The 288,358-nt window shown below is 41.6% G+C and overlaps 4 protein-coding genes and 1 pseudogene across 14 annotated transcripts; 2 read left to right on the top strand and 3 right to left on the bottom strand.

Annotated features, from left to right (window-relative positions):
* Nucleotides 1-8,055: 8,055 nt before the first annotated feature.
* PAICS (phosphoribosylaminoimidazole carboxylase and phosphoribosylaminoimidazolesuccinocarboxamide synthase) lies at nucleotides 8,056-54,762 on the bottom strand. 6 transcript variants are annotated; one of them, XM_044225220.1, is made up of 16 exons: nucleotides 54,371-54,762; nucleotides 49,014-49,100; nucleotides 46,473-46,907; nucleotides 44,860-44,949; nucleotides 37,701-37,772; nucleotides 36,468-36,533; nucleotides 33,868-34,004; nucleotides 30,016-30,082; nucleotides 26,619-26,816; nucleotides 21,169-21,347; nucleotides 18,717-18,896; nucleotides 18,358-18,471; nucleotides 17,605-17,688; nucleotides 15,888-16,068; nucleotides 14,408-14,566; nucleotides 8,056-8,338 (listed from the first exon to the last, which is right to left on the bottom strand). In XM_044225220.1, the coding sequence occupies exons 1-16, from the start codon at nucleotides 54,750-54,752 to the stop codon at nucleotides 8,172-8,174; spliced, it is 2,598 nt and encodes an 865-aa protein (XP_044081155.1). In that variant the 5' UTR covers nucleotides 54,753-54,762; the 3' UTR covers nucleotides 8,056-8,171. The 6 variants fall into 6 exon arrangements, with proteins under 6 accessions (XP_044081155.1, XP_044081156.1, XP_044081157.1 ...); XM_044225221.1 differs by lacking the exon at nucleotides 37,701-37,772; XM_044225222.1 differs by lacking the exons at nucleotides 36,468-36,533; nucleotides 37,701-37,772.
* On the top strand, nucleotides 30,774-68,311 carry PPAT (phosphoribosyl pyrophosphate amidotransferase). The gene is made up of 11 exons (XM_044225226.1): nucleotides 30,774-31,037; nucleotides 56,384-56,450; nucleotides 57,072-57,278; nucleotides 59,729-59,841; nucleotides 59,935-60,080; nucleotides 60,640-60,712; nucleotides 61,260-61,411; nucleotides 61,816-61,943; nucleotides 63,434-63,655; nucleotides 64,669-64,789; nucleotides 65,873-68,311. Exons 1-11 carry the CDS (start codon nucleotides 30,910-30,912, stop codon nucleotides 66,067-66,069), a joined length of 1,554 nt encoding a protein of 517 aa, XP_044081161.1. The 5' UTR covers nucleotides 30,774-30,909; the 3' UTR covers nucleotides 66,070-68,311.
* An 8,686-nt stretch (nucleotides 68,312-76,997) lies between these two features.
* Nucleotides 76,998-114,404, top strand: AASDH (aminoadipate-semialdehyde dehydrogenase). Of its 5 annotated transcripts, none has more exons than XM_044224983.1 (15): nucleotides 76,998-77,099; nucleotides 79,894-80,168; nucleotides 81,891-82,011; nucleotides 85,684-86,000; nucleotides 91,379-91,571; nucleotides 97,918-98,159; nucleotides 99,168-99,274; nucleotides 100,201-100,373; nucleotides 101,016-101,208; nucleotides 101,793-101,908; nucleotides 104,159-104,951; nucleotides 109,991-110,154; nucleotides 111,486-111,608; nucleotides 112,085-112,216; nucleotides 113,916-114,404. In XM_044224983.1, exons 2-15 carry the CDS (start codon nucleotides 79,939-79,941, stop codon nucleotides 114,303-114,305), a joined length of 3,294 nt encoding a protein of 1,097 aa, XP_044080918.1. In that variant the 5' UTR covers nucleotides 76,998-77,099; nucleotides 79,894-79,938; the 3' UTR covers nucleotides 114,306-114,404. The 5 variants fall into 5 exon arrangements, with proteins under 5 accessions (XP_044080918.1, XP_044080921.1, XP_044080922.1 ...); XM_044224985.1 differs by lacking the exon at nucleotides 76,998-77,099 and adding an exon at nucleotides 77,225-77,238; XM_044224986.1 differs by lacking the exon at nucleotides 112,085-112,216.
* Nucleotides 111,109-111,215, bottom strand: LOC122890577 (annotated as a pseudogene).
* A 3,427-nt stretch (nucleotides 114,405-117,831) lies between the features above and the next one.
* CRACD (capping protein inhibiting regulator of actin dynamics) lies at nucleotides 117,832-171,986 on the bottom strand. 2 transcript variants are annotated; one of them, XM_044224981.1, is made up of 9 exons: nucleotides 171,774-171,986; nucleotides 144,715-144,850; nucleotides 137,164-137,328; nucleotides 134,568-134,636; nucleotides 132,337-132,519; nucleotides 128,716-131,668; nucleotides 123,228-123,418; nucleotides 122,508-122,682; nucleotides 117,832-120,648 (listed from the first exon to the last, which is right to left on the bottom strand). In XM_044224981.1, exons 2-9 carry the CDS (start codon nucleotides 144,832-144,834, stop codon nucleotides 120,488-120,490), a joined length of 4,017 nt encoding a protein of 1,338 aa, XP_044080916.1. In that variant the 5' UTR covers nucleotides 144,835-144,850; nucleotides 171,774-171,986; the 3' UTR covers nucleotides 117,832-120,487. The 2 variants fall into 2 exon arrangements, with proteins under 2 accessions (XP_044080916.1, XP_044080917.1); XM_044224982.1 differs by lacking the exon at nucleotides 171,774-171,986 and adding an exon at nucleotides 142,702-142,723 and having other exon boundaries at nucleotides 144,715-144,792.
* Between the last annotated feature and the right edge of the window lie 116,372 nt (nucleotides 171,987-288,358).

Below are 288,358 nucleotides of genomic sequence, written 5' to 3' on the forward strand. Positions count from 1 at the left end.
CAGTTTTGGCTCAAAGCAGCCTGCGTTTCTGGGGCTACAGCAGCTGGCGAAGCAGCGTCCGTGTCCCACGAGGCGGACGCAGCTGAATGACGATCTAGGGAAGAGAATGAGAGGTCTATAGGGTGGTACAAGTACTAACTAGAAACCTTAGGGAGTCCTTTGAAGGAGAGTGGGGAGAGAAACGGCTTCTCTTTGCTGCAGGAGAAATTCCTTCATAGAGGAATTGTATTTGAAAAGGATCGTTAAAGGCGGTTTAGGAAAACCTAGGGTAGGGTCTGAATAAAATTCTAGCAGAGAAGCGAATATGAGGAAAGGCACAGAAGACAAAAAGAACGAACAAGTGCAAAGCACGTTTGATGAAACCCCCTTGGCTGCGCTGTGAGCTCCAGGTCAGGAACAGTCGTCAGTAAGGCCAAAGGATGATGTGTAAGGGATGAGAATGCCAGGGCTCAGTTGCTGGCTCTGCGACTCTTGTGAGCAAGTTACTTATCAAAGTCCCAGTTTTCCCGACTGTAAAACAGGGAAAAAATTATTAGTGTTCTGGGGATAACATATACTTCATGCATCCTAGTATGTGCTGGCACTCAACACAAAGACATAGGAGTTTTAGGGTTTTTGTAAGCGCTTAAATATCAAGATATATTTGAATGTCGGAACCAATTATCTGTTGAGTGCTCTTAAAAACGAGAGGGCATTTTATTGAATGCCCCTGCGGACCCAAATACTGTCAAAATCCACTAACTCCTTCCACTTGCTCTCTCTTTCCCAGCATCCTATTCTTTTTATCCTTCAGTATTTCCGTAACTGCTTCCAGATTTTAAAAAGTACTTCTTTGATCTTGCAAACTAGGCAACATTCCCCCATTATTCTCTGATATAGCTCTGTACTTCTGAGCACTCATCGTTTGAAGCCTATCTCTTTATATGGATATCATTTTCATGAGGACAGGGACCACATTTACCTTTACCACAGTATCTTTAGGATCTAGCACACTGCCTGACACATAGTTGGTACTCAACTTTTTTTTTATATATTTTATTTATTTATTTGTTAGAGAGCGCGCGCGAGCACAGGCAGACAGAGTGGTAGGCAGAGACAGAGGGAGAAGCGGGCTCCCCAACGAGCAAGGAGCCGGTTGTGGGACTCGATCCCAGGACCCTGACATCATGACCTGAGCCGAAGGCAGCCGCTTAACCAACTGAGCCCCCCAGGCGTCCCAGTACTCAACTTTTTAACAGGAGTTTTTGCTTATTTCTTCCCTAATCTGAGTTCCTTCAGGGTAGAAAGTATGTCCAGCTCCTAGTTGTGTCCAGTGGTACCTGGTACATTTCATGTCTAATCAATATAGTATAATGTAAAGCACTGCTGGTCTAATGAACTCTATCTCAGGAGAAAATAATCTCCGTGAATTAGTAAAAATCATGGAAAGAGTTGTGAACTTTCATTGTGGAACTGTCAGAGATTTTAAGCTAATTATGCCCAGATTTCAGTAGGGCAAGGAAGTTCAGATGACATCTGATATACTCAAAATGTGTAATTTTTTCTGAGGAACAGTTCTATAGTTTTCACTGGATTCTTCAAAGGTGTTTTTTATGCAACAGCCCCACCCCACCCGAGGTTAAAAACCACAACCTTAGTGGTTATTCTGTTCTCAGAAGACTGACTTTATAAAAATTCAGTTTTAGTTTCTGCTTCAGGCTTGATCCCATACTGTATGTAGCTTCCAAAAATTCCTCAGAATTCTGGTATGGACTCCTATGGTTGTATTGCTTATGTCATTTTCATCAGGTTTTGTTGCAAACAGGATATAAGTATATGGATTTTATCTGCTTTTTTTTTTTTTTTAATCTGCCATTTTTGAGACGAGTCTTCCTGAGTGGTCTTTTAAAGAATTTATCTGGGGGCGCCTGGGTGGCTGTTGGTTAAGCGGCTGCCTTAGGCTCAGGTTATGATCCCAGGGTCCTGGGATTGAGTCCCACATCGGGCTCCCTGCTTAGTGAAGAGTCTGCTTCTCCCTCTCTCTCTTCCTGCTGCTCTGCCTACTTGTGCTTTATATCTCTGTCAAATAAATAAATAAAATCTTTAAAACAAATAGTTTATCTGATGCCATTCTTCTACCCTCAAGATATCTAAAAGCCTATCATGTAACACCCTTTGTGGCTTGGCCTCTACTGTTTTTTTTTTTTTTAAAGATTTTTATTTATTTATTTGACAGACAGAGATCACAAATTGCAGAGAAACAGAGAGAGGAGGAAGTGGGCTCCCGGCTGAGCAGAGAGCCCAACACAGAGCTCGATCCCAGAACCCTGGGATCAATGACCTTAGCCAAAGGCAGAGGCTTTAACCCACTGAGCCACCCTGGTGCCCCTGGCCTCTACTTTCTATCTCCCCAACCCACATAGGTCTTCTGTTACTCACTCCCTAGTCCCCTTGCATGTAATACTCCTTTGACATTTATGTGTGGTTCCTTGTCGCTATACCTATGGGATTTTGCACATTTATTCACTCAACAAATATTTACTAAATACTTTGTGCTGGCATATGGAATATATTGGTGGCTAGGGATACAATTAAAAAGATAAGACAACTCTGTATACATAGAGTACATTCATTCACAATATATATTTGTCCTTTAAATTCCACCCTTCTTTGTGTACTCAGAATCCCTGACCATTACTCCATATTAAGACAATGTAGTGTTTTGAAATTGTCTGCCCCTGAAAGACTCCAAAATTCATTGAGGGCAGAAATTGGATCTCGTTCATTGCTGCATCCCCAGGATCTTGCACATAATTGGTACTCAAATCCTTACTTTTTTGCACCATGGATTTAGCTACTTTTGATTTCTGAGAAGCTTCCGTGTACAGTATCTTGTCATTTTATCCACTCTGTGAAGCAGGCAGAAAACATATTTAGTTATACCTTACAAATGAAGCTCACAGTAATGTGCCCAGTGAAATCTTTTCGTTTCCATTCTACTGCTGTTTTCACTGTACCACAATGCTAAGTGAACAACTCATGCCAAGTATTTTGAGGTCATGGGGATGGTGCAAAAAACATCATTAAATATTTTCATTCCTGGGGCACCTGGGTGGCTCAGTTGGTTAAGCAACTGCCTTCAGCTCAAGTCATGATCCCAGGGTCCTGGGATTAAGCCCGTGTCAGGCTCCTTACTCAGCAGGGAGCCTGCTTCTTCCTCTCCCTCTGCCTGGTATACCACCTTTGTGCTCTGTCAAATAAATAAATAAAATTAAAAAAAAAAATTCACTCTGGCTTCCCAAGAACTGCTGGGCTGAAGATGTGTGGATAAGCCATATTATGATGATTTTCTGTCCTTTTTTCCTGTTTAGAAATGAAATCAACTGAAGAGAATATTAAATTCAAGGTGATTTTCATGGCAAATCAGTTCCACTCATACCATCTTCTACAGTTTACCAAATGGGATATTACATAACATATTCATGTGTCAGGATATACTTTACATATGTTGACTCATTTAATTCTCGTAACAGTATGAGGGAGTATTATTAGTTTTATTTTACACTTGGAAGTAGAGGCATTAAAAAAAAAAAGTAATTTACTGAAGGTCACATCATCCTCCACCTGGACTTGTAATAGATCCTTAACCAATCTCCTTGTCTACACAATAGCCAGAGAACTTTAAAAACATGTTAAATAGGTCATGTCGTGCTCCTACTCAAACTTTCCAGTGGTTTTTCTTTCTTTCACGCTTCAGTGTGGCCTGTAGGTCCTAAGTGATCTAGCCTTTGCTTACATCATCTTCCATTCTTACCTTTGCTCACCAGAGCTCCAATAATAGTGGCATGTTTTGAGAACCTCAAAAAGGCAGAGCTGTTTTCCTTCCCGCACCTAGTCTGTGTACTTTGCCACATTTTTGCATGGCTTGCTTTTACATCATTGCTCTATTCTTTGCAAAAACCTTTCTCATCCCCAGCACTGTCCTATCATGTTAGTTATTCTCCATATGCACTTAAACTTTTATGACATCTTTTATACTTTTAAGACATCTTTTATGGTTTGTTAGCCCCAGTAAGATTTTTGTGACAGAGGGGGCCTTGTTTCTGTTCAGTGCTGCTTTCCTAGGGCCTAGAATAACCAGGCAAAACATGTTATTTCATGAATAGATGAATGAATAAAGGTTCACACAACTTATCTTTGTCTTTTATTTGGCTGCAGTGTTTACATTTCAGAAGGCTTGAAAGCAACAGCAACTGTAAGCATGCCTTTATGATACAAAGTATGGTACTGTATTACCTGGGACAAATGTTTCTTCCTTTTTATGTTCACCTACAAGCCCAAAGAAAGTATAATCACCCAAAGATGGCAAACCAGATAGGTTTGCATAAATTAATCTAACAGTTAAAATACTTTCAAACAAGTATTTTCTCTAGTATTAATGAAACTACCCTGAGGATATACATACTCTAAAAAACTAATAATGAAATTGATAATGACCATTGAAATGGTCAGTCCTATCTACTAGTCTAAATGTGTTTTGAAATTTCTCATGTACTACACCAAAGCAGGTGGAATTTTTGCAGGTAAAGAAGAGCTAAAATTGCAGCCAATGACTATTCAGAGGCCACAAAACCAAACTTTAAAAGATGTTAAAATCATCTATTTTTAATTTTCTTGTGAACTAATGTAAGAGAATAAAGCAGTAATTTCTACAATTCTCCCATGTCTAGCAGATTGCTAGGCATAGCACACCAAAGCAAAAGGCAATGTGAGGAAATAAAGTGTAAGATTATTCTCCTCTCTTGCAGCTTCCAATCCAACAAAGAAAAAGGGATTTGGGAAGGTTTCATGGAGAGAGTGAAGATGAAGCTCTAGTAACAGATTTTAATGACAGAATAAATACTAATAGTTTAAGAACTAAAAAGTACATTGAATAAAGATGTGGTATGTATATACAATGGAATATTACTCAGTCATCAAAAGGATGAAGTCTTGCCATTTGCAGTGACCTGGAGCTAGAGTGTATCATGCTAAGCAAAACCAGTCAGAGAAAGACAAATACTGTATGATTTCACTCATGTGAGATTTAAGAAACAAAACAGATGAACATATGAGGGGGTGGGAAGAGGGAAAAACCGTAACTCTTAAGGACAGAGAAAAAACTGAAGGTTGATGGAGGACCTGGGTTAGGGATGGGCTAAATGGGTGATAGGTATTACGAAGGACACTTGTTATCTTGTGCACTGGGTGTCATATTTAAGTAATGAATGACTGAATTCTGCTCCCAAAACCAATAGTGCACTCCATGTGAACTAACTAGAATTTATAAACTAAAAGTAAAATTAAGGAAAAAAAAAAAAGGTTAAAAGTACAGATAAGTGATGGTCCAAAAATTATAAGGAAATCATGTTCGCTTGATGGGTTGCACCAATGATTCTTTTTTTTTTTTTTAATATTTTATTTATTTATTTGACAGAGATCACAAGTAGGCAGAGAGGCAGGCAGAGAGAGAGAGAGGAGGAAGCAGGCTCTCCCTGGAGCAGACAGCCCGATGTGGGGCTCAATCCCAGGACCCTGGGATCATGACCCAAGCCGAAGGCAGAGGCTTTAACCCACTGAGCCACCCAGGCGCCCTTTTTTTTTTTTTAAAAAAAAGATTTTATTTATTTTATTTGACAGACACACGTAGGCAGAGAGAGAGAAGAGAAGCAGGCTTCCCACTGAGCAGAGAGCCCGATGCAGATCTCAATCCCAGGAGCCTGCGATCAAGACCTGAGCCGAAGGCAAAGGCTTTAACCCACTGAGCCACCCAGGCGCCCCTGCACCAATGATTCTTAAACTACAAACCATGGATAGGCTTCAAGGGAATGCAGAAACTAATGGAATCTGTTAGTAAATTTTGAGTGCAATTCTCTAGGGAGAGTGTCAAGGGCATTCATATCTCCAAAGCGGTCTATGTTGCAAAAGAGATGTTAACAGTTTATGTGTTGTATGTCCCTGGACAACTTCAAAATGTTGAAAATGCAGACCACCTAGATCGGCCCAATAATGTAGAATTTGACCCCCACTTGAGGCTTTTGTACAGAGGATGGGTAAACTGCATAAATTCAGAACTCTGTAGTAAGTGAGATGTGAGATGTCAGAGAGAAACATTAGGATGAAATAACACTTCTGGTTTGGGACAGAGTATATAGCCAGTTAACAGGCTGGATGGCAGATGAAGTAAGTTTGGAGCATTCAAACAGAGAGAAATGTACAGTTCAAAATACCAGTCTATAGGGGCGCCTGGGTGGCTCAGTGGGTTAAGCCGCTGCCTTCGGCTCAGGTCATGATCTCAGGGTCCTGGGATCGAGTCCCGCATCGGGCTCTCCGCTCAGCAGGGAGCCTGCTTCCTCCTCCTTCTCTCTCTACCTGCCTCTCTGCCTACTTGTGATCTCTGTCAAATGGATAAATAAAATCTTTAAAAAAAAAACAAAAAAACAAAAAACAAACAAAATACCAGTCTACAAACACAGACTTAGGAGTCCGTAACGCTAGTTTTAGCTAAAGGAGTTACTCCAACGATTACTTCTAAGTAATGTAGAGACTCAACAGAAGAAACATCAGTACTTAAAGGGAAAGGATAATATAAGAAAAATACCAGTATTAAGGCTGGAATATCTTGGTGTCTAGTCCAAGAAACAAATGGTTAGAACAATCATACCCAGCCCCACGAGATGAGGTAAAAGAAGTAATAAAAGAGGTAGTAGCTTGTTAACAGTTCAGAGGAAGGTGAAAAGGTGTGGACAGTGTAAGACAGTGGCAAGGATCTTGTCAAAAATTTCATCTACAGCAGAGATTTTTTTTCACACAACCACAGTGGCTTTTTTTTTTTTTTTTTTTTTTTAAGATTTTATTTATTTGTCAGAGAAAAAGAGGCAGAGTGAGCACAAGCAGGGGGAGCAGCAGGCCAAGAGAGAACAGTGTCCTTACTGAGCAAGGAGCCTGATACAGGACTCAATGCCAGGACGCTGGGATCACTGCCTGAGCTGAAGGCAGACACTTAACCAACTGAACCACCCAGGCATCCCTACAGCAGAGATTCTTAACATTTTTAATCCCTTGGATAAAGACCATGATTGCCCCCTTTCCACAAAAGCGAACACATACATAAAATTCTACATGGTAGTTTAAGGGGTTCATAGACATTCAGATTAAAGTTTAGTGATCTATAAAAAAAACCCTCAGGTCTGCATACTCTAACAGTGATTTCCAAACATGATTTATAGATTGATGATGAACTATTAACACCTCTTGGTAACAATCGCTCTTTTAGAGGTGAATCTTACTGGGTACCCTGCCCACACTTACGCTGTTATAAGAAAGAAACTAGTATGGTTATCAACTAGGAGATTCCAATTTTGGAAAATTGTGGTAGGCTGAGGACTGTTAGTTTGGCTAAAACATGTATTATCAGAATTAAAAGAATTTTATGATCCACAGAGGTACCTATTATAGCTAAGTAAGATTTACCAATTCTTTCATCTGGAATGACAAAGATGACTCTACCTTCTTTTTCTCTGTGGGAAATTGCCCTGACATCCATCAGAGAAGCTCTCGGAAAAGGCCCCTATTTATGGTTTCCACAGTATCCCTTCATCCTATTTCATGTGTCTTCCCTACTCCCAACACCCATATCAACTCTAAACAAACAAATAAAAGCAGAACAAAACAGCATCTTGGTCTATAGGTGGGGATAAATACACATCTATTTTGAGATACTGACTGCAAATAAAACACCACACCCTTAGGATTTTGTAAAGATCATAATGTAAAAGAGGACTATATTGCTCTTATCACTCTAAGATATAAACACTTTAACTTTTTAAAACTTACAGGTTGAGATACAGATGGTCAAATAGTAGTTTAGAGCTCTATAATAGGACATTATTAGCAATTGAGAAATGTATTTGTTATCTACTTGTGACCATACAGTAGCTAAGAGATTTTAAAAGTGTCCTTATAGTAATTTCACTTCCTATAAAGAAATATTAATATGTCCATAGAGTCTACTGATCCATCAATCTAGAGAAGCACTTATTCACTAGTAAATTTTATTGTTTTGATTTAAAAACCTTCACCTTGATCTTTTTCTGAAACTAAACAAGAAATGTAAAGTTTTTCTTTAAAAAAAAAAAAAAAGCAATGATGTTTTACAAATTGCCCTCTCGGATTTTCTTGTCAGCCTGCTTCAAGGAAATCCATGTGTTCAATATACTTGCTCGCAGTTTAGCCCATACCAAATGGTTGTTTAATCCAAATATCTGAGCAGCAAACTGAGCTGATCCTTCTGGAGAAAGTATGGTTGAACAGCCAAGACCTATTGGTTCAGAAAGGAAAAGACAGAATATTAACCTGTTAATTAATAATGAAAAGAGCACTTAGTAAACTTTTTAAAGTAAACTTAAAAACAAAACAAAACAAAAAAAAAAAACAAAAAAACTCTACACTCAACATGGGGCCCTCAGATCAAGGGTCCCATACTCTACCACCTGAGCCAGCCAGGGGCCCCTAGTAAACTATTTTATGCTCAGAAAAGTCCTGCTAATCAAAAACAGTAAAAAGCTACTGTATCATCCTTGTCTAAGGATCTGCAAAAGGAGTTCCATCTCTACTACTGGAGTGGTAAAGTGATTATTAAGAGCACTAAGTAATATTCTCTACCACGAACCCGTATCTTATATACAGCTATCACTATTTTTTTTTTAAAGGTTTTATTTATTTATTTGACAGAAAGCGCACGCGAGCAAGCACGCATAGAAGGGGGAGCAGCATGCAGAGGGAGAGAGAGGAGCAGATTTGCCAAGCAGGGAGCCCTATGTGGAACCCGATGCCAGGACCCTGGGATCATAAGTGGAGCCAAAGGCAGAGGCTTAATGACTGAGCCAGCCAGGCGCCCCATCTATCACTTTTTTGCACTGAATTGATCTGCAAAGAAATTCAGCTTTTTTGAAGTTCTTTTCATATACTGTAAACCTTTAAATCATTAATGAAAGGCAATAGAAATAAAACAAGAATCAAGTAGACAGAAGCACCTATTCTTGGATAAACTTGAGGTATGTATTTTTGTTTTTTTTTATAATTTTCTAGCCACTACTTTTGTCTTTGCACTTTAACTATTCTAACATCTTTAAGCAGTAAAAACGTTAAAAGCAAAGAGTAATTTTACAAAGTATCAGGTTCTAAGTAAATTCAATATTAATAGCACCTAAGAAAGTAACTTCCTTGGGGGCCACACGTTTACTCGGGCAGACTTTCTATTATGGACTGGTACTATTATACCTGTGTCACTTGAGTGAAGTACTCCTAGCTTACAGATCCAAAAGCTCCATTTCCCCAATGAACTTGGAATTCACCAGGCTCTTTGATTCCCACTACCTCCAGTAAGAATCAAGTATACAAGGCAAATTTACTAGTTTATATTAATAAATCAATTTATGTAGCTCCCTCACATACTGTGTGATATTGGTCAAGGTACTTAATATTAACTTAGTGTCCTTATCTATTAAGATGGGAGTATTCAACAAGTTAATATAGATAAAGTACTTGGAGCAGTGCCTTATACATAGTAAGTACTTGATGAATGAAACAGCTGATGAATGTCAACTGTTAGCAGTAATATTCTAGGTACAGGGTTCTATCTAGTAACTGAAATACCTGTGCCTACACTGCTCAGGATTCCCCTTCTAACATCAGGAAAGCTTAATTAGCAAAAAATTAGGTTATCTAGTGAGCATGCCATAAAAAAAAGACAAACAGAGTTCAGGACTTTATAAAGGCCACTATAAAACTTTTCCTCAAAAGATTATCCCCAATTCTAGTGATTGGAATGTACAAATCTCCCAGGTTCCCTCTCTCTCCTTGGACAGTACTAGATTAAAAACTGCCAAATTTTTCCTCATTACATTCTCCCTTTCCTAAACTCCACTGATAATACCTATACTATTCCTGTGGCATAAATTTATACTTTCGTTTATAGCCATAATAAATTTTTAACTAGAGAAGTTGATACAATCAGATGTCCAGCTAAAGATCCAGTTAAAGATGGATTAATCACAAGGTGTATCCCTGGAACTATATAAAGATAGCATTAAGTAGCTGAATGTTACGTTTGTTCAGGACGCTTACTGAGTAAAAATCAAATATGCTCAACTGTAAAATATATTTTTATTAATGGTATCCTATTTTTTTCTATACTTAAGTTAAAGATATCTGCCAAAGCTTTAAAAAATAAAAATAAAAACAAGAGTAAAGGGAATAAAGAAAATAGACACAAACATGTAAGAACAAAGAGAGAAGAGTGATTACTTTTTGTCAGCTGAAAAGGAAATGGAGTGGTAACTAAGTAGACCAAGAAAATTTTATCCTAAACTGGAAGCAGGAGAAGCAATGTGACCAACGTTAAAAAAGCCATGTAAAGGGACACCTGGGTGGCTCAGTTGGTTAAGCAGCTGCCTTCGGCTCAGGTCATGATCCCAGTGTCCTGGGATCGAGTCCCACATCGGGCTCCTAGCTTGGCAGGAAGCCTGCCTCTCCCTGCCACTCTGCCTGCCTGTCGCTCTCTCTCTCTCTCCCTCTCTCTCTCTGACAAATAAATAAATAAAATCTTAAAAAAAAAAATCCATGTAAAGGTTTGGGCAATCAGTGGCCCTTATACTTTTTTTTTTCTTAAGATTTTATTTATTTATTTGAACAGACAGAGATCACAAGTAGGCAAAGAGGCAAGCAGAGAGAGGAAGAAGCAGGCTCCCCGCTGAGCAGAGAGCCCAATGTGGGGCTCAATCCCAGGACCCTGAGATCATGACCTGAGCCAAAGGCAGAGGCTTTAACCCACTGAGCCACCCAGGCTCCCCTCCCCTATACTTTTGAAGGGAGACATGGGGGTGAAAATGCAGCTAAAAAAGGGGGGGGGACTGGTTTTAAAGTCAAGAAGCAGTTAAGCTATCAAATCTCCTGCTCCACTCTATGTACCTGAGGAATTGCCCCTTCTGCACCATAGCACAGTCATAAATTCTTATGAAGGGAAAAACAGGTTTTAGTCCAGACTTCTGTGGACTGGAGGGTACAAGGCATAGCTGAGACCAGCAATGCCGCAACGAAAACAGGAGGTGAAGTTTACACAAGTATTAAGATTACCAGATTCCAGAATGCTGGCAGTCAGGTTTATTTCTCAGTCAGGAGACTGAGACTAGAAAGATTCTCTAGATAATTCTAGTCACACATGAGAAAAGATCAAATGACATTCATGTAAGGCGTTATTCAAAGATCGACTCTACCAGATCACCCAACAGTGGAGCTTTTTTATTGGGGGGGGGTAAAGATTCATTTTTTTTTAGAGAGAGAGAGGGGCATATTAGAGAGGAAGGGGTCAGAGACAGAGAATCTCAAGCAGACTCCCTACTGAGCACAGAACCTGACAAGGGACTCAAACCCACCATCCTGAGATCTTGACCCAGGCCAAAACCAAGAGTCTGATACTTAGGCAACTGAGTCACCCAGGTGCCATGGAGCCCCCTTCTGACAAGTCCCATCCACTTGCACAGACCTTGCAACTGGTTTTTTATAGTGCCTCACTCTTAAGAACAGACAGCCAAGGATTACCAGACACCAGACAGGTGAGAAAAGGAGCTAATATGAAAGAAAAACTATAATTTCAGAGAGATAAAAGATATTATTGCAACAATTAAACAAGAAAAGGATGGGGGGTGATGGGAAGACCATAGAAGAAAAAAAGAGCTCTTAAAAGTTCAATATGCCATAACTGGAATGAAAAACTCAATAGAAGGGTTGGAGAAATGTTCCAGAGTATAGCAGTGAGAAAGAGAAAAGAAACACAAAGCTCCTATTTTTATTTTTATTTTTTTTTAAAGATTTTATTTATTTATTTGACAAAGAGAGATCACAAGTAGGCAGAGAGAGAGAGGGAAGCAGGCTCCCCGCCGAGCAGAGAACCTGATGTGGGGCTCGATCCCAGGATCTGAGATCATGACCTGAGCTGAAGGCAGAGGCTTAACCCACTGAGCCACCCAGGTGCCCCAAAGCTCCTATTTTAATAGTAAATCCAAAAAATGAGAAAAGAAAGTGGAGGAGGAAGGAAAGTATTAAGTAACTGAAGAAAATTTCTCAGGACTAAAGAATCAGAGTTCCAGGTTTAACCAGCCCACCGAAAGCCCAAGATGAAAATAATCATCAAGACACATTTCTGTGAAATTTAAGAAACACAGGTAGAAAAAGATCCTAGAAGTTTCCAGAAAAAAATAAAATTCACAAATGACCTAGGATCAGAATGGTAAAAAGGCACTGCAGTTTTCAGTAACTCTGGAAGTTGGAAGACAATAGAGTAATGCCTTCAAGATGCATTTCTGAAGGAAAGTAATTTTCAATCTAGAATTCCATTCCCAAATTATTGAGTGTGAGGCTATGATGGAAACGTTTTAGACGTATGAGGTCCCAAAAAGTTTACCATCTGTAGCCCTTCCTCAGGAAGTTCACTAAGAATGCTCTCCAACAAATTAAGGAGTAAACCAAGAAAGGTGAAGACATGGGACCTAGGAAACAGGAGATCTAAGACTAGAGAAGGGCAAAATGCATGTCCAGGATGATGGTTAAGAGAAATTCTGAGATAATGACAGTACAGCAGGCCTAGAGAGAAGCCAGTCCATATTTGAACAGACGGGAAGGCTCAAGTTCTTAACATTTTTGACACATCCCAAGAGCAGATTTACAATAAAATAAAAAAGTTTGGCATTTAAGAAGCAATCAACTCTAACTGAAACAACATGGATTTTCAGGACTGGACGATCAGATTATTATCTTGGACTACGATGCGCCTACCACAATACTGTTATTCTATGAGATAATGCTCAATTGAGAAGATTTCTTGTATGTTATTTATTCTGTCCCCTAATTTATAGAAATAAAATTTCATTTCCTTTACAGAAATAACATAATAACATTTACTTTAAAAAACTCAAAACCATGAATGATGTATTCTTGGGAGGGGGGCCCCAAATCTGGACTTGATTTATCTACAGATTTCACCAGCAGTTTATAAAAAATATAGAAGACCATGTTAAACATCATCCAGGAATGTAATTAGCCAAATCCAAAATGTGGAAAATTCTACAGGACAAATGAAAGTGAAAAAAGGAGGATTAAAAGAGACTTGGGAGAGAGAGCACAACTAAATGCAATGTAAGGACTGTGTTACATTTTGATTTGAACAAATCAACTGTAAAAGCAAATGAGATGATCAGGAAAGCTTGAACACTGACTGAAAATTAGATGATTTTAAAAAAATTACCATTAATTTTTCTTAAGTGTGAGTATGCTATCCTGATTATGATTTCTTTTTACAGAGTTTATTTGAGACAATGAGCGAGAGCATAAGTGAGAGTACACAAGTTGGGGAAACAGCAGAGTGAGAGGGAGAAGCAGGCGGGGGGGGGGGGGCGGGAGGGCAATCCCAGGACCCCGGGATCATGACCTGAGCCATGAGCCAAAGGCAGCTGCTTAACTGACTGAGCCACCCAGATGCCCCATGATTATGATTTAAAAACTAGAGTTATGGCACTCCTGGGTGGTTCAGTTTGTTAAGTGTCTGCCTTGGGCTGAGGTCATGATCCGGGGATCCCACCTAGGGCTCCTTATTCAGCAGGGAACCTGCTTCTCCCTCTGCCTGCTCTGCCTGCCGCTCTACCTCCTTGTGTGCTCTCTCTCGAAAAATAAATAAAATCTTTAAAAAATAATAAAACCTAGAGTTCTTATTGCTTAGAGAAGCATGTTTAAGTGTAAAATGCTATGTGCTTGAAAATAATCCAGCAGAAAGGGCTACAGATATAATAAGATATTAAATGTTGAAGCTGAATAACAGGTACATAAGATTTCATGCTACTCTCTCTACTATTGTGCATGTTTGAAATTTTTCAGTAAGTTTTTTTTTTTTTGGAAGAGAGAAAGCCAGCCCGTGTGTGGGCGGGGGGTGGGGGAGGAGAAGCAAGGGAGAAAGAGAATCCCAAGCAGGCTCTACGTTCTTCACGGAGCCCAATATGGAGTCTGATCTCACAACCTTGAGATCATAACTTTAGCCGAAATCAAGAGTTGGATGTTAAACCAACTGAGCCACTCAGGTGCCCTTTTAATAAACAATTTTTAAAAATTCATGTATCCCGGGGCACCTGGGTGGCTCGCTGGTTAAGGGTCTGTGTTTGGCTCAGGTCATGATCTCAGGGTCCTGGGATTGAGCCCTGCATTGGGCTTCCTGCTTAGCAGGGAGTCTGCTTCTCCCTCTCCCTCTGACCCTCCCTGGCCCCAGCTTATATGCTCTCTCTCTCTCAAATAAATAAAAATGTTTAAAAAAATAGAATAAAATAAAATTCATGTATCTTACCACTGGGTAGTCGAAGAGAAGACCACACATCCTGAGCTCCCCAGTCTGGAGTGAGTGGAGGGCAGCTGACAACTGGGTATGCGGTGTTACCAGACATCACTGGTCCTAAACCATTGCTTCTGCCTGCCACTGCCACAAATACAGTAGGAATGCCATCCCCTAGGGAAATAACACATTTATAATTGAATTGAAAGTAGATTTTAAGATAGGTTAAAACAAAATGCCTATGTGTCTTAACTCCTTCAGTTCCTTTATTAGTAGTCTCCAGAAAAAGCATAAATAAGACACAATTATTGCATATATATTCAATATATATTTCACTTCACCACTTATTGTATCTTAAGTAACAAAGTAGCAAAAATAACTTTGGCCATGTTTGAGACCTATAGTATAAAGAGGATACAAGAGTATTAGTGAGGGAATGGCTCAAAGGCCCTACTTAAAAGGATGTGCTTGGGCTCACTGAAACAAAGAATGACACTACTTGAACCAGTGTCTGTCCTGGGGTCCTTCAACCCACAGGGTATAGGGAGACCTTGTTAATGGAGACTAGAGGTTCAGGGGCACATTATCAATGAAGAAAGGTCAATTCAATAATACAGTACCTAAATATTTAAGACCCTTCAATATGTTTTCTAACACATCTCTTAAACATTTCATTCTTTGGTAAAATTTTAAGTTATTCCTTTGTTTCTTACCATAGAGATTTCTAACCTGGAATCCAATATTTTATGTATTTGCACTTTTCTGGATAAAGACAGGCTTTCATAACTTTAACAAACAGGTCTAGGAACTTATCCCAGTTCCCTAGCCCCTCAAAACCCCGCCTCAAGCCTAAATAATTATGCTCCTATTAACAACTACCTTTAGAACGAAAACTCAGATAACATTTTCCCCAGTTGAGAAACATTTGGTTGTTCCCAGGACTCTGTTATTTTAGATCAATACTATCCCATCAAGACATTTCTTTTAAATACCCAATTCTAAAATTATTCCTTAATTTCACATTCAACTACCCACCTCTTAGAAAAGGCTGACCACTAAAAATACTTGAAAGGATTTCTGCTTCAACCTCAGACCTCCCAAATTGATGTGGGGCCTATCTTCTGTTGGAGCATATTAGAAACAATACTCCAGGGGCTTCTTATTAGATAAAGACTCATTCTAGCCTTTATTTCCCTTCCCTGTTTCGCTTTCTTTTGGCGGGTGGGGGCCTCTACTCTTTTATTTATTCATTCTTAACATTTTTTAAAAAAACTTGAATGCCATCAACACACAACACTGCATTATTTTCATGTGTACACATGCTGCATTTTCAATTCTTTTTCCCTGAGGCATTCTAAGTGCCTAGAGCATCTTACACTCTTTGGAAGCAAGTATAATGAACTTTGGAACTGTGGCAAATTCTTTTTCAGCATTATTAGTCCAAACATAAAATTTTTTGGCAAATCCTGAAATACTCTAGTTATGTGATATTTACCTTCATATTCTGCTTTAATCCTCAGAGTTTCATCTGGCCCTTTATGGGCAGATGTTACCCGAAGTTCACATGGAATGCCAAAATTTCCACAAGCCTTCTTTATTTTTTCACAGTGACTGAGATCAGAAGTTGAGCCCATCAATACTACAACTCTGCACTGACTTTCTGATTTCAGAAGCAACTAGAAAAGAAAAACATGGATATGCAAAAGAAAACAGGAAAAATCGTCAAATACAGAATTGAGTACCATAAGAATAATCAGTTTACAGAGCTATAATAGAGTAAAATTATAACTGGACAGAATATTTTCTTTCTTAATAGTCCAAAGTCAAGACAGAGACAAAAAGGACAAAATGATAATTAATTTTTCAAAATAACCTCTTTACGGAAATGGAAGCAGTCTTCATAATTAAGACCTAAAGAGTAATAAGAATTTTAATCAGGTAAGTTATACTTATTATTATGATATAAAGGAAAGATAAATGCTCAACCCTTCTAATTAATACTCATGAAGCTATAATATAAAATATTTCATCCTAAGATTTTAGTCCATTGTGTTTAATGGAGGTTTTAAGGCATAATCAGCCAAAATAAAGATATCATATTATAAACCTTCTTTAAGTTAGTTGCTTAGAATTGAAAATACATGTTTCCAAGGAAATGAGGTTTTGAAAACTGGCTATGACCCATGCATAACCACAAATCCCATTCAATTTTCATGGAATTATAGTAATAATACTATAAATCTAAAAGATTTATTTGAGAGGGAGGGAGAGCACGCAGGGGAGCAGGCGGAAGGGCAGAGGGAAAGGGAATCTCAAGCATAATCGCCGCGGAGTGCAGAGCCTGCACAGGGCTTGATCCCAGGACCATGACCTCATGACCTGAGCAAGAATCGAGTTGGATGCTTTACGTCATGACTGAGCCACCCAGGCACCCTGACAATACCATACCATAAATCTTAAAGTGACATTTTAATGGCACATGGAGTTCTAATTCTGAACTCTACTTATGGAGCCCATGCTAATACAACTCTGAGTAGCTGAGCAGCGGTGGAGAGGTGGGTAGGAAATGTAAGGGCAGGGAGGAGACAAGGACTCTAGGTCTCCCCATTAGAATCTGGGAGTGTACTGGCCAGTTTAACAACAGGGGGTTTCAGTATGTCACTGAGGATAGTTCAGGTGGCACATTTCTTAAGGGTGTTCCTTTTTTTTTTTTTTAAACCGCTGGGGAAAAGGACACCTGGGTGTCTTCGCTGGTTGAGTGGATGACTCCATTTTAGCTCACGTCCTGATCTTACGGTCCCTATGTCAGGCCCTCTGCTCGGGGGGCGTCTGCTTCACGATTCTCTCCCTCTGGCTCTCCCTCCACGCACATGGATGCATGTGCGCACACACACACTCTCTGAAATAACTGGGGGAAAAAAACCTGCACCTTCTCATTTTTATTTTTTTTAAAGATTTTATTTATTTATTTAGAGGGCACATGCAAGCAGGGGGAGGGAGAAAGAATCTGAAGCAGACCCTGCACTGAACAGAGAGAGCCCGATGTAGGTTTTGACTCCATGACCTTGAGATCCTGAGATCATGACTCGGGCTGAAATCAAGAGTCAGATGCTCAACTGACTGAGCCACCCAGATGCCCCTATTGTCCTTTTTGAAGCAGATTTTCTTGGAGAAAAACACAGAACAGCATGGGTTTACTACAAAAGTTTTACCTCCACTCTTTCTGCAACCCACTCAAAATTTTTCTTCACCATCTGGAGCCCTTCGGGAGTTACTTCCTTTAGGTCACGATATGACTAGAAAATAAGATAGAAAGTTTAGAATACAGATATCCTACTAGTAATACTCTTGCTAAATGAACTTATTTGATTTCTGAGTTTGGGTTAGACTACAAAAAGCCTGCATAGCAAGGAATATGTCTGAAAATGGATCTGAACCTATAAATTCATTTCCTGAATTAGAGTAGAGGAAGTTCTGACAGTGAAGTACACCTGCATTTTCATTTAAGGTTAAGTGTTTTCTACACTAGTAACTAGGACTAACTGCCCTGACAATTCTTGTGTATTTAGAGAGCAACTGTCCTAATTTTATTTTTCATAGAACAGAGCAGAAATGGAACCTGGTAATATCCAGAACACTTGGATCCAGATTGACCCTTATTCTTGTAATTATGAAGACCCATCCTCTAGCACCTTAATTTTCAATTGTCCCAATAAGGATGACACTTGTTCTGTGTGACAGTCATAATAAATGAGTTATCTGTTCTGTAAATGCAAAGTATTATTCCTATTATTTTTTTTCAGGATATAGGAAATGTAAGAGATATTTATCTTTAGAAGTAAATAGCAATCAACTTGGTTCTTATCATATGTAATAACAGTTGCCTTTTCTTTTCCTCCCATCTTCCTAGTCACCCCTATCTTGCCTGATCAGGCAAAGGATAAAAAAAAATCCTGAAGGATTACCTGTTTATCTTTCTGTTGGCTTCGATCTCCTGATGGCCAGAGTCTCCAGGAATCATTATCAATAACATCAGCAAGAACAATCTCTTTGGTGGTTATATCAACACCAAATTCAATCTAGAAATAGTGTATCACCAAAGAAAAGTTTTCAAAACTCTACAACTGAAGACATTTTTCAGTTATAATCTTTACTCTCAAATCTGTATTTTATTTATTTTTTTTCCAATTTATTTATTTTCAGAAAAACAGTATTCATTATTTTTTCACCACACCCAGTGCTCCATGCAAGCTGTGCCCTCTATAATACCCACCACCTGGTACCCCAACCTCCCACCCCCCTCAAATCTGTATTTTATTTGTACCTTCATATCAACCAATGTACAGTTCTGCGGCAACCAGGATTTCTCCAATATTTCAAAAATAGCCTGTGTAGCATGACTCATGATATCCACTTCAGTCTGGCCTATAACAAGTCCAGCAAAGCAAAATTTTGCAGCAATTAGCTGTTCCTCAGACCACTGTGGATCATTGTTGGCATCATCCTGAAAATAAAGTATAGGAGTACAATTAATTTAAATATAAAAATTTTGAACTTTTTTTAAAAGATTTTTTTTATTTAACAGAGAGAGACACAGCAAAGAGAGGGAACACAAGGAGAGGGAGTGGGAGAGGCAGAAGCAGGCTTCTCGTGGAACAGGGAGCCCAATGCAGGGCTCGATCCCAAGACCCCGGGATCATGACCTGAGCCAAAGGCAGACACTTAACAACTGAGCCACCCAGGAGTCCCCCAAATTTTGTATTTTTGAGATAAAATGAAGTACTTTTTTTCTTTGACCGTGAATTTCTCAGAAATATTTATTTTCTCTAAGGACTTAATTTCTGACATGCCCTTTAATTCACAAATTCATAATTTAATTATTTTTAATTTGTCTAGTTTTTAAAAATTTGTCTAGTTTTAACAGCTACTTTAAAATTTAAGATATTTGGTAACTTATTTCAGCTGATAAAGTATTTGAAAGAATTTGCTCTCTATAAACTAATTTGAAGAGAAGTTTGTGATTTTTTTTCTTTATCTGAGTCAACAGAGATAGTAAGGCCAATGCACACTTTAGTCCACTAAATCTCTCCAGGATGCAGTTTTCATAATCTCCTGACCTTTCTTTTAAGATTTTATTTGATAGAGTGCGCACACAAGCAGACAGAGTGGCAGGCAGAGGGAGGGAAACAGGCTCCCCGCTGAGCAGAGAGCCTCATGCACACAGCTCAATCCCAGGACCCTGAGATCACAACCTGAGATGAAGGCAGAGGCTTAACCCAGTGATTCACCTAGGCGCCACCCCCCCTTTTTAAAAGATTTTAAATAATCTCCACACCCAATGTGGGGTAGAGAGGGTGAGATCACAATCCTGAGATCAGGAGTTGCATACTCTGCTGACTGAGCCAGCCAGTCACTGATCTTCACCTCATTTTTAACAAAAGTTTATGTAAGACTATAAGTCTTGAGGATATTATTTAATAATTTAATGGACTTTATATAAAGATATTAGTGAAAAAAATACTTTCATTTTATTCTAAGTAGTGTTGCAATTTCACATGAAATTTTTCTTTTATGAATTCTGGATCTGTATTATACAATAAGATAAACATTTTAAGGTACACAGTTCACTGATTATACTTGATCTGGGCCAGAAGACTGAGAGGCGATTTTAGTTCCCTTTTTAAAAATGCTACACAAGGGACCTCTGGGTGGCTCAGTCGATTGAGCATCTGACTTTAGCGCTCGGTCATGGTCCCAGGCTGCTGGCACTGAGCCCTGCATAGGGCTCCCTGCTCAGCAGGGAGTCTGCTTCTCCCTCTCCCTCTGCCTGCCACTCCTCCTGTTTGTGCACTCTGTCAAATAAATAAAGTCTTAAAAGAAAAAAGTGCTACACAAGGTGCACCTCACTGGCTTGGTCGTTTGAACATCCAGACTTGACTCCAGCTCAGGTCATGAGCTCAGGGTCGTGTGATAGAGCCCCATGTCAGGCTCTCTGCTCAGTGTGGAGTCTGCTTAGGATTCTTTCTCCCTTACTCTCCCTCGCTCTTTGTTCCTCTTACTGCGTGCTTACTCACCATCTCCCTCTTTCTCTCTCAATAAGTAAAATCTTAAAAAAAAAAAAACCAAACAATAAAAATACTATATAGACATTACTCCTGACATTGGAACTATTCTTAACAGCATGAACAAAGAGGGAAAGAGAAAGGCAGTTTTATTTTTTGTTGCTGTTGCTGTTGTTTTTAAAGAGTTTGTTTATTGATTTGTCCAACAGACAGAGAGCACAAGTGGGCGCAGCAGGTAGAGGGCAAAACAGGTTTCCCGCTGAGCAAGGAGTACTGGATGTGGGATGCGGGACTTGATCCCAGGACTTGGGATCATGACCTGAGCTGAAGGCACACACTTAATCAACTGAGCCACCCAGCCATCCCGAAAAGCAGTTTCAATAAAGAAAACCAACACAAATTTATAGTCACTGATTCCTACAACTTCATTACGTTTTTGCTTGTAAGAGATATTGGTAATAGTTTTACTGTATCTGAATATAAAAAGATCCCTTGTATTTGCCTTTACTTCAAACTCTTTAAAAATTTAAAAAGTTTCTGAATTGTTACTTTTCTTCCTAATAACTAATATTTTAAAAAATTTATTTATTTCATTTAAATAATTTAAGATAATTTAAAAGATTTTACTTAGTTTTAACAACATTTAAATCTTTTGGCTTTGAAATTATGTTTGTTGCTATATCATAGTAAGACACACAAGCACAGAATAATTACCTTGAAAAACAGCTCCACTTTAGGTGGGTAAAACTTATATCCCTCCTTGACACCAGGATTTCTTTTGAGAAAAGAACCAGTTGCTATTCTTCTACAGACCCATTCAATTGGAATCATTTCACACTTAGGTGCAATGAAAGCTGTCTCCCCACATTTTCTGGTGAAAGCAGTTTTGATACCTACATATTGACAAAAAGTTTTTTAAAAAGCATTAAAGTTGTATTAAAAAGGGTAGATCTGAGGCATAATAAAACAGCTGTTTACAAAAAACAAAATGAAATAAAACCCTATCTAGCCAAATGTGTTATCCCTAAATGGTTCTATCAAAAATAAACTTTTTTTCAAAAGTAGTATAAAAAAATTATTAGTATGACTTTCTCACTGCTCTTCAAAATATCAAAGAGTATTTCATTTTAATGTTGCATGGGAAAGTATATAGTGGATCAGAAGGTCTGGGTCCCAGTGTCTTTACCATTTATTCATTCATACATTCAAAAATGCTTTTGAGAAATTTCTCTGCCACCCAACTTTGTATAAAGCATGTAACTCACCGAAGTGATACTAAATTACCTTTAAATCAGATTTGGTTATACGATTCTCATAATCGACAGTCCAGTATTAAATGGGCCTTATAAAATATCAATCTACTTGGGGCGCCTGGGTGGCTCAGTGAGTTAAAGCCTCTGTCTTTGGCTCAGGTCATGATCCCAGGACCCTGGGATCGAGCCCTGCATCGGGCTCTCTGCTTGGCAGGGAGCCTGCTTCCTCCTCTCTTTCTGCCTGCCTCTCTGCCTACTTGTGATCTCTCTGTCTCACAAATAAATAAATAAAATCTTAAAAAAAAAAAATCAATCTATTTAATCACAATCAGGTACAGCCCTACATTTTGGATCACACTTTTCTCTTAATATTTGAAGAAAATAATCCCTGGAAAAAAGTATTCAACAGCTGGCAACAAGAACATAGTGGCCAATTTGGCCAGGAGCAAAGAAAACATTTGTTCTTCATTTCCCTTCTATTTTACTCAAACTGTTACTAGAAAACTAGATAAAAAGCTAGCTTGTGATGGGAGCTATTTTACTTGGGGATGTTGGAAAATAACCTCTAAGGATAGCTATATCATGAACCACACAATCCAGCAATCCTACTCCTGGGTATTCTAGGTCCTAACACTGCAGCTTAAGATGAGCATTCTTAATGCCAACCCATAACGGTTTCCAAGAGATGCTACAGGATTACTCTGTGCTGCCGTATAACAACATACATATGTATTTCCCTACATGAAGGGAATCTACATTTATGTAAGACCTGCACTATTCTAAGTGTTTTATGTTATCTCATTTAACCATAAAATTTTTCAGATAGCTATCACTACATTTTACAGTGAAAGAAACAGGGGCTCAAAGTAGTTAAGTAATCTGACATGTTGCCAATCAGTAATGGTGACTGGACCAGTTTCAAAACCTGCATTTTCTCTCTACTCTCTCTGGGTTTCATCAGTAAGATTCAATTGAAACAGGGAATTGTGATATGCTGCATGAACAGGAGCTCTGGAAAAGAGTAAGAATATAAGTAAATGGTCTTTTTAACTCTTAAAGAATGATTGAGCTCATGCTAATGGATAGGCAAATGATTTAAATCAGTCCTGAACTACAGGTGGTAACTACATGCCTGACTTTAAGAGTTCTTCCTTTTAAGATCTGTGAATCTTTAGATATACATGCTCAATTGTCTAGCTTGAAAGACTAGTATCCAAATCTACTGTTCAAATAGAAATAATAGTTACTTTTACTCAGAGGAAAACTCCTCCTCACATCTGAGGGAACCAAAAGCACAGAAGCAATCTACAGTAATGATCTAGTACAGGAAAAAAAGATTGCTACCTCCCCCCACAAAAAAAGATTCAGTTTAGATGATACAATGATTGTTTCTAATATACATGCTAATCATCTTAACAAATTTCATGACTGGGTGGGGGGCATGAGCAAAAGAACTCTCCCCCATGTCTCACTGTTTGCAGAATGTAAGACTCTTATTAAGATTACTAAGAAAGGGGCGCCTGGGTGGCTCAGTCGTTAAGCATCTGCCTTCGACTCAGGTCATGATCCCAGGGTCCTGGGATCAAGCCTCACATCGGACACCCTGCTCTGTGGGAAGCCTGCTTCTCTCTCTCCCACTCACCCGCTTGTGTTCCCTCTCTCGCTGTGTCTCTGTGTCAAATAAATAAAATCTTAGAAAAAAAAATATTAAGAAAATGTCACTTCATACTCTGAATTACAATGGCAGTGTCTGACAGCAAATCAGCCCACATATCCTTAGGGCCACCCACCCATGTATTAAGCTTGCCTGGCTCCTCATCTGTGGTTTAACAACTGCAGGACTTAACACCCATTATCACTACTAACACCTAAACATAATTATGGTAGGTTTCTATGGGGGAACTGAGACTTTATAAGGTTAAGTATTGAGACTAAATCCACACATTTCATTTCATAACTCAGGTGTAGCATGTATATTTTATTTCCATGGAAAAAGTTTCACTTTTATCTATTACTTGTATAGTATTTTACAGTTTGCTTGTGATTGACAATGAGAAAACCAGAATCCTTTTTTACAAAATCTCATTTGGTGCTCTTCCCATTCTAACTCCTAGAAATACCTTAATTAGGAACATACATAACCTTGGTTATAAAGAAAGCAATTTTAAATATGCCATTGGTGGTCAATTAGGCATAGGAATTATTTAACTATCAGCAAATAAAAATTAGATAAGGCAACAGAACTCCTAATCTGTCCTCTAAAACAAATCTAAGAATTTTTTAAAACTTAGGTTTTCCTTAATTTCAGTATGTCAAACCTGAAGAATATCTTTCTTTTTTTTATTTTTAAAGATTTTTATTTATTTATTTGACAGAGATCACAAGTAGGCAGAGAGGCAGGCGGGGGTGGGAGGAAGCAGGCTCCCTGCTGATGATGCAGGGCTTGATGCCAGGACCCTGAGATCATGACCTGAGCTGAAGGCAGAGACTTTAACCCAATGAGCCACCCAGGAGCCCCAAAACCTGAAGAACATCTTTCAACATTTCCGTGAACCAAGAAGTTTTAGTTATGTTAAGGGTGCCAATACAGTAGTTTAAAGATAATTGTTGGAGTATTTAGGATTACAAACTTTCCCAACTTTCTCAGACACAGGACTTTCAGAATCAAAACTGGGAAAGTCCTGGACAGAGACAATTTGGGTCACCTTAATTCACTTTCTGTTAAGACCACAAAGTGCAGTGAATACTCCCTTACTGAATAAGCAAATACAAACTTGGGCCTGTACTTATCTTCCGTTATTTAGAAATATATATATACCTATATATATATACCTATATATATATATCTCTCTCCATAACTATGTATAACTACCATGGAAACACAGGAGCTAATTTTTTTTTATTAACAACTATTGTATTAAGCAACTTTTTAAAATTTTAACATGTATAGGGAGAATGAGATAGCTTGGCAAGTTAAAAATGGACCACTTATCCGTACTGCAAAAGGAACCTAAAATTAGTTTGATGCTCTCTGTAGCAATCAACTCAGATACTGAGAAACCACCTATCAAGGAAGCCTTTAAATAAAAATCCTAAAATCATATTACTTAGGAACTGTGGGTGGTCCTTTAAATTTATACAACATACACACTTTCAATGTATAGAGGGATTTATGATGTAGATGACAAATTAGGCTGGCAAACATTTTTTTCCCCACACTACATTAAAAATGTTCCACAGAAAACAAGGAAAGAGGAAAACTATTCAAGAACCCATTCTGTATGGACAGAATAGATTTAATCTGAACTACCTTGTTATTTTGCAGAAGGCAGGTACCTCTATACCAATTGGAAATAAAGGTATTAAATTCCCCTTTGGATTTAGAAGATTAATTTAAGAGATTATGGACATACATTGAAGATCTTGCAGGTTTGGCTCCATGCCGCCATAATAAAGCAAATCAAATGAATTTTTTGGTTCCCCAGCGCACATACAAGTTATAATTATACAATACTGTGGCCTATTAAGTGTTTGATAGCATGTTATCTAAAAAACGTATATATGTTAGTTAAAAAATACTTCATTGCTAAAAAAGGCTATCATCTGAACTTTTAGCAAGTTGTGATCACTGATCACAGTTCACCATAAAAAAATACTGAGAAAGTTGGAAATATTGAGAGATTTGCCAAAATGTAACACCAACATGAAGAGAACAAATGCTGTTGGAAAAATGGCGCCAACAGACTTGCTCAATGCAGGGGCAGGGTTGCCACAAACCTTCCATTTGTAAAAACAAACAAATAAACAAACAAACCCCAACAATATCCAGGAAACACAATAAAGCAAAATGCAATACAACAGGGTACGCCTGTTAACAGTTACTGGAAGCTCTAAGAAATGAAAGGGATAGTAAAAGGAGACAAAATTATTAAATTATAAAAATTAGAACTGGGAAAGTAAAAAACAAAGCTTTTTTTATTACATAGATAAGGAACCAGAGGCTTCAAAGGTTGAGCAGTCCAAAGCAATGAGGCCTCTTACATTGGAAGAAAAGAGCTCAAATCTTTCATTAGTGAGATTTCATACACTACAGAGAAATCAGCATTGACTGAACCCCTGAAGAAAAGCCCATTATCTTAATTCCCCTTTCTTTACTCCAAGTGCCCTCCACAGAATGTTTTGATCTAGTCTTTTTGAATAGATGTCTCTATAGGAAATGGTTTTCTTTCAGTTTTAGAGTAGGAGGTAACCCTGGAGATCTTTCATTGAGTTCAAATCCCTCGCTTGGGGCAGAATGAGAAGGTGTGGTAGCAATCTTCAAATACTTTTCAGGGCTTTCAAGTGGAAAAGGGATTTGAAATTCTGTCTTATCTCCAAGGATAAGAGCAAAGAATAACTGTATAGAATTGCAGGTACCAAATTAACTCCTCAATTGGAGTTGTCTAATACCACAACAGGCCTCCTTCATAGATGAGTCTCTCCCAGGATGTCTTCCTAGGAGAGAAAAGTTAAAGAGAGGATATGCATGCCAGACAAAGACTGAAGCAAACTGTTAAGATTCCTTAACTAAATGATAATACTTACTAATTCCAAATTACATGTTGTAGTGAAATTGAAGACTTCCTGGTTTGATTCAAGTAACCTTTTGAGACATCGCCAAACAACATGTTCTTAATCCAAATAATGTCATCTCCCCATGAAAGAGATCGGGGGTGTGTGTGTGTGTGGGGGGCAACATTCAAAAGGGAGGAGACTGTGGGGGGAGCCACTTTCCTGTTTTCCTGTAACAACTGAAAAATATAACTGGTAGTCAACATGTTGTTAATCCAAATAATGCCATTTCCCGAAGAAAGGACCAACATGTGCGTGTAAGAGAATGTGAAAAGGAAGGCTATCAGGAGAGCCACTTACCTGCTTCCTTTAACAACTGAAAAATACAACTGGTAGTTTTATTTGAGATTGCAGCTTTTCCTTCCAGGTGATTCTTTCTGGCTGCATTTCCTGCTGTTATCTGGTCCTTGGACTGCAGGAGGACTTTTCCTGGACTATCTGGCAATTCATAGACTTCTTTTGTTTTACCCTCATAGAGTTTCTTACCAATATTCAGTACTGTGGAGATAAAATGGAGACATCAGATTCAGAAAAAAATTTCCTAATTGAAGACTAAGTTATCTAGAATGATCAGAGAACATAGAGTGGTTAAGGAATAATTTTAATAAAAAATTCACTCATCTTATACCCTATACCCTACCTTATACCCTTATAACCTTATACCCTACAAAGTATTTTCATAGGTATCATCTTTGATTCACATAACTGTGTGACAAGCCATAGGTATGCCTGTAACTGAATTATGTGGGGCTTAGGGTTGAAAATCTAAACAGAACTTTTACTCCCCCCAAAACTTAAAGCCTACCATGGATCAGAAGCCCTGCTGATAACATTAAATGGCTGATTAACACATATTTTCTAAGTTCTATGTATTTTATGCTATATTCTTACAATAAAGTAAACCACAGAAAAGAAAAAAATCTTTTTTTTTTTAAGATTTTTATTTATTTATTTGACAGACAGAGATCACAAGTAGGCAGAGAAGCAGGCAGAGAGAGAAGGAAGCAGGCTCCCTGCTGAGCAGAGAGCCCGATGCGGGCCTCGATCCCAGGACCCTGAGATCATGACCTGAGCCGAAGGCAGAGGCTTTAACCCACTGAGCCACCCAGGCGCCCAGAAAAGAAAAAAATCTTAAAAGAAAATGTATTTGCAGTACTATGTGGTAGTAATCAGAGGAAAAAAAAGTCCATGGGTAAGTGGACCCGTGAAGTTCAAATCTGTGTTGTTCAAGGGTCAACTGTATACAGATTAGAAAACTAAGTATCAAAAAGCCAGAGGTCATGCCGTTAGGAAATGGCAGAGTCAGACGAAATCCTATGTCTTCTGATATCACATTCTTTGCTCTTTCCACTATCAACCCTGCCTCTCTCATAGCAGAACTGAAGTAGAACTACTTTACATTAAGTTAACATAATAGTATTTTCACATATGTATTTACAATACAATAAACTAGCTTGTAGTGGAAAAAAAATGCTTATTTTCTGAGCCTTCCGCTTGGCATGACAGGCAAAATCGTTAAGTTGAGCCAAAAGGGTTTCTTGATTTTTAGTTAAAGTGCAAGGGGAGGCACCCCCATCCACTGAAGTTAGCCCATTTCTAAGCATCTCTATTTCTTAATCTTTCTTCCCTACTCCCCAGTGTTAATACTTTCTCCACACCAACAAATGTGGGAAATGGTGAGGAAGTAAGGACAAGGGAATCCAATTTAATGCAGGTCACAGACCCCAAAAATGTAGACTCTAGTCATTAGAAAGAATGATTTAGACAAAGGTCAAAGATATCAGAAGTTTAAGGACTTAAAATTTCCAACGGGAGAAATCACCCCTCACGATGCTCCTAGAACAGAATCTCAGTATTGGCATTTTTTAGTGCCCATGTACCAGGTACACTCGGGCTATGCCAATACACAAGACAGAGTTCCTACTCTCAAGCAACCGAGTCTAAAGGAAGCTGAAATTAAACAGGACATCAGATTAATTACGATGTGAGAAATACACAGTCTGTGGGATCACAGGTTCACAGTAGGCCCACCTAACCTAGTCTAGACACTAGAGCAGGAAGTCTGGAACAAAGTAAGGTTGAGTTTGAGATCTAAGGCAAGGATAAACATTTAGTCAGAAAAGGGAAAGGAGTTAGTAGTGGTGTGGAAAAAAGACCATGGGTTAACAGTCCATGGCAGGACTTCAGTATGGTTGGAGCTGTGTGTGTGCACACGCACGCGCATAGTGAGGGAGAGCAGCAGCTACAGAGTAGGAAAGAATGGCAGAACTCAGCAGTGGTCAGATCACCAGTTAGTGGAGGTGACCATTAAACAAACCAGTTATAATTCAGTTTAATAGTTACTGCTGCAGGGTACCTAGAGGATGAATTCCCATCCTATTGTAATGTCCTGGTTCACTGACAAGGTTTAAAAGGCTCCTCAATTTAGAGCCTCAGCTTAGTGCTCCAATTTCAGATTTCTCTATTCCCTTTCCAGAACTCTAATTTCTATAACTGAATTTCTAGATCCCACTCCCAAGCTTTTGACATGCTCTCCCTAGACCCAAACAGTGTTTCCTTCCCTTGCATTTCACTATTCATCCCTCAGGCCTCATACATCATGTTGACTGTGTTTCGATTTTATCCTAACAACCACCATGTGGCTTTTAAGCACTTTAGCAAAATGACAGATTTCTATATTAGATTAAGTCGATAATTTCTTCCCCTAAATTCAATTTTTCTGTGTGGAAGACAATGTACTGACCAGCCAGCACAACCAATTTGGTTCACCATAAATTTAGAAACTGGGTGTGTGGGGGGCAAAAAAAGTTTTATCAGCATGTCACACACAAGAGATCTTTTCTGAGGACCTAATCACTCGTAGATAAAAAGATTATGTAAACAGGATAACTGGGGGCGCCTGGGTGGCTCAGTGGGTTAAAGCCTCTGCTTTCGGCTCAGGTCATGATCCCGGGGTCCTGGGATCGAGCCCCGCATCGGGCTCTCTGCTCAGCAGGGAGCCTGCTTCCTCCTCTCTCTCTGCCTGCCTCTCTGCCTACTTGTGATCTCTCTCTGTCAAATAAATAAATAAAATATTAAAAAAAACAAAACAAAACAGGATAACTGTAAAGTGAATCAGGGCAAGTTTTGGCCTGGTGCTTTTGGAGCTCTTCTGAATCATCGGGGCATCAACAGACTAAAAAATACACACACAAAATCTGGACCACAAAAAGTAAATTTTTCAGTAGATTCAAATATTAACTTTGGGAAGAGCAGGCTATTGACTTCACAGGAAAAGCGAGATTTTGAATAATCACTACATATGTTCCTGTGGTTGTTTTGCAATGACTATTGATTACCAGTATGATTTCCAGGCACCTCTCCAACCCCTGTCCATTTCTTTGTAATCCCTCTCTTCCCCTACTTTGTTCTTTTCCCCAACCCGGAGCCAGTTCCGAGTATTTCAGAAAGTTCGGCGAGGTCGGGGAGCGCTGGGTTTCCTACGCCTCGGTTGGCGGGCCCGGGCCACGTGTTCGCCCGCCCGGCGGCCTAGAGGGGCGGCTGCGAGACCAGGCACAGCTCTGGAGGACGGGAGGGCCGCTGGGCACTCAGGTGGCGTCGACTGCGCCAACGCCAGCCCGGGGTGGGGGAAGGGGGACGGGAAGCCCGCGGAGGGCAGGGAGTCCCCGGCAGATTGCCGGGGATGCCTGTTACTCACCCTCAGCTGTCGCCATTATTCTGCGTGGGCTGGGGGCAGCGGCCGCGCCGGGAAGAGAGGAAAGACTCTGGAAAAGAGGAGTGGTCACAGAGGCTCACGTGGCGGGGAAAGGAAGGCGGCCCACAGACACACCCCCGGCCAGGCCTAGTATTCCCGGGCGCCCACACGCACTTTCCGCTAGCAACACAGCCTGCAGCCACCGAACCCCCGAGGGCTCTGCCACGCAGGAGCAACTTCGACTCCCGGCGCAGGCTATACCCCCTGAGACTTCCCGCCGCGCAGGCGCAGAGACACAGGCCGCCCCCCCACACCCACCCCCGTGCGCGGGCGCAGTTCCAGAAGAGGCGAAAAGTGGCGCGCGTTGGAGGCCCCTCCCGATTCTACAGAGGCTCGCTGACCAGCTCCCTTCTCCGCGGCGAGAGCAGATCATAGGTTGGAGCGTACCAAGTAGTGACGGCCGGGGGAAAGCATGTGAGGAGGGCCATACAAAGTTTACATCCTCTGGGACAGAAGTGACGTTAACCCTACTACTCTCATCACCCCAGTCTTGGGTGTTAGAAAATAACGGAGATTTCCACGTGCAGAGAAAGTACGTCCCCGCAGGGAGCCGGAGGAGGACTAGCTCCACCCCCAGCAGTCTTGACTCCTCCTCTCAGCCGCGGAGCCTCTCCCTCCCTCCTCACTCATAGGTGCAGCCTGAGGGGGCGGGGCAGGGTGTGTTGGAGGGGAGCGCTAATCACGCTTACTTTGGGAAAGCGCGCGCCGCCGCAGTAGCGAGGGTCGAGCGGCTGGGGAGGAAGCGAGCCTCTGAGGCGTCCGGGCCGAGCGGGCAGCTGGTTGGTGCTCAGGCCCCTGCTGCGGCTGCAGGTCCCTCCACGTGCTTTCGGCGGCGACATGGAGCTGGAGGAGTTGGGAATCCGAGAGGAATGTGGCGTATTCGGGTGCATCGCCTCAGGAGAGTGGCCCACGCAGCTAGATGTGCCGCATGTGATCACTCTGGGACTCGTGGGGCTGCAACACCGGTGAGCAACCGGCTGAGGGGTGGGGGTGGCGGCGCGTCTGCTTCTCTCTCCTTCAGCTCAAGCCGTTTCCCGCGGCCCGGGTTAGCGACCTCGTGTGCGCCTGAGGGCCTGGAGACCGACCTCTGTTGCCTGGATTGATATCTGCCTGTGGCATCAGCTAGGTTGCCAAGACGTGCGCGGGCACCACCTTGCATCCCTGGACTCGCTGCTCCCCCCAAACCCTTAATGCTCTTTAGGGCTTCCCCCCCTTCCCCGGTGTGTGCACCCCTCATGAGTCTGGCCAATTTGTAAGTGTCCGGTTCTCTAGGGTTGGCGGAATCGGGACTTCCCCCACTACTTGCCCGTTTTAATCTTGCAGAGCCTGGAGCTGCTTTTGTGAAGGTCTGTGTGGGGTGGCTGCTGGTTGAGGTCCTGCAACACGTTGAGGTGTTCTCGCGGAACCTTCGACACTTTTGTTTGCAAGGGCAAACAAAACAAGCCTTCGACAGCTTTTGTTTGCAAGGGCAGAGCTTTTGAACAACTTGTGGATGTGAACGTAGTCATAGCTGTGAGAATTTAGGGATTCTAGGGTTCAGACCCTGGGAAACAGAGCTACCTGCTATTCAGAAGGAAGTACCGGTTGCAGATCTCATATGAACAAACTAAGTGAAAATAAACCAGTCACAGGAAATAGTGCATCCGCAAAAGAGTCACGGGTTTCAGATAATGAAGAAGTTTGTAGTAAGAGGATGCCAAAAAAGCAACTCCCTTCTTTAAAAGAGGGGAAGGGGAGCAGTTCCTGTATGACTAGATACATACTGGTTTTTGAAAAACTGGTAGATCCCTTTGAGTTAAAAAATAACTTAAGTGATCCTTCCGTTTCTTACTACCTGGCATTTCATCTAAACGTAGGTTTGACATTCTCGCCGAAAGTATTACAAAGTTTTCTTAAGGCAATACTGCAGCAATAACTCTTAAGGAATTTGGCAGTAAGATTTATCAGCAATATGGAAGCCACAAGTATAAATGCATTCCAAATGATTTGCTTTCCCTAAACAAACTTGGATTGCAAGTAGTCTTTCTGATCTTTGTAGAGTTGCAGATACTTTAGTTTCTTATCTTACGTACTCCCTTTGCTAAGAGCTGTTAGTAATTTAGAGTCAGGGTGGAATCAAAAATATTTTTTAATTGAATGACTCTAATCCTGGATAATTGCGGGTTGACCCTAGTATAGATCTTGTTTTAAAAATACTGTACATTTTTTGAGAAGATTAGATAAATAATCCAAGGATAAACTAAAATCTGCTTATGTGGTAGTTCAGCGCAACATTAGTTTAAAACATTCTTAGGATAAGTTATTTTAGATATTCTGTGAAGGGAAGAGGATCATCAGTCTCTCCTTTAAATATGTGCCAGAAGAAAAAGGGTTTGTTTTATTTGTTTGTTTGCTTAATGAATACAACCTGATTTCTAGCTACATGCACTTTTCTGTAGTTGCTTTCATATGAAAGAATAGGGATCAGACAGTACTAGATAAAAGCAATAAAAATGTAATTATATGATAATAGCGCAGTAATAAATGGATTCTCTGAGGCTGCTCATCTAACCAAATAAGTCTTTGTTAAACTGGTTTTGAAAATTGACCTTGTGATGTTTTCAGTAGCAGCAGCGAGGAACGTAGTCATTTCTGGCGAAGAAATGTATTACTGGAAAACTATTTAAGATTTCCCTTGTGTAGACATCGAATCATTAAGGTACACTGAGAAGACTGGTTCTCTCCCATAAATTCATCCGGTTAAAAATTTAGCAAAAGTCCTCACCCTTTAGAGAAAGTGATCTGATTGGAAGAATGATGAAATTCCCTAATGTCTGGAAGATAAAAATCTTCTACTACTCTGAATTAGTCTGTAGGATTAAATTAGTCTGTAGAATTAGTCTGTAGAGATTAAAAACTAATGTTTTTCTATGACATTGAATCAAGGAATGTTAAAACTGGACACTTAGATAGGTTGTCATAATATACAGTAGAATTCGTTAAATACACTGTTCACTGGTAAGTGGTGGTCTGTTGCAGTCTCTACCTCCTCACTTCCTTACACTCAATACTTAGTTGTTTTAAAACAACAGTAACAGGATTCTGTTGGATTTTTTTTTTTCCTTTTTGTGAAGGAATTTATCTCTTACACATTATCTTCCTAAATCACGGAATCCAGAAGGTGAGATTGCTATCACTTTTGCATTGTATTTGGTTCTGTTTTTGTCTTAAGTATAATCTGATCTAAAAAATTTAGTCTCAGGGATTACAGAGTACCTGAAAGTTATATGCATTTCATGTAAATACAACTAGAACACCAATTACTAGATAGTCATGCACTGGATACTTAATTCAGATGGGTTCATTCAGAAGCACTTCTTTCTAGTAGTTCTGGCAATTTGGAGATTTATTCCATAGCTCTACTTTCTTTCGGGGAATTTTCGTTTAACATTTTCAGTGAGGTCTTTAGATACAAACTGTGTGTGTATGTGTGTTCACGACAGGTACATATAATTACCACATGCTTTTTCAGTCCTAAAAACTTTGGTTCAGTGGTTCGCAGAATTCTGAACAAACCACACCTTTTTAGATCAGAAATCTTCACGTTTCTACCACAGGCATGTCTTTTGAAGACTAGAATGATGTGGACATACTTTGAGGATTCCATAAAAGGAATTACTAAAATTTCATAGATTTATCCCATCAATCAGCTGATGAAAATGCCCACCCTCAAAGTAAATTATCGTTTTCCTGGGTTAGGAATTGAATCTTAACTACTGATAAACATTTTTGTACTTCTAAAAATTTAAGATTTACCTGATGAAATTGGATCGCGTATGGGGTTTCCTGTCTGTAGAAACATTCTGTAGAATCTTTCCATTCTGTTATGCATTGAGGAAACCCATTTGCAGTGATCTCAGGAGCAGTTTTCTTAAGAGATACAGACACTGGTCCTGTAAATAGAGTATATGATATTATCAGTAGAAAGGTACTTGGGAGAAAGAAATGCACTCAGACAACTTATATAGAATTAGTTTCCAGTTGTCTTCATTTAGTTTGTTGGAGTATACAGGAATAGCTTGTCAGAGAACTTGCATTGAGTTGCAAAATTTAAGGCTGGGGATAACTTTATTTTGATTTTCATCTCTTAGTAAAAATGACCAAAATGTCCCATTTCTATAGTGTTTTACATACCTTTGGTTAGGGAAGTGACTTCTGTTAAAACTGTCCTTGCTGATTGTTCCAGTCTTTGGCTTTGAAAGACTTTCTAATTCAATTACTTTTGTAATTTAATGATCTTAGTTTTAAATCATTAGTATTTTAAATTCTTCCAGTTATAACTATTATTTGCAGCTTTGCTTTTTGTATCAGTTTGAGGCAGGACTTACCCATCCTCAAAAGAATTTCAAAGTACTACTGCTTTGTCATTCTGGTCAATATTGGAAATAGTTCTTTAACATAAGACTTGAAATCTACATTCAGGTTTCCAACATCAGTTTGATCTTGGGCAATTCTTCTAACTTCTGAGTCTCTTTTCTCATCTGTTGGGCTAGACTTATGTATTAAAAGTTTAATGGGCAAAATCCAGGGGGTTGGGAATGATACTTTTGTGTGGTTAGCCCCTAGCAATTTTCCTTTTCACTAGCATATACACTGTAGGGCATTAAGAGATGGCAAAGGTCAGGGCAACTCATCTGACTTGCACTTTAGGTCCAAAAATGGAGAATAAAATTTTCAGCTCACTTGAGATACAGTAAGGGTCGTTGGGGATAGGATGTTCCTATTGTTATCTAATACTTCATTCAAAAAATATTTGTTTAGGGGGCACCTGGGTGGCTCAGTGAATTAAAGTCTCTGCCTTCAGCTCCGGTCATGATCCCAGGGTCCTGGGATCTAGCCCCGAATCGGGCTCTCTGCTCAGCAGGGAGCCTCCTTCCCTCCCCCACCCCCACTGCCTCTGCCTGCCTCTGTCTACTAGTGATCTCTGTCTGTCAAATAAATAAATAAAATCTTTAAAAATATATTCATTTAGCTCCTATTGTATATACATAAGGCACTGTGGTCAGTACTAGGGATACTCTTTTACACAGAGCAAATACCTGGACCTCACAGAGAGGCAGTGTTAGCCAGCAGGCACAAGAGCACAGACTTCTCTATGCCTCCATTTCCTTCTCTATAAATTGGTGTAATGATAGCACCTATATCATAGAGTTGTGCTAGGAAGTAAACGCATTAGTATATGTAAAGTACTTAGAACTGTACCAGGATAGATGCTGATCCCAAGACCCTCCACCTGACTCTTGGGTATATACTCCGCTGCAGTGCATACATATATTTAGTAGCAGACATGCCCAAGAATTTTTATAGTATTATTTGTAATAACCTCCATTTGGAAATAATGGAAATGTCCCAACAGTGGAATGGATAAAGAAGGCAGTTGTGTGTGTGTGTGTGTGTGTGTGTGTGTGTGTGTATTTTTCATATAATGAAATATTCTACGCAATGAAAAAGAGCAAGTGCCTACTATAAGTAAAATCATGGTTGAATCTCACAGTGTTGAGTGAAAGAAGCTTGACATTGAAGAACACATACCAAAAAAGTAAGAACATCTTGTATGATTCCAAATTTATGGTGATAGAAGTCAGAATAATCATAACCTTTATAGAAAGATGATTATGACTGGGAGGCCTGCAGGGTGCTGGTGTAATGTTTTATGTCTTGATTTGAGTGGTAGTCTCACGGGTATGTTCACTTGGTAAAAATGAAGCTCTTCAACTATTTGTGTATACTCAAAATAATTTGATAGATTTTAAATCATAAGATGCTTAAATTTAATTATCCTAAAGAGAGATGTAGTGATTTGCTCTGCGTTGAGTTATTGGGATCAGAGAGAGACTGGAACTCAGGTTTTCTGAGTTACAGTTCACTGCTTTTTCTTCTGTATTTTTATTCTTCTGTTTGCTCCACTGTTTTTTATTACCTTTTCTGATACCTGTAATGAGTCAGTTTGGAACTACAGCTCACATAATTAGGTTGACTTATTTGTAGGATTGCTAAAAATGTTATACTCATTACTGACTACCTTTAGAGAAAACTAAAACTGAGAACTTACTACTTTGTGGGTTTTTTTTCCTTTTCCATCCCAGTCTTCTGATAGCAGCCACTGTAAATTGTAATTTAAAGATTCATGATGAATGGACAGTTGTGCAGAAATTTCTGACTCTGGAAAAGTTTCCATTTATTCTGTTTCTTTTAATGAGCTATGATAGAAATCATTGCTCAGCATTTTTCCTCTCACACAGCTTATAAACAATATATTTAGTCTAATTTGTCAAGGACAGGAATAAACATCTCTTATCAGGAAAAAAGCAACAAGTTTTTTTCAGTGCCAAAACTTGGCATTTCTCAGCTCTTACCATCTTCATGTGCTTTTCTTTTGACGCTCAAAGTTCTTGGGTTTTTGGTATGACCTTCAAATAATTCTTAAAACAAAACAACACAGGAAAAGAGTCATTGTATAATTGACACCATTTAAAATATATTCATCTTCAAGCATTCAAGTAAACTAAATTAAAAACATTAAAGTGGTTGGGGAGATAAAGAGGAATGAGTTTAAAAATTAAGAATGCTTTGGTACAAGGTTTGGAAAGATTGAAATTCTTAAATTAGGTATGTGCTTCAAAATAATTTTTTGGGTCATTTGAACATTTAGTAGTGTAAGGATTTTATTTTTGAGAAATCTCTTGCACATTACAATGCAAAGAAAAAGTTATTAGAATTTTTATTTTAAAAACTCAATTTCAAGGTTACCATGTTTCCGTTTGGCAGTTCTGAGAGTTGGTCCTCTTAGGATGCAGTCAACTTCTTCATAAAATCTCATTTTTCTTTGAGGGATGCCATTTTTCTTTTGTAAAACTCTGTATTCATATTTTAAATTTTTGTATTTGGTACGACATTGTTTCCAGTTTCTGTCTATTCCAAACTGCATTAGTCTTCTGGCAATTTCCTCAAATATTTCTTTGTTTCTTTTGGCCCTTTCAAGCATTTGTTTAATTTTTTCATCAGACCATCTATGTATAAGCACTCTGACCTCATTGTCACACCACTGTTTTCCAGTCTCTGTGTCGCTCACTGTTACAATCTGTAAATGATTTTTAGCATCTTCTAAAGGTATATGATTACCTATAAATCAATGTGGTTTACAATTATACAAACTTACAGATAAATCTTGTATTTGAATATCGTTTACTTAAAACAACCTGGATTGACATAAAGCACTGATAATTATAATAATTTCAATATGAGGGTCAAAATTTCTACATATGTTCATATTCAAATAAAATATTTAAAAAGTTAAAGCAGACTTATCTCCAGTATTGGTGAGATAATTTAGCTGCTTTTCATCAATAGGTAATCTTCACTGGATATTTGTAAATGTGGAGAGTCTTGGTATAACTACTTAAACTGGTATATATTAGCCTAAATTATTTTTTTCTTTTTTAAGTAGGCTCCATGCCCAGTGTGGAGCCCTATGTAGGGTTTGAACTCAGCACCCTGAGATCAAGACCTGAGCTGAGATCAAGATTCCAATGCTCAACTGAGCCACCCAGTTGCCCCTAAAATTTTTTTTAAACAATTAGACCCTGTACCTGACACAGTGGTACTTTGTGGTGCTTTGGGGCCGCCCACCTCTTCTGAGACTGTACTTATGGTATCTTCCTCTGTCAGAAAACAAAGAGAATAGCAGTTTAAATTTGCTGTTTACAGAACTCAAATTTACTTTTGCAAGTGAAGGTTATACTGAAAAACTAGTAATGCTGGATTCCAGCATCAAAACTAGCCTAGGGGCACCTGAGTGGCACAGTTAGTTAAGCATTTGACTCTTGGTTTCAGCTCAGGTCTTGACCTCAGGGTGGTAAGATCAAATCCCACATGGGGCTCTGTGCTCAGTATGGAGTAGGCTTGAGACTTTCCTTCACTTTCCCTCTGCCCTTCCTCACCCTCTTTCAAGTAAATAAAAAATCTTTAGGGAAAAAAAGAACCAAACTATAACCTCATAGCCAAGAATATTTGTCATCTCTAACCAAATTTTAAAATGCCTTTGTAGGATTCACCACCTTCAAAATCTTGGAAATAGTCTGTCTTAAAAGACCAAAGCACATTCTCTATTTGGGAATATGAATATGATAGCACTTTTATTTTTTTAAAAAAATATTTTATTTATTTAACAGAGAGAGAGATCACAAATAGTCAGGCATGCAGAGAGGGGGGGAAGCAGGCTCCCCGCAGAGCAGAGAGCCCGATTTGGGGCTTGATCCCAGGACCCTGAGACCATGACCTGAGCTGAAGGTAGAGGCTTGACCCACTGAGCCATCTCGGTGCCCCTGATAGCACTTTTAGACTCAATTTTGTAATGTCTTCATTGTTACATTTTAACACTTGACAAGGAGCTCTCACATCTCTTTTTCATTGGATCCTCATTGTAACTGAGAATGATCCATATTGCAATACATATAAATAGGTAAAAGACCTTAAGATTAAGTGGTCTTGGGGGTGCTTGAATGGCTTAGTCCTTAAGTATCTGTGTTTGTCTCAGGTTGTGATCCCAGGGTCCTGGGGATCAAGCCCCATACTGGGCTCTCTGCTGGGCGGAAAGCCTGGTTCCTCCTCCCCCACTGCCCTGCTTGCATTTCCCTCTCTTGCTGTCTCTATCTCTGTGTCAAATAAATAAATAAAACCTTAAAAAAAAAAAAAAGATTAAGTGGTCTTAGCAGTTCTCATGTTGTGTTGTTAATAGCAGAAAATTAAGAAACTAATAGTGCTTAGTGTGGTAAATATAACATGCATTTATCGTAGTGTAGTATTGTGTGTATAGGAAGTTTACAAGTGAGCTGTTTGTAGTTTGGGAAAAGCTCTTCCTCATGCATATGTTGGATTGCCGTGTTGAAGTATCACAATGCTGTGATAGTATTCCTTTACTCCTACTGTACTTTGCTGTATACACTGGGACTTTTTTTTTTCCATAAGATTTATTTATATATTTGAGAGAGAGGTGGAGGGGCAGAGGGAGAGGGAGAAACTCAAGCAGACTCCACACTGAGCATGGAGCTCTGTGTGGGGCTTGATCTCACGACCCTGAGATCAGACCCAAGCTGAAACTAACAGTCAGATACAACCAACTGTGCCACACAGGTGCCCTCGGACATTATTTTCTTAAAAAACAGTTTGTGTTACTTTTGTCTGTGAAGTGACTTGTAATGATTATTATAAAACTGATACAATAATAGACCAGTGAGGCAAAAGGTGAGGTGGTTAGGGAGCCCATAAGCCTATGCAGCAATAGGTATGTGAGATTTACATTAGGACAGGACTAGATCTTATTTTAAGGACATGTTTGCACAGTAAGACTAGAATGAAGTCTAGCTTTTAGCAGTATCAATACATTAAATGACAGGTTGTACTTTGGAGCCACATAAGGCTGCCTAATAAGTTACTTTTTTTTAAAGTTGAAATTTTTATTGAGATAAACATGCAGTTTTTAGAAATACCAGAGATCCATTTCGTACTTGGTCCAGTTTTCTCCAATGATAACATTTTATTAAAGTAATATACTGTTAAATCAAGGATATTGACATTGTTACAGTTCATTACTCTGATTCAGAGTTCCTGTTCTACTTGTGCTCACTGTGTGTATATGTGCATATTATGTTCTATAATAATTTTATCACCTTGTAGACTCCTGTCTCCACCATCAAAGTCAGGATACTCCACAGTTCCAACACCATAAGGATCCCTCTCATTGCCCTTTTATAACTAAAGTTACCTCCTTCCATGCCCAAGCCCTTTCCCCACCCTCACCCCAGGGGAGAGCACAAGTTGAAGGTAAACTTTGGCAAACCTTATTTCAGTAGAATCGGAATTTATGACATTTTATCTAAGTGACTAAAACCATCACTTCTGGGCTCAAGCACATGCCCTACTTCTGGGAAATAGAAACATTTAGAGATTAGGTGTTTGGTGGAAATTTTGAGTAGTTAGTGCTAGAAAATAAGATATGTTGGAGGGTGGCGGTGTGGAAGTCCCTAAATTGAGCATATTTTAAGGAAAGAGAAGCATTTAGTTTCTGTTACATTTCGATCCCAACTGGTATACTGCAGTTCATTTGTGACACTCAGTACCTGGAGTCTAGCATTAAACTCCGAAGCTTTAAGGGATCAATCTTCCATAACACTGCCCTTACTGCTCTCTGCTCAGCAGAGAGCCTGCTTCCTCCTCTCTCTCTACCTGCTTGTGATCTCTGTCTGTCAAATAAATAAATAAAATCTTAAAAAAAATTAAAATAAAAATAAAAAAAATAGAAAACCACTGCCCTTACTTCAGATGTTAGCCACCCTTCCAGCTGACTGACTACAACTTCAGGGGATGCTATGACCCCCTCAGGTTTGATCATTTTGATCATCTAGAACAACTCCTAGAATTTAGGAAAGCCCTATACTTTAAAAGATAGGGGCACCTGGGTGTCTCAGTGGGTTAAGCCTCTGCCTTGGGCTCAGGTCATGATCTCAGAGTCCTGGGATCAAGTCCAGCATTGGGCTCTCTGCTCAATGGGGAGCCTGCTTCCTCTCTCTCTCTGCCTGCCTCTCTGCCTACTTGTGATCTCTCTCTGTCAAATAAATTTTGAAAAATCTTAAAAAAAAAAAATAGGACTCAGAAACAACTAAATGAGGATTTACAGGGGGTAAGGTCTGAGAGGGTCCTAGACACAGAACCTCCGTGACACCTCCCTATGGCATCAGGGCCTGTCATTCTTCTAGCACATCACTGTGTTCGTTAACTAGGAAGCACTTCTTTTTTTTTTTTTTTTTTTTTTTTTAAAGATTTTATTTATTTATTTGACAGAGAGAAATCACAAGTAGATGGAGAGGCAGGCAGAGAGAGAGAAGCAGGCTTCCCGCTGAGCAGAGAGCCCGATGCGGGCCTCGATCCCAGGACCCTGAGATCATGACCTGAGCCGAAGGCAGCGGCTTAACCCACTGAGCCACCCAGGCGCCCTAGGAAGCACTTCTGAGCTGAAGTTTTTTATTGACATGATTGATTATGGCACAATTAAATCACTGGCCATACGACTGAATTCAGTCTCCACACTTACTTTCCTGCTAGAGGTCAGGCTGGCCTAAAATTCCAGGCCTCTTAATCACAAGGTTTGTCTTATTGGTGACCAGTCCTATCTTGAAGCTATCTAGAAACCCACTTTGGAAATTCCAAAGGTTTTTGAACCTTTATTCTTTATTTTTTTTATTTTAATTTTTTTTTTGAGATTTTATTTTTAAGCAATCTCTGTACCTAATGTGAGGCTCAAATTTAGAACCCTAAGATCAAGAGCCACATGCTCTACTGACTTAAGTCAGCCAGGCGGTCTGTATTCTTTATTATGTCACAGCTCCTTAAAGGGTTTGTGAAAATATAAAAAGGAATAATTAGAAAATTCATACCTTTTTAATTATCAAGTTGCCTGTATTTAAATTTATCACCTTACCTAAGTCTCAACTTTTTTTGTACATTTATAATTTTGGGGTTTTCCGAAATTTTAACAATCAAGTCTTTATTTGGATTTTCTATTGGATTAAAAATTTAAAGTTTCTCGGGGCACCTGGGTGGCTAAGTCATTAGCGTTTGCCTTCAGCTCAGGTCATGATCTCAGGGTCCTGGGATTGAGCCCTGCATCAGGCTCCCTGCTCATCAGCAAGCTTGCTTCTCCTTCTCCCACTCCCCCTGCTTGTGTTCCCTCTCTTGCTGTATCTCTCTCTGTCAAATAAATAAAAATAAATAAATAAATAAATAATTTAAAGGGTCACAATATTATGGTTCATGTGATAAAAATGCATTAGTTTATAATTTACTGCTAAGATTATCCAAATTGTATTGAAAATGTACAAAAGTGTTTTATTTTTTTTTTATTTTTTTTTTTAAAGATTTTATTTATTAATTTGACAGAGAGAAATCACAAGTAGACAGAGAGGCAGGCAGAGAGAGAGAGAGGGAAGCAGGCTCCCTGCAGAGCAGAGAGCCTGATGCAGGACTCGATCCCAGGACCCTGAGATCATGACCCGAGCCGAAGGCAGCGGCTTAACCCACTGAGCCACCCAGGCGCCCCACAAAAGTGTTTTAAATATTTCATTTTAAAGAAAATTATTTCCAATTTTTGTTCTATTATAAATAGTAAGTGAACTGGAGAAAACAAAAAAACTTGGCATAGCCTCTGATGTCATCTAACAATATTATCTAACAATAGATAATTTAGTGCCCTCTGCTGGCCATCACATTGTTAATTTTTGTGAAATTGTGGGGATAGTGAGCCTTTTAATTTTGTAAATACATTTTACCACAGCCAAAAAAGAAAATAGATAATTTTAAGATCATTCTTTAAAGAACAGTGTAGTCTTTCACTTGTGATTTTTTAGGCTGATAAGAGTAACCTCCAATAGGATGTGTATATGTCGGTCTGCACCCCTCACCCAAAATTGATCTAGTTTTGACTGCCTATACTTGAAAGTGGTGACTTACGAGAATACAAAGATATTGAAGAATTCCACCTCATATATAAATAGCAACTGATACTGGAGATGAATTAAGTCAATTTTAGGTTTACTCAGAAGAGACAAGTAACTGACAAGACTGTCAAACACAGATTTCCTCGGTAGACAGTCCTTTTTCTGCTAACTTTCTGATTCTTTTTATCATCTCTTGCCTATGCCTCAGGCGGGGAGAAAATAAATTTATTTTAGATCCAAAGAAGCAGGTATTCAATTTTCATGGGCCATTTCTTTTTACATATTGTAATAGGTAGGGATAGCCCAGGAGTTCTGTGATTCTTCCCAGTGATTAACTTCTTTCATATTGCATTACTTATGCATTTTTTAAAGTGATCATTGGAAGTGGATAATTTTTCTACCCTAAATGGAATCAAATTGGATTTTATGTTTTACTTTCTTCAGCCCTCTGCTGGCCTTACTCTCTAAATAGGACAACCTAGCTATGGTTTTCAACCCTGGCTGTGCTTGACGATCTTCTATAAAAATAAAGATGTGTGAACACATCCTGTAACACCCTAGGCCAGAATCTCCGTGAGTTCTAAATTGGGAACTAATTAGTTATCTAGAATCCAGTAGTTCCACAGCTCTAATTAGATATTTATTTGAAGTAAGAATCTTATAGCATATATTTAAGATGGTAAGTTAACATTGACCAAGTGTCAATGTTAACAATATGGGGCAATAGCAATTCAATTATGAAGTCAAAATGAAGTAACTTCTACTTATTTTTTACATGAATGTTCATCACTTTATTGTGTTGTTGCTTTTATGTATATATGTGTGTATTTTTTAAGTAGGCTCCATGCGTGGAGCCCAGTGTGGGGCTTGAACTCATCACCCTGAGATCAAGACCTAAGCTGAGATCAAGAATTGGACCTACTGAGCTTACCCTGCAGCCCCATGTTTTGTTTTTGAGGTTTTTTTTTTTTTTTTAAGATTTTATTTATTTAATTGACAGAGAGACACAGCGAGAGATGGAACACAAGCAGGGGAGCACCTGAGGGAGAGGGAGAAGTGGGCTTCCCACCAGGCAGGGAGCCCAGTGTGGGGCTTGATCCCAGTCATGACCTCAGCGGAAGGCAGATGCTTTATGACTGAGCTACCCAGGCATCCCTTTTAAACATATTCCAAATTAACATATGAACATACCAGACAGTTTTAAAAAATACTTTCAGTTTATATTTGACTTAATGTTTTCCTTTCACATATAAAAAAATTATCTTGAGATTTGTACTTAAGTGAGTCCAGGGGACTAACAAGCTAAAATCTTCTAAATGCTAAAGTTCTTAATTTTTTCTGTGGAAATCTTTGTCTTATTAAACACAGTCTCATTTTAGCTTTTTTACTTTTAGTGACAAGGGTCATTGCTGTGATGCCCTGAGAACCTTAGGAGCGAGAGTTTTGCTCACCTTTGTTATCATACCCCTAGTCAGCTGCATGTTCCTATCTAATTAGTCTCCTTAATTTCTCCCTGTTTTCACCTTCACCATTCTTCACCATTAAAAGCCCACTGAGCTTTTAATCTATCGTATCTGATAAGTCAGAGAAAGAAGTTTGCCAAGAGTGTGGGGAATCTGATTACCTGGTTTGTTAATTAGTATGATTTTGTCCAAGCCTATATGAAGCTTTGAACTAAAAGACTATGTATGAGGTGTGTGATGGCTAGTTAAGCTTTTGCTTGGGGCATGATGATTCCCCCCATTACTCATTTTGGTTTGTGTAAAAGGCAAACCATCATACAGAAAGCACTTACTTTCCTTCACCGCTTTAGTACCCTGTACCGTAGGACAGTGTTTCTCAAACTTGAGCATGCCTGAGCTCCCAGATGATGGTGAGGCTGCTACACTTTGAAAACCACAGTTATAGGGAACATTACTAACAGTTTTCACCTTCCATTTCTGTATTTTGTAAATATGAGTATTACTCTTCATCTAATGTTATAAGCTTGTATGTATGTTCTTATGATATCTTAGTTATTATAGAATCTCATTATATATTACACATCAAATGTAATTAAACCATAAAACCCTTCATTAGGTCCTCACCCTCATGATCTCTAAACCTAATTATCTCCCGAAGTCCCCAGGCCCCATCTCCAAATGCTCTTACATATGTTGGTATGACTTTAAGGGGTGACATAGTTCAGTCGATAGCAACATCATATCATAACATGTTATATATTTTTCACACACAAAAACAAAAAATACTGTTTTACCTGTAGCAGGACTTTGTTTTACATCTCCCTCTCTTAGGTCTTCTGACATATGACCAACAAAGTCATCTTCAGCTGCATCTCCAGCAATGACTGTGGGAATATAGTGGGATATATGGTGGTTTGGTTTTATTTACTTTCAGGAAGTGTTTTTAAACTCTAATATGTTATTTTTACTTTTAAAGTGAACCTGATGGGGGTGTCTGTGTGGCTCAGGCGGTGAAAAGTCTGCCTTCAGCTCAGGTCATGATCCCAGAGTCCTGGGATCAAGTCTGCCTCAGGCTCCCTGCTCATGCTCAGTAGGGAGTCTGCTTGCTTCTCTGTTGCTTCTGCCCCTCCCCCTCTAGTGTTTTCTCTCTCTCAAATAAATAAAATCTTTTTTTAAAAACCTGATGCTAGATACTGTGCTTGTTTGCTTTTCTCTAGTTTACATTCCCCACCCATAAGTATCTTTAGTCTTAGGTCCCTATAGATACCTGGTATTCTAAGTCTTTAATGAGGTTTTCTGACATGACTAATGGAATCACCATCAGCTGTATCTCTGGCAGTTACTCTCTGAACATAATCATGCTGCTGCTGTTGGGCGACTTTATCACTGGTCATTTTAATTTTAACAGGACAGATGTGTGGTTCTCTAACAGACCAGTTTCTTCTCCACCAGCGAAAAGATTTCAGGACTTCTCGCCACCATTTCTCAATCCTAACTCTGTCATTGCCTCTGTTTCCGCTAGATAACGCATTCATTCTCTGAGAATTAGGACTGCATTGTTTAAGGCAGATATTAAATAATCTAGAAACTTTATGGTTAGTAGAGATCTTTAAGAACATCTTGTCAACTCAAGAGACACGTGGTTCAAGATTCCACCAGACTGAGCTAGAACCTCAATTTCCTGACTCTTGGTCTAGAATTCATCTAGTTTATTTCATGCTGTTATATCTCTGTGTGTATTCTTTCTCAATCCTTTGGGTTAAACTCATTTTAAAGAACTTTATGATGTGTCCCAGGAGAACTTATACTTCAAAGACATTCTCATGGATTTTGTGGTTTTCTAAGCTCTTTAATGTTCTTTTTCTGCTAGCTCAATTTTACAGCAGTTACTATGAAAAACAAAAAAATATTTCATTTACTTATTTGGCAGACAGAAATCACAAGCAGGCAGAGAGAGAGGGGGAAGCAGTCTCCCTGCTGAGCAGAGAGCTGTGATATAGGGCTCAATCCAGGGACCCTGGGATCATGACCTGAACCGAAGGCAGAGGCTTAACCCACTGAGCCACCCAGACGCCCCAAAATTGGTCTGTTTTTAAACTTGTGGAAATCAATTTTATTTCATCGATAACTTCATACTACTTTCTATGTTTTGGAGGAGATTGCATATACATTAAATCTGTTTCATTAAGTGTGTAAGCCTGATGATTCACCGACCTGTACCCCTGGGGCTAATAATACATTATATGTTAATGAAATAAAAAATTAAATTACAAAAATATGTTTCACGATAAATTCAACCTTTAGCTTGTGAAGCCTGTTTAACTTAGATTATAGTCACGTTATTATGCCACTGAAATTTTCATATAACGTGACCTGATGTTTAGATTACTTTTCTTTGCCTTCCTACCTGTCCGATCCTCTTCTGTTTTTACATTGGCACATCCGTTGGCTTGTTTTTCATCTTGGAATTCCTGTTGTTGTGATTTCTCTGTTTTATTGTGTCCCAAAATAGCATCCAACTCAGTAAAAAATTTCATACTCTTAGTTATGCCTTGGTCTTGAGCCATTTTTACAATCTTATATTCATGTTTTAAGTTTTTATACTTTGTTCTGCACTGTTTCCAGTCTCTTTCTATTCCAAATTTCTGAAGCTTGGCAGCAATTTGTTCAAATATCCTTTTATTTCTCACTGTCCCTTCTAGTTGTTGTTGTATACTTATATCAGACCAGATGCCAATTAAAGCCCTGACTTCTGGTACAGTCCAGTGTTTTCCTCCTTCATTTGCTATAGTTGGAATAAAAGGTGAATTAATACAGGGTTCCATAAATGATGTCGATTTACCTGTATCAGATGGGGAGGGAAAGAGATATGTACATAGGTTACATACATAATGATAAGTAATCAGATGTAACCTTAGTAAACAAAGAAATTTTCTCCTTAGGCAATCATAGCTTAGCTTTTTTGTGAAACTAATGGGGAGATGAAATACAGAACCTGAATCTATTTCTTACCATGACAGTGACTGGCTTTTAAAAAGTTGTGTTTTTAATTGGTCACATTTTTTTTTTTTAAGATTTGTTTATTTATTTGACAGAAAGAGATCACAAGTACAGAGAGGCAGGCAGAGAGGGGTGGGGAGAAGCAGGCTCCCGCTGAGCAGAGAGCCCGATGTGGGGCTTGATCCCAGGACCCCGGGATCATAACCTGAGCTGAAGGCAGAGGCTTAACCCACTGAGCCACCCAGGTGCCCCTAATTGGTCACATTTTGATCATCTTTTTTTGCCCTGTCATTTCTTATTCTTCTATCCTGCTCCTTTGGTATGTGGTGTGTATATTTACTTGCAGAAAGCAATACATTTAGAAAATGGCTCATTGAGGGCAGCTCTTACTTGTTTTTTGTTCTGTGATAGGATCAGTGGGAGCAATTTATCTCCTCCTTGGAGGATCGCTACACCCATTGGCTACATATCAGTATCTCCTGGGGAGAATTGTAAATTATTACTTTGCTGGTACTCCTACCCCTCATCCCCATATTGTGATTCTAGTGCGCAGTCAGGGCTGAGAACCAAGAAGATGCACAAATAAAGGATCGGAAAGAATCACATTATAACAACTGGTGCTTCTTAACTCCTTATGAAAATAAAAGATGTCCCATTGGCCAAAGACCAAATGTCATTTTAAGTAAAGTATTAGATTTTTTTTTTAAGATTTTATTTATTTATTTGACAGACAGAGATCACAAGTAGACAGAGAGGCAAGCAAAGAGAGAGAGGAGGAAGCAGGCTCCCTGCTGAGCAGAGAGCCTGATGCGGGGCTGGATCCCAGGACCCTGAGATCATGACCCGAGCCGAAGGCAGAGGCTTTAACCCACTGAGCCACTCAGGCGCCCCAGTATTAGATTTTTTTAATGCAAGGTAGTGTGTCAGAAATTCCATAATGCCTTCGGTAGAACATCCCCACTTAGAAATCCTAGCATGGGGGACGCCTTCCTTCGTTTCAGGTCATGATCCCCGAGTCCCGGGATCGAGTCCCACATCGGGCTTCCAGCTCCACGGGGAGTCTGCTTCTCCCTCTGACCTTCTCCTCGCTCATGCTCTCTCACTGTCTCTCTCTCTCAAATAAATAAATAAAAATCTTTTTAAAAAAAAAAAAAGAAAGAAAGAAATCCTAGCATGGTACCTTCTGGTTATATCTCTCGCACAGTTTTGCAACTCATTTTATGGTAATGACATTACTTGAGGTTATACTGGTTATTTAAACAACCACATCTGTGTTTGTCTCAGATTTATGTTTATGTTTAATAAAAAAGGTAGTTCAAACCTCACTATCTATAACGTAAGTCATTAAAAAACACTTTTTAGCATTTTCCTGAAGTATATAGGGAACTGTTTCTATTTTGTGGTGTGTTTAATGTTTTTGTTTTGAAATGCTTTCCAGTATTTTTCCTTGCTTGAATTAACAACCTTCAGTAAGAATTTAGAAGCAGAATGGGGATTTATGTTGACTTTAATTGGGTGAATAAAACTGTCCTTGACCTCATTGATTTGATACTATTTACTTTAAAATGTAGAGTTCTGTTTGTCTTGGACCTCAGGAGTGCAAAAGTGACATGTTCATTAAATATTAAGCACCTACTATGTATAATTTTCAACATTATATTCTTTATTATGCTTAAAGAATAAAGGTTGTGAATTTGAAGGCTAACATTACTAGGCAATTTACATTTTGTTAAAGAAATAATGTATTTTATAAATGTGACTATGGAATTTTAAAAAAATCACTTATTTTAGAAATGATTTTTTTTTTTAAGTATACATAGGAGGAGACATAAGATAATCCTATAAATGTTTCTATCAGGAAAAGTCATGAAGTTTCTCAGAAACCAATCTTACTTTCTGATTTGGAATTTGATCAGTTTCATTGTATTTTTAACCCACGATACTGTACCTAGTTCCATTGGTCTGATACGAGAAACCAAAAGTAAAGGATTTCCTGAGAGGTCTTCTTTATCTTCTAATGTAACTGACATGTTGCCTGGAAAGAGAATAGAATTCCTGTTAGAGTAAGTTCTAAGGAAGGTAAAAATTGAATTAACAATGGCTGGGAATGCTAGTAGCTTGAGCTGAATTTGACCATATTCATGAAGGATTAAAGATTTGTAATGGACACATTTTTTTTTTTTAAGATTTTTTATTTATTTATTTGACAGACAGATCACAAGTAGGCAGAGAGGCGGGCAGAGAGAGAGGAAGGGAAGCAGGCTCCCTGCCAAACAGAGAGCCTGATGCGGGGCTCGATCCCATTACCCTGGGATCATGACCTGAGCCAAAGGCAGAGGCTTTAACCCACTGAGCCACCCAGGCACCCCATGTAATAGACACATTTTGTAATAAAGTGGTATAATATGGTTTAAATACTTACCTATATAAAGAAAAATTTAATTTCTTCTGTCCACTGACATGGTTTATTTTGAACTTCCACTAGATTTGTTTGCTAATTTTATGTTTCTAGAGATGATTATGGTTTGTTTCCAAATTAAATTACATTTTTTAAAGTGAGATGTTTTCTTGGGGTGCCTGGATGGCCCAGTCAGTTAAGTATCTGACTTGATTTCAGCTCAAGTTATAATGTCAGGGTGGTGAGATCCTCAAGTCCTGGGTCAGGCACTGCACTGAGCAGTGCAGTGGAGCCTCAGCCAGCTTATAATTCTCTCTCTTTCTTCTCTCTCTGCCACCCCCCTCCTTATGCCTGTGCTCTTTCAGGGGAAAAAAAATGAAGTGTTTTCTTTATTTTTGTAATTTAGGTACTTTAACATAATAGACACTTGATAAATGATAGTAGCAATATAAAACAGAGGTCCTATAATGAGATAATCAGAAAACCTTGTTTAATTGGCATATTTGGTCAAATAGCTAAAATTTATTGACTTTTCAGAAATTAATCTATGTTTAAGTAGACCAAAGAATGTGTCACTTAAAAGAGTCATGCCAACCTTGAAAAATGAAATGATCCCCTCTTGATCTCCTGGTTTTATGACTTGGATGTTTTCATAAAATCAGGCAGAGACCACTTTTTAAAGTAATCAAATGAGGAAGGTAATTGTGAGGGAAAACTAAAATACGTCATTCCTTCCCAACATAGAATTTTGGATTCAGTTGGCACATAAAATAAATCATAATTACAGTGAGGCTGAAGGTTGATCAAGAGGTAGTTAGGGGCGCCTGGGTGGCTCAGTGGGTTAAAGCCTCTGCCTTCGGCTCAGGTCGTGATCCCAGCCTCCTGGGATCGAGCCCCACATTGGGCTCTCTGCTCAGCGGGGAGCCTGCTTTCTTCTCTCTCTGCCTGCCTCTCTGCCTACTTGTGATCTCTTATCTGTCAAATAAATAAATAAAATCTTTAAAAAAAAAAAAAGAGGTAGTTAAGTACATTTTGATTGCCCTTTGTAACTTCCTGAATCAAAGATTTATTATTCATCATTTCCTTATTTCTTTTCACTTTTGTTTTACGAGTAACAAATAGCATTCTAAAGTGTGTAAACCTGGCGATTCACAGACCTGTACCCCGGGGATAAAAATAGATGTTTATAAAAAATAAAAAATTAAAAAAAACAAATAGCATTCTATTTTACTTCATTATTAGGAGAACAAATATTAGGCATGATTTTAATCGCATGAACATTTAAAATCAGTTCATTATTTAGATGTATTCCATTAAAGAATCAAAAAAGGAATGTTTGTCATCTTGAAGATAATATTCGGGATTCCTATTTTAAAATAGAATAACAAATGAAAAATAAGGGAAGCACTTTTGTTTTCAAATGGTATATATACAGCTGGTGATACGAAAACTAAAAATCTGTAGTTACATAAGAATTCTCTTTAAGAGAAGTGTGGGAGATGATGTACCTAGTTAAAGTAACATGTGAGGTTTGTCGAGAACAGTAAGGGAAGAGAAGGGTTTGATATTCTGATTTAGGGCCTAGTTTTATGTTCCTTGAAAACAGCCTAGAGCTAAACATTTAGGCCAGAGTGCAAAAGAAAAGCTTTCTTCCCAACTTCTTCAGGAGTATTTTTTTCTTAGGTTGATCATTCTTAGCATCAATCCCAAAATTGTATGCAAGGGTCCCATGCTCTGGAGGTTTTAAATTGAAACTCTTAAGTCATTACTCCTGATGCATTTGTATCAAGTAAGAGGAGGGAAATAGAGTGGAAGTTTGGTCACTGAAGGAATGTGATCCAGGAGCAACAGTAGGTCAAAGGTATTCTGAGCTTGAGGATGATTAGAATTTCCAGAACACGAAGCCTTTTAAGAGTTTGTATTTGAGTCTTTGCCAAGGCTCAGTCAGGCTACCTGCTGGCTAACAAAGGGAACCAGATCCTCTGTCCTTACCACTCACATGAGGTTGATCCCAACAGTGGAAAAGGCACATTAATTTTCTTTCCTTCTTCAGTTTACCATACACCAATAAAAATTCTCCTGGTTCCACCATAGAAAAACCGGAAGACATTATAAATGAATCAGACCCGGAGAAAGGGCTTTCTAAGCCTTAAAAAAGACTGTTTGCATTAGCAACTTTAATTAAAAACTTTTGAAAAAATCCAGCCAAAACTGTAAGGCCAAAGAGATTATGCAATTTCTAAGACCTCGGTTGACATGAACAGTTAGTTTGTAAAAATAAACATATAGAAAACTGTTACATATCACTAGCAATTAAACAAATGCAAAATAAGTTATTTATTGCATATACCATCATAGATAGTCATTTGTTGTTAAATTAGCATACTTCATTATTTGTTAAATTAGCAAAAGTCTCTCCGCCACTTCCACCCGATTCTATGATCTGATATGATCATAGAATGGGTTCTCTATAAAAAGGGACAGTCTTAAAAAAAAAAAAGGGACAGTCTAATTGTTACTAAAGTACAATTCTTTTAAAAAGCAGTTCTTTTGAAACACTATTTCAAAGTAATGATACCCTTCCTGACCAACAATTGAACTTCTAATAGTCTCTCCTAAAGTAATAATGTTAATTATGGACAAAAGATATTAATTATAAAGGGGGCAAATATAAACTCTGCTTTATGCACTCAAATATTATGGAACCATTAAGTAACATTTAATCCTGAATTATAATTAGTTCTGGGTATAATTTAAAGATTATTATTAAAGTAAACAAAATGCTAATGTGCTTGTAATTTTATAATTTAAAAAGTTTAAAGAACAAACCTTGGCATCATTGTGGATATGTGGGAAGGGACTGGAAAGTAGGGAGACCAGTTAAGAGGTTAACTTAATATACCATGTGATAGATGAAGTTCTGCATGGTGGCAAAGAGAATGGAACAGAAAAAGTAATGAAACATGTCAGATTTTTTTTTAAGGACTTAGTGATTGACCAAAAGTCAAGGGCACCTCAAATGTTTCTATTTAAGTGATTGGACTTACAGTAATATTAAGGTGGAAGCAATTTATAGGGACACCAGTTCTAAATGAGGGAAAAGAGTGTAGTTCTAAATGAGGGAAAAGATTTGGGTTTTGAGATACCTTCAATTAGCAATAATCGCGCCTCGGGGGGCGCCTGGGTGGCTCAGTGGGTTAAGCCGCTGCCTTCGGCTCAGGTCATGATCTCAGGGTCCTGGGATCGAGCCCCGCATCAGGGTCTCTGCTCAGCGGGGAGCCTGCTTCCTCCTCTCTCTCTGCCTGCCTCTCTGCCTATTTGTAATCTCTCTCTGCTAAATAAATAAATAAAATCTTTAAAAAAAAAAAATCGCGCCTCGGATAAACCTCATTGGCTACCATACTGCCACTGCGCAAAGCTGGTTTTGAGATACCTTAAACATACAAGGTTAAGTTGTTAATTATGGGCCCTCTGCTTGTAAGTGAAAGTGGAGATTTTGGAGCTGTAGGGGCACCTAAATGGGTTAGAAGGAGATCCTGTTCAGTGGAGATTAAACACACACACACACACACACACACACACGCACGAGTAAGAGAGAGGGTGGGCAAGGAGACTCAGTGACACAAGAGAGGGGCAAAAAATTGCAGTTATTAGAACCCACATCTTTATCACACCAAGACCAACCTCTGGTTAAATTCAAAGCTTTTCAGAATCTGAGTGGTTTACTTATCATTAATCAATATTTATATAGCATTTAAATGATGAAGAGTGCAGGATGATTAATTGAATAAAATAATGTTAATGCTGTTTAACTTGACAATGACTGTAAAGCTTTCTCAGAATATGGTATAGTACCAGAAACGTAAAGGGAGTATGTTAAGTGGAGTGGATTTTTTTTACCAAATGATTTATTATTGAGCTTTCAAGACAAAGTTCAAATTAACCTAATTAACCAAATTAACCTAACTTCAGCTTCTGTCATTTTACCCTACCCCCCTTTCTCATCTGGTATTTTTATTCTACTACTTAAACCATTTTCTTTTGGGTGTTGCATTTATTCACCGGTGCCCTGTTTTCTGAGGTGTTACACATCATTGAATGCGTGTGCACGTAGCTCAGTGCTTTGCAGACAGTAGGTATTCAAAATTTTGAACTGAACAACTCTGCTCTTAAAAATAGCATCTGTAAGACTTTGGCTATGGGAGGTATCTCATTACTGCCACTGATTTCCCCACTTTCCCTAGTCCTACATTTAGCTTCCACAGACCGAGCAAATTCTACGTAATTACAATGGGGCTTAACAACACAGCAGGTCAAGAACCTTGTTTTAATATCTAAATCATTTAATCGTCAATCATTTATCAAATCTGTTTTTGTTTCACTGATGGTTTAAATGGAACTGTTCTTCCAAACGAATAATGAAATTGTTTATTAGTTCCTAGTATTTTAGTGCTTTTATTGATAAATTTAGGAAAATGGGAATATAAATATAGAGCAGAAAGTTCTATCTTGTTTGGAGCTGTGGAGAAACAACAGCGGAGCATGTATTAGATTTTTTTTTTTCTTTTGCCACTCTTAAAAAATTAAAACCTGAAATACTCTCAAAACCTAATCGATTTTCCAAAAACATATCAGGTATTGCTTAAGGAGAGTTGGCATTAGTGGTTAATGTTGTTAATTTTTTTAAGCATTTAATGTTGTTTCAGTGTGTTTTTTAAGTATTTCACAGATTTAAAAAGTGGAGGTATTTAATCTTTAAAATTTTTACCTTGTGCAAAATAGCATAACAGGTCAATTGTTTTTCTCAACTATGATATTCCAGGCTATGTTTATCATATGGACTAGGAAGTCCCTACTCTTATCGTTTGTTATGGTAAAAACAAAAGAATGCTACTTTTTCTTTTTACCTTCAGTGGTCCCTGGAGCTGCACTTTGGCTCAGCGTTGCCAGGCACCTGTCATTTGCATCTTCCTCTGTTAATTGTGTGGCAGGTTCATACTGCAGGATCGCATCCAGATCATGGAAGAACTTCATAGTTTTAGAGCTGTCTCCAGAGTTATGGGCATATTTAACTGTTCTGTATTCATATTTGAGATTTTTGTACTTTGCCCGGCACTGTTTCCAATCTCTGTATACTCCTAGTGCTTGCAGCCTTTTAGCAATGTAAATAAATATTCCTTTATTTCTCAGGGTTCCATAAAGTTGTTTTCGTATATTTTTTTCTGCCCAGACACTTAGCAAAGCTTTAACCTCTTCTTCAGTCCAGTGCTTTCCTGCTCCACTCTCCATGTTGAAAGTGACCTGGAAATGATTCACTATTTCTAGCCAAGGTTTTGTTTCCTAGGAAACCAGACGGCTGGTTGTCAATAAGCTCCAAAGAGCTGAAAAGATCTAGTTTAACTGGTTCAAGCTGCCTGAGGGGAGTAACTTGAGAAACTGCCAAATAAGCAGGCTCTGTGATTAAAGAAGCCTGGACCTAAATGATTCCTAACGTTTTTTTCCATTTCAGCCTTAAGGGGAAATTACCCTTGAGATGAAAGGGAAGGAAAACCATTTTCTAAATTTCTTTTCTTACATAATGTACTCTGGTTTACTAAAGGATTGTTGATTTTTTTAAAAAATTATAAAAAAGTGGTTGGCAGAGGTTCTTTCTGCCCTAAGATTTATGGCTAACATTAATTTTTCCCCCTCTGGTACGAATCATTTAGTGTTCTAGCACAGGTTAATATTAAAGACCACATCATTTCACTAAAGAAATCCTATGTCACAAATGGAACAGTCTTACTTACAGTGTATAGTATTATGCATGTCTATTTGATGTATTGATAATTTAGTAAAGGTATTGATAATTTAGTAAAATTTCAATTTTAATTATTTTAGATTTTTACTTCATAGGCATACTTAATGTTATAGTTTTTCTTGTTATTAAAATGCCAAAATAACTACAGCATGTAGTTTAGATAAAGATCTATTTTACCAAATAAGTCAATTTATTAATTAATAATGTGTACATCCATATATTAGAGATTTACTTTTTATTTCCACCCTGATGTATATTCTTTGGGACAAAAATTTGTTAATAAACATCTGATATTTTTATCATTTGTTCAGAACTATTAAAAATTGTGGAGCATTTAGAACCTTTATTTTATCATTTGATTCTCTACAGTAGTACAGATCCTACTAAGTCTTATATGTTATATGCTACCTCTGGCCTAGCCTTTGGCTTTCTTCTCTAATCTATATCATCACCTAAAAATACTAACACAGGAAATGAAATGCAAAGTACCCAATCAGCTTAGGATTTTTAGAAGCAGTATTTACCTTTTTTGTGGTAACTAAAGTGATAGATACTTGTTGGGAAAAAAGTGGAAAGCGCAGCAAAGCAAAGCAAAAACCTCAAAAATAAATGAATTTTGTTCATGATTGTATTACCCACCACTAGGCATTTTACCTGCTAGTTTATTTGGAGATTTCCATTTACATCTGTGTACTCAACTTTATTTAGAGGTCACGTACTACAGAGATTAGAAGCACAAGTTCTGTGGTCAGACTGCATTCTCATCCTGGCTGTGCCCCACTCTCTGTGTGACACTGGGCAAGTTACTTCACTTCTGTTTCTTTAGTGTCCTTATCTGTAAAATGGGAATTATAGTCATAGTATCTATTTCAAAGGATTGTTGTGAGAGCCTAGTCGGTCAGATCATTCATGTAAATGCTTAGAACAGTGCCTGGCATGTTAGTTAGAACTCTGACAATATCACCTGCGGCTGGCTGGTCACATCATCACGAGTGGAAGTAGCACAAGCATGTAATGTGTCGTCAGTTCCTGGATGCTCTTGAGAAAAGTATGCTTCATAGAGAAGCTTACCAATGAGGTAAATTTATATTTAACAGTTGATGCCTTTTTATATTCACAGGGGTCAGGAGAGTGCTGGTATTGTGACCAGCGATGGGAATTCAGTACCAACTTTCAAAACACACAAGGTATATTTGAACATAATGAAATGTTGATGATAAAAATTACAATAGCCAGGTGATACCTAGTATGTTGGTGGGGGAAGGAAATTTGAACAGATGATTTGCATATAGAAGTCATACTCTGGATCAGCCCTTTCCATTTGTCAAATGAGGGTGCGTTTCTTTCCGCGTTTCTTTTCCTAGATGGTTTGCTAGACTGACTCATTGAAGCAGGTCATTTACTTAAACGTGCTTTGAATTTTTAAAATGCAATTGATTTAGTGTATTGTATTTGACAAATTTTATTGTTTAGTACATTTGTTCTTCAATGTTTTAATGAAAAGTATCTCATAAAACACAAACTTCAACATCGTGACTATATTAAATGCCATTGAATTGTTTACCTTAAAATGGTTAGTTTTATGTTATGTGAATTTCACCTCAAGTTTTTTTCTAAAGAGATGTCTTATTGTTCTTACAATTAGATTACTCCTTATTTAAGATTAGAATTTGTAGCACAGAGGTATTAAGTGAAGTGAATTGTCTAATTTGGGATTGCCTGAGCAGAAACTTATAAGTCTTTATTAACTAGTGCCACAAGTCTACTTTTTTTTGGTCTAAGATGAGCTTTTACTTTGACTTTGCAAGGGAATGGGTCTTGTAAATCATGTCTTTACTCAAGACAATTTGAAGAAATTATATATTTCAAACCTTGGAATTGGACACACAAGATACGCCACTACAGGAAACTGTGAATTAGAAAATTGTCAGCCCTTTGTTGTTGAAACACTTCATGGGAAAATAGCTGTGGCACATAATGGCGAATTGGTAAATGCTGCTCAATTAAGAAAAAAGGTAAGTTTTTTTTTTTTAATGCTTTTTTTCATGATTGGGATAAATGCATGAAATGAAAGTATTGGGGAACCTTGGTGCAGGACATTTTCTAATTGTTGCCACCTGTTACCTAACTGCAAAGGACAACTGTATTTTAATTACCTGGGCTACTTGTTATAATTGCAGATTCTAAGATATCTCCCCAGACTCCGGGGTGGGAGGGTGGTCAGTTTACATTTTAATATGCTTCCAAGGTGATTCTGATGTGCTGCTTTAGAACAGAGATTTGGAAAAGTTAATATATGGTTGTTGTTAGAAACAGAAATTAGGGTTTATGGACTCCTATCCCTTTTAGCTTTGTCTTTATGTCCAAAGCATAAGAAGAAAATGGAATATAAACTTGAAGATACAAATACAAGAAAAAGTGATTTAGAAACACTTATAGGAAACCAGTTGGGGAAAGGGCAAAGAGAGTTTCCTTATGTTCTGTTTTTGTTCATAGCATGTTATTTGGAGCATTCTGTGTTAATTTGTGCTTATACCTTTATTTGTCAATTCATCTTCCTTTTTTAAAAATTACTTGGTATGGGGCGCCTGGGTGGCTCAGTTGGTTGAGCATCTGCCTTCAGGTCAGATCATGATCCTGGGGTCCTGGGATCGAGTCCTGCTTGGTCTCCTTGCTTTAGTGGAGAGCCTGCTTCTCCCTTGGGTGCTCCCTGTGCTTCTGCTTTCTCTCACTCTCTCCAGCACTCTTGTCAAATAAATAAAATCTTTACAGTAATAATAATAAAAAATAAAGTTATTTGGTATATTTATATTCCTGATAGCTTAATTATCCATTCTTGCCATTCATTTATGGATACCAAGCTTTTTATTAATAATACCAAGATTATTATTCTAATAATCTTGATCTGGTCACATTGCAAATAAAACCTCAGGTGGCATTTATTAACAGGATGGTTCTACACACGCAGTTGTCTCCTTAGCATTCGAGAACCAGGCATTTTACATGGGTTAAGTAGTGAGAGAAGTCAAACGATGGTGAATTTTGGTGGGTGGAAAATACCTAGACCCATGCTTCCATACCAATCATTGTCCTTTTATTTTTAATTCTAGCTTTAGTTATTTCCCAGAGCTTTCTTCTGCCCTCTTCTTAGGCTCTAGTATTATAATGATAATAAAATGTTTTTCTGCCCCCAAATGAAAAAACTTTTTAATTCATACCAAAAAAAAAAAAAATCAATATTGAAGTAAAACTTACTTAAAAAAAAAAAGCCCATCGCTTAGAGATAACCACCAAAAGTTCGATTCTGAACAATATCTAGCTCATTCTTTGTAGACATAACCCCTTAGCCACATGCTGAATTTCACTTCTACACATTGAGCTGCCTACTGAAAATGTTGTCGAGTATGAGTTTAAACTCAGCCTGTACATGTCGATGGTGATGTTCTAGTCCTGGTCAGTCTTGCTCAGAACCTCGCAATCATCATGAAAACACTCAACCAACTTTTCTTACATCTTCTATATTTAATTGTTCAGTGTGGTTAATTCCTTTCTTCTCGTCTGTCAGTGATAATCCGTGAGGCGTGGGTAGCGGCTGGCTCTGCAACCAGCAAACCGGCTTGAGAGGCCCCCTGTAGTATGCCGCTCTTAAGGGACTGTGTCGTATTGGCCAGGATTGTCGAGGGCTGAAAATGTTAGGATCACAATTCCAAATCCTTGTGCCTTCTCCACTCTCCCCCACCTTTATGGCGGGTCTACGTTCCTTCAAACTCCCTTTTCAAAAGCTATTCTTTTTTTTTTGCTTTTTTTTTTTTTTTTAAAGATTTTATTTATTTGTCAGAGAGAGGGAGAGAGAGCGAGCACAGGCAGACAAAGAGGCAGGCAGAGGCAGAGGGAGAAGCAGGCTCCCTGCCGAGCAAGGAGCCCGATGTGGGACTCGATCCCAGGACGCTGGGATCATGACCTGAGCGAAGGCAGCTGCTTAACCAACTGAGCCACCCAGGCGTCCCTCAAAAGCTATTCTTTATGCCTCCTAGCACACTTTTTTTTTTCTTGCTTAAAAACCTTCAGAGACTTCCTGGGGCACCTGGGTGTATCAGTCATTAAGCGTCTGCCTTCGGCTCAGGTCATGATCCCAGAGTCCTGGGATCCGGCTCCCTGCTCAACAAAAAGCCCGCTTCTCCCTCTCCTGTTCCCCCTGCTTGTGTTCGCTCCCTGCTTGTCTTTCTCTCTCTGTCAATCAATTAATCAATACATACATACATACATACATAAAGCTTCAGAGACTTCCCATTGCCTCCAGCAGTGCTTCCACATTACTGTATACATGTCATTAGTAGAATGCAGGATTTTCATAACTGAAATTTCACATGATGCCTGATCTCTTGTGTAATTGTGGGCTGTTGGTTGAAGAAGGGTCGGGTGGAGCTCTCCCTCTAATGATTACACTTTTCTCCATTCTAAATAGCTTCTGCGGCATGGTATTGGTTTGTCAACAAGTTCTGATAGCGAAATGATTACCCAGTTACTGGCGTATACACCTCCTCAGGAACAAGATGGCACCCCAGATTGGGTAGCAAGGTAAAACTAGACTAAGCTCATAGCTCTGGTAATGAGAGCTCTGTCTTACATGTGTTTATAACTGGAATTATTCATTCAATTATTTAATTCCAGGATTAAAAACCTAATGAAGGAAGCACCCACAGCATACTCCCTGCTTATAATGCACAGAGATGTTATTTATGCAGTAAGAGATCCTTACGGAAATCGTCCTCTATGCATTGGACGTCTTATGCCTGTATCTGATATAAATGATAAAGGTAATGCATTTCAGAAGAAGTAAAATTTCTTAGTGCTTTTCCAAGTCTTCGTCCTACTGTTGGCACACCCTCAAATCTTTAGGCATAGGAAGTCTAAGAGTGAGAAGGAACCAAGTAAAAAGATAGGTTTTAAAGTACATTTCCTTGAGTATTTCTGAGGATGAGCCATTTTTAAAGAATTTAATAGACATTTCCCGTTTTGTCTTGTCTGAATTGCCTTGGCCCAGCTTTTTCATTGATTGTGCTATGATTTCAGTGATTTTCTTTTTGACTTGTTAAATGTCTATTTCAGACTTGAAATCGGTTTTTGAAAGAATTTTGGTATCATTAGTTTTATCCTTGGCTCAAGTTGAATGAAGATCAATTTTTTTTCTTTTCAAATTTTAATTTAAGTTCTTGTTAGATTCATGTACTCCTAAAGTTGTAGAAATGGACCAAAAAGTTGTGGAAATGGATAGTTTTTAAATTTATCTATTTGGTGTTTAACTGTTCACTTGAAGTAGGTAGCCTCTTGTAAAATTTCTTAAATCCATTAACTAAATTGCCTTGTGATTTACAGAGAAAAAATCTTCAGAAACAGAAGGATGGGTGGTATCTTCAGAATCTTGTAGCTTTTTATCAATTGGTGCAAGGTAAGTTTTATTTCACTCAGCATATTCACTTTTTCCATATCAATAAAAAATTTTTAAATGAAAGTTATCTCTCTGATGTCTGTAAGAAGACATATCTATAAATGCAGTTTCTTTTGTACATTGTATTCAGCAGGTACGCTGACTTTAATGTTCCTGTAATACCTTCTAATTCTGAAATTGCCATCTTGTATTCACAATACCATGAGACCTGTTTTTAGAAAGGAAGACTCAAGAATCTCCTCAAGGAATAGTTACAATCAAAAAATTTAAGCCAGAATAAAATGTTCTCTTTAGCCTCTGTTCTTCCAAAACTCAGTAAAACTTAGGGCTTTTATTTTTCAAAATTCAAAATTAGACTTCAGAGGTAAAAGATAAACAGATTTACTGCAGGAGGAATATTACTTTTTAATTTTTAAACGATCTCTTAAATGGAACCACTTTTCCTTTATAAGGGCAGGGACTTGGTGTATACTTTACAATAGATTTTATTATCAGTCCTAAGGTCTGGTTTATTTAAAGTCTTCTTTCTTTAACATTGTTTCCCAAGATATTACCGTGAAGTCTTGCCTGGAGAAATCGTGGAAATAACCAAACGTAGTGTCCAAACTCTTGCTGTTATACCAAGGTCTGAAGGAAACCCAGTGGCCTTTTGTATCTTTGAATATGTTTATTTTGCAAGACCAGATAGTATATTTGAAGGTAAATAAAATATCTTTAACTTTTTATAGAAGTATCGCATTTACCTCATCAAAATGTGGCAGTTCTTGGTTCAAAGACTTACCTGGCTCTTTGGAGTCACACTGCTTTCTGTTGTGGATATGGGACTGAACCTACAAGTCATATGATGGCTATTTTTCTCTTTCATTTGACTCTTGGTTTTGTTTTCCTTTTTAGGAGGAAGGATTATGATGTTCAGATGTGTATTAAGGCTAGGTTTTTTTGAATAATGAATTCCCCAGTTTAACTATTTCCACTTTAGTTGTTTTATACGTTTTACTTTACTTCTTATACTCCATGTACAGCATTCTAACAAGCTAATTTTCTTAGAATAATAATACCATGTTAAGAAAAAAATAATCCGTTTCCTTTCCCGAACATTCCAGACCAGATGGTTTACACAGTAAGATATCGTTGTGGTCAGCAGCTGGCAATTGAAGCACCTGTGGATGCAGATTTGGTTAGCACTGTTCCGGAATCTGCTACCCCTGCTGCTCTTGGTTATGCAGCAAAGGTATTTTCTTTGGACATGTAGTGAAATACTTTTGTAGTTCTGAAATTGGAAATCCTTGTTTATAAAGAGAAACCAATATAGTGTAAAGAAAAAGAAAATGTTGGATCCTTTATAGAGTTACTTTCCAGCCTTTTCATTCAGTGGCCCTGTTTTAGTGGAGTCCGCCCAAAGATTTTCAGAACGATCCCCTTCATTTAAAAAGATAACATCCTGGGGCGCCTGGGTGGCTCAGTGGGTTAAAGCCTCTGCCTTCGGCTAAGGTCATGGTCCCAGGGCCCTCTGCTCAGCAGGGAGCCTGCTTCCTCCTCTCTCTCTGCCTGCTTCTCTGTGATCTCCGTCTGTCAAATAAATAAATAAAATCTTAAAAAAAAAAAAAGATATCATCCTGAATATATATAGAATTTAGTGGTAATATTTACTTATTATTAAAACCCATTTCTTGAAGTAGCCTGGTATATTTGTTTCGTGTTTAGTATGGGTGATAATAAAGCCATTTATGTTTATTTTGCTTAAGGTTTTTAAAATTTCATTATTTTAAGTAGGCTCCATGCCAAGTGCGGAGCCCCATGCAGGGCTTGAATTCATGACCCTGAGATCAAGACCTGAGCTGAGATCAAGGGCTGCTGATCTCTTAACTGACTGAGCCACCCAGGCACTCCTTTTTTCTAAAACTTCTTTTTTTTTAACTTTTTAAAATTTTATTTTATGTAATGTTTTTAGTACTACGCTTAATTTCATTTTTCATAACTAGGTTGATTATATAACTATAGCGATCCTGGGGTATCCTGCTCAACATTCACTACACTGAAAAGTTTAGGTTATTTGTTTTTAAAAGAAATAATATGCATACATTTTAGATTGGTATTAATGAAAGAAGGATAAATCACCATCTGCCTCCTCAGAAAGCATATCCTTTGTATACTGGTTTTAATTCATTTCTTGCTGATAATTTTTAATTGCTATGAATTTTTTTGACAGTGATTTATTCTTTGTCATGTCTTCACATTCTTAGTGTTCCCTTCCAAAACAGAGAAATATTTGTTTAAAAGCATTGAAACTCTTGGCAAATGAATTGGTTTTCCCACGAATTGGTGGAAAATATAATGAGTATATTACTTTGAATGATTCTTCTTTTTGCCTTTTTTTCATGTAGTTTAAATAGTGAAGGAAAATTGTAATCTGTTGATGGAGAGTTCAGAATACCAATTTAAAATGTTTGTGTACATGGGGCACCTGGGTGGCTCAGTGGGTTAAAGCCTCTACGTTCAGCTCAGGTCATGGTCCCAGGGTCATGGGATCAAGCCCCAGATCAGGCTCTCTGCTCAGCAGGGAGCCTGCTTCCCTCTCTCTATGCCTGCTTGTGATCTCTGTCTGTCAAATAATAAAAAATAAATGTTTGTATACATATCATAATGGAAGCATGACCTCGAGAAAATAGGAACCTACAGTTCTCTATTGGGTCTCATGTCCTTTTATTTCTTGTCTATCAGTGTGGGCTTCCATACGTGGAAGTGCTGTGTAAAAACCGGTATGTAGGAAGAACCTTCATTCAACCAAACATGAGGTTAAGACAACTTGGTGTTGCAAAAAAATTTGGAGTATTGTCGGACAACTTTAAAGGCAAAAGAATTGTTCTTATAGATGATTCAATTGTAAGAGGCAATACCATCTCACCCATAATCAAATTGCTCAAAGAATCTGGCGCAAAAGAGGTAAGTGATATTAAAATTATCCTAAAGTGTCGATAATTAACCATAGGATACTGGCATAAAAATTGCAGTGTAGGACAGTGAATGAAAATGGATAGTTCAATAAAATAAATTGTCATCTTTCAAATAAGTTGTTTTAGTAATAACTATGTGCAACAACTTGGAAAACATATATGTAGTTTCAAAACTAAAGCCACAAAATAGAATGCTTTTTAAATTTTTAGAGTATTTGTCTTTTTGAAGATGCAGAACAAATCCTATTGTAATAAATTTGCCACATTGGGTTATATTTTTAAATCTCAGAGCTTATTCTAACCCACTGTCTCAGTAATTCTAATTACAGAAGTGATTTTTAAAAATAAATTACAATTACAGAAATGTCATTTATAACTAATAGTTGAATGGATTCAAAACTAAAGTCTGTTTTAGGAGGAAGTGGCATGGAAAGCAATGGCAGTCTTTCTTCAAAGCTTTAAAGATAATTGTGATTATGAGGGACGCCTGGGTGGCGCAGTCAGTGGGGAATCCGACTCTTGGTTTCTACTAGGGTTACCATCCGGGGATCGTGAGGTCAAGCGCAGCATGAGGCTCTGTGCTCAGTGTCGAGTGCCAGTGGGGCTCTTTTCCTTCTCCTTTTGCCCTTCCCGCTCATGCACGCTTTCTGTCTAAAAAGTAAAAAAGTTTGATTGTTTTTTTTTTTTAAGGTAATTGTGGTTGTGAGTTTCTACCTTTTTTATGACTGTTATTATGATTAGCTCTTCAGATTATTATTATTATTATTATTTTTTTAAAGAATGCAAGAGAGAGCTTGAGAGCATGTGAGGGAGGTAAGGGACAGAGGGGGAGAGAGAATCTCAAGCAGGCTCCAATCGAAGCTCTGTCTCATGATGCTGAGATCATGACCTGAGCCAAATCAAGAGTCAGACTGCTTACTGATTGGGCCACCCAGGCGCCCCTTGCATGATTATTCTTAAAATGAATGTTAAAATAATGTGTGAAAATGATTTCTTTCCAAGGTACACATTAGAGTAGCTTCACCACCAATTAGATATCCATGCTTTATGGGAATAAACATACCAACAAAAGAAGAGCTTATTGCCAATAAACCTGAATTTGAACATCTTGCAAAATATCTGGGTAGGTATTAAAATTTCTCTAAGCTTTTTTTCACAGAGAAAATCCAAAGCTTGTCAGTTTTTACCCTTGTAGGAAAAAGCAATGTCCAGTATTTGTTAAAAATACATGTTGTATGACATGTTGAGCAGATATTGAACACTCTTCCGAATAATGAGAGTGCCTGGTGTGTATAGACCCCATGGTAAGTCTATATTGGAGACCTAGGCCAAGGTGAGATCCAGTGAAAAGGAAGAAAAGCTTTCCAGGTAGAGGGAACAGCAGGCATTTTAGTTAAAGCCTCCCAGAGATCAGATCCCAAGAAAAACAGAAACCATTTTACCACAGATTCTAATGGAATAATTTGGATGTGGGTACAAATCAGAAAGTGAAAAGGTACTGTAGGGTTATCTTTGATAATGAAGTCAGCAGACTTGGAGATCTAGGTTATCCTGGAGAAGACATTTGCTTTTCAAATTAGGTGAGATTAACTATTTAAATGTTACACGGATGTTTAGCCGGTGTACCTTGGTACCTCCACACTGCTTGATTACGGCTGGTGTTCTTTTAACATGGCTGTGCCTTACCAGTTAAAATATTTTGAATATCACCCAGTTGATACCTTATTGTGAACATTCACCCTTTGCTGGGAACATATCTATATTATTATAATAATATCATGGCTACTTTACAGTTAGGCAATGTTTCCCTAATCTTATAGATTAAAAAATAGACTTGGGAAAAGTAAGTGACCTTGAGCTTAAAATTGAACCCAGATTTTCCTGACTTCAGAGTCTATTTTGTAATCAAGAAAATTACTCCTGAAGCTTTCTGAATGCATTCTAGATTTGAAGCTTCTACTGTTATTTTAAATTATATTCTTCCTTGAATTCCAATTTCATGTTTTAAAAAATAATAAAGGCCCAGAGTTTTATTACTTACTCCTTCCCTCCTCCTCCTCCTTTTAAAGAAGCTAAAGGAGGAATTTTTATCCTGGCTTGAGTTTTTCTGTTTGTAACTGTTGTCTTTTGAGGCAGATCATCTTTTCCAAAGGAAGTGTAATGACCTTTTCCTTTTTCTCTCTTTCTTTTTCTCTCTTTTTTTTAGGAGCAAACAGTGTTGTGTATCTATCAGTGGGAGGACTGGTTTCATCTGTACAAGAAGGGATAAAGTTTAAAAAACAGAAAGTGGAAAAGCAGGATATTATGATTCAAGAGAATGGGAATGGTCTGGAATGCTTTGAAAAGAATGGTCATTGTACAGCTTGTCTCACTGGAAAATACCCTGTGGAATTGGAATGGTAGCTGGTAGGGACAAATACGATTTTCTAAGATACAAAGTTGGTCAAGAAGTTTTAGTGGTAGTTAACACCCTGTCCATTTACTGTTACTCCCTTGAAACGATGTAAAATGCCACATGCTTATGTTTACCTTTATAAGTTTTGAGATTTCTGAGAAAAGTACCAAAGTGCTTTCTTTAACAATCCTAGATAAATATTTTGGTGTTATCTAGGAATTTGGATGATCCTTTCAGTTTTTATTTCGTAGTTTAGTACTTTGAGGCTACCACTTCTGAGATCATATACATTTAATTTTGCATCAGCAACAGTAATGCAAAGAATAGGTAAATTTCTGTTTTAGTGAATATTGCCAGGCACTATACCTTCCCACAGATTCTTAGAGAATTTTGTGGACTGTTTCTTGAAAGTTATTGAAATTCAGTTGTGGAATATTTTCATAATTGAACCTTGCTAATTGTATAAAATACTACAACATCGGTGTTTCTTTTGTTTTTTGTTATTTCTTTGAAACGCACAAGCATTGGCTAGCCTTTTTTACCTGGTCAGAGAAGGCAGGGGTAAATGGCATTTGGTAGGTCCATGCTTTAAAGAGTTAGAAGGAGGTTAAACGAAGGTGGTATGATGCAAACAGGACATGAGTTAAATAGAACATTTCATGCAAACCTTGAATCCTTTATATCCCAAAAGTGGCAGGTTCCTGGAGTTCTCAGTGTAGTTTTGACCTTGGCTTCCCTGTCTTACAAATATATGCCTTTTTGTGCCTCGCTTTTCCCGCCTGTGCAACGGGGTACTTATATTGCAAGATTTAAAATTATAGAAGTATGAAAAAGTGTCATACTTTTGGAGGTTAGAATCATTTCACCCCTCAATTTTAAGATAGTGCATGATTATTAGGTTTTGAAATGTTGGCTGTTATTCTGAAATTGAGATTTCGTTCTGATAAAGGGAGACATACAGTTTAGCAGTGCTTTGCCATCTGTCTTTGAGATGTCTTAAAAATGATTCTAAAAACAGGTCGGTGGAAGGAGTTTTCCTACATTTGACTATAAAGTATGATTCATACTACTTAGTGCCCTTATAGTATAAGCCCAGCAAGTAACCTAGTACATTTGAAGTAAAAAATAAATTTTTAGATTCTAACAACCTTTTTATCCTTATTAATTATATTCTTTTAATGAAGTGCTTGATCATTTGCAAACATATACACATATATCACACATATATGTATAAATATATATACATAGTTGAAATGATCAAGTAGAAACATGGTAGGGGCCAATTTTGTTTAAGAATCGAGATGACACCTATTTTGGAATTAGCATGCCCATCTAATTCTGAGCATCACCTTATCACTTTTTTCTACTTTTATTTTATTGGGATTTAAGAAACACAGTTTTTTAAAAGTGTTTTCTTATAACATCTGAGATTGAAAATTTTAAGTTGACCTGCCCCCAACTCCTGTTTATGTGAGATTTTTTAAAACATAAAGGTGTTTGTTTCTGTGTTAAGTTACCTTAATTTGATGTATATAGTGTCCAAATCCATTTAGAAATTTAATATTTATTAATAACTGAAATCTTCTGTCTTCATTTGGTATATAGTCTCATATGTTATATTATGTGTGGCAGGCCAAGATAAAATCTTGACAGTTCTTTAAGCCCATATGCAGCGGGCAGTAGCGGGTCACATAACCCTGTGGCAGTGACATAAGCAAATTGGCATTTGAATAAAGCCCTGGGACCATTTGAGTGTATAGCCTCTTGTCTTAAATGTATTCCTCACATCAGCATGGAGGAGACAAGACCTGTGGGTCAATTTTGAATTGGCCTCACTTACATTTGATTTTTAAAAACAAGAGACTCAGGGAAAGTACTAAACCAAAATCTCTGATTTGACTTTTGTGTTTTCCATAGTTTTTTGTCTCCCATTGTTTTTATTTTGTTTTACTGATATGCTTTTATAAAGGAATATGGTACTGTGAGAGTTTGGTAATTCTACAAATTTCTTAATGTTTCTCCATCATGACATTTTATTTCCTAAATTTCTGAAGTCAGTTAAATTACAGTTTTTTACTCTCAAGTGTTGTTTAACTGCTTTAAATTAAAATAAGCAGAGTATTGAAAATCACAAAACAGATAAAAAATGTGTTTTCACAGGATCTTTATTGTGAATTAAACTAAGCCTACTTTTTTGTGACTTCATTGTGATGCGTTGGTGACAAATACATGTAATAAGTAATAAGTGTGTTTAAATATGCGTGTGTGCTTTTTTTTAATAGTGACCTTTATTTAGTGCATTATAATGAATAGCACAGTAGTAGTGACATCCACGCTTCATTCTTGATACCAGCTAGTCAGATCTTATTTCTCTGATCCAGACATTTCAATAAATAGGCCATTGCTTATGAACAGGAAAAAACTCCTGGCTGAGTAGAAAGGACACATAACGTTATTTAAAATGTAATGCTAATAAGTAAGCACTATAATATTAGCAAACTCTGCAGAAGGACTAGTGGGAATGGGGAGTGGAACAGAAGAGGTGTCACAGATTTCCAAAATGTGTGCGTGCATGTGTTTGTGTGTTGGGGGAATTTTTTTTTTAATCAAAGTATGTAAATCAATAAACTGTGGTACATCCAGGCAATAGAATATTATTCAGTCCTAAAAAGAAAAGAGCTAGCAGACCACAGAAAGACACGGAGGGAACTTAAATGCATATTACCAAGGGAAAGAAGCCAGTCTGTGAAAGCTGTATACTGTGCGACTCCCAACTATACGCCATTTTGGAAAAGGCAAAACTGGAGACATGAGGGGTTGGTGGGGAGGAACATATGATAGGAAGGGCACAGAGAATTTTTAGGACCATGAAACGGCTCTCTGTGCTCCTGTGATGGTGGATACATGTCATTATATATTTGTTCCAGCCCATGGTGTACAAAACCAAGTGTAAACCCTAATGTAAACTATAGACTTTGGATGATAATGAGGTGTCCATGTAGGCTTATCAGTTGAAAGATAATGGGGGAGGCTGTGCATGTTTGGGGTTGGGGGGGTTTGTGAGAACTTCGATTTTGCTGTGAACTAAAAGTACTCTAGAAAATAGTCTCTCTCTCTCTCTCTCTTTTTTTTTTAGATTTTATTTATTTGACAGAGACACAGTGAGAGAAGGAACATAAGCAGGAGGAGGAGAAGAAGCAGGCTTCTCGCCAAACAGTGAGCCTGATGTGGGACTTGATCCCAGGATGCTGGGATCACGACCTGAATCGAAGGCAGACACTTAACGACTGCGGCACCCAGGCACCCCAATATAGTCTGTTTTTTAAATAAACATACCAGGGCACCTGGGTGGCTGAGTGGGTTGAAGCCTCTGCCTTCGGCTCGGGTCATGATCTCAGGGTCCTGGGATCGAACCCCGAGTCAGGCTCTCTGCTTGGTGGAGAGCCTGCTTCCTCCTTCTCTCTCTCTCTGCCTGCCTCTCTGCCTACTTGTGATCTCTGTCTGTCAAATAAAACAAGTGAAATCTTTAAAAAAATAAAATAAAATAAACATACCAAGACCCACCTCTAAACAAAAAGTAATATATGCATATATGCTGTTGCCTCTGAAAATCTTGCCCCAGGGCGTCACTTCTTATGCCTTCTTTCTTTGGATTTCAAATAGAGCCTTGTCAACTCCTAAGGAAAATTGCTTTCTTGTTTATAAGTCCAAATGAAAATCCAAGCCTCTCGGGAAAAACTGCAAACCCCTTAGACATTTTAGACTAAGCTATGGTATGCAGTGTAAACTCATTTTTGAATGTGCATAAATTTTTTCTTCTGTAGCTGAGAAGTTGTTAAACGATGACAGGAACCAATACTTCTTTTTTTTTTAAGATTTTATTTATTTATTAGACAAAGATCACAAGTAGGCAGAGAGGCAGGCAGAGAGAGAGAGAGGGAGAAGCAGGCTCCCCTGCCGAGCAAAGAGCCCGATGTGGGGCTCAATCCCAGGACCCTGAGATCACGACCTGAGCTGAAGGCAGAGGCTCAACCCACTGAGCCACCCAGGTGCACCAGAACCAATGCTTTTAACTGTTTTGGAAGTTCTCAGGATCTACCTTAATAACTGAACTCCTTGCCCTGTGACAAAATGGAAAATGATTATACAAAAGGGGCCCACAGCCTTTGAATTTGCTTTACTGAAAATTAATTTGTTTGACATACAGATTGAGGAGATAATTTTGTGTTAACTTGGCTAGGCTGTGGTGCCCAGTTTGTTCAAATACCAATCTAGATTGGTGAAGTTATTTTTTAGATTTGATTAGCATTTAAATCAGTAGACTTAAAAAAAAAAAAAAAGATTGATTTTAGAAAGAGCCTGAGTAGAGGGAGGGGCAGAGGGAGAGAGAGACTCTCAAGTGAACTCCCTGCTGAGCACAGAGCCCCACTCAGTGCAGGGCTCAACGCATGTCGTGCTCAATTCCATGACCCTGAGATCATGACCCGAACCTAAATAAGAGTTGGACACATAACAGACTAAGCCACCAAGGTGCCCCAGCAGTAGACTGAAGAAAGCAGATTACTCTCCAGAATGTGAATGGGCCTCATCCAGTCAGTTGTAGGTCTTTAAGAATAAAGGTGGAGGTTTCTTGGGGCACCTGGGTGGCTCAGTGGGTTAAGCCGCTGCCTTCAGCTCAGGTCATGATCTCGGGGTCCTGGGATCGAGTCCCACATCGGGCTCCCTACTTAGCGGGGAGCCTGCTTCCTCCTCTCTCTCTCTCTCTGCCTGCCTCTCTGCCTACTTGTGATCTCTGTCTGTCAAATAAATGAATAAAATATTTAAAAAAAAAAAAAGGTGGAGGTTTCTTGAAGGTAGAATTTTCAAAATTGCAACACAGAAACCCTGCCAGAGTTTCCAGCCTACTGACCTGCTCTATAGACTTCAAACTTGTTGGCCCTCACAATTTTATGAGCCAGTTTCTTAAAAATACGTGTATCTCTGTCTCTTTCAAACATATACTTCTATATATATATATTTTTTCAAGATGTTATTTATTTGACAGAATGAGAGATCACAGAGAGGCAGAGAGGCAGGTAGAGAGAGGGGGAAGCAGGCTCCCTGCTGAGCAGAGAGCCTGATGTGGGGCTCAATCCCAGGACCCTGAGACTATGACCTGAGCTGAAGGTAGGGGCTTAACCCATTGAGCCACCCAGGCACCCCTTTTATATATTTTATGTAGTATTTGTATGTATATAATGTTATTGGGTCCCCTGCAGAACTTTAATAAAATGGACTCCCTCTTGCGAACAGTGGGACCTCCTTCATCACTTCGTTCTTTCCTAGCCATCTGACAAAACAAGCCTGAATGAACCCAACCACTAATTTTCTCCATCTTCAACTGGGCAGCTGAGCACTGTTAAAGAGTAAATCAAATAACGCCATTATACCAGCTGTGATGCTACAAAGCGCACAACAGGGAGCTAGCCTTGTCTTCAGGGTAGTATGATACTGTGATTTATAATAAATACATGTTTGGTCTTTATCTTATTTCTAGCACAGTTATCCTAAAGTCCTTGAGATTTCCTAAGTGGTAGGAGAAATAAAGGTGTGGTTTAAAAAAAAAAACTCCGGTGTAATCAACATACAGTGCTAAATTAGTTCCAGGTGTGCAATACAGTGATTCAACAGGTCCATACATTACTCGGTGTTCATCATGGGAAGTGTACTCTTAACCCCCATCACCTATTTCACCCATCCCCCACCCACCCACCTCCTCTATGGTAACCACTTGTTAATTCTCTGTGGTTGAGGGTTTTTTGGTTTGCCTTTAATAAAGGTGTCACTATTCATAACAAACTCTTTTCAACCACACCTGAGTTTATGTGAATGAGGTGACTTTCTAAAAACACCTATGAACAAGGACTACTTGCCTTGGGAACTAACCATGTGATCATCAGGTTGAACATCCAGCCCCATCTTGTCTTTGACGGAGGGGAGAGGAGCTACAGATTGAATCAACTGGTAACGCCCAATGATCTAATTAATCACGTCCTCGGGGCGCCTGGATGGCTTGGTTGTTGATTGTTGGGCATCTGCCTTCCGCTCAGGTCTTGATCCCCGGGTCCTGGGATCGAGCCCCCACATCATGCTCCCGGCTCTGCAGGAAATCCTCTTCTCCCTCTTCCACTCCCCCTTCCTCTCTTGCTATGCCTCTGTCAAATAAATTTCTAAAAATCTTTAAAAAATTAATCATGCCTGGGGCACCTGGCCTCTGCAGCCTCTGCCTTGAGCTCAGGTCATGATCTCAGGGTCCTGGAATCGAGCCCCGCATTGGGCTCTCTGCTCAGCAGGGATCCTGCTAGCGCCCCCCGCCCCGCCTGCCTCTGCCTACTTATGATCTCTGTCAAATAAATAAAATCTTTTTAAAAAATTAATCATGCCCTCATAATTAAGCATATAAAAACCCGGAAGGACACAGGGTATGGAGAACTTCCGGGTTGGTGGCATGGAGACTCGCGTGACTGGTATGCTTGGAGAGCATGGTAGCTCCATGCTCCCTTTCCACATACCTTGTCCTCTGCGTTTCTTCCAACTGGCTCTTCCTGAGTTAATTGTGGGTTGGATGGAAAACCCACACATTGGAGGTAAGGTCAAGGATAATCAAAATTGTTTATGAAATTTTTATTCTTAAAAGAAATGACATTGGCAACTGAGATGAATGGAGAATTAGGTGAAAAGAAGTGAAGTTAGAATGCATCAATAAATGGACAAAGGATCAGCAAGGTTCTGGGATAGGCATTTGATATTTCCCAGGAATTGATGTAGTGGAGGGAGAAGAATAAAAAGATAGTTGGGGAGACAGGTGCATACGAAATGAAACTGTTTTCAAGGTACTTAACTATTTAGTATAAGAAGTCAAAGAAATAATGCAGCTGTTGCCAGGTTCTGTAAGAAGTATAAGTCACCGTTTGGAAAGGGTCTAGGCTTGTACCCTACTGAAAAGCTATTACTGTCACTGTTTCATGGTAGTAGACCTGAGATTTCTGGGTCAAAGAGAAATGCATTGCTCATGGCAAAAAGTGGCCAGAACTTCTTTTGTCAGTTCCCCATGTTTCCCAAGTCCCACTGGGGAGATGGAGTTAGGCAGAGATGGATGTCTGCACTTGCTGTGAGTTGTGTGACAGGAAAGGAATATTAAGTTTGGGGGATTTGCTTTTATAGTAAATGGAAGCAAACCTGCTCCTTGGGAAAAACATTACCTCAGGTCTGGAGATCCATCACCCCAAACAGCCAGGCCTGACAAATGACCTGAATAAAAAGCAATCAATACCTTGTGTTTCTGGCATACCCAGCAAGAATTTGCAAGGACACTCAGGACCACGGCAGAGTGTCCCTCCCAACAGTATGCTGGGTTCATGGGATGGTGAGGGGAGGTAAATTCTAATACAAGCGTTGAAGAAAGGCACCAAGGAGGTGGTTTTATTTTTTATGATTTATTTGTTAGCACACGAGTGATCTCAGGCAGAGGGAGAAGCAGGCTCTCTGCTGAGCAGGGAGCCTGATGTGGGACTCAATCCCAGGACCCTGGGATCATGACCTGAGCCACAGGCAGAAGCCTAACCGACTGAACCACCCAGACGTCCCAAGGAGGTGATGTTTAAGCTGTGTTTTCATAAAAGGGGTAAATGTTCATCAAGCAGACTTGGGGAGAAGAAAGGGTATTTCAGCCTGAAACCCTGCCAGAACACGGGTGTGGATATTTGGCTCAGAAGATTTACTAGGGTCTTAATCATAGCTGAACTTCCAGGACCATGTATGAGGAATATGGAGGGTAGGAGAGCTGTGGTTAAGTGTTACAGGTAGGGTTAGATAATGAGCCATCCTCTTTATCTTGGTAAGGTGTCTGAATGTCTTCCTGCAGCCAATGAGAGACCACTAAAGAAGGTCTTAAGCAGGAGAATGCTATGATTTTTTTTGAAAAAAGACTATATTTATTTCACAGAGAGATCACAAGTAGCCAGAGAGTCAGGCAGAGAGAGAGGCTTCCTGCTGAGCAGAGAGCCCCATGCAGGGCTCAATCCCAGGACCCTGAGATCTTGACCTGAGCTGAAGGCAGATACTTAACCCACTGAGCCACCCAGGCACCGCAGAAGAATGCTATGATTAATCTGATATATATTTTAGAATTACCATTCTAGATTACCAGGTAAAAATGGTGTTTTGAACTTAGTCTTCTGCATTTGCTTCCTCTTAAGACCCCCTGAAAGTGACAGTAAAGGGATTTAAGAGTCCTAAACTCTCAAGGATAGAGGAAAAGATTCTGGAGGCAAAAGCAAAGGGCTCAGCTGATTTGGAAAAACTAAATTCTAAACCAGCAGCGGCAAAGCCAATAAACAATCCTATTTACACCACAGAACCTCTTAAAAAACTGAGAAGTTGGCTTCTGGAAAGGGGTGACGAGGATAACAGCATTGGAAGTTCATTTAGGAATGAGTTACATCTTTGTGCCCCTACCTATCACCCCTGTATAGCCTAATTCTGAAGGCCATTGTGTTCAGGAGAAAGTAAAACAATGTCTTTGGGGTTTTTTGTTGTTGTTGTTCTCTCTTCTTAAAAATTAAAAAAAAAAAAAAAGAGTTGAGAGAGAGCATGCATGAGCTGGAGGGGCAGAGAGAGAAAGAATTCTTGAGATTTCTGAGCACGGAACCCTATGGGGGCTCAATCTGACAACCCTGAGATCATGACCTGAGCTGAAACCAGAAGTTGGACCTTAACTATCTGGGCCACACAGGTACCTTTTTAATAAAAAAAATTTTTTTAAAGATTGTATTTATTTGAGAGAGTGGCCATGACCGGTGGGGGAGGGACAGGGAGAAGCAGACTCCCCACTATGCAGGGAGCCCTCAGGACCCTGGGATCAAGATCTGAGCTGAAGGTGGACTCTTAATTGACTGAGCCACCCAGGTGTCCCTTAATTGTAAGTGGTCTCCTCACCCGGCATGGAGCCCAATGCAGGGCTTGGACTTACAACGCTGAGATTAAGACCTGAACTGAGGTCGAGTTGGACATTCAACCGACTGAGCCCCCCTGGTGCCCCTAAAACAATGTCTTCATATTGGAGGACATTAGAAACCTGAAATTAGAATTAAGTGATAAATTTTATACTCAATTCTGAGACACACACCCCCAAACATACACCAAGCCCTTTTCTCTCAACTTGATTTTCAACAAGTTTGTTGATCAAGTCAAATGTCCCACTTTTATTTTTTTAAAAGATTTTATTTATTTGTCAGAGAGAGAGAGTACACACAAGAAGACAGAGTGGCAGGCAGAGGCATCAAGAGAAGCAGGCTCCCTGCCGAGAAAGGAGCCTGATGTGGGACTCGATCCAAGGACCCTGGGATCATGACCTGAGCCGAAGGCAGCAGCTTAACCAACTGAGCCACCCAGGCGTCCCAAATGTCCCACTTTTAAATATGCACAGGTAATTCACAACTACCAGATACCCCAGGAAGCCTCTCATGTGGAAGACAGTGTCCAAAACCAACAGAAGAAAAAAAAAAAAAGTAGATTGTACAAGGGGAAAAAACAACTTAAAAAAAAACCTATCATTACTATCCAAGTTGAAATTTTATAATAAAACCAACACCCCTCTAGCAGCAATACAGAGTTAGAGCCAAGCGAGGCTAGATAGGCTTTAGGGAAAAGCTGACCAAGAAGACCTGAACTAAGGTAGCAGTAGCAGAAATGAAGATGTGAGCGTTTTAAAAAGGCAGATTGAGGCCCCTCAGTAGAAAACTTAATGAGAAGCTATGGGGATGGAGGTCCACGAATCTAGAATCTTTGTTTAACATCATCACAGGTGATTCTGATGTAGTCAGCTGACTTTGAGGAGTGGAGACAGGCTCTGATTGGATATAGGAGGGTAAAGAAAAAGGCGAGGGTGGTATCTAGGTTTCTTTGCTGGCTGGATGATGGTGTTATTCTCAAATACAGAAACGTATGGGGACAACACCGCCCGCCCCCCCAATAGTTTGAGTAGGCTGTGGTACATCCGTGTGAAACCATTGTGCAAGGATGGATCTATCTCTTGCTTGGCTTACTGATAGTTTCTTGCCACTGACCCCTAAGGACAAGAGGATGTCCCATGACTTTTCATATATAGTCAATACTGGGTGGTCTTCTCAGTCCTTAAGCAAAAATTTAAAAAACCTGATCACTTCATCTCTGCTGTTGCAGAGTAGCTTAAAAATAACACTTATTGTTTCCCTTGACACCTGTAATAGTTTACATGTCTCCAACTGTAATAACTTGTTAACCAATTATTATTCAGGCATATAGCTTAGGTAACTCTCTCCCCCGCCCCCGACCTATTTTATTGCGACTACTGTACGCTGAAAATTTCTTAATCATCGTTTAAATCTGTTTCTTGCAATTAAAATGTCAGCCCAATTTTAACAGGGACCTCCTTTGCAGGGTTCATCACGGCACTCAGTCTTCCAAACTCTACTTCTACTCTCAGAAAATGTCAGATGGATTAAGTCCATTTACTATTGCATTTCACCGCTATATCACCTTCCTTCCCATCAAGCCTAGACAGTCTCTTTCTCTCCACTTTGTGGACAAGGAGAGAGCGGTTTCAAATTAAAGTATCTCACCCGAGTTTAAGTATGAAAGGGCATGATTCTAAGCTGGTCAGCTCCAAAGTCTTGGCAAACCCTGTCCAAAATCCAGCGTGACAACAACAGGTGTCAGAGTTGAGCGCAGTAGGCAGAAGCAGTGCCAGATCTCCTCCCAGGTTGCCGCAAGATCATCCGGAAGGGGCAGGGCAGCGAGACACCATCAGCCCTCGGTCGCTTCAGCTGACGTCAATGCAGCGACGCAGAAGATCACGCGAGAGCCGGTGCCTCTCAGATCCCGGCGGCCCGTGCGGTGGATAAGCGTTACGGCTTGTGGGTAATGGTTGCTTTCACGTGTGTTGCGGGAGATGCTGGGTTCGGTCTTTTGGAAGGTCCGGATGGGCTAAAGCCTCTGCCGCAGTCCTCAGGCCTTCTGAGTGAGTCTCGCAGGAGGCTGCATCCAGCGGGGGCCTGTGTGAGGGAACTGAAGTAGGGGGAGGCTTCAGGCTGGGTGTGCAGCTTCGTTCAGCCTCAGGGCCACCGCCTAGTCCGGGGTGTGACAGTGGCGTCTGGCAGGTTGGTGGCGTGCAGAGGCTGAACTCATCTGTGTGATCTCTCCAGGGTTACCCAGCCTCAGACCCTTTGCCGCTTCGTTCTGAAAGAAAGAAATCTGCTCTACTGTTTGCTCGTATGGTTTGAAAGAGCGAACGAAAGTGTTTGGGGAGCTACAGAGTGCATTGTTACTAAATGTCATTGCATAATGTAAATTAAGAAGCCAATGGATGCAGCACAGTAACGTTTCTAGATTATTTAACTGTCTTTTTAAAATAACTGGTAGGAGCACCTGAGTGGCTCAGTGGGATAAGCCTTTGCCTTTGGCTCGGGTCATGATCTCAGGGGCCTGGGATGGAGCCCCCACATCCGATTCTCTGCTCAGCAGGGAGCCCGCTTCCCCCTCTCTACCTGCCTCTCTGCCTAATTGTGATCTGTGTCTGTCAAATAAATAAAATAAAAAATCTTCAAAAAAAATAAAGTAACTGATAAGGTAGGAAGAGAACCCTTGGAGCACGAGAATTTGTTGACACTCTTAAGACCTTGGTAACTTAATAGCGTCTACTGTTGTAAAGGAAGTAGCGAATATGCATTACATACAAAATCTGCTTACCAGATTTCCTCCCCTCCATGAGGGGAGGTCTCAGAAATGTTTGGGAGTCGAATAAGTATATATTTTTTTACTGGAGAGAATGTATTTGATTGATTAAAAAAAAAAAACCTCACACAATAGATCTTGCCTTAAGTTTCTGTAGCAACCACCAGGGAACTGGCAGTTAAAAGTATAAAAACAGGGCGCCTGGGTGGCTCAGTGGGTTAAGCCGCTGCCTTCGGCTCAGGTCATGATCTCAGGGTCCTGGGATCGAGGCCCGCATCGGGCTCTCTGCTCAGCAGGGAGCCTGCTTCCTCCTCTCTCTCTGCCTGCCTCTCTGCCTGCTTGTGATCTCTCTCTGTCAAATAAATAAATAAAATCTTTTAAAAAAAAAAGTATAAAAACATCTGAATTATATAGATATGTGTGTTGAGTGTTGCAATTTGCTATGAAAATATTTTTTAAAAGTTTAAGCTTTATAATCTTTCCCCTTTGATGTTAAGTATTTTGGAGAATAATAATCAGAATGTCCTCATGTGAAAAATACTTAACTGCTGTAATTGTGTTTGCATTAAAAATGCATTTTGGGGGGGCATACAGTATAGCATTTTATACATACAGTATACATACAGTATAACATTTTTGTGAAAATGCCTTATAATGTGAGCAATTTGTTACTGATAGCAGGAGACAGTGATGGCAGATCTGCACTGACTGTACCTCCTGTAATAAACGTATTTGGAATAATTAATGCATGCTATGAACAGTCTTTATCCAATTTGTGTGTATGAGGAAAAATTCAATCTTTTTATCTTGTACATTACAGCAGAGAATATAGAAATGCTTATTAAAAACTACACTACAGTGAGATTTTTACATTTTGTATTTAGATATCCTAACATTTTCAAACCTTATGGATCTTAATGGTGGTTGGTTCATTTTGCACTCGTTAGGAACGTTCTGTTTTCTAATTCATATAAAATTTTTTAAAAGATTTTATTTATTTGATAGAGCGCAAGCCGGGGGAGGCAGAGAGAGAGGGAGAAGCAGGCTCCGGGCCGAGCAGGGGGTCCCATGCGGGACTCAATTCCAAGATCCTGGGATCATGACCGAAGCCGAAGGCAGACGCTCAAGGGTCTGAGCCACCCAGTCTCCCCTAATTCATATAAATAAAATTATATAGGTAACAGTTTATTTTATTTTGAATCAATGAAATCAGTTCAAATATGTATACGCAAGTAAGAAAAAAAACTAGGCTACTTCGTAAATCTTGCTTTTGAAATATGGAAAGGAGTTCATAGAAGAGAAGAAAATCACTTATATCTCAAGGAAATACCAGCAGTTGTTTCTTAACCGATGATCCCTAAAAATTTTTTTTGATGAAATACTGTTTAAAATCTTTGTATTTTTATTGAAGTTCAGAGAATATTAATAGAATGCTTTGAGTTGTAATGCTGTAATTTAAATGAATTTATTGGGAATTTAAATGTAGAGAATAAAGAGGTTATTCAGCATTTATAAAAGGGACTATTTGTGATCTCTGAAATATTATAATAAATAATATAGTTTATGTATAGTGGACTAAAATTGGGTGGATGTAGGTAGTTCTTTTCTTTTTTCTGTCAAGGGTTTATTGTGCTGTCACTTAAGTTCAGTTCCTAAAAGCACAGTTTATTCCCATTAGTCTTTTCAAAGACAGTGTGCAGGATTTTAACCACTTTGCCTTAATCTGGGATGATAACCAAAAAAAGAGAAAAAAAAGCATGTAGTTTTATTGGTTAATTTTTTTGTTTTTTCCTATTGTGGGCAGTCGATAGAGACTACATTTTTACCTGATTTTTTCTCCCCTGTATATACCACTCCTCTCCCAAATTTTCTTCCGGCACTGACCCAGTGTTAGGTCAGTGGTATCAAATTAATTTTCAACCACCTTGTCTCACCACAGATCATTCCTGGGCTCTGAGATTAATTATGTTTTTGATATATTTATTTTTGTGAGGATTGATTTATATAGAAGTTTCCCTCTCTCTTTCTCATCCTACCAGGTTCCCTAAAATTCTCTGTTCCCATAATATTTCTGTATGTAGGTGGAGTTCTCTGCTACCCATGATGCTTAGAGAAACTTCAGTGAAATGACTCTTCAAGAACTGGTGCATCAGGCTGCCTCCATTTATTCAGATAAAATAGCTGTATGTTTTGATGAGTGTAACAGCCAGCCTCCAGTTTATTATACCTATAAAACTGTGGTTACTGTTGCTTCAGAATTATCAAATTTCCTACAATTACACTGTGACTTTCAAGGAATTCGGGAAGTTGGTCTCTACTGCCATCCTGGGATAAACTTACCCTCTTGGATTTTAGGGTAATTGTTTTAATATTAAAATTTTAGTTTTCTAACCTAATTTATAATTCTTTAATACACAGAATATGTTGTAATTTAATACTCTGTTTACTATTTTATTTTTATGTATTGCTTGTTCGATTGTAAGCTGATGGAATTCATATTTACCCCCAAATTATTGTTTTTTAAAGATTTTATTTATTTATTTGACAGAGCACCTATGCACAAGCAAGGGAGACAGCTAGGGGGGTCCAGAACCCTGGGATCATGACCTGAGCTGAAGGCAGATGCTTAACCGAATGAGCCACCAAGGCACCCATACCCCAAGATTACTTTTAATCATTAAAGTTAATATAAGTTTATTTAGGAGAGACCAGAAGTTTTTGCTAATAGAATACTTATATATCTCCAAAATATAAGGGTTTCTTTTGTCTGTCAAAAGAAAACAGTCATAAAGAAAACAGTCATAAATTCTGTTATATCAAAGAAAACAAGTGTTTCAGAAATAATGTAACTGGTTTTTCCCCCCTGAGACAAAGTTTTAGGTACTCGGGTATTTAGTAAGTGAATGAATGAGTAAATAAGAGTTTTGGATGATGGTTCATAAAAACTGAGCTAGGAACTGAGGAAGACACTGATTTAAATGATCATTTGCAAAATGTTCATTGAGTTGTTCTAGAATATTATTCTTACATAGTGATTTCTGTACTAGGTTCTGCAGTAAATAAGAGCTGCTAAAAAATTAGAAAAGTTGATATTCATCCCATGGGGTGTGTGTTAGTAGATTAATTGTATAAGTGTAAAGCAAAAAAAGTAATTTTTTAAAAAATTTTAAAAAATGTACTTCCATCCAATCATTGACAAATTTTATTGATAATTTCCTACAAAAATCTATTGTCCCCAAAATAATACCTCTAAGTATATATACCTACATATACTTTTTAAAAAGTTTTATCTTGAAGTAATCTCTACATCAAAGTGAGGCTCAAACCCACAACCCCAAGATCAAGAATCGTATGCTCTATTGACTGAGCCAGCCAGGTCGCTCTACCTCAAAGTAATTTTATTTAAATAACTAACTGATTTTGGATCTTATTGCCACTTAAAAATCAATTTTAAAGTTGTTTCCCCCCCCCCGCCCAAGGTTTCCTGGTTTTGGCGAAATGTCATTTGTAGTATAGATGGTATTAATCTGCATACTAGTAAGTTACATGTGGATATTTACCTTACATTATTATAGATAAGAAAGAAGACTCTGCTATTATATGGTATTTTAGTAGTGATGTTAACCAAGTATATCGGACTTAATACATTATCTTTAAAAAATCTTGGATTGGGGCACCTGGGTGGCTCAGTGGGTTAAGCCTCTGCCTTTAGCTCAGGTCATGATCCCAGGGTCCTGGGATTGAGCCCCGAATCGGGCTCTCTGCTAAGCAGGGAGCCTGCTTCCCCCTCTCTGCCTGCTTCTCTGCATACTTGTGATCTCTGCCTGTCAAATAAATAAAAAATAAAATCTTTAAAAAAAATAATAAAAAATCTTGGATTTCTGTATATTAAGTGATAAAAATTTAATAGTGGATATTCTCTCTTAAAGACAAAATAAAAATAACTGTAACCAAATATGTGTCAAGAAAAATATTGAGCATTTCTGATATAGTCAATAGTGAAGTACATAGAGAAATTGAAATACTTAAAGATGACTTTCAGCAGATCTTCTGTGCTGACTCTGAACTATCTCTTTAGAATTCTCCAAGTCCCTGCTGCTTATGCTCCGGTTGATCCAGATTCACCACCAGCATTATCAACTCATTTTATGAAAAAATGTAATCTAAGTTATATTCTTGTTGAAAAACAGCAAATTAATGTAAGTGTGTGTATTTAAATTGGGGTTTTAAAAAAAATGTGTTTATCTTTCAGTTGAAGACCTGATGTGTCTGTCTGAAAATCTTTTTCAGCTTTTCTAACTACAGTTTTTCAATCTCAGCACTGTTGACATTTTGGGTTGGGTAATTGTTGTGAGGAGTGTCCTGTATATTACAGGTCGTTTTAGTAACATTCCTAGTTTCCACCCCCTGGATGCCAGTAGCACTGCTCCCCTTAGCCCCCATGAGTTGTGACAACCAAAATTGTCTTCAGAAATTACCAGATGTCTCCTGGAGGCACCTTTTATCCCCTACTTTCTGTTGAGAAACACTGCTCTATAGCATGAACATATGTTCTAAATGTGTACTAAGGTACTGCATTGTTTCAAATTTCCTTTCCCTTTCCAAAGCTGTTTCTATACTAGGAAAATTTTATAATACTTGCCACAGATATAAAAGATAAATGTTTCAACTTACAGTAGTCAGCAACATTAAAGAATTATAACCAGGCTTAAATTTTGAAAAAGAGATTAGCTCTTAAACCAGACTTCCTGGAAAACTAAATTAATTTTTTAATTTTTTAAATGACTGCCAACCAGAAACCTAGCCTAGGAACACTGCTTTATGGGAAATATTTGGTGTTAGGTGTTCATCAAGATGCATCCCATGTTTCATTATTTATTTTTAAAATAGTCTTTTTACCAAGAGAAATAGAACATTATAGAACATAATGTAGCTTGTTTTTACCCTTTTTCTGTCTGAACCAGTTTATATTTGAGGGAACTGAAGTGCATTCCACTTGTGTATATCTCCATCTGTATGTAAAACAAAAATTATCAAGAGCTTGAGATGTAGAGGACTTCCTAGAGAATCATGCGTATTAAAGTCTCTAGAAAGAGACAACTGAGGTGTAATAGGCTACATATAATGGGTTAATATTCTTTAAATCTATTCATGTCTAGACAAGAAATTGGTTATTTTCTTGATGTAAGCAAAACTAAAATGGGGATGTGACGTTTGTTTTTCTTAACCTTGTTGAAAGTTTTTAAAAATAGGTGGTTGGTGTGAGAATTGTCAGTATCAGGTATTCTTTCTAACTGCTTATAAGGAGTTGGGCACATAGAAAATCCCCTAGAGGGGCGCCTGGGTGACTCAGTGGGTTAAGCCTCTGCCTTTGGCTCAGGTCATGATCTCAGGGTCCTGTGATTGAGCCCTGCATCGGGCTCTGCTCAGCGGGGAGCTTGCTTCCCTCTCTCTCTCTGCCAGCCTCTCTGCCTATTTGTGATCTCTGTCAGATAAATAAATAAAATCTTAAAAAAAGAAAAGAAAATCCCCTAGAAAGTACCTTGCTTAATGTTCCATGACTTTTTTTTTTTTTTAAGATTTTATTTACTTATTTGACAGAGATCACAAGTAGGCAGAGAGGCAGGCGAGGGGGAGGGGAGCAGGCTCCCTGCTGAGCAGAGAGTCTGACCTGGGGCTCCATCCCAGGACTCTGAAATCATGACCTAAGCTGAAGGCAGAGGCTTTAACCCACTGAGCCAGGCAGGCGCCCCTGTTCCATGACTTTGCTGTGAGTTTTCCTCCTTAACACATGAGCCGTCAAGAAGTATTTATTGAACATGAACAATATGCTCAGCATCCACTAGAGCAGTGGTTCTCAGCTGGAGATTTGTCCCTCCCAGCAGACATTTGGCAATGTCTGGAGTTGTTTTGTTTTGTTTTGTTTTTTTTTATAATGCTGGCAGTAGGGACACCTGGGTAGCTCAGGTGGTTTGGTGTCTGCCTTTGGCTTGGGTCATGATCTCAGGTCCTGGGATTGAGTCCCAAGTGGGGCTCCCTACTCAGTGGGGAGCCTGCTTCTCCCTCTCCTTCGGCCATTCTCCCTGCTTGTGCTCTCTTGAGCTCTTTCAAATAAATAAAATCTTAAAAAGATAAATGCTGGCAGTAGGGGTGCCACTGGTGTCTGGTGGTTAGAGGCCAAAAGTACTGCTAAAAATCCTACAAAGCACAGTATGTGTTGTCCCTTACAAGGATTTGTCTGGTCCAAAATGTCCAGATTGTCCAATTTATCTGGTCCAAAATGTCAAAATGTTGAGATTGAGAAATGCTACAAGTTGTTTGGGAAGGCATTAGGGTGTGAAAGAAGCCCGAGACCTGATTCTTGCCTTCTAGCTGCTTATAATACACAGTTGACACTAGGACAGCACAAGTTTGAACTCTGCAGGTTCACTTACACTTTTTTTTTTTTAAGATTTTATTTATTTATTTGACAGAGAGAGATCACAAGTAGGCAGAGAGGCAGGCAGAGAGAGAGAGGAGGAAGCAGGCTCCCCGCTGAGCAGAGAGCCCGATGCAGGACTCCATCCCACGACCCTGAGATCATGACCTGAGCCCAAGGCAGTGGCTTAACCCACTGAGCCACCCAGGCGCCCTCACTTACACTTTTTTAGTAAACACAGTATAGTACAGTATCACACACATATTTTCTTGTGTTTTTCTTTTTAGCATTGATAGATTTTAATATGGTCATATTTGAATTCCACATTTGCCCCCAAAATATCCTTTTAGCTTTTTGTGGGGAGAGATTCAAAGTCTGGTCAAAGATCCTAGAATGGGGCGCCTGGGTGGCTCAGTGGGTTAAGCTGCTGCCTTCGGCTCAGGTCATGATCTCAGGGTCCTGGGATCGAGTCCCACATGGGCTCTCTGCTCAGCAGGGAGCCTGCTTCCTCCTCTCTCTCTCTGCCTGCCTCTCTGCCTACTTGTGATCTCTCTCTGTCAAATAAATAAATAAAATCTTAAAAAAAAAAAAGATCATAGAATGCATCCACTTCTCATACTTCCTTAATATCCTTTCATCTAGAACAGCTCCCCTGCCCTTTTAAATTTTTTTTCGTGACCTACACATCTTTTAGAAATCAGTTATTGAGGTTTAATATACATATAAAAATCACCAATTTTATGTGTATATTTTAAAAGATTTTTTTATTATTTATTTATCTGTATCTGGAATGGTTAACATTCTCCATAACACTAGCTTTCTTGGATCATGTGCTCTGCATTAGCTATTTGCCTAATAAAGTACCCCTCTTTACTTGGATCAAAGCTACTTATAACCCAGACATTACATATGATGTAGCAATTTCAGACCTACCAGCGTTAAATTCAGTCTCCTCTGTTCCCATTAACATTTCAAGTATATTCATTTTCACAGTTGCCCTACTATTGTATGTTTTTATGTCTTTTTAAAATTTTTATTTATTTGTAGTTTTTAAGATTTTTATTTATTTATTTGTTTATTTGACAGAGAGAGATCACAAGTAGGCAGAGAGGCAGGCAGAGAGAGAGAGGAGGAAGCAGGCTCCCCGCCGAGCAGAGAGCCCGATGCGGGACCTGATCCCAGGACCCTGGGATCATGACCCGAGCCGAAGGCAGAGGCTCAACCCACTGAACCACCCAGGAGCCCATATGTCTTTTTATTTTGAAGGTGACATTGAAAGTAAGGAAAGCACTATATTCTTACAGGTTTTTAATATTTTTTAATCCCCAGTTATATAGAAGTACTCAAAACCATGTTGAAGAAAAGGAGTAAATTAATATTTTGTATTACTTCTATGTAAAAAAGAATGTTTTTTAACATATTAGTATTATGAACTTTGTTTCCCATGTAACAGAAATTCAAATCTTCCTACGAAACATTATTGAATTATGATACACTTAAAGAACATAATGACCTAGTACTCTTCAGGCTTCACTGGAAAAATGTTGAAGTGAGCTTGATGCTAAAGGACAGAAAACAGAAATATGAAAAAGAAAAAATGACAAACAGCACAAATTCTGAGAACAGCAATGAAGAAAAGTCAGAAGAGCACATGGATGCGAGGTTAAAGCATTGCTTGGCCTATGTTCTCCATACATCCGGCACTACGGGGATACCTAAGATTGTCAGAGTCCCTCATGGATGTATAGTGCCAAACATCCAACATTTTCGGTGAGCTCTGTGCTTCAAATCCTTCTTCAAAACTTGTATTTTAAAGGAGAAAAAACATTTTTTTAAAGATTTCTTATTTATTTATTTGACAGAGAATTCACAAGTAGAGAGGCAGGCAGAGAGAGGTGGGGAGGCAGGCTCCCTGCTGAGCAGAGAGTCTGATGTGGAGCTCGACCCCAGGACCCTGGGATCATGACCTGAGCTGAAGGCAGAGGCTTTAACCCACTGAGCCACCCAGGCACCCCAGAAAAAAATTTTTTAAAAGATTTTAATGTATTTCCTAGACAGCGGGAGAGCACAAGCAGGGGCAGTAGGATAGGGAGAAAGAGGCTTCCCCCTGAGCAGAGAGTCTGATGTGGGGTTCTCATTCCCAGGACTGTTGGATCATGACCCAAGCTGAAGGCAGACACTTAACCAACTGAGTCACCCAGGCATCCCAAAAACATTTTTTTAAGTAAAATCTCCCCCCAATGTGGGACTTGAACTCATCACCCCGAGATCAAGAGTTGCATGTTTTACCAACTGAGCCAGTTGGTGGCACCCCAAAGGAAAAGTTTAATTTTTATTTATTTATTTTTAAAGAATTCAAGAGAGAGCAAGCAAGCACAAGCAGCAGGGAGGAATAGAGGGAGAGGGAGAAGCAGATTCCCTGGTGAGCAGGGAGCCCAACACTGGGCTGGATCCCAGGACTCTGGGATCATGACCTGAGCTGAAAGCTGATGTTTAAGTGACTTGAGCCACCCAGGCGCCCCGTCAAGGGAGAAATTTTAATCTCTGTTCATTATAACTATTTTTAATTTTCTTATTTATTTATTTTTAAAGGTTTTATTTATTTACTTGACAGAGAGGGATCACAAGTAGGCAGAGAGGCAGGCAGAGGGGAGAGGGAAGCTGAGCAGAGAGCCCCAGTTGGGGCTCGATCCCAGGACCCTGAGATCATGACCTGAGCTGAAAGCAGAGGCTTCACCCACCAAGCCACCCAGGCTCCCCTATAACTATTTTTTTTAAAAATCGATTCATTTATTTGAGAGAGCATGCACGTGAGTGGGTAGGAGGAGCAGAGAGAGAGGGAGAGACTCTCAAGCTGACTCCCGCTGAGTGCGGGGCGTGATGTGGGGCTCAGTCTCATGACCTGAGATCATGACCTGAGCCAAAATTGAGAGTCACACACTTTAACTGACTGAGCCACCCACATGTTCCTGTTTTTTAGAACTCCTGTTCCTAAACTGATAGTCATAAGTAATTGGGTCTCTTGCTTTGGCTGTATCTGAACTTGAGTCCTTTGCAGGTTAGGACTTCACCTTTCTGATCCAGACCTGGAGCCAAACAGGGAGCAAACAAATGATGGTTGAAGCTTTGCTTCTAAGTTATTAATAAGAAGGAAGTGTATTCCTGGCGGAAGTGTGGGAGAAAGGAGGAGTTTGGCTTGCTAGCGTGTGCCAGGGCAGAGCTGAGGAAGGAGTGGGAGGGCAGGAGCCTTGTGACCTGAGGGGCAGGAGCCCCTTATGTCTTGTTGAAGAATCTTGCACTTAAATCCAGTAGACGTGAAAAGATTTGGATTTCATTAAGCTCATTCTTACAGCATTGTAGAATCTGCTTTGCTCATCAGGAAATGAAAAATCTCTATGAAGTCAATTCTCAGTTTAAGAAGAAGGAAATAGAGGAAGGGAGCTAAGGGAGAGTAGTCTTAGGAAATCAAAAGAGGAAATAAACAAATAGTGATACAGAAACTTTGTGACTACAAATATTTGTGATATACAAATATATTTTTTTATGTCATTTTAAGTTTTATATAATTAAAAACTTCCTAACAACCGCATTTTAAAAATACAAAGAAATAAGAGGGGTGCCCGGGTGGCTCAGTCCGTTAAGCATCCGGCTTTTTTTTTTCCTTTTCAAAGATTTTATTTATTTATTTGAGAGAGAATGAGAGCAAGAGAGAGAACATAAAAGGGGAGAGGGTCAGAGGGAGAACCGGACTCCCCGCTGACCAGGCAGCCCAACGCAGGACTCTATACCAGGACTCCAGGATCATCACCTGAGCTGAAGGCAGTTGCTTAACCAACTTAGCCACCCAAGAGCCCTAACCATCTGACTCTTGATTTTAGCTCAGGTCATGATCTCAGGGTTGTGAGATTGAGCCCCCTGTCAGGCTCTGTGTTGGCTGTAAATCCAGCTTTGCTTAAGATTGTTTTTCTCCCTCTGCTTCTCTCTCTTCCCCCTAAAAAATGGTAGAAAGAAATAAGAAAATTCAACAATATCTTATTTAATTCAGAATATCTAAAATACCAATATGTAATCGGTATGAAAATTAGTTATTTTACACTCTTTATGCTTATCCTAAATCTAGCCAGTATTTTACACTTACACAGCTCAGCATGGATTAGCCGCATTTTCAGTGCTCAGTAGGTATACTCTTCTTATGCCTACCACATTGGCCAGTGCAGATCTAGAAGAAGGGAATGGTGAAACGAGGCAGAGAGGAGTCTTGTAATTGATAATGTGGTCTTTAGTGACTTGATTTCCAAGTGCCCAAGACTGAAGACAGACTCTTCGGCTGGGATAAGGGAATGAGAAATAGGAAAATGGAGATAATCAAGTATTCATTTCTTGGAGCTAGTTTGAATGGGAAAGAAAGAATTCTGGGAGGGTATAGGTTTATCTTTGAGATGAGAGACTGGGACACTTGGGGGGCTCAGTCAGTTGAGTGTTTCACTCTTGATTTCCCCTCAGGTCGTGATCTGAGAGTCATGAGGTTGAGCCCCATATGGGGCTCTCCACTCAGTATGGAGTCTGCTTGAGATTTTTTTTCCTTCTCCCTCTGTCCCTTCCCTCACATACATGTGCACTCTCTCTCTTTCAAATAAATAAAACCTTTGAAAAAGGTGGGGTGCACCTGGGTGGCTCAGTTGGTTAAGCGGCTGCCTTCGGTCAGGTTATGATCCCAGGGTTCTGGGATAGAGCCCTGTATCAGGCTCCCTGCTCAGTGGGGAGCCTGCTTCTCCCTCTCCTTTTGCTTGTTATTCTGCCTTACTTGTGTTTGCGTGCGCTCTCTCTCTCTCTTTCTCTGTCAAATAAATAAATAAGGTGGGAAACATTAATAGGCTGGTGGTTGAGAATCGGTAGGGAGAATTGTTTCTGAAAAATCAACAAAATAGTATTGTAAAGGAGTAAGCTTCTTTGGGATGGAAGGGCGAGGAATGTTAGAGGAAACTGATGGATAGTAACGTCCTAGGCAAAGTCCCATGTTGAAGCGTATGAGAGGTGAGGCAGAGTGGAGGCGCAGGGAGCTTGGGGGGAGTGGGGCAGATCAGGAATCTACTGTAGGTGCGAGACACAGTGGGCCGGCAGAGGCAGGAATTATGTGTAAAGTGGGAGCAAGTATGTGCCCAGTGAGGGATATGGGACTGATTTAAAGTATAGAAATTTCTCGATTGTTATTTGTGCTCGAATTTAATGAAATCTACTTACCTGTTAAAAATCCTTTTTTGATTTACTTTCAGGGCCAGAAAAGTCACTTGCAGAGGGGAGTTATAGTAGGTTCACTCGGTTTCCTTCCTGGGAATAGAACTCACTCCGAAGAAGGAATTTATGGCAACTTCATTTCCCAGAAGTTTTTATGATTAGTCATATAAGGGAAGCTCTAAGAGGTTCTCTTTCCACATCTGTTAAATCCAAAATGTCTTCAGTTCAAAGTAATCTTCCTCTCAACGCTGGGGTTCCAAGTGGGTCCCCACAATTCCATACTTAAAGATATTTTAAAGCTAAGATAATCCTTGCTTTATTTATTTATTTTTAAAATTTTATTTTATTTATTTTGAAGATTTTATTTTATTTATTTGACAGAGAGATCACAAGTAGGCAGAGAGGTAGGCAGAGAGAGAGGGGAAACAGACTCCCTGGTGAGCAGAGAGCGCTATGTGGGGCTCGATCCCAGGACCCTGACATCATAACCTGAGTCGAAGGCAGAGGCTTAACCCACTGAGCCACCCAGGAGCCCCTAATCCTTGCTTTTTAGATAGAGTAGGTTTAGTGTGTTCAAAATGAAGCAAGGCCATAGGCTTGTCACTAACTATCTAATACTCTGTAATATCCTAACTGCATGTATTCTGCTCTTTGTTCAGCTCCTGAGAGAAAAAGTCAAAAGTAGGAAAAGTGAGTCAGTGGTCTCTGTTAGGCATCATTAAGTATGAAGGATAGAGTAAGTCAAGTTTCTACTGGAAAAGCAGAACCAGGAGATTGTATCAAGGACTTACTATAAGGAATTGGCTTATGTTTGGGGGAGCTAATCAAGACTGAAGTCTGTAGTGTAAATAGAAAGGAATGATCAGGGGGGAGCTGGGTGGCTCAGTGGGTTAAGCCTCTGCCTTCGGCTCAGGTCATGATCCCAGGGTCGGGATTGAGCCCCGCATCGAGCTCTCTGCTCACCAGGGAGCCTGCTTCCCCCTCTCTCTTTCTCTGTCTACTTGTGATCTCTGTCAAATAAATAAATAAAATCCTTTAAAAAATTAAAAAAAGAATGTTTGAAAAAAAGAAAGGAATGATCAGGTGCAAACTGGAACCTCACAGGCATGTGCTTGTTCACAGGCAAGTCAGGAAAGATCTAGGGGAAAGGGAGAATAATTGTATATCTAGATGCTGTGTCTTTTTTTCAGAGAAGGCCTAACACTCTTTTTTTTTTTTAAGATTTTATGTATTTATTTGGCAGACATCACAAGCAGGCAGAGAGGCGAGGAAGCAGGCTCCCTGCCAAGCAGAGAGCCTGATGTGGGGCTCGATCCTAGGACCCTGAGATCATGACCTGAGCTGAAGGCAGAGGCTTAACCCACTGAGCCACCCAGGCGCCCTAGGCCTAATACTCTTTAAAAGGCCTTCCAGTTGAGTAAATTGAGTTAACCCAGGATAATCTCCCTTTTGGTTAAAGTCAGCTGAGTAGGGACTTTGTCTACAAAATCCCTTCACGGCAGGACCCATTTTAGGGTTTGATGGAGTAACAGAGTGGTGTGTGTTCTGCTGAATGGCAGCTGCCTCCCTTCTGTCCTCCACCTCTTGAGAGAGGTACCTTGTTTTTTACCCTAACAAAACATACTAGAAAGGAAATTCTGGGGAGTGTGGTTTAATCCAGCCACACTTAACACATCAGAAACCCATCACAGATGATAAAATGTCATGTGAAGAAGTGGATACTGCTTTAAATGGCTTTTAATCCTCACATTCGTAAAGATGAGTTCTGGAATTAATAGCACCATTTTGGTTAATCTAAGAGTAAAAGAGTAAAAATCTGGCCAACATCCAGAAACTTCATGGTCATAATTTCTTAGGATATATGATTACCAAATGTTAGACATTTTTCATAACTGCATTCTGTTTTGCCTTAGGGTACTTTTTGAGGTCACACAGGAAGATGTTTTGTTTCTTGCTTCACCTCTGACCTTTGATCCTTCTGTTGTGGAAATATTTGTGGCTCTATCAAGTGGTGCCTGTCTGCTTATTGTACCAACTTCTGTCAAAGTGCTTCCATCAAAATTAGCTGCTGTTCTCTTTTCCCATCACAGAGTAACTATTTTACAGGTATGTTTCGGGGGGCAAATGAAATGCTTTGGCTTTTTTTTTTTTTTTTTTTTTTTTTTTTTTAAAGATTTTATTTTATTTATTTGAGAGAGAGAGACAGTGAGAGAGAGAATGAGTGAGGAGAAGGTCAGAGAGCGAAGCAGACTCCCCATGGAGCTGGGAGCCTGATGTGGGACTCGATCCCGGGACTCCAGGATCACGCCCTGAGCCGGAGGCAGTCGTCCAACCAGCTGCGCCACCCAGGCGTCCCGCTTTGGCTTTTATTTAACATTTTTAAAGTCTTAGAGAATATTTTATATTCCTATAGTTTTTTACAGTAGGTTAATGATAATCTGTTAGATGATTATGGGTTGTCTCTGATGATATGACATAATTTGCTTGAGAATGAAAACAATCAGTTAATTCTATTTAGAAAATTATTTTACTGTCCATCTGGTACAATAATAGCTAGAGGAAGTTGACCTCCACTCAAATCTTTTGCGATACACTGCTTCTCCTATCTTAAACTTTAGCTTTTAGTGAAAAACACAAAGTTAAACTATAATTAGTTAGGAATTTAGATTTTCTCACTTTTTATATCAGTATATTTAACAGTAACTAATGGAAATAAATTTTAAAATATTTATCTGAAAGTATGTGACTGGTATACAAGCCTTAAGATATTACATTGCAAGTGGTTAAAGATAAGATATTACAGTGCAAGGGATTAAAGATACTAAAGAGAATGAAAAGAATTATATGCAAATCATGATAAACTAAAAATAGCAGATTTATATCTAGTGTAAGAGACTCGAGGATGTTAAATTTCTGCATAAAGGCAAAATTTGATACTGATTTGTTTTCAGGCAGTTTTTCATCCTTAAAAAAAATATATATATATATATATAATATGTGTGTGTGTAATATATATAAAATCTAGTAATATAAAGATATATAAAATAGAGTAATATATAGTATATATATAAAGTATAGTAATGTAATATATATAAAATATAGTATATAGCAAATATATATAAAATATAGTAATGGGTATATCAATGCACATAAATTCTCATCTATGATGATCATTCCATCAGGCTTGACAAGACTTTAATATAATTTATTTTCCTACAAACTTCAAGGAGTATAGTTTTCAGGATACATTTGCAAAGTATCTAAGTAGATTTGAGAGATAGTTACTTAAGGAAAGGGGGAATTTCCTTGCATGTCAAGTTTCTTTCCATGAGTTCTGTCTCCTTAAATCCGATCCCCTTGCTTAATGTTTTAGCAAAGTCTCAAATAAATTTACTTTAGCTGTGGGTTTTAACCTTTTTCCTAAATCTTTGAGAAGTGAATCTACATTTACTAACTCTGATCTCAGACCACAGCAAGTTGTACATACAGTTTCATGGTGATTTTATTTAATTCACAATCCTTAACTCTGGAGTATGATCAGCAGATCAAATTTGAGTTATTTTGTTTTTAAAGATTGATTTATTTGAGAGAGAGCGAGCACAGGCAGGAGAGGGAGAGGGAATCGCAAGCAGACGCCCCACTGAGCTCGGAGCCCAACGTGGGGCTCCAGCACATGACTGTGAGATCATGACAAGAGCCCAAACTGAGTTGGACACTTAACTGACTGTCCCACGCAGACACCCCCAAATTTTGCGTTTGAGGAAGGAAGAGAAGTGCACAAGCTGACAGAATATCGTTTCCTCTGTATAAGGCATGTCCTGTCTTGTTAGAAGTTTGGGGAGGAAGAGCTGTAAAGTATCCTTCCAACTGCAAAGGGATTTTGAGATGAAAAAATGAAGCAGGCAACTGCTTACGGTTTAAACAGTTTCATGTGTGGTAATGTACTGACAGGGAGGATTGGGGGGACGACGATGTGGAGGGGCACAGCTATTATCTGCAAAGACCGGACCTTAGTTTACAGGTTTTACAAGACCAAAGGGACTTGTAGGGGAAGGCATTGTAGTAAGACTGAAGGACTCTCTCCTCAGCAGGGAGCCTGCTTCTCCCCCCCCCCAACCCCCACTTGCCTCTCTGCCTACTTGTGATCTCTCTCTCTGTCAAAAAAAACAGATAAAAATCTTAAAATAAATAAATAAACAAATGTGAAACCATTTAGTTAGAGTGAAATCTCAGGTTGCTAGCTACCAAAATGTCAGCATAGTAGTGTTTTTCAGTTTTATGTGGATTTTTCCTTAGAAATTTTGAAAGGAACCTTAACATTCTGTTTTGTCTGTTATTTAGTAAGTCTTATTTTTCTGTGCCTAAGATGATCTGGTAACAAAGTATATTGACTAGTATTCTGCCACTAAATTTTATCATTTCAGTTTATGAGTATCTGAAAGTTGTTACTATTGCTTTATCTTGCTGAATATTCATAGCTGTGCCTTTATGTAGTGTTCAAAGTTGAAATTATCTTCAGCACCAGAAATTAGGCTACAACATCTCTCTCTCTCTTTTTTTAAGAGTTTATTTATGAGAGAGGATGAGAGATCATGTGTACATAGGGGGGGGGGACAAGCAGACTCTGTGCTGAGCAGCGAGCTCAAAGCAGATCTCTCAGATCACAGCCTGAGCTGAAACCAAGAGTCCTGCCCAACCAACTGAGCCCCCAGGCATGTCCAGAACATTTCATTTTGACAAGAGATTTTCCTTATGATACAACTTGGTGGAACAGATTACTTGATTTAGGATGCCTTCTAAGTAGGGTGGCCATTATAATTTATTACCAAAAAACCCAGAATCTTGAGAGTGAATCGAGGTGCTAAATTCCTAGACAGGAATTTGGAACAGTAAATTTGTCCTGGGATATAGGGACATCCTGTTACTTAAATATTTTGATAAATATTTAAAATATTAAATAAAATAAATTTTAAATAAAATATTTAAAATGTTAAATATTTTGATAAACCAAGACTTTAAATCATCTCTTTGAATTAAAATTCAAGTTGTCCATTGGGGCTGCTTCTAGCTTTTATTGAAAGAAACCATCTAAAAATCTTGATTCACATGGAAATTTTCTATGGTCAAGTAAAGAGATTGGCAGATCCTCTCCCTAATAGAAAGTAATTATAAAGCTGGAGAAAATTGACAAAGGCAACTACTCAACACTTCGGAAATCAACCAAAAGTCTACAACTACCTAAAAGTGTTTGTTTTTAAAAACTGTTATTTTTTGCATAAAAATGGAATTCTTGGTATTCTAGACTAAGCTGCTGTCCCTGCCTCCTCCAGCACAGTCAATACAGACTTTCCTGTCAGGGCCTCCTGCTCAAAAGGGCATTTATTCAGTTTGGAATGGTAGGTTATGTCCATGCCCCAAAGCACTGTTTGTGGAAATGATATTGATATAGGCTGGCATGGAAGGCTAAAAACTCCACTGGTCTGAGGTTGTGGTCATAGGGAGGGAAGCACATTCTGGCTGAGGCTGCATTTGTGAATCGGACCAGAGTTTCCAAGTAACTGGCTGACCTTGAGGGTATGTGCATGTATTTTAGAGATAGAAAAAGACCCATGGAAAATAAAAGCTGAATTAGGCTTGAAAGTGGCCTCTACTTTGAGTTCACACAAATCCATCTCTGTGGCCAGTCTGTCCAGTCGCTGCTCCACTACTGAGCTCTGCAGACACAGCGTGACTCGTAGGAAGTAAGAGCTAAAAATGAAAAAAAGAATATATGTTTAAGGGGCACCTGGGTGGCTCAGGGGGTTAAGCATCTGCTTTTGGCTCAGGTTATAATCTCAGGGTCCTGGAATGGACCCCCACATTGGGCTCCTTGCTCAGCAGGGAGTCTGCTCCCCACCGTCCCCACCCTGCTCGTGTTCTCGCTCTCTCACATGAATTTAGAAAAAAAATACATATTTAAAAGGACAATTGAGTGATGACATTAGTGGCCACCCATCACCAAGAAGATAGATTTTACAAATTTAAACAAGGCTAGTTAGTAACAAGCAAAAAAGCAACAAAAACATAATGATAAAATGGTCAGTACATCAAGAAGTATGTTGTATCAAGAGGATGTAACGATAATAAATGTATATCCACCAAAAAATGAGGTTCCAAATACATAAAGCAAAATGGACAGGGTTTAAATGAGAACTAGGCAACCCAATAGTTTGAATTTTTTTTAAATTTTTTTAAAAAGATTTTATTCATTTATTGGACAGAGAGAAAAGATCACAAGTAGGCAGAGAGTCAGGCAGAGAGAGAGGAAGGGAAGCAGGCTCCCTGCTGAGCAGAGAGCCCGATGCGGGGCTCGATCCCAGCATCCCGGGATCATGACCCGAGCTGAAGGCAGAGGCCCTAACCCACTAAGCCACCCAGACACCCCTAGTTTGAAATTTTAATACCCCACTTTTAACAGTTGAATGAAAAACTAGACAGAAATCAGAACATATAATATAGAAGACTTAACAACATTATCAACCAAATTCCAATTACACAACATGACATCCAGTAAATGCAGAATATTCATTCTTTGCGAGCACATTGAACATTTTCTAGGATAGATTCTATTCCCAACCACAAAACAAATTTTGGTAAATTTAAAATAGAACCAAGTGGCATTCATTCCAGGAATGCACATTTGGTTTAAGTCCAAAAATCACTGATAATTATGCTTTTTGTTCATTATCTATGTGGTATATATTAACAGATGCAGAAGTATTTGGCAAAACCCAACACTTGGCGGTAGAGAATAAAACCTTAAATAGGAATAAGAATTTCCCCAATATGATGAAAGGCATCTGCAGAAAACCACAGCTAACATCCTATTTGGAGAAAGACTACATGCTTTCCCCCTAACATTGGGAACAAGGTTGTTTCCTTTTGTCCTCTCTCTCCATCATTACTCTGGTGGTTCCAGGCAGTGTGATAAGGGAAAAACAAAAAACAAAAAGCCAACACATTACTGTTAGAAATTAAAGAGCTCAATAAATGAAGAGACATTAAATGTTTATGGATTGAAACCTCAATATTGTCAAGATCTATACATTAAACATGGTTCCTGTCAAAATCCTAGTGGACTTTTTGGGGTAGAAATTGATAAACTGATCCAGAATTTTCTATGGAAATGCAAACACTAGTCCTAATCTGTACAGTGGACTACTCAGCAGTAAAGAGTCTCATAGTCTGAGTGTTTGTGCCTCCCCCAATCATTTGTTAAAATACTGATGAACAATGTATTATAGGAGTTCTTTGGTCACGAGGGTGGAACCCTCATGAAAGGAATTAGTACTTTTGGAAAAGAAACCCTACAGAGCTCCCTAGCCCCTTCCACCATGTGAGCCTTGGTAGAAACTTGACAGTCTGTAACCTTGAAAGAGGGCTTTTACCAGAACCCAACCATGCTGGCACCCTGATCTTGGACTTAAAGCCTCAGAACTGAGAATTAAATTTCTGTTGTTTGTAGCCCATTTAGTCTGTGGTATTTTGTTGTATTAGCATGAACTGAGACAAAAAGGGAGTTCATAAATACATAGGTGCATCACAGAATTTTTTTTTAAATTTTATTTATTTATTTGACAGATCACAAGTAGGCAGAGAGGCAGGCAGAGAGAGAAGGGAAAGCAGGCTCCCCACTGAGCAGAGAGCCTGATGTGGGGCTCGATCCCTGGACCCTGAGAGCATGACCTGAGCTAAAGGCAAGAGGCTTTAACCCACTGAGCCACCCAGGCGCCCCATCACAGAGTATATATATATGGAGTGAAAGAAGTCTGATCCAAACAGAATATATGATGTTTGATTCCATTTTCATAAAATTCTAGAAAATGCCAGCTGATCATTAGAAGGTAGATCAGTGGTTGTCTGGAAAAGGGGTCCAGTCAAAGGGGAGAATTACAATGGTAAAGTAGGTAATTTTAGGGCTGAAGAATATATTAATTATTTGGATTATGGTGGTAGTTCACTGATGTATCTCTGTATCTGTATTCAGTTTATAATGGGTGCTTTAAATATGCTTATTCTATGTCAGTTACACCTTACTAAAGCTGTTTTTAAAGATCTTCATATTGTTTAGGAACATTTTTTTTTAATCCTTTATATTCTTTTTTCTACATAGAGATAATGGAAAGGAAATATGAACTGATTTTAATTTTTAAAAAAGTCCTTTTTATGTTTAAGACATCTTGTCTAAACTATCCAATGAAGCATAACTAATATTTTTCTTAAGTTTTTTTGCTAAAGCAAAACTGATACCCCATTAAGAAGGGAATGCTGCTTCAGTAGATTTCCAAAATGATTTATAAACACAGCCTTAATTTCCATGTGGATGCCTGGTGTTAAGCTTTGAACTAATTATTACGGTATTTACTTTTTTAAAGAAGTAAAGGGAAATAAATTATCTCTAATGTATTCACAGGCAACACCAACTTTGCTTAGAAGATTTGGATCTCAGCTTATCAAGTCAACCGTTTTATCAGCCAGTACTTCTCTTCGAGTATTAGCCCTTGGCGGTGAAGCGTTTCCATTATTGACTGTTCTCAAAAGCTGGAGAGGAGTAGACAATAAAACACAAATATTTAATATTTATGGTATCACAGAGGTATCAAGTTGGGCAACTTTTTACAGGATCCCAGAGAAGTTTCTTAATTCTACTTTAAAGTAAGGGTTTCAATTACTAAATAGATTAGAGAGAAACTGCATTTTTCCAATATCTTAACATTATTATTTTTAATGTTTTTAATAGGCACTGCAATAATAATTTTGGAAGCATTATTTTATCTAGAATTTTTATTTTAAAAATATATTTAGAGAGAGTGAGGATGGAGGATGGGAAGGGAGAGAGAATTTTTTTTTAAGATTTTATTTATTTGGGGGACGCCTGGGTGGCGCAGTTGGTTAAACGACTGCCTCCGGCTCAGGGCGTGATCCTGGAGTCCCGGGATCGAGTCCCACATCAGGCTCCCAGCTCCATGGGGAGTCTGCTTCTCCCTCTGACCTTCTCCTCGCTCATGCTCTCTCTCACTGTCTCTCTCTCTCAAATAAATAAAATAAAATCTTAAAAAAAAAAAAAAATTAAAAAAAAAAAAAGATTTTATTTATTTGGGAGAGCAAGCAAGAGGGAGCGAGCGCAAGGGGTAGGGGCAGAGGCAGAGCAAGAGGGATAAACAGGCTCCCCACGGAGCAGGGAGCCCAACGCAGGGCCTAGGACTAAGCCTAGGGATCCTGTGGGATCATGACCTGAGCTGAAGGCAGATGCTTAACCCACTGAACCACCCAGGCGCCCTGGGAGAGAGAGAATCTTAAGCAGGCTCCATGCCCAGCACAGAGCCCAGACTCGCAACCCTAGATCATGACCTGAGCCATAATAAGAGTCAGTTGCTTACCAACTGAGCAACCTGGGTGCCTGTTTTATCTAGAATTTTAAGATGGGAATCCAGAGCCTTTCTTATAACTGGTGCTGCAGATCTGTTATAACTTTTTTGTGACTAAACAAATAAATAACCTATAATAACCTTTCCACCTAACCTTTTGCTCTTGGCCGTCTTTGAATTATAGCATAACCAAAACTTTTTCTCTTTATTTGGTATGATGTGATTTAAATACATTGGAAAATTTTCTATTCAAATGAGAAATTTAAATGTGATTTGGGTTATTGTGTTTTCGTAGATGTGAGTTGCCGGTACCACTGGGATTTCCACTGCTTGGAACAGTAGTTGAAGTCAGAGATACTAATGGTTTCACGATTCAAGAGGGCCATGGCCAAGTATTTTTAGGTGATTTTACGTTTGTTGATTGGGAATATCTTCTTTTTTTTTTTTTTTCAAGAAAAAATATCTGGTATGTTAATTTTATTCTATTCTTTTCAGTGATGATAATTTTTAATTTCATTCTCACAGTCATGAAACAGTTAATGTGTTACCATAGTTATTTCAGGTAACAATATTTGATACCCTTAGAGAAGATATAAAAGTAATTTCGAAATTGCAAGTTGGACCTTTATATTTGTAGCCAAAATTCTCTATAATCGGTATTTTTTTTAAGGTTTTTATGTATTTATTTGACAGAGAGAGAGAGACACAGTGAGAGAAGGAACACAAGCAGGGGGAGTGGGAGAGGGAGCAGCAGGCTTCCCGCTGAGCAGGGAGCCTGCCGCAGGGCTTGATCCCAGGACCCTAGGATCGTGACCTGAGCCAAAGGCGCCTAACGACTGAGCCACCCAGATACCCCTATAATCAGTATTCCAAGAATTTTTTTTTAAGATTATTTATTTGAGAGAAAGAGAGTAGGAGAGAGAATAAGAGGGGAGAGGGCCAGAGGGAGAGGCAGACTCCCTGCCGCTCGAGCGGGGAGCCCAGTGCGGGACTCAATCCCGGACCTCCAGGATCATGACTGCCAAAAGCAGTTCCTTAACCAACTGAGCCACCCAGGCACCCCTCTAAGAATTTTATTTAATCACTTATATTTTTTAGAAATAAATCTTGTTTTATTCCTTTATTTTACTGAGGTTATTGTATTTACTTTTACCAGGTAACATTTAGAAGTGTGCTGCCCCTTTTTCATACAGATATTCAAAATGTGAAACTTAGTAACTGAACTTTTGAAGATGTTCTTGATTTGATGGTTTCTTTATATATTTTCCATGGGTTTATTATTATTATTATTATTATTATTATTACATTGGTGTTTATATCTTGTGAAGGTGGCAGAAACAGAGTATGTTTTCTTGATGATGAAACGACCGTACCACTTGGCACAATGCGAGCCACAGGAGATTTGGTGACGGTGAAAGATGGAGAGATGTTTTTCTTGGGACGAAAGGACAGTCAGATCAAACGACATGGCAAACGTCTTAACATTGAACTTGTGCAACAGGTAGAATTCCTTAAATATTAAGTCTCTATAACAGATGTAGGTTTCAGAGGTGGCCACCGCCAGTGTTCTGTGCCAGCATTCTCTATTTGTGTTATTTAAACCTAAGATTTTTGGTATTAGTAATGAATTACAGTAATAGGTGTGGGTTATTCAGTGTGCCCTTATTCTCAGCATGAAGAGAGAGTTGTTTTTTGTTTTAAAGATTTTATTTATTTATTTGACAGAGAGAGATCACAAGTAGGCAGAGAGGCAGGCAGAGAGGGAGGGGGAAGCAGGCTCCCTGCTGAGCCCAATGTGGGGCTCGATCCCAGGACCCAGAGATCATGACCTGAGCCAAAGGCAGAGGCTTTAACCCACAGAGCCACCCAGGCGCCCCAGAAGAGTTATATTTTAAATAAGTGACAGAATGGATTTTGATAACTGTGAAAATAATGGTTTACTTTGCTGTGAGAGTGATTATTTTAAAAACATGAAGAACCTAGTCTGCTGGTAATAGCAGTAGTAGCAGTCAGTTTTTTTTCATTAAGTCTCTAGCTATTTTACAATTTTACTTGGCTATTGATTTCAGACATGAGAAGTGTGAGCATTTAGGAAGTTTGCTTTTAAATGTCTTCTGACAGATTGGGGTAATCTCTCTCATAGGTTGCTGAAGGACTTCAGCAAGTGGAGTCTTGTGCAGTTACCTGGTATAATCAGGAAAAATTAATTCTGTTCGTGGTGTCCAAAAATGATTTAGTAAAGGAATACATCTTTAAAGAACTGCAGAAACATCTTCCAAGTCACGCAATCCCGGATGAACTCTTGTTGATTGAATCTCTACCATTTACATCTCATGGTAAAATCATTTGAAGCAGATTTGTTTTGGTGCTAAATGAATACTAATTCATAACTACTTTAAAGGCCTTTAAAATCCTTATTATTCTAAGTAATATTAGCATATATTGTGGTAGACCTCTGTTAAGGACTTTGTATAAGTAACTCATCTTATCTCTAGAAAATCCTGTGAGTGGATAGTGTAATTCCCATTTACAGATATGGAAAATAAGGCTTAAAGAGGTTAAGTAATTTTCACAAAATTACATTGCTGGTTAATGGTAGAGTTGAAATTCTATCTAAGACTTTTTGATTTCAAACATTTGTTCTTAATGATCATATTGTCTTCCCAATTCCATCTTTACTTAATATTTACATCAAAATACAGTAGTTCAGTTAGTAGGATCATTTTTTAACTCATATTAGCTCTTCCTTTCTTACCACCCGTTACATTTTTGGTAGTGTGAAGCTACTTTCCTTAGAATTGATTATCTCTTACAAACTGTTCTATAAAATTTCAGAGTTTTTCATTGAAAAATGTGTGGATTCTTAAGACTCATGAAGATAGGGTCTGAACTGAAATTTTTAAACAATTTCTCTTTTTAGGTAAAATTGATGTTTTGGAGTTAAACAAGATATATTTAAACTATTTAAACTTGAAATCTGAGTGCAAACTCAATGGAAAAGAGGAACTCTGGGAAAAATTACAGTATTTGTGGAAGGTACAACTTTTAAGATACAAGTTTGTTATTTTATAAAGAGGTCATGCTTTATCTTTTGGACTATTAACATCCTAATACAGCTGATAAACTTTTCTGAGAATGTTATTAATGCCCAAATGTTAAATAATATAACATTGTTTATTCAATTTGTATTAAAATAGGGATTAGTTTCTCTAAAATTAAGCTCCTCATAAAGAAATTTATTTTTTAAAAGATTTATTTATTTATTTATTTGACAGAGGTCACAAGTAGGCAGAGAGGCAGGCAGAGAGAGGTCGGGGGAAGCAGGCTCCCTGCTGAGCAGAAAGCCTGGCGCAGGGCTCGATCCCAGGAAACTGGAATTATGACCTGAGTTGCAGGCAGAGGCTTTAACCCACTGAGCCAACCAGGTGCCCCCATAAAGAAATTATTTAGAAGTGAGGTAGACAGGGACACCTGGGTGGCTTAGTTGGTTAAGCATCTGCCTTCGGCTCAGATCATGTCCTGGGATTGAGTCCCACAATAGGCTTTCTGCTCAGCGGGAAGTCTGCTTCTCCCTCTGCCTGCTTTCTCTCTCTCCAACAAATAAGTAAATAAAATCTTTAAAACAACAAGACAAAAAAAGAAGGGAGGTAGACATAAAAAGCACGGGTAGACAAGACCCATCTTTTTTTTTTTTTTTTAAAGATTTTATTTATTTATTTGACAGAGAAAGAACCCAAGTAGGCAGAGAGGCAGGCAGAGAGGGGTGGGGAAGCAAGCTCCCCGCTAAGCAGAGAGCCCGATGTGGGGCTCGATCCCAGGACCCTGAGATCATGACCTGAGCTGAAGGCAGAGGCTTAACCCACTGAGCCACCCAGGCGCCCCAAGACCCATCTTGATATAACTTTTCTCCAGTGGGGCAGTGGATTGCAGTGCTTGTCAGAATTGAGAAAAATGGCCAAATCTTGCTATACTGCAATCTGGTATAAGGGCTTAATGTCATTATTCCCGAAGAACTTGCAGTAACAACATGTATGGTTTCTGCTTAATGGAATTTATATATATAGACCTCCCTCAACTTAGGATGAGGTTACATCTGGATAAACCCATTGTAAGTTGAAAATTTCATAGTCAAAATGCATTTAATACACCTACCGAACATCATAGCTTAGTCTAGCCTGCCTTAAATGTGCTCAGAACACTTACATTAGCTTACAGTTGGGCAAAAACATCTGACACAAAGCCCATTTTATAATAAATTGTTGGATATGTCAGGTAATGTATTGAGTACTGTACTGTAAGTGAAAAACAGAAGGGTTGTGTGGGTACAGATGGTCACAGGTGTATCAGTTGTTTACTCTTGTGGAGTAAACCTAAGAGCTGTGGCTTGCTGTTCCCGCCCAGCATCATGAGCTAATGAGTGTTGCTGGACTGGGAAGAGATCAGAATTTGAAGTATGGTTTCTATTGGATGCATATTGTTTTCACACCGTTGTGAAGTTAAAAAATCTTAAGGGGCACCTGGGTGGCTTAGTCAGTTAAGCATCTGACTCTTGATTTAGGCTCAGGTCTTGATCTCAGGGTCATCAGTTCAAGCCCTGCATTGAGGTCCACACTGGGGGTGGAGCCTACTTAAACAAAAAAGCAAAACAACAGCTTAAGTCAAATCATTGGTAAGCTGGGGACTATTTGTATATATAGAAATATGTATAGCAAACATTTTAAAAAGTTTATTTTGAAATATGTGTATATTAAACCATAGGTCAGTACAGTGTTTCTTAGATAAAATGTGGAACTTTCTTGAAGGGTTCTGAAAAGAGGATGTAATTGTATACTTGGCCTGAAAATAAAGGCTATCTTGATAAAAAGTCTCACTTCATTCTTAGATTCTTGAAACACAGTTTTGATTTAGTGAAGGGAATGAATATAAATATTGTTCCCATGTTATAGAAATATCAGATATTAATATTTTGTGGAGTTTATAATTAGTAAATACTATTTTTATAATTCCACTTGCTATTTTATGAGTAGGAAAAGGGCTTTAAAGGAAAATGTAACTTGTAGTTTTAGATTGAGTTTGTGACAAAATTGGTAGACTGGTGATCGTCTTCTTTACTATAAAGAAAATACCTTTAAAATTTATTTTAATTATTAAAAATATTATTTTATGTGTCTTTTGTTCATATCATTAATGTTAAGTCCTATGCTCTATATAGTGTCTATAAATTCATTGAATTGTTTGGGTTTTAGGCCTTTACTTCACCGTATTTCTCCCTTTTCTCATCCGTAGTCGATTCTGAATCTCTCAGAAGATCCTTTGAAGGTTCCCGATGAGTCACTCTTCTTAAATAGTGGTGGAGATTCCTTAAAGTCCGTACGGTTCCTCAATGAGATTGAGAAACTAGTTGGCACATCAGTGCCTGGGCTTCTGGAGATTATTCTAAGCAGTTCCATTTTAGAGATTTACAATCACGTCCTTCAGATAGTATTTCCAGATGAAGATCTGGAATTCAGCAAGAATCATGCCACGAAAAGAAAATTCAGCGACAGTAACCAAGAAGAAACCAGTGGAAAATCTTTACATCAGAAATCTGTCATGACGTTAAGTTGTGACCATGAACTAACTGCTTTTACTGCCGTGAGCAGAGGGAGTCAGATTTTGTCACTGAATACGAAGTCTTTCACTAGATTAGGGCTTTGCTCTTCAGCCCATTCTTCTGATTTAATTTCACCGACTAATACTCAAAATGTAAAAAGCTTAAATCCTCCCGCTCTTCTTGGGAAGTCACAAGATGCATCTTGTGTTGCAGAAGTTTCTGAAGCAGGAACATGTGTGGCAGCGGCCAAGAAAATGGAGCTGCACGTGAGATGGAGGTCAGACACCGGCAAATGTGTGGATGCTTCCCCGCTGGTCGTAATCCCTGCTGTGGAGAAGCCCTCCCCAACCGTGTACGTGGGCTCTCATTCTCACAGAATGACGGCCCTTGACCTTCACTCTGGCAAGGTGAAGTGGGAGCAGATTTTGGGAGACCGAATTGAATCCTCAGCGTGTGTATCTAGGTGTGGAAACTTCATTGTAGTGGGTAAGTTTCTGAATCGGAGGTTTATAGAGTTGAACTTAATTACCGTATGATAACGCTGGTATGCGCTAGGTAATTTAAAAACTTATGTATGGTGGGTTTGTAGTGGTTAAAGAATAATCGTCACCCACGTGCTAGTTCACAGTGCGGGCCTTGGGTCTTAGTCCCCGGATTTGAACCTAGCGCTAAAACTCCTCTGAGCTCTGGGAACTCTGACAAGTTGCTGAACCTCTTGGGACCACACGTGTTCTCCAGAGCATATGGGCATAATAAATAAAGCATGTTGCATCGTAAATTGTCCCAAAACTTAGTGGTTTAGAGTAACAAACACCTCCCGGCTTCTGAGGTCAGAAAGGAGCAGTTTAGGGAGCCTGGGTGGCTCCGTGGGTTAAGCCTCTGCCTTTGGCTCAGGTCATGATCTCAGGGTCCTGGGATCGGGTCCCACATCGGGCTCTCTGCTCGGCAGGGAGCCTGCTTCCCTTCCTCTCCCTCTCTCTGCCTTCTTGTGATCTTTCTCTGTCACTCTGTCAAATAAATAAATAAAATCTTTAAAAAAAAAAAAAAAAAAAAGCAGCTTAGCTGGAAGTCCTGGTTCAGGATTTCCCATGTGGCTGCGGTCATCTGAAGGCTTGACTTGGGCTGGAAAATCTGCTTCCGGCACAGCTGACTCATGCTGCTGCCAGCAGAAGGCTTCAGTTCGAGCTGATGCTTGACAAGAACTTTCCAGTTTCTTGTCACACGGGCCCCTCTAGGCCACCGGAGCACCCTCGCAGCCTGGCAGCTCACTTCCGTCAGAGTGAGTGCTCCCAGAGGTGGGGGCAGGACGGAGGGAAGGGAAGGGGAGGACTTTATGACTTAGTCTCCCAAGTTGCATACCCTCACTTTTTTTCTGTTCATTAGAAGCACATCGTTAGGGTGCCTGGGTGGCTCAGTGGGTTAAGCCGCTGCCTTTGGCTCAGGTCATGATCTCAGGGTCCTGGGATCGAGTCCCGCATCGGGCTCTCTGCTCAGCAGGGAGCCTGCTTCCTCCTCTCTCTGTCTGCCTCTCTGCCTACTTGTGATCTCTGTCAAATAAATAAATAAAATCTTTAAAAAAAAAAAGAAGCACATCGTTAAGCCTGGCCTGTACTCAAGGGGAGGGGAATTTAGGCTTCAGATCTTGAAGGAAGAGTATCAGAGAATTTGTGGAGAGATTTTAAAACCACTACGATCAGCATAGAGCTTTTTTTTTTTTACGTTTCTTATTTTAATTCCAGTGTGGTTAACAGAGTGTTACGTTAGTTTCAGGTGTAATATGGAGTGACTCAACAATTCTGTGCATTGTCAGTGCTTGTCATGACAAGTATCCTCTTTAATCCCCACCGCCTCTTTCACCTCCCCCCACTCGCCGCCCCCCATAACCATCAGTTTGTACTCTAGGGTTAAGTGTCTGTTTCTTTTTTTTTTTTTTTTCTTTTAAGATTTTATTTATTTATTTTTCAGAGAGAGAGAGAGAGAGAGAGCGTGAGCACAGGCAGAGTCAGAGGAAGAAGCAGGCTCCCTGTGGAGCAAGGAGCCCGATGTGGGACTCGATCCCAGGACCCTCAGATCATGACCTGAGCCGAAGGCAGAGGCTTTAACCCCCTGAGCCGCCCAGGCGTCCCAAGTGTCTGTTTCTTGGTTTATCTCCCTACTCCCCTTGCTCGTGTTTCTTAAATTCCACATACAACATAGAGCTTTTGAGAAGATGAAGTGAGATAATTGCTTATGAATCCTTCAGTGCATTAGGTAGAGACCCGTTAAGTGTGGGCTACCAGCTGCGGTTCAGTTTCATTAAGGTTATAGGTGGCTTTTACTTGACTAAGAATACGGGGTCCCTAGGGGCGCCTGGGTGGCTCAGTGGATTAAGCCACTGCCTTTGGCTCAGGTCATGATCCCAGCGTCCTGAGATCGAGTCCCGAATCGGGCTCTCTGCTCTGTGGGGAGCCTGCTTCCTCCTCTCTCTCTCTGCCTGCCTCTCTGCCTACTTGTGATCTCTCTCTGTCAAATAAATAAATAAAATCTTAAAAAAAAAAAAAAAGAATACGGGGTCCCGGTGGAATGCCTCCCCTTCCGTCTGCCATTCTCTTTACTCCCCGCACTACATTAAGTTTTCCTGTACCTGCTTGTTGAGTCTTGTGGGAAGTGCTTCGGAGTATGTGTCCCTGCTCGTGGTGTCCTAGCTGGGATGTTTGATCCCTCCCTCTCGTCCACGTACATTTTGAAACCTCTGCTCCAGGGAGCTTGCGGCGGTACCTGTGCATGAGCACGTGTCGTTCCCGTCCTGAAAGCTCGCGGAGGTGACTGTTTGCAGCCCAAGGGTCAAGGCTTGTGGCACATGGTGGTCAGTTAGGACTTCAGACATTTTTTTTTTTTATTTTTAGAGTTTGTTTATTTGAGAGGGAGAGAGAGCACGAGCAGGGGGCGGGGCAGAGGGAGAAGCAGACTCTGTGCTGAGCAGGGAGCCCAGTGTAGGGCTTGATCCCAGGACCCTGAGCTGAAGTCAGACGCTTAACTGACTGAGCCACCCAGGTGCTCCAACATTTTTAAATTCAGAAAGAATTTACATGCAGTAAAACTTCCCCTCGTTATAGCTCTGTTTTGACAGCTGTGTAGTGTCATGTAAGCGCGCCCACAATCACAAGTCCATTACTTGGAAGATTCTCTGTCACTTTGTAGTCGTCGCTCCTCCTACTCAGCGCTGGGCAGCCACTGATCTGTTTTCTGTCCCTTTAGTTTTGCTTTTTTTTGGTTTTGCTTTGGAGTCTGGCTTCTTTTACTTACATGTGCTTGGGATTCGTCCATATTGTTGCATATATCAGCAGACTTGTTCTTTTTTTTTTTTGAGAGAGAGAGAGAGAGCCTGTGTGAGCGGGGTGGGGATGGGGTAAAGAGGCAGATGCAGGGCTCGGTCTCCCAGCCCTGAGATCATGACCGGGGCGGAAATCAAGAGGGGGAGCTTCACTGAGCCACCCGGCGCCCCAAGAGGTTTATTTTACTGCTGTGCGTATTCTGTCATGTGAATGTGCCGTAGTTTGTCCATTGACATGTGGGTTATTTCGAGTTTTTTTCCCCACAGTTTTTTTTTTTTTTTTTCACAGTTTTTGATAATTATGAGTAAGACTGCTATAAGCATTTGTGAACGGGATCTTGTGTGAATGTAAGTTTTTATTTCACTTGGGTCAATACCTAGGAGGTGAAGATTATACAGTAAGTGTAGCTTTTTTTTTTTAAAAGAAAAAGATAGATTACAAGTAGGCAGAGGCAGGCAGAGAGAGAGGGGGAAGCAGGCTCCCCACTGAGCAGAGAGCCTGATGCGGGGCTCGATCCCAGGACCCTGGGATCACGACCTGAGCCGAAGGCAGAGGATTTAACTCACTGAGCCACCCAGGAGTCCCCACAGTTTTAACTTTGTAAAAAATGGCCAAAATATTTTCCAAGTTGACTGCCACACTTCGCATTCCCACCATTGATATACGAGAGGTTCTTGTTCCCCATTGCTAACACCTGGTATGGTGAATTTTTGAAAATTTTTTTATTTTAGCCACTCAGATTGTTATGTTGTGGTCTTTCATTGTGGTTTTAATTTGCATTTCTTTAATGACTAATGATGTTGTGTTTCTTTTTATAAACTTAATTGCCATCTGTGTATCCTTTATGACCTGTCTCTTCAGATCTTTTGCCCAGTTTTTTTTTTGCTTATTTTCATACTGGGTTCTGAGAATATTATATATTCTGGATACAAGTCCCTTATCAGATTCATGTTTTTCATATTTTCTCCTAGTCTGTGGCTTGTTTTCCCTTTTTATTCGTTCACATTATGTCTTTTGAAGAGAAGTTCTTAATTTTAATGAAGTCCAGTTGATCATTTATTTTCTGTTATGGGTCATGCTTTTTGATGTCCTAGCCAAGAAATTTTTGCCTAACCCAAGGTCACAAAGATTTCCTTCTGGAAATGAACTGAACTGAAAGAAATGTTTCATTCCCAGCTGAGTCGTGGGGTACTGCACTGTGTAGGACGCTTCCCTTCGTGCAAACATCACTGAGCAGGCCACCGCCTTGCGACTAAGTAGTAGCTGCGTGCAAGAAGACAGCACCATCGCTACTGGGAACTGGGCCTCAAGTGAGCCCCAAGGGAGTAGGTGATGCGCATAGGCAGAGCCGAGTAGAAAATGGCGGGCCGGTGCCCAAAGGCAACTTCCCCGGAGTTAGATGCACTGCGGGGAACTTGAACCATCTTCTCCTTGTAGGTTTTGAGCACCCCCACGTCCCCCTGGGTTACTCTGGCTGCACCAGGTCGGGACTCCTGCCTTGTCTCCTCATTCTCGCAGCGGGTTGGGAGAAGCAGACTGCTGGCGTGACGCGCCCGGGCCTGCAGCTCAACTTATTGGCTTCAAGTCCCGGCTCTGCCACATGTCAGCTGAATGGTTTTCCCCTAGTAACGTGAGCTCTCGGCGCTTCCTTTTGTCATCTGTAAAATGCGGATATCATAGCACTTGCCTCATTGGGAGGATTCCATGGATTAGTAGATGTCAAGTCCTGAGAACACTTCACCAGGTCAGCACTCAGTAAATGCTGGCTGTTGTGAATGTTCGCATTTCTTGAATAACATGCGCCGGTACCTACCCAGGTTATCCTGATTATCACACTAACCCTGGAGCGGAGGTGTCCACCTGCCGCAGAAAATAACCGAGGCTCAGCAGTGCTGGGTAATTTGGCCAGGGATGGCCATGAAGAGATTTGATCCCGGGTCTGTCAAAGCCTCTTTGCTCTGCGGTGGAGAGTTTCTCGGTTGTGTTCTCCGCAGTGAAGCACTTCAGGGCACTTCAAACATAATAAGGTGTGTCTCCTAAGTCAATATTTTTTATAAGTGGTTACTGCTTTACATTGCTGAAATTTCAGTCTGAGCCGAACACAGACGGACACACGAAGAGCATCGAATATAAATCGTCAGGATCGAGGCTGGAGAATTATTTTCCAGGGACTTATTTAAATCTCATCTTTCCTATTTTGTCTCCCAACAGGCTGTTATAATGGGTTAGTTTATGTTCTGAAAAGTAATAGTGGAGAAACACACTGGACGTTTCCTACGGAGGATGCTGTCAAGAGCTCGGCCGCCGTGGATCCCACCACAGGGCTCCTCTACGTCGGCTCTCACGACCAGCGCGCATATGCTCTGGATATTTATGTGAGAATTCACCCCATCGGTTTCCTCTAAGCTTAGAAGAATGTGAAACTGTCAGGTGCTCTTGACTAAGGGAGCAGGTATTAACTCTTCCCTAAATTTAGCACTTTGTCCTGGGAAGAATGAGTTAATTAACAGTCTTAATACCTGAAGACCTTTTTAACTTCCTTACCAGATTTTCACAAATGAATTTGCTACTCAGAGTTTATAAATATAAAGAACTTAGAATTACTATCTTGACAATAAAAGGATCACAAAGGAAAATATCAGTAAGACCTGGTAAGTTGGGGAAACAATGTGAAGCAAGTGCTGTGGTTAAAAATCATTGATAAGAATAAACGGAAATAAAGAACAAAGGCAAATTATAAAGACCCATATAGAAAAATAAAGGCTTTAAACATAAAAGACTCCAAAGAAGAAATGCCTCGTAAGTATATTTAAGTGTTTCATACCTTTAATAATCAAAGGAATGAAAATTTTAAACTACATGATGAAGAAACAATATTAGATCGGAATGGTATGGTAAATGCTGGTGGGAGTTGGGGGAGGTCGTAACTAGTGAAGCCGCTGAGGAAAACAGTTTGGCCACAGGTAACTTTCATATCCTTTGATGCAGTAAGATTCTTCTATCCTGGCAAACCAGTCAGAAACATGGACATACGTGTACACCAAGATGTGTATTTCTAAGTTGATCATAATACCAGGAAATCAGTTCCAGACAACGTTCAGCGATAAGATAAATTATTTTATGTTCAGATGGGATGTTATGCATTAAAGTAGTGTCTAAATAGTTTTACCAAGTAAGTGAGCTAAATGACATACGAGGTAGGGGCGCCTGCGAGGCTGTCAGTTAAGCGCCTGCCTTCAGCTCAGGTCAAGGTCCCGGGATGGAGCAGCACACTGGGCTCCCTGCTCAGTGGGGAGCCTGCTCCTCCCTCCCGTCTGCTCCTCCTCCCTGCTTGTTCTCTCTCTTTTCACAAATAATTAAAATCTTTTTAAAACAAAGTAGATACTGATAAGAACAGATACTACACTTGATCTTAGCCAAAAGGCCGAGAAGCGATATATATTCAGTATATACTCAGAATGATCTCTATATTAAACTGTGCATGTCCCAAAAATATCAAAAAGGAAAAAATGCTAAACTATTAACATAGTTATCTCTGGGTGGTCCTTGTCTTTATGCTGACGGGAATCTATACAAGGAGCCTGTATTCCTGTTATACTAAGAATAAAAAGTTACTTAACTAAATAGACATAATATCATGAGGATTGGGGCATGTAGATTTGTTAACCACCAACACAAGCCAATTAATTTGCTTTCTTCTTTGCAGGAAAAGAAGTGTGTTTGGAAGTTACATTGTGGAGGAGCGGTCTTGTCTTCCCCTTGTTTGAGCCCGCTTCCCCGTCACTTATACGTGGCTACACTTGGAGGACTTTTACTGGCTGTGAATCCTGTAGGCATAAAATACGTATTGACGCTATTACCTATTTTTAAGTGTTTTATTTTTGCAATTCGAAGTAGTTTTTAATTAGATGTAGTCGGGTTCTTACTGAACCAGAACTCATTAAATATAACATGAAGTCTAGAAGGATGAGAAAATAGAAGTTCTATGTGTCTTTTATCTCTTTTTTAAATTGACAGAGTTTCCCGGTCATACTAGGACTTAGAATGGTTTGAGGATCGATCTTATGTACTAGTTGTTTCCTGGTTTTATTGTAAGTTGTTGTCACAGCTCTCATAAAGAACACAGTTTCATAGCTGTGTGTACGTGTACTAGCTTCATTTAGGTCGTCAGCAAGCCATTACAGCTTACTCCGATGTTTATAGCTTTGCCTCTGGGAGATTTATGAGTTTGTTTTGTAAAGGGTAATTGATTAGTAGATTAGTAGGACGACTTAAACGCTGTCCATCACTTTTTGCCCATGACAGGCCACTGGGAAGAGAGTTTGGAAACATTCCTGTGGAAAACCACTCTTTTCTTCTCCACGGTGTGGCCTGCAGTATGTTTGTATTGGCTGTGTGGATGGGAATTTACTCTGCTTTACTCACTTTGGAGAACAGGTGAAACATTTCTGGTTTTATTTTATGTATCTTTCTCCAAATCATCGTAGTAAAATTTTATAAACATCGTTCAACTCCCTCTGTTGAAACAAGTTTGATTTTAATTGTCAGGCCATGGGTTTCTTAATTTTTGAATGAGGGGATGGTAGATTGTCTTACTTTTTGAATGAGGGGATAGCAGATTGAAGATTCTACTCGAGCACGGTTCTGCTATTGTGCCATGCCCGCCTCTAATTTCAAAAACTTGACCAGCTTTTAGCCAGTTTTATTATAACTTCTGTTGAGGTTTTGAATATTTAAAGAAGCCCCTGCCTTTTCTGTGAAAACTGAAATAGGTTGCGTAACCCAGATTGCACCGACTGGACGTCCCGTCTTCAACATCATGACTGGCAGGGAGGCTGCTTCTGGGCGACATGAGCTCTTTTGTTGGGAGCATCATCTCCGCTTCTTTATCCACAGGTCACTGTCACTGAGGGCATAACTGGTGCTGGATGTGTGCTCTGGAGGCTTGGTGGTGGCCTCGAGCCCACGAGTTCCAGCCCGAGTTAGCCTGGTCACGGCCAGCGTGGATTCTGCTGCTTTTCCTTGTACTCTCAGCTCTCATAGCCTGGCAGTTCCTCTTGCTGTGTGACAGTTACTTTGTGATGAAATCTTTTATTATGTTCACTTAATATTTTAATTTACAAAGTCGTTTGAATATGCTATTATTCCTTTTTTTTTTGGATGACCCATAGGAAGATGAGAGTGATTTTGTCTAAGTGAGGGACAGAATTAGGATTACAAATCCGATTTCGCGAAGAGGCCCACTGTGTTCATTTCGTTCTTATTGTGCTGCTGTTACTGTGCATTTGCAAACACGACCTTAGACTTAGGCCGAAGAGGTTACTGCCTGTGTTCTCCTCGAGGATTTTGATGGATTCCTGGCTCACATTGAGGTCTTTCATCCATTTTGAGTTTATCTTCATGTATGGTTTAAGAGAATGGTCGAGTTTCATTCTTCTGTATATAGCTGTCCAATTTTCCCAGCACGATTTATTGAAGAGACTGTCTTTTTTCCACTGTGTATTTTTTCCTGCTTTGTTGAAGATTAGTCGACTATAGAGTTGAGGGTCCATATTTGGACTCTCTACTCTGTTCCACTGGTCTGTGTGTCTGTTTTTGTGTCAGGACCGTGCTGTCTTGGTGAGCACAGCTTTGTAGTAAAGCTTGAAATCAGGCAACGTGATGGCCCCAATTTTGTTTTCCTTTTTCAACATTTCCTTAGTGATTCGGGGTCTTTTACTTAATCTGTGTGTTTTTGGTTTTTTTTTTAATCAGTTTTGGTGAACCTGATTCTTAGTGCATTCCACATCCCTTGAAGCATTTTTACTCAGAGGGCTCGTACTGACATCGTTAAGAGGAACTGTGAAGTGCAGCTCCACTTGGCCCTGAAAACTTCCACGGCCGCAAGAAGCGCGGCGGCACGCTGTAGGCGGTTAACGTAGCATCCGTAAGCATGGTGCTTTGACAGCCACTACAGATGGAGAAATATTTTTATCTCCCTTGATTTTTTTCCCCTTAACTGTGTCTGATGAATTTCTCCTATCTACAAAAATAAAAGACTTTATTACTTTCTAAGAAAAAAAAAATAAAAAATAAAGCTTCACTCTATAGGAGAATTGAAATTAGATGAATGATTTTTGCCTTTATCGCCCTTCAGGTCTGGCAGTTCTCTACCAATGAACCAATCTTTTCATCCCCATGTACCTCCGCATCAGAGCAAGAAATATTTTTTGGTTCCCACGATTGCTTTATCTACTGTTGTAATATGAAAGGTCATCTCCAGTGGAAATTTGAAACAACTTCACGGGTGTATGCAACACCGTTTGCTTTCCATCGCCAAGAAGGCAGCAGTGAAATGTTGCTGGCAGCAGCATCTACTGATGGGAAGCTGTGGATCTTGGACTCTAAGAGTGGACAACTGCAAAGCGTATATGAACTTCCGGGGGAAGTTTTCTCTTCTCCTGTGGTCTGGGAATCCATGCTTATTATTGGATGTAGAAATAATTATGTTTATTGTCTGGATTTGTTGGGTGGCTATCAAATCTAATCAGACTCAGTTCTTATTGGATTATCTGAGCTGTCTGAAAATATTATAAAGTATTTGGATAGTCTTATTTTTTACTAAAGATTATTTTTACCTAAGAAACTTGCCTATTATACTTTATTGGAGAAGGATTATACTTTACTTCAGTAGGAGCAACAAGTGCTTCTAAAAGGAATTATAGGACAGAAACATCTATTTATTACTTTCTTTGAATTAGGCTACAGATATTCAACTTTGGGGTTTTTTTTCTTTTTTTTTTTTAATAGAAAACTTCTGTGAAAAACAAGATCAGAATATACCCAGTGGGTTAAAAACTTAGTCCGTGATGTGATGTTCCACTTAACCTATTTACAGTGAGATTCGTAACAAAGGTTTTCAAAGGTGAGGCTTTTTGTCAAATTAGGTTCCTTATTTATTAGTATTTTTAAATGAACAGAGTACCAGTATTATATCTATGTAACTGTGTCTTCCTATAGTAGAGTTTTAAGTTGATTTACCCTCTTTTTTCCAATTTTTGACACACAAACCTTAATATTTTTGTACCTCTGTTTATCAGTTTACTGATTTTGTGGCCGTAGGTCTTTTTTTGTTGTTCACTGGCTTGGCGAAAGGGCACACAACAAACAATAGGAAGGGAAATACCCTATATCCTTTGAATTATCCTGATTTCTCATGATTTGTATGGTTTGGGGCTGGAGCTGCTTCTCCAGTCCCATAGCACTTCGCTCACAGCCACATTTGCTGGCATGAAGGTGCCCCCCGTGAACCATCCCTCCTCCTACTGTGAGCTGTGCCCTCTCTGCATCCTCCTCCTCTTGTACCTGGGCTTAGTCCATGTTCTGCTTTAGCCAGTAGAATGCACCGTTATTGTCACTTTTGAGCCTCAGCTTTAAGAAGGCCTGGCAGCTTCTGCTTTCACAGAACTCCTGAGCTGCCACATAGAAAGTCTGGTGGCCAAATGGAGAGGCCGCGTGGGGAGGGAGAGGCCCTAACACCACGCTCTACAACCCGAGAAAGCCAGATCACAGGGACAGGTGATGTCCCACGCACCGGGCTCCGGCATTCCAGCCAGCCCCAGCTGTTCAGGCTATCCTGGTGCCAGACATTTAATTCCTCACCCACAGGATCCCGAGAAATAATAAAATGGCAGTTTTAAGCCACTAAGTTTTAGGGTAGTATGTTAGGGTAGTAAGTTTTGGGTGGTAGTAGCGAAGATCACTAGAACAAAACTTATGTGCTATTCTTTTTCACATCACTTAAATTACTCAAAAGATGGACAGATGTCTCATTTTTCTTTGGAATCTCATGATCTAGTTCAGGTAATAAATCAGCATTTTTTTTTTTTTTTTTGCTATGATACTGAGAATTTCGCCACTCGTGGTAAAAGTCACTGCTATTTAGGGCCTGTCGCCTCCCAGACACTTGCTCCCAAGCACTTAACGTAACAGAAATGTTTCCTATTGTTTAGCTTCCCTTCATCTCCACAGTCAACTGTGGTATCAGTTTCATTTGTCATTTGTTCTTCAGTAAAGGCCCAAATATCAAACATGCCAGAATCTCAGCTGCAAGCTACAGAAGTCAACTTGGGCTATTTTAAGCAGAAAATAACCTTCTTTTTTTTTTTTTTTTAAAGATTTTAATTTAATTTATTTGAGAGGAGAGAGATCACAAGTAGGCAGAGAGGCAGGCAGAGAGAGAGAGGAGGAAGCAGGCTCCCTGCTGAGCAGAGAGTCCGATGCGGGACTTGATTCCAGGACCCTGAGATCATGACCTGAGCCGAAGGCAGCGGCTTAACCCACTGAGCCACCTAGGCGCCCCACTTTTTTTTTTTTTAAGAGTTTATTTATTTGAGAGTGTGTGCACGAGAGGGAAAAGCAGACTCCCCACTGAGCAGAGAGCCCGATGCGGGGCTCAATCCCAGGACCCTGGGATCATGACCTGAGCCGAAGGCAGAGGTTTAAATGACTGAGCCACTCAGGCGCCCCTAGGCAGAAAAGAATTATTAAAAAGAATATTGGGTAGCTTAGAGAGTTGGGACAAGGACTAGAAGTCTATAGCCAGGAACAGTGAATTCCTGAAATCACCATGACTTTGGCCTGGGGAAGACACAAGCTGCTGTCCTTGAAGCTCAGATGCTCAACCCACTAACGCAGACGCCGCTCCCCATCGCAGCCGGCCTGCCGCCCACATGCATATTCCAGATACGAGGGCTGAAAGGGTGCTTTGCTAAGCCATGTGGATCCTGAGGCAAAAAGAAAAATCAGTAATACTGACCCCAGTCTTTATTTAATATAGCAATAAAAACCCGTCTTTATTGAAAATTTTGTTATTTGTTCACAATCGAATTTGTACTAATTTTTTTTTAAGATTTTATTTATTTATTTGAAAGACAGAGATCACAAGCAGTCAGAGAGGCAGGCAGAGAGAGAGAGTGGGGGGGAAGCAGGCTCCCTGCTGAGCAGAGAGCCCGACGCGGGACTCGATCCCAGGACCCTGAGATATGACCCGAGCTGAAGGCAGCGGCTTAACCTACTGAGCCACCCAGGCGCCCCTGTACTAATTTTTTAAGTACTCTCTAAGCCCAACATGGGGCTTGAACTCCCAAGACTGAGTCCCGTGCTCTACCAACTGAGCTAGCAAGTGCGCCAAGTACGAATTCTTATTTTAAAACAAATATTGTAATAGAATAGCGTTTATCTTTTAATAAGTTTTTTTTTTTTATGTATTTATTTGACAGAGAGAAATCACAAGTAGATGGAGAGGCAGGCAGAGAGAGAGGGAAGCAGGCTCCCTGCTGAGCAGAGAGCCCGATGTGGGACTCGATCCCAGGACCCTGAGATCATGACCCGAGCCGAAGGGAGCGGCTTAACCCACTGAGCCACCCAGGCGCCCGAATAGCGTTTATCTTAATCAGCTTTGTGGCCCCCAAGGTGGAAGCCTCCGTCACCTCCTTCAGCCATGCCCTGGTGTGTAGGCCTGTGAGTCAGCAGGTCTGGCCTGGGGCGGGAAGCTGCCTTTCCACGGCTTCCAGCTTCCGCCATGGCGGCAGTTCTGCAGCCCACCCACGGAGAAGGAGGCTGCGTGGTAGTATTTTCTCTGAGATCAGAGCATTCAATTCCAATTTAGGATTGAAATAAACATTTTATTTGCCCCTATTCATTACTTTTCTCTGGGTCACCTAATAAAAAATACAAGGTAGGGGCGCCTGGGTGGCGCAGTGGGTTAAGGCCTCTGCCTTCGGCTCAGGTCGCGGTCCCGGGGTCCTGGGGATCGAGTCCCGCGTTGGGCTTTCTGCTCAGCAGGGAGCCTGCTTCCTCCTCTCTCTGCCTGCCTCTCTGCCTGCTTGTAATCTCTCTGTCTGTCAAATAAATAAATAAAAATCTAAAAAGAAAAAAAAAAGGTAGCACATAAAATGCCTTGAAATGTTTCTTTCTCAACAAAAGTTATATAAACGTGAGCTTACTTGTAGATGGTCACTGAAATTAGCAAAAACTTTACCTTGAAAAGGAAATTCCATCAGTACTGAAGATCTTGTAGGTGTTTTTTATTGAAAGATCATTTCCTTCAATAATAGACATTTTACATTAAAACTTTATACAACCAAAAATCTCAAAATAATATTAAAATCACACTAAGATATTTTTCATTGTTGTCTCTAATTTTATTATTGGTAAAAATATTGCAAGACACGTGTAACTGATGTTTCTGCTTTAAAATAAGCAAACTAAATGTGACAAGAAGAGACAATGAATACATACTATAATTTGCTGATAACTGGCTAAAATGATAATTTAATAGTAATGTGTAAGAAACAATTGCACTTGAAAAATTAAAAAAGTAAACAAAAAACTCTATAGTTATTTATATATATATATGTTTATGAGCAGAGGTTAATCTGTTACCTTTGCCAAGAGAAGTACGTTTAAGTTAAAAAAAAAACATATTTAACATAGCAATCATTCATTTAAAAAAAAAAGTTTTTTCTTTTTACAGAATTTCCCCCATAGTTTGTTGATCAGAAAAGACTGCAACACAACTAAAGCAAAATAACACTTCATTGGTATTTAGTGCAAATTTGGAGCCATTTTACACGAAATATTAAACATGGACCCTTTAGAAGTTGCTGGAAGTAAGTGCTGTGACTATCCTGTCCTCAGTGTACCCTTTTACTTTTGAAGACTTGAAGAGAAACTTTGTAACTGAGGTATTTTCTCCTACTTTGTGTGTGCTCGGCGCCATGTGCGCCAGCAGCGGTGGCTCATGTAGGACCTTTCGCCAGTGACCCGACTGCTTCCCTGTCCTCCGCCCTCACTGCGGTGTCCCCCAGAGTGGCGGGATGAGAGGAAAAGTTCAGAAGATTCTCGCTGCCCTGCAGACCAGGGCTCTAGTGGAAAGACTCCCATTAGAAAGTGTGTTCTGTCCGTAGTGACACCACTGAGAACGAACAAATGCCACCACGTCTGATGTAGAGATGAACATCGGTGTGGAAAACATGCAGCGGGCTATTAACTGCTTCCCACATTAATAAAAGAAAATTAGTTACACTGATTCTTAACAGATGGAAGGTCCGGTCTATAGAACATTAAAGCCAACTTGCAAGGGTACAACTGTCTGCTTGACCACACCTGCCCGCTGCTAACCATGGGGCTGAGCCATCGTTTCCAGAAAGAAAATGCCTTCTATATGGGGAGTGACAGCAACGATACATTGCCAGTCAAATGAGCTCTGCGTAGAGGAAAATAATGATGGATGATGGTAAAATGTGTTTTTGCAAGAGAGGAGAAAGGAATGCAGTTCCCCATGCACTGGGCGAGAGAGGTGTACTTCTACTGTGGGGTACGGTTCCGGCCCAGGAGAATGTGCCACCCCCGTGCGCTGTAACGTCCTTGTTGGCAATGTGTGGCTTTGCTGGTGGGTCTGTGCCTCATGCTTTTGAACTGCCACGTCCCTTCTTTGGACCACGTGTGTGGATAGCAGCGGATAGCAGCAAGGCCACTTAAGACTCGGAGATGGTTTTTAAAGGTACCAAGGTGAATGCTCAAAATTATACATGCCGTTGAACAGCTGACTGAATATGAATCACTCAACTATGGTGAAGAAACTTCCACAGAAGTCCTCAGTACAAAGGCTCCAAGTCTTGGCTTCCTGTTAAATTCTCCCTGAAGACCTAAGGGATATTCAGAGACATTCAATGTCAGTAGCTTCTCCTATCTTATAGTAGAAGTCTGGCTTGGGGGATTGTTTTTTTATTTTTCCTCTCACTTATTTGGGTAAAATGAGCCTCCCCTTCAGAGTTTTAAAATCTGGATTACCCTGGAAGCAGTGTATCCCCCGATACTCCTTTGAGATGTGTCAGAATTCGTCTGATAGACCTTTCCGGCCCAGACTCCCAGGCTCTAACTCGGAAGGCAGGAGACGGAGCTGGACGCCTTAACCACCGCACTGGGGGAGATTCTCAGAGCTGGGAAGACAATCTGTCGCTTCCTTTCTTCATGATCCTAAATAAAAATGTTCCCTCGGAGCCACATGGGCCAAATGTTTAACACGTCTTTACGGAGAGCACTGGTATGACAGGACCTAGGGGACATCAGTGGAGCGGAAGGGTGACGAGATGCGCTGTGTTAGGTTCAGACGAGGGGGACGTCAGAAAAGCAGACACGGGCAGAGACGGCAGCCAGGCTGTCAGGATTCCCAGTTACTCAGTGCACTCGGGAGAACCGGCATCTTGTTTCTGTCTGTACGGCCCTTTCTCTCACCGTGATTGTAGAAAAGGAAAGAAACCACAAACATATGGTAGGGTAAATGTTCCAGATTAAATAAGGTGGAGAACCGAAAAATCATTTAAAAGATTGGCAAAAGTCCTGTTCTAAATGGTGTGTGCATGTGTATGTGTAGAAGGGGCCTACTAGGCTCTCGTGAAAAATTCTTAGTTTGGAGATTCTGCTTCACGTGGTCCCTCGGATGGAAGTTGCTCTTGAGAAGGAGGAGCCCCAGGCACCAGGACCTAGGATTGTGCAAATACACTCTTTACAAGGAATGCCACCGATTCAGTTTCTGCACATGATTTTAGAGCCTATAACACATGCTGCTTTTCCCTAGTGTGGTGTCTTCACCTCATATAAAAAATAAATAACAAGGGCAAGAGAGGAGCCAAGAGCTGGCAGGAGGAGTGCATGAACGTCGCCCTACTTAATGATCTGCGGACAGTCGCTCCAGGCCTTGGCTTTCCTTTTGGCCAAAGCCAGCCAGGCTGGTTCTGTTGACACAGGGGCAGCATCCGGGGTTGAGAACCTCTTTGTGACTTCTTTCACCAGCGGCGCGGGGGGCGCTGAATCCGAGATCTCCACTGGGTTGCGTTTTGAAGGGAAAGGATAAGCATAAGTCAGAGCCACGTTCTGAGGAGTTAGAAGTACAAGATTCAGAAAGGAAACCCCGTGAGACGCTGGGCATCTTGAGTGAGAAGGATTAGGGAAAGCAAGCGATGTGATCAGAACTACTGTTTACAGAACTATAGTGCAGCTGCATTTAATCTCAGAGTTTCTGGAAGCCTAATTTTTATGCACAGAAGCTATTCCTCCATGATAGAAAATAAAAGGTAAATGCTATGATTCTAGTTATCCAGCTGGGCAGTTCCATGAAGACAAACATCCAACCAGTAGCCTGAATTTATCTAACTGGTGAGGTCAAAAGCTACCTTCTCCCCCGAGCAGGCCTGGGCTGCCCCCGTTCCCACCCCGCACCCCGCACCCCGCCCACCCGAGGCCCCTACTGCCAGCTCTGACCACTTCCAGGCTTGTCTCCCAGTTCTTTCTTCACCTGACCTTAAAGGCTTCTTAAGGTGAGGGATCCAGGCTTATCTCGGAGTCCTGTTTAGTGCCCGTGGCAATGGCCTGCCCACGGAAAGAAGTCGGGAAATACTGATGCAAAAGACAAATATGTCAGAACAAACGTTCGCTTCGTTGAGCGGAGCCACTTTGAAATGCATTAAGTCTCTGGCGCTTCCACAGAGTCACACAGAGAAAGGTGTGATCCCCGACTTTGGAATTTTATTTTGAAAGAAGGATCCCTGTGACAACCCATATGGTTAGAACCCTCCGGTCTTGGGTGGAAGATCAAATGAAATTACGTCCGTGAAGTTTCTGAGAAATTACACAGTGCTCCAAAGTGCTCTTCTAATACAGTTGTTTTTTTCTCCTCACCAAAACAGTATATAGAGCTTCAAGGGCAGGACCTCTTTAGATCTCCAAACCTGAGCTAGCAGGAGACAGAGGCATAAAACAGCCCGGGTCTCTGGGTGGTTGCCCAGAAGGGAAAACAGGTGCTCTGCTAACCGCTAGGAGGAAGCTCGCTCCCACTCCTCTCCATCCTCCAAGTGATTAGTAACAAGGAAATCGTTTGAAATGTTACAGGATCGCTTTAACAGAATAAAGAATTTTTTAAAAAGAAATGTCTTTTTATGTGTCCTGAATATATTAACAGTAGTGTTTCATAAACAACTCAGCTGGAAAACCTTGCCCTCTAAAGTCATGCTGGCCAGAAACTTGCTTTTTGAGATCCCCTCAGTGAGTGGAGACCATCCAGCTTTTGCCTGGAAGCAGGACCCGAGCCCACTTTTCAGCCCAGGTTTGAAATCGGCCCCTTCATAGACAACTCTTGCTCTGTCCTGAACCTGTCAAAACCCCAATCGTACCTAAACTTCACCCTTTCCCCCAAATCCTGTTAGAACCTTGCCTCTTCCTTCCTTGAGACGATCTTAGGGTCTCCAGTCTCCCCGGCAGGAGCAGGTTAGTGCAGCTCACGCCGCGGGGACTAGAGGCCCTGGAGCGCGGCGAGGGCACTCGGGGGACCAGCGGATACCACACTGGGAACCGGAAACTGGCTGCAGCGGGAGGGTTTACCCCGTGAAAACTGTCAAATGCTACAAACCCGAGGCCTCCCCGCTGCCCCAAGGGGAGGGAACCGTCCACCAGCACAGGCCCGTGGTGGAGGCTCCGGTGGGATTTAGCAGCCGCTCCTCCGAGAGGCTGGGGGTGGGGGGGTGGAGGGTTGGGGGGCTGGAGAGTAGGGGGGGTTGGGGGGGGGTGGGGAGGCAGCCTGCGGCCTGCGGGGCCTCGGGGGCTGCACTGACACTCGCTCTCACGGACACAGAGCAGCTCTGAGACAAGCCTGTCACCACGCGACACAGCAGGGCCCTGCTCTCCCTACCTGTCACAGATGTAGGAAGCGTGTTGGCCTTTTTCAGCTGCTCCCTGCGCTCAAGCCTGGACGCGGCCGTCTCGGGCTGCTTCTCCTCCGGCGGGGCGCGGGCCTTGTGCGGGGACCCGGCCCTGCCGCCACCGCCGCCGCCGCCGCTGCCTCCGGGCTGCAGGCCGCCGCCGACCTGGGGGAGAGTCGGGCACGTGGGTCGTCGGCCTGGGGACACGGGAAGACTGACCGTGCGAGGCCATGGGGCCTTCTGCCCGCCGGCCCGCAACCTCTGCCCGTCGGGGGGCAGCTGCACCGCACCTGGGAGCAGCGCGGGGCCGAGACGCCCAACCGCGGAGCAGCGCGGCTCCAACGGAAGCCACTTGGCAGAGGCCCCGCGAGCAGCCCCGCAAATCAGGGCCGCAGACAAGACTCCCGATCTTCCTCCCAAGTCCCTGCTCAAGCGCGATCCCGCTCCTAGTTCTCGTGTGGCCGCGGGCCTGGGTCCCTGCTCGCCCCGGGTCGTCCCGAGGCCAGGTGAGGGAAGAGCACGAGGAAACCGCAGCCAAGCCGGAGCGCAGCGCCCCGATCAGCGCGGCTCGGCTTCTGCCCTGGCCCAGGCGCTCTCCGCCGCTCAGCCGGGTGGCTTCTGCTCTGGCTTTCGGCTTTCCCGTAGGCCCGGCAACCTGAAAGAGAGCCGAACTCCGGACGGCAAAGTGAAAGCTGCGGACGGACACTCACGTTCTCTCTGGAGAGCTTTTCCGCCTGCTTGGCCTCCCTGGCTTGCTTCTTCTCCTCCCGCGTCGCCTGCTGCTCCCGGAAGCCCTTCTGCTTCTGCAGCGCCAGCGTTATCCACAGCGGCTGCGCCGTGTCCGCCTTCTCCGCCACTTTGGAGCCATCCAAAGAGTGCCTGCTCTGAAGAACCGGCTTTTCTGCGGAAAAAGAGACTGAGATATTGTGATTTATCTTTTAAAGATTTATTCATTTGCGAGAGAGAGCGCGAGAGGGCACGAGCAAGGCGAGAGACAGAAGCCGACTCCCTGCTGAGCCAGGAGCCCGACGTGGGGCTTGACTCCAGGACCCTGGGATCATGACCTGCGCCCGAGGCAGAGGCTTCACTGACCGAGCCGCCCAGGTGCCCCAATATTGAGATTTAGAATATGTACTTGGGGGCACCTGGCTGGCTCAGCTGGTACAGCATGTGGCTCCTGATCTCTGAATCATGAGTTCGAGCCCCACACTGGGTGCGGAGATTAAACTTTAAAAACATTTTCTTAAAAAGAAATGTGTATTTGGCCTTTGTGCCCATTTCTAGAGCTCAGAGCTCCTAAAACCCTTGAAATTTCCTAAGCAATGAGAGCACAAGTTGTCTCTAACTCTATTAAAGAGGTGACTCTGGGACCCAACACTAAGGATGGGGCTGGTTGCCAGAAGAGCCAACCACGTGACTGGAGAGGCTGGATCCTTTCTTCCCAGCCCGCCACACTCCAGCCTGCCGGAGGGGAGAGGGACTAGAGACAGTTCAGTTGCCAATGGCTGATGACTTAATCAGTCACGCCCATGTAATGAAGCCTCCATAAAATTCCAAAAGGAGGGGTTTCAGGGAGTTTCTGTTGGTGAACACGAAGAGATCTGAAGGGAGCGGTGTGCTCTCGGAGCCGAGACGCTCCATACCGTTCCCCATAGCTTGCCCTTCTGTATCATTTCCATCTGGCTGTTCCTGAATTATAGCCTTTTGTAATAAAATGGTCATCTAGAAAGTAAAATGTTTCTCTGAGTTTGTGAGCTACTCGAGAAAATTAACTGAACCCAAGGAGGGGGTCATGAGAATCTCTGATTTCAAAGTGGACCGGAAGCACAGGTGATGGCCTGGCCTTGGAAATGGCATCTAAAGTGGGGACAGGCCTGTGGGACTGAGCCCTTAACCGGTGGGGCCTGATGCTATCTCTAGGTAGACAGTGTCGGACCTGAGCTGAAACGTGTCTGAGGATCATCTGGTGGTTTGGAGACCTGCCCTCCCAGCACACCGAGCCCCCAGCCCGCCCCTGCCACCCACAGAACTGTGATCAGAACGGGGAAAGGCGGAAAGCAGGTTCGCGGTGAGACTGCGGACTCGGGATCCCGCACCCCCTACAGCTTATGACATGAAATACTCAATGGCCTTTCCTGAAATGAACTCTGTACGGATGCCTCAGAGACTCCTCTGCATGGGGAGGTAACATCTTTGATCGACAGAAACACAGAAGCATTTTCCTTCCCTCAAAATGGAAGTAAAAATAAGATCTCCAGTGTCAGAAAATCTCAGGCCTACAGGGGACCCAGGCTGTTATTTGATTTATTGTTCTTACTTATTGCTTTTCAACCCCTCTCCAAACATTCTATGTGAAACCCCAACGGATGGGAGAGATACAAGGAGGCTGTTCTACCTGATGCGGCTGCTGGAGGAAACTGATTTTGGTCCAGTGCTTTCCCCTGACAGACGGGAATATAAGCGTCCACAGCAAGCCAGGGTCATGCTTGAGGTCACTCCGCCCAGGCTGGAGTTTGAACCTAGGACTTCTGATTTCCAGTCTGTGCTTTTCTTGTGGCTGACGGCCTCCCCCGTGTGACCCGGGCAAACGCGCTCCGCAGGAGATGGGCAGCAGAGGTTGAGTAATTAGGCTTTTAAACTGAGCAGCCCTGGGTCTGGCCGCAGGTCAAACTAAAGTTACTTGAACCTCCCTAAGGTCTTCTAATCCCTAAGTAGACATGATAACGGCGCACACCTCCTCAGGCTGGCCAGGAGATCGTGGGTGTCCGAACATTCAGAACAGGGCTTGGCATAGAGTAACCGCTTTACAAGGGACCTGTTCGGTTTTTGAGAATCATCCATCCCCTTCTTTTCCCTCAATTTTTAGAGATAATCATTCTGTCACTGAATCCTTTACTATCTCAAAGGAAAAGGGCTCACCATAGTCCTGCTCTTCTGAAATCTACTACAAGTTCACAGTTTGATGATGTAGAACCTTACCAAACAGGGCTCTCAGGCAACTCGACTTTATATAGAGAAGAACCAAAGAAAATCAAATTAGGAATTCAAGCAAAAAAAGGGGCAGATTCTGCTTTTCTATACCTTTTAGATCTATAACACTATACAAAGAGAATTCCTAATACAGTGAGTCTTGGTGGTTACACTATCCCTAATCATCAAATAAAGATTCGGGTATGATCTAACACAGTGAAGAAAACTGGCATACTTTGGAAGTATTTAAAAAACAAAATCCCTGAAAGGTATTTTTTATTAATCTTTAGTTAACCAAAAAAATTAAATACAGCTGACCTTTGAACAACAGGGGTTTGACCTGTTCAAGTCTACTTCTATGTGGATTTTTTTATAAATACAGCACAGTACTGTAAATGTATTATCTTTCTTATGTTTTTAACATTTTCTTTTCTCCAGCTTACTTTATTGTATAAATACAGTAATGTACAAAATACGAGTTAATCAACTGATTACATTATTAGTAAAGCTTCCAGTCAGCTGTAGGCTATTAATAGTTAAGTTTTGGGGGAGTCAACTGTTATACACGATTTCAACTGTGCAGGAAGTTGGCGCCCCCTAACCCCCATGATGTTCAGGGGTCAAGTGCATTCACCACTTTAAGCATTATGCTTAACTGAGAAGCTCTAGATACGTGGGGACTAATTTAATAAATTTTGGGTTTTTTGGGACGCCTGGGTGGCGCAGTTGGTTAAACAACTGACTCCGGCTCAGGGCGTGATCCTGGAGTCCCGGGATCGAGTCCCACATCAGGCTCCCAGCTCCATGGGGAGTCTGCTTCGCTCTCTGACCTTCTCCTCGCTCATGCTCTCTCTCACTGTCTCTCTCTCTCTCAAATAAATAAAATAAAATCTTAAAAAAAAAAAAAAGAAAGAAAATATTTTTTAAAAAAATTAAAAAAAAAAATTGGGGGTTTTTTGCTCAAGGGCCGTGTAACACCTGTTTGTAAATGTCTGAAAACCAAACTGCCAAGATCCAAATGGTTTCTATTTAAAGCAATTATGTAAAGGGATTTCTACACTAAACATTCCATCTGAAGGTCATTAAAACCATTGGCCAGTTTCCTGACAACAGTTTGACAGGTGTTTTATCACAAGGGTCAAAATACCTTTAAAGTATAATTGCCTATTTTTTTATTTGAAAAGGTAAATCACTAGCCAGATTTTTATTTCCTTAGAACTGTGGCTTGAATAGCACGTTCTGGAGTTATGACTGGACTTTAAAAAGGCTCTAATACAGTATGAGAAAGGGCCTAACAGGTCTGGATTATAGCTGGGGATCAATAACAGAAAACATCTGAGGAAGGTAAAATGGGGCTTCTGTCTGAATTTCAGCCAAGGCTGCCCAAAGGCCTTCAACAAACAATGGCACCGACTCTCATATCCTGAAGTAAAGTTCTAGATCACCGACTTCGGACTGGTCCAGACAGCTACCACAAGGTCATGGAAAAATCAGAGTTGGGGGAAGAAGAAGCCCGAGTAAAACATTTGTTTAAACCTTTTCTTTCTCATTCTGAACTCAGTGGACGAGGGGAGCCACAGGCCATTCAGATGCCCTCCTTCGGGTTCTGGGGACATGAGCAAGTCCATCCCGGCCTTACAGGGTTTGAACCACAGCTCCTGAAGGCAGTACGTTCTTAGAGAAAGGGCCACTTATTATCAGTTCCACACACCATAAGGAGGTGGAAATTTCGGAATGAGATGACCTCTAGAGGACAAACGGGGGGGATTACCTTTGTTATTTTCATTCCCACCGGGGCGGATTCAGTCAAAGCCCTCCCAGTGGCTCAGCCTATGGACTGGTTCTCACTGGCCTCAGCCTTGGGGATGGAAGTCTCTTTTACACCAGTGGCCTACAAAATAGTGTGTGTGCCCTAGGGAATGTGTCAGGCCATTCACTGGGGCTAAGTTAGGAAGAAAGGGTCAGAATTTCTGAGTATGTTTAAATTAAAAAGAAAAATGAAATTAGGCTTTTCTAATATTTGATATTTGGACTGGCACAGACATCCTCACTCAGGCCATATTCCAGAAGGCCACCTAGAACAAACACTGTATTGACAGCCCCCCGGCCAAAGGTGGAAGCACCAAGTGCAGGGAGGGGGAAGAACTAGTAACGCTGTCCCTTGTCGGCTCTCCTCACTCCTTTGCTTTTAGCACACTGTGAGGTTACTATTAATACAAACAGAAGAACCTAGCAGAGCTGACAAGCTCTTTGCCCGCAGCTTTATGACAACGCCAGAGCTGTCATGCAGCTGGCCAAAGAAAATAAAAGGAAGCACCATGATTTGCAACAGATTTATGTCCCCCTTGTTTCAGTGAACTTCACCCTAAATGCACGCGGAGCTCCAGGGGTTTTAGCTGATGACAGCACTACAGGCACACAATTAACAAAGGAAACTGGAGATCCAGGCTTTAACATTTTTATTCTGATGAGGGCCTTTAGTCCAACACACCGTCAGCCTGGCCTAGCGTGGTGTGGGAAAACCCCAGTGGTCTTTAGATGGTACCCCCAGAGCATGAGGCCCTTGCTTCTTTTCTAGCAAATAAAGAAAAATTCAATTAGCAGAGCCTGACAGCCCAGAATCTGGATCCTGGGAAAGAAAACATGGGCAGTAACGGTTTTTGGTAGAAAATTACAATAAAGGAACTTCTCTATAAGAAGCACAACTGTTATTTCTCTGGGGAGAAGCTAAGGAGCGTGATAGAGCCCCCCCGACTGTGAGAGGGAGATCATAAGAGCTAATGACGCAAAAGCTAATATCAAAACTGAAAATGGGGCTCCAGTTAAGACGGCAACAAAGAAGGATCCCGAACTCCTCTCCTCGCATGGACACACCCAATATACAGCTACATATGCAACAGTTTCATTTAAAAGAAATCCAAAAATTCCTACACCCTGGCTGCCCAGAGGACACAGCCTCCTCCGGGGAACCTGTGGGGACCAGCCCCGCACGGGCCCCGCGGAGGATGAAGGACACGCGCTAATCAGGCCGGCATCTCGTGTCCACGGCCGACCCCCAGCGTGTCGGTCCCGGCGGCAGCAGCGGCCCGCCCGTCGGCCACGTCGCCGGCCCTGGGCAGCGGAGGAAGCGACGCGCCGGGTCGGGACCGTCGAGCGGCCGCCCCGGCTCCCGCTGGACCCCACGCGCGGCGCCGGAGCGAGGCCGAGATGCCCCCGACCGCCACCTACCTCTCCTCCCGGGCTCGGGGGTCGGGCAGGGCTTCTCGGGCCGGGCGGCCGGCGGAGCCGGGGAAGCGGGTTTGCGCTCGGGCTCCACCGCCTCCTCCTCGTCCCTCGGCGGCGCCTTCCTCGGCTCCGGGGGCTCCGGCGGCGGCGGCGACGACGGCGGCCGGGGCTCCCTGCTCTGCTGGGGCTCCCTGGCGGGCTCGCCGGGCTCCGGGTCCGGCCTCCCCGCCCGGCGGGCCAGCAGCTCCACCAGGTAGGGCCTGCTCAGCTTGGAGAGCGGCGACGGGGGCGGCGTCTGACCCGCAGGCTTGGGGGCCAGCGCGGGCTTCGGCGCCAGCGGCGTTCTGTGGGCCGCGCGGTCGTGCTCGGCGGCCGGTGGGGGCCCCGGGGCGGCGGCGGGAGAAGGGGGGGCCCTTTCGGCCGAGTCCTTCCAGGCGGACAGGCCGGGCTTCCTCTCGGGGGGCAGGGACGGGCCCGGCTTGGCGGCCGCGGCTTCCGGCTCCTTCTCTCCCCTGGTGCCCCCGGGGGCCGCGGGGCCGCCGTCCGCGCTGTCCCCCGTGCTGCTGTGCCTCTTCTTCTTCTTCTGTTCCGTCTGCTGGTCGCAGTGGAAGCGCAAGGAGTAGTTGGTCCTTCTCAGTTTTATGCCAAACGGTGAGGCTTTTTCCTCCTGGCCGGGCATCGAGGGGTCTGGCTTCCCTCTCCCGCCGCTGGTCTCTGCGTCCGAAGAGGCCCCGGGCTCCGCATGGGCCACTGCCTTCTGCGGCGGGTAAGCAGGGCTGGGGACAAGGAACGACGGGAGGTCTTTGGCAAATTTGCACCCCTCCGTGGTGTCTGCTGGCTCTGGTTTCTCTGCACCCTTGGGGAGCTCGTTAGTATCCAGGGGCTGGGGCACCCCGGGTCCCAGCGAGGGTCTCTTTCTCGTGCTCTCTGCTTCTGTGTTCTGTTTGGAGGTCTCGGTGCCACCGTCAGAGAATTTCTGCCAAGCGGGCATAATGGAGAACTTGGCATTTACTGGGGGGGTCCTCCGGAGGTTCCCGCGGGAATCACTGCGGGCCCGGGGAGGGTGCTCGTCACCGGGCCGAGGCTGCTCGCCCTCCGCGTTCTTCAGGATCCTGGACCGAATGGACGCCCATTCGGCGAGGGCGGCCGCACTGCTCGGAGACTCCTGGGCGGCCCTGACCTTCCCGCTGCCTGCCCGGGGGTCGACAGGAGCTCGGGGCGGGTTCTCCAGGGCAGGGACGTCAACGCGCTTCTTTTCTTCCGACAAGCCCAGGAGGGACTTGCATGCCGTGTCCTTGATCTGGCTCAGGTTGACCGCCGGGCCGCAGAGCTGCGCTCCCGTGACCAGAATGGCTGTGTGGGGGACACTCAGGGAGGAGGGCAGGGCATGGGAGGCCGCGCCGGCTCGCGGGGTCTTTGGCGTGTGGGGAGCAGAGGCAAGTCCCGCATCTCTCGCGGGTGTCACCGGGCTCAAATTGACTTTGGGGAAGAGAATCTGTTTCCCTCCCGATGACACCTGGAAAGTGTAGGGCCTTGGCATGCTCTGCCTCTCGTCCACTTCCTGCCACCGGAGTTCCTCCCCCTTTCTGTCTTTTTCTGGGGCAGTGGCTTCCTTTTTCTCCCCGGGAGTCTCTTCCACTTGCGCCTCTTGTTTCTGGGGAGGCTGCGCGCTAGTTTCTGGTCTCTCTTCCCGACGCGCCCGACGGTCAGGCTCCGGACCGTCGCCGCGCTGTCCGGGCTGCTCTCCGGCTGGCACGGCCTCCTGACTCTGTTTCTCGCAAATCTTAGATTCCTCGGAGCTTTTGCTTTGCTTCTCGGGCTGCAGGTGCTCTCGTTTCCGGGGTTTCTCTGCAAAGTCCATCTTTGGACTCCTCAAGCCCCTTTTTTCGTCCAGCTGCTGCCACTTCTCCTCGTGCCCTCTCGCGGCTTCCCGACGCTCCCCTTCCGGCCTCCTCAGGGCCTCCACTTGCTCCCGCTTTCCCAGCTCTGCCCTCCTCCTGGCAGTTGCCTCTGCCTCCAGCCACCGCTTCTCCTCCCGCTCTCGCTGCTCCTCCTCCTCCTCCCGCCGCCGCTGTTCCTCTTCCAGCTGCCGCTGCTCTTCCTCCCGCCGCCGCTGCTCCTCTTCCAAACGCCACTGCTCCTCCTCCCGCTTCCGCTGCTCCTCTTCCAAACGCAGCTGCTCCTCCCTTTGCCGCTGCTGCTCCTCTTCCAGCCGCTGTTCCTCCCGCCGCCGCTCCTCCTCCCGCCGCTGCTGCTCCTCTTCCCACAGCCGCTGCTCCTCCCTTTCCCGCTGCTCCTCCTCCCACCGCCGCTGCTCCTCTTCCCGCAGCCGCTGCTCCTCCCTTTCCCGCTGCTCCTCCTCCCGCCGTCGATGCTTCTCGGCTTCAAGCCTCTGCTGCTCCTCCAGCTCCTCCTGCCTCCTGAGCTCCCTCAGCTGCCTCTCCTCCTGCAGCTGCCGCTGCGTCTCAGCCTCCGCGCCGCTCCACACCGCCTGCTCTTCCTGCTGAGCGCGGCGCTGGAGGCGCAGCTGCTCTGGGGCCTCGAGGTGCCTTCCGTCCACCTGCTCCCTCCGCCCTTGGCCACCTTGCTCTTCCAGTCTCTGCCTCTCCTCTTGGCGCTGCCTCTCTTCTGCCTCCTGCTGTAGTTCTGCCCTCTCTCCCTCCTCGTCTTCTCCTTTCTCCTCCAAGAGTTCCTGCCTTCTGTTCTCTTCCCAAAGCCTCCTCTCCAGGGCCTGGAGTCTCTGCTCTTCCAGACGTTTCCTCTCTGCTGCCTCGGCCTTCTGCCGTTTGCACTTGGCCTCGAGTTCTAGCCAGTATTCCTCTTGGCATCTCTTCTCTTCTTCAGAGTCCAGCAGCTCTGGCTCTTCTTCATGCCAGACTGGCTTGTCTTCTCCCGAGTGTCCGTTCTGGTCCGGCGAGAGCTGATACAGAAGGCCACCATGTTCATTTGGTCCATCCTAACATTGGTAAGGAAAGAAAGAATTAGCCTTTTCCTTTCAAACAGGCAACCATTACCCACCCTATTCACAATGCCCGTGGCCCTCTTAATCTCAGAAGAAGGGGCAGTTGTTCCTAAGTATAGAGCTCGGTAAACCCATGCCAGAACACTGGGAATAAATTGTGCGGGTAAAAGGAAAACACATCCCTTCATGTTGACTTCTGGCCCCTTTGTTGGTCATTCTCAAGTTCCTTTTGCTGAATACAAATGAATCACAGGAGAACCAATAGTCCAGCATGAGGAAGATGAGAAAAAATGAGCTTTGCACGTCGTGTGCCCTGAAGCCTGTGACCTCAAAGGCCACCCTAGTCAAACCAAAGACCCTCTGGCTGAGCTGTGGCAGGGAAGCTGGGTGACACGGCAGGGGCAAAGCCAACACAGAGGGCCTGGGGGCCCTCAAAGGACAGCCTCTCGTTCTGGGGCCCACCAGCCTCCAGGCAGGCATGTTAGAAAGGGCGATGGAAAATAAACGGGCCTGCTTTGCCCTGGTTCACTGCAACTCACCAGGTCCCTGATGAGACAGACCTAGTTCCTTCTACTGGCCCCTCATGGCACCGCCCTACTGAGTAGAATCAGCGCCAGCAAGCACGGGCAGCTGCCTGGTCAGCCGGGATGGGCCCCTCATACCCTGGCAAGTCGCCGGTGCTTCTTGGACACCCTCTGGTTTTTCGGCTTTACGGACAGTTTGTGCTTGGCGGCACTGTTGTCCAGGCGAGCAATGGCTAGGGGGATGGCATCCAGGTTGACACTTTCGATGGTTCCAGCAGAAGACAAGTGCCTTTTTGGCCGAGATGGTTTAACGGGAGCCACCTGTATGGAGAGGAAACCACATGGTCCCCATCAGAGCCACAGCCCTTGCTGGAGCCGGCACCTGGCCCAGCCCGTTCCCCGGGGATGGCTTCGAGCAGGTGGCTCTCACTGGGACTGTGAGGGGAGCAAGATTTGTTCTGCCAGTGTTATTTGCATCAACTCATAAAGGTCATTTAACCTTTCACAGACTAATTTTCCTACTTTGAATAATATGGGGAGGGGGAAGGTTAGACTAGATGGGGGGTAACATAGCCAGGGGGCCCAATCCTGCGCATAGCTTAATTTAGCACTTAAAGTTTTGCGTGGGCACACAGCCACGCCCACTGCCCATTGTCTTCAGCTGCGTTTGGGCTGCAAAGGAAGAGCACAACAAGGGGGAGTGTCCTGGTTGGACCCTATGGCCACCGAGCCTGAAATAAGTCATAGTTTGCTGAGCCCTGGACCAGCTCAACTCTGTGCTAATCACTCTCTCATTTAAGACATGACCTCAGACACCTGCAAACATCCCTCAGCTTCTAACTTAGTCCCTCTGAGGCAGGGAATGTGTCTTTTTCCTCTTTTCAGTCCCCTTTATGACCACGTCGCAAATCTCATTTGGCAAGTGCTCAGTAAATATTTTTAGGAGGAATAAAGGAAATGCAACAAACTAGATGGTCCGTGCTTAGGGTATGAAATTGGTACCCACAAAAATGTTCTAGCACAATCACTCCAAGGCCACAGAGCACTGAGTTGAGTGCACCAAGCCCATGAGAGGGCGAGGCCCTGGCGCAAAAAGGAAGGGCAGAAATGTACCACCCAGTGGCGAGAGCAGCCCCTCAGGGTGACCAGCAGCACCGGAATGCAGATGGGCGCACTCAGAAACCACCACCCGGACAAACTACGCATCTAGGCCGGTCAGAGAGACCCAGCTCGGCCTGCACCCTGAGGCCACACTGAATGGGAGGAGAAGCCACACCAGCAACTCCTGAGAATGTACCGCCCGACAGGAGCGCGGCAAGGGGAGGGCTCCCAGCTGCACGGCGCCAGCGCGCAGTAGAGGGCGCTCTTGGCCCTCCCTGCGGAGCCGGCCGCTCCCAGGCACGGGCGGGGCAGGAGCGGAGGCCAGGGCCAGTGGGCGGCACCCGTGCTAGCAATGCAGAGCCCCTGGGGCTTAGCGCACAGCTTCGCTTTTTGCGATTACCTTCCATATTTGTGTGCTAAAGATAAAGGACCAAGCCAGCTCCAAGAGCAAAATGGATGCTCAGTAAATAATAACTTATGATAAGAAACAGAAGTAAGGAAAAATAATTCCAGCCTTTGGGCTTCTAGCTATTATATCTTTATGGTTATCTTTAGAATACGTATCAAATTCTGAACTCTTGTTGAAGAGATGAATCAAACATTATTTCCATCCCCTAAGAGATGGATGAATAAAAAGCATTCCAGCCAAATGGGACAGACTGAAGGCACAGAGAAGTACCAGCAGCTGAGATTTAAATGCAAGGTTGCATTTCTAGATCGTCCCAGCTGGGCTGCTTCATTGTCTGGGCGGTGGCAGTCTGCGGCCATCCCCCTTCAGAAGACTCGGACACACTCTGCTCACTGTACCGGCCCCGGGAGGAGGCCTGGAGCCTATGCAGACGACTGCTCTGGCTTGTGGACTGGCCTCTAAGGGTCCCCGAGACTCCTACGGGCACAGTCCCAGGTTTTAACTGAACACAGAAAAGTTAAAAAACAAAAATACATACAAGTAGAGAAATGCTGAGGTGTTTTGTTTTGTTTTTGCATCTCTAAATAGAAACTCTTCCTTACAGACTTGTGTACCTTCAGGTGTTCTGGAATGCCTTTTCCAATGGCCTCTCAGGGTCTTGAAGGACCTGGCACATTTAGGAAGCCGTGGAAACGGGACGCTCTAACATCTACCACTGGGGTAATGTTCTGAAGGAACTGAAGGTAATGGGTGTAGGCGGCATTTATGAATGGAAAAATGATACGGTGGATTGGAAATAAAGGGTCCAAAATGGAAGTTGAAGTAAAGAAACTAAAAACTTAAGTTCAAATCATACTACCTTGTCTTCCATCTCACTTCTGGCTCCAGGCAGATTCAGAGGACTCTGAGAACTTGGAGGGTCACTGGGCTGGAACAGTAAAGAGAGCGCTCAAGTCAGACGCCGCCCCAGGAAGTTCTGGGCAGATAACCAGAGTCGGCTGCGTGGGGAGAAGGCTGTAGCTGCCCGCAGAGAGCCGGCCGTAGTCACCGTGGGGACTTTGCTAATGTTCAGATAAGGACTCCAGGCACGGAGCGTACACTTGCTTCTTTTCCTGAGTCCAGCACATCTCTAACTGGGCAGTCTCCAACCTCAGTCTCTGCTGTGGCTGAGACCAGGTGCCACCACCCTCCAGCCGCCCGACCTGGGAAGCAGGGCTGTGTCACACACCCGGCCTCCGACCTCAGAGCTTCTGGCTGTGCTCACTGCCTTCGCCCCCTTCACCCGCTGGCCGTCTCCCCTCTACGCCAGACCTCTTCTCGGTGAGAAGGAAAGGCCCTACCAATGCTGCGTGCAAAGGGCTGGGCTGAGGAGATGGATGAGCAGAAGGAGGCAAAACCCTTAGGACGGAAGGAGAAGAAAAAGGCTGAAGACCCCCAGCCCAGTTGCTCCCCTGCCCTGGAACACCCGTACCACATGGCCTGCACCTTTCTGATGGCCCCGCTGGACCTTCTGCCTTACGTGGCCCATAGTTAAAAACGGGCGTTATCAGTTATTGTCCGCTCCAGAGCAATAATGTCAGCACCACACTTAGAAGCATCTTTAGGAAATACAGATCGGGTGCCGGGGTGGCTCTGTCGGTTGGACGTCCGACTCTTGGCTTCGGCTCAGGTCATGATCTCACAGTCCTGGGATTGAGCCCTGCCTCAGACTCTGCTGAGCTGACCGTGGAGCCTGCTTAGGATTCTCTCCTTCTCCTCCCTCTGCCTCTCCCCCACTGCTCATGCTCTCTTGTTCTCCCTCAAATAAAAATAAAATAAAGAAAAAAAAGAAGGAAACACAAATCAGATACTACTCCCAGAAGGAGAAGCCCCCTTTTCCTGTGGTTTGTACAATCTGGCCTCTATACCTTGCTCTATCCTCCCTTTGCCCCCTTCCAGGGTCTGGCGGGCCAGACCTGCTTTCTTTTGGGACACCCCCAGCCCCATCTCTGGGCCTCTCTGCTTGTTCTTCCCTCTGCGGAGAACGTGGCCCCAGCCCCAGGTCTGCTCTGGTTGCTTTGACCTCCTTGCCTAGAGAGCAGCTCCTCACCCACCATGTTACTCACTTTTCCATCACTCTGTTTTACCTTCTGTGCAGTACTTTTTCTTGATCCAGAGTTATTACATTTATACACGTACCTGTTGACTTGCCATGTGACCCTCCTGTCATCAAAACGTAAGCTACATGGAGGCAGCCCCTGCAGAAGGACTGAGCCTTGTCCTTCCTCGGGCCACAGTCCCCGGCACTTAGATCCTCAGTAACAGTGAGGACATTTGCTTCAGTCCTTGGAAAACGCCGGGCTTGAAGGCTGATGGCCATCGCTGCCGCCTAGTGCTGGACAGGTTGGACCTGGTGGGGGCGCTGCGCCCGCCTACTTACCCACGGCAGCCCCCGCTGCCCACCTGTCTGGGAACCAGGAGGCAGGAGGGCCAGAGGCAGAAGTGGGCAACAGCGGGGGAATGGCCTGTTCTTTCCTTCCTCACTTTGCCCTACAAATCACTTCTCTTTCTTCCCGCCCTGATGGTGTATTAGCTGATAACAGGCATGACTTCAGGGGGATGTCCATTTTAATAAACAGCCACGTAATTTCAGGCGCCTGGGTAGGCACCTGTTGAGACTGGACGACTCGGTGGCTCAGCTCGAGAGCTCCCTGCTCTAGCTGCTGGGTGCCTGCCCTCCTTCCCCAGTGGAGGCCCGAGGATGTCCTTCCCGCTGCTGGAAGGACTCTGATTCTGGGTCATGGTGTTTCTTTCCAAGTCTCAAAAGACCAGATTCAGATCGGACAATGCTAGACCAATATGACTTTCTTCCCTCGTTAAGTAGACTAGACTTCAAGATAGCGTGTTTGATACGTTCTGCCTCGTGAAGGACCTACTTCTTTCTTTTCTCATCTCCCTTTAAATTAGTCTAATCTGACGAGCAATCACTGGTGATACTACGTAAGCACCAGCTGAGTCCTGGGGCAACAGAGATGTGGAGACTCCAGTCTGTCCTCGAGGAACTCCCCATTTAGAGACGGAGAGAGCACAATTACATGGACACGGATGAGTATGGGCGTGTGAGAAGCATGAAGGATGCCCAGCAAAGACACAGGGGAGACAGCCTCGAGTGAGGGTAAGGCCAGCCAAGGCTTCCTGGAAAAGGTGGGCCCCGCAGAGTCTTGAAGAGTAAGTGGAAGACGCTTTGAGGAGCGACCGTGAAGGGCACGTCTCCCTTTCGCCGCCCCCAGCTGCCCCCCCGAAGTGTGCCTCGCTGCAGACCACAGGGTGCCCTCCAGCCCCGGGCCACTCAGCAGAAAAGCTTCTGTCACACATTCCCTGCTCCGCAGAGCCCAGAGTCTCTGGATGCCCTGGCCACTGCCCAGCGTCCTCCCCTCGCTTAGGAGCAACCAGGTCACTCCCCGGAGGAGCCTTACTTTGCTCTCTGTGTCTGAGAAGGGGACGTCCTCGTGAGTCACAATCTCCATGGGACTGGTCAGGAGCAGATCCTCTTCTAAGCCGGCCTCACCACTGTCTGCCTTCTTCATGGGAATGGCACTGGGTGGTGGCCGCCCAAACTTGATGTTTTTGCTCAACTGTCGCTGGAGAAAAACCAAAGAAAGACATTCTGAAGCAGGGAAGTGGGTCACGAGGAGTGCGAGCAGATGCCCCCGCATAGCTAGGGGGCCCTGGGGCGCGTTCTGCGCACGTTTCTAGACTAAATACCATGCCAGTGAGCCACGATGCAGTTCTGGGATAAGTGGATTCGTTTTCCAGTGCCTTTTCCTTTCCCACCTTCAAGCCATGAGCTTTTTCATCCAGCCACCTCTTTCCCAGAGATGCCAACATTATCCAGGGGGCAGAGAGACCGTATTTTGAAACCAAAAGTGGGAATACATGTTATAACAAAATTTTTTGGTTAGCCCTATAAATGTATTTATTAAAAAGTCTCATAAAAATGGTATAGAAAAGAGTTACATGAAATGCAGGAACCACTGGGGAAAATCTAGACCCTTGTGGTTGCTGTAACAGGGGAGCCCTCCAGCTTCTCTTGGACACGTTCTCCCTGAATGTTTTAACCACCTTCCTCACCAGCGCTCACTCGAACACATGTTCTGCTCACATGGGCACCGAGGTGAAGGGGGGCCCCAATGCTGGCAAGTCCTTCCATAATCAATGCAGAGATCACGGAAGACACAGAACGATCCTGTCCTGCCGCGAGGACTTCTCTTTGCCCTGCTGGAGTTGGACAGCGTGAACTGTGGGGCAGAAGGAGCCCAGTGGGGAAGGGACAGAGAAGGAGGCAGAAGGAAAGGGCCAAAGAAGGGTGCATGATCCGTGGCAGGTAGTAGGGTGTGTGTGGGGGGGAAACGGGGGAGAAATTAGGAAGATCAATGGTGTTCAGAATTAGAGAAAAGCCAGATCAGAAAAAGAAATACATTCTCTGAAGAAAACAATGATAAATATAATGATAAAGGGCAAAATATGTAATGGGCTGTGGCAGAGAAAATGAACAGCATTCAGGAAGAAGGAAGGGTACGCCGCGGCCAGCTAAAGGACTACTGAATTAAATATGCTGTGCAAACCCGTGCCTTCATCCACAGCAGGTTCGCAAGCTCAGCACTCTGGATGCGGCCCACCACACCGCTCTCTGCTGTGGGGAGCTTCCCTGTGCGCTGTAACAGCTCAGCAGTCGCACCCGGGCCCCCCGGGCACCAGATGCCAGCAGCAATTCCTTCCCTGTCCAGACAGTCTGCTGGGGGGTTAGAGTGCTGAGCCCGAGAGCTACTGCTCTAGACTTAGGGACTCTGGCGTCGTAGTCCTTTTGTGCCTCCAAAAAAAAAAAAAAAAAGAAAGAAAGAAAGAAAAGAAAAGAAAAAAAGAAGAGAAAAAGAATGGGAATGCATTATCTGATAGTTACCTTTAATCTGGCTAATACGTAATCCCACAGAGCCACAGGGGGCTTTAGCAATCACACAGTCCAACCCCCTCATTTTATAAAAAATGTCAGAGGTCCAGTGGGGAGAGGTGACTGGCCCAAGCTTATGGAAAGAATGGCCGCGAAGGGATTTGAATCCAGGTCTCCTAAAACCAGAGTCAGTGTTGTTTGCTCTGCATTCCACAGGTTCTCACGAATTTGACATTGCGCTACTTTCTTCCTCTAGGGGCAGACATAGAGAGATGATGCTGCCTTCGTAACTCTGTGCCCAATTTCCTTGGCAGAGGACTCCCTTCAGGGAGATGCCCCTTCTGAACTCACGGGTACTCCGTCCACCCACTTGCGCCCGGCTCCCTCTCGGCCTTGCATGGTAGACAGTGAGACTGCAGAGACACGGAAGAGATGAGCCCAAGACTCCCCTCCCTGCACCCAGGGCACCCCAGCATGCCAAGTCAGGAGCACAGAAAGACAGAGGACTTGTATTTGATCTGCTGCTCTTTCAGCCTGAGCCTGCCTCCCCTGGGAAGGAGCACACATCAAAAGCCCCGAGATCAGCCAGTGAAGTACAGCTTGAGCAGCCTGAAAGGGATTTGGGGAGGGGAAGGCTGAGAAAGGGCGTCTTCTCAAAACCATTTAGCAGGAAGCGGCAGTTAGTATCTACCCTAAGCAGATCAAGAAGCAGGCACGGTTAGAGCAGCCGATGGAGTTAGACAAGAGGACATGGTGTAACAAAGTCACGGGCCCGTCCAACTCTGCTGACCGGGGGGAGAGGGACTCACACGGTTCCTGTGTCCTAGTGAAAGCCCTAGCAGGAATTCCCTCGGGGACTCCCAGCCCAGCCTTCCGTTTACCAGTTATCCCTGCTCTAGGAGCGTTGGCCGAGCCCTGGAAAGTGTGCTAAACCCCCTCAGTGTTGGCCGAGCCCTGGAAAGTGTGCTAAACCCCCTCAGTGTTGGCCGAGCCCTGGAAAGTGTGCTAAACCCCCTCAGACTTAGACGCCCTGTTGTCAGGGTCTGCCATGTCTCCGTGTTCCGGAACGACTAAGATGAGGGGATTTCCTCTAGTTACAATAGAAAGAATAGTTCTTTAACGAGCTTCCCAGGAGAACTTGGCCTATCAGTCAGTGCCATTCCATTAGGGGGTTTTGCCACCATCACAAAAAGAATGAAAATGCTGAAATTCTTCTTCGTGAGGCACCTTATAAAATACTTATGTTGGTCCACCCTGATGCTTAAGAGACAAACAAGCGTATGACACAATGGAGTCGCAGTCTAGATGGAAACAAGCTCCAAAGCTGGGAAGGCTGTCGTGGCGAGCCATGAAGAGCTGCGCGAGAATGGAAAGAAGTCGATGGGGTAAGAACAGGAGGAATAAGGCACACGGGACGAAGCTGGAAGTGGAGACGGTGGTTCTAAGAACTGAAATGGAGCATGAAGTCAAAGAGGTGAGCCGAGAGGAGGGTGCAGGGGTGTGGGGTGTGGGCCTGGCAGCAAGTACCTAGCTGGGGGTGGGGAGACGGGGGTGGGGGGGGGTAGGAAGAGGTAGAGGGCGGGAATGAGAACGTGACTCGAAGGAATGACTGATGTTACAGAGACGTGCATCCTGGCCAAAGAAACACAATGCTGTTGCCTTTGGGAATAACAACGTGCATTTCTGTGAAGCCTCTGATTTAAAATCCCTCTAAGAAAAATAAATTCAGGCTGGTGGCTGCGAGCTTAGGGGGATGGAGGAGGGGAGGCCCCCGGTCATCAAAGAAATGCTGGCTGCTTTCAGGGATCGGGCTGCCGCCTCTCTGTCCAGACAAAGGACTGTCTTCCTAGACACACACCAGCAGCTGTCAGGGAGGAGACCTCAGAACCAGGCCAGGGTGGGACTGAGGGTTCAGGGCCATCGTGACCGACCCTCAGGTCTGCAAGGCGAGGCTCCTTCACCTGCACGTTTTCCCTCCCCCGGGCTTCCTGCTCCAAGTGCTTCCTGCAGCCGCCTCAAAGCAAATAGGGCTGTCGAGACGCTGTGACTTACTGACAATTAGAATGTGGCTGCTGAAACCTATTTGGCAATCTTGGGTGTCATGTGACTTGAATGTAGGGCTCAGTGGGGCTTTTTTGTGACTTCATTTCTGTCCACTACTCAGGCATTGTCACGAGAAGAGCTTTGATAGAAGCAGCCCCTGACAACCAGACTGTCGGAGTGGAGCCTGCCCTGGTAAACTACTACCGCTCCTCCACCTTCTCTACTACCCAGGGGCCCTTCATATACACTGCAAGGACAGCCAGAGAGGGGGACAGGGCACTGCGCCTACAACGAGGGGCCATGCCGCCTGCGGCTGTGAATGGGGTTACTGTGAGGACTGGAATGCGAGCTAAAAGGGACTATATTTTATTCATTCAAACTGGGCCATTTTGTTGTAACATGGAATGCCAGAGAGCGATGTTATAGGAATGCACATGCATATTTATGAGGCTTTCTCCTATGGTGTGGGAATTCCAAGCACATGGTATTCGGCACAGCCAGGATTTAGAGTCCCCCAGACTGCTCGCGGCCATCCTTTACACTGTGTCTGCGAGAACAAAGCAGAAGAAAAATAAAGTTTCTGTCTTCTTGACATTTTTGCTACAGATGCACCTGTAGTGAAAATGAATTCTTAAAGAGGGGCAAAAGAAAAAGCATATAGATTTACAGATATCTGCTCTACGCAGAAGTGGCTAAGAGTGGGTATCTATTCTTTGTGTCCTTGACAGCTGCATGAAGTGTCAAAAACCTCCAACATATGACACTTGGACATTTTTAAGTGAAATCCAGCTCCGCGGGAGCCAGTAGCTACTGAAGACGGAGGCTCCTCCCGGGCTAAGTAGTCCATGGTCTAATAGAGATAGCATCTTCTGACAAAGGTGTGGTATAATTCTAGAAATCACCTGCAGGCTTAGACTCCAATGTTCCTGCTGAGTTTTATCGTCACTTGTTACCCACTTCATAGCCTGGGTCTGATCTGATCTAAGCAGGTACCTCCCTGGTCTGTGATCGGGCCGCTGTAAGGAACATCAAGGTCACTGCAGTCCAAATGCAACCAAGTGCGAAGCTTCCCCCAAGGCTCCGTGCTACAGCAGGTGAGCAGTGGTTCCGTACAGATGGCAGACTTTGAGAACTAGAGGGCCCAGATCATCCATCATATTTACCCCCTTATTTTTCAGATGGGGACAGCAAGGGTCAGAGTCAATGACTTCCCTGGAAGCCGCACAGCCAGGTGATGGGGGAGGCCTGGGACAGAATTTTTATTTCACCCACTGGCCGTGGAACCGCTGACTGTTATGTGTAGGATCTTCAAAAAGGGCATCACTATTGGTCTGACCCCTATAACTGTCCTATATATTAGAATTTGTTCTCCCTACAAACATGTAGTATTTTTATACTCGGGGAAAAAAGAGTCATTTTTCTTGTAAAGTTTCAATCATTTGTGACGGAAAGTTTGGCAGATGACAGATTCACTTGATTCAGAGAATGCAGGCTTACTGACGACACTGCATTCAGTCACTCTGCCCTCAGAGCGGTTACAGACCACCCCGGCGCCCTGGCCAGCCAGAGGAGCTGGGATGACCACGTGTGGACACTAGAGGGCGACCTTTCCCAACACAGTCAGTACGTGCACCTTTCTGGGGGGTTCCAAGGCCTGGTTAGTTTCTCAGGCCAGAGAAAAATGGCTCCCCTCCCCCACCCCCAATGGTATCACGATAGAAATCTCATTTCAAAAGAATGTCCTAATAGTGACTAATCAGCCTGCCAGGACATCTACTGTCAAATAGGTATCCGTTACTTTTCAGTTTTTAATAAACATACGTACATACACAAACACGATTTCGAACATAAAAAACATACATGCCTCTGACATAACTAACACCCTCATTCCATGCTGGAGTCTACGAGGGGGCGGTCTTTTATGCTGCTTACTGAGCATCAATATCAGCATAACGTTGTCATGGAAAAATGCAAAGCATTCATGCAAGTATTAATAAAGTTAACTACTGTTTCTATGACTTACCAGGAACATACTGCTTAGTTGACTGAAAAATAAAGCACAGTCTTTTGGGGGTGATACAGTCATATCTTAATGTCACTCCAAAAATCACATTTTCTCTGATAATGGTCCCCATTTCCCTCCTCAAAGAGCAAAGCCTCTTTACTTAAAAAAAAAAAAAAGAAGTAGAACGAGAGAGCAGTAAAGAAGCTTGTGAAGCCATACCACAGCAGAGGCAAAGTCAGGCAGACCTTGGGTGAGTAGGTATTGCCCGAAGGAGAGCACTTTCCTCACATTTTCCTTTCCGTTGTTAATAGAACTGCTGCTTCAGGGAAGTTGGTTGTTTTACATTTTATTTATTTATTTATTTAAATTAAAAAAAAATTTTTTTTGGTTGCTTTACATTTTAACTGTAAGATCTGATTCTTTAAATTTGTGCTCCTCAGTGTGAATTGGAACAGTTACTCACACATTCTTACTGAGTTTCAACAGTGCAGAGTTACATGTTTTTTCCAAGTCCAAATCCACTTCCTGGAGGGGCAGTGGCATGCGGTGTGACGTTAGCACAGACATCATTTAAGACAACACACTATTATCTAATTTTTAAAGAGCTCCTCGAAAGCCCTTATGAAATACAGCTGTTTCACGGACTTAACTCTGGAAGTCACTCCTCTTGGAAAGGGCATATTATGAGCCCGGGGTTCCGAATTTCTTAAGAATAATAGCTCAGGAATCAAAATACTGCACGAAGGAAAGGTGATGTGGGGAGGGGGTCTAGCATTTTCTTGGGCAGTCACCACCCTTCCTCTTCTCCAGCCTAGGAGAAGTGACAGCTTGCTTCGGAGTCTGTATACATGTAGCAGCACAGCCAGCAAGAACTGAGAGCAGAACCTGGTCAGGACATGCTGGAACCTGACGGAAGGGCCTGCGTCAGCGCTGAGGGCAGGACGGTGGCCCTGGGCCATGGCTGGCAGCAGGTATAAAGATCCAGGCCAGCTCGGGTATGGTTCCGGGTGTTAGCTATTTCCCCTCCTGCCATATGCTCTATCAGCTGAGAGTGTGCAGACATGTAACCACAGACCCCAAAATGCATAGCTAATGTTCAGTAGAAACAACATTTCAAGAAAATAGAAAATTTCCTTTGAGTTATCGGCAGCTACTCAAGCCAGCTGTTCCCCCCGCCCTTCATTCATTTATACATTCGTTATTGTAGACTTACAGACAGATGGGAATCAGCAAACCAGAGTCCCCCGTTCATAATTTGGATCGCCTCCAAGCCTTCCCATCTCAGAGAAGTGCTTGCTTGGGCACTTCTGTCGGGTGAGTGAATCCTACCAGCCTATCGAGCAAACCTACGTGATCGGATCCCAGGTGTCTCTGCTCCTCTTGCTTTCCCTGGATTTCCCATGATCTCAATCACATTTAGTGAATAATTATTTTATTAAATTTTCATTATGAAGGAGTTACCACCTGCGTCAGTTTTATAGAGGAAAACTGCCCGACTCTGCAGCATGAGCGGGAAGGAGGTTGAAGAGCTTCCTGGCATTCCTCCAGGACAGGGAGGCTCAGGGGAAGCCAGATTTACAAATACAGCAAATAATAAAGAGTCTCCCCCGTCACTGTCCAAGTAGGGGACGTGCTGTGCACGCCCTCAGCTACAGTCCACCCTGTGCTCAGGGATTATGGGCGACATTCAATGGTTACTTTTCCAACCCTCCCACCCCCACCGCCCAGCCAAGTCCTGAAGCTTCTCTTGGGTACCTGTCCTCATGACATGCAGTTAAGAAAGGGGGAACAGCTCAACAGAACAGGAGTGGGGTTGTTAGGTAAGTGGGTACAGTGGTGACGGTGTGCCTCTCGCAGGGCACAGAAGGCTTCCAGAGAACAGAGTCAGGGTTGAGAGAGCAGAAATTCTCACCAGGAGCTGCCCTGGCTCTCCAGATGCCTTACTCGAGGCCACTCTCAGGACTTGCCCACTTCCCCCCGTCGCCGGACCCCCTCCTATGGATCTGACTTTCCAGTCTCAAGCTGTCTTACCTGAAGAGTTTTGACTTTGCCCAGGATGTTGTCCTGTGACATTGCTTGAACTGTCTGCTCACTCTCTGCTCCCCCATCAGGGATAAAAATACTGTCATGGGAAAATGCCCGTGTTCCCATAGAATAGTTGAAGGACCTGGAATGCAAATCATGTGCTTCATTTATTAGGATGATAATATTTCTTTTGGCAATTCAGTTTCCTGTTCCTCCTGATTTAGGGGACTCCCCCCACAGCCCCTGTCTCCCTCAGAAAGCACTTCCAGCGTTGTGTCCTTTTCTGCGAGGGGTCAGCCAAGTCGCTGGTAGGAGAAAGGGTCTCTCAGAAATACGGGAGCTTGTCCCCAACACAGGGTTTTGGAGCCGCTCCAGGACAGAACTCAAAGACAGCTCTTGACTTGTAGAGGCCCCGGAACCCGAGGCCTGGCAGGAATTGGAACTGGAGGAGCCCATGTCCTGACAAGGCTTTCGAGCTGCCGCTGTCCGTTTTCCCCCAGGAAGCCTGTCAACCAGCACTTTCGAAATCACGTGCAGATCTACAGGTAGACGCAAGAGATTTTGTCCTTTAGATGACAATCAGATTATTAAATCCACGCATCTAAGACAGAGACTTGACGAGGCCGAGAATTGCGGAGAGGGCCTACAGGTATCGTCTCTGGGGCTGGACTCTTTAAGAGAAACACGTGTGGGGGCAATCCGGGGGGGCTTTGCGCACAGCGAGCCGCTCGGAAGCCGTAGGTACCCGACCGTAAACACGTTTCAGCTGAAGGGGTGCACTTCGTAGAGTCCAGGCTTCCACCTGGGGTGAGCTGCAGGAAGACGCGTGGCAGAAGCCCCTGTTACGCCCCCCCCCGCCCCCGCCTCCCCGGCCTCGGACATAACTGCACTCTGGGAAGGCTGCTCCCAGGGGTGGGCTTCTGGAACCACACGCTCTCTGGAAGGCAGGGCAGGTGCATTTCCGTGATGCTGGGTGCTCATGCAGACTCCCGGGGTGAGAAGGGGCTTCCCACCCTAGAAGCGGGTCCCACCTGGAGCTTTTATCAGTGACCCAGTGTCAGCCCTGGGGGAGGGGCGCCTGCAGCTGGGGCTTCTAAACTGAATTACAGACACGCAGCAGGCGGGGTCCTGACCAGATCTAGATGGGGTTGGGAAGGCTGAGTACCAAATCCTGCCCTCGAATCGGCCAAATCCGAGCCAGCAAGGTGACAAAGCACATGAGGTTGAGAAACCAAAGGCTTGGATGCGAGCCTCCGGGCTGTGCGACCTTTGTCAATGACAGAGCCGCCACCAATCCCACCCTGATGAAAAGTTGTGCTGGAGTGTTACTTTTGTCATCTCAACCCGAACCCCTTGTTACAGATGAAACTTGCGGGGTAAATACCCGTATCTAAAGTCATCTGAATAGAAGCAGTAGAGTGAGAAAATGAACTCAGAGCTGCGGACTACGATCCCTCTCTCCCAGTCAGCTCAAGTGTTTTAAAGCAGCAGAATAGGTTAGTCTTCCCTCGAGTGCGGGGAGGGGAACGCCAGTGGGAGAGGAAATGCCATGTGGGCTGGACCTGGATTAGAGATACTGAACAGCTAGAACACCAGACCCTCTAGAGCAGCGACCTACTTTATGAAACAGAAGGCACCGTTTAGGGTATGAATATGAAAAGAATCAAAGATCTCATTATCTCACTGTCTTCAGAGACTCTGGCCAGCCACATCGCCCTGGTGCTAGGCTAAATCCCATTCCAGTTTCTTAGGCAACCTTAACTGAATCATGAACTTTATCTCCCTGATCCCATTCTTCTTCCAGGCAGGCTAAGAATCGACACTCCCTTATCCTGCTCTTTCTGTGCTGCCCCAAATGTTCCTTGCTGCCAACTGAATGTCCACCCATTCCCCACTTCCAGATGATCATACTGAAAAACAAAAAATGAACGGTAACGATAGCGGTAGTGATAATTACAGTAATAGTGGCAGTCACAATGGCATTATTAATACGGGCTAGAGTGTCTCAGACACGTGCTGTGTCCCTGTCGTTTGTGCTAACCTCTTCAGTATCATATCTGAATCCTTCTGATATATAATATTTAAACTGTACGTGGTAGGCACTAGTATGAAGCCTACTTACAGAAGAGGAGACGAAGGCTTGAAGACAGTGGGTGACTCGCAATGAATGAAGTGATGTGGATCTGTTTCCGGCCTCGATTCCACTGGTCTACTTGTCTATTTTTACAGCAATAATCCCACACTGTCTCAATTACTACAGCCTTTTTTTTTTTTTTAAGATTTTATTTATTTATTTGACAGAGAGACACAGCGAGAGAGGGAACACAAGTAGCAAGAGTAGGAGAGGGAGAAGCAGGCTTCCCACGAACATGGAACCCGACGCCGGCCTCGATCCCAGGACCCTGAGATCATGACCTGAGCCGAAGGCAGAGGCTTAACCCGCTGAGCCACCCAGGTGCCCCAAGAATTGCTTTTGTGATTAGACCTACAGATAAATTTTGGGGTAACTAACGTCATTACAATTCTTTTTCTTTTTTTTTTTTTTTAAGATTTATTTATTTCTTTGTTTGTTTGTCATAGAGAGAGAAGCGAGAGCAAGCACAGGCAGACAGAGTGGCAGGCAGAGGCAGAGGGAGAAGCAGGCTCCCAGCCAAGCAAGGAGCCCGATGTGGGACTCGATCCCAGGACGCTGGGATCATGACCTGAGCCGAAGGCAGCCGCTTAACCAACTGAGCCACCCAGGCGTCCCACGTCATTACAATTCTTGATTTAGTCCATGAGCATCAGATATCCTCATTCGTTTAGCAACCACTAACTTTCTCTCAATGATTTTTTTTTTTAAAGATTTTATTCATTTATTTGACAGACAGAGATCACAAGTAGGCAGAGAGGCTGGCAGAGAGAGAGGAGGAAGCAGGCTCCCCACAGAGCAGAGAGCCCGATGCGGGGCTCGATCCCAGGACCCTGGGATCATGACCTGAGCTGAAGGCAGAGGCTTTAACCCACTGAGCCACCCAGGTGCCCCCCTCTCAATGATGTTTTGTAGTGTTGTGCGTAGAGGCTTTGTACATATTTTGATAGACTTATTTCTACTTATTTGAGGTTTCTGAACTCATTGCAAATGGTATAGCCAAAATTTTTTATTTCCTAATTATTTATAGGTGGAATATTAAATTATAATTGATCTTTGCATGTTGTTTTTAAAACTAGGCTTAGCTAAATTTATTAACTATAATAATATGACTTGATTCTTTTGGACTCTCTATGTATACAGACAGGTTGCCTGTGACCAAAGGCAGTTTTGTTTATTTTAAATCCATCCATCCTTCCTTTCTTTCCTCCCTTTCTCTCTTTTCTTTGTCATCCTGCATTATCTAGGAACTTCACAAAGTTGAACAGAAGTCATGATGGTAGATTTGTCATGTTCTGGAACTAAGCAAAAATGCATTCAATATTTTACCATTAAGTTATGCTGTAACTTATAGATTTTTTGTAGGTTATACCACTGCTTCTTCAAAAAGACAGGCAATCTATCATCTTTTATTTATAGCTGAAATTAAGGTTTTTCTCTTTGCCTTGGTTTACAGCAGTTTTACTTTCTCATGGTCATTGTGAATTTCCTCTATTTATAATACATACATAATACTTCCTAATCCTGTTACTTGTGGCTTTCATCAATTCTGGAAAATCCTCATCCTTCAAATGTTGCTTCTACCCCCTTTTTCCTTTATTCCCCCTCTGATTCTCCAATGTTTGAATGCCTTGCGCTGTTTCCCATACCTGTCAATTATTTTCACTCAATATGATTTAGTATGGATTTTTTCTTTTTTAAAAAGATTTTAAGTATTTATTTATTTGTCAGAGAGCAAGCGAGCGAGCAAGAGTGCACAACAGGAGGAATGGCAAGCAAAGGGAGAAGCAGGCTCCCCACTGAGCAAGGAGCCAGATGTGGGACTGGACCCTGTGATCAGGACCTGAGCTGAAGGCAGATGCTTACTGACTGAGCCATCCAGGTGTCCCTTAATATAGATTTTTCTACTGACCTAGATTTCAGCTCATTAATTCTCTCTTTAGCTATATCTAGTCTACTGTTAAAACTATCTATTGAGGAGTGGCTGGGTGGCTCAGTCAGTTAAGTATCTGCCTTTGGCTCAGGTCATGATCCCTGGGTTTGAGTCCCAATTGGGCTCTCTGCTCAGCAGGAAGCCTGCTTATCCCTGTCCCCCTGCTTGTAGTCCCTCTCTTGCCATCTGTCAAATAAATAAATTAAATTAAAAAACTAAAACAAAAATAAACAGCTATCCATTGAGCACTTAATTTCAGTACTGTTTTTCATATCTAGAATTTCCATTTGACTCTTTTTAATAGATTCCAGCTCTCTGGTGAAATTCTCTATCTTGTCAACTATTTTATTGAATGTATTTTTTTTTTAAAGATTTTATTTATTTATTTGACAGAGAGAAATCACAAGTAGATGGAAAGGCAGGCAGAGAGAGAGAAGGAAGCAGGCTCCCTGCTGAGCAGAGAGCCCGATGCGGGACTCGATCCCAGGACCCTGAGATCATGACCTGAGCCGAAGGCAGCGGCTTAACCCACTGAGCCATCCAGGCGCCCCTTTTATTGAATGTATTAATCACAACTTTGAAATACTAAAACTCCAATATCTTTATATCATCTTTGGGTCTACTATTATTCTGTTTTTCTCATAGTTTGTTTCTCAACTGCCTGGTAATTTTTTGATTGAAGTCTAAGTATCAAGAATGAAACACGGAAGAGGCTGGGTTGTCTCCTTCCAGTGAGGACTCACCCAATGCTTTAGCCATCAGTGGCAGAGAGGATCACCTCAATTCAATTAGGGATTGAACTGACCATGGCTGGCTAGCAATCTTGGTAATAAGGCTCAGACTACCTCTGCTTTGTCCTCATACCTAGGCTAAGGCCTCCTGTTGTCTCAACTGACAGCCTGGGTTGCTTCGTAAGGTCTCCCTCCTTGGTAGGCTCCAGAACCCAATTTTCATCTTTCTAATATCACACACTGTCAAAAACTATGTTGCCTTTCAGCCTCTGTCCTGGTGCAGCTTTGTCAAGAAATTTATCAAAAGGAAAACTGTTGGGGCCTCTGGGTGGCTCAGTGGGTTAAGCCTCTGCCTTCGACTTGAGTTGTGATCCCAGAGTCCTGGGATCAGCAAGCCCCACATGGGGCTCTTGGCTCGGTGGGGAGCCTGCTTCTCTCTCTCTCTCTCTGCCTGCCTCTCTGCCTACTTATGATCTCTGTCTGTCAATTGAATAAATAAAATCTTAAAAAAAAAAGGAAACTGTCACCTAGATTAGATTCATTCTTCTGAGTTTCTCTTCTCTTGGGGATTTTAGTCCTTCAAGTCCTGGCTATCTTGGCAGCCACAAACTCCAGGTTTTGTATTCCAGGCTCCAGGAGATTGCATTCTGCTGCCTTCTCCTCCTCTTGGCAGCCACTCTCGGGCTTTTTGGTCTTTTGCTCTCCACCAGGAATCACTTAATGCCCACAGAGGAGAAACAATGTGCAGAAAGTTGGGCTCAACTCAGTGGGCTTGTGTTCTCTCCAGTATCTCACTGTTCAAGTCTGGTGCAGGAGCAGCAATCCGATGCCTTCAAACAGATGTCTTTAAATATTCTCTCTGCATTTCTACTTGTTTGTGGTGGGAGCGCTGATTTGCTTCAAGCTACTTCATCACAGCCGGAAGTAGAAGTGATTAAATAACTTTTTGATCCTTACGAGGTTTCTACAGTTGTCAGAACCTACTTATTTATATGGCTCCTACTTATTTATATTACTCTTAAGAGGATTACTTTTAAAACCAAAACCATTTCTATCTTTTTCTTCTTAGATCTAGTTTTTGTCCTATTTTAAAGCTCTGAGAAGAAACAGTGGAGGAGAATGGTAACTGGTTTATTGGTTATATGAGGGAACACTCTCTTCTAAATATTTCAGTTTACATCATGTAAGTTAACACTAAATCCTTGGCAATTTGAATAATCTTGAATATTTGGTGATCATGGCTACCAGCTCCGGTTCCAAACAACTCTACAACGTAGATTATTTCCTTTTCTCTGAAGGAGAAGCCGCGACAAAGAGTAGGTGAAAACACTGCCCAGAGTTCCGGAATTTGAGACAGGGCTGGAATTCAACTGAATAGGCAGCGTGTGGAGATCTCAGCTTGAAACTTGGTTTTTAGGAACAAAGAGTTTGGTGGAGTCATTGTCCTTAACAGCTGGGAACTAGGAATTACATGACTGGGAGGTGGAGGGGCAACCTAACACAAACTGTACCTTAGCAGAGTTCATCTTGACTTCTTTATTCTTGACATTTAAAGATTTTTCCCAATTGATTGTGAATCAGGCCAATCCTCCCCCTTCCTTTTATTATGCGTGAACTTAGAGACAAGGCCTCTGAGCCTCAAAGAGACAACTTTCCCTCAGGCTTTATGTTCTCAAAAGGAAAAAAAAAATGCCACTTAGCTGTGTGGGAACCTTCTCTTCCCATGCCAAGAACACAGAGCAGCCTCTTGATCATGAGAAGAGATGTATAAGGACCTCTAAAATCCCCCAGATCTTGAACTTCTAAATGAAGGATTGTTAATACATTTAACAGTCCTTTAAATTTAAACAAGATCATCTCAAGTCAAATGCAAAGCACCTGTAGTAAAAACAAACTCCAGAAGGAAAGAAAAAGAGGCCCACTTGGGAAATCTGTAACAACACTGGTCTCTGAGGAGAAGTCTTCATTAGTTTTGGGAAGAATCACAGCCATGCCTTGCAGAGGTCAGAAAAATGGTCCCTTTGGCCATGGAGGTCCAGGCAGCAGAAGCTCCTGGGGCCCTAGGGGCAGAAAGCATGGCTGAGATGTCATAACTCTCATTTCCCTATCTCTGTCCTGGCTTTGTTGCTGATGTTACTGGTGATTGGTAGAGAGGCTCAGATTTCAGACATCTGATCAGAGGCCTCCAATCCTCCCACAGACCTCTGATTTGGTCTGTCCCTTCCACTCTTTGTTGACTCCTACTGTTATGTTTTCAAAGGCAAGGATGGTGATTATGAGCTTGAGGCTCCTCCTCTGGTTTCAACATCGCCTTTTACAACGGTCTGTGTGTGGCTCCAGTACTCTCCTCTCCTCTCCCCACATGACCAGCAGCACAGTGGATCCTGCTACTTGGCTGTCCCACTGTCTGCAAACTCAACATCAATGAAATCAAGGTCATCAGTGTCTCCCACAAAACTCCCATTTTTTCCTGTTTCTTTGTTACTATCACCCCTCAGGCTCTGTGCAGTTATCATCTTATGTGAGGTCTGGTCCAGGTCAGGAGGAAGCCGTAGTGCATTAGACCCTAATGAGTAACATCATCTGTCCTTTCCCATTCAGAAATCCTTCGAAAACAGTGCAGAAATCAATGGGTAGGACGAAAAATCCCGAGCTCCCAGACCGACTTCGGCCTGCACTCCATGCGGCCGGCCAAGGCTCCTCCACCCCTGCTGCTCGGAGGCTGGGGCTGCTGCTCTGCTCGGCTCCAGTGGGCGGGTCTCTGCAAGGAAACCAGCTGCTGGAGGGGGAGCCGCTAATCCACGGCCCCGTCCGCAACAACAGAGGGCAGGCCTTGCCCAGCCCATGGCCACTGCTCACAGGGCCCTCTGTGGCTACGGAGTCCACGACCGGACTCCTTTTGGACAACAGAAGCTGAGATCCCAGGAGGTGAGCGAGAGACTTGACCAAGCCAGAACTGAAACCAGAACTCAGGCTCCTGAGTCACAGCGGACGGAGCTTTCTAGTTCGACTCAGTGTTTGTCATTAGAAATCCGTGAGTTTGGATGTCTTTGGGAACAAAGATGCTCTGTAAAGAACAGCTGCTGGACAATAAAGTAAGATTCCCAGTTCACCCAGAACTGCAAAGCTTACAGAAAAGAAGGTGAACCGATTTTATTGCTTAAATACCAAATCTGTGAACCAAATGAGGTTCCAGCACCCGTGAATTTTTTTTTTTTTTTAAGAGTTTTTATTTAGGGTGGCTGGGTGGCTCAGTGTCTGTCTTAGGCTCAGGTCCTGATCCCAGAGTCTTGGGATCAAGCCCCACATCAGGCTCCCTGCTCGGCGGGAAGCCTGCTTCTCCATCTCCCACTCCTCTTGCTTGTGTTCCCTCTCTCCCTGTCTCTCTCTCTGTCAGATGAATAAATACAATCTTAAAAAAAAAAAAAAAGATTTTTTATGTATTCATGTGACACAGAGAGCATAAACAGAAGGAGCGGAAGGCAGATAGGGAGGGAGAAGCCAGCTCCCTGTTGAGGAGGGAGCCCAATACGGGCCTTGTTTGCAGGACCCCAGAATCACAACCTAAGCAAAAAGCAGATACTTAACTGACAGTCACTCAGGCAGACATCTGCGAATTTTTGTGTATTTGTGTAATATTGACCGAGACTATTTTGTTATAATATATACTTAAAATGTTATTTTAGCCATTAGTACATGTACAGTTCGGTGGCATTAAGTACATTCACAATTATCACTGCATCTGTCTCTAGAATTTTTCATCATCCCAAACTGAAACTATCCCCATTCAACAATAACTATCCACCTCCTCTTCCCCTAGTCCCTGGTAACCACCATCTTCCTTTCTTTCTTTCATTTTTAAAAAAGATTTATTTATTTATTTGAGAGAGAGAGAGAGAGACGGGGGCGGGGGACACAGAGAGAGAGAATCCAAGCAGACTCCATGTCCAGCATGCAGCCCAATGTGGGGCTCGATCTCATGACCCCGAGATCATGACCTGAGTTGAAATCAAGAGCCAGACATGTAACCAACTGAGCCACCCTGGTGCCCCATCATTCTCCTTTCTATGTCTATGAATTTGACTATTCCAGGCACCTCATGCGAGTGGTTTATTTCACTCATCTGGTTTATTTCACTTAGATTAGGGTTCTCAAGGTTCACCATGTAGCGCGTGTCGGGATTTCATCTTTTAAGGCTGAATAATGTATACTGTCCCGTTTTGTCTGCCCATTCATCTGTGGTTGAACATTTGTTCCTACCTTTTGGCCAGGGTGAATAAATGCGCTTGGACACTGGTATTAATCAAGATTTTTCAAAATGTATAAATACAGCGTCATGACTTCTAACTATGTGTAGACATGACTGAAAGGTAAGTAGGTGTGCCCGATGTCTTCATTTCACACCAAAGATATGACATCACTTTCATATCCTCTACCCAAATCAAACAGTCACTCTCTGGAAAGATAAGTGGAGACTTCACAGGACAAAAGATGGGAAAAAAAAAAAAAAGAGGAGAAAGAGAAAAGGGACAAAGAAGAGAGAATTTCTTGACATTTGCCTAAAATCATGGGAAATCTGCTTCAAGTGCTTGCTGATCGTGCTGAGTCACAGAGCAGCAGCCCCTAGGGTTCCATCCTGACCCCAGACAGCCCAGGAGGCTTAAACACCATAAACGGGACTACTAGCTAGAGACCAGAGGCTTCTAATAGGTTGAATCTATTCTAACAGAATTGACTATTGATTATTAGCACTTAAACAGACTTGGAGTGGCTTAGGGGGTCCTGTCTTACCTACACCTTCTTACATTTAAGCCCTCTGATCGAAGTCATTATGGGTTTGGAAAGAGAGGAAGAAACACTCATTGCTGTTCCTCCCCAACCCCACCTCCTTCCCTTTTATTTACCCAGAGTCGGCTGGACTGCCTTTATAATTCTACCCAGAAACTCTAAGAGGCTATTTCAGGATAAGTACTATAGTACTCTTGGGTGTGCTTTGGCAGCACACAGACCAATACTGGGCTGTTCTGAAGGGCCCATTTCTGAGCTTCAAGTTATCAAAGATTCCAGAAAACTCGGCTGAGGCCTGAGTGGGTGGTCCCGCTGTGCGGTAACACACAGAACTGGATGATTATGCTAGCAACCACGCCAAAAACAGTATCAAGTTCACACATTTAACCTTTGCTCAGGAGACGCTTTTATTTTTATGCTTTTAAATTCTAAAATGACTTCAGAATTCTACAGTTGCTACAAGCATGATCTGAAGAGCTTTTGCTGTCCTGGGCCACTGGAGGAAAGCTGCTGGCCTGGTGCTCCCCCACCCCGACTCCAAGGTGGACAGCGGCCACTCGAGGATCCATCCTTGAACATAGACAAGGACGTGTGTGGGAGGGCTCCGAGGCAGGTGAAGATCCCTGAGGCAGCTGAAGAGCCAGTGAACGTGTGACTGACTGTCACCATGACCTGGTTTTACCTCCAGCCTATGAGAATATGATTGGCATCTCCAAAGGATCTCCAGCTGAAGTTCTCTCCAATCCCACTTCTTCTTCTTCTTTGTTTTTTTTTTTTTTTAAGATTTTATATATTTATTTGTCAGAGAGAGCAGAAGCACGGAGAGCTGCAGGCTGAACAGGCAGAGCAGGCCGAGGGAGAAGCAGGCTCCCTGCTGAACAAGGAGCCCGATGTGGGACTCGATCCCAGGACCCTGGGATCATTACCTGAGCTGAAGGCAGAGGCTTAACCAACTGAGCCACCCAGGCGTCCCTCCAATCCCACTTTCTCTCAAACTCCGCATCAGCCGTACAGCCATTAATTTGCCAGCAGTTCCAACAGTTCCCTTTTGTTAAAATCTTCCCAGATGAAGCTGCAATGGTTGGTGGCACTTAAAGTCTGCATGGCAGGGCCCCCAACAACTCTGGCTACGTGAGCCTGCTGCTTAAACCTTGTTCTCCCACTAACCTGCTGTGTGGCCTTGGGCAAGTCACTACATCTCTATGAGTCTCAGTTTCCCCATCTGTAAGTGGGGAGGCTATTAGGGCCTACCTCACGAAACTTCTGTTGGGATTTATCGAGTTAGGATATGTAAAGCACCGAGAACAGTGCAAGCACTCACGTAAGCGTTGCCCTACTTCAGGCAGCCTGAAACACACAACTCCACTCCCCAAATACCCTCTCTGGGCTCTTCCTCTCCACGAATTGCCCAGTGCCAACCTCTCAGTTCAGGCCCTACTCATCCTTCCAAGTCCAGCTCAAATCTTATCGCCCCCACCGGCCCCTCCTGCTTCCTGGAAGAAAGGAGTCTTGTCTTCCTCTGAAAGGCCGATGCATGTGTCTCCTGCTGTTTTATGGTATGGCTGCTATAATCACGCCTTAAATAAGACAGAAAACAAAAAGGCTGTGCATGTTGTAAAGCACTGCACAGACGCTAATTCCAACAATAATGGCGTCCTCTTATCTCCACCACAGTCCGGGAGCTGCATGAGCGCAGGGATCACATTTGTTACCTTTGTTTCTCCCATAGTGCTTCACACAATAAGATTGTGAGTGAACTTTTTCAGTGCAGGAGTAAATGATTAATACTGTAGAAGAGTCAGTGTCCCAGATGGGTAGGTCACTGAGGGAATGGGAAGCTTGAGACAAACACCCTGAGGAGAGGAAGAGGAGTATTTTCAGACCATGGGTATTTTTCAGGTACAGTGTTCGTATTCATTGTTCGGGGCCTATGCCAGCACGTGGGCAAGTGAGAAGGACAGTCAGCATCTTAAAAAGCTTCCTCTGGGCCTCCGTTTCGATTCAGATCAGGGAAGTGTTCCAGGCTCTGCTTCTTGTTTTCTGGGTCAAACCCTCTCTCTCCCACCTAGCTTTCCTGCTCTGTCAGTTTCATGCTCTGTCAGTTACTGTTCTTAGTTGCAAGCAAAAGAAACTAACTTTGTCCCACTGGACCAAAAGAAAATTTACTGACAGTCTGGTGGGGGCTTGAAGAACCAAGAAAGCTAGAGTCAAAGCTTGAAAAAGATAGGAGTAGAACCGCAGAGGTGCGGGCTGTGGGGACCTCAGCAGCCACCGCACCACAGGAAAAGCCTCGTTACAGGCACAGCCGCAGCTGTGTTCCTCACATCCTTGAGCACCGACCACATCAACGTCCAGGAGAGAAAGACCAGCTAGCCAGGTGGGTCCCATGTCATGCCACACTGCACCCAAGGCGGGGGGCGGGGGAGTGGAAGATCTGGCCCTTTGGCTTGTCAAGGGAAGCAAGCACCATGTCTTATAGGAGGTACACACAGAGAGGCAAACTTGATTACCTGGAAAAACAAAACAAAAAAACTGGGGAAAAGAACTGTTGGAAAAGGAAATTGGATACTGACTGCTAATTACCAAAAACTGCCACCACGCCATGCATCTGGGGCTGTGTCTTGATTCTCCTTTCCAATTTTGCCCACCCAGATGGACATCGTCCCTGAAAAGCACTCTGGTGTTTTGATTCTGCTTCTCTCGCGAGAGACTTTCTTGCCGCTGCTTGCGGTTCTCCACGCTACTGGGATGCCCAAGCCCAGGTTCTCCAGACTTTCAGGCACGGCAGATAATCTATTTCTTTACTGTTGAAGATACTCGTTGTGTTTTCTGCTACCGCTGAAATCATCCTAACGGATACAGCCTTCCAGCCACTACTCTACACACCAGGCACACTCGGAGATGCCACTCCCATCTTCCAACCTCGGAACGTGAGCCCAGAGGGAAACTCTCCCCACCCAAAAAAGGAGAAGGCTTTCTGCAGCTGCATGGTTCACACATGTCTTAGGCCAGCCCCCCTACTCCTTATCCTTTGTCTTTTTTGGATAAGCATCATGTAATTTGGGACCACAGATATTGAGTAATTACCATAGCAATGATTAGGGATTCACTTCAGGAATAAGGAAATATAATTATAGTCCCCTGGCAGCTTGTTTCCATGACAACAGGGGCAATTGCAATTGATCAGCAGTTTTCTAGTTCTAAACAGATCCGTGAGTCTCATTCAAATGAAATGCTAAAGAGCAATTAAGTGCCAGCGGCAGACATCGCTGAAAGGGACTGGAGTCGATCCTGCTCCGTGCCAAATCCTGGAGGCGCACCCGGACTTTGGCATCCTGTGAAAATCTACAGTGCTCCACAGCTCTAGAGCACCAATCCCCTACTAAGCACAAGAGAAATGGGACAGGGCGAAAGAATTCCAGGAAGAGGAGGGGATTTTGGAATCTTGAAACAAACCGTCTTGGAACTGGAAGTCAAAGGATCATTTTCTCTCTCCAGCACGTGAACTCTGTCCTGGGTCTCCCACGCAGAGGACAGCTGTCTAACCTGCCATCAAGTTCTGTAAGGACTCCACCTGCGGTCTGTTCCACGCCTCAGTGGCTCCACCTGAAGAAAGACCTTTTCAGAAACCATTTCGGAATCCACTAAAGTCTTGCTCTGGGCTCTGGAAATAGAAAACTAGTAGCTACCCTCTCCTTATCTCGGTAATAATATTACCCAGCATTTGTAAAGTGCTATTTAATGGCAGATAGTGGAATGTCACGTGTGGTTTTTGTGGTACTCGTGATAAGCCGGGAAGAGAGCATATCTATTTCACAGCTGAAGGAGCCGGCTTGGTCAAGATCACACAGCACAGGAATGAAAGCAACGCGTGCGCAAGAGACCATGACTCCCGCCCTGCTGCTCGCTCACACGCTGTGTCACCATGACTAGAGATCCTTCATCCTCCATCCCCTCTAGACTTGCTCGGCCCAGCTCCATTCGTTCTCCAGTTTAGCCCCTAGATGTCATTCACTGAGTGGTCTTGTCCCTCTTTTCTAGTCCATGTTCAATCAGCACATCACAGGTTCCTAAGTAGAGTAGAGTATAACTGCTCAAGTCACTGAGTCACTATATTAACGTATAATGTATTATTTGTTTCAGGGGTACAGGTCTGTGAATCCTCAGTCTTACATAGTTCACAGTGCTCACCATAGCACATACCGTCCCCAATGTCCATCACCCAGTCACCCTATCCCCCCCACCTCCCTCCCCTCCAGCAACCCTCAGTTTGTTTCCTGAGATTAAGAGTCTCTTATGGTTTGTCTCCCTCTCTGGTTTCATCTTGTTTCATTCCCCCCCCCCTTCCCCTATGATCTTCTATCTTGCTTCTCAAATTCCTCATATCAGTGAGATCATACGATACTTGTCTTTCTCTGATTGACTTATTTCACTTAGCATAATACCCTCTAGTTCCATCCATGTCATTGCAAATGGCAAGATATTGTTTTTTGATATTTCATTGTGTATATATACCGCATCTTCTTTATCCATTCATCTGTTGATGAACATCTAGGTTCTTTCCATAGTTTGGCTATTGTGGCTGCTACAAACATTGGGGTGCACATGCCCCTTCAGATCACTACATTTGTATCTTTAGGGTAAATACCCCGTAGAGCAATTGCTGGGTCATAGGTTAGCTCTATTTTCAACTTTCTGAGGACCCTCCACACTGTTCTTCAGAGTGGCTGCACCAGCTTGCATTCTCACCAAGAGTGTAGGGGGGTTCCCCTTTCTCTGCCTCCTCACCAACACCTGTCATTTCTTGACTTATTAATGTCAGCCATTCTGTCTCGGTGTGAGGTGGTGTCTCACGGAGGTTTGGTTTATATTTCCCTGATGCCGAGTGACGTTGAGCAGTTTTTCATGTGTCTGTTGGCCATCTGGATGTCTTCTTTGCAGAAATGTCTGTTCATGTCTTCTGCCCATTTCTTGATTAGATTATTTGTTCTTTGGGTGTTGAGTTTGATAAGTTCTTTATAGATTTTGGATATTAGCCCTTTATCTGATATATCATTTGCAAGTATCTTCTCCATTCTGTCCGTTGTCTTTTGGTTCTGTTGGTTGTTTCCTTTGCAAAAGCTTTTTATCTTGATGAAGTTTCTATAGTTCTTTTTTGCCCTTGCTTCCCTTGCCTTTGGCGATATTTCTAGGAAGAAGGTGCTGTGGCTGAGGTCAAAGAGGCTGCTGTCTCACTAAATCTTTTCTGACTTCACCTCCTGAAAAGCAGCAAGGCTGAATGATCTAAGGTACCACACGGGGACCGGAGAGCCTGAGCTCCATGGCAATCTCACCGACGACATGCTGTCTTATTACACTGTGTAATTCTCCTTTCCTGGTGGGCCAGGGCACAGTGAAAAGAGTCAGCATGGCAAAAAAGAGCAGTATTTGTACATTCGGTACCTGAATAATGTGAATGCCTGCTCTGTGCCAGGCATAGCTGCAGAGGCCGGAAATACAGTGAACAGCCATGTAGGCCTGCCCTTATGGAAAGGTAAACCACGAGAACAATGGCAAGGAGGCCTGATCCAGGCTGAGGGGGCCAGAGTAAGCTACTCACTGAGGAAGGCACACTTGGGCAGAAAAATAAGGATAGAGGTAATGAGCTGGGAGCAAGTGGAGATGGGGGATGGGGTTCTTCCAGACAAAAGGGCGGCCACACGCACAATCAGCTGACTTGGATTCTAGTCACACTTCTAAGACTAACAGCACCCCACTGTGATCTCTTCAATAGTCTGTGTCCCCATTTGTAAAGTGAAGGTATTGATCAGGACTAAAAATTACCTTAGACTTTTGCTTTTTTTTTCCCCCAAGATTATTTATTTATTTATTTGACAGAGAGAGAGAGAGAAAGAGAGAGAGATCACAAGTAGGCAGAGAGGGAGACAGAGAGAGAGGAAGGGAAGCAGGCTCCCTGCCTAGCAGAGAGCCCAATGTGGGGCTCGATCCCAGGACCCCTGGATCATGACCTGAGCCGAAGGCAGAGGCTTTAAACCACTGAGCCACCCAGGTGCCCCTTACATTAGACTTTTAACATTGGTGTGTGTGTGTGTGTGTGTGTGTGTGTGTGAGTCTGTGCGCGTGCGCAGAGGGGCTGCACAGGGGTCAATCACAGGCAATTTTTCTTTTTACAGTACAGATGTCTTTTTTTTAAGCATCTATCCTGCCATGAATTCAAAGAAATGGATTTCAACAACTCAGGTTTCTTTCCATTTGTTCTAAAAAAGTGTGATTTTCTGGATGGAGCAGGCTGGCACTTGAACCCAAGGAACTTTCTCTTTTGCTTCCTTCTTTTCCTGATCATTTTCCCTCACACGTTTCAGGAAGCTATCTTGGCTGTTAGAGGGCTTAACGTGTGCAATATATATACATGAATTCTCTTGGCAAGAATCTTGTCCAACAGGACCTACAGCATTCTGGGCAAGGTTGTAGACTAACACTTTTGTCAGGGTAACACGTGTGCGGGAAGTCCTTTTTGACAGATCCCATACCCTTTGTCTCTAGTATCACCTGCCTATAGATTCACAGGTGTGGGGCCAAAGGAACAATTCTATGTTTCCTAAAAGGCACAGACAACCATTTCCGATAGGCAGTTTCAAGCATGACCCAAGCTCCTCCCCCTGTCCTCTGTCCCTTCAAGACAACTGCTTCCCTCAGTGGCGGGCCCTCAAGCAAACAGGCACCGCTGTTCCTCCCAATCAGCCTCCCCTACTGGACAATGAGGTCCTGACACAAAATTACCATTTTCTGCTCTGTCCCACATTTCTACCTCCTATTTTGGGGATTTAGGAGAAGAGAATAATCCCTGAATCTCCCCTGCCAATATGAACTTATCACCTCAGCCAGATAGGATCTATCAATGCCACATTCATTACTTTAAAACAAAGTCTTTTTTGAGATATAATTCACATGTCATAAAAATTCAACCTTTCAAAGGATACATTTCAATGATTTTTAGTCCATTCAAAGAACTGGGCAATTATCACCACCACCTAAGTTTAGTTTTTATCATGCCCCAAAGAAACTCCATACCCATTAAGAGTCACCCCCCAAACTACCCCATGCCTAGCGACCACTAATGTTTCTGTCTCCATGAATTTGCCTATTTGAGTCACTCATATAAATGGACTCATACAGTAGGTGGTGTTTTCTAACTTCCTTCTTTCACTTAGCATGTTTTCAAAGTTTATCCTTGTCATACCATATCAGTAATTCATTCTTTTTTATTCCCACATAATATTCCATTGTATAGATATACAACTCATTGTATTTATCCATTCATCTTTTTTTTTTTTTTTAAGTTGTCATGAATGCCATCGTGGGGCTGGAACTCAAGACCCCAAGATCAAAAGTCACCTGCTCTACCCACTGAGCCAGGCAGGCACCTCAAACCATTCATCTTTTGATGGACTTTTGGATTGTTTCAACTCTTTGGCTATTATGAATAATGCTGCTATGAACATTCATGTACAAGTTTTTGTGTGGACATGCGTTTTCATTTCTCTTGGGTGGATTTCTAGGATTGGAATTGCTGCATCATATGGTAATTCTATGTTTAACTTTCTGAGGAACTGTCACACAATGGCTGTACCATTTTACATTACCATCAACAATGTATGAGGGTTCCAATTTCTCTACATTCTCAGAAACACATGTTACTGCCTGTCTTTTTTTACTATAGCCTTCCTAATGGCCATGAAGTGGTATCTCATTGTGGATTTGATTTGCATCTTCCAGATAACTAATGATGTTGAACACGTATATTTTCGTATGTTAATGGACCTTTTAATATCTTCTTTGGAGACGTGTATTCAAATAGTTTATTCAGGGGTGCCTGGGTGGCTCAGTGGGTTAAAGCCTCTGTCTTTGGCTCAGGTAATGATGTCAGGGTCCTGGGATCCAGCCCCACATCAGGCTCTCTGCTCAGCAGCCTGATTCCCCCGTCTCTCTGCCTGCCTCTCTGCCTACTTGTGATTTCTGTCTGTCAAATAAATAAATAAAATCTTAAAAAAAAAAAAAAAAAGAAACCACTACTTTAAAAAAATAGTTTATTCATTTAAAATTGTTTTGGTCATCTTATTACTGAGTTACAAGAGTTCTTTACCTATTCTGAATATGACTTTTATCAGATGTATAATTTACAGGGCACCTAGGTGGCTCAGTTGGTTAAGCGTCTGTCTTTGGCTCAAGTCATGATCCCAGGGTCCTGGGATCGAGCCCCATATCAGGCTCCCTGCTCAGCAGGGGGCCTGCTTCTCCCTCTTTCCTTGCCTGCTGATCCTCCTGCTTGCGTTCTCTCTCTCCAATAAATAAATAAAATTTTTTTTTTAAAAAAAGATGTATGATTTGCAAGTGGTTCCTTCTATTCTGCGGATGGTCTTTTCATTTTCTTTTCTTTTTTTTTTTTTAAAGATTTTATTTATTTATTTGAGAGAGAGACAGTGAGAGAGAGCACGAGCGAGGAGAAGGTCAGAGAGCAAAGCAGACTCCCCATGGAGCTGGGAGCCCGATGCGGGACTCGATCCCGGGACTCCAGGATTACGCCCTGAGCCGAAGGCAGTCGTCCAACCAACTGAGCCACCCAGGCGTCCCGTCTTTTCATTTTCTTGAAGGCATTATTTGCAGGACTGAAGTTAGTTTTAATGAAGTCCAATTTACCAATTTTTCTCTTTTGTCACCTGTGGTTTTGGAACCTAAGCAATCACTATCTAATCATAAAGATTGACTCCTTTGTTTTCGTTTAAGAATTTTATAGTTTTAGCTTTTACATTTAGGTCTGTAATCGGTTTTGGATTCACTTTTGTGAATGGTTTAAGAAAGGAGTCCAACTTCATTCTGTGACATGTGGCTATTCAACTGTCCTAGCACCATTTGTTAAAAGGACTATTCTTTACCCGGGGCGCGTGGGTGGCTCAGTGGGTTAAAGCCTCTGCCTTCGGCTCGGGTCATGATCTCAGGCTCCTGGGATGGAGCCCTGCATCGGGCTCTCTGCTCAGCGGGGAGCCTGCTTCCTCCTGCCTCTCTGCCTACTTGTGATTTCTGTCTGTCAAATAAAAAAAAATAAAATCTTTAAAAAAAAAAAAAGGGCTATTCTTTACCCATTGAATCGCTTGGCACATGTGGTGACAACCCATTGACCACAAATGTGAGAGTTTACATTTGTACTCTCATTTAAATTCCATTGATCTACATATCCTTATGCCAGTCCCACACTATATAGGCTACTATAGCTTTGTAGTAAGTTTTAAACTTGAGAAGTGTGAGCCCTCCAAGACTGTTTTGGTTATTTTGTGTCCCTTGCATGCCTATATGAATTTTAGAACTGCTGGCCAGTTTTTGTAAAAAAAGTCAGTTGCGACTGTGATAGGAATTGCACTGAATCTGTACCTCACTGGGGGGTACTGCCATCTCAACAATATTAAGTTTTCCAGTCCATGAATGGGAATGTCTTTCCATCTATTTAGATCTTTTTAAATTCTCTCAATGGTATTTTGTCATTTTCAGTGTGTTAAAAATCTTGTGTTTCATTTTTTTAAGTTTATTTATTTTCTTTTTAGTGCTCTGTACACCCAACATGGGGCTCAAGCTAACACCCCTGAAATCAAGACTTGCCTGCTCTTCTGACTGAGCCAGCCAGGCACCCCTTGTGTTTCTTTTATTTAATTTATTACTAAGTATTTTATTCCTTTTGATGCTATTGTAAATGGAGCTGTTTTCCTAAGTTCATTTTCAGATTGTTCATTGCTAGTGTACTGAAATACAAGTGATACACACACACAAAAAACAATCTTGTATTCTGCAACCTTGTTTTTTAGTCTAGTAGGTTTCTTGTGGATTCCTTAGGATTTTCTAGGTATAAGACCACAGTATCTGCAAATAGTTTTACTTCTTCTTTTCTTTTTTTTCTTTATAAGATTTTCTCTTTATTTTGAGAGAGAGAGTGTGTGTGTGAACAGGGGAAGGGGCCAAAGAAGAGAGAAAATCTCAAGCAGACTCCACAATGAGCACAGAGCCTAATGAGGGACTTGATCCCATGACACTGAGATCATGATCTGAGCTGAAATTATGAACTGAACGCTTAACTAACTGAGCAACCAAGGTGTCCCTTGGTCCCTGTCTTTTATTTCCTTTTATTGCCTAATTGTCCTAGCTATAATCTACAGTACAATACTGAATGGACATCCTTTTCTTGTTCCTGATCCTTCTTTTACCATTGAGTATGATACCTGCTGTGAACTTTTTGTAGCTGTCCTTTTTTAAGTTAAAGAGGTTCCATGTTAGTCCATGTTTTGAGAGTTTTGATCATTTGTCAAATGCTTTTTCTGCATCTATTTGGATGATCATGTGGTCTATGCCCTTTATTTTATTAATATGGTCTACTGATTTTGTATGTTAAACTAACCTTGCTCTCTGGGGGTAAATCCTGCTTGATCATGGTATAGAATCCTTTTTATGTGCTACTGGATTCAGTTTGGTAGGATTTTGTTGAGGTTTTTATGTCTATATTCATAAGGGATATTGGTCTGTAGTTTTCCTTTTCATGTGCTAATACCACAACCAGGTAAAAGGATCATGAAAGGAAAGTCCCCTCCTTTTCTATTTGCCACATTCATCCTTACATGTAAAGTCTGCTCATGCCCATCAGCCATTCCAAGTCCTGTCCATCACTTGGAGCCAATCCAAGGCTTCTTCATTCCCAAACCCTTTCTTGACTGCTCCAGTCCCAGAGTGAACTCAGCCTCCCCAAAGCCCCTTCAGTTCTGAATGTACTTACAGGTGGCATTTACTATAAGGAGCTAGAGCTGAAATAACATAGTAAATGCTGGGTGTAGGAAAGAAACTGGAAGCAGGACAGGTGGAGTCCTAATGAGTAGCAGAGCCTCAGGAAGGCAGCTAAGGCAGGAAGACACCTGAGTCTGGTGACCCAGGACCAGAAGAACAACTCAGGGCCATGTGACTAGCCTTCCAATAAGGCCACAGCCTCTTGAGAGGCAGAATAGTGGATGGTTAAGAATTACTGCTTAAATACTTGCCTCAGCAGCTTACCAGCAAGTCATTCTCTAGACTTGGCTTTCTTACCTTTAAAATGGCAATAGTGTCATGAACAAGACAAGAATAGCCACTCTTATCACTTTTATTCAGCATGGTACTGTAATTAGACAGGTAATTAGACAGGAAAATTAGGTAATTACACAGGAAAAAGAAACAGAAGGCATTCAAATTGGAAAGGAAGAAGTAAAACTCTATTTGCGGACATAATTTTATATATGGAAAACCCTAAATAAGCCACCAAAAAACCTGTTAGAACTAATAAATGAATTCAGTAAAGTTTCAGGATACAAATCAATATATAAAAATCTGTTGCACAGGGGTGCCTAGGTGGCTCAGTGGGTTAAGCCTCTGCCTTCAGCTCAGGTCATGATCTCAGGGTCCTGAGATCAAGCCCCACATAGGGCTGGCTCTCTGCTCGGCGGGGAGCCTGTTTCCCCCCTTTCTCTGCCTGCCTCTCTGCTTGTGATCTTTCTCTCTCTGCCAAATAAGTAAATAAAATCTTTTTTAAAAAATCTGTTGCATTTTTATACACTAACAATGAACTACTGGAAAGAAAATTAAGAGAACAATCCTATTTACAATTGCATCAAAAAAAAGACACCCAGGAATACATTTTTTTAAAAGATTTATTTATCCATTTGAGATAGAGAGAACACACAGAGGGAGAGGAAGAGGGAAAAGCGGGCTCCCCATTGAGCAGGGAACCTGATACAGGGCTTGATCCCAGGACCCTGAGATCATGACCTGAGCAGAAGGCAGATGCCCAATGACTGAGCCACCCATGCATGCACCTTTCCCCCAGGAATAAATTTAACCAAGGAGGTAAAAGATCTGTACACTGAAAATAATAAGACATTGATAAAAGAAATTGAAGAGGATACAAACATAATGATTTTCTGTACTCATGGATTGGAAGAATTGTTAAAATGTCCATACTACCCAAACCTACAGATTCAATGTAATCCCTATCAAAATTCCAATGGCATTTTTCAAAGAAATAGAACAAACATTCCTAAATGTTATATGGAACCACAAAAGATCCCAAATAGCCCAAACAATCTTGAGAAACAAGAACAAAGTTGAAAGTATCACAACCCCTGATTTCAAATTACATTATAAAACTACAGTAATCAAAACAGTATGGTATCAGCATAAAAATAGACATATAGATCAATGGTATAGCCCAGAAAGCCCAGAAATAAATACCTACATAAATGGTCAATTAATTTACAACAAAGGAGGCAAGAATATACAATGGGAGAAGGATGGTCTCTTCAATAAATGGTGTAGGAAAAACTGGACAGTCACATCCAAAAGAATGAAATTAAGACTACTCTCTTATACCCTGTACAAAATAACTCAGAATGGATTAAAGACTTTAATGTAAGACCTGAAACCATAAAACTAGAAGAAAACACAGGCACTAAGCTCACTGACAGCAGTCTTGGAGGTGATTTTTTAGTTCTGACTCCAAAGGTAAGCACAACAAAAGCAAAAATCAAGACGTGGGACTATATCAAACTAAAAAGCTCCTGCACAGCAAAGGTAATCATCAACAATATGAAAGAGCAGCTTACTAGCTGAGAGAAGATATTTATAAATCATATATCCGAAAAGGGGTTAATATCCAAAATATATAAAGAACTCATATAACTCAATAACAAAAAAACAGTCTGATTAAAAAATGGGCAGAGGATCTGAACATGTTTCTGAAGAAGACATACAGGTGGGCATCAGGCACAGAAAAAGATGCTCACCAACACTAATCAGGGAAATGCAAATCAATACTACAATGAAGTATGAATGTTAGAATGGCCATCACCAAAAAGATAAGAAATAACAAGTGTTGGTAAGGATGTGGAAAAAAGGGAAAGCCTCATGCACTGTTGGTCAAAATACAAATTGGTGTAGCCACCACAGAAAACAGTATGGAGGTTCCTCAAAAATTTAAAAATAGAACTAACATGTGGTCCAGCAATTCCACTACTGGCATTTATTTATTTTTTTAATTTCTAAAAAGGATTTTTTTTTTTAATTTATTTGAGAGAGCAAGAGAGAGAAAGGGAGAGTGAGCATGAGTGGGGGGCAGAGGCAGAGGGAGAGGGAGAAGCAGACTCCCCACTGAGCAGAGAGCCCAATGTGGGGCTCCATCCTAGGACCCTGGGATCAAGACCTGAGCCAAAGGCAGATAGATGCTTAACCAACTGAACTACCCAGGCACCCCCGCAACTGGTATTTATCTGAAGAAAACAAAAACACTAATTTGAAAAGATATATGCACCCTTGTTCACTGCAGTATTATCTATATGAGCCAAGATATAGAAACAACCTAAATGTTCATCAATGAATGAATGAAGATGATGTTACACACACACACACACAAACACTATTCAGCCATAAGAATGAAATCTTGCCATTTGTGATAATAGACAGAACTTGAGGGTACTGCACTAAGTCAGAGAAAGACAAATACCATATGATCTCACTTATACGTGGCATCTAAAAACTGAAAGAAACAAACATGAAGAACAAAACTAATAAATACAGAAATACCCTGATGGTTGCCAGAGGGGAGAGGTTGAAGGATGGGTGAACTGGGTGAAGGAATACAAATTTCCAGCTATAAAATAGTCATGGGGATGTAACATACACCATGGTGACTATAGTTAATAATACTATTATTTGTATTGTACTGGATGTATTGTTCTATGTATTATACATATTATTTGTATTATATATTTGACAGATGCTAAGAGGATAAATCTTAAAATTTCTCATCACAAGAGAAAAACTTTTTTGTTAATTTTGTATGGTGACAGATGGTAACAAGACCTATTGTGGTGGTCATCTTACGGTAGATATAAATACTGAATCATTACGTTGTACACCTGAAACTAATATGGCATATGTCCATTATACATCAATTTTCTTAATCTCAATTTTTGAGAGAAATAGGGATGATAAAGTCATTCGCAGAGCATGTGAATATTATGAGTCACCTGTGCAAAACATGTTGCATTAAGTTCAATAAGTGGGAGCTTTAATATATGCCATTGGATACTCCCTGTGAAAAAAAGGTGTGTGGTTAAAGGAGTCTTGAAAATGTTCCGTACTACATCCCCCTTCTCAAGAGATTCCCAGGACACATCAGCATAGTAAAAGGACTGAAAAGTCCGATGTAAAAGACCCTATTTGTTTTGGCTAAGAATTTCCCAAACCTATTTGCCAAGCTGACCCTCTCTCTCTTTTTAAATTAAGCACATTTTGGGAAACACAATTTTCATTGTATTTAATAAATAAAGGAAGTCACATTAAATTGTTAAAAACTGAACATGTTTTACTATTTTGCTTTCCCCTCAGGCAGGTATAATTTAAAAGCAGCAGCCTAGGAGAAATCAAGGCTTCTAAACCTAGAGAAAGAACAGTATGCTTTAAGAGCCTGAAGAAAATGAGAAATTTCAGGCAGAAGGAGCAGATCAATAATGAGCTATTTTTGGCCATGGAGACATTTCCAGAATTACAGATTCTTGGAGTTTGACAGCATGTTAAAGTTCAGCTCCTTTGAATTCTCACCCAGTGCAGAATTTCCCCTTTATCAGTCCAAACCCCTGCTGGCACATACCCAGCCTCCCCAGTTTTAGACAGCTCCAGAATTTAGGAAATTCTCCCTCACCCTGGGCTGAAATTTGCCTCCTTGGAACCTCTACCCAAGACCATGCTAGCAGAATTTCAAGGTTTGTGTTTTAGTGAGAGCTGTCCATTTTGGAGAGAGCAAACAAAATGCACAGAAACTTTGTGAATCATTATACAATCTAAAATAACATGATTATTAATTAAGTAGTAAACTGAAATTAAAAATTATTGGAAACATGTTAATTATACTTCAGTTAAAAAAAAGAAGTGTTGGAAACAACATCTTTCATTTTCTCCATCTGTGAAGGGGACAAATAATCAGAAATTCAGCTATAGAGTAAGCAAGGTAAGCAATGATATAGTAGTTACTTTGCAGGTGGAGTTATTTTGCAATTGTCAATTTCTGAGAAGAAAAGGGGAATGTATATTTTAAATGACTCCTGTTTTCTTGTCTTTTTAATTTAAAAAATATTTAAAGAGACATTTTAAAAAACTCTTCATCCAAAGTTTATCCTTCCAGCTTCCTTTATTATAAAAAACAACTGTTAAATAGTTAAAATATAATGTATGTCTCATAAACAAGTTTATCAGCAAAAGCCAGTAATAAGAACAGGGGACTTTACCTCTGTTTGAACCAATATGGAATTCCAAGGCTTTGTCCAACTTAAAACCTAAGGAAAACTCCAAGGGGGTAGATGGAATAGAACTTAAATGGGAGGAGAACCCCCCCAGGATCCAGGCTCTTCTAAAAGTCCCAAATCACTCAGTAAGAAATCAGGGACTTGGCAAAACCATAAAAAGGGCAGGCTGTGTTTTCATAGAACAGTCCTTCTAAAGGAGAACTTTCTAGATGCAACCTCACTTTGCATTAAACTACTAGTTGGTTATACTTTAGCACTTACACCTCATTCTGACACTGTAAGGCAAAAAAGGTTCACATTCCTGTTTTACAGCTGAAGGAATGGAAGTAAAACCAAAACATTCATACTGAACAACACTCAAGCATAGATCAGCACATACTGCCTTTGTGACAAATAATGAGTTCAGTGCTAGCTGTGTTCTCCTTTCAGTGAAATAATCTCCTTCAGTTAAATGTGATAGTGTTTCTACTAAAGAGAATAGAAAACAAATACAAGCCTGTCGAGGAAAAGAGTCAGTATTAGTTGGGACCTAAAAATGCTGCCACTGAGCATTGCCCTGCTTGCCTAGGACTTTTCTAAGTTGTGCTCAACTGAAGTGTCTATTAGAATTTACTCACTGACATACAACCCGGAGGATGTTTTTGTTCTGGTCTGTCTTTGAGTCACAGCAGAAATATCACAGCCCACATCATCCATTCCTTCCACGTGTATTAGGGCAATTGGTGCAGTGCCCAGCACTCACGGGAAACATTTGTTGAGCACCCAATGCGAGGTTGCATAAAACCTGGTCCCTGACTTCATGGAACGGGCAGTCAAATGAGAGAGGCGGACAGGCAAATCAATAATTTCCATAGAAAGTGACAAGTCCTCTGCTGGAGCCAGGCATGGGATGCTCGGGGGCTGCCAGCAAGAAGCAGACGAGGGAGTGGGAAAACGCTTCTCAGCGGAGCTGACATCGAAGCTGCCCGGAGCAGAGTTGTTTATTTGTTTTTTTGTTTTTTAAGATTTTATTTATTTATTTGTCAGAGAGAGAGGGAGAGAGAGCGAGCACAGGCAGGCAGGCAGAGGCAGAGGGAGAAGCAGGCTCCCTGCCAAGCAAGGAGCTGGATGTGGGACTCGATCCCAGGACGCTGGGATCATGACCTGAGCAGGAGGCAGCTGCCCAACCAACTGAGCCACCCAGGCGTCCCTGCCTGGAGCAGAGTTTAACCATCTCTCACTCCGACTTCAATTCCCAGCACCCAGGTGAGAAAGGACCTGCTGACCCTGCTTTTCTAAGTTCCTGACGCTGTCATGGCCAGAGTTCTGGGCCTGGGCCCTACGGAGGGAAGGGTGGGGGGAAAGGGGAAGCTGAAGAAGGGAGGGAGGAGGAAAGAGAGACGGGAGGGGTGAGGAAGGTGGGGGACAGATGGAGAAACAGAGAAATCAAAGAGCAGGGGCGCCTGGGTGGCTCCGTTCACGAAGCATCCAGCTCTTGGTTTCCGCTCGGGGGCTGATCCCGGGGTCGCTCGTGGGACGGAGCCCCCAGCGGGTTTCACAGCCCGCGGGACACTGCAGCCATTCCGTCTCTCCCTCTCCCGCTGCCCCTCCCCCTGCTCACGCTCTCACGCTCATGCTCCCTCTCCCCCTGTCTCTCTCTCTCAAATAAATCAATCTTTAAAGAAAAGAAAAAGAAAACAAAGAGCAGAAGTGAAAACTTCATGACAGGTTCCAGAAGTTGCTCGAGATTGCCAGAGGCAGGAAGGGCGACCGCCCCGCGCCCGAGCAGTCGGTGCTCCGCGCGCGCGCACAGTCGAATCCCGGACCACCCTCTGGCGGCGCCGAGCAGCCGGCCGCGGGGACGCAGTCTCCTTCTACCCACGGGAACTTCTGAGCCCAAAGCTCCCGCAGCAGTGGGGTGCCGCCTCGCCCACGACTGAGGGCGGCAAAATGAAGGCGCAGCTCCCTGTGCTCTCCTGGGAAAGGGGCCAGACTCGCGGCCGTTCCCCCGCGGGGCCCCCTCCACAGAGAACGCACGAAGAGCCCCAAGTCTCCCGCCTTCCCAGAGACGCAATCGTTCGGACCTGGGACTCTGCCAAAGACCTGGGGCGGGGAGCGGGGCAAGTATCCACTGGTACCTTAGCTTGTCTTCTAGGGTCTCCTCATCTGAAGAGAAGGTCCCATTGCTGACCGTCCGGGGAGAGCGACTCTTATCCCCTGCCGACGCCTCCTGGGACGACGAAGGGTCTTTCTTCTTCCTCCGGCCAAACAACCTCTTAAAAGGCTGGAATTTGCCTCCTTTCTTCTTGTCTGCGGATGACAGGACAGACACACGCTGCAGTTTGCCCGCGCTGTACCTGGGCCCGAGCAGATTACCGCGGAGCCGCCTCCGGCCACGGGAGCTGGGGCAAAGGGCGGCCGGCGGAGGGAAGCGGCGACCAAGCCCTCTGCCAGGAATGTCAGGGCCAGGCCCCGGCTGGGCACAGTCACGCACAGACACGCCAACGGCACCGTAAGTCTCCTGCCACCGCGCTCCCGAGAAGCACCTGGGGGCGGGGGGCCACGGTGGGGTCCCGGGGTCCACGGCGGCCGCACAGCAGCCCCCGCACGTGCCGCACAAGGGTGGCGTCCGCGTTAACAAAGCAGAGGACCAGCGCCCTTCTCCACAGAAGCGGAGGAAAAAACGCAAGTCAGACACTTTAACAAAATTTTTCTACCTTTATATATGTGACTTTCTATTTGTGTGTGTGTGTGTGTGTGTGTGTGTGTCTTCTCCTGAGGATCACCCTGTTTTAGCTTTTGTAAGATACAGAAGATAACTGCTGACTCTTGGCATAAGCTTTGCCCTCAATTCCCTCCATCCCTGTACCTTTCCAATTTCCTTCTCCTGCCTCCTTTCAAAATCTACTACGAAGAGCCCCCAGAGGGCTGCTATGAACGTCTTTCCATATATCTCTTCACTCGTCGGGCCCCGGGCTCAGGGCCAGCGTCTCTGACGGACATCCTCGGTGACACGGTTCGCTGCCCCTTCCTCAGTCACAAATGCATCCACGTCGCTCCGCTCCTACCTCAGGGAAGAAAGCGGGTATCACCCTGCACCGGAAGAAGCATCTTTTCAGATCCTTCCTTTTCTTTAAGAAGTCATTTACCCAGTGATCAATCTTTCTTTCTTAATTAATTATAGATTTGTTTATTCACTTATTTATTGGAGAGAGAGAGATAGCAAGAGAGCGCAGGAATGAGGAAGCAGCCTTCCCATGAACAGGGAGCCCGATGCAGGGCTCGATCCCAGGACCCTGGGATCATGACCTGAGCCCAAGGCAGATGTTGAACCTGAGCCACTCGGGCCCCAGCCCCACCTCCACTTTTTAAAAATCACTTAACACTTACTATGCACCACTGCTTTAAAAACTTTCCAATTATGACTTTGGTTCACAATGACCCAATGAGGTCGACATTGTTAACATTCTCATATTACAGATGAGGAGCCTGAGGCACAGAGAGAGGGACTGTCTTCTCTATGTTATGGGAAATGTATCTTTGAAGCTGGGGACAGGAGCTCTGAGGGAAAAGAAGAGAAGAAAGCTCACGAAGTGTATGGAAAAGTACCTGCACAAAACACACACGTATGGGTCCCCATCTGAGTATCAGAACTCCTGGACCTCTGCCAGCCAGAGTCTACAGAAAATTCTGGGTATAAAAATGCAGTTAAAGATGTGCAAGGTAACCATCTCATTCTTTCTTGTGATCTTCAGTTCTGGCCTTTCTGAGTCAGAGTCTGAAGTGCGGAAGAAGTAGTTTAAACTACTTGGCCCTGGGCTGTGATGTAAGACACAAAGAAAGCAGACCGAACAGCGACCAGTCACAAAAAGACAACAGCCTGCTGTGGGATGCTCACTCTAGATGCAAACAGGCCTTCAAACTTCAGTGGTCCCTAAAACAACAATGGGCTCTATCACACTTAAGAGGCAGGGGTACTTGGTCTATCAGATGCCTCCCATCCATAAGGCTTTGTGCTAAGGCATGCAGTCCTCAAACCAGACTTAAATTCTTTTCATTGTGTTTATTTTTTAACAGACAGTACCATGCTGTCTTGAGGATCACAGCTTTGTAATATAGCCTGAACTCAGGCACTGTGATGTCCCCAGCTTGGTTTTCTTTTACAACATTCCTCTGGTGATTCAGAGTCATTTCTGGTTCCATCCAAATTTGATTATTTGTTCCAGCTCTGTGAAAAACATCAATGGTATTTTGGTAGGGATTGCACTGAATGTATAGAGTGTTCTGGGTAGCATAGATATTTTCACAATATTTATTCTTCCAATCCACGAGCATGGGATTTTTTCCATCCCTTTGGTGTCTTTCTCCATTTCTTTCATAAGTGTTCTGAAGTTTCAGAGTATAGGTCCTTCACCTCTTTGGTTAGGCTTATTCCTGGGTATCTTACAGTTTTTGGTGCAGTTGTAAATGGGATTGATTCCTTAATTTCCTTATTTGGTCACATTGCTAGCGTATAGAAATGCAACTGATTTCTGTGCATTGATTTTATATCCTGCCATGTTAGCCAAACTGCGGAAGGAACCAAGATGTCCTTCAACAGATGGATAAAGAAGATGTGGTTGCTCTATACAACGGAATATTACTCAGCCATCAGAAAGGGTGAATACCTACCATTTACATCGATGTGGACAGAACTGGAGGGGATTATGCTAATGAAAAAGGTCAATCAGAGAAAGACAATTATCATATGGTTTCACTCATATGAGGAAATAAGAAATAGTGCAGAGGATCATAGGGGAAGGGAGAGAAAACTGAATGGGAAGAAATCAGAGAGGGAGACAAACCATGAGAGACCCTTGACTCTGGGAAACAAGCTCAGGATTGCTGGAGGGGTAGTGGGTGGGTGGTGGGGCAGCTGTGTGATGGGCATTAAGGAGGGCACGTGATGTGATGAGACTAGATGTTACATGCGACTGACGAATTACTGAGCACTACATCTGAAACTAATGATGTACTTACTATATGTTGACAAATTGATTTTAAATAAAAAAATAAAAGACAAGAAGTGTATGCAATACAACTGAAATCATAATACTTAAAAATGGTGAAAACAAACGAAACAAATTGGAGGGTTTGATTTCAGAATGTTTATATGTTTTCAGTAGTTACGTATTTGGAATATAAGCCAGAGATTTTCAAGACATCTATTTCTGGTTCCTATCAATGGATAACTTTTAAAAAATTATAATCCGTAGTCTTTGAAGACCACCAAAGAACATCAGGGCAGTGTTAAAAGAGCTGATCTCATAAAAAGGAATCAATTAAAAATTTTAAATTAAGAAAATTCTCTAAGATACTACAGGTATCATTATATAACTGGTCTTTGGAACTAATGAAATAAATGAATATTTTCTCTATGACTGTCCAAAACTCAAAATATGTAACTGATACCTGGTTTCTAGATTTGGCAGCATTATTATAAATGGGGAAACAGTAATTTGTGCTACATTTCACTTATTTAGGAGGTGAAACTCTTCCTTTTTCCGTTTATATTGATTGCCTTTTTCCCACTGCAGAAATATCTAATCCCTAATTCTCTAATCAGAGATATTCTAAGAGGCCATAGCAAAATTCTAAAAGTATCAGTTATGACATCATTATCCCTGGTCTGGGCCCACACATCTAGCTTTTAAGCTAAGCAGAGAATTTTAGATTACATCAGAATTTATGGATAGGGAAAAAATCATCACTTGCTCTGAATTCAAGGGGATTTGGTGGTATTCAGTTGAGCTGGAACCAAGGGAGTTTACTCTAATTAAAGATAATTATGGGGTGCTTGGGTGGCTCAGGCAGTTAAGCATCTGCCTTCGGCTCACGTCATGATCCCAGGGTCCTGGGATCAAGCCTGCATCCATGTCCCTGCTCAGCAGGGAGCCTACTTCTCCCTCTGCTGCTCCCCCTGCGTGTGCTCTCTCTCTTAAATAAATAAGTAAAATCTTTTTAAAAAAAATTTTTTTAAATAAAGATAAATTACAGTTTTTTTACACTAGCAATAAGTTACATGTGTATTTCTGTATGGTCAGGAGGCTGATAAGGTTATTTGTATTGCTTCAGTGTCCAGAATGGTGGCAGCCACCATATAACATTGGTCTGCACTGGTCATATTGTTGGGGAAGACAGAAAGTGAACAGAATTTGGCAGGAGCTGAATACGAAGTTAAGGAAGGGATAAAGACAGCCTTGGGAGGACCCCAGGATATGGAAGACTTAGCTGAGAGAACTTGACAGGTTTTACACAAGCCCACAATGGCCTCCCTCGGGATCCAGCCATAGAGCTGGCCTCATTCCAGGCTGCTAGTGAACCAGGCACTCTGGCACTTTGTCCCACACACTTGGTGTGGAGGCAGTCACTTGGCACGAGTATGCATACATTACCTGGGAAGACGAGTCAAAGTCCAAATGTCAACGCACTTTTCAAGAATTACTTGGAAAAGGCCATTTCAGCAATGCCTTAGTTATTATGGGAAAGGTAGAACAGTAAAACCCACCTGAACTATCCTCCAAGAAAACCAAACCTTCTTGCCACAAGAAAAAGAGATTCTAGGCCTAAGAACACCAATTTCTCTTTGGAAGAGAAGTCAGAATGCAGAAGCTTACAGGTACACTCCAAAGTCTTAGTATTTGGTCATACCAGAGTTATAAAAAATAATTTTCCCCTCCTCATTTCCAAAATACATTTCCTGTCAGAAATATCTTTACATCTGAAATAAAATTTTTAAAAGTTTTTTTAATTATTATTTTATTATTGATTGGGACAATTAATTAATTTTCCAGGATTAATTTTATGAAAAGGCTCAATAATTACATTTAGGCCCACCTTACATTCTGAGAGCAAACCATAAGGAGACAACGTTAATAGGAAATGAAATTTTATAAATCAGAGAGGGAGTCAGATTTACTTGGTTCCACAGTTTTACTCTCAAAGTTTGGTATAACATCTCTCATATCAAAAAAGCAAGTAGCTAAATTTTGTGAAACATTTCCAATTCTATGGCACAACTATCATATGAAAAGCTGAGCATGGGTCTACAAACATCCATTAGATACACTATTTTTTTTTAAAGATTTTATTTATATATTTGACAGGCAGAGATCACAAGTAGGCAGAGAGGCAGGCAGAGAGAGAGGAAGAAGCAGGCTCCCTGCTGAGCAGAGAGCCCGATGTGGGGCTCGATCCCAGAACCCTGGGATCATGACCTGAGCCGAAGACAGCGGCTTTAACCCACTAAGCCACTCAGGCGCCCCTAGGTAAACTATTTTATGAACAGTTTTTGACTGGGGGGGGGGCGTGCTGTGTCTCCACAGAATCAACTGGATTGAATGCATGGTCATCACTGGCAGCCATCTTCTTCATAGGTGACACCAACCCTTACGGTGAATATTTTTGTATGGGTGGGGCCTAAAAGATCAAAGCAGTTTTAACAACATGGTAAAGCAGAACACTTCTGCAACACCAATGTGAACTATTCTAAAATACAACTGCCATACATTAGAAGTATATATAGTTTAGCAAAGTCTTCTCCAACATTAGTGTATTTAAGATGGCGTTTTAGAGTTTTATAACACAAATCTACTTTTATTGGGTGGTTGGGACATTCGGGGTAAAGGCAAGGGAGAAGGAAGAAAGGTTATTCCTACTAAATTTGTTTTTACTGGCTGCAGCTCTAGTTAGGGGTTAAGTGTGTGGGCCCCAGAGGTAAATTACTTTGTCCGAATCTGGATCCCATCTCTTACTAGCCATGAGACATCTGCCTACCAGCCTCTCTGGAAATTTACCATCTTAAGTTTTAAGACTGAATTTATAGCAGAACAGGCAGTGGATGCTGTATCTTCTTAATATTTTAGCAATTTTCTGTTGCAGTTTTTCACATGAAAGAATCCATATACGCACACAGACTGCTTCAGAGGTCACAGTGATTTTCATTCTTTAAGTACTGAATTGAATTAATTTATTTTCATCATCTGATAATCACTTTAGGGATTTTTTTTTCATTTAAAAGAGTGCACATTATTCATTATTTCATGGATATAATTACATGCCATTTGATGGCTGCATCATCATAATTGCTAGTTTATAGAGAAGATCCCAAAAATTAGAAATCACTGCTTAAGTCAAGCAAATCTGATTCATTTTCCATTTGTCATAAGGATGCAATTCTTACATTTTCATTTCATTTCTAAACCTAACATAATAAATGTGTACAATTTATCTGCATTGGATTCATATGGTATGTTTCCAAATGAGAAACAGAATTTCCCTATCGTAGTTCATTTTAAGCATCACAAATGTCTTGGGTCTGGGGTTTCTCAGAACGTGCTCTATGGTTGGTACCAGGTTCTTATTCAAAGGTCAGTATGTTTGAGATTCCAGGTAAAATAAATTTTAGTATGTTTCTTTACTATGAGACCTTTCACAGTCTCAATATGCTGGTATCATTATCGCTTTCCAAAAGAGCGGAGAATATGCGGTGCTTCCCAGGATTGACTTTCTGGTATCTGTCATGACTAGTGTTCCTCTGAACAGACCCTGGGAATCTCTGGTCTTCATTACTTCTTGCAAAAATCTTTTTTTAATTTAATTTAATTTTAAAGTCACCCCCATACCCAACATGGTGCTTGAACTTCCAACCTGAGATCAAGAGTTGCCTGCTCTACTCTCTGAGCCAGCCAGGCACCCCTCTTTCAGAAATCTTTTATTTTCTTTAGGTAACATATATTTCGTATACACACCTCCCCTACAATCCAGAGCACAGTGCTCAGTAAACTTGAGTGAGTTGACTGAAGCATTTTGGTTAAATAAACCTAATGTTTACGTCAAGCTCGGATTTCAAGCATGTATGTGAATAGCATTTATTAGGACACGGTATACAGCAACTGTCTGAGTCATGTAATTAAATTTCAAGATAATTTCACAACATTTTTCCTAGGTCTGGAACATCAGAATACTTTTTTCTTTTGTTTTAAAGATTTTATTTATTTATTTATTTGACAGACAGAGATCACAAGTAGGCAGAGAGGCAGGCAGAGAGAGAGGGGGAAGCAGGCTCCCCGCTGAGCAGAGAGCCTGATGTGGGGCTCGATCCCAGGACCCTGAGACCATGACCCAAGCTGAAGGCAGAGGCTTTAACCCACTGAGCTACCCAGGCGCCCCCAGAATACTTTTGAGAAGAAACTGTTCAGTTAAAAATGATTACTAGAGGGCGCCTGGGTGGCTCAGTGGGTTAAGCTGCTGCCTTCGGCTCAGGTCATGATCTCAGGGTCCTGGGATCGAGTCCCGCATCGGGCTCTCTGCTCAGCAGGGAGCCTGCTTCCCTCTCTCTCTCTCTGCCTGCCTCTCTGTCTACTTGTGATTTCTCTCTGTCAAATAAATAAATAAAATCTTTAAAAAAAAAAAATGATTACTAGAGGGGCACCTGGGCAGTTCACTCAGTTAAGCATCTGACTAGGGTCATGATCTTAGGGTTGTAAGATTGTGCCTTGCATTGGGCTCCCGTGCAGGGCGTGGATATTGCTTAAGATTCTCTGTCTCTTCCTCTCTTAGGGGAAAAAAAAAGATTACTAGAAGTACGGTGATCCACAGGCACTCGGCTATCATATTTTTACTGCATCCAGTAATCCCAGTACATTTTACCAAAGGAGTTGGCAACATGTCAGGAAGGTCACACGTCTGGTGGTGCCATGTCATGGAAAGACTAAAGACTGAGATTCCGCTTCCAGAGAGGTGGGAAGGAGTATTACAGTGGCTGTCAAGTTACGTGAGGGAGGAAGGAAGTCTCTCCTTTTCTGGGGAAGCACAGAGGGAGGTAGCTATTTGCCTTGTGTTGATTCAGAAAATGAAGAGACAGGATCAATAATACTCTTTTAGAAGAGGGCAGAGGTTTCTGGAACACACGGTGAGAGGCCCAGGGCTGGTGGTGACTGGCTTTCACAAGTCAGGGGCAGGGAGTGCGGTGACCAGCCCAAACCAGGGAACACCAGGGCCTGCACACACCCAGGTGAACGGGCTAGGGCATATGTTTGATACCTCTGAGGCAGGCCTGAAATTTGGATTTGCTGTTTCCTCAGACAGAAATATCATCTTCCTCCTTCTCAACCTGATAAACTTCTATTCATTCTTCAAGACCTGTGCCCTTGAAGATTTTCCCAAGTCACCAAGCCCAACAATAACTGACCACACCTGCCTCTGGCTTCCGTGTGCTTTGCTCACACTTCTGTGCCACACCATCTGTTATGAACTGATCTGCTGAACTGTGTCCACTCAAAATTCTTATGTTAAAGTCCTAACATCAGGTACCTCAGAATATGACTGTATTTGGGGACAGAATCTTTAAAGAGGTAATTAAGGTACAATGAGGTCATTACATGGGCTGTGTTCCAATATGACAGGTGTCCTTATAAAAAGAGATTAGATTATAAAAACAGGACCATGGGAGGACACAAGCAGAAGATGGCTATTTACAAGCCAAGGAAAGAAACCTCAACACCAACAAAACCTTGATCTTAGACTGCTAGCCCCCAGAATCATGAGCCAATAAAGCGTGGAGTTTAAGTCCCCCATTCTGTAGTGCTTTGTTATGCAGTCTTCGCACATTACAGTGTGATAGTAAAGCGGTCACTTTGGATCTTCTGTGTCTCTGTGGTTTCACACCTTTACTCACGTACTCCTACCTGGAATACCTTTTCTGCCTTTATCCAGAGCACTCCTAACTGTTCCCCCCAAATACATTCCAGGTGTCAAGATCCCTGGAAAGATGTCCTTAAACACTCTGGCCTGAGAGAATGACTCCACCCTCTCTTCATCTGAGCAGACGTCTACTCCAATACCACAGAGCAGGCTACAGCCCCCAGACTGCAAGGTCCCTGGGTACAGGGGCTGCGCCTTCTACCTCTACGGCACCCGCCATGATGCCTGCACTCAGTAATATGCATTCATTGGTCCCTATCCCTTTGGGGCAGGTGTGTCTTAGAAATCAGAACTTTTCAGATTATGTACATAAAGGTGTATTTAAACCCCAGTGGGGGGACGCCTGGGTGGCTCAGCTGGTTAAGCGGCTGCCTTCGGCTCAAGTCATGATCCCAGCGTCCTGGGATCAAGTCCCACATCGGGCTCCTTGCTTGGCGGGGAGCCTGCTTCTCCCTCTGCCTCTGCCTGCCACTCTGTCTGCCTGTGCTCGCTCTCTCTCCCTCCCTCTCTGACAAAAAAAAAATAATAATAATAAATAAATAAATAAATAAATAAACCCCAGTGGGGTCTGTGACAGCATTTTATCATCAAATGCAGGATTTCTGAAAAAACATCTACATTCACCTTAAGTTTTGCTAATAAATAAACCTGTGCCAAACTTCTGAAGAATTTTTGAGATTTTGATAATACAGATAAAGGATGGTGATCTCTTTATGGAGTACAGTCGCTCCTGTAATCCCACTTGTTTTGACAATGCCAGCGTGTCCCAGGGTGATGGATCTACGCTAGCTCATCATAAGAAACATGTGGCAAATGCAGAATAGTGCACCCAGTCGAAGGGAGGTTATGTAGCAAAATGCACACAGACACAGGTACCTCAAATATCTACCAGTCACCCCAGACCACCGCCTGTGTTTGAAGACACACTCGCTCATTAACACAGGTGGTACCGTAGCCTTCTGTCCAATTTGGATAACCTGCCTTCCCCTATCTCCCGAGAGCTCACAAGTCACAACCCTTCCAATGTACAGGTCTGCAAGCAAACTTTGGGTCTTTTTTGAGGCTTTGTCCTATTTACTGTAGTACTTACGTATTTCATTACCACTTAATATGTGGAAATCTGCTACTATTTTTTATTAAGGTCCTATTCTTTTAAAATATGTCATTGATCATTTTCTCATGTGTTAATACACCATTTTCCCCATTAGACTTGGTTTTCATCTTATGATTTTACACAGCCTGTTGATTTGGGGCAGTGTATAGGTGATATTATAGCAGTCCTGAATGTAAATACCTATACAAAACCTACTGAATTATGTCTGTACTTAACCCAGGTCTAGGCAAGGACCTATCAATTAAAATCACAATGACCTGGCAGGTTTCTTGAGCCTGCTATTTCTCAAAACCACATCAGTTTTACAATTTTCTGTTTTTCCCACTGATCTGTCTCAGAACCTCCTTTGACATGTCTTACAACAATTCACAAGCAACACCAAATAATATTTAGAAATAGTAACAGAGGCAGACATGATTGCTAATGTGAAGCCTCAGTGTCTGGCCACATTTCTCCCACATGCTAGAAGATGTGTGGGTGCTGCTTCTTTTGACTGCCAGATTATGCCGCTTGAGTTTCACAGAGTGCTGTGAGTAAAAAAATCAGGCTGACTTTGAGTGGGAAATATTGGCAGGGAGAGCCGCCTGCCACCTTACCCTGCAGATTTAGAGTAGTACGGCAAAAGCTTTAAGGACATCAGAGGCTATATTGATCAGGATTTTTTTGTTGTTGTTGAAGATTTTACTTATTTATTTGACAGACAGAGATCACAAGTAGGCAGAGAGGCAGGCAGAGGGAGAGAGAGGAGGAAGCAGGCTCCCTGCTGAGCAGAGAACCCGAGGCGGGGCTCGATCCTGGGATCATGACCTGAGCCGAAGGCAGAGGCTTTAACCCACTGAGCCACCCAGGCGCCCCATTGATCAGGATTTAATTAGAGAAACCGAATCAGTAGGCTATAGAGGCAGAAATGTGTGTGTGTGTGTGTGTGTGTGTGTGTGTGTGATGTAGTAAAGGATTTACTGCAAGGAATTGGCTTACACCAGGCGGTGGCTGGCTAAGTAAGTCTGAAATGCACAGGGCAAGTCCTCAGGAAGGGCAGGCGAGAATTCATGAGCACGGATTGAAGATGCTGTTCATAGATGGAATTTCTTCTCTCAGGGAAACCTTAGTCCTATTTTTAAGGGGCCTGTCTTTCTATCTGTCTGTTGAGAGGGAGAGAAAGAATCCCAAGCAGTCTCCACGCCCAGTGCAGAGCCCAATGCAGGGTTCAATTTCATGACCTGAGAATACAACCTGAACTGAAATCAAGAGTCAGACACATAACTGACTGAGCCACCCAGGCACCCCAAGTCTTTTTAATTTATTGATTCAGGCCCACTCAGATTATCTTGAATAATCTCCCCTACTTAAAGTCAATGAATTATGAACTTTCATTACATCTACAAAGTACCTTCACAGCAACAGTTCAATTAAGCAGTATTTTTGTTTGATTAAATACCTAGGGATTATGGCCTAGCCAAGCTGACACATCAAAATGATCATCACGCCCCGGGCCACATGGGTGGCTCAGCTGGTTAAGTGTCTGATTCTTGATTTCAGCTCAGGTCACGATCTCAGAGTCGTGAGACGGACCCCGCATCGGGCTCAGCACTCTGAGGGAGTCTGCTTGAGATTTCTCTTCCTCTCCCTCTGCCACTCCCCCTGCTCATGGATGTACTTTCTAAACAAATAAATAAAATCTTTAAAAAAATTATCATCACACCCCATCCTATGTCAACCTGGCACCCATATACATCTCCTTTAACCATATTTAATCTCCAAATAAAGTCAGTAACGAAGTCATCCTTCCACTAATTTGATACAGATAGCTCACATACATTTGAAAACACACGAACCTGCTCCCCAGAAGAGGATGTGAAGTCCTTGAGTAATAGTCACACTTCTCCTATAACTTACATACTGAGGTCTAATGCTATTATTAATACATCTTACGTTAAAGGATAAGGAGAGGGAAAAAACAAAAATATTTGGTTGGTATATATACAACCATATTCATAACAAAATAAGGAAGAAATACCCATAACTATGAGTCCTTGTTTTAGCAACTGGCCACGTGGTCATAGCTTTCATTATATGTAGATGTATATTTACATGAACACATTTATGTAATCTTCCTATGTAATCTTTGTAGCCATCTCGTGTCACTACCTATTCCACATCCTTTTGTCCTTGGCAAGGAACTCAGCTGGCTACGGTTCTTTGCCTGGGAAGGTGACACAAACCTACATTCCTTCAAACCTAGGCCATTAGCTGTCCTGAACTGGATTGCTGAAGTTTTCAATGACTCCACAGGACCCAGAGGTACTAGGAGATGCCATGAAAGACCTCCTATACTCCAGACATACTCTTCCTTACCTCTATTGTACAGTAGCAGTACAATTTTCCCTTGGCAGTCAGGATCAATCACTCTGGCCAGTACAGTTACCCCCTTCTTCATCGAGTCACAGAGAGGCATGAGGGAGTCCCAGAGGCTGGGTGACAGTCTCAGTTACTGGTTCAATGGAATCACTGTTGTGTTCCCCTGTGGAAGCACTCCTCCTCCCACTGCGACTAAGAACTCTAGACAAGCAGAACCTAAGGTCAAGGGGATGACAAGTGAAAATTTTCCTAGGGGGTTACTAGGAGTAATAGTGGAACATTTCTATTTCTAGCCCTTTATTCCTAGACCCATGGAGCCAAGCTGTGAGAGAAACAGTTTCGGCCCTAGTGTTGCCCCTAGCTGCCACCGCAGCTGGGACTTCTAAAGCCCATCCCTCCATTCCATCAAGCCAGCCGCTTCAGAATGATGGGAACATGGTGAGACCAGTGAATTCCATGAACATAGGCCTATCAAGTTCCTTGCTCAGAAGGGATGTCTGGGTCAAGTACCATTATAGCAGGTAAGTCCACAGATGACAGTTTTGGCAGAAGCACTGTGTGCAAAAAAGGAAATCCATGTCCAGAGTTAAGTGTCTGTTCTAGTAAGAACAAAGTGCCCCTCCTTCCATGATAGAAGTGGCCCAATGTAATGAATCTGTAGGTAGGTAACTGTTTATCCCAGGGCATGGTGCCGTACTGGGGACTCAGTGTAGGTCTCTGTTGGCCTTGGCTGTGGAAGTCAGACTTGCTGAGCTCATGTATAGCTTCCATCCCTGCCACTATTGCATTCACAGGCTCAGTGACAAGCAGATGGGGAAAGGGGCTGACAGGTACCCACAAAATGTGTCGTCTTATGTACCTGGTTATCAAAATCCTCCTGAGGTCATCCTCTAGTTAGCGTTTACATGGGACATGACTATCCTGCAATCCTTTGCCCATTCAGAGAGGTCTACCCACCTCTTTGTCACCGATTTTCCAGTCATAATCCTTCCAAGTCTCTGACCATCTAAACCACTGGCTACTTATTACCTATGGACTGTAAAAGACTTGTATCTCTGGCCATTCTTCCTTATAAGCAAAACAAACAATCAGAAGTACCGATTGAAGTTCTTTCCACTGGGAGGAGTCCCCTGCACCACTGTCCTTTGGGGCTGTCTCGGAATGGGGCTGCAGTAGGACAGCTTTTGAGTGGAGCCTTAACATCATGCAAAACTATCCGTAATCCAGAACTAAGTTTTCTCTTCCTTAGTTAGCTAGTCATGGGGATCGCCCCATGAGGCTGTAGGAAAGAGATGAGAGAGAAGGCAGTTTAGCAGGAATGGGGACCATGGGTAATCAGGCCACTTCTTCCTATAACTTTGTGCTTTATGGGCCTGCTTGAACCTGATCTTGCATATACTACTTCCTTTTGATAATGGAATACTGTGCACACCCAGCCTTATGGCTTGGTGGGTCAGACAACACCCAGGTCATGAGGGGCAGCTCAGGTCACATGGGAACTTGGTGGTGCATGATGAAGTGTTCAGCAGCTATTAAGCCAAAAGCTGCCTAGCCTTAGCAAGCCAAAGCTGTTTCTCAAAAGACACAGAGTCATCTGCAGAGGATAGTAGGGTTTTGTCCCCAGATCCCGAGTGCTCGCTGTGATTCCTAGAGAGCCTGCCAAAGGCTCTACACAATCTCCCTCTCAGTCAACGACACTCAGGCACCACCGGACCTGCCGAACCAAATAGACCAAATGGCAGAGCAGCTGGCATGGCAGCCCACGCCCGTTACAGAACCTTCTCTTGTTCTGGGCATTATTCAGAATTAGCAGAGTTCTGGTCACTCAGTAAATGGCCACACACAGAAGAGGAACATGCTGCCTCCCAAAACCAGAGACCTCCTAGGTGGTGTGCCTCTTTCTGGTGGCAGAACGGGCCAGATGCAATGAATCACCTTTCACCTCAGGAGCGGTATCACGACATGCTCCAGACCACTAGACCTCGAGAAACTTTGCTTGTGTGAAAGGCCCCTGAACTTCAGTGAGATTTATTCCCCATTCGCCGGCATGAAAGTGGCTTACTTTCATGCTTAGAGTAACCAAACTATTCTAGTACTCTAGCAGCTCCCTCCTGCTCACCAGATCCCAGCACCATGCTTACACGTCTTCAGCCTCTCTGACATTCTTACGTGTCAGTGATTTCTGTGAAAAACAAGCTGATTTTTAAAAGATGCAGTATCTTGGTTTGGTACTTTTGTACTAGTAATGATGTCAAAGTCTGTGTGTCTTTACATCAATACCTTCATTAAATTGAGAGCTGGGTGGCACTCAGAAACCAGAAATAAGCCCTAAAGAATGTAATGTTTGTTGAGGACTGTTGAGTAGAGGACATTTAGGAACTTGGGTGGTTGTGACTGGCTTAACTGTGAATGAGTTCAGTGGTTAGATAGCTGGAAATCGTGACAAAAACTATAGTAATTACTGATACAACCCAGACTCAATAAAGGTTAGTGAAATAATTATTTAGTTACAGATGACAGAATGATTTGATTCACTAGTATTTTTTTTTCAAACCTAGGGGCAGGTACAATCTCAGTTCCTGCTAGATAGCGTTTGGGGTCGAATTCTCAAACCATGCCTGAATATGTAAAAGTTCTTAGAAATAAAGGACAGAAGTCACTAGTTCTACTACGTGAGCAACAGTTCTTAATAACTTAGCTGAAATTCCTGCTGTGGCACCAGTGGCAAGTGGACCAAGGTCAAAGTGACGCTAACCTGTCGTAGACCCACCAGGCAAAGTGCTTATTGCTTGCGTGGATGAACTATGAAAAACAGACCTCAGGGACAGCAGAATGAAACCATGAGTGTTCAGATGGTCTAAGAAACGAATAAGAACCCACCTGGTCCTCTGTGCCTATCTGTAGATAGAGCTGCCTTGTTATCATTTCTGAAAACAGAAAAAAAAGTTGTTTTAAAAGAAAAAAAAAAAATCTAGTCATCTCAGTGTTCCAGTCTGTGTCAGCAGTCCTGTCGGGCTATTCTTCCTTGGTCTGAAACCCATTCTCTTGTGCTAATATTAAGTTTATTTTGCTCCTTATTCTGTTCTCATTGGCAGCACTAGGCAGGGACAACACAGTTCTTTGAGAAACACTGTCCTCCCCCCAGATTTCCCATTCTTAGACTAATCAGACAGGTAACAGACTCACTCTGGCATTGCCCTATTCTAGGAAGGGAGGAAAAAAAACCAACAACAACACAACAAAAAAACCCCACTACCAGTTTTGTAGAACCCTTCCATTAATTCATATGCCAGACACTGGTAAAATAAATGGTGATCCAATTTGGAGATGGCAAGGGTCCATGATTTAAATTTTCACTCTTGGATGTGATGTCTCTGACTAGTAACCACTGGGTCTGTGTGATGTGGGAGTAGGGGAGAAAACCAAAGCTGTCCTTTGTCCTTTCCTGGTTGGGAATCACTTTTGTGAGGTAATCTACATTCTGTAGTGACGGTGTCCTAGAAATGCTAATGTTTGCCATACAACTCACTGTCCGAAGTGAGACGCTTCAGGGAGTCACAGGAGCTCCACAACTAACATCAGGAAACCTGCAAAGGTCGCTCCCAAACCACAAAGATTGTGGCCTGAATTTTGTTATCTAACTGCGGCCCCTCTGGGCAAATATTGCTGCTTGTCTGCCCATTTTAGCATCACCAAGTCAGACTAGTGGCTAACACTATGACATTTTTGTTCACTGTTTCTTACCAGAGGACAAACATTCTTCACTTCAAGAGGTTGTGTGAAGGGGCGCCTGGGTGGCTCAGTGGGTTGAAGCCTCTGCCTTCGGCTCGGGTCATGATCTCAGGGTTCTGGGATCGAGCCCCGCATCGGGCTCTCTGCTCAGCAGGGAGCCTGCTTCCCCCTCTCTCTGCCTACCTCTCTGCCTACCTGTGATCTCTGTCTGTCAAATAAATAAATAAAATCTTTAAAAAAAAAAAAAAAGAGGTTGTGTGAATATGGTGAAGTGAGCCTCAGAGTCTTGAAGATGTGGGCTTATTTAGTCACCTCTGCTATACACTAGCTTCCTGAAACCGCAGCTTCCACATCTATAAAATGAGGTGACTAAACCATATGCTATCTAAGGTCCCCTCCCCCACCCACAACCATTCTAAAATTCTATGAACTCTTTCCTTAAAAAGTAAGGCAAGCTCATAAAATTTGTAACTCTTTTCATAAGCTACCTATTAATTATATTTTTTCTAATTCTGGTTTGTCCCTAAACGATGCTAGTTTTGTTAACACCATGTCTATTTAGCAAAATGAAGGACATCTTGGGCTTGGGAGAGGCAATAACGTAGTCTACAAGTTGGTAAAAGAGGACCAAATCATTCCTTCTGTTTGTGTCAGGATCCAGGTCCCTATTGCTAGGAATGACAATGGTGATGGAGAAGAAACCAAGAACTTGAATTCCCAACCTCCATCACGCCATTGCCATCCTGAGGTCTGACTCAGTCAAGTTTTCTAAGAAAAGTGACCCGTGTGTGAGCCTCAGATCAGAACAAAATGCCTGTCTGATTTTCTTGGTGTCTTATATATTCAGGAATGTATGCCCTCCCTGGACTCTCACCTCACCTAATAACCCTACAAATTTACATGCTGTCTATTAAACTCCGCCCATCTATGGCAAAGCCATACTATCGTGTCCAGCACAAGTCAGTGCTGTCTCTGCGAGGGCCCTGTTTCCACTGTGTTCAGTGCAGAGCCCAGACCACGACTGATGAACAAATAGTTACCATAGGCCTCCTGTGTACAGAGCACTGAAGAAGCCCTGGCACAGCACAGAAACTCTTGGGTTCCTGACACCTGCTAGTACTCAAAATTGAGGAGAGTAAGTTGCTTTTCAAAATTCACAAAGTTTTCAAGATTCTGGCTCCTATGAGAAAAAGCTGGAGTCTGACTAGGAGAAAAACCCATGGAGCAGCTAATGAGGCTCTCTCTACCCGAAGGTCCAAAGGGTCTAGTCGTAGTGTCGGGGTCGAGAAGGTGGTATGTGTTTTCCCTTGAGGCATGGGAAGCCCAATGAGGTTTGGACTAAGGGGAATCCTCAGGCTAGTGTCTTTCAAGTAACAGGTGACAGCCTATTCAGCAGACCCTCCAGTCAATGCAGTGGGCCATGACAAGGGTTCTTTAAGACTAAGCAGAAAAGAAGAGAATAATGTGGAATACAAAATGGAGTGAGCTCGAGTTCACAAAACTTGTTTCTAGTTTACATGTGTGTGTGTTTATGTGTGTTTTTAGACACAAATTTATATACACATATGTTCTGACATGAAATAGTTCTTTCCCCAGGTCAAGTAAAAAATATCTCAGAAATGCTCGTCAAGAGAAACTGCCACACTTCCCAGTGAGTTAGACGTTCAGATGCAAGAGTCAGCAACGGTTCATTAACACAAGCCACTGCATACATGGCAGTCACTCTGGCTAAAGGAAGCCGGGAAACCCGTGCTGTCACAAGCAAGCAGAGAGCGGCCGGAGCCGTCAGTCACTCGGTGTCGCCAAAGCCAGAGCTGCTGTGCCCTGCTGTCACAATCTCTCCTTGGGCTTGGATCAGTCTGTTTCTCAAGCACTAAAAGTATCTCAGAGTTGAACAAAACCTCCCACTTTTTTTTTTTTAAGATTTTATTTATTTATTTGACAGAAAGAGATCACAAGTAGACAGAGAGGCAGGCAGAGAGACAGAGGAGGAAGCAAGCTCCCTGCCAAGCAGAGAGCCCAATGCGGGGCTCGATCCCAGGACCCTGGGATCATGACCTGAGCCGAAGGCAGAGGCTTTAACCCACTGAGCCACCCAGGTGCCCCCAAAGCTCCCACTTCTTAACTAAAGAAGGAAGCTTTATTAAACCTGAGAGTCTATGCCTGCTGAGCTTGGTATGGGGTAGAACTTAAAAATTCACAATGGGGGGCATAACTTTAAAAAAGTACTCTGCTTTACCTTTGACAGACTATTCCTGCAATATAAAACTTCAGGCAGGAAATAGATCTGTGCACTAGATTCATTTCTGCTAAATCCTGTTACTTAATGCTTTTCAAGCGCCTTTCATACAAGTTTCAAGGAGTTGGGAATGATGGTGAAGTCACTACCTGCTTTCCATATTATATTGGAGAAGCTAAGCTAACTGAACAAGGTCAGATGCCAAGAGTAAAGAAAACAGGTCTCCGTATGTTGAGCCTGATCTCCAGCCATGTAGCCAGATAGGCACTCAGGTCAGAAGACAGACTGTTGCAGAATATTCTATGCTTCTCCATCAGGTTTTCATGGATTTCTTTCCTAGACCAGTATCCAAAGTCCTGACAAAGCACCAGGGTATTAGGCAGAAGACTGAAGATCATTCTGGAACCATAAATTGGAAGTACTGTATTATGCTCCCTTATACAATGTGTGGGAAATTTTAGAGCTTGTTACTAACCTCCAGAACCTCACGAGATGTTCAAAGGGATTCACACACCCCAGTTAATGGCAGCAATGTTTATAATAGTCAAATTACGGAGGCAGCCTACGTGTCCCTTCATTGACAAATGGATAAAGATTGTGATATGTGCGCACACACACACACACACAGGAATATTATTCAGCCATAAAGAAGAATGAAATCTTGCCATTAGCAACAACGTGGATGGAGCTAGAGTATTATGCTAGTATGCTAAGCAAAGTCAGTCAGAGAAAGACACACCATGTGGTTTCCCTCCGATGTGGAATTTGAGAAACAAAACAAATGAGCAAAGGGGAATAAAAAAGAGAGAGACAGGCAAACCAAGGCAAACCAACAGACTCTTAACTCTAGAGAGCAAGCTGGTGGCTGCCAGGGGGAAGCTCTTTGAGAGGATGGGTGAAGGAGGAGAGCAGGATTAAGGAGGGCACTTGTGGTGAGCACCAGGGGGTGGATGACGTGTTAAATCACGGTGCTGTACACCTGAGACCCACGTCACACTGTGGTAACTACCTGGGATTAAAATAAAAACTTTTAAAAAAGAACTGCACAGGATGAGGACGTGAACAGATTCAAGAAATACTTAGACACATTCATTCCCTATGGTTACTGAGAACGATGAAAAATATTTCAAATATATTTATAATTAAATGAAATTGATGGCAGAAGGGGCACATGCTATTTTTCTCCATAAATAAGAATTCTACCAAATGTTATTAAACTTTGGCTACATGCTGGGTTTGAAGTTTTACATGTAATATTTCCCAACCACTCGGTAAGTTATTATTTTCCACATTTGTAGGTGAGGAAGCCAAGGCTCAAAGAATTATCCAGCCACTGTTAATATGGCTAATATATGGCTATGCTGAGTCAAACCAAGTCTGTCTAATTCCAAACACCACGCTCTTAATTGTTCTGCTGCATTCCAAAAGTGTGTACTGCAAACACTACGTGACTGAAACCTCACTCTACGTGAGGCATGTGACCTCTGAAGAGTTTGAGCCTCAGTTCACTTACTTACTAGTTATGAGACTTTGGACAAATTCCATAATGTCTTAAGTTTCTGTTCTCTTGTCTATAAAATAAAGATAATAATAATATGTAATATCAGTAAGCTTACTGATTATATACTGCATATAAAACATTTTGCAGAATATCTGGCACCTAGTAAGGATTCAAAAACATTAGCTAGTACAGTGCTGTTAGTATTAAGAAATTCATTGAATTAATGAATGGGTATGTATTAACCTTTATGTGGCATTTCTTAGATATTATGAAAAAGAGGGCACCTGGGTGCTTTGTCAGTTAAGCATCTGCCTTTCACTTAAGTCCTGATTCCAGGATCCTGGGATCGAGCCCTGCATTGGGCTCCCTACTCAGCGGGGTGTCCGCTTCTTCCTCTCCATCTGCTTGCTTCTCCCTCTGCTTGTGTGTGCACTCTCTCTCTCTCTCTGACAAATACATAAAATCTTAAAAAAAGAAAAGAAAAGAATAAAAGATGAAGAAGAGAGGGGAGAGAAGAATGGGAAATAAGGAAGCAAAATGGGAGAAAGGAGAATGAAGAGGGGAAAAAATGTAAGGAAGGATATAATGAGAAAGAAAGTTTAAGAGCTTTAGATATTTTTCAGAGTAATTCAGGTTTACTCAGAATATGTAAATAAAATTTCTTTATTCTTTTTTATCACAATCCTAGAACAAGTAAGTCCCTCTGGCACATAGTAGTATTCTAGAGAGCAGGAAAATAATGTTAACCCTCTTTTGAGTTGCCTACAGTTCTAGACAAACACATAAATAAGTAGTATTTATGATATACCAGATACATAGTCAGTAATACACACCTACACAATTTAAAATTAGGGGCGCCTGGGTGGCTCAGTGGGTTAAAGCCTCTGCCTTCAGCTGGGGTCATGATCTCAGGGTCCTGGGATCAAGCCCCACATTGCGCTCTCTGCTCAACAGGGAGCCTGCTTCCCCCTCTCTCTCTGCCTGCCTCTCTGCCTACTTGTGATCTCTGTCTGTCAGATAAATAAATAAAATCTTAAAAAAAAAAATTAGAGTTCAAAGAACCATGAGGTGAGTCTCCTTTTTTCTGGGTGGGCTAGAAACCAACCTATATCCTGATAACGTCACTGGACTCTGTAAATATGCTGCAAGGCTCTGGGGTCAAGAAGAGACAGACACGCTTTAGGAGGAATCTTCCTTCCTCTGACATGATCCAAGAGGACCTGTGGAGGGAGAGCAGGCCCTGAAAGACAACTGTGGAGGTAGGGGCCTGGTGTTTTAGTGAAATTCAGTGCCTCTCAGTAATGCATTGAGCCCTTCTTACATCTCAATTTGTTTAAATCCATGCTTATGCTATCTTGGCAAGCAGATGGTAAGCTCCAGGAGGGCAGTGTCTTCTGCTTCCTTGCAACCCTTAAGTAACCTTCCTAATTGTGATGGGAGCAAAGGGACCTAATAAATACTTCTGAGCTGTAGTTTCCACTCAAAGCGAGCACGTTAATTGCCAGAAGCTTAAAACACAGAATCTTTCATGTGTGAGCAAAACCACGTCCCTCAAATGTGTATTTTTCCTAGTTAAATGCCAGCTCTGACTCAGGATAAGTTATTTCAAGAAATATCTTCTAGGGCGCCTGGTGACTCAGTGGGTTAAAGCCTCTGCCTTCAGCTCAGGTCATGATCCCAGGGTCCTAGGATCAAGCCCCGCATCGGGCTCTCTGCTCCGTGGGAAGCCTGCTCCCTGTGGCACTCTCTAGAGATGAGACCTAGAGAGACCTAGGGCACTCTCCCTCTGTCAAATAAATAAATAAGATCTTAAAAAAAAAAAAAGAAATATTTTCTAATAACTTGAACAGTGTAAGTTCTGAAAACAAATTGCTCAGTGCCCACCTCCTTGGTGCCCCCACATTTTCGGTGGGAAGCAAGTCACGCTCCTGGTCTGCACCAGAGCCTGCACGAGGACAATGCGCTGAGTGTTCTCCAATGGGCCCCCACAGCCCCGCCCCTTGAAAGATTAATTCCCCATTTTGGTGCTGCTATGATGGTTTATTCATTTACTTATTTACTGGGGGGAAGGGTGTACCATTTTGAATTATTCTCTGCCTTGCAGAATTCACTCTTTCATACAGTTTCTCTTGATAAAACACCGTGGAGTGCTGTAAGTTTGAAACATCCCATGCAAAATTCCCTCCCAAGTATCACAATACAACTTTCCAGAGAGGGTTCCCCTCCCAGTTACTAACTGAAGGCTTCCAGCTATGGGGAAAGAGGAAAGGACCTGAGGTCCCTCACGTAACTGTGAAAATGGGCTTTTCTTCAGATTCCCAAGTCACTGTCAGTGGCCACTCATTAATGGCCAGGTCACACAGCTGGAAAAGTGGCCGCTCCGTTATTAATCACACACAACACAGTAATAAGCCCGCTGAGAAAAGGCTATCAGGGGAAGAGTGCTTCAGTGCCCAAGACGGATCTAGCAAGAGAGAATTAAGAGCTTCAAAAGACACTGACTCTATCTGGGCCCCAGCTCTTATGAGGAAGGAGGAGAAGACATAGTTCACAAAGGGGCTCATGCCACAGTGGTTTTTATTTTTATTTATTTTTATTTTTATTTTTTTAATCAGGAAGACTTTATTATCATAGGCACCAAAAACAAAACACAAAAGTAAAAATCAAACAAAAATACCTAGAAATGAATAAAAAGTAAAAATGGAGACAAAACAGTGAGCCCATGAAAGGAAGACCAGCATCATCAGTCACCAGAGAAACACAACTCAGAACCACAGTAAGATAGCACTTCACACCCCCCAGGATGGCCAAAATCAAAACAGACAGTAACAAATGTTGGCGAGGATGCTCAGCCACAGTGGTTTTTAGCCTCACTTTCCCCACGACCTTCATGACAGATGATGGCTGCAGAGCACAAAGCTTAGCTTATGGGTAACTCCTCTGCACCCTTTTGTCTCCCATTCAACAGAGCCTGGTAAAATGTAGGTGAGTGGGAATCATCTACAGAATGCTGATCTGAATGCACTCTTAACACTTCGGAGAACTTAGGTACCTCACTAATAACAGTGCTTGGGAAATACACCGTTGTATAAAGTTGCTGCCACAGAGGTAAAAAGCTGGAGGTTACACTTCAACGACATTAAAGTTAACGTTGGCAGCCTTTCGCTCCTATTCCCCAACTCAGGACAAGTCCAGAGCCTTTCCTTCACATTCCACACACTTACCTTCTGGGCTGATTACTGAAGTCCAAAGTTTCCCAATCAAACCTATGAGATTCTTCTACCTGGTAAGTTATCCCAGTCAGATATCCTGCAATCTGTGGGACGCATGGCCCAGTAGGACTTTCCCTAAGTCATGAGAGAAACTTCTACAGCAGGACTCAGGTTAGGTATGGGTACTGTTGAGTTGGTGTTTGACATGATTCTGCTTCCAGTAAGGAGAAAACGGCCAATGGAGCATTCCCCTCAGGATTCTGCCCGTGAAGTTGCTCTGAGAAACCTGGGTGAAACAGTGGAGTGCCCGCCATGCTACTGCGCACGCTTTCCCTCCTGACCCTGACGTCATCTCTAGGTCAGCTCATTTCATCTAGTCACCTCCACGTGTGGCCCCAGGGGAAGGTATGCAATCTTCTCATTAGAAGATATCAGTGAAAAAATAAGGGATATGAGAGAGATTAGCTGCTTTAGTTCTATTCAGCCTTTTCGAGGTTGAGAGGAGAGGAAAATGGCATCTCAAGGAAGTTCCATTTCCACTATATCTGAAAAAAATAAAGATTCGCCAAGGAGTGCACTGCAGATGTGAGACCTGGCTGGGTGCTCTGGCCAGCAGGATGGGACCGCAAGCACAGGTCCTGGCGAGTGCCTCCTGCCCATCCTCCTCTCCATCTGTCTACCTAGGGCACACACAGACACCACTCCTGGAACGAGAGACCGAGGAACCACATGAGAAACACAACATGGCCTGTATCTTGCCTGAATCTTATTTATTTATTTATTTATTTATTTATTTATTTAAAAGATTTCATTTATTTATTTGACAGATAGAGATCACAAGTAGGCAGAGAGGGAGAGAGAGAGAGAGAGAGAGAGAGGAAGAAGCAGGCTCCCTGCTAAGCAGAGAGCCCAATATGGGGCTTGATCCCAAGACTCTGGGATCAGGACCCGAGCCAAAGGCAGAGACTCTAACCCACTGAGCCACTCAGGCACCCGGCCTGAATCTTATTTAAAAGAAGAAAGAAAGAAATGAATTAGTTGAATACCAGGAAAATATATTTGCCTGTACACAATGATCAGAAGCGCAAATGATCTGCTACCCTAACTAATCACGGGAAGTTTGACTTTTACTTGACTTCTGTGAAGGGCAGCAGGAGAGTGAGCGCTGGAGAGAGATGATAGGTAGGAAGGTACCATTAGCTATTCCGCTGTTGTGTCTGACTTAAGGAAACACTCCGTCCCAGCCAAAGCAATGACTCAGCCTCCGCGGCCAGTGTCACAATAGGAACTTGATTTGCTGCAGCAAACACTGCAACACTCCTTAGAAAAGCTCTGCTCTAGCATTTCTGAAAGATTAATTAAATTAAGTGCAGAAAATGGAAAATTACTGTCACCATTTTACATTAAAAAGAGATGACTGAAACACAACGTGAATGTACTAAACACTTCAGTTCAGAAAACCGGCAAACATTTCTGCATTTGTTTGTTTCTGGTTGTTGATGATTTCGTTTTTTGACGTGTAACCAAATACTGTATTCTAGCAAACAGACCTCAGATTCAGGGAGGAGTCTGGGACTATTCCACACAGACATTCTAAAGAGATGGTGAAACTGGCCAGCAACTACACACCAGTGACAGCTGGCAGAGCGTTCTTTAATACAAAGTTACACTCTCCTTTACTCAACAATTATTGCTGCCCTGCCATGATAAATAAAGACTTTATAGAAAGTACTAAAATACCCGTAATATAAAAGAGGAAGTGGTATGTTCCATGGGAAAGGGATGGATATTTTAAGGAGAGAATCCTCATTTCTAAATGAGAAAGTCTTGCTGGTAGAAGGGAAAGATGGCCTGGGCGTGAAGGATGAATACAACAATCAGCAGCAGTGAGCACAAAGAAACAAAGGTGAGAAAATGCAGGGAGTCAGGGAGCAATAAGCAGTTCAGACTGACAGGAGTGAGGAGACTTGGAAGTACTCCCAGATGTGGAGATCAGATCTGTGGAAGGTCACGACACACACTAAGCACGTCGATATGTGGGAAATGCGTTCAGCCTTCATGAGCTGTGAGGAGGACTTAAATTAAAAACTTCCACAATTAGAGCACAGGACAGCTGTAGGGCTGGAAAAGGGTCTTGGAGGCCCTTCTTCTGTGGTGGGTTTAACCCTTTAGCTGCTGGGCTGTCGGGTAGTAATAGGACTGAATGGGATAGAACAGTCAAGGTGTGGGCAAGAGTGGCATCTGGGGTTTTAGGAGGAGTGACCACTCACCAACGAGTATACAGTATTTCAAATTTTAGCAACCAATATAGCCACACCAATGTATATTAGCTGAATTTCAGCTCTAAACTAATTTTTAAAAAAAAGTAAAAGCTAATTAAAAGCTTTCATTTTTCGTATCTGTAGAGTAGACCTCTACTTGGATGCCCCAAAGCTACCTCAAACTCAGTATGTCTAAAATGAAAACCATCATATTCTCTCCTAATCATGTAACATCTTGTGATTACCTCAGGAAGTGCCACCCTAAGCTGATGGTACTCAGGTACTCAAGTCAGAATTCTGGCAATCACTCTTAGGCCTATAATATCATGGTCAGCAAAGGAAGCCCCTCCTAACTTTGGGAAGACACGACTGGGTGAATTTTGATAGGAACCAGGGCAATCTCTCTCTTTCGCACTCTATGTTTTTGCATTTAGAACCTTCTAAAGTTTCCAGAACATATCGAATATAAGGTGATCCTGAATCTCAGGCACTTTCCCATTTTCCTAGTAAGACTGCCTTCTTGTCCCCAGCCAGAAAGTCTTGTAAGACTTCCTGGCCAATTTACATGTATAATATTTTAGGGATACAGTTGAAATATACAGTTGAAATAGTCCAATGTGTTCTTAAAATATTATATCAATTGAATTATACATTTACTTAACTATATTAATCTGAAAATACTGTATTACTCAACTTGGACATTTTATAAATCAGTGATATACAAATCTGTTTTCGATAATTTCTTTGAACGTCCCCTTCACTATTTCATCTTACCAGTCTTTCTGAAATAGTTTAGTAAAATGATGGGCTTAATCATCTTCATTTTTCTTATTTTTTCCTCACCATTGCCCATCTTGTTTTTTTTTTTTTTTTAAGATTTTATTTATTTATTTGACAGAGAAAGATCACAAGTAGGCAGAGAGGCAGGCAGAGAGAGAGAGGAGGAGGAAGCAGGCTCCCTGCTGAGCAGAGAGCCCAATGCGGGACTCGATCCCAGGACCCCGAGATCATGACCTGAGCTGAAGGCAGCGGCTTAACCCACTGAGCCACCCAGGCGCCCTCTTGTTTTGTTTTTATTTAATTTTACTTTCCAGGAAAACTCTGTAATTTCACCTTCCAACAGTTTTATTGAACTGCTTCTTAAATGACTAATTTCCGAGAGTTCATTCTTATTCTCTGAATGAATAGCATCCTACTCTTTTTTCATGTAGACAGTTTCTTTCTCTTATCTCCCTGAGGATTTAACTATGTTTTCTTTGAAGTTTTCTTCAGCTCCCTGCATTACTTCTGATTCCCTTGAGTTCCCTTTTCCTGTTTCTTCACTCTGGTTTCAGCATTTAATGCTGGTCACTTTAATCAAATGTCGAGTAATTCTTAGCTGTCCATTCATATTTAATAATGAAGCACTAAGAAGTTGTTTTGAAGCTGGTGCATGATATGAACTGCTTGGCTTCACTGTAGAGTATTTGGGCAAAAAGGTTGGTCTTTTTTGTTGTTTTTAACATACATAATGTATTAGTTAGGTTATGAGCTAAGTTGCTACAACAAAGAGGTCCCCAAATACAGTGGCTCAAACAAGTCAGGAGTTCGTGTCTTTCTCTCTCGTTTTTAAGATTTTATTTATTTATTTGACAGACAGAGATCACAAGTCGGCAGAGAGGCAGGTGGGGTGTGGGGAAAGCAGGCTCCCCGATGAGCAGAGAGCCCGATGCGGGGCTTGATCCCAGGACCCTGAGATCATGACCTGAGCTGAAGGCAGAGGCTTTAACCCACTGAGCCATCCAGGTGCTCCATGTCTCTCTCTTCTAACATTCCACAGTGGATGGTTAGTGCTGGACAAGCTGGTGCACTTTCTGTTCTTTCTGTCTTGCTGCTCCATCATCCCCCAGAGTCTTTCCCTTGTCCACATGGCTGGGGCTGCCCCACCAGCACATTCACATCCTATCCTTGGAAGGAGTAAGGGAAAGGGGAGGACAAGCAACTTTCTTTTCAGAGAGCTAAAGAAGCTGCTCACACGGCTGATAAGAATTTAGTTAGTGATTTGAACACCTGGGTGGCTCAGTCAGTTAAACATCTGCCTTCAGCTCAGGTTATGAACCCAGGTCCTGGGATCGAGTCCCACATCAGGCTCCCTGCTCAACGGGGATCCTGCTTCTCCCTCTGCCCCTCCCCCTGCTTGTGTGCTCCCTGTCTCAGTCTCTCTCTCTCTCCAACAAATAAATAAAATCCTCACTTGATCTTAGCCAAAAGGCCGAGAAGCGATCAAATAAATAAAATCTTAAAAAGAAAAAAAATTAAACATAAACAAATAATTTCGTTTGTGGTCATACCTCTCCACGAGGGAGCCAGGAAATATAGTCTGTAAGCAGCCATGTTCCTTGCCAAAACTTGGGAGGGGTGTGTTAGTAAAAGGGGACTCTCAAATGTCAGTATCTCCAGATTTTTCTCCAGGATAATCCATTTTCTCAAGGAGTGAATCCATCAACCCTTTACCTAGCATATGCAGGCTACTGGTAATCACTGTCAAGTACACAGAGTAGGGCTTCTCACTCCTACCTCCTCTGTGCCTGGTATCTCAGTCTGGTGGTCCTCTGGTCTACGCTAGGGGTAGCAGAGGCCTGGTTACCTGCCTGTATGGAATGGGAGTGGGGAACACCTGCTCCTTGGACAGACTTTCTCCCAAAAGCCCTCCTCTTGGTCTCCTACCAGGCCCCTGTATCCTGTGGTCCCTTATGCCTTTATTTCTGAGCTTTTCAGGGTTTCTTTGAATGCCTGCATGGTGAAAACTTAAATTTGAACTTGCTGTTTTCTTGCCATTCTTCTGCCACTTTTCAGTCTTCATAAATTCTAGTTTAGGGTTAACTATATCTCCTAGCATCATCAAAGATTAAGTCTGAATTTCTGTTTCTTGTTCTCTTTATTATTTAGGGGATTTGAAAAAGGAGAACTGAAGGGAAAACAGCTTTCCTATCTTGAAAGTGGAAATATCTTTTTCATCTGTACATGATGTTATCACTGGAAATTTTATCTCAAGCCACAAATGTCCATTTGCTTAAAATAAAAACAGTTTTATTTTTCCACTCATCCTGTGGATGTATATTCATGATCTCCACAAAGTAACCACTAATTGCATTTCATTTTAAAGTGATCTTTAAAAGGCTTATTTGCAATGATACCTAAGACTTGCAATTGTGAAGTCATTTCCCACTGCCCCCCATACTTACACTAAATCTATATTGAATTTCTCTGCTTCTTTTGTCAAATGACTTTAATAAGCATACAAGCCAGCAGTGACAGAGGTAATTCCAGGCTATTGTGTCTTTCTTAAACAACTGTTTGTGGTTCAAAATAATATAAGTGAGAAGGGTGCTTTATAATATAAAAGGGTTTTAAAGACCCGAATATAAGGCAACTCACTCTATTCTGAAAGATAATTTGGGGGAACAGTACTTAATATAAAAAACTTTGTAATCTGGCGTGGAAGAATTAGACTGGCTTTTTTTTTTTTTTTTTTTTTTAAGATTTCTTATTTGTTTACTTGAGGGCAAATGAGGGAAGGGAGCACAGAGGGAAAGGGCGCAGGGAGCCCAGACATGGGCTCAGTCCTAAGACTCCGAGATTATGACCTGAGCCAAAGGCAGATGCTTAACCAACAGTCACCCAGGCGCCCCAAAACTGTCTTTTCTTAGCCCATTTGTTCTCATGTTGCACCATGTACACAATATGCCCTCGTCAGCCTCTTTCTCTGGCTGACTCACACTGACCCTTCAAGACTCATTTCTGTTGTCTGCTCCTACAAGAAGCTTTCCTTGACTGGCTCCCAGGCTCTCCCCAAAGGCTAATCAGGTGCTGTACCTGTGTGTTTCCACAGTCCCCACTGCTCCCCATAAATAGCATTTATTATATTATAATCACGGGTTTATTGGTCAGTCTCTCCCACTAAACTGTGAGCTCCTGGAGGACAAAGTTCATGGCTTTTTTATCTTCGCATTCCTAGCATCTATAAACCATGCCCAGAACATAGCAGTTGCTAGTTACATATTCACTTATTGAATGAATGGGAGAAATGCTACTTTCCAATGGGAAATAAAAGTTCCTCAGTGAAATCAAGGGCAGAGGAATCCAGAGAGATCATTTACCTTGGTTACTTTTATTCACGCTTTCCCTTAGTGACTCAAATATTAACCGAGCGAAGCACAGAAAATGTTTTCTATATGCCTCAATTAAATGAAACTTCAGAAATAAAAATTTACCTTGGAGAATTAAGCACTGGATTGCTGGTTAGATAAAAAGATGCATAAATTTGTGCTTTGAGTATTTGTTTTAGTCAAGGCTCTTCAGTTCTACGGACGGAAACAGTCCCTGGTTAAAAATGGGGGTAAAGGGACAAAAAACCCCACAAAACCCCTATGATGAGAGGTCACATTGGAGAGAAGAGCCATAGAGGGTAGGAAAACTTTGTGAGCACTTCAGGCTACAACCCGCCTTTTCCATATGTTAACCAGATCCACCGCAGAAAACAGCAACTACCCAACACTTTGACTTGTGGGCTGAACAGCTGACTGGAAGATCTGAGCTCTTTTACCGCTTTCATCCACCATGGCTGCCATGATGCAGGCCCATCCGTCATGCTGACGTGTGGCAGGATGTCTCCCTGTCTCCCAAGCCAGGCCAGAGGCACAGAAGACGGACTTCATCACAGCTGTACTAATGGAAGTCTTGGGGGGCAAAATATGACTAAGTTTCCAAGATGTAGAGGAATGGGCTGATGGAGCAGAAGACACAGTGTAAGAGTCTTCTTTTTATTTTTATTTTTTTAAAAGATTTTATTTATTTATTTGACTGAGAGAGAGAGAGAGCACAAGTAGTCAGAGAGAGAGGGGGGAGCAGGCTACCGGTTGAGCAGAGAGTCCGATGCAGGGCTCGATCCCAGGACCCTGAGATCATGACCCGAGCCGAAGGCAGAGGCTTTAATCCATTGAGCCACCCACACATCCCCAAGAGACTTCTTTTTATTATTTATTTATTTATTTTTAAAGATTTTATTTATTTATTTGACAGAGATCACAAGTAGACAGAGAGGCAAGCAGAGGTGGGGGTGGGGGGAGCAGGCTCCCTGCTGAGCAGAGAGCCCGATGTGGGGCTTGATCCCAGGACCCTGAGATCATGACCTGAGCCGAAGGCAGAGGTTTTAACCCACTGAGCCACCCAGGCACCCCAAGAGTCTTCTTTTTAAAGACCAGGCACGCAGCTGGCTAAAAGGAAGAGAACTCTGTGACTGAACCCGCCACTTACACCCTGCTTAAATTAGGGATGGTCTCCAACCATATGTCAATTTAATTATGAGACCAAGCTAGCAAAGGAAAGAGGCAAACAGAGCAAAACATAAAACACACATACTGAACAAAACTGTAGTGATGGTTTTTGTGAAGTTGATTTATTCCTACAGGGAATCTCTCTTTGGGGTTCCCTACTTCCCCAGCCCAGTCTGTGTTAGGTCCTCCCCTCCTCAGCCACCAAGCACTATGGTAGGTCTTTGGCGTATCTCAACCAGGGTATTTACTTCCACAGCCTTGTCAATCTTCTCTGCTTCTTAAGGTTGGGAATGATGACATTCATATACCTTTTGGTATGAAAAAGGGTCAACACATTTAACAAATGAATATAATGCTGTATAGCTCCATATTCTTAGAACTTAGTATATGCCTGGGTCATGTTACATGGATGAATAACAAAAAATCGATGAAATTAAAATATCTAGGACTTAATTGCTTTAGGAAACTTCCATAGTAAGAGCTGAAGGGGAGCAAAAGATGCCACTTTGGCATATTGATTATTTTGAGTTAAAGTTACTTAAGAAACAGCCAGTGTAAGAATGATATACCAACCATCTCTCGGCTTCCTGAAAGCAGGAACTAAATCTCCATGTGAAATGTACACTCCCTTAATGGGTGGGCAGAAGGCATCCTCACCACCGGAGACAGTGTATTCAAGGCTAAGAAGACTATATAAACCTTGTTACTTCCTCACTAATTTATTACCCCTAAGGCCAAACTTCTTTTCTTTTAATTTCTTCACAAATATATTGTTTCCTTGTCTAAAAGGTATAAAAGTGGGGCACCTGGGTGGCTCAGTGGGTTAAAGCCTCTGCCTTTGGCTCAGGTCGACTCAGGTCATGATCCCTGAGTCTTGGGATCGAGCCTCACACTGGGCTCTCTGCTCAGCAGGGAGTTTGTTTCCCTTCCTCTCTCTCTGCCTGCCTCTCTGCCTACTTGTGATCTCTGTCAAATAAATAAATAAAACCTTTTAAAAAAATAAAAGGTATAAAAGCTGCATGCTTTGGTCACTTCTTTGAATCTCCTACAATTTGTATAGGCTCTCAGAGGTACAAAATTAAATTTGTTTTTCTCTTGTTAATTTGCTCATGTCAATTAAATTATAAGACCAGCCAAAGAGCATAGAAGGAAAGGAAAAACTTCTCCTCCCCTACAAAGTTGTAGGTTTAAAAATTTCTCACAACTTTCATCTGATTTATTTCACACATAAACAGTAGCACAGCTGATGTCCATCTGCCCTTTAAAAAGTGTTTGTATTCTAGAAGTCTGTAAGTTTTGAGGTAATTATAACATAAAACCTTTTATTTGGGTCTGGTGTTCTTAACACATTAGGAGTGTGGGGCAGGGAGTGGGGGGTGAGGTCCAAGATATCCTGAAGCTGAATGTTAACTGACTCTGATGGTGACTGACTTTTTCTGCAATGGTTTATTTAAACTGACAACATCCATCCTATTGCTAAATTTCTTTATTTTTTAGCTGCTCAGATGACCTGAATTTGTTCCAGGATCGGTTTTGGTTAAATGCACTTAGATGGCAATTGGGCTGTTGCTCATTTTGGCTAAATTTGGTGGAAAGGGATGTGTTGATGGCTTTCTCTACCATCCTTTGGTGAAAACAGGGAGTAGATACTGACTTTTTACATTAAAGGTCAATTTCCAGGGGCGCCTGGGGGGCTCAGTGGGTTAAGCCTCTGCCTTCGGCTTAGGTCATGATTCCGGGGTCCTGGGATCAAGCCCCGCATCGGGTTGGCAGGGAGCCTCTTTCACCCTCCCCCTCTGCCTGCCTCTCTGCCTACTTGTGATCTCTGTCTGTCAAATAAATAAATTTTAAAAAATCTTTAAAATAAATAAATGAATAAATAAAGGTCAATTTCCACATCTGTAAATGGAGCATGATGATACCTACCTCACAAGGCCGTTGAGAGGAATAAATGGGATAATGTCAGTTCACCACATTGCCTGATCACAGTAGGTTTTCCATAGGTGTTTGTGGATCTGAATCAATTTAATTAAATAAGGGTGCTAGTCCAAAGATGCATGGAAACCAACTTCTCTGACAAAGAATTTCTTTCTCAGGGGACTACAGCAGATAAAAAAAGGAAGTTTTGATACACCCATGGGGAATGTAAGTCTGAAAAACAGAGGACTTAGAAATCATCCCCATTTCCCTCTAAACTGCCCCAACACCACTCAATTCTATTCCACTCAATTCTATTCCACCATCATGTGGTTTCTCCCCTGCTTCAGGAAGTGAAGTCAAAGAGGAGTCAGAAAATATGTTATAAGGTATCTTTTCCTTCCTTGCCTACTGGAGCATGAGCTCAGAAAACCACATTTCACTCTGGATAGCTACGTGACGATACTGGAGTCACTTTGACCTGGTAGGGATGAAATGAGAAGAGGACACTTAGACAAGGGCTGAACATACCATGATCCTGTGAAACATAATCAAGGACAGTACTGAAATGTGCAATAGAAGTCCAACAAATATATGTCAAATTTCTGCCTAGCCACATCAGCACACCTGATCAAGAGTCTCAGTTTTGGCTGGATGACAGCAGTCCATTTACACATTTACATTCCTCCAGTCCTCTTCCTGCAGAGTAGCTAAGAGATCTTTTGATAAGATAACTCAGATAAGGCCCAGAATCTTTATTATTGGCTCACTTGCTCTGGCCTGGCTGCTTCTCCAAGCTCATCTTTGCTCACTCTCCTGGGGTCAGGTTCCTTCCCTTTTGGTTCCTCAAACACACATTTCCTCCTTTCTTTGGGTCTTCTCTTCCTCAATGAAAATCCTACCCCTAATCTTCACCTAGATATCTCCTACTCACCTTTCAGGTTTCAGCTGAAATTGCACTTCCTGAAGGGTATTTAAACAGATCCCCTACTTTGTGCTCTCATGCATCTTACACTTATTTACGACACTCATTGCAACTTGCAGTTTTATATTTATTTGTCTGTTGTTTAATGTCCGTCACTACCAGGACAGAAAAGGCTCCATGAAGGCAGAGAACCTGTTTTGCGCACCGTTGTATATACAGGTTCCAGTACAGCGCATACTCATTGCTGAGCAAGTGGAAGCAAAAAGGCATTTGTTAATCATATACAATTTTGGGGGGGATATACTCTGGTGTACTCCTAAAAACTTCTCTAAGGGATATATATGATTAGGCTTCTCTTTATAGAGACAGGCTTCCTTATTATAAGACTTGTATTAGAAGTTATTTCAATCCACTACAGTTCCCAATGACAAATTATTTTTAATCACTGCCACATCGACCTAAAGTGTTTAGTATCTATTCAAAGAGCTGAATTATCTGACATAAGTTTTGCTTGAGTTTACAGAACTATGAACTTGGGGTTCTTTGTGACTCAGTTTCCCTGTCAGTAAAAGGAGGGGTATGAACTAATTCCTCTCAAATACTCTAATTTCAGATACAAAACTATATTATTATTTCTGCAAAAGATGTGAACCCAGAGCACACGCGCAACACACAAACACACACACACACAAATGGCCAACAAACTTCAGTAGTAACCAGAAAAATAAATTAGAAACATGAGACACTATCTTTGCAGATCAGCAAAGATGGAAAAAACATATATAACCTTGTTTAGTAGTTGCAAGAAGAAATTATTTTTTCACTGTACATTATTTGGAGTAGCTACTTAGCAATATATATCTAAAGTCTTAAAAAGTATGATCCAGATTATATTTTTCAAAGACAGCCACACCAATATAATCCATAATCCCATCCGCTCTTCCTTGTGACGTTGCTACTCCTGCATTTAGAGTGGGAGTCTATGTGCCGCGGGCAGGTCTGTACAGATGTGATGGTGCATGGCTTCCAAGGCTAAGACAGAAAGGGTGACACTGCTTCCACTGGGGGCTCTACTGGGACACCCTAAGCTGCGTGAAAGAAGTCTAGCCACCCCAAAATCAACATGCCAGAGAGATGGAGAATGGCATCTGCCGGCCCCCAGCCAGTTGTCTCTTTGAGCCCTAGCACCACCCTGGAATGAGTGAGAGAGATTCCAGCCTCCCGTCATCAAGCCAACCCAGCCCATCTCAAATGGAACAGAAATCAGCTATCCTAAGTGAGACAAGCTTAGTCTGAAGACTCATGGGTGAAATACATGTTGTTAGAAATATTAAGTTTTAATAATGATGTTAAACTTCCACTGATGGGCAGGTAGGACATAAGGGTGAATTCTGAATTGTTGAAGAAAAATGAGGAGGAGGAGGAGAAGGGAGAGGGAGAAGGGAGAGGAGGAGGAGAAGGGGTCCTGGGATTGAGTCCCATGTCAGGCTCCCTGTTCCCTGCTTCTCCCTCTGTCTCTACCTCTCCTACCCCCACTTCCTGCTCTCTCTTGCTTAAATTCTCTCTCTAAGTAAATAAAATCTTAAAAAAAAAAAAGTAGTACTAAATTTTGGGGTAGTTGGTTATGTGGCAATAGATAACTGTAACATTACATATACACTGTTGGGTTAAAAGATATCTACATCTATATATATATGTATACAGATATGATAGGATGTATAAATATGTAGAGATAGGCATCAATGTTTATAGACATAGATGTCTTTTAACCTAGCAGTTTCAGTTTTAGAAATCAGTGCTAAGAAAATATTTAGAAAATATACAAAAATAGCTACAGAGCATTATTAATAAAGCCAAACATTTTGAAACCATCTAAAATGTTCAGCAACTGGCAACTGATTAAATATTTTATATTCATACAATCAATCACTAGGCAGCAATACAAAAAAAATGATGCATTTACTGACAAGTAAGTGAATCATTAAGTCATGAATCAAAAATTATAATTAATCTAATTCTTTGCACTTAAGGTCCATTTTTCTTATCATCTTTTATAGAAACTTATGTGCAAATAAATGGACCTTAGGTGTAAAAACTAGATGAGTATTCATATTCATTAGTTCATGAATAGTCATCATTGGTTCATACCCAACTCTCCTTACATTATTTATTTATATAAAGATATTAAAGCACGTTGGTTGTTTTTAAACAACAATTATACTCTACAAATTACTCTGCAATTTGTTTTTCATCTCATAGTTGTCACAGATTTATTATGCTATAGCATATCATATGTCTTCAGGTCACAGATTTGGATTTAACTCTTCTTTCTAATAGCTTACCATAATTTATTCAAACTTTTCTCCTATTGATGGATATTCAGGTTGTTCTAGATTTTTCTTTTATATCATTACAAGCAATGCCAAAATAAATGTTTCGGTTCATATCTCTTTAGACACTGATGGTCTTATTTCTGTTACATAAATTCTAAAGAGTGGGTTTGCTGGTTCAGTAAATTTTAATATACATTGTTAGATTATTTTCCAAAAGGGATACAGCAGGTCATATTCTCACCAGCAACTTCCCTGCAGCCTTACCAGCAACACATTCTTTCTCCCTCTCTCCCTCCCTCCCTCTCAAGGGTGGAAAACTTTCTCTATGTTATATACTTGTCATGTATTTAGGATATAAACCACTTGTCACATGCTGCAAGTATTTTTTCCATTTCCCAATAAACTTTTCTTGTGGCATATTTTGCAGCACAAAAGTCTTAAACTTTTTATGTCAGATCTATCAATCTTTTCCTTTATGGCTGCTGAGACCTTTGTCTTAAAAGCTCCATACACTGTCAATGATTAGCCTTTGTGGGTGTGGGCGGGGGTGAAGAGACTCACCTGGACAGGACTGTCCTTTCTGCACTGAGCACTTGAAGCACAAACATAAACCACTACTCTGCTGCCACTGTCCAGAGAGACTGTGTATCTGTGCGACTGTGAGCTCTAGACAAGTGGTCTGTCTGAACCTTTGTTCAAAAAAAGCAATTGCATTCCTCGAGCCAGCTTTACTGATGGAGATGGGAGCCAGCATATCATCAATCTGGAGCCCTATAAAACAGGCTAATCTATTTCTTGTTCCTTCAAGGAAATAAAAGTAACCTTCAAAATAATCTTTCTATAGCTATCTCACAAAATGCAACTTTCTAAGTTCTATAATATTTCATTGTTACTAAACAGAAACGTGGTTTATGCAAACTTAGGCGGCTCCTGCTTTAGATAGCTCATCTGTCTTTGATGAACGCTTTGACTTGATTAATACCCCAAGATGTATTGCTTTATGGCATCTGGTCAGCTATGAATTAATAAGAGCTTTTACATTTTCTTCCTCTATTCACACTGTATTTTTTTCCAGGACAGAATCTTGCATGTTTTTCTATCAAGTGAAAGTAGGGTGAGGTATTTTAATTATTTTAAGACCTAAAGTATGCAGACATCTTAAAAAGTCAATTTTATCATAAGTCCACAAATGTCAATGAATTGTTGAAGACATGCCCGTAAAAAGAATAGGACTCCTGATCCTGTGAATAAGATCAGAGGGCAGAGCAGAGGGCATTACGTGCTTCATTCCCTATGTAGTGCTTCGGAGGAAATCAGAGGGCTCCCTTCACTTCAACACTACCCCTATGATAATTTCTATATCTGTATTCTCAGTCTTTATCTTCCACCTAATTCTAATTGTCTACCGATCTCTTTTACTTCAGTCATATATATTTATGATACATATACTATATATGACATGTACAATTATGCCATGAAAGCAAATCAGTCAGCATCCCTACCATTTCCCAATTTCTGCTGATGGCACCATTAGGACTTTAAATCTTAGAGTCACCTTTAGCCCAACCTTGTCTTCACCCTATCAAATCCCTTGATTTTTAACAATTTAGTCATTCAGAAAACATTTATTGCACATCTACTATGTATTTTTCATTATGGTAAAATACATGTAACATAAAAATTTACCATTTGAACCATACCGACGTGTAGAGTCTGGTGGCATTAAGTACATTCACACTGTTGCACGACCATTACCACCAATCATCTCCAGAACCTTTGCATCATCTCAAACTGAAATTCTGTACCCATTAAACAGTAATTTCCCATTCCCACCTCCCCTGCAGATCCTGGCATCACCAGTCTATTTTCTATGAATCTGACTACTCTAGATATAATAAATACCACTACTTACTAATTTTTTTGTGTATCCTTAAGTGTTTCTCTATGAGATATGGTGCTTAGTCAATAAATGTTCTTTAGCAAATTAATCACTGAAACATCAATTTTACAGCTGCTTGAATGTAAATTATGAAAAACTAAATTTCTGGGTCCAAGAACAGCCAGACTTTGATACTTTTTTACATCCTGGCAAATTTTACTTCAGAAAGATGCCAACTGTTAAAGAGAGATTGTATTTATCTATATGATCTCATTATTTATGCATACAAACCAGCTGCTGATTTGTAGGTGAAAAGTTCAGCCTTGTTCCAATTTGCTAACATTTATCATAAGTGAGTTTTAAAAATATGAGTTTGATTACTATGCTTATTAGCCATTTCATTCCTTCTTCTAGCTCTTTTTATACCAGATCTCCTTAGCACACAATTAGTAATCCATGATACATTTTTATTTGTACTGAATAACTTGGTACTTTACCATCTTAATGTATGATGTAGTTATATATGTTGCTGTGTGTGCTATTGTGTAGCTATTTGTGTAGCTTCTGTGTAGGCCTGGCTGGTCCTCTGATGAGATCCTGCCATTGGTTTTATAATCGCTACATATTATATTATTTACTAATTTTTCCCCAGATATATATGGAAGATATTTTTCTTCTTTTCCATTTTCTCCCTTATTCCTGTATATTTTCCTTATTTTCCTGTATATTTTTAAGTTCCTGTATATTATTTTCCTGTATATTTTTAAGTTGAATTTAAGTTAATTGATATGGGGACTATACTGAATATATATTACCAGTGTAAAGGCAGATGATAGAATCCAGTAATATATAATTATTGGATGATCTGATTCAAGAAACAAAAGATGATCAAAGGGTAAGGTAGATTGCTGCTCTGATAGGATTCCAGCTGTGGTTCTTACACCATTATTTTTAATGTGGTTTAGAGGATATTTCTTTTTTATTTTTTTAAAGATTTTATTTATTTATTTGACAGACAGATCACAAGTAGGCAGAGAGGCAGGCAGAGAGAGAGGGAAGCAGGCTCCCCACTGAGCAGAGAGCTGGATGTGGGGCTCGATCTCAGGACCCTGAGATCATGACCTGAGCCAAAAGTAGAGGCTTTAACCCACTGAGCCACCCAGGTACCCCTAGAGGATATTTCTTTAGCTGTACTTATCCCCTGCATAAAATACGTGTAAACTCAGAAGGAGGGTATCAACTTGGCAGAACATAAATAAAACAGTAGAATGTCTACCAGAAGCCCAGGACAGTGACCCTATTCATGGATCTTCCTCTTAAGGACTATTCATTCTATGCATTCAACAAGTACTTGAGTACCCACTAGGTGCTAAGGATATAAAAAAGACAGTGTTCCAGAAATTGGGCCCAAGATGGCAGTATAGGAACATCCTTAACTCATCTCTTCCCATGGACACACTGAATCTCTGCCTACATATACGGCAATGCCTCCTGAAGAAGAACTTTAGGGTTGATTAACCAGTTTTTGCACAACATAGAGGGACCACAAAGAAAGGGCAAAAGAGACAGAGACATGGTAATGGCAGGAATACCACCCCCCCCCACTCTACAACCCACAATGGGGAAAGATATCACTGAGGGGCCAAGCACAGATTCACCTCACCTGGGACACAGAAAACAAAGCAGAACAATCTCCAAAAAACAACAGTGGTTTAAAGGGAAGCTGTAAGTAAAACAGACACATAGACCAGTGGAACAGAGTAGAGAGCCCAGATATGGACCCTCAACTCTATGGTCAATTAATCTTCGACAAAACAGGAAAAAATATTCAGTGGAAAAAAGACAGTCTCTTCAATAAATGGTGCTGGGAAAACTGGGCAGCTATATGTAGAAGAATGAAACTCGACCATTCTCTTACACCGTACACAAAGATCAACTCAAAATGGATAAAAGACCTCAACGTGAGACAGGAATTCATCAGAATCCTAGAGGAGAACATAGGCAGTAATCTCTTCGATATCAGCCACAGCAACTTCTTTCAAGATACGTATCCAAAGGCAAAGGAAACAAAAGCGAAAATAAACTTTTGGGACTTCATCAAAATCAAAAGCTTCTACACAGCAAAGGAAACAGTCAAAAAAACAAAGAGGCAACCCACGGAATGGGAGAAGATATTTGCAAGTAAAGGAAAATCCAGCTACAAACCTAGAGCATCTACCAAATGGTGGGAAAACTATGAGAACTCTCACTTTCTCCAGGGTCAAAGGAACCGGTGAACCCCATGTTGATGTACCCACTCCTCCCTTAAAACACAGAGGGGAGCAGAATCAGGCTCTCTAGTCAGCCATCACTGATAGGGCTACCACAATGAGCCCTGGGCCCCTAAGCCCACACCATTTCCAGCTGTCCCCACCAGGCAGCCCCTTGCCTTCCCACCCTAGCTGTCCTCTGCGGGCACCTACCCTAGCTGTCCCTCCCTGCACAGATTGCTTCAGCTCACACTGACTCCAGCTCCAGCTCCAGCTGTCTTATTAGGGTGGCCAAGATGTGGGGCATGCCAAGATCTCTCAGCCTTGTCTACTCCCACTCTAACTGGCCAACCAAAGTTGCCAGGCACATGCAATTGACACAGAACACATTTCCATACAAGGCTACTGATTTGAGACTGGGAGCAGTAGCTGCTCCACCTAATTCATAGGAACAAAAACAGAATGTAAAAAATGAAGAGACAGAGGAGTATGTTCCAATGAAGAAACAAGATAAATTTCGGGGGGTTGGGTTTACCTAAACAAAACAGAGAAAAGCAATCTACCTGATAAAGAGTTCAAAGTCATGGTAAAAAAAGATGCTTATGAAACTTGAGAGAGGAGTGGATGAATTCAGTGAGAACTTGAAAAAAGAGACAGAAAATATTAAAAAGAACCAGTCGGGACACCTGGCTGGCTCAGTCAGAAGAGTATGTGACTCTTGATCCTGGGGTCATGAGTTTGAGCCCCATATTAAATGCAGAGATTACTTAAATAAAAACTTAAAGGAAAAAAAAAAAAGAACTAATCAGAACTCAACAATACAAAAGTTGAAATGAAAAATACACTAGAGTAAATCAATAGCAGATCAGAAGATGCAGAAGAATTAGCAAGCTAGAAGAAAGGGTAGTGGGAAGCACCCAAGCTGAAGAGTAACAAGGCAAAACAAAATTTAATGAGAATGGATTAATAAATCTCTGGGACAATATCAAATGTATGAACATTCACATTATCAGGGTCCCAGAAGGAGAAGAGAGAAAAAAAGATGCAGAAAACTTACTTGAAGAATTAATAGCTGAAAAATTCCTTCACCTGGGGAAAGAAGCATACATCTGAGTCCAAGCACAGAGAGCACCGAACAAGATGAACCCGAGGAGGTCCACACCAAGACACATAATAATTAAAATGTCAAAAATTAAAGATGAAGAAAGAATCTTAAAAGCAGTGAGAGAGAAGCAAGTAGATACATAAGAAAGAAACCCCATAATGTTATCAGCTGATTTTTTTCAGAAGAAATGTTCCAGGCTAGAATGGAGTGGCACTATATAGTCAAAATTTTGAAAGGGAAAAAAAATATCTACAACCAAAAATACTTCGCAAGGTTATCAATAAGCATTGAAGGAAAGGGATGTCTGAGGGGCTGTCAGTTAAGTGTCTGGCTCTTAGCTCTGCCCTTGATCTCAGGGTTGTGAGTTCAAGCCCTACATTGCACTCCACACTAGGTGCCTACATGAAGAAGGAGAAGGAGAAGGAGGAGGAGAAAAGAAGAAGAAGAAGAAAAATCGAAGGAGAAATAGAGTTTCCAGGAGGAGAAAAAGAAAAGTTAAAGGAGTTAATTACCAGTAAACCAGCCTTACAAAAAAAATGTTAAAAGGGCTTCTTTTTTTTTTTTTTTTTAAGATTTTATTTATTTATTTGACAGAGATCACAAGTAGGCAGAAAGGCAGGCAGAGAGAGAGAGAGGAGGAAGCAGACTCCCTGCTGAGCAGAGAGCCCGATGGGGGCTCCATCCCAGGACCCTGGGATCATGACCTGAGCTCAAAGCAGAGGCTTTAACCCAATGAGCCACCCAGGCACCCCAAAAGGGCTTCTTTAAGCAAAAAAGAAAAGGCTATAGCTAGAAGTAAGAAAATTATGAATTTATGAAAATTATGAAAGAAAAACTTCACTGCTAAAAGCAAACATATATAGTAAAGGTAGTAGATCGGGCGCCTGGGTGGCTCAGTGGGTTAAGCTGCTGCCTTCGGCTCAGGTCATGATCTCAGGGTCCTGGGATCGAGTCCCGCATCGGGCTCTCTGCTCAGCAGGGAGCCTGCTTCCCTCTCTCTCTCTCTGCCTGCCTCTCTGTCTACTTGTGATTTCTCTCTGTCAAATAAATAAATAAAATCTTTAAAAAAAAAAATAAAGGTAGTAGATCAATCATTTATAAAGCTAGTATGAAGGTTAGAAATAGACATAGTAACATCAATTATATCTACAAAAATTAGTTAAGAGATACGCAAAACTTAAAAATATAAAATATTATGTCATACACATAAAACATTAAGGGGGGAGTAAGAATGTGGTGCTTTTAGAATGTGTTTGAATTTAAGTGACTATCAGTTTAATACAGACTGCTATCCACAGGGGATTCTATATATGAACCCCATGGTAACCACAAGCCAAAAACCTATAATAGGATACAAAAAAATGTAGAGAGAAAGGAATTCAGAATAACACTAGAAGTCATCAAAGCACAGGGGAGGAGAAGAAGAAAGGAACAGAGAAAAACTATTAAAAAAAAAAAAAAGAAAATAATTAACGAATGGCAATCAGTCAATACTTTAAATGTAAATGAACTAAATGACCCAATCAAAAGACACAGAGTGACTGAATGGATAAAAAAACAAGACTTACTTATACACTGCCTACAAGAGATTCAATTCAGACCTAAGACACACAGACATTGAAAATGAAGGGAGGTAAAAAGATTGTAAATGCAAGTGGAAGCTAAATTTAAAAAGCTAAGATAGCAATACTTATTTATCAGACAAAATAGGTAATGAAAAGAAAGACTGTAGCAAGAGACAAAGAACAGCTTTATGGAATGATAAAGAGATCAGTCCAACAAGAGGATTGTAACAATTTTATGTATATATGCACCCAACATGTGAGCACCTAAATATATGAAGCAATATTAGCAGACATAAAGAGAGACATTGACAGTAACACAATACCAGTAAGAGGACTTTATCACCCCACTTTATCAATGGATCGATCAACCAGACAGAAAATCAACAAAAAAACTGGCTTTGAACAACACATTAGACCAGATGGATTTAACAATGGATATTTTTAAGTGGATATTGTTAAATATCCATTTAACATGGATTTAACATATTTAATATCCATTTAACAATATCCATTTAATAATGGATATACAGAACATTCCATCCAAAAACAGAATAAAGATTCAAGTACACATGGAATATTCCTCAAGATCACAAGTTATACCATAAGCAAGTCTCAATAAATTTAAGATTAAAATCACATCAAGCATCTTTTCCAAAGTTACGAAACTAGAATGAATTTTTAAAAAAAAAATTGGAAAAATGTAAACATGTGGAGGCTAAATAACATTCTACTAAACAACCAGGAGTCAATGAAGACATCATAGAGGACATAAAAAAATACAAGGAGACAAATGAATGTGAAAACATAGCAGCAGTTCAAAATCTTTGGGATGCAGCGAAAGCTGTTCTAAGAGTGAAGTTTATAGTGTTACATGTCTACCTCAAGAAACAAACAAAAATCTCAAACAATCCAACCTCATGCCTAAAGGAACTAGAAAAAGACAAACAAAACCCAAAGAGAGTAAAAAGAAAGGAATCATACAGATCACAGAGGAAATAAATGAAATAGAGACTGGAAAAAAAAAATAGAATGGATCGATGAAATCAGGAGCTGGTTCCCTGAAAAGATCAACAAAATTTATAAACCTTTAGCCCGACTCTTCACAAAAAAAAAAAAAAAAAAAAAAAAAAGAGAGAGAGGATGCAAATAAATAAAATCACAAATGAAAGAGAAGTTACAACTGACACCACAGAAACAGAAAAAAGTAAAGAGACTACAATAAAAAATTACATGCCACTGAAACAAACTTAGAAGAAATGGATAAACTCTTAGAAACATACAGTTTTCCAAAACTGTATCAGGAAGAATCACAAAATATAGTAGAGACCAATTACTAGTAATGAAATTGTATCAGTAATCAGTAATCAAAAAACTCCCCCCAAAAAAAGTCCAGGACTAGATGATTTCACAAGTGAATTATACGAAACATTTGAAGAAGACTTAATACCCATTCTTCTCAAACTATTTGAAAAAATTGTACAAAAAGAAATAACTTCCACATTCATTCCTTTTTTTAAGTGCTAATGTGCAATTTTATTTATTTTATTATTATTTTTTAATTAATTTATTTATTTTCAGAAAAACTGTATTCATTATTTTTTCACCACACCCAGTGTTCCATGCTCAAACTCAACACACATGAAACAGGCAAACATATCCAAAAAATGGGAAGAAGATATGAACAGACACTTCTCTAATCAAGACATACAAATGGCTACCAGACACATGAAAAAATGTTCATCATCACTAGCCCTCAGGGAGATTCAAATTAAAACCACACTGAGATATCACCTTACACCAGTTAGAATGGCCAAAATTAACAAAACAGTAAACAACATGTGTTGGAGAGAATGTGGAGAAAGGGGAACCCTCTTACACTGTTGGTGGGAATGCAAGTTGGTGCAGCCTCTTTGGAGAACAGTGTGGAGATTCCTCAAGAAATTAAAAATAGAACTTCTCTATGACCCTGCCATTGCACTCCTGGGTATTCACCCCAAAGATACAGATGTTGTGAAAAGAAGGGCCATCTGTACCCCAATGTTTATAGCAGCAATGGCCACGGTCGCCAAACTATGGAAAGAACCAAGATGCCCTTCAACGGACGAATGGATAAGGAAGATGTGGTCCACATTCATTCTTTGAGGCCTACTCTACCTGACACCAAAACCAAGGGACTACTAAAAAAAAATCATTGCCTAATTTCCCTGGATAAACATAGATGCTTATGTTCAAGCTATTACCAATACATTACAATGACAATAAGGTGGTATTTATTCCAAGAATGCAAGGATGACTTACTATCCATAAATCAATCAATGTGATATACCACATTAACAAAATAAAGGATAAAAATTGTATAATTATCTCAATAGATACAGAATAAGCATGTGACAAACTTCAATATCTATTCATAATAAAAACTCTCAACAAAGTGGGATTAGAGAGAACATACCTCAACATAAGAAAGGCCTTACATGAAAAATCTACAAGTATTCCATGGTAAAAGCTAAAAGCTTTCCCTCTAAGATCAGGAAAAAGACAAAGATGTCCATTACTGCCACTATTATTCAACAAGGTACTAGAAATCTTATCAACAGCAATTAGACAAAAAAAAAAAAAAAAGCATCCAAATGAGAGAAGAAGAAACAAAACTGTCACTATTCACAAAAGACATGATACTATATATAGTATTCATATATATGATAATGACTCCATCAAAAAACTTAAAATTAATAAATTCAGTAAACATGGCATAAAATCAATATATAGAAATCTATTTCATGCCTATGCAAGAAAATATAATAGCATAAAAAACAGCGGAAAGGGAAGTTAAGAAAACAATCTCATGGGCGCCTGGGTGGCTCAGTTGTTAAGTATCTGCCTTGGGCTCAAGTCATGATCCCAGGGTCCTGGGACTGAGTCCAGCATCGGGCTCCCTGCTCGGCAGGAATCCTGCTTGTCCCTCTCCCACTCCCGCTGCTTGTGTTCCTCTCTCGTTGTGTCTGTCTTTGCCAAATAAATAAATAAAATCCTTTTTTAAAAAAAGAAAACAATCTCATTTATAATTGCATCAAAAAGAATAAAATGTCTAGGGGGCGCCTGGGTGGCTCAGTGGGTTAAAGCCTCTGCCTTCGGCTCTGGTCCTGATCTCAGTGTCCTGGGATAGAGCCCCAGTGTCGGGCTCTCTGCTCAGCAGGGAGCCTGCTTCCTCCTCTCTCTTTGCTTGCCTCTCTGCCTACTTGTGATCTCTGTCAAATAAATAAATTAATAAATCTTTAAAAAAAAGAATAAAATGCCTAGTAATACATTTAACCAAGGAAGTGAAAAACCTGACTATCCGACACTGATAAAAGAAATTAAAGACAACAAAAATAAATGGAAAGATATACCATGTTCTGAACTGTAAGGATTAATACTGTTAAAATGTCCATACTACCCAAAGCAATCTATAGATTCAGAATAGTCATTATTAAAATTCCAGTAGTATTTTTTATAGAACTAGAACAAATAAGCACAGATTTGTATGGAAACACAAGAGACCCCAAATAGCCAAAATAATCTTGAGAAAGAAGAACAAACCAGAAGGTATCACAATCCCAGATTTCAAAATATACTACAAAGTTATAGTAATGAAAGCAGTTACTGGCATAACAACAGACACATCAGTGCAACAGAAAGCTCAGAAATAAACCCACATTTATATGGTCGATTACTCTATTACAAAGAAAGCAAAAATATACAATGGAGAAAAGACTGTCTCTTCAATAAATGATGTTGGGAAAACTGGAAAGCTACATAGAAAAAATGAAACTGGACCACTCTCACACATTTCACAAAAATAAACCCAAAGTTGATGAAAGAACTAAATGTAAAGCCTGAAACCATAAAATTCCTAAAGGAAAACATAAGTAATAATTTCTTAGAGATCAGCTTTAGCATTACTTGTCTGTATATGTCTCCTTTGGCGAGGGAAATAAAAACAAAAATAAAACTATTGGGACTACATCAAACTGAAAACTTTCGCACAGCAAAGGAAACCATCAACAAAACGAAAAGGCAACCTACTGAATAGGAGAAGATATATGCAAATGACATATCTGATAAGGGGTTAATATCCAAAATATATAAAGAACTTGCACAACTTGACACCAAAACCCACAAATAATCCAATTTAAAACATGGGCAGATACCCTGACTAGACATATTCCAAAGAGGACATATATAGAGGATCAAGAAACACAGCATAAGATACTCAATGTCACGCACCGTCAGGGAAATGCAAATCAAAACCACAGTGAGATGTCACTGCCCACTAGTCAGAATGACCAGTATCCAAAAGACAAGAAATAACAGATGTTGGCAAGAATATAGAGGAAAAAAGGAACCCTTGTGCACTGTAGGTGGAGATGTAAATTCTTGCAGCCACTATGGAAAAACAGCATGGAAGTTCCTCAGAAAATTAGAAATAAAAATACCATACAATCTAATAATTCCATAGCTAGGTACTTACCTAAGGAAAACAAAACCAGTAATTCAGAAAGATATATGCACCAAATGCTTACTGCAGCTTTATTTACAATAGTCAAGATATAGAAGCATCAAGAGATGAGTGTCCATCAACATATGAATTAATAAAGAAGATGTGATACATATAAAACAGAAATAATATGCAGCAATAAAAAATAATGAAACCTGGCCATTTGCAACAACATGGATGGACCTAAAGAAAATTATGATAAGTGAGTAAGTCAAAAAGAGAAAGACAAATGTATATAATTTCACTTACATGTGGAATCTAAAAAATAAAACAAAACAGAAATAGACTCATAAATACAGAGAACGCACTGGTAGCTGCCAGAGGGGATGGGGGCGGTGGAAAGGATGAAATAGATGAAGGGGATTATATTATATTTTTATATAAGGGAATTAGAGGTACAAAATAAATAATTCACAGGGATGAAAAGTAGAGCATAAGGAATTCAGGAAATAATATTGTTTGGTGACAATAACTTCGTATGGTGACAGACAATATACTTATCATGGTAAGCACTGTATAATGTATATAATTGTCAAATCACTCTGTTGTACATCTAAAACTAATATAATATTGCATGTCAACTATACTTCATTTAAAAATAAAATTAAGGGGTGCTTGGGTGGCTCAGTCAGTTAGACATCCAACTCTTCATTTCAGCTCCAGTCATGATTTTGGGGTTGTGAGACTGAGCCCCGCATGGAGCCTGCTTAAGTTTCTCCCTCTCCCTCTGCCACTGCCCCTCACTGTGCTATAACTAACTAACTAACTAAATAATTAAAAAAAATATTCCCTCCCAGGAAACTTTTGGTCCAGAGAAATAGAAAGTTATAATATAGTGTGGTAAGTGCTACCACGGGGAGGGGCAGAGTGACACTGGGGTATACCCATGGGCTAGCTTAATAAGGGAGTTCATACGAGATTCAATTCCACTTTTATGAGTAATATATGATCAAATCCTTAAAGTGTTCAGCAGTACTCTACCATTACACTGAATCACATATAATTTAGAAAACTATAGGAGTTTTTTCTTTTTTCCTTTTAGATTTTATTTATTTATTTGAGAGGGAGAGAGAAATCTGGAGCAGACTCTGCAGTGACTGCAGAGCCGGACACAGGGCTCGATCCCATGACCCTGAGTTGAAACCAAGTCAGATGCTTGACTGCCTAAGCCAGTCAGGTGCCCCCACAGGAGTTCTTTCAAAAATTTAAAAATATAATATATATACAGAAAGTGAATGTATCTTAAATGTACAGCTTGATGAGTTTTTACAAGCTGACACAACTGTATAACCAGCACCTAGATCAAGAAATCAAACAGGACCATCATCTAGAAGTCCTTCTCATGCTCCCTTATCCTGATTTACAACAGCACAGACTGGTTTTCCCTATACTTCTTTTTTAAAGTAGGCTCCCCACCCAGCGTGGAGCCCGATGCTGGGCTTAAACTCACGACTCTGAGATCAGGACTGAGCTGACATCAAGAGTTGGACGCTTAAGTGACTGAGTCACCCAGGCGCCCCAGTTTTTCCTGTACTCTTTAATAGAATCATGGAGCATGCACTGTTCTGTGTCTGGCTTTGTGTTTGGTTGTGGATTGTTAATTATTACTGCTGTTTTGCATTGTTTGTGTGAATCCACATATTTATTCAACATAAAGACATCTTGGTGGTTTCTGGTTTAAGGCCTCTATTTATATTACTCCTATAACACTTCTGGCCATGTGTTTCAGTGAATATATGCATGCATTTCTGTTAGATAATCAGGTTGGAGTGGAGCTGCTGGATCCTAGGGTGTGTGTATATTCAGTTTTAGAAGACAGACAATAGGAGTTTTAATATCATACAAGAAAAGCAGAAATAGCACTTGAGAAAACATCTACTACACTCTAAGATTAAATAAAAAGCCAGGATATAAAACTATATATATTCAAAACTATGTGGGTTTTTTGGTTGTTTTTGTTTTTCTAATCTTAATTTTTTTAAAGTAAACTCTATTCCCAAGGTGGAGCTCGAACCCATGACCCTGGGATCAAGAGTCAAACGCCTAACTGACTGGGACAGCCAGGAGCTCCCGAACTATGAACTATCACAGCACACGGGAAAATAACCTGGAAGGAAAATGAATCAGCAATGTAAGACTGACCATCTTTAAGTGGATGATCTGTTAGCAATTTCTTTTCAACCTTTCTAAATTTCCAGGACTATTGAGCATATTAAATCCTATATATATTTTGATGTAAATCCTCAGAACACCAAAGTGAAGATAGTTACGATGTTTAGAAGCTATGACATTCTCCAATCCTCAAGGAATTTTGTGAAGGTTTGTTGAATGACTCATATAGAATTCTATGTCACACACTTTGCCCATGTTTATGTATGTTCTTTCTTTAAATTTAAATTCAATTAGCCAACACAGAGTACATCATTAGTTTCAATGTAGTGTTCAATGATTCATCAGTTGCGTATCACTCCCAATGCTCATCACGTCATGTGCCCTCCTTATATTTTGTGGCAAAGTCTTAGACTCACAGAAAATCAGAATTAGGAAAAATGGTAGGGCTCATCTGGTCCTCTAGCTTTCAAATATTTTTAGCTCTGGAAGCCTTTACTTGAAATTTTATATGAAAACCTAATACATACAAGTGAGAGACCAGGAACATTTTGAAGAGGCTTTGGGAGTCAGAGTCCGGTTTAGCCCTCTAAGGTAAACAGGTCCAAAATGTCAAGAATCCTTTTTTTTTTTTTTTTAAAGATTTTATTTATTTATTTGACAGAGAGAGATTACAAGTAGACAGAGAGGCAGGCAGAGAGAGAGAGAGGGAAGCAGGCTCCCTGCTGAGCAGAGAGCCCGATGCGGGACTCGATCCCAGGACCCTGAGATCATGACCTGAGCCGAAGGCAGCGGCTTAACCCACTGAGCCACCCAGGTGCCCCTCCTTTTTTTTTTTTTTTAAGATTTTATTTATTTATTTGAGAGAGAGAGAGATCACAAGTAGGCAGAGCGGCAGGCAGCGAGAGAGGGGAAAGTACGCTCCCTCCTGAACAGGAAGCCCGATGCGAGGCTCTATCCTAGAACCCTTAAGATCATGACCTGAGCTGAAGGCAGAGGCTTAACCCACTGAACCACCAGAGCACCCCAAATGTCAAGAATCTTTAAGAGATACTCTTTGAAAACCATGGATCAAATTTAATCCATTCTGGGGAAAAAGAAAAAAAAGCTGAAGCAAGGCCATAAAGCAAGTTTGCTATAGAACCAGATTTTCTGACTTGGAATCTAATGTTTTCCAACACATCACTGCTTTTCAATGGGACCTGATGCTCTCCAATCACAGGAACAATGCCTATGCCCTATGTCTCCCACCCAGGCTAGCACAGACAGCAGTGCCAAGAACATCTTTCTTTCTTTCTTCTTTTTTTTTTTAATCAAACAACTGATATATACCTTAGAAAAGGCCAGATTACCACCCAGGGTTAATTATATACAGAAAAAGCTATGCTTGCTTTTTATAAAAGGAGGTAAGGATCACCTCAGTCTCCGTACCTAACCTCCTCAGTGGCACCAAGGACAAGTCCCAGTACCAGTAAGGGGTAGATTAAGAATGTCAACAATAAAGCAGCTGGGTATGTAATGGACTTAAAACCAAAAGCAGGAAAAAGACCTACATGGAAGAAATTTCTTCCTGCCCAGAGCAATTAATGTGGTGAACAGATGGGAAGGGAAGCGGACTATTTCAGGCTTTAAAGAGAAGATAAGAGATATGAAGAAATAATAAGCAGTAAACCCCCAGTGCAGGGGCAAACACAAGGGCATGTTTTTCTTTTTCCAAAAGATATTTTTAGTGCTGGCAGCAACTGCTCAGAGTGCTATCCTGTAGTTGTTTTTCCATCATTATAAAGGAACTGAGTACTAGAGAGACAGAATAAAAAATTCAGAATGAAGTCACAGAGCAGAGGCATCAATGGAAGCAAGAGGGATGAAAACGAGCTCCCAATTCTGGTACACGTCTTACCCCAAGCTCAGTTCATACAAAGGCGAGCTTCTCTTTATCCATACGGTGGCGTGCAATACTTCTAGAATTGGTGGTTATAATGAGGATCATGTGGTGGCATTCATATCAGCAAGCAAGGATCAGGGTATATGTTCAATGATGTTTTGATGTGGGTTTTTGATTGTGCTGGAGTTACTGCTCCATGGATAATCCACACACAGCACAGCCCAGGCTCTCCTCTGTTTACTCACCTGCTACCGAACAGGCTTGTCCCTTGTGTAGTGTCTCCCGTGATAATTCATCTTGCTCACACCTGCAAGCGTACTCTTCCCTGTCACCACTGTCATAATGTCATTGTAATTTCTGATATTTGCAGAAAACTTTATGACTTTCAAAGCATTTTTCACATCTGTTTTCTCACTTTACCCTCATGACATCTCTGTGATGTGTAACTGCTGTTGGACAGATAAAGAAACTTATGCTCCGCATTATCAATAGCCAAACTACGGGAACAGCCCAAATGTTCATTGACTGATGAATGGAAAAAGAAGATGTGGTATAGATAGAGAATGGAATATTACTCAGCCACCAAAAAGAATGAAATCTTGGGGCGCCTGGGTGGCTCAGTGGGCTAAAGCATATGCCTTTTGCTCAGGTCATGGTCCCAGGGTCCTGGGATCGAGCCCCGCAATGGGCTCTCTGCTCAGCAGGGAGCCTGCTTCCCCCTCCTCTCTCTGCCTACCTCTCTACTTGTCATCTCTGTTTGTCAAATAAATAAAATCTTAAAAAAAAAAAGAATGAAATCTTGCCATTTATAACAACATGAATGGAGCTACAGTGTTTTATGCTAAGTAAAATAAGTCAGTCAAAGAAAGACAAATAAATACTGTATGGTCTCACTCAATGCGGAATTTAAGAAACAAAACAGATGAACATACGACAAGGGGGAAAGAAAAAAATGAGAGAGGGAAACAAACCATAAGAGACTAGTTTTTGGTTTGTTTGTTTGTTTTTTTTAATGTGGTAGGCTCCGTGCTAAGCATGGAGCCCAGTGCAAGGCCTGAATTCATGAACCTCAGATCAAGACCTCAGCTGAGATCAAGAGTCAGCCACTTAACCAACTGAGTCACCAAGGCACCACCCCACCCCAAACCATAAAAGACTCTTAACATACAGAACAAACTGAGGGGTGATGGAGGGACGTGAGTGGAGAACAGGTTATATGGATGATGGGTATTAAAGACGGCACTTGTGGGTCACCTGGGTGGCTCAGTCAGTTGAGGGTCTGACTCTTGATTTCGGCTCAGATCATGATCTCAGGGTCCTGAGATCAAGCCCCTCATTGAGTCCTGCACTCACTGCAGAGTCTGCATGATATTCTCTTCCTCTTCCCTAACTCTTTTGAGCACTCTCTCTTGCATGAGCTCTCTCTCTCAAATAAATAAATCTTAAAAAAATAAATTAAATGATGAGCACTGGGTATTGTATATCAGTGATGAATCACTGAATTCTACTCCAAAACCAGTATTGCACTGTGTGTTCACTAAAATTTAAATTAAAAAAAAAAAAAAAAGAAAGAAACTAATGCTCTAAGACTGAGCGATCACTCCAGGGTCTCATGGTTAATCAGTGGCCAGGTGGAAACAAGAATCTTGATCTTCAAGTTCTTAGTCCATCATTCTTCTATTACAACTTACTTTCTATTAAAACACATATAACACCATCAGATGTTACCTAACGTCCTTCTGAAGAACTTCACCATAGTCTCCGCGTGGTTTTCCAATTCTTCCAGACCTGGTGACTTCTCCTGTTTAACCTTCTCTCACACTCTGTCCAATATGCACTGGCTGCTTGCTCAAAACAATACCCTCACCTGCAATATCCTCCTTTTTTTTTTTTTTAAAGATTTTATTTATTTATTTGACACACAGAGATCACAAGTAGGCAGAGAGACAGAGGAAGCAGGCTCCCTGCCGAGCAAAGAGCCCGACATGGGGCTCGATTCCAGAACCCTGGGAATCATGACCTGAGCCGAAGGCAGAGGCTTTAACCCACTGAGCCACCCAGGTGCCCCCATCCTCCTTTTTTTCATTTCACCAAACACTATACAGCATCCAAGGCTCAGCACAAGTGTCTGACAGATCAAATCTTCTACCAAAAGCAATTCACATTTTGACATTTCATTATATTCAATATAATTTGTAGTAAACCATAATTGTTAAATTATTTGTTACACCACAACAGATTATAGCTGTTCAATGTTTTTTTTCTTTTAAACACCAAATCCTTCAGTGTAAAAGGTGGTAAAATAGGGATGCCTGGGTGGCTCAGTGGGTTAAAGCCTCTGCCATCAGCTTGGGTGATCCCAGGGCCATGGGATTGAGCCCCCCATTGGGCTCTCTGCTGGGCTGGGAGCCTGCTCCCCATCCCTTCTCTGCCTGCCTCTCTGCCTGCTTGTGATCTGTCTGTCAAATAAATAAAATCTAAAAAAAATTAGGTGGTAAAATATACTTCTTTCGTGAACATGTACTAGTGTCCAGCACAGAGGAGACACTCATTAACAAAAGTAGATGCTTTTTGTTTTTGACTCAATACAGTACCTAGTATTCTAAAACTGGGATGAGGAAGATAGGGCAGAATTTCAGTCTTGAAGGAACTAGGGTACCAGGAAGGCTCCAAGGTAGGGAGCCACCTCCTGAAACTAGGTACACAATGAAAGCAGAACAAGCAACAATTTGATTTGATGCTCCTTATAAATATGTCTTGCTTAAGAAAGAAGACTAGCGGGGCACCTAGGTGGCTCAGTTAGTTCTAAGTGTCTGCCTTCAGCCTGGGTCATGATCCTAAGGCCCTGGGATCCAGCCCCACACTGGCTTCCTGCTCAGCAGGGGGTCTGCTTCTCCCTCTCCCTCCACCCCTCCACCCCACGTGTGCACTTGTGCTCTCTCTCACTTTCCCTTGCAAATACACAAATAAAGCCTTCAAAAAAGAAAGAAAAAGAAGACTAGCTTCAATAGTGGACTCTAGGTATACATTAAGTAGCTCCTAAGAGACAGAGAGAAGGAAAGGGAGAAAGAAAAAGAGAAAATAAGTGTGTAAGTTGTCTCCTAAAAAATAGTTACCTTCTGTAGGACAGCTGGTATATATTATATTTAACGCACCTGTTGTTGGTCATGGGAAGCAGCACTCATTTAAAAAATGCAGGTAATTCCCTAAGACAATGCCTATCCCACACTTGTTTTTGTAAATAAAGTTTGATTGGAATGCAGCCATTAAAATCCTTTTTTTAAAGACCTTCCTATGCTTACTTTTGTACTACAAGGATAGAGTCAAGTAGTTGCTGCAAAGCCTTTATAAAATATGTACTATCTTGCCTTTTAAAGAAGTTTGCTCACCTCTGCTGTAAAATCTGGTTCTGCTTTTTATAGAGATCACAAAGCAATCTCTGGTAAGGGAGATTCAGAAGCTGTCTACAGATTTGGAAAGGCCAGAAGGTTTCTGCTAATTCCATTGCTTTGGTCCGTCACCCCATCATTTGACCATTCTGTGTTAGTGCAGCTTCCCATGAAGCTGAGATTATTCTACCTACTCTTGTCTCCTGAGACGAAAATGTTCTAGCACCTGTGTACCGTGTCCAGCTATGATTATTTCCTAATGCTCATGGGTCAGAAAAAGAGTGAATTGTCGGTGTACAACAGTCAAAGTAGTTACAGCAACAGCTTGTTCATTTGAGCATAGGAAGAAGTAGATTTTCTGAGTTAGCGAAAGTATATCCTTCACATTATGTTTATTGCTTTTAGTGGAATCCTTTCTTGAATGCATCTCATAAATTTTTTCGTAGCAACAGAGTATAATAAACACACTTAAACACTTTTTTGCTGACTCAGAATCACCATAATGAAATTTGTTACATTATAGCCCTCTGGGGCCACTATAGAATGGAGGTTAACTGAGCTAACACAAAAGAGCTAAGAAAAAAGATTTGGTAGTTCTTGTATCTGCTTTTCTCCTTCCCTCATTCTCAGCAGCCATCCTGCAGTGGAATGTAAGGACTGGAAGGTGATCTAAATTATCTAACAATCTCATGCTGAAATTCCTAGTTAAAAATAAAAAAGTATCAATCTAATGGGATGGTCTGTCTTAATCCTCTTAGGCTGTTATGACAAAATACCACAGACTGAGTGGCTTATAAACAACAAAAATTTATTTCTCACAGTTCTGGAGGATTAAAGTCAGTGATCAGGTGCCAGTAAGGGCCAGCAAGGGCCTCCTCTGGACTGCAGACTTCTTGTTCTGTCCTCACATGGTGGAGAAGGCCAGGGAGCTCTCTGGAGTCTCTTTCTAAAAGCACTAACCCCATTCAGGGAAGCTCTGCCATCATGACCTTGTCATGTCCCAAAGGCCCTACCTCCTAACACCATCACCTTAGGCATTAGGATTTCGACATACAAATTCCGGGGAAACACAAACACTGAAACCACAGCAGTTGGTCTAGTTTAGTTCACCAAATCATCAAATACACAGACACAAACACACAGACACAGACACACACACACACACACACACACACACACACACACATTTATAACCCAGCAATAGCACTACTGGGTATTTACACTAAAGATAAAAAGGTAGTGATCCAAAGGGGCACGTGCACCCGAATGTTTACAGCAGCAATGTCCACAATAGCTAAACTATGGAAAGAACCTAGATGTCCATCAGCAGATGAATGGATAAAGAAGATGTGGTATATATACATACAATGGAATACTATTCAGCCATCAAAAGAAAGGAAATCTTGCCATTTGCATTGATGTGGATGGAACTAGAGGGTACTATGCTGAGTGAAATACATTAATCAGAGAAAGACAATTATAATATGATCTCACTGATACGAGGAAGTTGAGAGGCAGGGCGGGGGGCCAAGGGAGTTAGGGAAGGAAAAAATGAAACAAGATGGGATTGGGAGGGAGACAAACTATATGAGACTCTTAATCTCACAAAACAAACTGAGGTTGCTGGGGAGGGGGGAGCAGAGAGAGGGTGGCTGGGTTATGAACATTGGGGAGGGTATGTGCTATGGTGAGTGCTGTGAAATGTGTAAAGCTGATGATTCACAGACCTGTACCCCTGGGACAAATAATACATTATATGTTAATAGAAATAATTTTTTAAAGAAACCTCAAAATTGAAAGAAAAAAAAAAGCCCACTAACAAATTCACATGTATCTATTTTGCTCATTCAGTGTTATCTATTTTGTTTTCAGGGCTCCAATCACACATTCATTTTTCTGATGACAATAAACAGTACCTAAATGGATAAGAAAAAAGTTCTTAGCAGTCAAAACACATTTGCTTTCCACAGTCACAATCTGGTCTTACAACAACATCCTTCAAGGTGAGGTTGCCAAGCATAAATTCTATCTAAAAACGGAGACTTCTTTGTATTAAAAAGTAATATGTCAAAGAATCATTTTATAGTAACTGATGTTCTGCCCTCAAATTACACTTTAAAGGTCCAAGGGGACATTAGGTGTATTTCAACATGTTTCTCCCCTTGCAGTGACCTAAACTTCCTGTCTCCATTTAACAGTGATTAACTAAAGGAAAGTCCTAAATATTTCTACCTGATCATGGGTAAATCTAGCGGTAAGATTTTTCCTTTATAAGGAGACTTTAACCACCTCAAGACTCAAAATCAAACATAATACAAAATATAAAGGGTACCTGAGGTAAGAGAAAGACAGGAAGAGAGAGAAGAGAGAAAAGGGAAGAAAGAAGGAGAGCGCTGAAGAAGGCAGAGAGAAATGGAAGCCAGAGAAAAGAAGATCAAGAAGAAAATGACAACGACTAATAATACCCAATCAAGATGTCGCTATTCAAAAAATCTCATCATTGAGAGAGGATCACAAATGAAGAGCTATTACCTTCCAAGAATAAGAATGGGAAGAGCCTAAGGTGAAGACCGAGGGACACGGCTTAAGGTCTGTATGCTTTGATACCTAACCCTTTCTAGATCTGATACCAACTGATGACACCTGGCTCCCAGCTCCGGGACAAAGGAAGCATGTACGTCACCTACTGTTCGGGTAGTGATGGAAAAGCTCGGTTTAAGACAAAGGCAAAATGTGGTAAAACAGTACTAGCAACTGAGGAAAAAAACTAGGTTTGAACCAGGATTAAGTAAGTGGAAGGTTTAGTCAACACAATAGAAAGGAATGATGAATAAAAGACTGGGGTAAAATAGGTTAAACCATCACTATTTACAGATGACATGAGGAAAAACCCAAGAAAGTCACCTAAAAACTACAAAAATAGAACAGAATTCAGTGAGCCTGATGGAGTATGAATCAACAGCTTCATAAATAATAAATAAAAGATATAATGGATGAAAAGACCTCAATTATAATAACAGCCAAGACAACAAAATCCCAAGGAATAAACTTACTAAGAATATGAAGGAATATGGGAAGAAAACTTCAAGCCACCTTTAAAGGACAGGCAAGTGACCAAATGGAAAGGCACACCATGCTATTGACAGGAAAATATGACATCATGAAGATATCATTCTCTTGAACTTTACCTAGAAGTCAAATGCAATTTCAGTAGAAAAGAACAGTGGGAAAAGCTCCGAGATAGGACAGTATTAAGGCAAAACCAGTCCTACCAGATACTAAGATTTTTATAGCCTCTCAATAATTAAAACAGTATGAAACTACTGCATGAATATACAGATCCATAGGAGACTAGAAAAGCCCAGAAAATAGATCCAAATACATTTTGAAATTTAATATACAACAAAAATGGCATCTTAAATCAGTGGGGAAAGACCATTCAATACATGTTGTTTGCAGAGCTGGAGAGCCAACTGGAAAAAGATAAATTTGGAACCAATATCCACACCATACACCAAGAAAAACTCCAAGCTGAGCAAAGATTAAAATGCTGAAAATTTAACCATAAATGTACCAGCAGCCACACACAAAAAATTAGAACCTGGGCGCCTGGGTGGCTCAGTGGCTTAAGCCGCTGCCTTCGGCTCAGGTCATGATCTCAGGGTTCTGGGATCGAGTTCCGCATCGGGCTCTCTGCTCGGCAGGGAGCCTGCTTCCTCCTCTCTCTCTCCGCCTGCCTCTCTGCCTACTTGTGATCTCTCTCTGTCAAATAAATAAATAAAATCTTTAAAAAAAAAAAAAAAATTAGAACCTGACATTATCTGCCCCCTGGTGGAAGGACACCTATGAAATAGACTTCAAGTAAAAAAAAAATCCAACTTAAGTCTGATCATGACTTGATCCAAGTACCAGTTTACAGAAACAGAAGAACAAAGAAACTACATTGCAGGGATGCTGTCAGTGAAATCCAGGTTATGGGAGACTCGACACTCAGGACACTCAGGGTACAATACTCCAGTGAAAAAATGCAAGAACAGTATGACAGTCATACGCATTTGTCATAAGGAAGGAAAGAATACAGATTCGTATTTTTTATGTATACATCAAAAATCTCTAAAGAGATTCACATAAAACTAAACACAGTGGTATCCTGAGGAGGGAAAACTGGGCATTAGGGATGGGATGGAAAGAAGAGTTTGCTTTATACCTTCTAAACTTGAATTTCTGACCTTTGGAAATTCATTATTTATTTAAGAATTAAAGAAAGAAAGCAAAATTAAATGAACTTCTTTAAAAAGGACAGTAGTTGGGGCACCTGGGTGGCTCAGTGGGTTAAGCCGCTGCCTTCAGCTCAGGTCATGATCTTGGGGTCCTGGGATCGAGTCCCGCATCGGGCTCCCTGCTTGGGGGGGAGCCTGCTTCCTCCTCTCTCTCTCTCTCTGCCTGCCTCTCTGCCTACTTGTGATATCTGTCTGTCAAATAAATGAATAAAATCTTAAAAAAAAAAAAAAAAAAAAAAAGGACAGTAGCTCTTAACCTTGAAATGACCATGATAAAAGCTCCTGAGTAGAAGCTCCTGAAGAAGTTAACAGCAGGAAGAGATACTGAGCACATAGATTAAGGTAATGTGTCTTGCTTTTCTCACTGGAGTATTACAATAGTTTCCAAATGCATTTTTCTTTTTTTTTTCTTTTTTTTTTTTTTTTATTTATTTGAGAGAGAGAGACAGTGAGAGAGAGAATGAGCGAGGAGAAGGTCAGAGAGCGAAGCAGACTCCCCATGGAGCTGGGAGCCTGATGTGGGACTCGATCCCGGGACTCCAGGATCACGCCCTGAGCGTCCAACCAACTGCGCCACCCAGGCGTCCCCCAAATGCATTTTTCTGACTACAGTCTTGCACGTTCCAATCCATACTCCATGGGGCTGTTGTGATATCTTCATAATGTTGCAGGATCTTCCTAAAATGCAGATCTAATCATGTTTAAAGACTTTTGGAGGTTTCCTTAAAAATTAAAAATAGAACTACCAAAAAAACAAACAAGCAACAACGAAAAAAAGTAGAACCACCATGATTCAGCGATTCATGGGTATTTATCTGAAGATAATGAGAACACTAATTCAAAAAGCTATCTTCAAGTTCACTGCAGCGTTATTCTAACAGCCAAGACATGAAAACAACTGAGGTGTCCACTGACTGATGAATAAAGAAAACACAGTATATATGTTTACAATGGAATGTTATTCAGCCACTAATAAGAATGAATTATTGCCATCGGGAATTAAATGGATGGACCTTGAGGGCATTTTGTTAAGTGAAATAAAAATAAAAATAAACTGAGGTCTTACGGAGAACAGATGGATGGTTGCCAGAGGTGGGGGTGGGGTGGGAAGGAAGATATGAATGAAGGCGATTAAAAGGTAACTTCCAGTTATAAAATAAATAAGCTATGGGGACATAACACACAGCACAGTGACTATAGTTAATAATATTATGTTGCGTATTTGAAAGTTTCTAAGAGGGATCTTCAAAGGTGTGTTGGTTTTTTTTAAAGATTTTATTCGTTTATTTGACAGACAGAGATCACAAGTAGGCAGAGAGGCAGGCAGAGAGAAAGAGAGAGGAGGAAGCAGGCTGTCCGCTGAGCAGAGAACCCGATGAGGGGCTCGATCCCAGGACCCTGAGATCACGACCTGAGCTGAAGGCAGAGGCTTTAGCCCACTGAGCCACCCAGGTGCCCCAAAGATTTTATCATAAGAAAATAACTAGAACTATATATGGTGACAAATGTGAACTAGACTTACTGTAGTAATCATTTTCTAATATATACAAATATGGAATCATGTTGTATACCTAAAACTAATACAATGTTAGATGTCAATTATACCTCAATTAAACAAAAAACTTTCAGTGTCTCTGAAACCTACAGGATCCTGTTCAACTCCCTAGCATGGCACAACATTCAGTACCTTTCACAATCTAGCTTTAACTTCTCCCTTTTCCCAGGGTTTGCCTTATCACTTCTTGCTACAATTCCTAAACCCCAAACACACTGGATCACCTGCTGGATTCTGATACATCAAGCACGTTATTCTCTGTCCCTGGTAATCTCCCTGCTTCGAACTTGTGTCTTCTCTAGCTAAGACCCACCTAAAATGTTCCAACTTTATGAGGTCCGCCCTCACTTCCCCCAAGCAGAACTTACTGGGACCAGCCTCCCCTAGTAGAACTAATTCGCAGCTTCCATCAGGCTCAGAGTCCTCTGTTCAAATGTATAATACAGCGCTTGTCACAGCACGCCATAACTATTATTTGTTCTAGTCAGTATTTAATAAATGAATTATCATGCCTTTCAGCCAAGCCAGCTCCTTCTCCAAAGATGCTAAATTCAAAGAATGGGATTCCAAAAAGAGAATCAAAAGCCAGGGTTGTAAACAAAAATTACTGGTTCACTGAAATGAATTTATTGGCTTGTCTTCATTCCCGATGGTCCTTGAAATCCACATCCTGAATTCCTCACACAGCACATCGAGAGCAGCGGCGAGGCTTGTGCCCTTCTTCCAACAGGCTCCAGCAGGCTATCAGACTCCTTTGGAACAACGATAGGAACAACTTTCCCCCAGGCATATACCAACTAAAACCCCACTGTCTAATTTCTTAGGCAGGTGAGCGAAGCTGAAGAGCTTGTTCATGGAGAGCCAAGAGTTGGTCATTAAGAGCAGAGACCAGAAATCACACATGTTCCTAATTAGATCCCAGTGCTAACCTCCTAGAAAGCAAAGGAAGCGGTCAAGCTCACTCCTTTTTTTTCTTGCACATACAGGATATTTGAGTTGGTGAGCAAGTGAGGGAGTGTGCGCTCAGAAATCCTCGGAGCCCTGACAAAGCCACGGGGCATGGCTGCTGACCAAAGTGCTGGCGTGGAGGAGGCCCTCGGGACCAGCGGCTGCCTGCCCCACCTGCAGGCAGGTTGCCAAGAGTTTTTACTTCCTTTCTTTTCTTTTACTCAAATGTAATCTTTTGCATCTTCCTCATACACATCTATCTTGCCAGAGAACACCCGAGGCTACCAGAACCTGGGAGAGAGGAATGAAGCAGAGTCTCTCTCACAGCCCTCAGAAGGATTCAACCCTGCCAACACCTTGATTTGGAGCTCTAGGCTCCAGAACTGTGAGAAAATGAGTTTTTCTGGTTTTCGTTTTGTTTTGTTTTGTTTTTGTTTTCACTTTCTATAGTGTAAGCCGCCCAGTACACGGTACTCTCCTACGGCAGCCCTCACAAACTAGCACAACAGTTGGAGACCAATGGGATTCTCATAAGCCCCAGCCAATACCGGCAGGAATCAAGCTCAGGTGAACAGAGGGAATGCCTCCTAATGTTAGTAGGTGGTACAGCGCTTAGCTCACCACAGAAAACAAATCCAAGCATCTTACTACTTCAGAATAATTTACGTCACTATGCAAAGGTCAATTTTAAATGATGCTTCTCTCTAAATACCACGCTCACTTTTTGTCAAACCAGGGTACAGAGAGTGGCCGCACGCATACACACATGCATGCGCGCATACACACACACACACACGCACACACAGAGTAAACCCCTATATTGGGCTTTGAATAGATCGGAAGTTCCCACAGTTGTTGGGACTCTGATTGCAACAATTCCTGTCAGTTTAGCAGATGAGATTGGAACAGCTGCATCTTCAATACACATCATTGTCTTAAAAAGATGTTCAGAGTGAATTGCAATTAAATTACAGAGCTGTCAAAAAGGGTTATAATAATAGCATTTATTCACCACATTTACAAGGCCCGACGTATACAAAAGGAAATAAAAGCTGAAGGGAAAAAAAAGCCCTCTCCACATTACTTACCTCAGCAGGAAATTTGGTCGAGGGAAGAAGCAAAGATGAATTAGTTATCAGGCAACAAGCATAGCAACAACAATGCTCTGTGTTTCCGAGGGTCCTTTAAGGCACTATCATCTGGTAGAGACTCATCTCTCTTTTACAATTGGAAAAAGGAGGGCCAGCAAGGTTGCCATGACTCACCCACAGTTACAGACAAGCAAGGGAGGAGCTGGGATCTGAACCAAGAGCAAGGGTGACTCCCGCCAGTGGCCTGAACAAGGAAAGCAAAATCAGGACAGCCAGATCTGGCCCCTTGTTTTGCTCTCATCCAGAAGAGGATGTTCATTTATCCAGCAAATGTTTGTAATGCAGTTCTTGGAGAAGCCTGAATACTGTTCTTCGCTTCTGCCAAGATGACACAAGTAAAACAGGGGGAGAAAATCCTCCACTGCCATTTATGCTAGTCAGTTCTGTTACTGATCAATAATGCATTCAGAACCACCGGCAGAATGGTACAGTTCACTTAGTCACCTTCAACTCGGTGTCCGAAAGATAAATTGAGGATAGTAAAGCTTATGCAGTGAGAAAACTCCTTGAATAAAAACAAAAAACAAAAAGCCAACAAAAAAACAACCCAGTTAACTAGATCACCATCCAATCCTGCAATCAACAAATATCGACCATGTTCCCTCTTTTTTTTTTTAAAGATTTTTTTTATTTATTTATTTGATAGACAGAAAGAGATCACAAGTAGGCAGAGAGGCAGGCAGAGAGAGAGGGGGAAGCAGGCTCCCTGCTGAGCAGAGAGCCCGATGTGGGGCTCGATCCCAGGACCCTGAGATCATGACCCGAGCTGAAGGCAGAGGCTTAAACCACTGAGCCACCCAGGCACCCCGACCATGTTCCCTCTTTAAAAAAAAAAAAAAAAAAAAAAGATTTTATTTATTTATTTGACAGACAGAGATCACAAGTAGGCAGAGAGAGAGGGGAGGAAGCAGGCACCTCCTGAGCAGAGAGCTCGATGCGGGGCTCGATCCCAGGACCCTGAGATCATGACCAGAGCCAAAGGCAGAGGCTTTAACCCACAGAGCCACCCAGGCGCCCCTGTGTTCCCTCTTTGTGTATGATGTGCTAGAAACTGTCAGGGACACAGAGGGGTGTCACGTTTAGACTTGTTTCTCAAGAGCTCATAATCTAGTGAAAGAGAAAAGATACACAGAAAGATAAAGCAAACCAAGGCAGCATATATACTGCATTCTAAACTACTAACTCAGCCATATAAACAAATTCAGAACAAGAAGAAAACTAATTGATTCTTACCAATCTCTCTTTCACCCTTTCTTCCCCGCATATGATCACATGATGGCGGCTTTCTTGGCGCCCTCAGGTTTCCCTGAGTATTCTAAAAATCTACTTCAATTGGTCCTTCAATTAAACCTTCCTTTCCACTAGTAAGTGGTATTTCCATTATACATAAAGTCCCAGCCCAACCCCCATTTTAGACCCTACTTGGTGGCAGTGGAATGAATCACTGGGGAAAAGTAAGACATCTGTAACTGTGCTACACAGGTTAAAATCTATGACTTAATAGGAGCTGTTCCCTGAATTCAGACTGAGGATAAATAACACGTGACATTATTCTTCTATCCTGTTCCAAGAGCAGGTGTCACTTATTGATCATGTAATTATTTTTCTTCTCAGTGCAAATACAGCTCTACAATCTTTCTTAACACAGTACCACTGAAAGCCACTGGTAAATGGTTAAAATTGACTTGGATAATAGAAGCCACTGGCAATTTAAGTCAGATGTTTGTGTCTAACCTCTTTTTAAAAAAAATTTTTTTTAAAGATTTTATTTATTTATTTGACAGAGAGCTAGAGAGCACAAACAGGCAGAGCAGCAGGCAGAGGGAGAGGGAGAGGGAGAAGCAGGCTGCCTGCTGAGCAGGCAGCCCGATGTGGGGTTCGATCCCAGGATTCTGGGATCATGACCTGAGCTGAAGGCAGCACTTAACTGACTGAGCCACCCAGGCGCCCCCATGTCTAACTTCTTAATAAGCAAAATATGTCATATAACATTTACTGGGCTGGGTTGAGAATGTGATGAGCAGAGCATGATTCAAAGACAAGTGTGACAGGGACGGACAGCTATGCCCCAGTATCCGTTCTCCATTTCCTCAATGAAATGTTAAACTCCAGTTTTAGCCGGCTACCTGGCTCTCTGCTAAAAAGTCTGTAGCCAGGGACGCCTGGGTGGCTCAGTTGGTTGGATGACTGCCTTCGGCTCAGGTCATGATCCTGGAGTCCCGAGATCGAGTCCTGCATCCGGCTCCCAGCTCCACAGGGAGTCTGCATCTCTCTCTGACCTTCTCGCTAATGCTCTCTCTCACTGTCTCTCTCTCAAATAAATAAATAAAATCTTAAAAAAAAAAAAAAAAGCCTGTAGCTAAGTTCTAGATAATGAGATATAATCAACTTCCAGGAAGTGTGTTTAAAAGGGTGGAAAACACACACTAGGGCTGGCCAAGGAACAAAAAGAAGGAACTTAGGTCCCACATGTCCTCATTGAGAAAGCCACTATACTGTCTTGAACTTAAGCTGTTACAAGACAGAAATAAATATCCATTGGATATAACTTAATGTTATTTTCAGTACTGCTCTTTATGGTCAAGTTTATATCCTGACCGGTTTAAAAAAAATTATTCATACTATTATTTACACTATTATTATTAATTCACACTAACCTAGAGAACCAATTCTTTCATTAGGAACAAAACAATATAAAAGAGTAAAAGGAAGTTTTTCCTTTCAAATAAAAATCAAAGGAAATATTCTTCCAATCTGCTTTAAATATTTTCAGGGATGAGTATCTCATATGCTTATAAAATCTGCATTTATGTAGGGAAAAGCTGAGTAAGAACAGATCTCATATGCCTTTGCATATACATCTGATCAGAGGGAATATCTCAGATGGAAGTTCCTGGATACAATACTGAGCCACAGGAGTACTGGAATGTTTCAAAATGACAGACCCTGACTTTTTGCCATCAGAGAGGGCAAACAAATCTGAAACAAATCTGAGAATCTACGCTAGAAAATAAAGTATGTTTTTCTATAATAAATACTGGACTTTTAACTTCCAGCCCTTTTCCCAACATGCTCACATCTATGCACACACACACACACACTTGCACACTCAAACACACCCATGCTTATACTCACAAACAGACATGCAGACAAACAAAACATTTACATGGGTTACAGAAGAGTTTAGAACAGTACATGGGGGGCTTGGTCATCGGTCCTGGATGATTTGGCTCTTAGAAAGTACCTTCCCCCAGTCTCTGCCCCACGTCAAACCACTCCGTGGTGCTACCGTAGTCTGGACAGCAAGCGAGACAGGTGTGTGGAGGCTCAGCGCTTCTGCGACCCGGCTAGAACTTCACAGTGGGCACAAATGCAGGGTTTCCAAACCTTCCAAACCAAGCCAATATGAAGGGATTCCATCTCCCATAACCCTCGGTGTATGCATCATTTACTTTTGGTGGGTGTGAGAAAGGAAGGAAATCTAATGTCCTTTTAATTTTTAATGTCAGCACCCAACTTAAAAAATTTTTAAAAACTCTGAAGACCTGATTTACCTCAGTCCTCACCTTTCCCCGGCTTACTCTCAGGCAAAGCTAGCCAATAATCACAAAAAAAACCAAAAGGATTATGATGATTCACTTTTCTCTTTTATATTTCATTGAAATTTTTCCTTTTTTAAACATGTGTTATCTCACTTAGAAGTGAGACCTAAAAAAAATCACCAAATTAGAACAGAATGAGAGAAGAGCTGAGTGGATCTGTCTGCCTACTACTAAAGCAGCTCATTCAGGGAAGCTGGGGAGAAGGATTGCCAGATCCCAATAACAGACCATTTTAATCATAAGAAGAGGAATTTTAAATATGTATGAGCAAAAAAACCCAAAAAAGTGCAAAGAGCTACAGCCTCGAGTATAAACAAGAGAAGCTGCAGTACTCAAGGAACCCAAATGAAGGGATCTGGATTATCGTATTAAGAAAAAAAGGACAAGGGCACAGGGGTGGAGCAGTCCGTTAAGTATCCAGCTCTTGGTTTTAGCTCAGGTTGTGATCTCAGGGTCATGGGATCAAGCTCCGCTCAGGCTCCATGCTCGGTGCAAAGTCTGCTTGAGACGCTCTCTCCCTCTCCTCCTCCACCCTAAGCACACACTTTCTCTCTCTTTCTCTCTCTCTCATATAAATACATCTTTAAAAAAAAAAAAAAAAAAAGAAAGGACATTCTAGCTTATTGATCTTGCCACTCCGTGTCAAGGAACCCGCCAGGTAGGCCCGGTAAAAGTGTAGGGTTATGCAGGCGTTTCCCTCCATAAGGACACCCAGCCAAGTGTGCTGGAGGTGAACGAAGGTGCTCGTCATGTCCCAGGCCAGGGGCTCCAGCACAGGATGGTGTCTGCCTGATAGAGGGGCAATTTTTTGGACCATGTACAAGGTTTTGAATCATGGGCCCATGGGGCCGCATCTGCCTGGAGAGGACACTGTAGGATAGCAGATTATGCCAACTCCAGAATATGCCATGTTAGCATTATTTTAGGATTATTTTGAGCGGAAGGCCACTGAGAAGGAGATACAAAAAAAAGCTCTCTGCCCTTCCCTTCTTTGTCTAGAAGCAAGACAAATATTTACAAAGGTATCCTCCCTCCCTTTTCTACCAGGAAGGACAAAAGTTAAGGACTGGAGACAACTTAAATCATTATCAGCCTAGATATGGCACCAAAAGAATCTATGTAACAAACATTACTAACTAGCTTTTATCTTTCATTAGTTTCTCTCTATAATTTGCCTTCCCGCAATTTGCCACCCCTAGAATTCAAAGTCCTTTTCCTTTGTCTTGTCATGTCTCTAAATATTTATTGTCCTGTTCCTAGATGGTATAGAAAATCAAATTCTAACCATCCCTAAAGTTATTGCCTCTGAGTACTCCCATTCTAAATGTGATACACACATTAAATAACTTTTTTTTCAGGGGCACCTGGGTGGCTCAGTCAGTTAAGCGTCCGACTCTTGGTTTTGGCACAGGTCATCATCTTGGGGGCTGTGAGATCAAGCCCCCTGATGGGCTTGTGTTCAATGTGGGGTTTGCTTGTCCCTTTCCCTCCCCTCTGCTCTTTCCCTGCCTTGCATGATTGCTCTCCCTCTCATTCAAATACATAAATAAAATCTAAAAAAAATAAACCTTTTCCCCCCATTAATCTGGTTTTTTTTTTCGTCAGTCTAATTTAGAGAGCCCCAGGTAGAGAACCAAGGAGGATAGTGAGAAAAACCATTTTTTTCCCTTACAACACCTGTCCCTCATTCTCAAAGAGCATTCTGTTTCAAGAATTAGAAGATCTATAGCCCTGTACGGAGTTAAGTACTAGGTGATCTCAAAAAATGTAAGGAGAAGGATTGGAGGGACTAAGCATGCACACTCTCTCAGTATCAGGGTACCCCTGGGTTAGGAGGTGAGGCTAAGGTGAGCAGAGCCAGAGTAACCCGGAGAGTCCCAAAGAGCCCCGTGCTTGCTCTAGTGTTCTGCTTGTACTGTTTTAAACTTCTTGGTTTTTGAACAAGGTGCCCCACATTTTCATTTTGCACTGGACCCCACGGATTAGGTGGCCATTCCTTAAGGTAAAGGTGGCACAGTAAAGGGCTGAGGATTTAGAAACCGCTCAACGTTGCAGCCTCTGGGAGCACAGTTCAATATGCAACTCTTGCCTTGAGGGAGGAGGGACAACGGAACCTCAAGAAGCTACTGACCAGGCCCGCCTATAATCCGTGGGCTGGTAACAACAGAGCACCCAGGGCCTGCTACCAGGAGTGAGCAGCTCAGGGTGGTTAATTTTGTAACCTAGTTGTTCCTCCTGCAAGTATGAAAAGACTGTGAGGATTCGGGGCCCTCAGAGGATTACTCCCAGGTACCAAATAAAACAAGTACTCCAGCTCAGTGATGGTCCCTTCCATCCTATGCGGGGATGCTTGACTGCTAGCTGAGGACAGCAGGAGGGAGAAACAAAGAGAAATTTCTTCACTGACTAGTTTGATCACAGATACTTCTTTTAAGAATGAGAAAATTTGATTGTCGGACTCACCTGCCCTCCTCTCCTTCTCTATTACCCTTCAGCAGTTTTATCCTTCTCTTTTAACTTTTTAAACTATTTTTAAAAAAGATTTTATTTATTTGAGAGAGAGACAGTGAGAGAGAACATGAGAGGGGAGAAGGTCAGAGGGAGAAGCAGACTCCCCATGGAGCTGGGAGCCTGATGCAGGACTTGAGCCTGGGACTCTGGGATCATGACCTGAGCTGAAGGCAGTTGCTTAACCAACTGAGCCACCCAGGCGCCCAACTTTTTAAACTTTTATTACAACGTGCAATACTACCAAGGCTAATTTTTTTTTAAAGATTTTATTTATTTATTTGACAGAGATCACAAGTAGGCAGAGAGGCAGGCAGGCAGAGAGAGAAAGAGAGAGGCTCCCCACTGAGCAGAGAGCCTGATGTGGGGCTCGATCCCAGGACCCTGAGATCATGACCTGAGCTGAAGGCAGAGGCTTAACCCACTGAGCCACCCACCCACACGCCCCAAGGCTAATTTTTTGATAGGAAATATTCAGGAAATTTCATTAAGATCATAAGTATCCCCCCACTATCAGCAATGAGACAAGTGATTAGAGTGAAAATAAATTCTTTTGAAATTTCAAAATGATAGCACAAGTGAGGTTTTAAGACTTAGCCTACTTTATCTCCAAGTGATAGAATTATAAAGAATTTTTTAAAAGATTTTATTTATTTATTTGAATCTTTAAAAGGGGGATACACCTGGGTGGTGCAGTTGGTTAAGGGTCTGACTCTTGATTTTGGCTCAGGTCATGATCTCAGGGTTGTGGGATCCAGTCCCCTGGTTGGGCTCTGAGCTCAGCGGGGAGTCTACTTGAGATTCTCTCTCTCCCTCTGCACTCCCTCTGCTTGCAGGGAGAGAGAGAGCACGCACAGAGGCCCACAAGTGCAAGCAGAAGAAGGGACAGAGGGAGAAGGAGGAGCAGGCTACTCACTGAGCAGGGAGATAGATGCAGGGCTCGATCCCAGGACCCCAGGATCATGACCTGAGCTGAAGGCAGATGTTTAACTGACTGAGCCATCCAAGTGCCCAAAATAGAAAGGATTTTTTTTTAATCTTCTTTAGATTCTTATTTATCTTCAAAATGTCTCATAATATTTTATGATTAGAAAAAACAAAAATTCAAAAGGTTTAACCTGAGTAAAAACTATTTCCACATATTTTAGAAAGATCTTTTTCCATATAAACTACTGATACACTATGGGTTTTTTTAAGATTTTACTTTTTAAGTATTCTCTATACCCAACATGGGGCTTGAACTCATGACCCTGAGATCAGGAGTGACATGTTCTACTGGCTGAGCCAGGCAGGGGTCCCTAAACTGCTAGTATACTAATTAGAAACCAAATTTACCTATTCACTAAAGCTGGTTCCTTAAGAACTTCTAATTGGCACTACTTTGATAGCTTAGCTCAAATTGCTCCATTTTCTCATCTTTGAAAGCCTGGGAAAGTCACATAATTTTTCAAATGTGGGGATTGAAAAACACAAAAAAAAGAAAAGTAAAAATCATTCATGATCCAGTTGGTAGGAAAAAATAAAATAAAAGCAAAATATCCCTCAACCCCAGTTTTCTTATATATGAACAAACTTATCTACAATACACTTTTTAAAATAAAAGGGAGATATACAATTTTCATCTTTTCACATGAAAGTATATCATGTACATCTACATAGGGCATCACATACACACACAAATACACATGAACCTTGTTCTTCTTAATGGCTATCTGAACCGTGATTTATTTCGCCAATTCTCCTATTGCTGAGCAATAGATTGTTTCTTACCATTGCAAATATGGCTTCAATGAATATGTCTGTATATGCATTTTTATATACAATGCTATTACTTCTGCAAAATTCTTTTTTTAAGTAGGCTCCATGCCCAGTGTGGAGTCTACTGTGGGTCTGGAACCCATGACCCTGAGATCAAGACTTGAGCTGAGATCACATTGGACCCTTAACCAACTAAGCCACCCAGGCGCCCCTACTTCTGCACAATTCTTAAGAGTGTTATTCTTCAGTTAAAGAGAATAGACATTTTAAATTTTAAATAAATGCCATCAAATTAGCCTCTTACAAGTCTGACCAATTATACTCTCATAACATAGGAGTACCCCATTTCTCGCATCCTTTATTGCATATAACATTATCAGTGTTTTCCAAATGCTCTTAATCTGATTCCAAAAGAAGTTTTTTCATTCACATCCCAGAACATCTTTTCTTACAATTTTTGGTCGCTTGTGAAACTTCTGTAAATGTGCTCATATCCATGCCTACGTTTTCACTGTCTCTCTTACTGTTTGCTTTTATACACTTCATGGCTCAGTGCCCCCCACTGATGTCAGCTGAGTCCCTTCTTCATGAGGCCCGGGCCTGAGGCTGCCCTTACACTGAAGGGACAGTAGCATCTAAGAACACAATGGCCTCATTAGTTAATTTAATCTTTCATTGCTCTCACATCCTAGAAAGAAAGAATAAAAGATGCCATATTGCATGGAGCAGTGGGTGTGGTGCATAAACAGTAAATCTTGGAACACTGGAGGGAAAAAAAAAGATGTCACCTGTTACGAATGACCCAAAGTATAAAGCTTTAACAGGGCTTTGCAATGTTCAAATACCAAGAGACAGCTTAGTGAAAAGCAACACACCACAGCATACACAACCATGAAGTTATTTTTTTCATTTGAAAAATTTCAGGTGTACACAGAGCAGTAAGAATCACGGCACTCCGCATCACACTGTGAGCAGCCTTAAAGAGACAGAGCCGTCCACTCCCACCAGAAAACTTGGAAATAACGGCACAGAACACTCCCATCATCCTTTGTAAAAATACCTGGATGTGTTATTTTAAAAACAATAAAAAAAATAAAACAGAATAAAATTTATCAAAAAATGACAAATATTTGGTTAGAATGGTGAGTTTGGGAGATTATTTTTTCTCTTCTTTAAATTCTCTAAATGGTATTTTAATTTCATCATTTAGAAGTAAGTTTTAATTCTGAAATTAGAGTGGTCATGGTTGCACAACTCCATGAATGTACTAAAAGCACAGAACTGTATACCTTAAAAAGGTAAATTCATGACATGTGTATTATTTCTCAATAAAGTTGTGATCTTTATAAAAGTAAAATTCTAAAGTTAAAAATACTGCATTGCAGGGGCAGGCAATATATGGGAACTCTGCTTTCTGTTCAATTTTGCTAATAAAACTAAAACTGCTCTAAGCAAATAAAGTATATTTTAAGAAAATACTACGATGCGGTTTTTAATTTCCCACTATTTTATGTTAAGAATTCTGGAAGGCAGTAGAATACATAAAAGTTATAGCACAGACAAACCTCTTTGCAACCCCTTGTTCTTGGCCACAATATCTGATAAGTAGCTGAATGTGGCTTCTTAAAGGATCAGTGAAATTTGTGTCAGCATATTCAAAAAATTCTGTGTGACTTTGATCCTAAGGCAACTTCTTGAGCCTGTGTAGTAGAGTGATCTATGCTTCCACTACACTTAGTAGAATTAACAATATTAAGATTGAGAGGGACAGTATCTTAGATATTCATTCTTTCTCTTTCTACTCTGGCTCAGGTTCTGGAGTCCTGGCTGAAAATTGCATTGCATTGAACTTTCATATAAAAAAATTAAGTTCTAGGTTAATTAAAAAGTCACTAAGAATAAATTGATTCCATTTATCACCAGTGTACTCTAATGGACAAGAACTTTCTGGGGACTAGCTATTCTTTAGAACTTTCTATTTGAAGGCTAAGCTAAAAAAGGGAGAACTTACAAATATTGCATCTAAAGTGCTAAACAAGAAGGCATAATAATCAGTAAGATATAAGTGAACTGTTCTACTATAAAAAAAGGATCAAAATAGACTTCTGAATGTATCTTTAATTTTTCAGTTCTTCAAGAAGATACATAAAAATAAGATCCATTTTTATTCCCAAATGATGAATGGAAACAAAAGAATATTTCTATGTTATGGCAGTCTGGTATATGGGATCTTACAAGTTTAAGTTAACTCCAAGTGTTATAAAATCTGTTGTTGAAAGCTCAGGTAGGAAAATGCCTCATCCTGAAAAGAAACTTGAGAAATCCTCAGGAAGAAATCCTTAAATACTGGTTAGATTTCAAACTAAGGGCATAAGGAAATATTGGGTTCTTTTTAGCTAAGCCTGTTTCTCACACCTAAATTAAGGTACTGCTAAAAACATGAAACAAGACTTAAACAATATTTCCCGCAGAATTTCACATTTCTTCTTTTAGTTTGCTACCTTGATACAAGTCTTTTGGGGGGCTCTATCTCGTTCAACTGACTGTGTTTCCAGATCATCTTCCCATGACCATGTAACTCAGAAGGGACATCTGTGACTGGAAATCAACTTTCATTAAGGATTTCTTTTGCCCACTATACATCAAGCTGTGGGGACTGACCTTCCCAAACTGCCACTCTGTTCTGACAGAGGTGAGAAGGGGCCCTGAAAAAATGCAAACAAATAATAACCCAGAAGCTGAAAAAATATGAAGGAATCCACCTGAAGAATGAAAAAGGTTGGAAAATTTTGATTGAACTTAGGTGATCTACGGCTGCTCAGGTTTTATTAAATTTGAATCACTACCCATCAAAACAAAAACGAGTCACCTAAGGTTAATACTTTGGTCTCATTTTAAAGTATATTATTTTCTCTATGCCTTTTATTTTCCCTTCAACTTCAAGGGTACCAATCCTCTATTCAGTCTTGTTTTATTGTCTTTTTTTTTTTTTTTTTAAGTCAGCAGGGGGAAGGGACACATTTTCTTGTTCTATTTTATGGGCACTAAAAGGACATGGCCATGGCTCTAAGAAAAGTGTTACTTGTGAAGTCATATAGAGCACAATGCCTGGCACAATTAGATAATAAACTCGCATTAAGTAGAGAGTGAGAATTCTGCTTTTGAAGGTTCTGTGATCTACTTCATCAAAGGTACAAAGCGGTTCAGGGCATACTGTTTTTTCCTATTTCCATATTAACTACTACCTCCTATCCCATCTAAGGGACATTTAGACAAATATCTTGCTGTATTACAGGAGAGTAGGAATGAGACAGATCATTATGTGTCTGTTTCTTCCCTGATTAAATGCCAGAGTGAACTTCTAATGTCAAAGACCTACAATAACACAAATTCACTTTGGGGAAGGTGCCTTGTCCTATACCTTCTGTTCGAGGCTCGTGGTCAAATGGACTACATAATTTCTCATGATTTAAAGAAATAACAGCTTATAATGAGGCCTGGTTTATTTGGAGTTTGGATAAGAAATACTTGAGAAATCAACTTTATAATCACAGAATTGCGAAGATGAGCCACACGGCAAAATAAAGCGATGGTTTCTAATGAGGAAAGATAATGCTGTCAAGGGAGCCGCATAATCAAGAAAAAAAGAAAAACATTCTCCCCTGGCCCCCCCCCAAAAAACCTTACTCTAAATAATAAGGAACTAGGAAGGTCTAATAAATTTCTTTGTAACCTCCCTTAGGGATACAGTACAAGGTTTATAACGTGAGTCCCAGAATATTTCTCTGGGGCCACACTCTCACACACTGGCAAGCCATACTGGCCAGAGGGCCTGTATTACTGAGTGGGGGCAAAAAGGGAAAAAGAAAAGTTCAGCACAGGCATAATGCAGAATGTCTTCCAAAGCTCTCATTTTCCCTAATTTTGATTTCTACCTTCCCAAAGAGGAAAGTTTATAAAATCCAAATAAGCTATTTTAAACCTATTTTTCTTAAAGGAGAGAAACTGCTCCAGATAAAACAAAACAAAAAGACATAATACCTAGGAAATCCACCAGCAAGAATGAATTAGTATACACAGATCCTATATATCTCTGCCAAGAAAGGTGGGGTAAATCCAATCACTGTTGGTTTCCACGTACATCATTGGAAGGAATTTTGGGAGAAAAAAATGAAACGAGAATTTAAAGTCAAAATATTCTGATCACTAGTAGTAAAAACAGATGTATTTGAGGGCTCCTTCAATGCAATATATTATGACAATTTCTATTTATATGGTATTATTGAAGGATGAGGTTAACTAAATGTTATTCCTTTCAGTATCACCAAAAATAAAAGCATTTTGAACAGAAATTTTTCTATAATACATTGTACATGAATAGAATGTAAACTGTTCCTGGGGCCTCAGGGCCATTGCTATTAGTTTCAAGGCAATAAAGTGATGTCTTAAGGGACGCATTAAAGATGGTCTGTTCCTATCAGTGCCCTGTGCCTTAAAACATTTCTGTGCCCATTTTAAAGTAAGTATTCTGCCTCCTTCTTTCGTGTGTTTAACTGTCACTTCTTACTAGTTGGTGAGTCTGATTCTCATAATTCCTTTTCCTTTTAAATCTGTGCTTCGTGTGCCTGTGAAAGAGGAGATTAAATGCTCTAGCAGGATAGAAGTGTATGTATAGAGAGAATCACTAGGTGTCAGGCGAAAGTCTAAGAAGCTCCCCCTGGAGTTTGGAGGATGAATGGCATCTGTTTTAGCTGCCTTTGCCTTGCTGTGTCCCAGGCAGTTGAGGTTACTGTACAAGTAATTTATGGTTAAATCCGAGTAGTTCTGTACACTAGAAGCAGTAAGGAGAAGATGGCTTTTGTCTCTTTAATTTGCCGCTCAGAGTAGCCACTCAGTACCGTACCTGAAGCAACAGCACCCAGAGTCTCATTATGGACATTCTGTGTGAGTTTAATTTCCTCCATGGCCATGAGTTTGTTAAACGTTACTGAAATTAAAAGTACAGCATGCAATCTGTGAGAGCAAACTTACGAAATTGTAAAAAGCAAACAAAACCAACAAATCCCCCCACATTTATATCATCAATTCTGTCCTATACCTTCCATTTCAACGAAAGAAAACACATTACCCTTCATCATACGGATGCATATAATTTGTAATAAAATGGAATAGATGGGGGAAAACAAACTGATACCTGTAATAAAAACACTGAAATTATTATTGCATTTCACAGTCTATAAAAACGGCACATTCACAGAATTACAGTCTCCATTAAACTGCTGACCCCTGCCAAGGGGGAGAAATTTACTGCACTCCTCACACCTAAAAGGGAAAGGTAGAATTAGTTCATGGAGGCTTTCCCTTTCAGTATTAACGGAGTCAGTGTTTACACTAGAGGAAACTACAGAACTCCCAAACTATGAAGAAGAAAACTCTACCTTGCCAAATACACTCCTTCCCACATCTTATCTCTTCTGTATCAAAATGCTCTCTGATATCCAAAAATTTGTATTGTTATTATAGCCTAATTTCTTATAATGTTTTTAAGCTAAAAGAATAGTAGGCTTATAAAATAGAACAATAATCATGATAATGTTTTCTTTTGTTCCCATACTATTTTCCAAGTAGTTCAACAAATTTTGCAAATATTCGTTCTCAAAGAGGTTGTATATTAGGAAAAAAATGATCTTGGATTGACAAACTAAGGCAAAAATGATTTTTGAAACATTTAAATTTATATAAAGGTTGAATGTTACTCTCCTGCTTTGCCAGGTATAACAAGTTTCCATTTTAAGTTCTATTTCTTTACAAAAATCAAATTCCATCTGCTTTTCTAGCTATGCCCATAGGTTCTTTTGGCACCCGTCTTCCTACCTGGTGAAAGTAATCACCTAAACTGTCCTAATACCATAATGTCTTTTTTTTTTAACTTTCTTCTACTTTTTCAAATACCAACCACATTTTTTATTAAGTATTACTTTCTCTGCATTCCTATAAATTTTAAACTTATATAAATTTAAAATTTTAAACTTAGATAAATTTAAAATTAAAAAAATAATTTTATTTTTTTAAAGTAGATTTCATGACCAGCATAGAGTTCAACGCAGGGCTTGAACTCAAAACCCTGAGATCAAGAACTGAGCTGAGATCAAGAGTTGGATGCTTAAGTGACTAAGCCACACAGGCACCTCTAAAATTCTGATCTCTATAATTTGTACAGCTTTTATCATCTGTTTCTTTCTTTCTTTCTTTCTTTTCTTTCTTTCTTTCTTTTAAGATCTTATTTATTTGAGAGAGAGAGAAAGTAGAGGGAGCAAGAGAGAGCATGAGCAGGCTTGAGAGAAAGAGGGAGAAAGAAAAGTAGACTCCCCACTCAGCAGGGAGCCTGATGTGGGGTTTGATCCCAGGACCCTGGGATCATGACCTGAGCGGAAAGCAAGTAGTTGACTGATTGAACCACCCCAAGATGGCCACTTTCTAATCCCCAGAACCTGTAAACATGTTACCTTACATAGCAAAGGGGCTTTGCAGACATGATTAAGCCAAGGATGTTGAGGTGAGAAGATTATCCTGGATTTCTGAGGTAGGCCCACTGCAATCCCAAGGACCCTTACGAGAGAGGCAAGAGTGTCAGGAGTCATAGGAAGAGGGATGCTGACAGAAGCAGGGGTCAGAGAAAGACTGGAAGATGCTAGTGAACGGGAAACTATGGCACCTCGAATATGCCATTTTCGCATATTGATTATTTTGAATTAAAGTTACTTGGGGGATAGTCAGTGCAAGAAGGACACTCTTAACTCTCCTGTGTGTCGCCCCTGAAAGCAGGAAATAAATCTCTCATGTGAAGGGTACCCTCCAAATGCCAGGAAGGTACAAGATTCGAAACGTATTACCTCAAGACTTCTACAAGTTAGCCAGGGAGGCAAGTTAGGGCCAAGAAGCTGTATAAACAACCTTGGTTACTTTTTCACTAATTTGGTACCCCAAATCCAGACCTTTTGTTCTGTCAATTCTTCACAAGTTTATTGTTTGTCTAAGAGGTGCAGAAGCTTCCTCTGGTTACTTCTCTGAGTCTCATGTTTTCAGGGGGCTCCAGGACGTATGAAACCAAATTTGTTTTCTTTCCTGTTTATCTATCTTATGTCCATTCCATTATTAAACCAGGCAAAGAACCTAGAAGGAAACATTTTTCTACCCCCTACACCACATTGCTGGCCTTAAGGATGGGAGGAAGAAGTCAGAGGTCAAGGAATTAGGCAGTCTCTAGAAGCCAGAAAAGGTAAAGGCAAGGGATTCTCCCCCTTGAGCATCCAAAAGGAATATTGCCCTACTACCTCACTTTAGACTTCTGACCTCCAGAACTTGCATTGCTTTCAGCCACTAACTTCAAGGGAATCCGTTACAACAGCGAGAGGAAACTAATATACAGATAATTCAGATAATTATCATGGTTTTTCTGGTCAAATAATTTTGGGAAACATCATTCACTCTATCTCCCTCTCAGTGCCTACAATTTAGGAAGTCCTACGGTAAAGAATCCTGTTTAACTTTGTTTAACTAGAATTTTCCATAAGTTCTGACCTTAGACATTTGTACGGGCTATTGAACTGGAACTTAGTTTGGGAAACAATGGTTTAAGGATTTATGCTATGGACGATGGCATCCAGAAGGATGCCGACATTCACTAATCTAGACTGAAATTCCATCCACTGATGCCATTTCGGTGAATTATTATTGAGTGTCCATTATAGCTCTTCATGTAACAGGTACTGGAAGAGGGAAGAAGGGATGAGATATAAAGACAAAAGAATATATTACTGATTCCAAGGAAATTATCATTTCATATGGGATATAACAAAAGTATAAACCGGGTTGACATTTACAAACAAAAACGTATGTTTTGTGTGCATATACGGGGGCAGAATGAGCTGTTATGGAAGTCTGGAGGCAAGAAAATGAGTAATTTCTGGGAAGCAAGGGGTGTCAGAGAACGGATTATGAAAGAGCTGGCATCTGATTTTGTCTTTTAAGGCCAGGGAGGCTGAGGGGAAGAGAGAGAAGAGAAGGAGGGCGTTTCAGAGTGGTGGTACCGGGTGATCACAGGCACTATCTATCCCAGAACTAAGCAGTTCCCTACTGGAAACGTAAGACAAACCTTGGTAAGCCACTTCTTTGCACAATCATCAAAGTATATATTGGTGTACCAGTTCCAGAAAATTCTGAAGTCCTTACAAAAACACCAAAATTTATGGCAAATAAACGAACATCAAATGACATGTTTTTAAAATACACAAGTATTGGGGCACCTGGGTTTCAGCTGTTTGGGTACCTTACTCTTGATCTCAGCTCTGGTCTAAATCTTGGGGTCATAGGTTTGGACCGCATGTTGGGCTCCTTGCTAGACATGAAACCTCCTTAGAAAAATAAATAAAGTAGAATACAGTAGGGGTGCCTAGGCAGCTCAGTCAGTCATGTCTTTGGCTCTGGTCATGATTTCCAGGTCTTGGGATCAAGCTCGGTGTTGGGCTCCCCATTCGGCGGGGAGTCTGCTTTTCCTTCTCCCTCTGCTCATGCCCTATCTCTGTTTCTCTCTCAATAAATAAATGAAGTCTTTCAAGAAAATAAGACATAGAAGTATATATAACCAAATACTGAATATAAAACTTTATCTTATGTGCTCCTTTTGGGGTATCTTTCTGCATGGAGTGGACTTTCTGAGGTTCCTTAAAATACATACTCAGTAAACTTTTAGACTAAAGATGTTTTTTTGCTTTTCCTGGCTAATCTTCTAGTGGTAAGGGTGGCTTTCTTGATTGTTCCTTGGACCCCTAAACTTCAGTTCAGAATTGGAGTCACCTACTCCAAAAAGTTTCAATACCAACTCTGCATGAAGACTACGCGTTAATAGTAAATGCTCAAGGAGGACCATCCCTGTGCTACTTTAGCTTCCTGTTTGGTGTCAGTTTTAGTCTCCTTGGGAGCAAAAACTAGCTCACTGTTCGTTCTTTGTAAGCCGAGACTCCAGAGCAGGGGAGGCATTCAACACACATTTGTTGAAATGGTGAAAGGATTATCAGAGTGAAATCTTGGCTCCACTCAAACCGATTTAGAAAAGGAACTTTTTTTAAACGTTTGTTTCAACATGAAGAAGGAAGATTAAAACACTCGGCAGTTTAGAGATAAGGAATTCAACAGAATTTTTTGGTGGGGCGTGGCCTTTAGCCCCTAGAAGAAACAGGCTTATCACTTTCTAGAAGAGATGCCTATGCTGTCCATGGGCTTGATCCAGAGATAGTGGCCAACCACGGAGTTATTTTCTGAAGTTTCATTAGAGAAAGAAAGGGCAGGATTTAGAGGATCACAGCCTCCTCCCAAGAAACATATTCACATAGGTGTGACCTCTGGAGATTGTGTGCCCCCACCCCAAGCCCCATTTGTCTGGCAAACACCTTCTCATCTTTCAAGACGGCTCAGATGACACCCCTGGGGAGGCCCTGCGGCTGCCTTTGGCAGTTGTTCACCCTGCCCTTTGTGTTGCCCAGCACTCTGTGCACAACTCTCTCAAATATCACTAATCACATTTTATACGGTTATCTGCTTACATATCTGAATTCAATTCCATAAAGTTCTGCTAGGGCAATGTTGGATTCAGAAGCTCCAGGGCAAGGACTCTGGCCTTTAGAAGCTACCTCCTCCTCCGGAAGACAGACAAGTATAGAACTACTTCTAATGCTTCTAATGCTCGGCGACCGCAGGAGAACATACGTGGAGAGGAGACCAGGGGAGGGAGGGCGGGGTCAGAGTTCATACCCTGGGCCCTCCGCACAGTGCCTGGCACAGAACGAGCTCCACACATGTCAGTGGAGGGAGGGAAACGGAAAGAGATGAAAGAAGAGGGAGGAAGAGCAATCAACAAAAGTGCCCCAGGCCCATCCCTGTCGCTGCTGTGCGTTGTCAACTCATTGGTTACTCTCCAGGTGGTATTCTCAGATCCCTGGAAGATATTTCGGAGCATACAGTCGGTGCCTTCAGCCATACCTGGCGCAGAATACATTCACAATAATCACCATCTGAGGGCAGCGAGTCGTAATTTGTCCTCCATTTAACTGTCCTGCCACTCCCAGGGGATCTGCAGGAGAGAGACTTCCAGAGGTTGCATTTGCTGAAAGCACTAGCTCTATGCCAATTTAATTCTCGAGTTCTGCATCACTAGACCAGCAGGATCTTTTGCTCCTGCAAAAAGATTTAACTAGAATTTGGGTCCCCTCAGAACCTTGTTTGCCATCCAGCTGCCCCTTTCTCTGCCAGCTTCATCTGTGCAACCTACCTTGGGTTACTGTGGCAGAGAGAGAGAGAGAGAGAGGAATCTCACGTCAGGCCCCTGCTGTCTGCATCCCGAGGCCCTCCCTGAGCAGCCTCTGTTTCAGGGGGCAGAGAAGGGAGGCGGCAGGATGGTCAGCCTCCTCTACAGATGAGAGTGTAAAGTATTTCTCAAATTTTCATCTTCAACGGCTGGTATCATTCAACTCCCCGGGGGGAGACTACGCTTTGTTGCTTAGCTAGCAATATAATCTCTAGCTATCCCGATGCCAAAGTATCAGTTACAGGTTCATCTGGATGATGGGATAAATTGGGGTTCAGACCACTAGACAACGACACAAACTGGAGTTGTGGGGAAGGATGCCAGAGGGGACTGACCGCCATCCTGAAGTAAAGTTGAATTCTTCATATCCTCCCAAATGAAGTAACATTAACTTAAATCTAAACTGCGAGTTATGTCATGAAGAGAAACCCACCCGCGGCAGAAGTGAAGCAGGTATTCCTGAAGAGCGTTTTTTGTTCTTCGAGGGCCTAATTAGAGAGACATTAACACCCCGGCAGCACCCCAGCTCTCCCACTGTTATGACAAGAGGAGACTGATATAAAAATGACTTGTGTTTAAAAATAAATGTTTTACCAGACACAAAAAGTCACATCCTGTATGATTCCCTTTATATTAAATAGCTAGAATAGATAAATCCCTAGAGACAGAGAGCAGATCGGTGGTTGTCAGTGGTTGAGGGAGAAGGAGAAATGGGGAGTAACTGTTTAACATGTACGGGTTTTTTAATTTGGGGGGCGGTGAAAATGTTCTGGGATAGTTGCTCAACACTGTGAATGTACTAACGGCCACTAAATCACTCACTTTAAAATGGCTAAATTGGGGGTGCCTGGGTGGCTCAGTGGATTAAAGCCTCTGCTTTCGGCTCGGGTCACGATCCCAGGGTCCTGGGATTGAGCCCCACATCGGGCTCTCTGCTCAGCAGGGAGCCTGCTTCCTCCTCTCTCTCTACCTGCCTCTCTGCCTGCAGACTTGTGATCACTCACTGTCAAATAAATAAATAAGATCTTTAAAAAATATAAAAAATAAAATGGCTAATTTGGGGGCACCTAGTTGGCACAGGCAGTTAAGTGTCCTACCCTTGGTTTCGCCTCAGATCATGATCTCAGGGTTGTAGGATCAAGGCCCCTGAGCAGCCCCATGTCAGGCTCAGCACTGAGGGGGCAGAGTCTGCCTCAGATTCTCTCTCCCTTGCCCCTCCTGCCCATAAGCACACACACTCTCTCTCCCAAATAATAAATAAATAAATCTTTAAAATGGCTATTATTATGCTATGTGAATTTCACCCAAATTTTTAAAAAAAATGTTTTATAATTAAATGTTTTCTAACTGAAGGCCTCAGTATTTCTCATTTCTCAGCCATTTACCACTACTGGGAAATAAGGAAGATTTTATTCCCATTCTGCAGTGATAAGAGGGATTAAGTAGGCCACTAAGTTCTAATACTTGTCACCTTTAGGCCTTTCTTGTTAAAAGCCTCGTATTTTCCCAGAATGTCTGCATCAGGGAAGTAATTCAAACCAGTGACCCCTGACTCGCTGGGCCCTTGACAATTAGCAGCAGCCGCGGCAGCAAGAGCAGCAACTGTTTCTCTGCCTTACCGGGTGCCAGCCACATCCTCAAAAGTCGGTGGGGCGCACCTGTGTTCACTGACCTCTGAGCCCGCCCCCCACGCCAGACCCAGGGGACCTTGCTGCATTCTGGCCAGTGGCCAGCTGTGGTGGGGACGGCAGACAAAGACTGTGGATCATTTTCATTCAGTAACAAAATATGAAGAACTTGCTCTCGCCACACTCTTTCAGGATCAAAGAAAATCGATTTTAACAGAGTAGAAGCATCTTTGGAAGAGAGGCAGTTTTTCCCTTTTGTGATTCTAAGGAGAATATATGTTTCAACATACAGATCCAAGCCAGTCAGCTGTTAAGTGAAAAGAGAAGCCCAAGAACTTGGGAGGAATAAATACATATTGAGAAAAGAGGTAAAAAGAAGGGGCCTTGAAAAGAAACTACAAGACTGTCACAACAAATAATGGGTAGCAAGTCTCTAAAGGCAGAAAGGGGCCTGCCCAGTCTTATGCCACACCTCCCCCTTCTCACCCCACACCATGCAGTCAGGGCCACGGACAAGGAAGCCTCCTAAGCCCTCAGCCAAGCGACTTTCTGAACCACTGAGTATGTCTCACATTCTACTTCTTCTTCTTTTTTTTTTTTAAAAAGATTTTATTTATTTATTTGACAGACAGAGATCACAAGTAGGCAGAGAGGCAGACAGAGAGAGAAGAGGAAGCAGGCCCCCTACTGAGCAGAGAGCCTGATGCGGGGCTCGATCCCAGGACCCTGGGATCACGACCTGAGCTGAAGGCAGAGGCTTAACCACTGAGCTACCCAGGCGCCCCTCACGTTCTACTTTTTGACATAGCTCTAATTTTTCTGGTTTTGACCTTCTGACCTTTTTTCCAACCACCCTTTGTCTCACCACCCAGACTTAACACTTAGCTTGAGGATTTGTTTTTCCTCGAGCAGGATCTAGAGATTCCTCTGGGAACACTGCCTTTGGCGGTTTTGTGCACATTTAACCCGACCCAGGGATGTCACCTTCATGACGTCATGGAAAAGTGTTCAGTCCTGTTTTGGTGTACCCTTCCTTTTCTCAGGTGCATTCCTCAAGACTAAGACTAAAAATAAAGCTCTAATGCTGATTTCAGGTTCACAAATGGCCAGACAAGCTCAGTATTAAGAAAGAATTTTTTTAATATAATGAGAAAGGGAAATATATTAAATGCTCTCAAAATCCCCTAATTCTACTGTAATATGCCAACTGACTCAGTCATATATTTTCCTGTGTTGTGTAAGAAAAACCCATGTGTTCTTGTCACAAAATGTTCTACACACCACAGAAATTACAGTATTAATTTTCTGGAAAAATTCTGAAAACAGAGAAATAGCATCTGTTTCCTGTGTCTGTAATGCTATGGAAAAGAAATACAAAATGGGAAGTGGGTTACGGAGGAGGGATCTACCTTCCCTTTGATAGGAATGCTGAGATAGAGCATCAATTTTGAGCTATCTTGAGGTTAAGCAGTATGGACAGGGACTGCAGCGCTGTAGTGTGCAGTTCCTGTCCTCAGCCAGAACTGTCCCTGTCACCTCCATCCTCACATCCCTGCCACAGGCGTGCACTGACCTGGCTCTTCTGCTTACTGACTGACTCTGGGCAAGTCACTTATGCTTTCTGAACCTGCTTCTCTGCTACTATGATGGGAAGAATAACACCTATTGTTAATTATTATTATGGGTTATTAATTTTTATTATGATTTAAAATGTGCCCCCCAAAAGGTATACTTAAGTGCTAACCCTCAGTACCTCAGAATGTGAGCTTATTTGGAAAGAAGGTGAGATCATACTGGAGTAGGATCCTGCATCCAATATGCCTGTCATCCTTCTAAGAAAAGGAAAGACAGCCCTGGGAAGACACCAACACACAGGGAGAAAGACGTCGGAGGACAGAGGCAGAGACTGATGTGATGTGGCACCAGACCCAGGAAAGCCAAGGATTGCTGGCCACCACCAGACCTATGAAGGGACAAGGAAGGATTCTCCCCTTTATGTCTCAGAGGGAGCATTGCCCTCTCTCCTTTTTTTTTTTTTTTTTTAAATTACACTCAGTTAGCCAGCATATAGTACATCATTAGTTTTTAATGTAGTGTTAAACGATTCATTAGCTGCATAGAACACCCAGTGTCTCTCTTGATTTCAGACTCCTAGGCTCCAGATCTGCGAGACAATACATTTCTGCTATTTCAAGCTACTTTGTGGTACTATGTTACAGTTGTCCTAAGAACTAACACAGTGGGGGAGCGATAACTTATTTGGTGTGTGTGTACGTGTATGTATTTTAAATGCAGAAGACACACACACAGAAAAAAACCAAGTAGGCAGGAAGAAAACAAGGTAACTCTTCTTACGCATTTGAACTAAGGAAGTGACATTTTCTCTGGAGCTGACACTGCATCTCTAAACTTGCCTCCCACTACCGCCCTGTCCAGTCTCCGCGCCAGCTCATCGCCCTCCTGGCTATGACCGAAATAGCCCACCTTGTTCACTCCTTAGGGTTTTTGCTTCAGCTGCTTCCTTTGCCTAGAACATGTCCACGGGGAACTCAGACTTCCTGTCTTTCCTCAATGAAGCTGACCCTGGATGTTCCATTTAACACTGCAATGTGTACTCCTGCATCACCCGGCACCTCCAAGTCCCCTAAGTTTTTCTTTTTCTTGTTTCCATATTCTTACTGGCTTCTAATAGCCTAGTACTTTATTTATTTCTCTATTACATGCATTATTTATTATCTGTTTCCTGCGATGCTAGAACATAAGCTCCACGAGGACCTAGATCTTCATGTTTTGCTCACTGATACGAACAAACACCTAAAACAGTACCTGGTTCATAATGGGTACTTGACAAAGATTCTTAAAACCCATTATTTATTTTTATTTTTTTTTAAATAATTTTTTTTATTTTTTATAAACATATATTTTTATCCCCAGGGGTACAGGTCTGTGACACTGTACCAGGTTTACACACTGCACAGCATTCACCAAAGCACATACCCTCCCCAATGTCCATAACCCCACCCCCCTTCTCCCAACCCCCTCCCCCCAACAACCCTGTTTCATTATTTATTTTTAATTAACCTCTTTATGAAGCTGTACGTGGGCACTATAAAACATTAGAAAAATTAAAAACTTCAAGTTCCCACCATCCAATAATATCTTCTAAGTTATGATAAATCAAAATGGTTTTCATCTTCTTTTAAGTGACTGCCTAAGGAATTCTGTCTTTTAAGGCAAAATGGAATGGATAACATCCATCTTACACGACTTGGTACATGGATTACATGAAATAATGTATCCAAACACTTAATATAATGCTTGCCATAACAACTCACAGAGGTATTTCTTTCCTTTGATCTTGTCTTTAACTTTCATCCTTTGCCCCATCTTCTAAAAAGTAGCAGATACTTGTAGACAAAAGAACAGTACAATGTTGTTCTTATGGGGGGGTGGCTGTGGGGGGGAAGGTCTCCTACACCTGACACTCAAGATGGAGTCCCCAGATTTACAGTACCAAGTTCTATGGCCCAAATGCACCATGAGACACAAGGCCACTAACTATTCCACAGAATTTTATAACAGCAACAAAAGAATAAACAGTGATAATTACATTTTATATTACATCCTCCCATTTGCAAAAGTTTTCATATTAATTTTTTTTATACAGATGAAAGAAAGGGGCTCAGAGAATTTAAGTGATGTGGCCAAGTTTATACAGCTGCTAAGAGCTGAGAATTAAATCTAGAATTAGAAGATCCTCAGCAACAAGGATCTTTTAACTTGAGAGTGAAATGCATACTATCCATTTCTAGCATGCCATTCACAATAAATAAAATATTCTTTAGTACTTTCTCCATAAGCTACTTCCTTCCCCATCCTCCAAACAAATGACTTACCTATCTTAACAGCCACACGTCCTTTCCTTGCTGGGTAACTCTTCACCAAAATTTTCTTCTTGTAAGAAGATCTGTGGTTAAGTGTGCCAGGAAATGGAGTACATTGGTGAGAAAAACCTGGCAAACACTGCTCTTATGAACTGTTGAGAAAAAAACAAAACATTAAGAGCTTTATATCTTCAGTTCTCTTGGGAAGCCTCAAAATGAATCTCTTTTTCATTCCAGCAGAACTCGGTACAAAGGAGTGTTTTTATTTTTTTTCCTGAGGTTTTAAATTAGGTTTCATAAAATTAAAGTTCCTTAGCCTATATTTATTCTAGTGCCTTAAAAGCATTTATTATAAATTGTTTCTACATTTGAAGGAACTGAAAGTATCCTCTCCATGAATACCAAGGCGCCCAATCCTTCTTACATAGAGAATTATCATATTTATCTTTTTAAATTTTATTTTTTTCAGTGTTCCAAAATTCATTGTTTATGCACCACACCCAGGGCTCCATGGTAGTTTACCCAAAATTCAAGGAGCTAGAAGATACCAATTCAAACCTAGCAGAGAATTAAAAGCAGTAATCATTAGATTGTTCCCTCCCCCAGAGGTAGCAAAGGCACCTTTTTATTCAAATACCAATCACAGAGTTAATTTAATGGGCTTCCTGTGGGTAGGGCATGCACAATCTCTTAAAAAAACATGCCGGAATGAAAACCGTCACCCGGTGACCATAGATTTTAACTGAAATGGATGTGGGAAATGTCCAGGAGACCCCCTGATTCAGATATGCCTTTTGCATAGCTAAGAAAAGAAGACAAAGTTCTGAGGCAATGATTCAGAAAGAAATCTCTTCAAATCTCAGAATGACAACGGCTGTCTGGGCCTGAGGAGTGAAAAGGGTTTTCTCCCTCCCTTTCCCCCTCCTTCCCCCTTCTCTTTGCTTAGCCAACACCCCCTTCTCCCACTCCCTTAAACATTCCTCCCATGTTGTAAAAAGTGATAAGATACTACAAGGAATGTTGAAAGGTCAGTCTACATGCTAATAAGGGATTGTAGTCTGGCCAATGCCGATGGTCAGTCTACATGCTAATGAAGGATTGAAATCTAGCCAATACTGTCTGTTTCCCTTTTGTTAACGACCAATGAAAGTAACTTCCCACTATGTAAATGAAGGATGCTGAGCGAACCAATCAGGGGTATTCCCGCGCGCCAAGTATGCCTTTACATTCAAACCAGCCAATGAAAACTTTGTAACCATGCTTCCGCTTCTGTACGTATGCTTTCGCTTCCCCAAACCCCATAAAAAGGCCCTGAACTAAGGGCTGGCGCGCGAGTCCTCCTAAGACTTGACCGCCCGCAGGTACCTGTGTCTACTCAATAAACCTCGTGCTGTTTGCATCTGACCAGTGGACTCGGCTCGGTTTTTGGGTCCGGGGGTCTCCTCCTGAGAAGGGGTCCATTCCGGGGTGCTTGGAGCCCCGGGGGGATCTTTCATTTGGGGGCTCGTCCGGGATACGAGACCCCCCACCCAAGGACCACCGACCCACTGTCAGGAGGTAAGCTGGCCAGCACTTTATTCGTTGTGTCTGTTCGCTGTGTCTGTGGCTGCGTCTGAACCTGTTACTTGTGAATTTGCGCATGCGTTTGGTTTGGGGTTCGATCGGATCCATTTGTATTTGGCGAGGGCCAGAAGGAGCTGACGGGCTCGGACTTCTCCCTCGCAGCCCTGGAAGACGTTCCAGAGGCGTTTGTAGTCCCGCCGGGCGGGACATTTGGGTCCTTCGGGACATTTGGGCCCCGGGGCAGCGGGGCATTTGGAGCTCAGCCTGTATCAGAGAGATACGTGGCCTTGGTTGGAGAGGGGGAATCCGGACCCCCGGGATCTCCGCTTGAGTTTTTGCTTTCGGTTTTGTACCGAAATCGCGCAGCGTCCTTCTTGTTAACTGTTTTGTGTGTCTTACTTATTGTCCTTGGTGTTTTCTTTGACTCTAAAATGGGGCAAACACTTACCACCCCCTTAAGTCTCACTTTAGGTCACTGGAGAGATTCTGAGTTTCTCCTAATAGATGTGGGGGTTTCTCCCTCACTCACTTCCCGTGTTAATGGCTATAACTGGAGCCAACTGGGGTTGGTCTAACTCGAGACAGAGACCATAAGGAATATTCCCGAGCAGCTGCCGAAACTCTCTTTGTTTCGGGGAAGTTTCCCTGTGTTCTCTGGCCCGACTTGGACTGCTTAACCCCTCCCCCCTTGCTGGTGGGAAAGCATGGCATCTGCTCCTCTGTTGGGGCTTATGAGCTCCAAAACCGGGAATCCTTTCTCTGCCTCCTAGCAGCACTTTGTTTTCCTCTGTTTCCCCCTTATCGTGTTTCTGCACCAACGTGCGTGCAGCCTGCATGACTAGCCTCTAGATCATGCACCATGGCTCCTCTCTCCACTGTCAAGGAGCAAAAAGAGCACCCCCTGGACCTAAAACCCCCACTCCAGATCTTCCCATGCATGTCTCAGGTAAACATTCAAAGTGGAGTGGGCCCAGGTGAAACGTAAATCACTATTGGAACTAAGTTTGTTGGTTTGTTGGTTTAATTAAGATAAGACCTGTCTTTTAAGTTAACAGTAGTAAATGGTGTCAGAATAAGCTTGTGTTATTTATTAAAATTTGTTAGCAAAGAAATGACTAAACTGATGGTTAATTGTCTGTCCCAAAGTTCTAATGGGTAATTGCTGAAGTAGCTTTCAAAGTCTTTGGTAACCTGAAAGTTTTAAAGTTTTACTTGGATGACAAACGGAATTGGATTGTGGACATCTATATCTTAACCAAACAGGATAAAATGCTAAGTCATTAATTACTGGATGTAGATTTGTGCTTTTGACTTCTTAACTGCAAAGAAACTAAGAGTATTTAAATCTGCTGGTAAACTTGTTTTCCACTTAACTGATTCATAAATTTGCCACCTGAAGAATTCTGTTGTAACAGTTCACAAATGGCTAATAACTAAAGGTGTTTCTAAGAATACAAAGTTCTGCTTAGTGTAACTAAGACTGATGGAAATAAAGGGAAACTCTGTATGTAGGAAAGTAGGAGATATGTAAGAAAGATTTAAGGAATGGGAATACATTTTGTTGAAGGTAAGGGAAGGTAATTTTGTCCTAAATGAGATGGTTGTTTGGAAGGAAATGGCTTGGGACAAAACCTGAATGCAAAGGAAAGTTGTAGAAGGTTTGTGAAGGGAAATCTTCAGAAAAGGAATTTTAGCTATGGTCAAGAATGGACTAAGATTGAAATGGATGGGTTTTAAAGTTACATTGGTACACGACTGAAATTGTCTCTGTTCAAAAGGACAATGTTTTCTTAGATTAATTGATCTGCTGTTACTAGAATGTAAATGGTTTCCTCTTTGCCTGCCCAGAAAACTCAGTTCCTATGTTTTGTTTTATCAGGTGTTTAACATCCCTAATTATATTTAGGCATGTGCTTCAAAACTTTATAAGATTTTAGCAAATGTTGACAAGATTTAAGTTGTAAATCTCTTTAACTCAGGCTTTTCCTTGGTATGCGAAGTTGCTCATGAAGTACTACTGAACCAATGATAAACCTTGGGTTACATTTGGGAAAATACTATAACTATTCTAGAGATTCTACGCACTTCCTAAAGTTTTAACGTTTGGAGAGATCACCGCTTGATATTGTAATTAGGGAAATGTTATGTCTCACAGAAGTAACCTGATTTCCTTGCAGCTAAATTGTAAACTCCCGTGTCTCTTCAGCTCTAACCATATCCATTCTGAGTTTTTGTCATTTATAATTGTTTTAATTCTCTTGTAAAATGAGTTTTATCTTCAAGGAGATTCATATAAAGGACTTTCAGGATAAATACAGATATTTGATATACTTGAAAATCCTAAAACTGAAATGGGTAAGGATTTCCAAAATTAACTAAAGGTGCATTCACCAGAATTAGTAACATGGAACTAAATGAACTAAAAGATTATAGTGTTGTGTCTCTTAATGTTTTGTCTTACTTTAAACATTGCTGGTTCTCTCTAATGTTTGCTCTTCCAGACTAGGGATACTTCCTCCTAGTTATCTGTAACTTATAGAGATGTAAAAGTGCTCCTTTGTAAACGAGTCAAAGCATTCAACTTTTCTCTCTATCTGAACCCTCTGAAACCAAAAGGTCTCAGTAAGTATTCTTTCTTCCATGGCAATCAGTCATTTGCATAAGTTCAATAAGAATCTGTTCTCCTTGTAACAGGACAGCATTGGAAACTGGTTATTTTACCAAGGCTTTGACTGGAATGTCATATTTGAAAAGACTCGGATATGACCAGACAGTTTAAAGGAACTAAGGTTGACTTTATGAAACCTGGAGCCATAAAGCCCCTTGGGACTATTGGCCTGATACCTTGTTTACAGAGTTCCCAGCAGCCTCACCAGGTGAGTAAAGAATGTCACTCCTTGGTAGGTGCAGAATCTCATGAAGAGGCATATGCCCAAATCGACAGGTATTACAGGCATGCCTGATGGCAAGTACGTGGCTTGGCTTCTGGCCTGGAGAGGCTACTAGAAGTTCAACCTAGAGATTCCTTATAAGAAGTTCCAGCAAAGCAGATTCTAAAAGATCTATATGATCACACTCAACTGTTCTTGCTGAGCTTATGTAAATAATGGGCCAAGTTTGTTAAAACTGGACTTGTTTCACAAGTGACTTAGTCCTGATTTGGCTATCTCTGTAAATGAGGGTTATTTTAGAGAGAAAAATTATGTTTTAGTAACACACCTTTATGGATGTTAAATTCTAGATTTGATTGTCTTTAAATGTTTGTTTACCTAAGCTAAATAATTTGAGGTAAACTTCAGAGAAGTTGTACAATAGCTCCTTTAGTCGATCTTATTTTGAGGGGATATTAGCAGACCCCACGGCACATGATTAAACAACTGGAAAATGGGATTGATTCCCCTACAATTTTATAACTAACACCTTGTGTGTGGCTGGGATAATAAAATTGCCTAAAGGCCAGCCTATTGCACTCCATAGGATTAACTATGGACTTATAGAGCTAATGGATGACCCCACTTTCTTTATGATTAGATCGGATGATGCATGGGGAACTCCCCTTATCTCTTGACAAGTTTTCTCACTTGCCAGTGATCCTCTGTAATCAGGATATTGTTAAGGCTGGACCACTCAAAGGTCTTCTTATTGGTTTCATCCCTTAGTCATATTTATCCTAGAGGCCACCTCTGTTGAGGTGCAATTGCAAACAGATGCTTTAGCGAAACCTAAAACAGCCCCTAACTAATGAGTTCATGTCAGGTCCAGATTTTTCTTAGAATTCAAAGGCCACCAAAGAATGATGAAGGCCGACTAATTAAATACTGGGCTATACTTACAGATATGCCGGATGAATGACAGTTTACTGATGACAATAGTTTTCATAAAAAAAAATAAGAAAAGCTAGGTATACTGTAGTGTTCACTAGCACTTTGCAATTGCCAAAGCCTAAGAATAAACATTAACATTGACTCCAAATATGCCTTCCTGGTACTACATGCCCATGGAGCTATTTGGAAGGAAAGGGGATTGCTATCAAGCCATAACTCCCCAATCAAATATGGGCCTAAGTTACAAAACCCTCCTTATCGCTATACTGAAGATGGCGTATATCAGATCTGTGATGCATATCTGTGGCTTACACCCACGATTGGACGGCTCAGTCAGAAGGCAGTTTTATGCTGGGAACAAAGAAATCATACGAGTGATATTTGGGCAAATAACACACGATATCTGGGACGGCTATCATTAGAAATGTGTTACCAAGTAATAGTACTCCAGGCTATTGACTGGACAAGGTGACCTGGCATTAGATGGCCAGCTCCAAACAGACCCCACTGGATATGTGAAACAAACCTGTGGCCCTGGCTTCCTCCAGGGTGGATAGGTCGCTGTACCTTGGGATTTGCCTGGATTCATGGGCGCATTACTAAAACCATTACAACTCCAGCTAATCTCCCCAACTTAAAACAAAGATGGATGCGATCTATTTTTAAATGGTATGATCACTTAGCATCCATTTTTGTTCCATCTTTGGGACTAGAGGATGTCATGTGGCATATGTGCAATTATCAAGACAGAACGTTGTGTGTACATCCCAGACTATCACAAAAATGTCACAGGATTAATAAAGGATATGAATGCCCAGATTAAGGCTCTACAAGATCCTTCTCTCTCTCTCAGCAATTGGTTAGCTTACTGGTTTGGAGGAGGACTGCGGCCAAATCTCCTTTTTGGGCTTCTCATTCTTATTGCCTTATTAGCCTTAATATGTTGCTTTGTTCAATGTTTCTCTACTTGGTGCCGAGACTCCATTGCTGCAATGACTTCACCACGACAGATGATCCTTACCACGCGCAAGGATACTTCTTCACTGTCAGCGCTGGATTCAGCTGCCTCCACCTTTCGTAACTCCCCTATACATTCCTCCACTGATCAATGTTGACCTGAGTAGGTAGGGTCAGCTCTACGCCCCTATTCAGCAGGAAGAAGTTACAGAAGATAAGACCTTCCACCTTCAACCACCTTAAAGATTTAAGGGTCAAAATTGTTCAGGAGGCTGGCTGAGGAGGGAGCAGGGGCTGGCGCCTTGCACCCCCTCTCCACCCACTCCCCTTGGTAATATGTATGACATTTCACAGGCACCCCTAACTGCCCTGAAAGAAGAACAAATGTTTATATTGCAGAGATCACAGTCTTGTAAGGCAGAAGTCTCCCTTTGTTTGCAAATGTCCTTGAGATTTGCAACAAAGAAGTTACCTTACAAAACAGAAGAGACTTAGACCTACTGTTCCTAAAAGAGGGTGGCCTTTGTGCTGCTCTCAGAGAAGAATGCTGTTTTTTTTGCCGACCAGACTGGAGTAGTAACAGAAACTCCAGACAAATTGAAGAAAAGGCTAAATAAGCGTAAAAGAGACTTTGAATCCCAACAGTCTTGGTATAAAGGAGTTTGAAATCGTTCACCCTGGTTTACTTCCCTAATAACCTCCTTCGGGCCATGCATCATTAACAGAATAACCCAATTCGTAAAGGATAGATTGTCGCTTGTCCAAACCATGGTATTAACCCAACAATATCATGCAATAGGGCAGCGGAAGATTAGCCCCTAGTAAAGTAAAAGATTTTACTCGGGCCAAAAAGAAAATGGGGGAATGAAAAGGGTTTTCTCCCTCCCTTTCCCCCTCCTTCCCCCTTCTCTTTGCTTAGCCAACACCCCCTTCTCCCACTCCCTTAAACATTCCTCCCATGTTGTAAAAAGTGATAAGATACTACAAGGAATGTTGAAAGGTCAGTCTACATGCTAATAAGGGATTGTAGTCTGGCCAATGCCGATGGTCAGTCTACATGCTAATGAAGGATTGAAATCTAGCCAATACTGTCTGTTTCCCTTTTGTTAACGACCAATGAAAGTAACTTCCCACTATGTAAATGAAGGATGCTGAGCGAACCAATCAGGGGTATTCCCGCGCGCCAAGTATGCCTTTACATTCAAACCAGCCAATGAAAACTTTGTAACCATGCTTCCGCTTCTGTACGTATGCTTTCGCTTCCCCAAACCCCATAAAAAGGCCCTGAACTAAGGGCTGGCGCGCGAGTCCTCCTAAGACTTGACCGCCCGCAGGTACCTGTGTCTACTCAATAAACCTCGTGCTGTTTGCATCTGACCAGTGGACTCGGCTCGGTTTTTGGGTCCGGGGGTCTCCTCCTGAGAAGGGGTCCATTCCGGGGTGCTTGGAGCCCCGGGGGGATCTTTCAGGAGGAGGTCACTGTATGGGCTTAGAGAAGGATTCCCAGCTCTAGCTATAAGGGCTAGCTTGTATCAGACCAACTTCCCATCAAACACAACTAGAAAACCTGGATAAGTATTTAATAACCTGTTTAAAGGCATTAGAGTGCTACCAAGGTAGCCAGGACACGAGACGCCAAGATCTTAGAAGAAAAACAAAACTGACACAAATCATTATATTGCTTTTCCTTTCAAGCCACCTACTGATCTTGGGGCACCTGGGTGGCTCAGTTGGTTAAGTGTCCCCAACTCTTGATTTCGGCTCAGGTCATGATCTCAGGGTTGTGAGATCAAGCTGCACTGGGCTCCAGGCACAGCGTGGAGCCTAAGATTCTCTTCCTTCCTCTGCCCTTTCCTTCCCCTCTCTCACTCAAAAAAAAAAAAAAAAAAAAAAAAAAGACATCTATTGATGTTTAAAAGGCACAGGGCAAAACTGCTGAGAAGCCAAAGCAGAAAGCAGAAGCTTAGAGGCACATGAAGCGAGGAGACCAAAAATACCAGAGCTGATTATCAAATCAGTTTGGTACCTCATTGGATTAAGAAGGTCTGCCCTACTATAACTGCCAATCAGAAGCATAAGCAAGCTCCACGGAGGAAGATTCATCTACAGTATCTGTGATTCTTTGTATGTAATGTCTTGCATTCAATCAACAATACCAGGCATGCCAGGGCATCTATTTAAGAAACAGACAATGAAAACAGGACCCAGAGGTGACGAGTCATAGAATATGGTCTTTAAAATAACTGCAATGTGTATGTTTGAAATTATAAAGATTATAAAATATTTTAACGCATATCTCTCAGCAAGTCACAGAACAAGCAAAAAAAAAAAAAAATGAAGAAGACAAAGAAAAAGGATACATAAGATTTGAGTAACACAATTAACAAGCTCAGCCTTAGTAACCTACATGGAAAATGTTGTAACCAACTACTGTGACCACATATTCTTTTAAGATACACATGAAACATTTACAGAAATTAACCACATGTGGGTCATAAAGTAAGTTTCAAGAAATTTCAACAAATAGAAACCATGGAGTACTTTTTTGAACTTACTATTCTAAAATAATGTAGATTAGCAGGAAATAGCAAAAAGTAACTTTTTAAAAGCAAAATGTAATTTATATATAGTAAAATAAGCTACTTTTAAGTGTACAATTTGATACATTTTGATAAAGGAATCCAATTGTGTAACCACCAACAAAATAAAAATATAGAGCATCTCCGTCACTACAGGAAGTTTCCCCATGCCCATTTTTGTGAAGTGCCACAACCCAAAGGCAATCACTGTTCTCATTTCTACATTTCTATTACCACAGATTAGTTCTGAACTTCATACAAATGGGCTTATATAGAATGTAATCTTTTGTATGAAAACACCAAAACTTACAATATATTCTCCTGATGAATGGACATTTGGTTTCTATTTGAGAGCTATTATGAATAACACTGCTATAAACATTCTTGTACAAACCTTTCTATGAACATATATTTCTATGAACATATTTCTATGAACAATATATTTCCATTTCTCTTGGATAAGCACCTAGGAGTGGAACTGCTAGGTTACAGAATTGATGAATGTTTAACTTTATAAGAAACTGCCAAACATTTTTCCAAAATAGCTGTATCATTCTATACTCCCATCAGTAACACATAGGAGCTCCAGTTTACATAGCCTCATCGACATTTGGTGTTGGCAGACTTTCAATTTGAGCCATTCTAGTGTGAGGTTTGATCTGCAACTCCCTGGTGACTAATAGTTGTAACTTTTCAAACATCTCCTTTTATGCAGGATCTGTTGTAGGACTTTGGTCTATTTTTAAAATTGTAGTTCTTACATTATTGATTTATAGAAGTTCTTTTTATATTCTGATTCCAGTCCTTTGTCAGATACACATATTACATATATTTTCTCCCAGTCTGTGGGTTTCCTTTACAATTTCTGTCTTTTTGATGAATAGAAATTTGTAATGTTGATGAACTCCAATTTATCATTTTTTCTTTATGTTTAGTGCTTTCAGTGTCCTTCAACAATCTTTGCTTAAAGTCTACTTAAAAGCCTAAAAAACATTCTCCAGGAGTTCTGCAGTTTTAGCTTTATGATCTACCTCAAACTGATTGTTATTTGTGGCATAAGGCAAAGGCAAGAGGTTTATTTTCCTCCCACTTACTCTAGTAATATTTGTTGAAATGACCTTCCCTCCCTAATTGAATTGTCATAGCCCCTCATCAATTAATTGACATACAGTGCAGTATTTTCTCAGTTAAGCTAGAAATCAATATATAAGTGATAACCAGAGTCCTCAAGTTTTTGACAATTAAGCAGCACACATCTAAACAACCAATGGATCAGAGAAGAAATCACAGTGGTAATTAGAAAAAATTTTTGACCTAAGTAATACTGAAATGATAAATAAAAAATGGTGAAATACAGCTATAGTTATATTTTAAAAGTTTAGAAAGCAATTGTTTATATATCTATCTCAAGGAATTCAAGAAAGATCATAGAGGGGTGCCTGGGTGGCTCAGCGGGTTAAAACCTCTGCCTTCGGCCCGGGTCATCATCCCACCTTCTTGGGATGGATCCCCGCATCAGGCTCTCTGCTCCGCAGGGAGCCTGCTTCCTCCTCTCCCTCTGCCTGCCTCTCTGCCTACTTGTGATTTCTGTCTGTCAAATAAATAAATAAAATCTTAAAAAAAAAAAAAAAAGAACATAGATAAATCCAAAGAAAGAAAGAGGAAGTAAATAATAAAAAAATAAGAGCAGAAATCAATGAACTTTAGAATAAAAAAAGTCATCAAATGCAAAAAGTTGGTTCTTTGAAAAAGATTAGTAATACTAATAAATCCTTCAGCAAGCTCAAGGGCCAAAGCTGCTCCTTCTCAACTCTTACCTAAGAAGTCTTCTTCCCACAATGTTATTTCAGACAGAATAAGTCTCCTCAGTTCCTCTGTTGTTGCTCCCAAAGACAAGGACAGGGTCTATTTTGCTCATGAGAGTTTTGCTTTTATATTTTACAGAGAAGGGACTACAAAATAACAGAAATAAACAGGGGGACACTGCAAAGTTCCCAGAATCTCAAATATGAGCTCTTCGCCAGCATCACTATGACGTCAAAACAATATTGACCTGATATCTAACAAGACAGCTAGCTGTCCCCAAGATCTGAAACTATAAATAAAACTATTTAAAATACTGATTTACATCCACTATTATCAGGAGTGAACTACATTCTTAGTGCATAGTCTGCCTTAAAATGGCAATTAACAACACAACAAGGCCAGTGTGATTAGCAAGACATTTTTTTTAAAAGATTTTGGTTTTTTATATATTTGACAGACAGAGATCACAAATAGGTGGAGAGGCAGACAGAGAGAGAGAGAGGAAGGGAAGCAGGCTCCCTGCTGAGCAGAAAGCCGGATGTGGGGCTCCATCCCAGGACCCTGGGATCACGACCTGAGTTGAAGGCAGAGGCTTTAACCTACTGAGCCACCCAGGTGCCCCTAGCAAGACATTTTAAAATTAAGTCTCCAGCCCTATGACCCAACAAATACATTACTGGGTATTTACCCAAAAGATAACAAAAATACTGATTCAAAGAGGCACATGCACCCCAGTGTTTAAAGAAGCATTATTAACAATAGACAAATTATGGAAAAAGCCCAAATGTCCATCGACTGATGAATGCACAAAGAGATGGTGTGTGTATACACACACACACACACACACAAGAATATTACTCAAACACCAAAAAGAATGAAATCTTGCCATTTGCAATGACATGATTGGAGCTAGAGATAGTATGCTAAGGGAAATGACTCATCAGAGAAAGACACATATTATTTGATTTCATTCATAAGTGCAATTTAAGAAACAAAACAGATGAACAAAAATGAAGGGGAAAAAAAGAGGGAAGCAAACCATAAGAGACTCTTAACTATAGAGAAAAAGATGAGGGTTGTTGGAGGGAGTGGGCAGGGGATGGGCTCAATGCCTGATGGGGATTAAGGAGGGTACTTGTTGTGACAGCCCTGGGTGATGTACGGAAGTGATAAATCACTAAACTCTATACCTGCAGTCAGTATTACTTTACATGTTATCCAACTAGAATTTAAATAAAAACTTGAAATAAGAAAAATAAAATAATAAAATTATATTAATTTTAGTCTCCAGAATGTGAATATAAATCTCTACATGTTTTTCACTGATGTTGACCCTGTTCACTGATGTTGACCCTGATGATGCTGATACTCAATACATAGTAATAAGTATTTTCTTTTTCTTTTTTTTTAAAGATCTTATTTATTTATTTGGCAGAGAGAGACACAGCAAGAGAGGGAACACAAGCAGGGGGAGTGGGAGAGGAAGAAGCAGGCTTCCTGCTGAGCAGGGAGCCCGATGTGGGGCTTGATCCATGACCTGAGCCTAAGACAGACACTTAATGACTGAGCCACCCAGGCAATCCCATAATAAGTATTTTCCAAAAAAGATAAAAGCCACACACCATTTGTAAAATACTCTGCCACTGTGAAAAATGATTTAAATAATATACCAACATCAGCCACTTGTATTAGTAATTTATTGGTAATTACACATCATGTACAGATGAAATATGGCAATCAAATTCATTCCTTAGTCAACAGTTAAAGAAAATGTTGGTAGAGATCTGAGGAAATAAATATTTAAAAATTACTTACCATGCTAAATTTTCATACTATTCAATGAAAGTACACATGTTTCTGTCTAAAGAACTACTTTTTTAGTGAGCCGCTAAAGAAAGGAGTACCATGGAAGAAATATAAGTTCCAATAATAAATGACTTGCTTAATGAAAACAATGTTTTATGGAGCACATATACACACTGAGTGAAAAAAAGGAGTCCTAGAAAAGTTAATACCACACATGAAACTCACTCACAGGCAAGCTATTACTGAAAAGAAGTTGAATCTAGAAGAGCACCCAGAATGTCACCGATATCGTTAATTTCGCAGAGTCATTATAAAACCTTGTAATAACATGAGGAGTGATCGTGACAATTTTTTACACTGGAGGCACAGTGGTTGCTTGGTTATTGTCATACCACTACACCAAGAAGAGTTGTCAAATTTTAAGTTGCCTCGCATTTTTTCTTTTACAAATAGACAAGTACCAAATGTGTCCAATACCATGACAGCTTCGGGGATGCCAACTATCAGCTATAAACTTCAGGAGAGATATTTTTGATGTAAAAACATAAGCAGGGGCTCCTGGGTGGCTCAGTAGGTTAAAGCCTCTGCCTTCAACTCAGGTCGTGATCCCAGGATCCTGGGATCGAGCCCCGCATCAGGCTCTCTGCTCAGCGGGGAGCCTGCTTCCTCCTCTCTCTCTCTGCCTGCCTCTCTGCCTACTTGTGATCTCTGTCTGTCAAATGAATAAATAAAATCTTTAAAAATAATAAAAAATAAAAATAAAAACATAAGCATGTTTAATATTTTTTTCAAAAATAATTTCTTAATAACAGTTCTGCTCACAGCCAGTTGTTATTTACTTTTCTGATCAAGTTGATGCTTTAAAAATAAGTGATAATTGCTTGTCAAGGAAATTCATTCTATGGCAACAATATTTTGAAAATGGGTGCTCGGAGAGGTTTTTATCAGGTGATTTTGTTGTTGAAAATGATGAAAGTATCACCTAGAGGAGTCATCCTTGAATTTTCTCTTTTTCACATTTCCCTCAACTAATGTTAGCAAATCTTCCAAATACGTCAAGAACACAATCACTTCTCCCTGTCTACAGTGCTACCATGCTAGTCCCAACCAAAATCATCTCATCCCAGATTAACACTACAGCTTCCCAGGTGAGTCCTGGCAAAGACTCTTTGCCCAACTCCTGCACCACACCATTGCCGTCAGCAGCCAGTCACCTTATTAACAACTAAGTCAAATCACACCACTCATTTGCCCCAAGCCATCTAATGATTTCCTGTATGTCTCAGCATAAAGCCAAATTCCTTACAGTGGCCTGTGAGTCATTACGTGATTTCCTCACTACCTCACTGACATCACTTCCTATTACCCTTGTCTTAACTTACTCCACTCAAACCCCAATGGTGCCCCAAAGGCCAGGCATGTTGTCTCAGGGCTTTCCACTGGCTATTCCCTTTGCCGGAAATATGTCCTCAGATATCTTCTCTCACTGCCTCCAAGTCTTAAAGAACACTTTTCCACAGGGTCTGCCCCGGCATCCCTACCTAAAATAGCAACGACTCCCGCCACTCCCCATTCCCCTTCCTTGCTTTGTTTTTCTCTTTAATGCTTCTCACCATCTAACATATTTTAACTCTACTTGTTTATCAGCTTATTGCCTATCTCCCTCTCCCACTGAATGAGAGCAGGAATTTTTGGTCTGCTGTGTGGTTACTGTTCTAGTCTAGTATGATGCCTAGCATTAATGCTTGAATATGTGAATGCTGAAAGAACAAGTAGTCAGGAAAAACCCGCATATCTGCACACTTTAAAAAGCTCGGAAACAGAATTTTTCTAAATCTTCCAAATGAATTTTAATGAGTTTTGAATTCTTTGATAGAAATATAAAAATGCAATACCTTAATAATAATCAGCAAAAATAACTGACTAAACATGGGAAAATAAAACTTATCACTGAATTGAAACAAAAATTTTGGCATAGCTGATAGATATGACTGAAAAACATGTATTATGATTTATCAGGTGCAAGCAACAATGTCTTTCTTCTACTTGGTTCAACATCTCTTTATGAATTATCTTTTTTAGCTACTTAAATTATGAAAATAAAATGAACTTATAACCATACCATCAATGTCTGTATCACACAGTGTTAAACCAAGAGAAAACAAAGAAAAAATAATGACATATTCAATGAATATGTTCTCATGGAGTACTACTAATCAATAAAGTAAAATTTTAAACATGTTATCCTTATCTCACCCTTTAAAAATGTCAGTTTTATAAATGTTTTATGGTACTCAAAATATTCTTATGTTCAACATTTATAAATAAGCGAACAACCATGGAGCGGGGCAGCGAAGTCTTCATTTACAGCGCGGAGCCCACTATGCTAAAGACTTGGGAAGAGGGAAGAGGCACATCTTGTCCCAGTTGACAGAAACATAAAAACCACCCAGTAATTACCACAATGTGGTAAGTACTATGATGCCACCCTCTGCAGCTCTGACTCCTTAAATGACTCAAACTTTACAAATTTCATGCTCCAGCAACAGCTAACTTCTGGTAATTTCTCATGCACAATTCTTGATTCTGGACACCTTCATTTCAATCTAGGGTTGCCAGGTAAAATACAGGATGCCATTTTCTGGGTGGCTAGGAACAAAAATAATTATCAACACGGATTTCCCTAAGAAAATAGTAAAGGCAGAAAGCAACAAAAGAGCAAGAAAGAGAAAAAAAGACACTCCTCAAAAAAATTTTCTTTCTCTCAACCCTTTATCCTCCTTTTAGTGGCAAGTAAGAGCTAAGTTCAAAGTTTTGAGATTTCTAGAGGACCTCCCACAGCCTACCAACAACTGAAATGAGCCCATCCTTTCTGCTATAGAAGTTCCCTTCTTTCGCAGGGCGCCAGGATCTGGGCATCGACCGGAGATGCCAATACCTGTGCTGCTTAGGCTTCAGGAGCCCAGCTCAAATCTCACGATGTTTATAATTCTCATTAGTCAACTGGGATGGCGTTTGATATTCACCATTAACCCAAATTATTAGTGAAATATACCTCATTCTAAAGGAAGCATTCGCTTTATGAACAGTCAGTTCTTGTTATGTACAGTGGGCATGCTCTGTTAGATTGCTACGGATACTGAATCAGCGACCGTGGAACCACTGCTCCTAGAAGTATAGGGTTAAGTTCCTGAGAACCTCTGCCCACATTTTGATCAAGCAATCAACATATCCACATAACGTCATTTCATGTGGGCTCCTATTGAAAGACATCTTTTTAAATACATATTGTTGATCTGTTAAGACTGGACTCCTGGCCAACAGCTCTATAACTCGTGCCTGAATGAACCTTATCTAACACACATATTTCTCTGTAAAGTCTACCACAGCCTCCTTGCACTTAAAGAACACTAAATAGCAGGCCGGCACTAGGCTGGGGAGGTGGAGGCATATTTTAAAAAAGAGCACAATCACCACCAACAAAAAAACCTCCACAAAAATGCAAAACTACATGGTACTGAATTGACCACGGAAAGGATACTTATTTACAGTATGAGAGCTGAAACAGGAAGGCAGAACATTGCCTTGTTCGACCTCAGAGGGGAACATGCACACCAGGTAACTAAAATTTTTGCTGATCTGTGCATGCCCGCAAATGACCACTAAAATGCCCCAAATATTGATTTTAGGGTTACAAATAAGTTTTAGTTAGCAGGCAAATTGGCAAACACAGAATCCACGAATAATGAGTATTGTCTGCGTTGTATGTATGGTACCAGGTCCAAAATCTGGTTTCTCTCTCTTAAATATCTTCCCACTTAGACAAAAGAAGCCAGTGGAACTCCAGTAAATCTGTGACTCCCAGCTCAACTACGCTAGCTCCATGGAAGCCCATTACTGTTCCGGTAGCAAGCTACAACGTGCCCTATGTGGAACACTCAGGTTTGGAACCCTAGTCCCAGCTCTATTCATTTTCTTTCTTGTTTCTTCAGAGGGAACTTCGCAGAAGACTTCAACTGTTAATAGTTTGTGAACGAACAATAATTATATCTGGGTCTCTTTTTCAGATATGACAACAAAATCAGCACTAATGAGGCAATATATGCCTGGTATGACACCCTGGGGACGGATGGGGAAGAGGGAGAGGGAAGAACAATGGGACCCTTCAGTGGGCTCTGAGTAGGTGTATCTAGGTAAATTCCTCAGAACAAGTTGATGAATCGACTTTTTCCTTTTGTCATAGCCATAAATAGGATGCTCCACAGCCCCTACTGTCTGTAGGGGTCCGCCCTAAAAAACAAGTGCTGAGAGTCAGATGCTTGTAGTTCCAGCTGTCAGTCCAGCAGTGAGGAGGATGCGGGGGGCAGGACAAGATCTCCAGGATTCATTTACTTCCGCAAGGCATGATGGCTATGACCTGCCACTTGAGAACAGATGGTAACAGAGAAACTACAGCTGAATTACTCAGAAAGTTTCTGCCTAGGAGCAGTAGCTATGCTGCTGGTTTGGGCCAGGTGGAATTGGGTTTCTCCTTGGGAAGCGACCACTCTGCACACAGGCACAACCCAGTCACTCTGAGCGGTGTGTTCTCCCCCCTTTCTCAGCAACAACTGGCAAGAGAAGCTAGGACTCCAGTTTGGGTGGCTCAGAGTGGACAGCAGGACCCATCCTGGGATATGGTTCTCCTTTTCCTTCTCCAAGGCCTCCAACCTGACAGCACAGTGTGGCAGGAATGTCTGGACTTCGGGTCAAGAACCCCAAATTCCAGTTTGGACTGGATATGAAATTATATGGTAAGGCTGGGGGGGAAGTAATATAAATTAGCTCCTTCCCTTGCTTCTCCTCATGCGTGCACTAGCAAGAGGAGAACAGAAACTCTGCTCCTTCACCTCCTGCCTTCGTCTGCCTCTAATGTTCCAACAGAACTTCCGGGAACGTGCAGGTGCAAAAGACCTGCCCAACACTGTGTGGCTGCAGCTACAGGAGAGGGAAATCTAAAGCCTTGAGAATATAGTCACATCTGCATAGATGTTTTATCTGCAGAGTCAGGCTGAAGGGTTCAAATCTAGCCCCTCCCACATCTTACCATTTTCCACTATTCCTCTGCGCAGAAAAGACCTCTTAGCCAAACTGCAAGTTTTGGTAATCTGAAAGGTTGACGCTGGTATTAATTTTCATTTCTCATCTTCCTGTCACTATTAAATTTCAGAGGCAAGTGGTCTATGCCTTTTCTCTCCATCATCTCAGCACTTTTCTCTCCTTGGCCCCTGAATCATTCCTAATCTGGCCAAAGTAACTGCACTTCTGAAAACCAACAATGACCTGTGACTCCCAAATAAAAGCCTTTGCTTAATATATTTCTTGACACTCAACACTCTCTCAGCTGTAGCCCCATATTATGTGATGTTAACTGGACACCACCATTTAAAACTTTCTGCTTCTTTAGTTTCCTTTATAACTGGATGTTCCTCGTTGCTTCTAACAGTACATATTTTTCTCCTTCTCTCTGATAAATGTTCAAAGCAGAGCAAATATCTATTTCTTACCAGCTGTAATGACAGCACACTTTTCTAAGACTAACACCAGTCATTTCCTTACTCATTCTCTGTTATTCTCCAGGCCTGGTTAGTTTTTTTAAAAATCTTGTTTCTTTCCTTGAATGTCTCTTTAATCTGTTCTCTCTGTCCCCATCCTAATTCAGGCTCTCATCTAGTCATGCCTGACTTGCTACAACATTGTGCTATTTCGTTAGTCAGCCTCTGCTCTGTGCTAAACAGTATTGCCAGATTACTCTGGGAAATTCTTCTCGCATTAAGCTATTCTCTTCCTACAAAACATGCACTAACTCCCTGTTATTCACAGAATAAATTTCTTTTTTTTTTTTCTATTTTATTTATTTGAGAGAGAGACAGCGAGAGAGAGCATGAGCGAGGAGAAGGTCAGAGAGCGAAGCAGACTCCCCATGGAGCTGGGAGCCTGATGTGGGACTCGATCCCGGAACTCCAGGATCACGCCCTGAGCCGGAGGCAGTCGTCCAACCAACTGCGCCACCCAGGCGTCCCTCACAGAATAAATTTCTAAACTGAGTCTGTCATTCAAGACTTCCCCACTAAACCTGGCCCTACTTAACCCATCTAACCCCTTCCTATTACCTACACCGACCACCCGCTATCACAAATTGTCTACTCTGGGCAAATCAGCGTCCTTGTATCCCACAAGTATCCATGATGACTCTCAAATCTAAGCTTCCTTACTTTCAATGACCAGCATAGAAAAAAAATGTGATCTTTCCTGAGCCTTCCAGTTAACATTCCCACTAACACTGTGATTCACGATCACCACTCCCAACAGAGCGACAGCATATCCATAAGCCCCACAGAGAGCTTCACTCTTCAGGGCTAATTGGATTTCACCAGGAATCACCATTCCACTCAAACCAGAAACCATATGAGAGACGGAGAGTCACAAGCCGAGAAATGAAGGGTCCTCTATGTTTGTAAAGACGGTATCATGTTATTCCATTATGGAGGGGGGAGGAGGAAGAACAGGGGAAAGGGAGGGTTTTTTGTTCTGCTGCTCAGTGAAAGTACAAACAGAACCTGATTATGAGACTGGACACATTCAGTTCTTGGCAGTAAAGTAGCTCACCAGATGTATACTTCTGTTGGTTGTCCTAATTACAGATGAGTAAACTAATCTATTGCTTTCTTTTCAACTCCCCAAAGGTAAATGTTTATAAGCACATCTTAGGAAATAAACTGAAACCTCCAAATAGCTATTAATTTCCTATATTTTTAGAGAAAAATCTAGGGTTCAGGCATGAAAAGATGAGCCTGGTAGGGGGTCATGAACCTGTACATCTGTTCACCAACTCTGGAAGTTACAGCTTTGAGACAGATGGCCGAGGCGTCTTTCCTTTCGAGAGCACAGGCTTATCCGGTTTCACTGCCCTTTGCTTTACTGAGCTGCACAGAGACTGCTGTTTTTACCAACTGAAGGTTTGTGGCAACCTGTGTCGAGCAAGACGATCGGTGCCACTTATCCAACATTTCATGTCAGTCACATTTTGGTCATTCTTGCAATTCAGACTTCTTCATTATCATTATATTTGTTATGGTGATCTATGATCTTAATACTATAAATTGTTTTAGGGAGTCATGAACTGTGCCCATAGAAGATGGTGAACTTAATAGATACATGTTGTGTGTGTTCTGACTGCTCCAACTGGTTGTTCCCCCAACTCATTCCTTCTCTGGGGACCTCTCTACTCCCTGAGACACAATATTGAAATGAGGCCATTTAATAAGCCTACATTGGCCTCTAAGTGTTCAAGTTAAAGGAAGAGTCACAAGTCTCTCAATTTAAAGCAAACGCCACAAATGATTAAGGTTAGGAGGAGGGCATGTCAAAAGTCAACAGGCTGGGGCGCTTGGGTGGCTCAGAGGGTTAAAGCCTCTGCCTTCAGCTCAGGTCATGATCCCAGGGTCCTGGGATCAAGCCCCGCATCAGGCTCTCTCCTTGGTGGGGAGCCTGCTTCCTCCTCTCTCTCTGCCTGCCTCTCTGCCTACTTGTGATCTCTCTGTCAAATAAATAAATAAAATCTTAAAAAAAAAAAAAAAAGTCAACAGGCTGAAACATAAGGCCTCTGGCACTAAATAGTTGGCCAAGATGTGAATGCAAAGGAAAGTTCTTGAAGGAAATTAAAAGTGCTACTCCAGTGAACATGCAAATGGTAAGAAAGCAAGACAGCCTTCTTGCTGACATGGAGAAAGTTTTAGTGGTCAGGACAGAAGATCAAACCAGCCACAACATTCCCTTAAACCAAAGCCTAATCCAGACCAAGGCCCTGACTCCTGTAGTCTGTGACAGCCAAGAGAGGTGAGGAAGGGGCAGGGCAGAAGAAAAAGTGGGAAGCCATCAGAGGCTGGTGCATGAGGTCTGAGGAAAGAAGCTATTTCCAGAACACAAGGTGCAGGGTGAGGCAGCACGTGCTGATGGAGAAGCTGCAGCAAGTTCTCCCAGAACATCCAGCCGAGAGAGAATTCATAAAGGTGGTCACACCAAACAGCAGATTTTCATGAAGACAAAACAGCTTTCTGTTGGAAGGAGATGCCAATTAGGACTCTCCTAGCTGGAAAGGAGAAGTCAGTGTCTGGCTTCAAAGCTTCAAAGGACAGGCTGACTCTTGTGAGAGGCTAATGCAGTTGGTGACTTCAGGTTGAAGGCAATGCGCATTTACCATTCCGAAAACCCTAAGGCCCTTAAGAATTATGCTAAATCTACTGTCTGTGCTCTAGAAATCATACAATAATGCCTAGATAACAGCACATCTGTTTACAATATGGTTTACTATTTTAACCCCACTGTTAAGACTACTACTGGGGCGGGAGGGGAGAAGACTTTTAGTATGACTGCCCATTGACAATGTACCCAGTGCTCTGATGGAGATGGACAATGAAATTAATACTGTTTTTGTACCTGCTAACACAATATCCACCTGTCCATTCTGCAGTCATTTCTATTTTCAAGTCTTATCACTTAAGAAATACGCTTCATTTAAAAGAAGACAGATACATTTCATAAAGCTACAGTGGTCATAGACAGTGATTCCTCTGATGCATCTGGGCAAGTAAATGAAAAACCTTCTGGAAAGGATTCACCATTCTGAATGCTATTAAAAAAATCTATGATTGGGGCACCTGGGTGGCTCAGTAGGTTAAGCCTCTGTCTTTGGCTCAGGTCATGATCTCAGGGTCCTGGATCGAGCCCCACATCGGCTCTCTGCTCAGCAGGGAGCCTGCTTCCCCCTGTCTCTCTGCCTGCTTCTCTGCCTACTTATGATCTTTCTCTGTGTTAAATAAATAAATAAAATATTAAAAAAAAGAAGAAGAAGAAAAACATCTGTGATTCACAGGTCAAAATATCAACATGAACAGAAGTTTGGAAGAAGTTGATTCCAGCTCTCACAAAGAAATTTGAGGGATTCAAGACTTCTGTGGAGGAAGTAACTGCAGATGCGGCAGAAATTAGAATTAGAAGTGGAGCCTGAAGATGTAAGTGAATTCCTGTCATCTCATGATAAAAAATCTTTTTTAAACTACGTGATTTGTTGGACATCTTGGTGGCTCAGTTGGTTAAGTGTCTGTCTTTGGCTCAGGTCATGATCCCAGGGTCTGGGACTGAGTCCCACATTGGGCTCCCTGATTGGGAGTCTTCCCCATTCCTATTTCTCCCTCTATCCCTCCCTCCAACCTTTGCAAGCTCTCTCTCTCTCTCAAAAAAATAAAATCTTTAAAAAAAGGATGTGATTTGTCTTATGTGCTGGTTTAGAAGATCAATTGTTGAAATACTGATGGTCTTTTCCTAGAAACTGGTTGACAAATGATCATTAGGTTTTCAGGCTAGCTCTCACATCTAATTATCCACATCTGTGAGGGATCCAAAGTTTTTCTGTGTTCATTATCCACATTTGTGAAGGTTCCAAAGTTTTTCTGTGTTCATTATCCACATTTGTGAAGGATCCAAAGTTTTTCTGTGTTCCCACATCCCCTTGATCTAACAGAAGGCTGGGAAGGGATGGTTCCAGTTTCTTCTGTGTCTTTCCAGGGATTCTTTGTATATACAACCATGTATGTACATGTTCTCACCCTTTCTCCTCTCCTTTTTCTTAACATAAAAATTGGATATACAACACACTGTCCTTCACGTTTGTTTTCCCTTAACAAGGCATGTTAGTGATCACTGCATATCAGTGCAGTACATCAGACATGTTCTTTTTAATAGCTATGTGGAGATAACATGGGTTATTTTTATTTAAAAATTAAAATATTTTATAAATTTATTCATAATTTAATAGTCTAAGGTAAATTTTAAATTTCCTTTTTTTCATTATAAAAGCAGTTAGTAACAGCAGTCACCACAAAAGGCAAATCGAGAAGTGAAAAAAATTATCCACAGTGTCACTAAAACTATGTTGGGATAGTTCTTTCAAGAGAGTATTCTTAAAAAGTCTGGTGCATGGAGTGTTTCACCACAATCACCAAACATGCTGTCAAATAGGAAGAGTCTAGGGCACCATCACACACTTACTAAATCAGAAATTCTCAGTTGGTCAAGTCATGATCTCTAGGTCCTGGGACTGAGTTGGGCTCCCTGCTCAGTGGGGAGTCTGTTTCTCTCTCTGCCCATCACCCCCCTTGCTCATGGTCTCTCTCTTTCTCAAATAAATAAAAAAAATCTTTAAAAAAAAAAAAAAAGAAATTCCAGATATGCAGTCTTAGCCTTACAAGAGTTATAGTTGAAGCTGGATAACCATTACTTGAAGGCCCTTTTCTCTGCCTTAAAAAAAGTTTTACAAAGAAAACAAACAAACAAAAAACCAAATTCTTCGGAACAGAGAACAAATGGCCATCCCAAGAAAGGAGGTGGGTGGGGGGATAGGTGAAGAAGATTACGAGTACATATATCATGAATCAGCACTGATAACGTACAGCATTGCTGAATTAGTGTACTGTACACCTGAAACTAACATAACACTGAATGTTAACTATACTGGAATTAAATTCTTTTAAAATTTAAAAATTAAGAAAATTTGTAATTATATTTTACATGCATTATTGTATTCTCAATTTTTTTTAAGGGTTTTTGAGAGAGAGGGAGAGAAAGTGTGACAGAGTGCACACACATGGGGGAAGGGGCAGAGGGCGATACAGAAAATCTTTTAGCAGACTCTGTGCAGAGTGCAGATCCCCACATGGAACTCAATCTCATGACCCTGAGATCATGATCTGAGCTGAAACCAAGAGTCATACATCTAACCAACTGAGCCACCCAGGCACCCCCCTCCACTTTTTCAATCTGTAAAGCTAACATTTTATAATAAGCACCTTTCCATGTTACTAAATTATCTTCACTACCGTCATTTTAATGGCCTACATAAACACTCCCTGAATGAGCACTTCTTAATTTACTTATATTTTCCTCTTTTGTTAGACATTTAGTATCATTCAAATTTCACCTTCACAATTCTTCTGTCCTCGGAAACAAGTAAGGAGTTAAGAGCTATGGCTGATACTTAGAGATAAATTTCACTAAGTGCCCATCTAATACAACTTTACTTTCATTTAAGCCACGTTTATCAAAGCCAACCACGTCCAAGTCTTACTAGGGACAACTAAGATGAGGAATTCAAGACTCTAGACCTGTTGAGTTTAAAATCTAGTATAGACAGTTTACAATCTAGAAATAATCAGCCAAAGTTCTATTTAATTTGATGGTCTTCGTAGGAGGTTGAGTTTTAACACCTCGAAAACCGCTACTCTTATTATTTCTATCTTATAGATGAAGAAACTGAAATTTAGAGGAATCAAGAAGCTTGCTCAGCATCACAAAGTGGAAGAACAGAGATTTGTACCTGAACAATGTGATTCTAAGGCAGGGTGATTCTAAGGCAGAGATCAGCAGTTTTCCTGCAAAGGGCCAGACGGTAGATATTTTAGGCTGTGGGATCAAATGGTCACTGATGCAAGGACTTGACTCTGCTATTGCAGAGTGAAAGTATCTGACAATAGTCTAATGAATGGGCATGGCCATCCTCCAATAAAATATACCTGCAAAAAGACGCCCTTGCTCTAAGGCATATATATATATATATATATTCTTTACTTCCGTGCTATTATGCTGTTTCATCCAGCCAGTCTGATATATTGAGACTTCTAGGTAGATATAAGGTTGCAAAAGGAATAAAAGGAGCCTGCCCTCAAGAAGTTTGAGGATGAGAAAAAGACAATGTGACTTTGAGTAAGGCATTTAACTTCTGTTAATGACTCAATTTTTTTTTTTTTTTTAGATTTTATTTGACAGACAGAGATCACAAGTAGGCAGAGAGGCAGGCAGAGAGAGAAAGGAGGAAGCAGGCTCCCTGCTGAGCAGAGAGCCTGATGTGGGGCTCGATCCCAGGACCCTGGAATCATGACCTGAGCCGAAGACAGAGGCTTTAACCCACTGAGCCACCCAGGCGCCCCAATGACTCAATTTTAAGGCTACAAATATTGTTAAATAATATTTTTCCTTATACAATATGGATGTTGTGAAAAATAATGCGACAGCTTATATATTATCATTTACTCAGCTGGATGTAATTTCTTTTCTTTTTTTTTTTTTTTAAAGATTTTATTTATTTATTTGACAGAGAGAGATCACAAGCAGGCAGAGAGAGAGGAGGAAGCAGGCTCCCTGCTGAGCAGAGAGCCCGATGCGGGCCTCGATCCCAGGACCCTGAGATCATGACCTGAGCCGAAGGCAGCGGCTTAACCCACTGAGCCACCCAGGCGCCCTTTTCTTTTTTTTTTTTAAAGATTTTATTTATTTATTTGACAGAGAGATCACAAGTAGATCAGAGAGGCAGGCAGAGAGAGAGGGGGAAGCAGGCTCTCTGCTGAGCAGAAAGCCCAATTAGGGGCTGGATCCCAGGACCCTGAGATCATGACCTGAGCCAAAGGCAGACGCTTAACCCACTGAGCCACCCAGGCACCCCTGAATGTCATTTCTTTTTAATGTTAAATTGGTGCTTGGTCTTTATTGGTCCCAAAGGAGATGAGTAAATAAATCAATCTTTTCTTTGCTCACCTAGGAAAACCTTTATGTTAATAACTAGAAATTTTTATTGATTTGATTGCCACATACTTTTATTTTTACGAAGCACTATTAAAATCTAGGTGGCTCAGTCGGTTGGGTGTCTGCCTTCAGCTCAGGTCATGGTCTTGGGGGTCCTGGGATCGAGCCCCTCATCAGGCTCCCTGCTCAGTGGGGAGTCTGCTTCTCCCTCTCCCTCTGCCCTTCCTGATCCCACTTGTGCTCTCTCCCTCAAATAAATAAATAAAAATAAAATAAATTTTATGTTACATTGTATTTTCCCTTGGGACCAAAGAACTTTTACATTTTCATTTTTTTAACATGATGGGAAATTAAAAAATCCATATAATTCAGAAACATTGTACTATGTCCTCAGCAAGTTACACGTCGAGTATCTTCCTGTTATTTAGGTTTTCTGAGTTATAAAAGTTCTTTGAGTGTATCTCATGAGCAGTTTGACACTCATGGAGGTTCTGAGAAAAAACAGGCAGGAAGAGGCAGACATTTCCTTTTAGGGAGTAGAGAAGATAATTTTTAAATTGCTCAAACAACTGCACACTCGAAAATAAAAAGGAATGAACTCCTGCTACATGGAACAACAGAGACAAATCTCAAAACCATTATGCTGAGGGAAAGAAGTACAAAAGGCTAGGACCTGCGTGCTTCCCTTTCTATGACGTTTGGGAAAGGGCAAAACTACGGGGCCGTACCTTTGATCGGTGGTTGCCAGGGGTTGGGACCAGGAGGAAGGGATGTGAGGGAACTCTTTGATCCCTCACATGGAATGATGGAAATGTCCTATACTTCTACTGTGGTATGGTTAACATGACTATACACAGGCCCAAACTGTACCTCCAAAAGGGTAATGTTTACTGTATGTAAATTAGACCTCAATAAGCTTATCCAAAACTGCTAATGGCAGTTTCTAGTCATTCTTCACAGACTCCTGAGAGGCTCTTGTTTCACTGTGTGAAGGAAGTTTCCGTAAATTAGATCACTCTGTGCTACGATCTGTCTCACTCATATCTTTGCCTCAAACTGCGTGGGAAAACAGAAATTGCTAACCGCTGACATTTTAACTTAGGTTATGTATTACTGCACTCAGAACTGTTTCTAGAGCCAGTATTTCAAGAACATCCACTGGGAGTCTACCAACTGCTGGGCAGTGACAGAGCAGCAAACATGACCCAGATCCCTGCTCTCTTGGAGCTCACATTCCAAAGGATGGCTAGTAGCTCACATTTATTGAGTGCTTACAATATGCCAGGTGCTATGTGGACCGACATTTATTTCATTCAGCTACTAAGTGGGCAAACGCTATTATTATCATTCTCATTTTCAGGTGAGGAAACGTGAAGCCCTGAGAGTTAAGAAGTACACATAGGTCCAAGGACACAGGGCTAGTAAGCAGCAGGAGCTCAGGCCAACTGCTCCCTAGTCCACACTCTTAGCCACTCCGTCTCTGTGCACTGTAGGGTACCGGTCAGCACAAAGGCTGTACCTATGTAGTCCCAGAATATCAGTACTAAAGGCCTAGTGAAACGCCTTTAACATGAAAGAAATCTATCCTATTTACGCAAAACAATGTTACCTCATGATATAAGGTTAAGCAACATTAAGAGATCATTTTCCTCAGAAGGAAATGTGAATTAACATACATAAATATGTTATACCTTATAGTCAAAGAAATAAAGCAAAATGAGATTTAACATTTTGCTTATTAAATTAGTGAGCCAAGAATTCAGACTGCAAAGATTAATGCATTGTAAATGGAAATGGAAATTACTATAGTTTGAAAAGCAGTTTACATTCTGAGTCATAAAATACTTACTTCTTTTAACTTACTTCTTTTGACCTAGTTTTTCCATTTATAGGACTTTATCTTGGGGCACCTGGGTGGCTCAGTCGGTTAGGCACTGCCCTTGGCTCAGGCCATGGTCAAGGCTCTGGGATTGAGCCCCAGGCTGTCAAGCTCCTTGCTCAGCAGGGAGACTGCTTTTCTCCCCCTTCGCCCCCCAAACAGACACGCTCTCTCTCTCTCTCACATAAATATATAAAATCTTTTTTTTAAAGGTAGTCTAATTTTCTTTTTTATTTAAGCTTTTATTTATTTATTTGACAGAGAGAGAGCATGTGCACAAGTAGGCAGAGCGACAGGCAGAGGGAGAAAGAGAAGCAGGCTCCCCAATGAGCAGAGAGCCAATGCGGGGCTGGATCCCAGGACCCTGGGATCATGACCTGAGCTGAAGGCAGATGCTTAGCCGACTGAGCCACCCAGGTGCCCAATAAATAAAATCTTAAAAAATATATAAGACTTTATCTTTAGGAAATAATCTAACAAATGGAAAAAAAGTTATGTGCATAAAAATCTTTGCTGTAGCAAGTGATACACATTTATAACAATATTTATTATATAATTTAGTATATAAACAATTTAAAAATCTAAGCTTAAAAATTAAAATTAAAATAAAACCTACACAGCTCTGATTGAAATCTGTCCTTTTCAACAGAGTAGGCATTTGTAGTCTCACCTGCTCTGGTTTGGCTTTAGGTAACATCGGGTAAAAGAATGATAAGCAGAAGTGTGCCAAACCAAAAAATAAGCATCAAGATTTTAGTAAGGAAGAGACTTTGTTTGCCAGAAGTATGAAGAGTCTGGTGGACATGTGTAACAGTATCAGGCCCCAAATTACATCAATCTGTGGGACTTTGTTTTTTCTCGTCTCCAAATGCCAGAAGAGAATAGAGTTTTGTCTTTCCACAGTCCCTCCTAATTTTACACATTGCCAAAACACGTAAATTTATGCAAAAGTAAAGTGCTATTTTAGTCCTTCCTGACGGAATCACTTTTATTGTTATCTTCCTACAAAAACAAACATCTCACGCTGTTACCCCTACAAATCCAAAGGCTGATAACTAATTATTACAATTACCAGGGATAATGAACATTTTTCAGCTAATTATTTTCCTTACAGACACTAACGGTTTTGGGTTTTTTTTTTAAAACTATAGATCTTACCTAGGATGAAGAGTACCTCTGTGGTTTTCTTACCCTATCCAGACTCAATAAAGCTTTTGTCTGGGGTCCTGTGTGTCTCCCTCCTACTGTAGGGCACATCTTCAGGATAAAAGGTAATGAGGATATATTCACCCGTATTCTGGTCTACCTTACAAACTGCAGGAGGGTCAAGGGCAGGAGCACGTGGGGCAGAGAGTACTGAGAGTTAAAGCAGGACAGGTAGGCAAAGGTGAACATGCTAAAACCATCCTGCATGTATGCACATCAAATCATTTTATTTTTACAAATCAATTTATGCCTGCTTGGGAAAGGCAGGCATAACTGACCTCATTTTACTCGTGAAGAAATTTAGGTTTCCGAGGTTTAAGCAGCTTGCCCAAAGTCACTTAGCTGCCAAGGGGCAAAAGGAGTATTCAAACCTGGATTCAGTGCAGTCACTTTAACCGGGTGTCCTTAATTACCTGTCATGCAGCACCTGTCTTCTGCCGAAGAAGGATATTCTTGTGCAGTTCATATTAACATGAACTTTTTAAGTAGCTTGCTTTAAAAATTAGGTAGCAGGGGCGCCTGGGTGGCTCAGTGGATTCAGCCTCTGCCTCCGGCTCGGGTCATGATCTCAGGGTCCTGGGATCGAGCCCCGCATCGGGCTCTCTGCTCAGCAGGGAGCCTGCTTCCCCCTCTCTCTCTGCCTGACTCTGCCTACTTGTGATCTCTCTCTGTGTCAAATAAGTAAATAAAATCTTTAAAAAAAAAAATTAGGTAGCAAAACAGTATGAAATCTGACCCTATTTAAAATCTGGGATGGTTAAAATATCAAAATACGGGAGTGACTTCGCTGCAAATTCTCTGGTATGGCTGCTTTTGCTAGGTTTTCTATAATAAATAGGCATCAATTTTTACAGAAACCCTACTTCCGATTAAAGTTATTTTTAAGATTTTAATATTTTTTTTAAAATCAAGGATAAGAGGCCAGATACCATGTACCCAGCAGGCTGGAGAAGAGGCTACTGGGACTAGTTAGCCCTGGTGATGACAGACGGCATTTGCACAGTGTGACCATGGCTAGAAAGATTTGACCTGGCTTTCCTAAACGGACCCTCCCTCAAGAAATAGGAGAAAACTGTGATACAGAAGTAAGTGCCAGGACTTTTTTTTTTTTTTTGCCTCTGTGCATACTAATGATAACTTTTTTTTTTTGCCTTTTCATGATAACTTTAAACCAGGGCCTATTTTTTTTTAAAAGATTTATTTATTTATTTTAGAGAGAGGGAGAATCTCAAGCAGACTTCCCACTGAGTGAGGAGCCGGGGATGGGCTCCAGCTCACACCCCACGATCACAACTGGAGCTGAAACAGAGTCAGATGCCCACCCAACTGGACTACCTGGGCGCCCCCCACCCCCCACACCCATGCCAGGACATTAAGAGTGATCACCATCCCCAGGGACGTGAGCTACTGCAACCCTATGAATGGTAACTGCTCTGCCATCACATGCAGCATGTAACTACTTCTGCATAAGTAGGTGGGAAACATTGCACCGAGAAAGTGACTTTGGAGTGGATATGAAGAAAGATTTTTTGCCAGCTGGAGAAGCAAGAGCAGAGCAAAGAGATTTAAAGGTTCAGAGGAGTGAGAGTGCAAGCCTGTGTTTCTCTGGAGTTCAAATAACAATGCTGAAAAAGAGGTTGTGCACTAGGATCTGTCCTGGATAAGTTCTCCAGCTTCCATCAATATGCAAAATTAGAATTCAGACAGAATCTTTCAAGAGTTGATTGATTGTGGTGTCAGCTCAGTGACATCACCCTGATGGATGTGGCAGTTTGCTGTCACCTTGTGATGCACAGTCTTCACTCTCCGTGTTGACATACCAGACAGGTGATAGCCAGCCATAAAGATAAGGTATTATTTTCCCCTAAAACAAATACCAGGTAGACAAGTTGTGGGTCTTAAGCAGGGATTTATCATCTTCTACAAAATACTAATAAAATAGTTGCCAACTGAGCTGATGATTACAGCTTCCCAAAATGTCCTTTCCTGAGAGGAACAGGCAGAATACAAACAAGGTCTACCTTTACCCAAGAAGGATTTTCTGTAAGGACCAAGAGACTTTCAGGCAAAAGCGTTATTTTCACAAATTGAAAGAACACAAAAACAGGCCGCTCATTTTCAGAAGGCTGTACTTGCATATTCCAAATATTTTAAAGAACATATTTATCCCACAGGAACAATAGGGAAACAGCATTTGGTATTTCTAATTCATCTGTGGAAAAGAGAGGATTTGGACGTGCTCAGCTCCGTAAGGTTCTGCCTTCAGCTCAGGTCATAATCGCGGGGTCCTGGGATCGAGCCCCACTTTGGGCTTCCTGCTCAGTGGGGAGCCTGCTTCTCCCTCTGCCTGTTGCTCCCTCTACTTGTGCTCTCTCTCTCTCTCTGACAAATAAATAAATAAAATCTTTTAAAAAAAGAGAGTATCTGTAGTAAATGTCAATAA

Source organism: Neovison vison, chromosome 11 (assembly GCF_020171115.1).
Source record: "Neovison vison isolate M4711 chromosome 11, ASM_NN_V1, whole genome shotgun sequence".
Taxonomy (NCBI): Eukaryota; Metazoa; Chordata; class Mammalia; order Carnivora; family Mustelidae; genus Neogale; species Neogale vison.

What these genes read in the sequence shown, in the direction of transcription:
- PPAT (XM_044225226.1), top strand. Translation starts at nt 30,910, where the DNA reads ATGGAGCTGGAGGAGTTGGGAATCCGAGAGGAATGTGGCGTATTCGGG. An exon ending in TTTTTATCAATTGGTGCAAG is followed by an intron (nt 60,713 to 61,259) that starts GTAAGTTTTATT and finishes TTGTTTCCCAAG; the next exon opens with ATATTACCGTGAAGTCTTGC. An exon ending in ACCAGATAGTATATTTGAAG is followed by an intron (nt 61,412 to 61,815) that starts GTAAATAAAATA and finishes CGAACATTCCAG; the next exon opens with ACCAGATGGTTTACACAGTA.
- PAICS (XM_044225220.1), bottom strand. Translation starts at nt 54,752, where the DNA reads ATGGAGAGTGGAGCAGGAAAGCACTGGACTGAAGAAGAGGTTAAAGCT. An exon ending in AAGAAAAGCACATGAAGATG is followed by an intron (nt 34,005 to 36,467) that starts GTAAGAGCTGAG and finishes CTCTATTTACAG; the next exon opens with GACCAGTGTCTGTATCTCTT. An exon ending in GATTAAAGCAGAATATGAAG is followed by an intron (nt 14,567 to 15,887) that starts GTAAATATCACA and finishes TTATTTCCCTAG; the next exon opens with GGGATGGCATTCCTACTGTA.
- AASDH (XM_044224983.1), top strand. Translation starts at nt 79,939, where the DNA reads ATGACTCTTCAAGAACTGGTGCATCAGGCTGCCTCCATTTATTCAGAT. An exon ending in CCATGGCCAAGTATTTTTAG is followed by an intron (nt 99,275 to 100,200) that starts GTGATTTTACGT and finishes TATCTTGTGAAG; the next exon opens with GTGGCAGAAACAGAGTATGT. An exon ending in TCTACCATTTACATCTCATG is followed by an intron (nt 101,209 to 101,792) that starts GTAAAATCATTT and finishes TTCTCTTTTTAG; the next exon opens with GTAAAATTGATGTTTTGGAG.
- CRACD (XM_044224981.1), bottom strand. Translation starts at nt 144,834, where the DNA reads ATGGGAACACGGGCATTTTCCCATGACAGTATTTTTATCCCTGATGGG. An exon ending in AGCACCGGCGACTTGCCAGG is followed by an intron (nt 131,669 to 132,336) that starts GTATGAGGGGCC and finishes TACCAATGTTAG; the next exon opens with GATGGACCAAATGAACATGG. An exon ending in AAAAGCTCTCCAGAGAGAAC is followed by an intron (nt 122,683 to 123,227) that starts GTGAGTGTCCGT and finishes ACTCTCCCCCAG; the next exon opens with GTCGGCGGCGGCCTGCAGCC.